Source organism: Microtus pennsylvanicus, chromosome 5, assembly GCF_037038515.1.
Source record: "Microtus pennsylvanicus isolate mMicPen1 chromosome 5, mMicPen1.hap1, whole genome shotgun sequence".
Taxonomy (NCBI): domain Eukaryota; kingdom Metazoa; phylum Chordata; class Mammalia; order Rodentia; family Cricetidae; genus Microtus; species Microtus pennsylvanicus.
The window spans coordinates 88,800,078-89,026,362 of NC_134583.1; the positions used below are offsets into that span (position 1 = coordinate 88,800,078).

The 226,285-nt window shown below is 52.0% G+C and overlaps 10 protein-coding genes and 1 long non-coding RNA gene across 41 annotated transcripts; 3 read left to right on the forward strand and 8 right to left on the reverse strand.

Annotated features, from left to right (window-relative positions):
- Positions 1-775: 775 nt before the first annotated feature.
- Positions 776-12,826, reverse strand: Sipa1 (signal-induced proliferation-associated 1). Of its 3 annotated transcripts, none has more exons than XM_075973160.1 (16): positions 12,732-12,826; positions 9,588-10,391; positions 8,925-9,052; positions 8,664-8,840; positions 6,204-6,378; positions 5,685-5,788; positions 5,281-5,438; positions 4,579-5,188; positions 3,981-4,255; positions 2,343-2,561; positions 2,129-2,240; positions 1,931-2,039; positions 1,749-1,850; positions 1,607-1,661; positions 1,261-1,339; positions 776-1,181 (listed from the first exon to the last, which is right to left on the reverse strand). In XM_075973160.1, exons 2-16 carry the CDS (start codon positions 10,264-10,266, stop codon positions 1,035-1,037), a joined length of 3,129 nt encoding a protein of 1,042 aa, XP_075829275.1. In that variant the 5' UTR covers positions 10,267-10,391; positions 12,732-12,826; the 3' UTR covers positions 776-1,034. The 3 variants fall into 3 exon arrangements, with proteins under 3 accessions (XP_075829275.1, XP_075829273.1, XP_075829274.1); XM_075973158.1 differs by having other exon boundaries at positions 9,588-10,361; positions 12,732-12,808; XM_075973159.1 differs by lacking the exon at positions 12,732-12,826 and adding an exon at positions 12,699-12,721.
- Positions 12,827-13,763: 937 nt separating this feature from the next.
- Positions 13,764-37,149, reverse strand: Pcnx3 (pecanex 3). 9 transcript variants are annotated; one of them, XM_075973162.1, is made up of 36 exons: positions 36,469-36,752; positions 35,933-36,120; positions 35,630-35,729; positions 35,470-35,509; positions 35,274-35,369; positions 33,946-35,073; positions 33,397-33,520; positions 33,138-33,313; positions 32,884-32,988; positions 32,619-32,709; positions 32,100-32,235; positions 30,314-30,474; positions 28,946-29,099; positions 28,658-28,690; positions 28,259-28,430; positions 28,048-28,158; positions 27,619-27,710; positions 27,351-27,460; positions 27,083-27,188; positions 26,902-26,994; positions 26,639-26,789; positions 24,612-24,756; positions 23,953-24,130; positions 22,701-22,809; positions 22,452-22,581; positions 21,989-22,047; positions 21,686-21,901; positions 20,787-21,040; positions 16,757-16,987; positions 16,493-16,596; positions 16,130-16,277; positions 15,815-16,045; positions 15,457-15,731; positions 14,844-14,977; positions 14,465-14,763; positions 13,764-14,388 (listed from the first exon to the last, which is right to left on the reverse strand). In XM_075973162.1, the coding sequence occupies exons 1-36, from the start codon at positions 36,619-36,621 to the stop codon at positions 14,194-14,196; spliced, it is 6,228 nt and encodes a 2,075-aa protein (XP_075829277.1). In that variant the 5' UTR covers positions 36,622-36,752; the 3' UTR covers positions 13,764-14,193. The 9 variants fall into 9 exon arrangements, with proteins under 9 accessions (XP_075829277.1, XP_075829279.1, XP_075829278.1 ...); XM_075973164.1 differs by having other exon boundaries at positions 30,314-30,435; positions 33,138-33,316; XM_075973163.1 differs by having other exon boundaries at positions 30,314-30,456; positions 33,138-33,316.
- Positions 37,150-38,626: 1,477 nt separating this feature from the next.
- Positions 38,627-52,252, forward strand: Map3k11 (mitogen-activated protein kinase kinase kinase 11). 2 transcript variants are annotated; one of them, XM_075973171.1, is made up of 10 exons: positions 38,627-39,520; positions 43,937-44,117; positions 44,289-44,437; positions 44,523-44,698; positions 44,798-45,041; positions 45,537-45,650; positions 46,291-46,426; positions 46,521-46,612; positions 50,382-50,762; positions 51,767-52,252. In XM_075973171.1, exons 1-10 carry the CDS (start codon positions 38,779-38,781, stop codon positions 52,102-52,104), a joined length of 2,553 nt encoding a protein of 850 aa, XP_075829286.1. In that variant the 5' UTR covers positions 38,627-38,778; the 3' UTR covers positions 52,105-52,252. The 2 variants fall into 2 exon arrangements, with proteins under 2 accessions (XP_075829286.1, XP_075829287.1); XM_075973172.1 differs by having other exon boundaries at positions 46,524-46,612.
- A 2,414-nt stretch (positions 52,253-54,666) lies between these two features.
- On the forward strand, positions 54,667-57,797 carry Kcnk7 (potassium two pore domain channel subfamily K member 7). The gene is made up of 3 exons (XM_075973188.1): positions 54,667-54,985; positions 56,542-56,940; positions 57,150-57,797. Exons 1-3 carry the CDS (start codon positions 54,667-54,669, stop codon positions 57,380-57,382), a joined length of 951 nt encoding a protein of 316 aa, XP_075829303.1. The 3' UTR covers positions 57,383-57,797.
- Positions 57,798-58,511: 714 nt separating this feature from the next.
- Positions 58,512-77,263, reverse strand: Ehbp1l1 (EH domain binding protein 1 like 1). 16 transcript variants are annotated; one of them, XM_075973181.1, is made up of 21 exons: positions 76,874-77,261; positions 73,732-73,789; positions 73,437-73,532; positions 72,523-72,576; positions 72,254-72,432; positions 72,033-72,175; positions 71,545-71,580; positions 71,383-71,448; positions 71,137-71,299; positions 70,597-70,987; positions 68,155-68,331; positions 67,532-67,689; positions 67,395-67,443; positions 65,920-66,612; positions 60,459-60,528; positions 60,305-60,360; positions 60,085-60,208; positions 59,841-59,940; positions 59,261-59,334; positions 59,065-59,179; positions 58,512-58,929 (listed from the first exon to the last, which is right to left on the reverse strand). In XM_075973181.1, exons 1-21 carry the CDS (start codon positions 76,975-76,977, stop codon positions 58,830-58,832), a joined length of 3,006 nt encoding a protein of 1,001 aa, XP_075829296.1. In that variant the 5' UTR covers positions 76,978-77,261; the 3' UTR covers positions 58,512-58,829. The 16 variants fall into 16 exon arrangements, 15 of the variants coding, with proteins under 15 accessions (XP_075829296.1, XP_075829295.1, XP_075829291.1 ...); XM_075973180.1 differs by having other exon boundaries at positions 68,155-68,337; XM_075973176.1 differs by having other exon boundaries at positions 70,012-70,987.
- A 1,738-nt stretch (positions 77,264-79,001) lies between these two features.
- Fam89b (family with sequence similarity 89 member B) lies at positions 79,002-80,592 on the reverse strand. The gene is made up of 2 exons (XM_075973190.1): positions 80,181-80,592; positions 79,002-79,788 (listed from the first exon to the last, which is right to left on the reverse strand). The coding sequence occupies exons 1-2, from the start codon at positions 80,469-80,471 to the stop codon at positions 79,510-79,512; spliced, it is 570 nt and encodes a 189-aa protein (XP_075829305.1). The 5' UTR covers positions 80,472-80,592; the 3' UTR covers positions 79,002-79,509.
- A 631-nt stretch (positions 80,593-81,223) lies between these two features.
- On the reverse strand, positions 81,224-82,568 carry Znrd2 (zinc ribbon domain containing 2). The gene is made up of 4 exons (XM_075973189.1): positions 82,521-82,568; positions 82,280-82,431; positions 82,077-82,161; positions 81,224-81,617 (listed from the first exon to the last, which is right to left on the reverse strand). Exons 1-4 carry the CDS (start codon positions 82,537-82,539, stop codon positions 81,274-81,276), a joined length of 600 nt encoding a protein of 199 aa, XP_075829304.1. The 5' UTR covers positions 82,540-82,568; the 3' UTR covers positions 81,224-81,273.
- Positions 82,569-97,612: 15,044 nt separating this feature from the next.
- Positions 97,613-113,436, forward strand: Ltbp3 (latent transforming growth factor beta binding protein 3). 2 transcript variants are annotated; one of them, XM_075973191.1, is made up of 28 exons: positions 97,613-98,541; positions 100,979-101,308; positions 101,458-101,657; positions 101,822-101,927; positions 102,116-102,208; positions 102,364-102,486; positions 102,854-103,012; positions 103,103-103,288; positions 104,015-104,031; positions 104,108-104,180; positions 104,330-104,428; positions 106,391-106,516; positions 106,629-106,760; positions 106,857-106,985; positions 107,209-107,331; positions 107,475-107,597; positions 108,499-108,624; positions 108,826-108,945; positions 110,358-110,486; positions 110,894-111,061; positions 111,173-111,256; positions 111,488-111,616; positions 111,704-111,841; positions 111,928-112,068; positions 112,217-112,378; positions 112,453-112,533; positions 112,616-112,747; positions 112,844-113,436. In XM_075973191.1, exons 1-28 carry the CDS (start codon positions 98,220-98,222, stop codon positions 112,993-112,995), a joined length of 3,903 nt encoding a protein of 1,300 aa, XP_075829306.1. In that variant the 5' UTR covers positions 97,613-98,219; the 3' UTR covers positions 112,996-113,436. The 2 variants fall into 2 exon arrangements, with proteins under 2 accessions (XP_075829306.1, XP_075829307.1); XM_075973192.1 differs by lacking the exon at positions 111,928-112,068 and having other exon boundaries at positions 97,617-98,541.
- Scyl1 (SCY1 like pseudokinase 1) lies at positions 113,319-125,268 on the reverse strand. 3 transcript variants are annotated; one of them, XM_075973194.1, is made up of 17 exons: positions 125,084-125,268; positions 124,595-124,735; positions 124,079-124,428; positions 123,593-123,683; positions 123,346-123,501; positions 119,874-120,032; positions 119,402-119,509; positions 118,797-118,910; positions 116,558-116,713; positions 115,443-115,631; positions 115,252-115,327; positions 114,848-115,012; positions 114,524-114,663; positions 114,122-114,190; positions 113,828-114,034; positions 113,683-113,743; positions 113,319-113,594 (listed from the first exon to the last, which is right to left on the reverse strand). In XM_075973194.1, exons 1-17 carry the CDS (start codon positions 125,192-125,194, stop codon positions 113,470-113,472), a joined length of 2,418 nt encoding a protein of 805 aa, XP_075829309.1. In that variant the 5' UTR covers positions 125,195-125,268; the 3' UTR covers positions 113,319-113,469. The 3 variants fall into 3 exon arrangements, with proteins under 3 accessions (XP_075829309.1, XP_075829310.1, XP_075829308.1); XM_075973195.1 differs by having other exon boundaries at positions 113,683-113,738; positions 114,122-114,193; XM_075973193.1 differs by having other exon boundaries at positions 114,122-114,193.
- A 63,054-nt stretch (positions 125,269-188,322) lies between these two features.
- Positions 188,323-191,488, reverse strand: LOC142850094 (uncharacterized). The gene is made up of 2 exons (XR_012910648.1): positions 190,787-191,488; positions 188,323-190,670 (listed from the first exon to the last, which is right to left on the reverse strand). It is a non-coding gene; the product is annotated as an uncharacterized LOC142850094 (long non-coding RNA).
- An 11,078-nt stretch (positions 191,489-202,566) lies between these two features.
- On the reverse strand, positions 202,567-222,726 carry Frmd8 (FERM domain containing 8). Of its 2 annotated transcripts, none has more exons than XM_075973198.1 (11): positions 222,587-222,726; positions 222,171-222,255; positions 220,181-220,348; positions 217,467-217,568; positions 216,948-217,006; positions 216,676-216,842; positions 211,766-211,990; positions 209,976-210,099; positions 209,079-209,222; positions 205,309-205,513; positions 202,567-204,068 (listed from the first exon to the last, which is right to left on the reverse strand). In XM_075973198.1, exons 2-11 carry the CDS (start codon positions 222,253-222,255, stop codon positions 203,947-203,949), a joined length of 1,401 nt encoding a protein of 466 aa, XP_075829313.1. In that variant the 5' UTR covers positions 222,587-222,726; the 3' UTR covers positions 202,567-203,946. The 2 variants fall into 2 exon arrangements, with proteins under 2 accessions (XP_075829313.1, XP_075829312.1); XM_075973197.1 differs by having other exon boundaries at positions 222,557-222,726.
- Positions 222,727-226,285: the final 3,559 nt, after the last annotated feature.

Sequence of the window (226,285 nt, forward strand, 5' to 3'; positions counted from 1 at the left end):
TCCTTCATATACCCTAATTCCAGTGGGCCCTGGACTGCTCCTACTGGAATACCTCTGACATCTGCAGGTGACCTCAATTTTCAAAAACACAATCCTCAAGTCATCTCCTCCAAGAGGCCTTCCTTATGCTCCTGTCCCCCACTTTGTTACTCATCCTAGCTTATCCTACCACAGTGTGAGTAGGCCAGCTCAGGGCCTGGGTTTCAGAGAACTTCCTGGGTAGGGGCTGATGAGTCATGTGCCTTGTCTGGCCCTCAGTAGAAGCAGGGTGTCAAGACCAAGTCCAAGTCTGGAAAGATGATGCTTCTAAGGAAAAGACCCAGCCTGGTGAGGAACAGTGGGTGTTATGGCCAACTGAGAGAGAAGGGGGTTGAGAGCCACTGTCCTTTGGGATACAGAGAGGAGCTACCACCTCTGGACCGCCTGCAAGAGGTGGTCAGGTGGCAGAATCAATGATGCTCTTTAGGCTCAATGACTGAAGCAGCAGGGCCTGTCTGGGAGATGGGATTCCATAGGCATAGCACCTGCCATCCCTTCCCTGCCTTGTCCTGTAGGCTTGCTCTGTTCCCCTTCCTGCTCTAGATAAGACAGGTGTGGGGTGTGGCCACCTGCTTCCCAAGAGAACCCAAGAAATGAAGAGGAGAAGGGGTGTCCTACCCTTGAAACCCCACCCTTTGTTGTTGCCAGGCAAGCTCTAAGTCAATATTCCTGGGACCTGTCTTTCTTACTGGCCTTAGAAGCTTGGTGTGGCCTTGGAGGCAACTCCCTACCCACGTTTCTTGAACATACAAACACAAATAGCTTTTATTTTGGTGTAAACTCGCTGATGTTCCTTTTTCTTTACAGAATATTTACAAACAGGGACAGGTAGGGGCAGCTTGGCTGCCAAATGGGCTGGGAAGTGGGGGCAGTGCTAAGAGGCGCCTCAGCGCAGGGAAGACGTCCTGAGGAAGGTCACTGGTCTGGCCCAGGTGCCCTGAAGGGCCAGGCAGTTCCAAGCAGGTCCAGAATCAGACTAGGACGTGAAGTGAGCTTCAGGCCAGGTCAGTAGTGGGCGAGCCCAGCTGCCTGGAGGCCAGGAGCAGGCGGGTGGCGGCATTCTCGGACTCTGCCAGCAGGCGCTGGTTGTTGTGCCTGAGGCTCCGCACCTCCTCCTCCAGGGCTGCCCTGTCTGCCTTCTCCTAGGGTGACAAACAGCAGTGAGAACCCCCTGCTGGGGCAGCCCTGTGTTTCAATGCCCAGCCCAGACCCTCTCCTCACCTTCTGTAGGTCCTCCTGGAGCTTCTTGAGCATGGACTCCAGGTGAGAGACCTTTTCAGACAGGCTCCCGGGTTCTGGCCTGAGGACATGGGGTCAGAGTTCAGCAGAAGCAGCTTGGAGCCAGAACCACAGGCTGCTTCCTAGACAACCCTGATGGACAACAAACCCAACTATGCCTTCCAAGACTTAGGTATATAACAATGGACTCCAGTGGACAGGCAGGGAAGGTGTGTGTGTGTGTGTCCGCCTCCACAGACACACACACACACACACACACACACACACACACACACACACACACACACACACACACACACGGGTGCCGACGTGAGGGTAGAAGCCTTACTCAGAGTCACACTTTGGAACTCCTTTGGGGTCTCCGTTCTCTGGGACGGGTTGTCCTATGGGAGAGAGAGACTGTCTGTGGGCAGGTCTGAAAGGGAGAAAGAGCCCCCCTTGGGACCTCTCCCTGTGTCCTAGCGGCTCACCCTCGCGGGACAGTGACTCCAGAATTGTGTTGCAAGTGGAAGCGATCTCCGAGATGGACTGCCACTCATCCTCCAGGGTCTCACTGCCAGCTTCCGACATAACTGCCAGTCAAAGGAGCAAGTTCAGAGGGAGGCCTAGAACTGGCACCTTCTCCTGTCCTGTTCCCTGGCTCCAGACTCACTTTTGCTGATGGAGTTCCGCAGAGACAAGGTTCTTGGCAGGATGGAGGCCCTCAGTTCCGGGGTTGAGTCACTGGGGTCCTCATGGCTACTGGGGCTGCCTGACTGATCCTGGGGTCAAAAGTGAATGGCAAGGCTCTAACACCCTACATCATCTCTACATCACTACAATTAATCTTCAGAGCCTCGTTTCTGCTTACCTGGGAGAGGGGTGTCTCTCTGCCAGTACCAGGTGCTGAAGGGTTGGCAGTGGTGACAAGGAGGAGGTCTGGGGTGGTGTTGGGCAGGACTGGAGCCTCATCTGACAGGGAGCTAAGGAGGGAAAGGGTGGCTCAGAACTGAGAACCGCTTTCCTAGAGCTGTGACTCCAGGTGCTAAAAGGCTGGCCAGAGAGGGGGAGCCCAGAGGGTGTACCTGCGGGGTGACAGGGAGTTGTGGCTGTGTAGGAACTCCGTTCTCTCTTCAGTCAGGTCCCCAGGCCCCGGAGGGCCACTGCTGTCTTGCAGGCAAAAATGCAGCAGCTGCTTTGTGGGGGGCAGCAGGACCACCTTCACGGTCTCATCCTGTACTGGCTCTGGGGCCCCACGGCGGCTGGGTTCCTTCAGGGACAGCGTGTACAGCTCCGAAAAGCTCCTGGAGGATGAATGGGAGCACCATGAGGGAGCAGCCCCACCCCAGCTACTGCCAGCGGCTTCCGAAAGGAAGAGAGCCCCACTGCATCCCTACCAGCGCTTGTCTGCAGTGGAGCACTGTCCAGACCTAGGTGAACATCACCGCTCTGCCCCATGTACCTGGGCAGGTCTCCCTACCAATTTACTGTCAAATGCACATAACAGTACTAATTTTATTGTAGGCTAAGAGTTTAGACAATGTAAGAGAAGCTGATTAGCATCCACAGTGCACTGTGGTGTTCCTCACATCCTCTTTGGGACATGAGCACACACACGCGCACACACACACACACACACACACACACACACACACACACACACACACAAAGCAGGTCTCCAACAGCACTGTCTGGAACCAAAACAAGTCCGTGTTTTTTTCTTCTCTCTCCTTTCTTTTATTAGCATGCACACCAGTTTTTGAAGCTCTTATCAGTTAAGAATAGTTTTTAGATGTCTTAATTTGCATTTGTGTGTATATATATATGGGGGCAGGCACATGCGGACAGAGATCGGAAAGGGTATGGGGCTCCTGAAGCTGGAGTTACAGGCTGTTGTGAACCACCATGCCACCAACTCGGGGCCCCTGCAAGAGCAGCCAGTGTCCTCATCAGCTGAGCCACCTCTCTAGACTTAGTGTTGCAGATGTTTAACTGAACAACATGACAATTTTGTGACCTGTAAAAATTACAGTCTGAAGCTGGGTGGGGGTTGGGGTGTAGTGCACACCTTTAACCCCAGCACCTGGAGACAGAGGCAGGTGGATCTCTGTGAGTTTGAGGCCAGCCTGGTCTACAGAGTGAGTTCAATGACAGCCAGGACACAGAGAAACTGTTTCAAAAAAGCCAAAACCAAACCAAATGAATGTAAACAAAAAATTAGTTTGGACTTAATGTATTTCCACTTGGAATTTTTTAACCTTATCTTGGGTTTACCAGCAGTAAACTTTTTACAAGAAAAAGAGCATCTATACAAAGTCCCGAAATTTCAGTTTCCATGGCTTCAGTGAAGCTCAGCCACACATTCATTTTGCACAAGAGTTAGTAACTGTGGCAGAGACCAGATAGCTCCAAAAGCCTAAAAATATTTATTATCTGGGGCTTTATGGGAAAAGTTTGCCTATACTGGGTTTAGAATAGTAAGGGACAAATTAGTGTGCACATGCGGCGGGGGAGCTAATGTCTTGAAATGACAGAAGAAGCTATTTGATTTGCAGAGCAGGGAAAGCATGGGCTTAATCTGTTGCAGTCTAGATGAGTAAAGTATGATTCAGAGAGACCAAGAGTCGTGGAATCTTGAGAGCATGACCGATGATGCTGACACCGGAGACAGAAGGGGTCAGCTGCCGAGTCCTCCCACCTCCCCACATCCCGGGTGCCCTGACCTTCGCGGCCGGCCGCTCTCGTCTGGGGGCAGGACGGTGACGCAGACCTTGGGCGCAGAGCGCAGCATCTGGGCAGCAGCTTCTGGACCCAGCTTGGGCAGCGTCTGGCCACACACTCGGAGCAGGCGTGCGCCAGGCCGAAGCCCCGTGGTCTCCGCGAACGTGAAGCGTTCCACGTGTGTGATAAAGCCCTCTGCATCCACTTCAAAGCCCAGGCGACCTTGGCCGTCTCTGGGCAGGGCCAGTTCTCTGGTCTCACAGCCGCGGCTCACCACCTGAGGGGAGGGGCTGGGTGAGAGCGACCCTTGGGGGCGTGGTTTCCCAGATCCTGTCCCCTTGGCCCCGCCCCTGGGTCATTTTACTTCTCACGGTGAGCCTGTGGCGCCTTAGCGACCCACGTGATAGCTGAGTTTCCCGGGCTCGGCGATTAGAAGACGCCTCTAGAATTCTCCCCTCCCCGCGCCCGTCTCAGACTGGGCGAACGCGGTTTTCAGTAAGCTACACCCCCGACGCGAATCCAGACCCCGGGGGGCTCGTGCCCTATTCCTGAAGTTTATGGACCCGGACCCAGCGGCCTCAGTTTCCCCCTAGAGCTCACCTGCAGACGTGCCACAACTTCGCCCACCGCTTGCCCCGGGGCCCCGTCGAGCCGCAGCGTGATCGCCTCCCCTCGCCCGTGGTACAGATCAAGTTGGTGCTCCGAGAAAGTCCAAGCCAACACGTCGCGACAGGCACAGTTGAAGACAACGCGGCCGTCGCGTGGTGTCACCAGCACCAGCGTCTCTGCTGAGATGCCCAACAAGCAAGGCACCTCGGCGCCTTCTGGGCTGCCCGTTTCAGCTCCCGCCGAGACCCGCGCCCCAGGAGCAGCTCGCACGCCCCACATTAGCGCGCCCGCCGCCTGCAGTTCAGCGCCCGGGCCCCGAGGGGTTGCCCGGCGCCTGACGCCCAGAGAGGGCAGGCCGAACCGCGAAGCCGAGTCCAGCGATGTAGTGGTCACTTCATTGGTGGCCAGGTCCTGCAGGTACTGTTGGCGTGTGCGTGTAGCCATGGCATGGAACTGGCGTGCATGGCCGGCCGCTTGCTCACCATTGAGTGCCTTGGCCAACAGAAAGGCTCGGAAATCGGCGTTGGCTGCGAAGGGGCCTCCCCCGCGTGGCAGTGCTGGCCCAAAAGCAGGAGTGTCCTGGGTACGGCTCACAGCCACCCTGTATGGAGGAAAGCTGTCGTGAGGAAACGAGAGGCAAGGACACACAAGAATTGGTGCCCATGGGAGACCTGAGACCACCCTGGCACCCACCTGTACGAAGTGTGCGGGGTGCAGGGTGCATGCGCACGCACCACTAAGAAGATGTGCTGGAAGTGCGAGCGAATAGTTGTGGGACAGAAGGGTTTGCTACCCGGCTCCTGGAACACGATGGTCACAATGTCATTGCCGATATGACGCTTCCTCAGGAGCTGGAGGTTAAAGATAGGGAATGTGAGATGGGCTTTGTGTCCCCCAAACCCCTCATTTAGGCACGACAAAGCCTGGGCACCAGTAGTTCCTCACCTGCCCTTGGTAAAGGCCTGAGAAAGGTATTTGGGAAGGTGGTACAGCCAGAGGGGAGGGTTGTTGGGGGTCAGCAGAGCTCATGCCAAGGTTCTGATATTGCACCCTCCATGGCTTCCAAAGGTTTGGGCCTGTCCCAACCCCTCTCACACCTGTTGCTGGTTATTAGGCGTGTAAGGCAGCATCGTGGACACATGGAACATGATCTCATGGTCTTGGTAGGTGGTGTAGAGCGAGTGTGTGCCCGTGGAATCCGCTGCAGCCGGACAATCGGGGACACAAAGAGAACACGGGGAGTGTGGGTGACTTCAACGGGTCAGGTCTTCCTTGCCTGAACTTATTTCTCTCTATGCGCCAGCAGCGTATGCCCAGGCAATGCGGTCCAAGGGCCTCATCCTTGGTGAATTCCCTCCCCTCTCCCATAGGCTACAGCTCCACACCAGGACACGAGGGGGGGGGGGGGGTCAGGCTAGGGATGCTGAGACAGAACGAACCCAGAAGTGAGAAGTGGTCTTAGAGGGAGGGAAACCAAGCTAGTGTCCTGGGATTAACTCAGACAGCGGGGTTCCCAGCCCAATTCCCACCCTCAGCCCCAGTCCCTGGCAACACAGACTGAAGGATGCGGATAAAGCTCCGCCCCAGAATCTGCAGTCCCCTCCCGGGGGCCTCACTTTTGGTATCCAGCTGGGCCCGGTAGCTCTCAAATCCTTTGAGGCGCACCACGTCCCCCAGCAGGGTGAGGAACTGCGTGAAGGCGGGTCCTGCCTCCTCGTTGTTGTACATCTCTTCCTCAGAGCCCTGGCCGGCCCGGCAGTACAAGATGCCCACCTTGCGCTGGAAGCTCAGCTGGGGGGGGGGGGGACATGGACAACAGAAGACAAAGGCTTCAATATTCTGCCAGCCCCGCCCCTGCTATGCTGGAGAGAACAGTTCACAGCTGGACTGGGGGCTGCGCTGCCTTGGTCGGAACGCTGAGCCATTTGTGTCTTTGCCTACCAAACCTGTGCCTCTTCTTATGCCCAGGAGGGCAGGGGAGGCCACAGTTAGGGGAGGGAAAGGAGGATTACTTTTCCAGTGATAAAAGAGATGGCTCCCAGAAAGGACACATTGTCCTCCTCAACTAAAGGCTAACTCCAACACAGCCTTACCTCAGCCCTTTGAGGTTTTGAGTCATTTCTGTCCCCTTCCTGTATCTACTTATTTTTTCTTATCTTTTTGATATAGTATTGTACATAGCCCAGGCTGTACTTGAACTCATGATATAGCTAAGGTTGGCCTTGAACTCCTGAAACTCCTATGTGCACCTCCTAAATTCTAGAATTATAGTCATGTGCCTGGGTTTTTTTGTTTGTTTGAAACAATCTTGCTATGTAGCCAGGCTGGCTTTGAAATCACTGCAATCCTCCTGCCTCAGCTGCCTAACACTGGGATTACAGGCACATACCACCACGACTGGTCTTTCTGCACCCTGTCTTCTCCCAGTGTCTTCCAGTTGTACACAGCTATGCCCTACCGACCCCACTGATGTAATCTCACCTCCCACTCCCTAGCTCTCGCCTCCCTCCTTCATAGCTACCCTCTCTGGTTGAGGGTTTCCCTAGCATGCCTGAGGTCAAGGCTTCTGTCCCCTAGCAGAGGTGGGGGAGCAAACAGTAAAAGCCACCACGCCCAAACTCCTCCTATAGGCCACAGACATGGCCTCATCCTGGCCCCCTCCTGGCACCGCTGGCCCTGGTGTTTTGAGGGGATGACAAGAACCTCACCTTGCTTGAAACTCTCCCCCTATGTTTCTCTTCATATTTTGTCCCTCCTCCCTGCTTCCAGCTCAGATCCTTGTCCCAAACCCCACACTGGCTCACTAGCTGCCAGGTGCCTTTCCAGTATCTTTTTCTTTTTGAGACAGAGTTTCTCTACACAGCCCTGAGTGTCCTGGAACTCATTATGGAGACCAGGCTGTCCTTGTGCCTCGGCTACCTGAGTGCTAGGACTAAGGGCATGCACCACTATGCCTTGCGCTTTCCAGCATCTTAACCCCTCAACTGTGGCTCCTCTGTCCTCTGCCCTTTCATACTCCTCCAGGGTCCCTGGGCCCACAAACACAACTCCCAGGGCCCAAGAAGCGGGGGCTCTCAACCTTCCCCACTCTAGACTGTCACCTCCTTATCACCTGTACCACCATGACTATGTCTAACCTGAACAACTGCAGCTTTGGGCCTGTTCGCTCTCCAACTAGATCCTATGTTGCAGCCAGAGAGCCACTGAGCCACTCAGATCAGTTCTGAATCCCTCCGTGGCTCCCAATATCTACACGACCCAAAAGGAAAATAAATAAATAAAGCCTCCCCCACGCTGGTTCCGCAAGCCCTCCACCCACACGCGATATCCTGTGACACGCATCAGCCCTCTAAGACATCACCCTTGGACCCCTCTGCTCAGAAAGCTTTGCCAATCCTGCCTGCCCAGCAAACACAGGCTCATGCTGGCCTGAGAGCTTGTTTTTACAGTGTGAAACTCTGGCTATTGTCAGCCCCATCTGTGTGTCCCTGCCCTCTTGCCCATACTCAGGAACAGCACCCCATCTGGCCCTGTGTCTGCATCCGGTCTAGAGCCTGACACTGTGAAGGTGTGAGATGCATTTGTTCAGCGACCACTGGAAGAAACAGCAGAGAAGAGTCAGGGCCCCGGGGCAGCTTTCAGCAGAGGGTAGAGGCTTTCCGAGCAGCCTCAGTGTCCTGAAGTGGAACAGGAAGTTCTGGGAAGGTGTGAGCCTCCCATATGGGGAGACCAAGCAGGGGCTGCAAACTGGCCAGGAATGATGGGGGAACTGCAGAATGGCGGGCTCAGTCCGCCGGGGGCCTTCTAGTACCTGAAAATCACCTTAGGTCTTAATGTAGAGGCTGAGTTAGGAGGCCAGGGTTGCAGCCCCAGGTTCTGCATTTCGAACAAGCTCTGGCTGCTTGACAAGCCCTTCTAGATCAAGTAAAGCTCAGAAGATCTCTGACCCTTCTCTCTGAAATGCCGGAGGTGGATCACCTCTCATGAGGTCAGTGCCCAGGTCAGGGTTAGGGAGCAGGGAGCTTGTCAGGCTCAGACCCTGGGAAGCTGAGCCCTTCTTCCTCCCCGGAACTCACCACTTGTTCATCTAGAGTAAGCAGCGTCCGGGGCACCTTGGGAGAAGCTGAGCTCAGTCGCAGGCAGGTAGGGCTCAGCCGGGGAGCCACATGTTCCAGAAGCTTCTTCGGGGATAGACCCCTCGGGGGACCGGGTGGCAGTGCGTCCTCTGAGATGGTGCCACGGAGGGTCCGGAGCTGAGGATGGGTTGCAGAGACATTCAGTTTCTGTGCAGGTTGTGGAGGAGGGACCCACCTCCTGAGCCTGTAACCCCAGCCCACCTGCGTGGTCCGCACGATGACCCGGTAGCTGTATAGGGTGCCCCCTCCGCTGCCCTCTTTCTCCTCCCGTCGCAGGCTCACTGCCACAGGACCCAGCGCCTCATCCAGCCCAAAGAAGTTCTGGTGTTCTAGGGTGGGGGTGATGGGTCAAATCCACAGCCCTCTCCCTTCTTGGCCACGCCCACCACAGAAGTACCACCCTGGGCGTCCTCTCACCAAGTGCAGAACCTGAGAGAACCCGCCCCCTTTTGCTGCGGCACCTTGTCCCAGGCCCTGGGAAGAAAGGCCTAAGTGCTCCCGGGTTTAAAGGCTGCACTAGCTCCACCATTGCTCAAATTCTTTCAGGACACTGACGCTTCTTTTCCCCATAATGGCGAGAACAAGGTTTCGTCAAATAGGTATGGGGTAGGAAATCGCTCGCTGGCCTGGAGGTTATGAAGATGAACTAGATGGAAGGGACACTACCTGACTTCAGGGGTGACACCAGAGCTCGGCCTTAGAGAGGTTGAGCCTTAAGAGCTCACTTCAGCGCCTGCTCCTTTGTACAGCCGGGGACTTTTCAGGGAAAGGACAGCCCGTGAGCCTCCTGCTGTATGCTCTGGAGACCACAGGGACCTCTGCCCCAGACCCTCTCCTGCTTCTCCCAGGCTCGCCTGCCCTTACCTTTGCCATAGAAGTACTTGCGGTAGTAGCCAGCACCCAGATCTGCATGCTCCAGGCTGTAAGCTGTGGTTCGGGTCTGTGGTTCCTCCAGGACCGACACAGCCGCATTAGGTAGAGCAGGGGGCACAGGTGGCGACACTGGTCCACCCAGTCCTAGCTCACCCTCACCGCCAAGCTCACTCACAAAGCCAGGTGCCTCAAGCAGTAGATCTGAGGTGGCAGTCTGGTCTTCAGCTGAGGCCAGGGTCCCAGACCGGGCCTCTGTATGGCTTCCTGTCCCCCGAGGTCGTGGCGCCCAGTCAAAGAGCAAGCTCTGCACATCGTAGTGAGCGAACCACCGGGGCTCCAGCACGGGTGGGAAGGTGGGCTCTGGCTCCTCAGCTGGCAACCCCAGAAGTGCTAACGGGTCAGTGAAGAGCCGAGTAGGGGTTGCAGCAGGGCGGCTGGCATCCTCGTGGCTGTGGGCACGGGCACGGGGGCTAGTTGGTGTAGACGGCCGGACGTTGCCGGCATCACTGCCGCTGCGCAGGAGTGGGCCCCTAGTCGGCCTTGGCTCAAAGGTGTGTGGCGTCAGTGGAGGCCGGGAGGGTTGGCGCAGCTTACGGGCAAAGAGGTCATCTGTAGGTGCAGGGGCCATGCCCCGCCGAGGACTCCCCACTCCGCCGGCCCACATGGGCATGCTCTGTGGGCCTGACTCTCTGAGGGCCGGGCCGCATTGGTGGGCACAGGTCCTAGGTGCCCAGCCAGAAGGCTGAGATTTCAGTGGTTCCTGCCCTGACGGAGGAGAGGGCTGCTCAGATGGGCCTGGGGAGAAAACAGGAACTCAGGCCCCCAGCCCAGTCGTCCACCACCCCAGTTGGCTTCCGGCCTCCTCCGGGACCATCAAAGCTGCTTCCGCTTTCCTGGCCACTTCCTTGTCTGCCTGAGGCAGAGGTTTCCAGCCCCCTCCCAGGCTTAGCAGTGGACAGGGTTTAGGACTGAGCTTTGCCGCTGTTGGTCTCAATGCCTGGGCAGCAGAGGGGGTGCCAGGGCCTCTCAGTTCCCACCTGTACACCTTAGGCCTAGGTCCACAGTCAAAGCCACCAAATTCTGGACAGTTTCCACAGGGACGGAAATCAGCACAGCCACTGGTGTCTGGGTCTTGCCCGCTTGACAAAGGGAGGACGTCCTGTCCCCAGAGACCTTCCTCCCTGGTGCCTCCCACTTCCTCCAGGGTCCCCAATGAGCGGAGCACCCAAAGGCTGGTCTCAATGCCCTGGTTCCCGTAGCCTCAATACCTCAAGGACATAGGGGCTCCTGGGGCAGCTGCATGTCAGAGGCAGTGGCAAGCTTCCTTCAACACAGGAAGTGGCCCCAACTCAGCCCAGCCCCCTGCTTGGCCCCTATATCCTGAGGAAGGTGCTATGGTCACAACAGTTCAGTCATGGGACCTAAGACACCCAGGTCTAAAGACAGGACTAGTACTAATCTCTTGCAGGTTCCTACGCCCATGCTGGGGCAAGAGAGGGACTAATGCCGGCAGAACCCCGTGGATGTCTGTCTACCTGGCCTCACAGGGACAGGGAGGTCTGAACCCAGTGGGGCAGAAGGTCAAAATGAGGCCTGGTTACGAAGAAGAGCTTGCCTGAATTAGTTCCTTGTTCAGAGTAGAATTTGAACCTGGTCTGCAAATCCCTAGCAGTGTTCTCAACCTTCCCAATGCTGGGGCCCTTTAATATAGTCCCTCATGTTGTGATGACCTCAACTATAAAATTTTCATTGCTACTTTGTAACTATAATTTTGCTACTGTTATGAATCATAAATATGATATGCAACCCCTGTGAAAGAATCATTTGACCCTTGAAGGGATCGTGACCCACAGGTTGAGAACTACTACTCTCCGGCAGACTGGCACCTGCCTAGTCTCCCTGTAGGCGTAGGCGGAAGGCAGGTTTGTGAGGGGTGTTGAGGTCTCAGGTTCAAGGTCTCACAGGATGTACGGCTGGTGGCTGAAACACACAAGGCCCCAGAGACCTGCTAAGTGCGGAAATGTGGTGGAGGCAGACTAGGCAGGTGCAAAAGGTGTGAGAACAGCGAGGTGCCCTCCGGGTGACTAGGGATGGAGTCGACAGCTAGGGCAGGGGCATGAGAACTCTCACTGCGGGTGCGGGCAGTGTTGGTGAGTTTTCATACGTCATCCAGTGACATCAAGTGGGGTGAGTCCCAAGGGGATGGGGAGCCCCTCTAGGGTGGACCAGTCAGCTGGGTCTCTAGACCTTCTCCTCCTCCTCAGGGGCTTCCTGACTTGGTTTCCCCTAGGACAAGCTCTGCTGCTGTTTTCTGTGAAGACTGCTGGGGCACTGAGGGGGTGAAGTCAGCCAGCTACGTCTGTGTGTCTATGCAGCCCCAGCTCCACTGGCCAAGCTGTGGGCACGTGCAGGCTTGGACTTGGGCTACAGCAGAGAGAGGGAACTCCAGAGAGGGTCTGTGAAGGCTCGTCTCCATAAGGGCTGAGCTCTGAGACTGTGCAGCCCAGCCCATGAGCAGCCTCTTGTTCTGGCCCTGCCTTAAGGGGTGTACTTGGGCTCTGCCCCCCATCCCACATCTTCACACAAGGTCCATTGAGGCCAGGACATTCCTTGCAGCCTGTGTCACTGAGGGGGGAAAGGGGGCGCCCCGCCCCCACAGATCCGGAAGGCCTGGCTGCCCCAGGAGGAGGCGCTGGATGTTTCCCAGCACATCTGGAGGTCATGACCCCCTTTCTGTTGCCAGGGAGCGTTACAGATGTTTCCTCCCAGGACAGACCCAGTATTGCAAGGCTGGGAAAGAGGTCACACTGGGAAAAGGGGAGCTCCAGAAGAGGGGGAGTCCCAGAATAGGGGGAACCCCAAACACACACAGCAGCAGGAGCAGTTGCCAGAGCTGTTGGGAGCCGTCCTGAGCCAATGAATCCACTCAGCAGCTCGGGAGTGGGAGCTGCCAGCAGGAGAGAACACAGACACTGAGCGTGCTGACTGGAGCAGGAGGTTGGGGGTGTCCGCAGTGAAAGCAGAAAGCAGTCCCGTCCCTCCCCACACTCCACACTCCACGGGTCCACGTCCAAGTCACTTTGTTGGGTATCCAGTTCTAACCTGGTGCCTCCCGTTCCCTGATCCCGCCAGTACCTCTTGGGCTCCCGCTGGCCGCTGCTGCCTTCCGCACCAGGGTCCCACCGCCTGCTCTCTCACCGCTCCCTGCCGGCCGCGCCGCCGCTCCGCCTGGGGGCGGGGCCTGAATGGGGCGGTGCGTGGCGGGGGTTGGGGAGGAGGGCGGGACTACCCGGGAGTTGTCCAAGGCGGGAAGCACAGCGGGTGGGGACCTCTGGCAGAGATCTAGGTGGCCCCGGAGGGTCTGCAGCCCAGAGCGCTGTTCCAGCCTCCCCAGATGCCCTTCTAACTCTCCAGTCTGAGCCCAGTCCGCATCCTCACCAAGAAACGAGAACAAATGTACCCTCTTTCCAGACCAAACAGAGAGCTAGAGGCCACCTAGTGTCCAGCTGTGGCCCAGCAGACAGCAGGTGTTCAGGCCCAGAAACTATTTCACTCTCTAAGGGCTGGGCCTAAGTAACTGTTCTACAAAGGCTGTTACTTGTTCTTAAAACTTCTCCTGGCCGGGCGGTGGTGGCGCACGCCTTTAATCCCAGCACTCGGGAGGCAGAGGCAGGCGGATCTCTGGGAGTTCGAGGCTAGCCTGGTCTACAAGAGCTAGTTCCGGGACAGGCACCAAAGCTACAGAGAAACCCTGTCTCAAAAAACCAAAAACAAAAAAACAAAAAAAACTTCTCCTGTACGCCAGGTGTAGTGGGGGGGGGGCGCCGTTAACCCCAGAGCCCTGGAGGCAGAGGCAGGCGGATCCACATAGGGAGTACACAGTGAGACCCCTCTCTCAACAAAAAGACTTTCTGTGTAAGTGTAACCCTCCTTAAGCTGGGAAGAGCTGGGGTTCAGAGTAAGGCTTTGGTCAAGATCAAGCTGATGAATATGTGGGACACTAGGCCTGGAGTCTGTCCACATACAGGAGTGTCTGAAAAGCAGACAGGCTGGTGAGGAGGGCAACCCTCGGTACTTGATCCCCACTTTAGGCTAACCCCATATCCTTCACCCTTCCTTAGTTACCTCTAGCAACCTCACCTAGTCCCACATAAAAGAACTGCCAACCAAAATCAAAAATAGTGTTATTAATTTGGTGTCTCTGAAGCACAGAGAAAAAGAAAAATGACAAAAAGAAGGAACGAAACCACCCTTGCCACACGTCAGGTCCCAAGTCCACCCTTGCCAAATGTCAGGTTCCAGGTCCGGGCTAAAGAGACCAGCCTTGGAGGCAGTGCAGGCCCAGGGGCAAAGTCAGTCCTGGCCATGGGCTCAAAGAGGGACCAGCCCATGGGTTTGGTTCTTAGGACCTGGCTAGGAGGCTCCTGCCTCACTTTGGGGCTTCCAGGCCATGGATCAGGAAGAGAGTCTGTTCAACTCAGTTTTGACTCCGCCTGAATTAGCCAGTATCTGGGTGCAGACGCCAGTCGGTCTATTTCTGTGGTCCAGCAGAGTCCGAGTGAGTCCTGGGATGATACCCAGTAGAGGTCAGGGCTGCTCAGTACTGATGCTCCAGCAAGGGCTGGGCAGCTGGGCTCTCTCGTTCCTCAACAGTGACAGGCCAGTCACCTGGGGCGCCAGTGGGTGTGACACTTTCAGGGGCACTGCTGTCCAAGCAAGGAATGTCCTGGGTTGTTCTGGCAGGTGAGGCTTCAGAGCTGACATCAGGGCTGAGGCTGAGGTCTAGGGGCGCCTGTGGAAAGGAGGGCAGATGAGCAGACAAGCAGACCTGAGCCTCCTGCGATCTCATCCTCCCACAGGTCCCTTACCTGAGATTTGGGGGTGCCTCCTTTGGGGCTCCCTGAGGCTGGCTCCCCATCAGATCCTCCCAGTCCCTTCCGACCCCCCAGACTCCACTTCCCACTGGGCCCCTCAGAACTGAGGAGACCAGGGCCAGGAGGTCTTGAGGGCCGGGGACCCTCAGTGGGAGCAGGTGAAGCAGGGGGTGGTCCAGAGAGCCGAGGGGGAGGCCACTGCAGCAGAGGAGGGGGCCGCCCATCACCAGAGCCACTGAGGGAAGGCCGAGGCCCCCAGCTAGGACCTGGTGGGAGGGGCTGCTCACTGCTGCCTGGAGGAGAGAGATAAGAGCCAAGACATCAGCTGGGCTACAGCCTCAAGTACAGGTCCAGCCCAGCTTTGCTTGCTTACCTGCTGTGTTTTCAGGTGTGGGGTGTGCCAAGGGGGGGTTATTGCTGAGGGAGGTCAGGCCGCCACCCCCAGCACAGTCCGAGTCATCCACATTCCCACCGCTATTGCAGCCAGCGCCACAGCCCTTATGCAGTCTGGGTGGAAAAGCGGGACAAGTGTGAAAGGGAGGCCAGGGCTGAGGAGAGTCTCCTGAGCCCTAGGGAGTCACCTCACATCTGAGCCTCAGGATTCTCAGGGTTTTTTGTTGTTGCTTTTTTAATTGAGCTCTACATTTTTCTCTGCTCCCCTCCTTCCCTCCCTCTCCCCTCCCTTTAGCCCTCTCCCAAGGTCCCCACACTCCCAATTTACTCAGGAGATCTTGTCTTTCTCTACTTCCCAAGGATCCTCATCTCTTAAGAGATTTTGCTATCTCATTTTTTAAAGTCTTTTGCTTAGGGGAAAGGGGACCTCTCTGGGTAAAAGGACATCTCTTAGGGTCTAAGTTCGTTGACTCCAGGACTTCCTTTCTGTGGCCTTGAAGGGCCACTCATCTCTCTGTGCCCCTGCTACCCTGGGATCTCAGAGCACCAGGCCCCCAATGAGCTTCAGAGCTGGGGTGGCAGCCAGGACTCACCTCTCCCAGCTGCGCAGGAGCCATCGGGCAATGGCACCCAGACTGACAGGGCCACCCCACAGCGCTCGCAGTTGGGGGTGGCTGCCGGCCAGAGATGTGGTAAGAGGTGATACGTAGATGGGGTAGCCCAGTGGCTGGTCACAGGAAGAGTTGATCATGTTGCGGAGTGCCTGCTTGGCATTCTGGATGCTGCCACGCTCAGGGTTGCGGTTGCGCAGGAACACCAGCTCCTGCTGCTGCCCAGCCCACAGCCCACGCACACACTCTCGGTTTACCTGCGGAGGACCACACCAAAGGTCAGGGCAGTGACACCAAGGAGGGCCTGAGCAGCAAGGAGGGTTAAGACCACCTGCCCCACCTTAATGACGCGGAAGCTGAGATGGCGCCGGTTGAGCATGATGATCTTGTACTCATCAGAAGCATCGTCCATGACATGGCGCAGTGCCAGCAGGGAGGGTGTGTTGCTGAGGATGGCACTGCGCCAGGCAGGGTCGCCCTCATGTGAGATGACCAGCCGTTCCTCATTGGCTGCAATGGCGTCATACAGGGCTGCTGGTTCCTCATACTCATCAGGAGATGTGAAGTGGTCCTGGTAGAGGAGAGGACAAGTAAGAGCTGCTGGCCTGGGAAATGGCTTCACCTGTCCACTCTGCTCAGGCACACTCCTCCCTACCTGGTGAAGCTTGAGGGCCATGCGAACCCCAGGTGCCACCACTCGGTGAAGCAGGTCCATATCAGCAAAGACCCACTCATCACGCGGGGAGGTGATGCGGAAGTCCCCCTTGAACAGGGCATGCAGACCATAGAGGAAGGGCTCCAGGCTGGATGGGGAGAAGACATTAGCAACAGGGAGAGAGCCAGAAGGGACTGTTCCCCATCTTGCCAAGGAAGTCAATCTCTCCCTCAGAGCAGTGAAGAGTGGGCAAGGCCAGGACTGGTAAGAGTCTTGTCCGTGTGAGACAAGAGTGCACCAAGAGGCACAGACGACAGGAATGTGGAGCTCTTCAGAGAAGGACAGAGGACTGTGGGCACTCACCTGGCAGACATGCTGTGTGAAGCTGTCCCCAGGGCCCGGCGACCCAGCACACACAGGCCAAAGCATAGTGTGACCAATGGTGAATTCCAATCCTGGTCCACGGGCTATGGCACAAAGACCCCAGTCTGAGCACAGTTCTGTGTGGGACTGAGAACTTGAGGTTGGGGCTTGAGTCTAGACTGTCACCAGGTGTGAAGGGAGTGACCAGGAAACCCAGGTCCTTAGTCTGGGGGAGGGGCAGATCTGAGCAAATGGTAGCCTGACCTGGCTGCGCCGAGAGGCACAGTACTGGATCCACTCAAGGTGAACAGCGCAGAAGGATGGCAGCGAGAGGCCAGACAGGCGAAGGTCATAGTCTTCATCAACACTCAGTGAGAAGGTAGGGTCTGAGTCAGCGTAGCCAAGGGCTCTCACAGGCCGTAGGGCAGCTGTGATGCCCTCATGGTTCAGCCAGGTCTCCAGCTTTGGAGAACGGCTCACATAGTAGATGATGCTCTGGGAGAGGGGGGACAGGTGTCAGGGGTGCAACTTTACCCCAAACCCCTGCAATGGTGAGAAAGCACTCCAGCCTGAGCTACAATGCTTCCTACGATGCGGTTTCCACAGCTCAGCCCAGCTCTCTGGAGCTAAGCAAGCAAGTGACTCCTCTCCTGGGCCAAAGTCAGAGCTAGCAGTGGGCACCACTTACAGAGGCTCCCACACTTGGTAGCAGATCTGCTTGCTGTCTTCTTCCTGCCATCCCTAGAAACCAGCCCATCTGGAAGAGGATGGAGGCTCACACAGGTGAGTCTCGCCCAATGCCACCTAAAAGGGCAAACAGAGCTGGGGTGTGAAGACACTGTGTAACATCTAAGTCTCAGGACCAGAAAGGTCAGAGGCTGAGACAGTGTGCTGCCTACAGCCCAGGGAACCTACATGACCTAGGTCACGGGTCCTTTTAGGCAAATTACTATGACATAAGACCTTCTCTGAAAAAGCCAGAGGCATGCACTTCGTATCAAAGTTCAGAGTATCTGGCTATTCTTAAGACACCTTGCTGGCTAGGCAAGCGGGGAGCAGTTCTGGGGAAGGAGGCACTGGTAAAGCTGGGACAGCTAGCAAACAGCAAGGTTATGGGACTCCATGTGCTGCCCTGAGCTGAAGCTGATGGAGCTGGCCATCTGCCTGGTGAGTGAGGCAGAACCTCTCCCAAGGTTCACTGAAGCCCAGGCTGAGGAGGGTGGTACAGCTGGCCATGGACAGGTATGCTCAGGAAGTAGGGAGCTCAGCAGGGTAACTGTGGTAGGACATTGGGAGGCTGTCTTGGGCAAAATGGCCAGAGTATATGCTAGGAAGAAGTACAGCTCAAGCAGCTCCCCAGGTAGAGCACACGGGGTGTGGGTATGTCCATTAGATCCCTACACAAATGTGGCCTTGGCACAAGTCGATGAGAAGAAAATCTGGTGCAGGCCCGCTGCTGACTTACACCTCACTAAAAGGAAGGAACAGGATTGAATGAATAAGCTTTGGTCTCCAGACTGACCTTCCTGCCTACAGAGCATTGCTAAAGTCTAAGTACCACCGTAGCCCCTGAGAGAACCCCAAAAGCATTGCTTCTGGGTCAGAGAGGAGCTGGTCTGGGCATGTGTTAATGCGGTTAATTTTTAACACTGTCATTGTGTTCTATGACATGCCTTCGGAGTGATTCTCAAGATGACACTAAAGTCCAAGACTTTTTAGTAAGAGCACCTCTGTAATTGGTTGTACCCAAAATGCTGCACAGACCATGCATGGGCCTCAGGACCATGGTGCCTTCCTGCACTTGGCTGACTGCCTATATGAGGTCTGAAAGCTGATTCACATCACACAGGTGCCACCCTCCCAAGGTCCACTAAAGAATGCAACACAGCATGCAAAAACTAAGACCTTGAGTATGAGGCTTGGCGACGGTGGCTGGAAGCAGTGGCTCTGTGCCCAGAGACTGTATTTTATTTGTTACCCACTATTAAGCAATGCCCACGGGAAGAGCAAAATGTGAGCAGAAGTACCTTAGCATGGCCAAAGCTGCACAGGAAGGGCAGGGTGTGGTCTGGCCCTTCTAGAAGGTCCAAACACTGCTATGGCCTGGGCCCCTAGCACAGCTGCCACCTGAGCCCTGCCTTGTCCTTACAAGCTTTACTCCTACGCCTTCATCATGTCTCCGAGCTGCTGCTACCCAGCTTCTCAGGTACCCAGGCTAAGGCAAACTGGCAACTTCAGGGGACAGTAAAGCTGACAAGGCCAAGCACACTTCAGAGGCCAGCCTATGCCTGACCAGGACCTGGTGCACAGCAGTCCAGGGTACATTAGGTCTGACGTGACTCATGGGAAGCAGTGGGTACCATGACTAAAGCACTCCTCTTCACAGGTGCCAGGAAGGTAGACAGGACCTTGACAACTGAGTGATCTGGACTATTTCTGGTTTGTTTCTTAGTACAAGTGGAGAGTGAGCATAACCTTACAAATTCTTCCCTAGGAGTGGTTGGGAGAACAAGAAGGAACAACAGGAAGTACAGTTTCTCGGTTTTTCCAACACATGACACTGGAAGATGCCCACAGGGAGGCCTGGGGCAAAGGGACAGTCTGCCTTAAAGGACACCTCAGTGAGGAAAGCTCACCTAACCCCAGCAGGTGAGCAGTTTCAGAGCAGGTCTTAAGAGCATGTAGGGTCTGGCCTGTGACCACCAAGCCATCACTTTCTGGTGGTCTGAACAAGAATGGCCTGAAGAGGCGCACAACTGTCTGGGAAAGATTAGAAGGTGTGACCTTACTGGAGATAGGTTACAGGGGGTAGACTTTGAGGTCTCTAAAGTCATGACCATGTGGCTAAGACATAAGCTCTCAGCTGCTGCCCACTCCCTTGTTCCTGCAATAATGACGCTTGCCCTCTGAAACTCTATGCTGGCCCTGATTAAAGCTTTCCTAAGCTGCCTTGGTCATGGTGTCTCTTCACAGCAACACAACAATGACAAAGATTTCCACAGTGCCCTCTTATGAGTGCCACAAAACCTTATTGTTCCTTTTGTCCTGCAAGCCTGCAAGTCCCTGCTTCTCAAGGGTTAAACTGAGCTAGGACAGAGGAGGCAATGTTCTAGGTTACTTGAAAATCCTCTAAGTCCCTGCCCAGAGCTCCTATACCTCACTGTCCCAGCACTCTCAACAGGTCTCAAGACCCTCTGGTCTGACTCAGAGCCTCCAGTCCAAGGAAAGCAAACCTAGCGACTGAGATGCCAGGTCTGAGCCTAGAACCTGGCTGTCACATTCTAATGCCAAAGCCCCAATCAAGCATTTCACCTCTGCAAACCAGAGATGCATCACGTGGAGAATCTGTGTCTATGTGTGCACGTGGAGATCAGAAACTGGCATCAATTGTCTTCCTCAATTGCTCCTACCTTATTTTTGAGTCAGGGTCTCTCACTGAACCTGAAGCTTACTAAACTAATTGGTCAGCAAGCCCCAGAGATCCTTCCATATCCACCTCCTTAGTGCTGGGATTACAGGTCATGTCATTACGTCCAGTTTTCACAGGATTTGAAATAAGGTCTTCATACTTGCATGGCAAACATCTAACTAGCTGTGTTTTTTCTTTGTTTGTTTTTGGAGAGCCTTTCATATAGTCCAGGCTGGCCTTGAATTCATAGTCTTCTAGCCGCCCTACCAAATGCTTGAATTACAGCAGAAGCCAATTTCTATGAAGGGATGCAGGAGGCTTCTCCAGGTTTGTGTAGAGTCTACGCAGCTCAGGTGGTGCCTAGCACAGAGCCCACCTTTAATACGCAGCACTGCTCAGCTCCTATGCGTACCCCATGGCCACTGTCAGCAAGCACCATCATTGTTAACCTGGGTAAGGATGCTGGTTTTATTTTATTTTGGTTTTGGTACTATGAGTTGAATCTAGGGTCTCAGGCATGCTAGGCATGTATTCTACCACACTCCTAGCCCTGAGCTGGTGATACTGAAGACATACCCTAGCCAACTGCTACAGCTAGATCCACCAGCCTGGGAGGGGATCCAGACTGTGCTGCCCTCCACACGCAGGGCCTAAAGCAAGCCTTCTGGAAGGCGCACTGGGGAGCTCTTGCTCTGGACACTTGTTCACAAGGCCTCTGTGACCTGCTGTCTGATGGCAGCAATGTGAAGAATCTTAATCTGAGTCCTCTGTTTCTCTTGACCAAAACAGGCTCCCACCACACCAGATGACAGACAGCACTCAGCACACTCACAGCAGGTGAACATTCACTGTGGTCACCACCCAGCCAGCACCCACCCACCATACCTTGACATAGTAGGTGATGAGGATCTTGCGGAGATCGAACACCTGCAGCATGGAGGCCGCGTTGTTGTCACTGATACTATAGCCTTCCAGCACGTACTTGCTGGCTGTCACCTCCCAGGCCAGCCAGCGCTGTCCAAAGGCAGCATTGAAGGACAGGACCCGGGGCAGGTGGCCAGGCTCACAGCAGCAGCAGCCCTCATCCTCCTCCACACCTTCGGTGATGGCCTCCACCTCGCGCTGCTGGCAGTACGTGCCTGCAGACAGGACCACCAAGTCAGAGCCACGAGGATAATCCCCACTTGCCCAACGTGGCACTGGACCCACTGCTGCAGTCCCTCAGCTTCTACCCTAAGACACTGAGTAAAGGTTACTAACTGAGCGGATTAACCGAGACCCTTTCTCCTCATAATTTCAACTGTCGAGAGAAATGAGTTCAGTTGCTCCATTTCACGAGGCAAAGAACAAAATTTGTAATGTGACTTTCTCAAGGTCATGGTGCTCACATGCTGTGCTTGGAGTCTCTCTCATTGCCCTGAAGGGACCTGTCTCAAGTTGGCACAAAACACGTATGAGCTCCTGAGAGCAAGGAACCAGCTACCCACAATGCTGGTATGGTGCTTGTCAGGGACTCAGTTAAGACCCAGAGCAGGCCTAAAGCCGGCGTAGGGCTCAGGACCTCAGCTTTCAGCAGTAATCCTTGGACTCCCTATGAGGTCAAAGGTGGTGTGTGCAGGTGGTGGGGTGTCACTGGAAAGCAAGTGGCCAGGCTAGAAAAGCCAGGCTTAGGAAGAAAGGGAACCTTGCCTGAGATCACCCAGCAGCCTGAGAGCTTGCAATGGGTCCCAGCCCAGTCCCTGCTTACTCTGCTCCTCACCCACCAGCTCAGCTGCACGGCTCACCCCTGAACTCAAGGCCACGCAGCTGGAAGGTGACGAGGCCATTTCCAACCTCGATAAGGTGCACCAGCGCGTTGAGGTAGTCGGAGGCCAGGACAAAGCAGTCACCAGGGCCATAGTTGCCCCAGCGGCCCAGCACCAGGTCCCCACATAGGGTGTGCTGCAGCGAGCGTGTCAAGTGCTCATAGAAGATGGAGTTGAGGTTGTTGTCATCAGCGCCTGGGACCCGAAACAAACATAAATGGGCAAAGGTATCAAGTTAAAGAGGGCACCCTCCAAGGGACACCCTGCCAGTAAGCTACTGACCTGGGTTCCGATCCAGCTGTGTCACTAGGCGGGTGTTTGAATGGTCCACACGTTTAGTGCTGTTCAGAGAGCAACAATGTATCAGGCAGGGCCAGGCAGCCCATCAGCGTGTCCTCTGCCCAGGGTCCCACCCTGGTCCTCTCTGAACCCAACACTGAGCTATGAGCAGATGCCACCTGTTACAGATCACTGCCATTGTCAGGTAAGGAGGTTAAGTCTCAAACAAATAAAGGGACTCACAAAGGACCTGGAGGGGAGTGGGTTCTAAGGCAGAGAGCCTCCACTGAGGCTTTGGCCTGGTATGTGTTTAGCCTTTACCAGACTCACCTCACGTGTCTCCACTGAGGCCCAGCACTCACACCCTTGCTGTGGGTTTCAGAGTCCCTTTCTGGGTGGTGTCTGGCCAGGACTCCAAGGCCTCACCTCCTTGTTAGCCACAAATCCTATCTCCCATGAGACTTACTTGTAGTCCCTCTCCCAGAACTTGAGGGGCCTCGCGTAGGACATGATGAAGACAGCACTGCCCAGCAGGGGGTTGAGTGGTGTAGAGAAGAGCCCTGAAAGCAGGGCCTGGAGGAACAGCATGGCCGAGTCTGGGCACAAGTCAAGGAGGTGACAGGCACCTTCTGCCTCCCTTTCCTCCCTCTGCAACCCAAGGCTGCTTCTCTCCACATACATCCCACCCACAAAGAAATAGCAAGAAGCTGGATACGTGGTACAGCGAACGGCTGGGCAAAGGCATGGAAGGCTGAGCCCCAGGTGATCTGCCAGGGTGCAATGTAGGTCAGCACAAAACGCAGCTTGTACAGCAGGTCCCACAGCTGTAGGTCATCAAGACAGAGGTGATAAAACACACAAAGTCACACAAAGTGGCAATATCTGCCAAGCCTCCAGACACCAGCCCAATGGGATGAACTTCAAGATAGTCCCAGCCCTTTCTTTCTGGACTTGGTTTGGAACACCTGAAGCCATGGGAACTTTTAACTGGTTCTAAAAAACATGCACTAGTTAATTCCCACAATGGCAGTGTGAGCGTCGTATTCCTTTCCCTGGTTCACAGATGGGGACGATCCAGTTCAGATAAAGGGAGAGAAGGTAAACGACTTTCTCAGGTCATGTCACTCAGTCACTAATGAGAATTTCAGGAGAAATTTCAAGAGAGCTGACCCTAGACCCTACCCTCAGAGGGGTCTGAGTCAAGCCTGGTGGTCCAGGTTTCTAATAATTCCACATATTTAAAAGGATCACAAGTTTGAAGGCAGCCTGGGCTATAGAGTGAGTTCAGGTAAGCCTATGTAACTCAGTAAGATTCTATCTCAAGAAGTCAGGAGGGCTGATGGAACAGCTCAGTAGTAGAACGCCAACCTAGCACAATCAAAGCTCTGAATTCAAATATAAGCAAATAAATAAAAGCAGGAGGAGACCTAGTACGGAAGCTTGCCAGCAAACAAAAATCAAATATGAGAAAACTATCAGGAGCCAATTGTGAGTCCCAGTACCATGGCAGATGGTTGGCACTCGGGATGATGTGCAGAGTGATCCTTTGATCAATGTGACCCCCAAGCCTGAGTAGGGAACCCACGGCCCAAGAGAATAGCTATACACCCAGTCCCTAGAATATATACTCTCAGCTCTGAACTGGGCTCTGGTGGGGGCTGGTAGAGGGCAGACCTCAGAGGCTTTACAACATCCTGGTGACAAGGTCAGGTCTTGACATTGCTGATCCTGAGGAAGCTTGCTGTAAACTCAACACTAGCCACCAATTCTCATGAGGGCCTGATGCAAGTTCCCCTCAAGCCTCAACCTGCTTTCTGTAGGGAGAGGTGGAGGAATCCCTTCCTCAGGACACTGCAAAGGCACACAACTGAACCAATGCATGACAGCAGACCAGGGCACACTCCCTCTCTCAACAGCTCTGCTCTGTATGTGTCAACCTGGAGTCCGAGTCAAAGCCATCAGCTTACCTTGCTGCAGAGCAGGGACATGAGAAAGTAGTCGAGCAGAAAGCCCTGCGAGAGCCGAGGGTAGTCAAAGTGGAAGAGCAGGACGGTGAAGGCCAAGGTCAGGTACTGCTGGGGTGGGCAACAGAAGGCTGAGCGGAGCAGCTTCAGCCCAGCCACAGTCATCAGCAATGCCCGGCAGCTGTGGGTGGGGCAGGCATTCAGACATGGCAGGGCCTTAGGGAGGAGCGGGCACAGACACATGTCTCTCACCAGTAGGTCTGAATACAACCCTAGGCACCTGCTGTTGACTAGAATAGCACCCCCCTTTCTGTGCCAATGATTCTTAGGTTCAGTATCTTGGAATGATACGATAGGAGACACATTTGCTCCAAATGATAGCTCATTATCACCTAGGATCCTGCCAGGCGGTGGTGGTACACACCTTTAATCCCAACACTCGGGAGGCAGAGGCAGGGGGATCTCTGTGAGTTCAAGGCTAGCCTGGTCTACAGAGCTAATTCCAGGACAAGTTCCAAAGCTACAGAGAAACCCTGTCTCGAAAAACAAAAAAACAAGAGAGCTAGGATCCTACTTTGCCTTGCTTAGTTGTTACCCATTCCTCAGTGGGAATCGATGAAGAAGGAGACAGAGAATGAGAGAGGGGAGTGAGTGGTCCTCACTAGAGGCAGAATTTGTCTGGATGGCTGACAACCGTGTGAGCATCCACTGTGAGCGCGTTGAGAACCACAGCAGGGTAGATGAGGTACTTCTCAACACACTGCAGGCCAGCATAGAGCTTCTCAAACCACATCACCTGGGCGGCACCTGCAACAGGAAGGCAGGGATGTCTGTTAGCACTTGGTCCTCCACATGGCCCATACTCTGGAGCCCAGAGGATGATCCACCACAGGGCCATAAGCACCCCGAAAGGTAGGCAGACCAGCTGTGCTGTCCTGGGCTCCTAGAGAGTCTGCCTAGTGGGGATTGGAATACTGTTGACAGCCCTGAATGAGGATGAAGAGCCCAGCAGGGCAGGGGCTCCACACGCCACTTAGCATGTCACAGGCTGGGGGCTGGGGGGATTTGCTCTGTTTTTGCAGTCTGTGAAAACAAACCAGACAAAAACAACAACAACAACTAACTAACAAACAAACAAATACCTCTTAGAGACCCACCAGAGATATGCAAAGGTTACATAGAATAGGCTGAGGGCTGAGGGGGTCATGATGACCCCAAGCTGCATGACCTTCTGAGGGGCAAGCTTTCTTGGTTTAAGCTAATGAGAGGAAGACACATGGGGATGTTGTCCCAGGAGCAAAATTTCCCATTGTTTGAGATAAAACGAGCGCTACATATAAATAACATTATATGAACTGAGCAGGCTGTATGTGTAACAATTAAAGAAAATAGACCATGAAGCCGGGCAGTGGTGGCGCATGCCTTTAATCCCAGCACTTGGGAGGCAGAAGCAGGTGGATCTCTGTGAGTTTGAGGCCAGCCTGCTCTACAAGAGCTAGTGCCAGGACAGTCTCCAAAGCTACAGAGAAACCCTGTCTTGAAAAACCAAAAAAAAAAAAAGACCATGAATTAGCAGGAGGAAGGGTACAAGGGAGGAAGTTGGAAAGAGGAGGGGTAACCTGATGAGTTCAAGTCCCAGGAGCACACAGTAAGAGGGAACCAACCCTGAAGACTGTTTGCTGACCGCCACATGTGCACAGTGTGTTCATACATACACAAAATCCTGTTCATAAAGCAAGAAGTAGTGTGACCTTTGTATAGCCAATCAAGAGTCTTTTTTAAAAATGTATATGTATGGATATTTTGCCTACATGAATGTCTGTGCACCATGTGTGTGCAGTGCCTTTGGAAGCCAGGAGGTCATCAGACCTCCTGGAAGTGGAGTAACAACAGATTGTGAGCCAACACCTGGGTGCTGGCAATTGAACCCAGGTCCTTGGAAAGAGCAGCTAGTGCTCTAACTGCTGAACCACCTCTCCAGCCCCACCAACCAAGATGTTTAAGTAGAGGCTAGAGGAGCTTTTTGTTCTGAGACGGGGACTTACTATGGACCCTAGCTGGCCTGGAGCTGTCTCTGTAGATCAGACTGGCCTCAAACTCACAGAGATCCACCTGCCTCTGCCTCCCGAGTGCTGGGATTGAAGTTGTGGGTCATATAAAACATTTTAAAATACAGCCTGGAAGACTTTTGAAAAAATAGTGCCAGCAACAAGTACTAGATGGCTCTGAGCCACAGGTGGCAAGTCAGGCTATGAAAACCCTTTTTAAAAGCTGGGATTCCTTTTCCATTAGAATGGAAGCAGAAAGGCAGGACAAAGGCAGTGTACAGGCTAAGAGTATAGAAGAGGCAGGCGGTGGTGGCGCACGCCTTTAATCCCAGCACTCGGGAGACAGAAGCAGGCAGATCTCTGTGAGTTCGAGGCCAGCCTGGTCTACAAGAGTGAGTTCCAGGACTGGCTCCATAGTTACAGAGAAACCCTGTCTAGAAAAACCAAAAAAAAAGTATAGAAGAAACTGTACCAGGACAGTGAAAGGCACAGATAGACACAGAGAGTCAGAAAGCAGTATGGGTACCAGGTGCCCTCTGCTGACACCCTCAGCCAAGAGGACCATACTTCTCATTAGGATGTCTCCAACCTGACTCTGCCCAGCCCAGGCAATGGGGATGAAGAGGGCAGGAGGCACTCACCTCGCACTTCGTACTGGCTGTATTCCAGTGGCTTCAGCACAGGCTGGGAGAGGCAGAACCAGGGCAGCTGTTTGCGGAGCTGTGGCAGCAGGTAGTGTGTGAAGAAGCCCACAGCTCCTGCCAGTGCATACAACACGAAGCCCAGCACTGACTGTAGGAGAGAGGCCAGAGGCTCAATTCAGTCTAAGGTGGGCTCCAGAGGGCCCTTAGGTTCAGCAGACTCTTATCAGAACCTAGAGGGGGATGACTTTTACCACACAAACCTTCAGGGCAATGAAGACGGTGCTGGCACTGATGGCAAAGGTGAGCACAGCGATCACCACACACATCACCAGGTCGGAGTGCAGGACCTCACGCTGCAGAGCCAGGAAAAACAGCTTGACTGCCTGCCCTATAGGCACGCCCTTCCCAGGGCCAGAGCAGCCAGAATCCCACATCCCTCACCACAGACTGGCGCATCTTCTCTGGCAGTGGGTCTGGGGGCTCCACCCGGGCTGTCTCAAGGCTCCGCTCCTCTAGCTCAGGGAAGAGCTTACTCCGGACTAGAGACCTGGAGGGAAGACGAGTCAGAGACCAAGGCAGGCGCAGTCCCTTCCTTACACAGATTCTGTCAGTCCCGGGCACATGCACTGACCGCCTAAGTTCCAGGCATGCACATACACACACTCAGAGGACACATGTATGCACATAAATAGGCACATGCAGCACCCACCAGAGCACAGTGGGGTCACTGCTCTGCCGGCTCAGATGGTAGGACAGTGCCACCAGGAGGCCACAGAAGACTGAAAAGAGGACAGGGACGTGCTGCTCCGGCCAAGGTGTCTAAAGGAGAGAACCCATGCTGGTCAGGGGTGGTGAAGGTAAGTGTGGGAGAGACAGTGGGTGTCCCACGTGAGAAGCCACTACTAAACCCAATTCACAGCCCTGTCCCAACAACCCCATAGGGCTCAGCAAGCCCAGATCCTATAGGCCACCACTACCTTAATGGCCCCGAGGCAGAAGCCATAAAGCAGGGCAGCAGCCAGCAGGCTTCGGGTGAGGCTGAAGACCGCAGTGAGCGGGCTGGTAGCAGCTGTGAGCAGGGAGAAGTAGGTAAAAACCCAGCTCTGCACTACGGGCATCTCCAACTCAACCATGTCCCACTGATCCTCAACTGCCACAAGAAGATCTCCCTCCCCAAAGCACCCCTCAGAGTTTCTAGTGTTCTGGGCTGAAACCACTTGCCCGGGGAAAGGAGAGAAAAGAGGAGAGGGGGAAAAAAGGAAGAGAGGAAGGGAGGACAGGGCCCTTGAAGACAGAATAGAGAAAGCAGGGGAGACTCTGTAAGAGCTAGAGCGGTAGGCCCAATCTGTGGACCCTCCTGGCCTCACACTGTCCCCTGCCACCTAAGCCACCCGTGAGCACAATACCTGTGCCTCCAAAGCCATGCATATCTATCTGCTCCAGGAGGTACATGAGGCAGGTGTTGACCTGGGGCAGGAGGCCCAGGAGGAAGACGAACGGGAAGCACAAGGTGAACACTGTTCAGAGGGTGAATGAAGTCCAGTCAGTCTGCCAGCCTCCCCGGGCCCACCCTCCAGACTCCTTCCCTTGGGCCAACCCCGCCCTGCCCCGCCTCACCAGTGGCCACATCTCGGGCACAGAAGAAGAAGGAGGCAGAGAAGAGCGTGAGGCCATAGAGGGAGACTGGTGGGAAGGGCTGAGCTGTGCCCAGGGCGTCCAACAGCCAGATGAGGAGACAGCAGATGCAGAAGTAGACAGGCCGGCTGTATGCAATCACCCAGTTGTGGCCCTAGGGAATGGGCCAGTGAGGAACTGGGCATCCCCGCTGACCACCCTTGCTGGTATGTGCACACAGTCAACACACCCCAGACTTGGCCACATCCAAGCTAGAAAACTGGGGAAGCTGGGAGCAAAGTGGTGATCAGGGAACTCTGCCCCTCTCCCGCCATGGCCTTGCATCTGGTCTCAGACCCTCCGAGGGCCTCCTGGCCAGAGCACTGCCCCACAGGTACTCACATGCATGGGAGATGCTGCGTCAGGCTGCACACTCTGGAAGAGACACGGTTATGTTGGCAACAAGAACTGGTGCCCACTGAAGAACGAAAGCACTAAGACTGACCAGCTCTACCACTGGGCAGTAGTAAGTGGCCAAGGCAAGACCCTGTACTGTGCTAAGTCTTAGTGTCTGTACTTGTCAGACAGGTAGCTAGCTACTGGGACCTTAACCAGATTATCTATACCTCCCCTCAGACCTGGAAAAGGGTTGGCCCAGGAAAGCTGCGGATTCAGGGAGACAGGCCTGACCTTGAGCAGGGAGTACTGACAGGAGGCGATGACCAGGCAGAACTGGAAGACCCAGATGTCAGTGAAGAAGCCCTTGAGCAGCAACAGGTATCCCAGGAAGGCCACCAGGCTGCTCAGTCCAACGCCAAAAATGTTCTCCATGATTCCCCTTGTCCTACAAAGACATGTGAGTCAGGGCACGGATTCCCACCCCAGTTTCTAAGAAGTAGGAGAGACAGGACTCTGTCCTAAAGATCCACCTCTGGGCATCTGAAAAGCCAAAACTTCTGACCTCACAGGGAAGAGATCAGGTTGCATTTGCTCTGAAAACCATCTTGCTGGGTCACTGGCTATGTCCACTTCCTGCTCATGCTGACATGAGCTACAGTGTGTGCACAGCACGATGCCATGATGTGGACATGGGCAGCACCCTACCTGTCCCCAATGACAGGAAGCCAGGCTGTGGGATCTAGGCCCAACTCCTTGATGGCAAACAAAAGTCATCTGACTTCTTTATCTGACTTTCTAGCCTTTGTTTCTCCTCTGAAAACAGGAAACTTTTTTTTAAAAAATAATTTTAAAAGTTTATTTATTTATACTATATATGAGCGTCCTGCAATATAAACCTACAGGCCAGAAGAGAGCATCAAATCCTATTACAGATGTTTATGAGCCACCAGGTGGTTGCTGGGAATTGAACTCAGGACCTCTGGAAGAACAGTCAGTACTCTAAACCACAAAGCCATCTCTCCAACCCCCAGGAAAGGTTTTGAGATAACCAAGTTTATGAACCTATTTAGGTTACAGCACTCAGGCAAACAGAACAGAAGGAGGGAAAAACTGATCCTGGAAAGCAAACTCAGTAAGGAACATTCGTGTTGAGAAAGGCTTGAAGAGAAGGATAACCCTGTATGGACCCAACCCCTTTGTACTCCAGAGGAGCCCAAAGAAAGCCATTGCAGCCAGGCCGTGATTCAGGGCTCTGGTTCTACAAGTTTCAAAGCTGAGGCAGAAGGATCACTGGAGGTCTAGACCAGCCTAGATTACAGAGAGAATTTTGGGCCAGTCTAGGTTACAAACAAGACCTTGTCTCAAAAACGAATCAAGCCAGGTACAGTACAGCACACCTGTAACCTCAGCACAGGAGAGGTGGAAACAAGATGACCATAAGTTCAAGGCTAGCCTCAGCTACATAGCAAATTTGAACTTAGCCTGGTTTATGAGACCCTTTCTCAAAAACCAAAAACAACAACAAAAATCCAATGCAGCCTCCAGCAACTGAGCCATTCAGGACCTCTGACAGCATGACCATCTCCATAGGTCAGAGTTTGGAAGACCAGAGTCCCAGAGCTTTCTGGGGAGTAGTAAATAATAATTGCAGGTACTCACCGGTCCAACAGAGCCAGCAGGGCCAGACGCTCATAGCGCACAGAGGTCCAACGGCCAGGAAGAAACCAGTACTTATAGCTGTGCTGGGCCCGGGGCGGCGCCTCCTCCATCAGTGTCTGCTCCTGGGATTCGTGCAGGGAGTCCTGGTCCAGCAGGTCAAACTGCAGTCCCCACAGCCGCGGCCATCAGCCCCGCCACCCCCATGATCTATCTCATCCCTCTCCCAACACACTGGTAAGATGACTGAGCATGTACTTCAACACACCAAGGTCACACTGTCTAGTGGCCCTGTGGCCTGCTCAGACTCAATCAGAAGGGCTTGCTCCTAGTTCTAGGTTCCTAGGACACAGCTGATGCTGCTATGGACTGCCAGGTGCCAGAGTCACCAAGTCTTATGTCCATGTTCCCCACTCAGGCAAAATCTCTACTTTGGCCCTCAGGACTTAGCATACGCGATATCTCCTTCAACATGGGGCCACCACTGTCACTGTGACAACCGCATTCAGGAGCATACAACACCTGGTTCTGAAGACAAGCTAGAGCTGAGTGTCCCAGAGAAAAGCACTTAGCTTCTTTAGGCTGGGTTCATTCAACAAGTGTTTATGGCTTGTTGAGATGGTTCAGAGGGTAGCTGCCACACAAGCCTGATGGCCTGGAGTTCAATCCCTGAACCCCATGTAGATAGAGAAAACTGACTCTCCCATACATACACTGTAATATACCTGTATGTGTGTACATGCACACAAACACACACACCCAGAGAGAGACAGAGAGACAGACAGAGAGAGAGGCGCATGCACATGCAACATCTGCAGGACACAACAGAGAGCCCAAAGCTGCACAGCTCTGTCCCATAAATGACAGCTACACAGACAGCAAGGATGATGCTGTAGACTCTACAGAAACGGTTACATAAAATAACTGAGTCAAGAAAAGGTAGCCTAGTCTGGCAGCAATGACCTATTATCCTAGGTACTTGGGAAGCTGTGGCAGGAAAATTCCAAATTCAAGGCCTACCTGTGCTACAAAGTGAGGTTAATAAAAAAATAAGAGGATGCTGGGAGAATAGCCTGGTGATAGATGTTTGCCCAGCATTCAATCCCCATTGTCTCACACATAAACACACACACAAACTAGCGCATGGTGGATTCTGGCAGTAGTCAAGGTCCATCTGTGATTTTATGTGTTAGATATTTTGAGTTAATCCTTTTAGGACTATTCACTGAACTCTGAGAACATATTTGGGTGATGTTGTGAGGATCACTATGTTGTCAGGGCTCATGTAGAAGCCGCAGCCTCTGGAGAAGCTGAGACAATAGGTGAGGTCATATTTTATGCATTCTTATTTCTGTTACTACTGGAATAATTGTGTAAGTGATAATCTATTAGAAGTAAAAAAAGGACACTATCAATAACCATGCCGTGATAAGGCACATTAACAGGTGACTTCAGGCAATCACACCTGTAAACTGCCAGGCACAGGACAAACTGAACTGCCATTTCTACAAGTATCTTTGTAAACATCCATTATCCTGCTAGCTGCTCCTGCTCCGGGACCAGAGAGGTACACACCAGACACATTCAGAGAGTAAACAGAGGACTTCAGGAGCCATTCAGCTCCAAGCCTGTGTAACCTCTGCCAGCCATTAAAGATGGGGACACAAGCTCTTCCTGAGGGTGATCTATCCCTCCTGGGGTGCCTAGGCAATCTACCCAGGCCACCCTTAGTCTTCTGCTTACATGCATCTTGTCCATTCCCTCCACACCTCTCAAAGCTGCTGCTCACCTCTGGGATCTCCAGGGGCACCCTGCGCACCTGCATACCCTGAAGAACCACTGGCCTGGGCTGCAGCAGGTTCAGGCCTCCTGTGGCTTCAGGCACATCAGCTGAGTGGAAGCTGGAGGAATGTGAGTGGCGGTCCCTGTGGGTACAGCAGCAATGAGGCTCAAGGCTATGGACAAACCCTGGGACCTGGTGAGATGAAAACCAAGTCCAGGCAGAGGGGCTGTTTGCCCCATGACTGGAATGTCCACAGGTCAAGAACACTGGGGTCACAAGGGAGAGAGCAGAAGCATCTCTTTTGCAGGCCCTGTCCTACATATGAAAGCTGTGATTCCTCTGCCCTCCTCCCCGGGAAGCCAGTTAGTATGCTTCCTAGACTTGGAAGCCTGGCATCATGCCCCAGAGTCCTTATCACCTTCCCCTCCTAGCCTGTGCTGTCCCATCACAGCAAGAACACCGGGTTCAGGTGCTCCCCAGAAATGCAGCCTACCAGGCCCACGGAAGCCCAGCCTGGACACTCACCAGGCTCCATTGGCTGCCTGATCCCCTGGCTGCCCCACAGGGTTCTCATAGCCACCTCCAGCTAGGCCAAAGGTATATGACCGCCGCACACCTGAGACAGAAGAACAACAGCACTGTCGAGGACTGATCTAACTGGGCATCAGGGACAACAAACAAGGAGGAGCCCTGTGATATGTCCCCTGCCATGACAGCCCAGCCCTGGGGACCAAGTGTTAGACAGGAAGGGGCCTAAAGATCAAAAGCCTGGGCCCTGTGGTCAGCCTGCCTTGGATACGGCTCTGTTCTACCACTAGCTCAGCCTGTAGCTTCAGGTGTGCCTTGGTTTCCTCATCAGCAGAGCAGGGATGATGACACCCACACCTCAGAGATGCTGCAAGGATGACATCAGGCAGCACAGGTAAAGCACTTGCCACAGAGCCAGGTGAGACATCATCGGCCAACAGTGCTGTTGGCGAGGGGCAGCCACAGACGCCGTGGGAGGCACAGAGGACGTACGAGGCTGTCTGGGGAAGGGCTCACCGCTCTCGTCGTAGAAGTAGTGCACAGCACCCTCAGAGGTGTCATCAAAATTGCTGGCTTCGTGGACGTTGGGGCCAGCTCGGGTGAGCAGCAGAGAAGAAGCGAAGTGCAGAGCAGAAGGCAGAGTCAGTGCCCGGGAGTGGGAAGCAGCCCGGCCCCGCTGAGCCTCCTGCAGGCTGCTGGACAGCAGAAGCCCTAAGTTAGCACCAGGAGGAGTCAGATGGCCCCTCTGCCCTGCAGCCAGGGGGCAGATGCTCACCTGGGTGGAGAGCCCATGACAGAGGCTGGAGGGGTAGGGTTACTGCCTGCATTGTGTCGTCTCCGGATAGCCTGAGCCCGCCTCACGTTGCTTGTGCATTCCCGCTGACCTGTGTCCTCAGGTGCTGCCCAGAAAGAAGCCCCAAACATTAAGTGACAGGTGCTCCAGCACTGAGCTAAAGGTTAGCCCTAGTACACTTGGTCTCAGGAACCCTGTCAGGGCATCTTAGTCAGCCACGCCTCAGTTTTCTCATCTGGAAATAAGGATGACAATGATCTTCCCTGTCCCACTGGTGGGCAGACGGATGAGTGTGGAAGATGATGTCCTTAGGAAACAGACGCTCAGATGCTCACCACTGGAGCCAGGCAATTGGGCTCTGCTGACCCAAGAGGTGTGGCCCACCATTCTTAACCACTAAATCCACATCCATCTGCCTCCCGACATGGAGGCTAAGCTGATACTGCGTAGGTCTGCTATAGCCTGCCCTGTACCCAAACTCAACCCTCCCAGGTTTCCTCCCTCACCCTCACCCCTGGGGCCATCACTCACCTCCCCCCACAGCACCTTCCTCCTGCAGCTCCCCCCGCCAGCCAGGCTGGTTGGCAGCAGGTCCCCTGCGGGCTTCAGCAGGCAGCACAGCAGGCTCACCAGCAGCCAGCTCCACTCCTGGCTGGGCCTCCAGCTCAGCCTTGGAGCCAGCCAGGGGAGCCCTTAAGACATCAGTCCCTGCCCCATCCATGCTTAGCACACGTGCGTGAGTTTTGGCACTGGCAGTACTGGGAGTCCGCTGGGTCCCATATGGTCTCTTAGGGGGCACAGCAGTTCCCTCTTCAGCCCCAGGAGGAGCCCGCCGCTTCCGAGGACCCCCTGCTGCACCCCGGGAGCTCTCAGGGGAGTAGCAAGAAGTAGATGATGAGCTGTCAGTACTGTAGCGGCGCTGAGACCGGAGACTGGATGCTGGACTCAGCTCACTACCTTCGCTGGTGTCTTCATCTTCAAAAAACCCTGAGCCCTCCAGCAATGGCCGTCTCGGGGCACGGCCAGGTGGGGAGTGTCCTCGCATGGGGGGGCGCCGTTTGTTAGGTCGAAGTAGGGCCAAGTCCTTAGGCCGCACAACCAGGAGCGGCTCAGCTTGGCCTGGTGGTGTCCCTGCTCCAATGACTGTGTCAAAGGAACGAAGCGTATCATCTGAGGGGACCCCAGCATCTGGGGAGGCAGGCAGCTCAGCCTCTGAGGGAGGGTCTGTGTCGCTGCCCTCAGGGGCATGCCCACCAGGGGGGCTGTCCAAGTGCGTAGAGTTGGTTTTCTCGCTCTTAAAGCTGCTCAGAGTCTCCCTGTCAGTGCCGCTGAAACAGGAATCTGAAGAGCCAGCTTTCTGGGGCGTGGGGTCACCTGAGCCCCTCCGGTCCAGGGGCTGGTAGCCTCCAGTTCCTCGACATTGTTCCCGTCGACTGCTGGTCCTCACTAGGGCCCGGTCAGGCCGCGTCAGGGTCAGGAAGCTCTTGCTTAGCTCCTGGCTGAGGCTCCCCTTCAGTAAGGGGCTCATGGGCGTGTCAGCCACACTGCTCCCACCCCAGGGAACACCATCTCCAGCCAGGGGAGAACGCTCAGAGGAGTCCGTACTGGGGAGAGAGGGGTCTGGGACAACCCCTGGGGGTGTCTGGGGAAGGTCTCCAACTGCCAGAAGAAAGGAAGATGGAATGAGAGAAGGGGGCGTGGCAAAGGCAACTAGAGGTTAAGGGAATCTCATGCCCTGTTTTTCTGAGGGGAAGACCAGGAGAGGGACACCAAGGGGATGCCATTCAGGAGTACAAAGCAGGTACAAGCACAAGCTATCTGGTACTCCTGCCAGACCCCTCCCTACCATGCCCACTCACTCAGTTTCTCCTGAGAGCTGAGCTTCAGCATCTCTCGATCGGCCGAGGTTACAATCACGTTGTTGCTGCCCTGCTCCCGGACCAGTTCCTTGATGTCTATAACCACAGCACCATAGATGTCACCAGGACCCTGGGGTCCTCTTAGGTCCTCCTGTCCCACGCCACCACGATCCAGCCCAGAACAATAGCCACCTACCTCTGAGGGGCCCAGAATCCTCCATCCGGGGCAGCAGTTCCTGATAAGAGAGAGGAGAGAGCACGGATGAAAAACAGAGTAAGCAGGCTTGGAACCGGACCACGACAGGGACTGGTTCCCCGGAGAGCAGGGACAGAAGCCCAAGGCTGGGCCTACGCACCGAAACCTGGTTGAAGCCAAACACAGAATGCTGGGAACTGCAGCGCACAGGGGGTGTGGAGCTCACTTTCCGGAACACTGTCATCTCCACACCAGGGTCCCTGCAACAGAGGGAAGAGTGGAGCCTAAGTTCTCAGCTAATCTCTCTCCACCCTTTCTCACCATCCTTAACGCTCCTTCCTCCTCAAGGCCCCCTTTGACAGCTCTAAGACTGACAGCAACAAGTGTTCGGAGCCAGTATTCCCTCTGCCCTCTCTAACTTCCAAAACACAGGCACAGAGAAACAGCCGATACCCTAACCCACCTGGGAAGACTGTTGTCCCCCTGGGCAGCCTCTTCTTCCTGCTCCCCCATGGTAGAATTGCGTTTCTCCACAATCTCGCCCTGGTCGAACATGGCGTGCAGGCGATAGTTCACAGTCTTGATGGTAGCAAAGATGACAGCTACCACCAGGCAGTATACTCCAGCCACCATCAAGCTGGGGGGCAGGACCTGGAGGTGACAGGTAAGTTCGGTCCCTTCTCACAGAAGCCCTGCTCCCTTGAGGGGGCACCTGCAACCACTGTCATGACTAAGATTCCTCGGATCACAAAACTTCTCACCCTTACACGCAACAGTACAAAGATCCCGTAAAGAAGCAGCTTTCTGATTAACCGGAGAAACAGATTAAATGAGGTGCTCAAGGTAACCCCACGCAGGAAAGACTTGATCTTCCCCCTACACACGCCCAAACTCTCCAGTGACAGTCTTACTCTAAGACCCCAGGGCTCGAGACGTCGTGCCCGCCCTGCCCAGCTGCCCTCCCTCCCCCAGTAGTTACAGGTGGTGGCCAGCTCTCACCATGTACAGCAGGAAGGGAAAGATGAGCAAGAAGATCCAGACATAGAGATGGAAGCAGTTGGAGAAGGTGCTCTGATGCGGATCGAAAAACCAACCGCCGGTGAGCGAGGCCCACACCCCCTGGCGCAGGATCTGCAACACCTGAGACCCCATGGCCCAGCCGCTGCTGCGCACGCCCTCCTCCCGGGACCCTCATGAGGGCGGCCCCCGGCCCATGCCCCGCCTGACGCCCGAGGGTCCCGGGGTATGACCGAGAGCTCACGCCATGGCCTCCCCCAGCGGGGGAGGGGACTGGTGGGGCGAGGGCACGGGCAGGGGGCGGGGCCGGCCCGGGCAGTCAGCCGGCTCAGGCCGGGATCCAGGGGTGGGGCTGCATCAGAGGCGGGGCCTGGGCCCCCTCCAGAGGCCCAGAACTGTGGTGAGGGGCCGAGCTGGAAGGCAGACGCAAGGCACGGGCTGGGCACCCGTCGGCGGCATCCAGAGGTGGGCGTGGAGTGGGTGCTCTCGGAGTGCTGGTGATAGCTCCCTTGGCTCCGAACCCGGGAATGCCTTGGGACCCTGAGGTCCACTTCCGGGGTCGCAGGTCACTCTCTTGGGGTTCTGCGTTCGCCCCGCTTCTACCGGTGCCGGCGCAAAGGGGAGGCCGGAAGAAGGAGCCGCGAGCTGCCAGCCTGCATTGGCGCATGCGCCCGTTAGAACCAGTCGGGACCCGGAAAAGGAAAAACCTGGCGGCAAAAGTGCGCAAGCGCAGAGAAGGAGTGCACTGAGTGGACGCAGAGGTGTTTCAGGCGTCGGCTCAGTCTGAATCCAGAGCCCAAAACTGGGAAGCGGCTCGGCGCATGCGCGCACCCGAGCGGCTCGTCATTGGGTAACGGCGGTATGATTGGCGCAAAGCTTTTCTAATGCGTGACAGGAGGCGGAGGAGAGCTGGAGCTGGGACTCCGCACGGCTACTTCCAGTTTACGTTACCGGGTCACGCCCCCAACCTGTGCCGCCCCACTTAGTGCTAGACCGTAAATCGTGGTCGTCGCTGGGCTTGCGCCCCTCTACTTCCGGGTCAGAGCTCAGAGGGAGCCGAGATGGAATCCTGAACAGGCCTGAGTAGTCGAACAGGATGGCATAGTTTTTCTTAAAGTGACAGATACAAGGCAAGTGAGTTGAACCAACGAAGAGGTTGTTGAAGGCTCTTCTACTCTGAATTCAATCCCGGGCAGAGTGCTGAACAACAGCTTCAGGTTTCTGCCTGTTTGGGGAAGAACACGAAAAAGCGAATTGTCTCTCGGGTGAAAGGAAGGGAATTTTAAATGGTTCCACGAGTTTGACGTGTAGCTAATTCTGAAGGTCCAATCCTCTATGTCTATCCTTTCTAGCGCTGCAAAGCAGGGTATCTTGTTATTTCATATATGAAAAGAACGAAGCTTAAAGAGCCCTGCAACTTCATAGCCAAGACCAGACTCAGATTTGGGGCAATCGCAAGCACGATTTTGCTAATGAGAACTCAGACCCAAGGACTGTTGTCTGACTTCGCAGAGATCCCCCTCGACCCTGAGCAGCGGAGCACCTAACCTAAGACTTTTCCTTAGAGTTGTGATGGTGTGTGGGTGTGGGAGGGGGGCGCTCGGGAATACCTTGCCCGCCTTCTACCTCTCTTGGCCAATCTCTCCGGGAACTCCCGGTCCCAGCCGCCGGGAGCCTCCGGGAGGGGAGCGGTGCAACCCGCCCGCGTCATCTGATGCTGTTTCCTGCAGGAGGGAGAAGAGCGGAAAAAAGTGAAACTCCACCCTCCACCTCTGCCTCCCGCCCCCGGGGCCAAAGTACAAAGGGAGGAGGAAGAAGGGAACGGGGTCCGAGCTGTTGGGGCCAAAGGCACTAGCCCGAGAAGAGGTAGCTTCAGCTCAATTGGGGGCTTTTCTCTTCACCTTTTGTGCCTGAAGACACAACCGGAGTCCAGGCGCTGACCCTGGCAGGCCCCACCTTACAGTAGGCGGGCGCTGGAGCCAGGTTCCCAGGACTACTTCGGGACTGAAGGACTCTTCTGCCGCTCCAATTCAGTCATGGTGAGGCGCCGGAGGCCAGGGGGCCCCACCCCTCCAGCCTGACCACACTGCCCTCGGTGCCCTCCTTCAGAAGCCCGAGATGCGGGGGGCCGGGAGGCGACACTCCTGGCTCCCCAGAGAGGCGTGGGTCTGGGGCTGAGGGCCAGGGCCCGTATGCCCAAGTTCCGGCACTAGGGCCTCTGAAGCCGGCGGGGGTGGAGACCACGGGCACCCGAAGAAAGTCCCCCATACATTCCAACGCTGGCTCCCAGCCATGGAGCCCTTGAAGAACCTCTTCCTCAAGAGCCCGCTGGGGTCATGGAATGGCAATGGCAGTGGGGGCGGCGGGGGTAGTGGTGGAGTCCGGCCGGAGGGGTCCCCGAAGGCAGCAGCAGCTTATGCCAACCCTGTTTGGACAGCCCTGTTCGACTATGAGCCCAATGGGCAGGACGAGCTGGCCCTGAGGAAGGGCGACCGTGTGGAGGTGCTGTCCCGGGATGCAGCCATCTCGGGAGATGAGGGCTGGTGGGCGGGCCAGGTGGGTGGCCAGGTGGGCATCTTTCCATCCAACTATGTGTCTCGGGGTGGAGGCCCACCCCCTTGTGAGGTGGCCAGCTTCCAGGAGCTGCGACTGGAAGAGGTGATCGGCATCGGTGGCTTTGGCAAGGTCTACCGTGGCAGCTGGCGAGGGGAGCTGGTGGCTGTGAAAGCTGCTCGCCAGGATCCCGATGAGGACATCAGTGTAACCGCTGAGAGTGTTCGACAGGAGGCCCGGCTCTTTGCCATGCTGGCACATCCCAACATCATTGCCCTGAAAGCTGTGTGCCTGGAGGAGCCCAACCTCTGCCTAGTGATGGAGTATGCAGCTGGTGGGCCTCTCAGCCGTGCCCTGGCTGGTCGGCGAGTTCCCCCCCACGTGCTGGTCAACTGGGCTGTTCAGATCGCCCGTGGGATGCACTACCTGCACTGTGAGGCTCTGGTGCCCGTGATCCACCGAGACCTGAAGTCCAACAACAGTGAGTTTCAAGGGGCATGAAATGGGAATGGGGAGGCCAGGGGCATTGCCCAGCCAAGGCCCAGGTGCACACACTTCCTCCTAACTCTTAGCTAAGCCTAGCTGGGGAGATGTGGGAGTCAAGAGCTCCTTCCGAAAAGGAGTATTAGATATAAAGGGATACCCAGAGCCTATCAGTGACCCCCAAACGGGAATCCCAGGCACCTGGCAGTTCTGCCTCTGTCCTAGAAGTCTGTGATCCCAGCCTGTAGCTGCAGTTTGGACAATCTAAAAACAAACAAACAAGCAAACAGCTCTCTCAGGTGGGCCATCAGCATCCTGCCTAACCGTGGTTGCCACCTCAGGGAAGTCCCCTGGAGGCTGCTACTCCCAGCCTTCCCCTTTCCTGAAATTCATAAACACGGTGTTACTGCTCTCCCCTCCCCTTGGGCAGCTCCTTCAGGCTAGAGATCTCAGAAGGGAAGACCCTCCTCCCTGCTTGGTGATCAAGGCTGGTCCATCCCACTCTTCCTGACTGCAGGGTCACAATCTGATGACTTTGAGCCTTGGTTTCAGCCTCCCTAACAAGTGTGATGAGGCCAGAGCAGCTCGATGGCCTTCGAAAGCCCTGACACAGGATGCCCAACAGGTCCTCAGTCAGTGATGGAGAGTAGATATTTCTGACAGGATGGCTGAGAGGGTATCAGGCAGTAGGCCTGGGAGTGCCTAGCAAAGGGAGACTCCATCTCTCGCCATCTGAAACTCCCATTCATAGGTAGGCCAAAGACAAGTTAGTGACAGGTTCAGACGGCTTCCTGAAGTGGGCAGGTTTCAAGCCAGTCCAAAACAGGCAGCATTTAGTGAGGTACTTGGTTGGGTATCTGGGCAGGGCCTGACCACAGTACAGGCTCAGAGGCCGAATCCAGCAACGTGGGAGCACCAGGACCTGGGTCTCCTGGAGCAGAGGGCACAAGTTGGGGAGCGGTGCTCAGTGGGGTGATGGAGAGGAAAAGCATGGAGATCTTAGAGGGGATCAGCACTGACATGCTGAGCCTCTTGGCCTTGGTGTACTGTAAAGCAGGGGCTGGAGGAAAACAGCAGCAGAACCAGTGATAGTCAAGTTCTTGCCAGAGTTGAGCGCCTCCCAGTCATCCCCAGAGCAGCACGGGTCCCAGCCACTACCTAGGGACCCCACTCCCTGCACTAGCCTGAGGGGGATTCCCCAAAGGCCCAGGGGGTGGGGGCTCCTGTCTTCTGTTTTTCCTCCGTTCTCTTTCCAGAAAAAAATGGAACAATAGTCCAGGCCCCTGCTCCCCGCCCTTCACACCGCTTCCTGTGTTTCCTGCTGCCCCTGGGCTGGCTTCCTGCCCCAGCTCCAGCCCCTGTTCCCTCCCTGGCCCAGCTGCCTGCAGGGGAGGAAAAGCTGGGGGTGGAGGGGTTTCAGGAGAGGAAGGAGCCAGGGATTGCCCCCCCCCAGCCCTGGCCCTAGTTCCCCTGCTTCCCTCCCAGAGTCTGGGTGGTGGTGAAGGGCAGGCAAGGTGCCCTCAGCCTCTGGCATCCAACTTCACAGACCCGGGCCTAGGCCCGAGTTGCTGTCTGTAGGATTGGGGTGGGGGGAGTCCCTGGGCTTGGGGGGGGCTCAGGCAATAAACAATGGCATGATTTTCCTGGACAATGGGGGCCTTGTGAGAAAGCCTGGCTGGGAGAGAAGGGGGAATTCTCTAAGCCCACGAGTCACAGGACTGACCAGCCAGCCCGGCCTGGACCTGACCTCCCCCAATTCGCCCCCAAAGAACACCCCCCCCCAAGTTAGTGCAAGCCTCCTAGAAAGGAGAAGTAGGGACCATGAGAGGGAAGAGGAAGAGGTGTGAGCTGGGCAGGCTACTCCCTAGCCTGACAGAGGCTAGGAGGGGGTGGGGGACAGTAAGGAGTGACTGTGAAGATTGCCCCAGCCTGGGCTCTCTAGCCCGCACTGGTTGGCCGCTGACCTCCCATGCCCAAGGTCTCATTCAGACATCAGAACAGTAACTTAGGTTGTGAGAAATTCAGGACCCAAGCAGGGTGCAAAACAACCTGGAGGGAAAACTGGGGATGCAGAGAGAGATGCTTGGCAAATACCAGAGTAGAGAGTTGGGAGGTCGCAGCGTGGCCACAGATCCTGAGACTGGGTGAGCTGCTGCCTCTTTCTGAAATTCAGATTCCCTAGCAAAAGGAGGGAGCTTGGTTCCCCTGCCTGAGAAGATAAATGGCACCCAAAGTGCTTTACCTGTCTGTGGGCCCCCACAGGTGGCCAGAGAGCAGGTTAAAGGCAGTGGGAGCGCCTCAGTGGAGGGCTGGGTCCTGGCTCCAGAGAGAACTGTGCTCTGCATCCTGCCCAGTCTGTTACAGTTCCTCCTGAGGGGAGGCCCAGCAACGGTCCCCACGGCTTCTGCAGCCTGGCCGGGGCTGGAGGCTGGAAGTTAGGATTAAGGGTGGAGAGGAGGGGGGGACTCTGACAGAAGTGAGCACTGAATTTCTAAGACAGATGACAGCGCAAGCAGCCTGCCTCTGTCCGTGTCCAGGTTAAAGAAGGCTTTTAAGTGTCTAAACTGGCCTAAGACTCCTTGACAACCTTGTGAGATAGGTTAGTGTCATTCTGTGCTTTATCTGTGCCAGACTCGATCTCAGAGCAGAAGAGGAGCAGGTGGATTTCAAGACTATCCTCTGAATTAGGAGATTTGAGAGAAAGTCTGTCGGGCGTGGGGGCCGAATAAACGCAGGACTAGGTAGAGCATGTCACTGCTGTCTCACCTAGCGTTCCAAGTTTAAAAGATGCCATCCAGGAGTGGGGCTGGCACCTGGAAGAGATGGAGGCAGCCCACGGGTGGTAAGGAGAGTCTGAGCTCTGAAGAGCACCAGCATCAAGCAGCTGAGAATGGGAGAGAGGCTGCAGGGAAACAGTCGAGCAGCAAAGGCCCTGGGAATGGAGGGTTTGTGAGGGGCTTAGCAGTACCAAATCACCCATGAAGCTGCAGGGCTTGGCCAGCAGTGGAAACAGGGGTTCTGGATTCAGGCTTTCAAAGAATACCTGGTCTGATACCTCCTCTGAGAAGCCCTCTCTGACTCACCTGGCCAATAGGTGCCCTTCCCCTCGCCCTCACACTCAGTACCTGTCATACCGCCATTGTAGCCCTGACATCTTGTGCCCGAGAGCTGGAAGCTGTGCCCAACACTTGTTTAAAGCAGATGACACTGCTCACTATGATGGGCCCTTCAGACCCTGGAGAGTGTGACTCTGTCCTGCTGCTCTGAAACCGCTCACTTGAGCTCGCTTTTTTCGTTGTTGTTGTGTGTGGGTTTTCTGGCTTGGTTTGGTTTGGTTTGGTTTGGTTTTTGAGACAGGGATTCTCTGGGTAGCTCTGGCTGTCCTGGAACCCACTTTGTAGACCAGGCTGGCCACGAACTCACAGAGACCCACCTACCTCTGCCTCCCTGAGTACTGGGATTAAAGGTGTGCGATGCCACTGCTGCTTGAGCTGTTTTTATCCTGGCAAAAGATTTCTAAGTTGCTGCCTTTCCTCCTCACTCTGAGAGTGGTGGCCACACTCAGATTAAAACCAAACAGCCCTGCTAAGTCTGACCAAGAGCCATCACTGTCCATCCGTCCCCGCCTTCCCTTCATACCCAGCTCCCTCTGTAGGTACCCTTTGTGGTCTTCTGCTGTGAGGGGCTGTGATTGTCACAGTGCTGTGGGCTCCAGGACCTGCAGGCCTTCGCTTACTGAGCGCTTCCCTCCTGTTCCCCAGACTAGCTTCCAGTTCACACTCCTGCTTTAGCAAAGTGGCAAGACACAGGTTTCTCTCTGTTTTTGTTTTTCTGACACAGGGTTTCTCTGTGTAACAGCCTTGGCTGGCTGTCCTGGAGTGCATATATCCGCCTGCCTCTGCTTCCTGAGTGCTGGGATTAAAGGCTTGTGCCACGTTGCCTGGCTCGATTTTTGTTGAAAGAAGAGCCACCAACACTGAGAACCGACCACATTAGTTTTTATTCCATTCGGTGCAGGAAAAAGCTAGAGCATTAGCTTTGGAGCCATTGGCTGAATGGAATCTCAATTTGCTATGACCTTGATCAAGACATTTCCCTACCTGTAAAATGGGAATAATTCCTACCTGATTGTTTAATTTGGTTTAGTTTGGCTTTTTTATTTTAGTTAGAACTAAGTATAAAAATTTGGCCTCTAGCATTCTGAGGAGAAGATGCAGCTTAGAAAGCCCTTGCCAGCAAATGTGTTGTTATGCTTCAGTCTCACCCAGCTGTGAGCTTCTCAAGGCAAGATCCTCATCAGCCCCCCTGTGCACTCTGTACCTAGCCAGCACGCCTCTCAGATGTGTGCCACGCTCTTCCCAGCCCCATCACCCCTCTCTCATATATCCACAACCCTGCTCTACTTCTTCCCCAGTTCTGCTGCTGCAGCCCATCGAGGGTGACGACATGGAGCAAAAGACCCTAAAGATCACTGACTTTGGCCTCGCCAGAGAGTGGCACAAAACCACACAAATGAGTGCCGCAGGGACCTATGCTTGGATGGCCCCCGAGGTTATCAAGGCCTCCACCTTCTCAAAGGGCAGCGATGTCTGGAGGTACAGCCGGAGGGTTGGGACTGGACGGTCTGGGGTCAGAGGGCAGAGGGTGAGAAGGGGTGCTTAAGACTAGGGGTGGCCAGACAAGCTGAAGTCGGAAGAACCCCAAACCATTTAATTACTCCCTGCTTTGGAGTGAAGAGAACACACAAATCCCTTGTCTCCCCACAGCTTTGGGGTGCTGCTATGGGAACTGCTGACTGGGGAAGTGCCCTACCGTGGTATAGACTGTCTCGCTGTAGCCTATGGTGTGGCTGTCAACAAGTTAACATTGCCCATCCCATCGACCTGCCCCGAGCCCTTCGCACAACTCATGGCCGGTAAGAGGACGGGCTGAGCAGGTGAGGGGAAACTCCCTAGCCCCAGACACATATACCCGCAGACTCTCTTATTCTGCCCCATTAGACTGCTGGGCACAGGACCCCCACCGCAGGCCGGACTTCGCCTCCATCCTGCAGCAGCTGGAGGCACTAGAGGCGCAGGTCCTACGGGAGATGCCACGGGACTCCTTCCATTCCATGCAGGAGGGCTGGAAACGCGAGATCCAAGGCCTCTTTGACGAACTGCGGGCCAAGGAAAAGGTGGGAAGACTCCGGGGACACAAGGTGGGGCAGAGGATGAGGTGGGAAGTCTGGGTCTATGATTGACTGACCCCGCCCCCTTCACTGTCCGGAGCACAGGAACTACTGAGCCGCGAGGAGGAGCTGACGCGCGCGGCGCGCGAGCAGCGGTCCCAGGCGGAGCAGCTGCGGCGGCGCGAGCACCTGCTGGCCCAGTGGGAGTTGGAGGTGTTTGAGCGCGAGCTGACGCTGCTGCTGCAGCAGGTGGACCGAGAGCGGCCGCACGTGCGCCGCCGCCGCGGCACCTTCAAGCGGAGCAAGCTGCGGGCGCGCGACGGCGGGGAGCGCATCAGCATGCCCCTGGGTAAGGGGCGGGGCTCCGGCACGCCTCGCTGCCATTGGCTGTGTGTGGCAGGGGGTGTGGTCAGGCTTGTCTGCTGGCCGCTTTGGGATTGGTTTGGGGTATTGCTGTCCTGACCAGCTGAAGGCTAGACTAGGGAGGGGTTTATTTTTGGGTTTGGTTGGTTTTTTTCTCCTGCGGGCGGGTCCTGACGTGAATATTTGCATGTCCAGCTGCTAGTGGCTGCCAGGGGTGCTCCGGAAAGTTGTAAGAGAGACTAGAGGGTGGGGCTGGCCTACCTGCCCCGGAAACTTTTACTTATCTACTACCTGTTAGTCCTGGTGATGGGGGTCAACCACTCAACTCTCTTTATTGAAGGCCTCGAGGCAGGAATGCAGTCAAGCACACAGCCACTGTTGCCACTGCCAGAGAGGCCCGGAGCTTCCCAAGGGCCCCTGAGATTTTTGAGTGCTTCCTCTTCACAAACCTGCACCTGCCCTCTCTTTTTCCAAATCCCAGATTTCAAACACCGCATCACTGTGCAGGCCTCTCCAGGCCTTGACCGGAGAAGAAATGTCTTCGAGGTTGGGGCTGGGGACTCGCCCACTTTCCCTCGGTTCCGAGCCATCCAGTGTAAGAAACTTGTTCTGCCCTGCCTTCCCTACACCCCATAAAACTCCCAGTCTGGAGGTGAATCTGCCTTTCCTCACCATACCCTGTTCCTCTGCTTCCAGGCTTCCCTCCTCTTGTCTAGACTTTTACTTAAGTTCTCAGCACACCCCTCCCCAATACTTCTCTTCCCCCGCCAAGTAATTATATAATATTATAATTTGGGGGTTTTGTTTTGTTTTGAGCCTTAACTTTGATTCACCCGAGTACCAAGAAAAGGGTTATGCTAACACACTCGATTCCTTTTTTTTTTTTTTTGAGACAGGGTTTCTTTGTGTAACTAACAGCCAGGCTGGCCTTGAACGCTTACTTAGAGATCTGCCTGCCTCTGCCTTCCACTGCTGCCCTGCGCTTCATACAGTCTTTATTTTCCTGAATGCTTTGCAAATATTAACTCAGTAATTGTAGTGTGATTGCTAAGTGTAAATGAGAAAATTGAAATAAGTAATTTGCCACATGGCCAATAAGTGGCAGAGCAAATATTCGAACTCGAGCCGTTGAAGGGGATTGGCTCACTGCTGACCCAGGGCCTAGTCCCACCTACCCCACCAAAGCCCAGAGGACGTGGATGGACTCAGACCCTATGGTGTTTGTTCCCTTACAGTGGAGCCTGCAGAGTCAGGCCAGACTTGGGGTCGCCAGTCCCCTAGACGTTTAGAAGATTCAAGCAATGGAGAGAGGCGTGCTTGCTGGGCCTGGGGTCCCAGTTCCCCCAAGCCTGGGGAGGCCCAGAATGGGAGGTGAGTGTCTGAGTGTCCCCCAGCCCTGCTGGCTGTTAGACTCTTCTTTAGTCCCGAGACTCACAAAGCATGCCTTCATTGCCTCTCCCTCCAGAAGAAGGTCCCGCATGGATGAAGCCACGTGGTACCCTGACTCCGAGGACTCATCCCCACTAGGATCTCCTTCTGCTCCCCCAACACTCAACGGTGAGCAACTTTGTCTCCCCTAGTGGATCTTCTGTTTTGTTTTGTTTTTCAAGACAGGGTTTCTCTGTGGCTTTGGAGCCTATACTGGAACTAGCTCTGTAGACCAGGCTGGCCTCGAACTCACAGAGATCCACCTGCCTCTGCCTCCTGAGTGCTAGGATTAAAGGCGTGTGCCACCACCACCCGGCTCCCCAACAGATCTTGCTTAATTCTTTCTGTGGGCCTTGGGTAGACTTTGAGAAGCCAGCAGGCAGAAATGGAATCCTGCCTTGAAAGCTCTCACTCAAGACTAGGAAGCTAGCCGGGCGATGGTGGCGCACGCCTTTAATCCCAGCACTTGGGAGGCAGAGGCAGGTGGATCTCTGTGAGTTCAAGACCAGTCTGGTCTACAGAGCTAGTTCCAGGACAGGCTCCAAAGCCACAGAGAAACCCTGTCTCGAAAAAAAAAAAAAAAAGACTAGGAAGCTAAAGCTGAAGCTGCACAGAGCCAGACCTAGAGCCCAGGTCACCTGTTCTGGTCTCCAGACCCACAAGAGTAGACTTAGCCGAGGCCTTGGGGCTTCTAGAGACTAGCCCTCCTGCTTAGGACTTTAGCAGCCCTGCACAGCACTGAAACCTCAACAGCTTCCAGGAAGGATAAGAAACAGGGAATGGTTTCTTCCATTTGGTACCCAGAAGAGGTAGAGCCACGCTAATGGCTTCCACAGTGCTTTTCAGAGTGGAGAGCCCATGGATGAAGAGGAGGATAGTAAGACAAGGCAAGGAGAGATCTGGGACCCCCATCTACATCTAGGGAAGTTCAGGACTTCTGTTGTCTGTGACGATGATGGCCTCACTGTGAGGGGAACGACATGTCTAACCCTGTGGGTGAGGAGAACATTATTCTCCCCATTTTAAATACAAGGAAGTTGAGGCTCCAAGAGGGACGTAAGCCACCTCAAATCCCCAGCTGAGGACGCTAACCGTGGGAAGCTGTGGCTTCCAAAGTCTCAGCTGGCTTCCTGGGACACTTTCCTTCTATACCTACCGCTTAGGAAGCTAACTGGGGCTTCAACACCAGAGGGAAGAGGGCTCAGCTCAACACTGCCCAGACTCCACAGAGCCAAGAAAGTTGTGGTTGTCTGTGGGACCCTATGCCAACCTAGGGACCATCACAGGGATCCCAGCCATACCTGCTGCATGCAGCAGAATGTAGACCTTAGACCTTATTTTAATGGCTCTGAGACTAGAGCCCTGTTCACCAAATTGTGCCCGTTAGCTGTGCCCTTCCCATTTAACACCCACACACATAGCCATCACCTCCTTCTACTGTGTCTGTAAAATAACAGCAAATATTCATCAGCTTTCTCCTGTCTGCTAAGTAGATGCTGGCTCCCTTTTACAGAGGAGAAAACTGAGGCACAGAAATTGGCAGAAGAGGGATTTGAACGCGGGTTGCTCAGGCTCTGGAGTCTGGCTTTTGGGCTCCCCTCTGCTAGTTTTTTGGGTTTTGTTGTTGTTGTTGTTGTTTGTTTTTTGTGATTTTCCGAGGTTTCTCTGTGTAGCCTTGGCTGTCTTGGAACTCTCTTTGTAGACCAGGCTGGCCTTGAACTCAGAGATCTGCCTTCCTCTGCTTCCTGAGTGCTGAGATTAAAGGTGTGTGCTACTTTGCCTGGTTGTATACTGTATGTATGCATTGCCTATGAACACCAGAAGAGGAAAAGGGGCATCGAATCCCCTGAAACTGAAGTTATAGATAGCTGTGAGCCCCATTTGGGTGCTAGGAACTGAACCCAGGTTCTCTGGAAGAGCAGCTGGTCGTCCTGAGCCCTGAACCATCTCTCCAGCCCCTCATTTCGCTCTAGCTGTGGCAGCCTACAATTAGCTGTTGTTTGAGGGTTGAACTGAAAACAGGAAAACTAGAGGGATTAAATTTGTTTATTCTAGAATGTACCAGGCCAGAGGACCAAAGGAGAATTCGAAGGCCTCTGAACCCAGGTGTAGGTCAGGTCAGTCCTTATCCATGCTGCCGGGCCCTTTGGCCATGACTTCCCTGAGTTCCCAGAGGAAAAGACACAAGACTTAGATCCCACACCTCTCCCGCTGGTTGCTCTTTGTGAGAGGACTCTACCACCCCAGCCTAATGGCTGACAGCCCAAGCCTGGACTCCTGCGTCCATCTGGGTGTATGAGAAAAGTATATGCTACAAGAGCTAGTTCCGGGACAGGCACCAAAGCTACAGAGAAACCCTGTCTCGAAAAACCAAAAAAGAAAAGTATATGACCTTGACCTTCCAAACACTCACATCGAGAAGCTCGCTGAGAATTAAGGAATGGGGTCTCATAGAGAGTCCACACTCAGGACATCTCATGCATAGACCACTAGCAGGGCTCCCTACATGGAGGTCCTGGCCCTTAGGAACCAGGTCACAATGATAGCTCTTTGATAGCCAGCAGGCAGCCTACAGTGACAGAAAACTGCCTAAAGGGTATTGCCAGGAGCCACTCACCAGCCCCAAATCCCTTGGAAGCAACTTTGCCGTCGTCTCCAGGTCAAGTGTATCATGCTGTCTTCTCCTAAATAGCAGAGTTACTAACTCTGACATTCAGGAGCTTAGAGGCAAATTTAAATCCTATGCAAGTTACTTTGGATGAGTTGCTTAACTCTGAGGACCTGTGTTTCTCAGAGCTGACGTCAGGAACTTCCACTCACCCTGCTGGGTCCCAGTCTCTACTCTCACTTCTCTTTTTTCATTTTTCTCTTGCTTATTTTAATACTTATAGATTCTTTTTTTTAAAATATTTATTTATTATGTATACAATATTCTGTCTGTGTGTATGCCTACAGGCCAGAAGAGGGCACCAGACCCCATTACAGATGGTTGTGAGCCACCATGTGGTTACTGGGAATTGAACTCAGGACCTTTGGAAGAGCAGGCAATGCTCTTAACCTCTGAGCCATCTCTCCAGCCCTTAGATTCTTTTTTACCTTTTTGTTTTGCTTTTTTGTTTTGATTTTCAAGACAGGGCTGAAAATCCTGTAGCTTTGGAGCCTGTCCTGGAACTAGCTCTTGTAGACCAGGCTGGCCTCAAACTCACAGAGATCCGCCTGCCTCTGCCTCGCAAATGCTAGGATTAAAGGCGTGCACCACCACTGCCGCTGCCACCACCCAACTCTTTTTTACATTTCTTTTACTGTTTTCTTCCCAGGGATCCATTGCCCTCTACTGGCCTCTGCAAGCACCAGGCACGTGCAATAGTGCACAGACGTACGTGCAGCCAAAATACTCATACAAATAAAGTATTTTTTAAAAAGAAGTTCCCTGGGCCAAGAGAACTCCAAGCTAAATCCTGTTCACAGCAGAAGTTCTCATTTCCTAGCCTATATTTCTTTCTCTAGCCAACCCAGATCTCTAGACTGTTCAGCTACTGGTCTGGCACAAAGAGGGAAGGACAAGGGATTAGAGCAGGGAGGGCTTTGATGATGTCTTTGAGGACAGCTGGCTAGGAGAGAGAGCACCTAAGATCAGGAGGGGTCCCTTGCAGGAAGTCACAGCTACTCTGAGGAATGGGCTGTTCTGCTTGGAAGACAGCTTCTACATCAGCTGCTTCCAGACTTTGCCCCCAGACCCTTTCCCTTTGGCAGAGTGTAATGTGTGTGATGGGGAGGTTCCAGGTTCTGCTCTACACACAAAACTTGGTTCTTGTTCCAAGGCCACTGAGGGATCCCCAGGATGCTCACCCAGCAGATGTACTCCCCTCGATCTGACCTGTGTCACTGCTGCCCACAGGTAACCCTCCACGGCCTAGCCCAGAGCCAGAGGAAGCGCGGCGGCCTGGACCCACAGAGCGGGGCAATAGCTCCGGGACTCCCAAGCTGATCCAACGCGCACTGCTGCGGGGCACTGCTCTGCTGGCCTCTCTGGGTCTCGGCCGCGACCTGCAGCCTCCAGGAGGCCTGAGCCGTGAACGTGGGGAGCCCCCACCAGCACCGCCCCCTGCACAGATACCCTCACCCTGCCCAGCCGAGCCGCCCTCCACCCCACTCATCCGTCTGTCACCCACAACACCTGATGCCCGTGGCCCACCCACCCCTGTACCCTTATTGCTGGACCTAGGTGTTCCCTCTGGCCAGCCATCAGCCAAGAGCCCTCGGCGGGAAGAGACACGTGGTGAGTGTCCCTAAGACTGAACCATCTGAGAAGCGGGGAGTGCCTAGGAACTCAGAGGATCTCAGACAGCTGCAGGGAACCCAAACCAGACCCTTAGGCCCTGGGCCTACTGACAGAGTTCCAGGTTTAGCTGTGAAGAAACGGGACCCTCCTAATGGTGACAGACTCCTGTTGATTAGTTGGGCCAAGTACTGTAACCATTCTGTAGAGAGGTTATTACATTAAATTAGAATCAAGCATTTTTTTCAATTAATTTATTTTTATTTTATGTGCATTGATTGGCTGGTGTCATGTCTGTGTGAGGGTTCTTGATCCCCTGGAACTGGAGTCAGCCAGTTGTCAGCTGCCATGTGGGTGCTGGGAATTGAACCTGAATGCTGGAAGAACAGCCAGTGCTCCTAACCTCTAAGCCATCTCTCCAGCCTCATATCAAACATTCTTACCCAGTTTTTAGATGAATTATTTTTGTTCGATTGTTTGAAGCAGGGTCTACCTATGTAGCCCAGGCTGGCCTCAACTCCCAGCCCTCCTGTCTCAGCATCCCAAGTTCTGCGGGGACACATGTACACCACATGCTAGGCTGGCTGAGGAAACCCATTGATTTTTACATTTATTCATTGTGGGATACACATGCCAAAGTGCAAATATGGATGGCAGCTTTCAGGAACCAGTTCTCCTTCCACAACCTGGGTTCCAGAGTTTGAACTCAGGTCGTTAGTCTTGGAGGCAGGCACCGTTAACCAAGCTGTCTGACCAGCTTAGATGAGGAAATGTTCGGGAATACAGAGATGTAGCTGTAAAAGCTCAGGGCTCCCACAGCTAGTAAGTCGCCAAGCCCAGAGGGGTCTAGGACAGCCTGGTTCTGAAACACTATGCTGAACAGACACATCATGGAACATGAAGAGCCTTATAGCTAGAAGCTCAGGCCAGAGCAGGGCAGTGCCTTCAGGGGACACCTAGGAATTAGTAGATGTCTAACCACGTACCCCTTCAAAACTCCACAGGAAGAACTGTCTCACCCCCACCAGGAATATCACGCTCGGCTCCTGGTACCCCTGGAACCCCTCGATCACCACCCTTGGGCCTCATCAGCCGACCTCGGCCCTCACCACTCCGTAGCCGTATTGACCCGTGGAGCTTTGTATCAGCTGGGCCACGGCCTTCACCCCTGCCCTCTCCACAGCCTGCGCCCCGACGGGCACCTTGGACCTTATTCCCAGACTCAGATCCCTTCTGGGACTCCCCACCTGCCAACCCCTTCCGGGGAGGCTCCCAGGACTGCAGGACGCAGACCAAAGACATAGGTGCTCAGGCCCCGTGGGCACCAGAAGCAGGACCTTGAGTGGGCCAGGCCACACCCCCATGCTCCAGCTGCCTTAAAGGAGGCATAGCATACACTGGAAGAGGAGCCAGGCAGGTCTCTGTGGCTGCCTTGGTTTCTCCCAGGGACCCTGACCCCTTGTGGGGGTCAGGAACACTACACTGCACAGAAAGCCTTCACACTGGATGGGGGGCTACACCCCACATGCCTACAACCTGACTTACCTGCCCCACTGGGGCCTGACACTGTACCTAACTGGTTGGGAGGACCAGAGCCTGTCTCAGGGAATTGCCCCCAGGAGTGGTGCAGGGAGAAGGGGGAGGTACAGGGGAGAGGGGCCGACCTCAGGTGTCACCAGCACTTTTGACCAAGTCCTGTTACTGTGGCCCCTGTCCCCAAGGCCTAGTTCCTGGACCCCCTACCCTGGAGGTTGTAAGAGCCGGGGCTCTCTGGGTGCCTCTCTGCTGCCCCAGCCAAGGTTGGGGCCTTGGTCTGGGGAGCCAATGAAGCCAAATAAACTCGTAAGCTGTATCCCCAAATGCAGTCTGTCACCCTTCTTGAAGGTAATCCAGTGTCCTTGCCTTCACGCCCCTAAAGCAATGGGCAGATAAACTGCCTGAGACCAATCTAGAATGCCTTGTACCGCACGCCTCTCCTAGGGCCAAGCCCACCATCCTGGTAACCAGTAAGGGTTCATCTCAGCTCCCTAACTTTACACATGCTGATCTCATCTCTTCTCCCACCATGGCCAGGCTTCATCCAGCCACAGTTCTACCTGAGCCATTTCTACCATTCAGGTGAGGGTTTGTCCTGCTCCCTGCTGCTGGCTGGTCCCTGCCTGTCTCCTGGGCCCAGCTACAATATCATCACCTCTAGGACAATGCCCAGGTCACACTTTCCCCAGCCCAGGTAGATTCATGCCCGTAGCCCTCTGGGAAACATTTTGATGGTATGTCCTGGGTTTGCCTCTAGTCCATGGCCTGGATGCAGACAGAATAAGTGTGCCCACGGAGTATCATGGTGACCCGCCTTGACATTTTTGACACTACTTTGAGGTTCTGTCTCACCCACTTTCACCAGGGTCCCTCTATGGTTTATGAATGAACTTCCCATTCCCTAGGCCAGGGCCCCTCTATGGTCTATGAATGAACCTCCCATTCCCTAGGCCAGGGCCCCTCTATGGTCTATGAATGAACCTCCCATTCCCTAGGCCAGGGCCCCTCTATGGTTTATGAGTGAACCTCCCATTCCTTAGGCCAGGGCCCCTCTATGGTCTATGAATGAACCTCCCATTCCCTAGGCCAGGGCCCCTCTATGGTTTATGAGTGAACCTCCCCATTACACATGGCAGCCATTCCTGGTCTGCAGTCTGGCCACGCAAGGAGATCCTCGCAAGAGCTGGGACAGGAAGTTTGGCAGCATCACCTGTCCAGAGGGCTCCTACCTCGTTTTCTCCCCAACTATTTCCATCTAAATCTCACAACTCTTTTCTGCCCTCCGCCTAGGCCACCTCTGTTCCACCCAGAATGCCATAGAATCGTCTTTCCCCGTCCACTGTCCTCAAAGACCTCTGTCCTCAGATCTTTCCTTGTGGTTAGTCTCTTGATTGCTATGACTGACTTTTTTGTTACTTTATTTTTTTATTTAATTTTATTAATTTTGAGACAAGCTTACGCTGTAGCCCTGTCTTGGAACTCACTATGTAGATCAGGTTGGCCTCAAACTCAAAGAGATCTGCCCTTCTGCCTCCCAAATGCAGGGTTTGAAGGTGTGTGCCACACTCGGCCCTGTATGCTTATATATATGGTTGTTTTGCCTGCATGTATGTCTTCACTACAAGTGTGCCTGGTACTGGAGGAGGCCAGAAGAAGGGTCAGATCCCCTGGAACTAGAGTTATAGGCAATTGGAAGCTGCCATGTAGGTGCCAGGAATCAAACCCAGGCGCTCTGGAAGAGCAGCAAGTGCTCCTTACAGCTGAACCATCTTCCCAGTGCCGGAGCTGGCTTTGCTTTGTTTTTCTATAAAGACAGGGGCTCTCTGTGTAGCTCTGGCTGCTCTGGAGCTCGCTCTGTAGACTACTCTGACCTCAAACTCAGGCCTGCCTCTGCCTCCTGAAGGCTGTGGTAAGGCATGCACCACCACGGCCCAGCTCATAACTGTCTTCTCTGGTTGAAATAGTACTTCCTTCAAAGAGTTTTGCTGAGAAGCTTGCCCTCCCTGGTGGTTTCTCAGCAGATTCTTGTGTGAGCAGCAGGAGGGGAGAAACCTGTGTCTGCCATCTTCCCTGGTGTCTGAGTGAGTGAAATGGAGCAAACACTGAGGAACTGTGACTTTGAGTCGCTGTGAGGCCCTCTCCAGGCTAAGATCGATCTTCTTACCACAGTGCCTTCCTCCACCCATCCCCAGTGCCAGTCTGCCATGTCTTGCGCCAGAAACTGGGAGTGCTCAGACTCACCTCCCTCCATTCACACCCTGCTCAGCCACCTACCCACGCAGCACCTCCTCCCAGCCACGCCCTTTGCAACCCCTCCCCGGTGGTGACTTAGGCAGCTCCCTTACAGCCCCAGACTCAGTGCCATGCTATGGGGAGACTGAAGCCCTGGGCCCGCTACCTGCTCCTGATTGTAGCCCACCTGCTGGCCATGGGCCTCGGGGCTGTGGTGCTTCAGGCCCTGGAGGGTCCTCCAGCACTGCAACTCCAAGCCCAGCTCCAAGCTGAGCTGTCTACCTTCCAGGCAGAGCACAGGGCCTGCTTGCCACCTGAGGCGCTGGAGGAGCTGCTAGGTGCGGTCCTGAGGGCACAGGCCCATGGAGTTTCCAGCCTGGGAAACAGCTCAGAGGAAAGCAACTGGGACCTGCCCTCAGCTCTGCTGTTCACCGCCAGCATCCTCACCACCACCGGTAGGCCACCACCACCGGGCAATCTAGAAGACCTGAGAGCCCTAGCGTGCAGCCCTTCCCCCATCCCAAAGCTCCAGACAAAGCCAAGGCTCTATCAGGCCTGACATCATAACTGGGGCTCCCCACACAACACACCCCAACTGGTGCCTCCACTTAAGCTGCCAGGAGGGGTGTGGCCTTCCTAGCCCCACCCCTATGCACTCTGAGTCCAGAAGAGAAGCCCAGATCACATAGGCCTGAAGCCAGGACAAGAACACGACAGGGTGGGAGAGGTTCTTGGATGGAGGGGTGCTGTGGGAAACACAGTCACCCTCTGAGGAGGCTGAGGAGAGGAAGTAGTGAGCTGCAGCAGTCACCAGGGTGCAGAAATAAGTAGGGTTGATGAGATTCCTGGCCAGGAGAACAGCATGTGCCTAGACACTGGGAAATAAAGTCCTACAGTTTTGCTTTGTTGTCCTGTAAATAGTCTAAATACTTTTTTTTTTTTTTTGGTTTTTCGAGACAGGGTTTCTCTGTAGCTTTGGAGCCTGTCCTGGAACTCCCTTTGTAGACCAGGCTGGCCTCAAACTCACAGAGATCCGCCTGCCTCTGCCTCCCGAGTGCTGGGATTAAAGGCGTGCGCCACCAACGCCCGGCTAGTCTAAATACTTTTTAAAGTGAAATATGTATTTCATTGGCCGCGCAGAATGGGGCCTGCCTCTGGCACACCCGGTCCTCACGACATCTGATTCCTATGGGCTTTGGAGTTTACAACCTGTGAACCCCATTGATCCTGTTCTCCCAGCATGCTCCACTCTCCCACCTTTTCCTATTCTGCCCCTGTTTCTCTGGCTCTAGATGCTGTCTCTCATGCATACCAAAAAGTTCATTTTCAGAACCTCTTGTTTCCATACTTGCTTTCCCCACCATAAATCAGGGCCTGGGCAGGTTTAGATCCAAAGTAGCACAAGATACGGCACATAGAAAGAAAGGATACATATATGGGGGTGAAAGCAGATGGCACCCCACTGGTTGAAGATACGGAAATACTGATTAAGGTAACTGATAGCCGGGTGGTGGTGGCGCACACCTTTAATCCCAGCACTCGGGAGGCAGAAGCAGGTGGATCTCTGTGAGTTCGAGGCCAGCCTGGTCTACAAAGCGAGTTCCAGGACAGCCAGGACTGTTACATAGAGAAACCCTAATAAACCTCAGGAAGCCGGTATCAGGCTGGGGTATATCAGCTGAGCACTTGCCTGGAATGCACGAGGCTCTCTAGGTCCCATCGGAAGGACAGGGAAAGGGAGAGAGGGAGGACCCGTCAAAGACAGAACATCAGTTCTGTTCCAGCACAAAAGGTCTCAATGAGTGTCTTCAGGGTTAATTTTCCAGAAGAGACAACAGTAATCCAGTGAGGGTAAGGGACCTGCCCACCATCCAGGCAAAGAGGACCCTAGCCTGGTGTTCATGTCATTTTGGGTACCAAAAGGCAGCTTTCTGTGGGAGGAGATGGAGAAAATGTGACTCCAATAGGCATCCACTCAAAAGCTCACAGCCCCTGCTCTCTCTTTTTCCAGGTTATGGCCATATGGCCCCACTGTCTGCGGGCGGAAAGGCCTTCTGTGTGGTCTATGCGGCCCTCGGGCTGCCAGCCTCCCTAGCTCTTGTGGCTGCCCTGCGCCACTGCCTATTGCCTGTGTTCAATTCTCCGGCTGCCTGGGTAGCTGTTCGGTGGCAGCTGGCAGCAGCCCAGGCTGCCCTGCTCCAAGCAGCAGGACTGGGGCTCCTGGTGGCCTGTGTCTTTGTACTGTTGCCAGCCCTGGTGCTGTGGGCTATGCAGGGTGACTGCAGCCTGCTGGAGGCCATCTACTTCTGCTTCGGCTCCCTCAGCACTATTGGCCTAGGGGACTTGCTGCCCGGCCGTGGGCGTGGCCTGCATCCAGCCATTTACCACCTCGGACAGTTCGCACTTCTTGGTGAGTCCAGGAAGGAGGAGGGTAGAGGAGCGTGGACTACAACTCCGAGAGGGACCCTATCCTAGAATACGAAATGAGTGTTGGGGTCCAAAGAGCACGGGGGCCATGTTGGGTGCTGCATGTAGAGCCGGGTCGGCCATCACACTGGGAATTGGGTGGGGGGCACAGGGAGCACCCTAAGAGCCACCCTAACTAGCTCTTCTCCCCAGGTTACTTGCTCCTGGGGCTCCTGGCCATGCTGTTAGCAGTAGAGACCTTCTCAGAGCTGCCACAGGTTCGTGCCATGGTAAAATTCTTTGGCCCCAGTGGCTCTAGAACAGATGAAGACCAAGATGGCATCCTAGGTCAAGATGAGCTGGCTCTGAGCACCATGCCTCCTGACCCCCCGGCACTGGAACAAACCATTCCAGCACCAACACCAGAACAGACCCCAGCCTGCTGATACAAATCAGGTGGCGGATCTTCAGCTCACATACCTCACGTACACTGGAGGCCTTTGAACAGGAGGCCCTGAGGAGAGCTTGGGGAGCAGAGCAGGAAGTGGTTGTGGGTACAGGATGTCAGGGGATAATGTTAATTTAAAACATTAAACGGGATGCTTAGTTAGCACGCACCAAGAGGCTCTGGGCTCAGTCTGTGTGGGAACACAGTTGAAAGTGTAAGTACATGTACATCAACCAAAAATAAAAAAAATCTAGTGTGGGTGTGTGCACTCACACGTGGAGGCACGGGGCATGTTTGGAGGTCAAAGGACCACTTTGTGGATTTTGTTCACGCCCATCCACCTTCAGGTGGTTCCAGGGATTGAACTCAGATCCTCAAGCTTGCCTAATAAACGCTTTTATCCACTGGGCTATCTGAATGACCCATTTCATTTTTTCCCCTTTAGAATGATGTAAACCAGGCTGGCCTTGAATCCACAGAGATCTGCCTCCCCGGTGCTGGGGTTAAAAATATGTGCCATGAGGGGCTGGAGAGATGGCTCAGTGGTTATGAGAACTGGCTGCTCTTCCAGAGGACCTGGGTTCAATTCCCAGCACCCTCATGGCAGCTCACACGGTAACTCCAAGATCTGACACTCTGACACCCTCACACAGACATACATGCAGGCAAAAACACCAATGAACATAAAAACAAACAAATCTTAAAAAGAAAGAAAAAAATATGAGCCGGGAGGTGGCGCACACCTTTAATCCCAGCAGTTGGGAGGCAGGGGCAGGCAGGTATCTGTGAGTTCGAGGCCAACCTGGTCTACAGAGCTAGTGTCAGGACAGGCTCCAAAGCTACACAGAGAAACTGGGGGGTGGAGAGGGGCAGGGAAGTGCCACCACCAACATAGTCAAGGCTGGCCTTGAATTCCTGCTCGTTCTACCTACACCATCACCCCAAATACTGGATTTATTATAGCTGTTTATCATCACCATGCCTGTGATTTCAGATTTTCTTTCTAAATGAGTTTTCCCTCTGGCCCTCATCATCTGTGAACCTCCAAGCTCGCTGGCCCGGGCTGGAATCACATTGACAGCATTATTAGCCTAAGCCCCACCCTCTTCCTTCTCTTGAAGTCCTCCTGAGAAAGGGCAGGCACTCCAACTTTATTGCTCCAGACACAAAGAGAAGGATGTAGGTGGCAGGCAGGCTCCGCTCTGTAGACGGGGGAAGAGTTCTGTGCAGCGCCCTGGAATCCTGGCCACCACCAAAACATTCACACACACTCGATAAATAAATACTGCCGGGCGGGCTCGACTGCTCCTGTCCGCGGGTCCAGTCCGCCCTGCTTCTGTCCGCTGAAGGAGTATGAGGGCTCTGTCCTCCGCTGTGCAGGCTTGGGGACTGGCGAGGAAGGGTCCATGACCAGAGAAAAGAAGAGCGAGAACCAGACAGGAGGTTCAGCTCAGCATGCAGCGTTCCCGCCTGCTCAGCTGCCGGCTCACCTTGCGACGTCGCTGCTCCAGGCCGCGTTCCAGGCGCTCATCTTCCTCTAGAGCACTGGGAACAGGGGGTTCAAGTCAGCCTCAAAGGTGGCCGTAATTGCAAGCCCCTCCCCAAGTCTCCAGACATGCCATTCCAAGAGGCGCCCTGAGGTCCTCCAATTCCCAGATCCATCCAGGTCCCACGGCTCACATTCGCTCCTTCTGGTCCAGGTCCCGGACCAGCTCATCCCTCTGATTGACCAGCGACACTAGCTCCTCCAACAGGAGCTGCTCTCGGTGCTGCTGCGCCACGGTTTTCTGCCACTCTAAGAGACCAGGAGCCTGAGTCAGGAGGGGTGCCCACCCTGGCCCTGTTCTATCTCCGGCCTCTGTGTTCCATTTCCTACCTTCAATGGCCAACATGGCCCGCAGCTCCCGGCTCAGCAGTTCAAACCTCCGCTCCAAGTCCTGTTCCTCGATGCTGATGGGGAAAGGTGCCAAGTCAGACAAAGTGGGATGGGAGAGTCAAAGGCTGTGACCACTTCATCTCTACCTATCAGTTTCCATGGAGGGCTGGGAGAACCCCAGTGCTGCTCCGGTGCCCATGCAGAGTTCTCAGCTGCCCTTCGGTCACTCTCTAGATATGCATGTTGCTCCTTTTCCACATCCCACTTTTATACAAAAAATAAAAAATACCCTAAAAGGATTATTTGATTGAAAAAGAAAGCTAACATTGTTCTGGGGAAACGATTCCAAATGCAAAAGGGAAGCAAAGCTGCCTCTGGCACGCAGGATGGTAAAGACAATGATGGGGAGAGCGGCTTGTCACCCCACTTAGCCTGCTCAAATTTCTCTGAGCCCGTTTTCCTTACTGTAAAGCTAGAATCAAATCAGGCCAGCAGAGGAGGAGGGCCTAAGGAGGAAGACTCAGCAGCGGGTGGGCGGGGCCAGCAGAGGAGGAGGGCCTAAGGAGGAAGACTCACTCACAGCAGCTGCAGCTGGTCCTGCCTCCGGATGAGTGCGTTCTTCTTGTTGACCAGGGTGAACCACTCCTCGATCAGCACCTCCTCCTGCAGCCTGTTGGCACCTGAATCAGGTCAGGACAGTCACCAGAGCTGCCTTCTATCGGGGCTCGGGGAAGGGGTTTCTCGTTCCCTAGTGGCATCTCAGAAACCTTCTTCCAGCCACCAAAGGGATTCGAGCTGTGCCGCCTCCCAAATGCCTGTCCCACCTGATTCCATAAGGCTCCTCAGCTGTTTCTCCACCTCAGCGGCCCGCCCATCTATCTGCCTCTGCTCCTGCTCCAGGGCCTGGAGCTCCGCACACACGTACTGACTTGTGTCCTGGAACCGTTGCTGGGAGAGGAGGGGGGAAGGCGGAGGACAGGTGAGCTCATCACAGGCCTTGCTCAGAAAATACCACGACAGTTCCACCCACCTGGTCCTCCTTACCAGGCCAGCCTCGTCCCCTGGACTAGGGGGTGACTCCTCTGAAGGAGGGCTCCCACCTGCAGAGAGACACCAGGCTGGGTTCTTCCAGCTAGCAGAAGCCCCCAGGAAGTCCCCCAGAAGGATCTGTGATCAGCTAAGCCGGCTCACCACTCACCAGAAGGTTGCTGCGGGGCTGCGGCTGTGCGTGGGCCTGAGTCAAGGCTGGAGTCAGGGCTTGGGCCTTCCTGTGGAAAGAGTCCGCTGAGGGCTGGGCTGAGTTTCCAACAGTCCCCCAGTCAGTGCAGATAACCACAGTCTCTCACACACAGGGAGGGAGAATCCTTCCTCTTAGACACAGCTACCCAGCTACTCCTCCAGTCTCACAAACACCTCCTTCAGGGTAAAGGCTTCCTCAAGGAAAAAGCATGCCTTCACCGCCATCTGTGGGCCTGGGCCCACCCACCTCTCTGCCTCCAAACGCTCCTTCAGGGGCACTGAGTTGATCATTCTTTTAAGGTCAGAGGCAAAGGTTTGGAAAGACATAGCCGGGGCCCTATCTTCTACCTCTTTCCCATCCCTTCAAAGAGCCCCTTAGGTCATCTGGCTCCTGTCGCTTAGCGCGGGCACTTCCATCACTGCTAGTGCCCCTGAGTGACAGAGAAGTCTCATCAGGAGCTAGGCTATCCCGAGTTGGCATCTAGCCTCTGGCCAGAAGAGGGCACCCTCCTACCTGACAGGATCCTAGACCTAGAGCCAGCAATGCTCTTCACAGAGCTTGAAGAATTTTATCCTGGAAGGGTCAAGTCTGGCTCCACCTTGCCCCATTCCATGTCTCTAGAGCCCGGTTATTTTTGCAAATATTTTAGATTTATCTTATGTTATTTGAGTGTTTTTCCTGCATGTCTGTATGAGCAGTGTGTGGGCGCTCAGTATTTGCAGAGGTCAGAAGAGGGTGTCGGTTGGCCTGAAGATCCCTTGGAACTGAAGTTATGAACTGTGATGGTGCTGGGAACCGAACCCAGGTCCTCTGCAAGACCCCTAAGCCTACCATCCAGCCCTCGGGGCCTAACTTTTAACTCATTTGACAATACTGCTAGCCCCTCTTCCGGGTCACCCCAGTGTGTACTCTCAGACCAGCCTCCCTGGCTCAGGGGCTAGCCTGTCTGGATTGGATTAGCTGTGGGGGCAGCACACCACACCCTGCCATTCACTTCTCCCTCAAGCTGAGAGGTCTTGACCTCAGAACATTCACTCCACACCCATCTCAGCCCCCAGTCTCATGCTCAGGACAGTCGGGAGCTTCAACCTCAATTCCCTTGCCATCCGAGCCCCACCAGGTCACCACCCTCTGGTCACAGCAATGGACTTTCAGTTCCCTAAAAAGCTTTCTTGGTCTGAAACCACCCTCCATCTTGAACTGCTCCAATCTAGCTAGACCTCCTGGCTCAGCTTGAACCCGTCCTGCAAGGGCCTCCTCAGACTTCCTTCAACACATTCTGCCTCCCTTCCTGGCCCTCAGTGTCTGGAAGTTTGTCCTGATCCCCCACTGAGGCAGAGAGCACCCCAAGGCTTACTCACGTTAGCATCAACCCCACACACCTCTTCATGCTGCTGGTTACTGCAGCCTCTCTAACTCCCGAGAGGCGGCCCATTTATTTATCTGAGACAGGAACTCACTATGTATCATCTCTGGCTGACCTGAAACTTGCTTTGTAGACCAAGCTGACCTCATACTCACAGAGATCCACCTGCCTCTGCCTCCTGAGTACTGCAATTAAAGGCCTGTACCACTACACCTGACTATTTTTAAAGATTTTTAAAATTTATCTTGATTTTGTGTGTGATTGTGTTGTGTGTGCATGAGTGCAGGTGCCTACATAGGCCAGAGGTATCAGATCCTCTAGGGCAGGAGCAGACGGCTGTGGGTCACCTGGTGTGGTGCTGGGACCTGAACTTGGGTCCTCTGGATTAGCACAGACGGCTGTGGGTCACCTGATGTGGGGCTGGGACCTGAACTTGGGTCCTCTGGATTAGCACAGACGGCTGTGGGTCACCTGATGTGGGGCTGGGACCTGAACTTGGGTCCTCTGGATTAGCACAGACGGCTGTGGGTCACCTGATGTGGGGCTGGGACCTGAACTTGGGTCCTCTGGATTAGCACAGACGGCTGTGGGTCACCTGATGTGGGGCTGGGACCTGAACTTGGGTCCTCTGGATTAGCACTATGTGTTCTCACCCATTAAGACCTTTATCCAGCCCTGTTAACAATTTTTTAAAGATTTAATTTTGATCGTGCGTATATGTGTGTGTTTGTGTCTGTGGGCGCTCTCAGAGACCAGAGGCATTGGATAACCTGGAGCTGGACTCACAGGCTGTTGTGAACTGCCTGTCTTGTGTGCTTGGCACTGAACTTGGGTCCTCTGGAAGACTAAGGCTCACTCCGAACCACTAAGCCATCTCTCCAGCCCTAGTTTGTTTTTAGAATCATGTGTGTGGAAATGTCCATACAAGAGCAGGTGCCCCTGGCAGCCAGAAGAGGGCATCAGATCCTCTGGAGCTGGAGTTATGGCAGCTGTGAGCTGCTGGATGTGGGTACAGGGACCAAACTCAGGTCCTTTGTAAGAACAATTTGTGCTCTTAACCCCTGAGCCATCTTTCCCAGAGACTGACCCTTTAGATAGACCCAGGGCCATCTCTCCCAGAGACTGACCCTTTAGATAGACCCAGGGCCATCTCTCCCAGAGACTGACCCTTTGGATAGACCCAGGGTCCAGCACACAAGGCCCACAACTAAAGGCAATACTGCTAAGCACAGATGTCACCTCAAGGACCTCGTGAGGCAGAGGCTAGTATCGCTCTGCAGACAAGGGAACAGGGGCCAGAGATGAAGTATGCCCCAGAACTTGATCTACAGCCCAGAGCTGTCTAACTCAAAACTTGTTCCCAAGCCTGGAGGCCCTGCCACACTGGGTTTGGCTGTATCTTTGCATGTAAAATGGCCGGACTCCAGCCCAGCATCTGGGGAAACTTTAGCTCCCAGTTTGACACCATGCAGGTGGCTTCATGTCACTCTGCAAAGGGATTTCACACTTTTGATCCTTATCCTCAGGGCAAAAGCCCAGAAGTGGCTTGACCAGGATGGAGCTGGGGGGGGGGGGGGGGGGGTCAACTGTGTGGAGCCCAGCAGAGGGCGCCAATGAGTACTGCAAGCTCAGAACCCTAGTTCACAGCTGCAGCTTCTTCATCTCCCTCAACTTCACTATTCCCACCCATAAAAGGCAGGAATCGTGGCTTCCTGGAAGGGGCACTGTGGGAAGCCAAGGAATCATGGGGATGGCCCACCTGGCAAAGCAGGCAGAATCGGGGGAGGGGGTGAAGAAAGCAAATGTCAGCGGCTTTTATGCTTACTCACACCAGCCCTGTGGGAATCCCAAAGCTTCTTCCTCATGTCTGACCCAAATTCCTCTTTCTGTGCTTTCTCTGATGGGCTGCCCTAGAAGCACCCATGTTTCTCATCAGGCTGCTTCTGGCCCACCTCAGCCTCAAGGTTCCTGACCTCAACCCACTCCAGGCCTTGGGGAGCTTCCAAGGGTGGAGCGAGGATGAACACCCTCCCAAAACAGTAGGGGCAAAGCCAGCCAATGAGAGGGCCTTCTCTCGTCTTATGGGTCAAATATCTCCTGTGGGACAAGGGCAGGAGGAGGGCCTGGTTTGGAAAGACCAGATGCTGGGACTCAGCCCCAGAAGGGTGACCGCTGAATCCTTCCCTTTGTGACTTAAAGAGCTACTGACCTACATTAGCCAACTGGGCTAGAAGTCCTCCAGCCACCTCCTCCTACAGGAAATGCCTCTCTAGTCTCATCCCCAGGCTCACATGTCTCTGGAACTTCCCTCAGGGCTCCTACTCTCAGACTGGCCTCACTGCCATCTGGGGACTTCATGGAGACGACTGTCAGTTCCCTAAATGTGGTCGGAATGTCCTTGATGCCACTGTCTTTGCTTGTGTGGGCCTCCTCATTTGAGAACCAGACCTTCCCATTTTCTTTTCTCCTCTGTCAATTCCTGTGATGTGTGTGTTGCATGCTTGTGTGCGCGCGCGTGTGAGGGTGTGTGCGCGCGCGTGTGTGTAGGTGTGATGTATGTGTGGCAGCCAGATAACTCCTGCTTGTGTGTGCGCGCGTGTGTGAGCGCGTGTGCGCGCGCGTGTGTGTAGGTGTGATGTATGTGTGGCAGCCAGATAACTCCTGCTTGTGTGTGCGCGCGCGTGTGTGTAGGTGTGATGTGTGGCAGGCAGCCAGATAACTCCTGCTTGTGTGTGCGTGCGCGTGTGAGGGTGTGTGCGCGCGCGTGTGCGTGTGTAGGTGTGTGCGCGCGCGTGTGTGTAGGTGTGATGTGTGGCAGGCAGCCAGATAACTCCTGCTTTCCTCTATTGCACACCACTGTGTTTTCTTCCTCTCTTCCTTTCTTTCTTATATTTGTGTACTGGGGGAGCACACGTGTGGAGGGTGGAGGACACGTGTGTGAACTGGTTCTCTCCTTCCGCCATATATGGACCCCCGGGATAGAGCTCAGGCCCTCATGCTCCGTGACTGGAACCTCTGCCTGATAAGCCATCACTCCCCCACCTTATTTTTGAGATAGCGTCTCTCACTGGAGCTAGGGCTCACGAATTAGCTACACTGGGTGGTCAGCAAGCCCTAGGGAACCTCCTGTCTCCACCTCCCAGGCACATGGCATCACACCCAGATTTCTACAGGCTTTTTACAGGTCCTCATGCGTGTGTGGTAAGCTCTTTACCTACTTAAGCCTCCACCCCCTAGCCCTGACATGTTCTGTTTTGAAAGGGCTTGAACTCTGTTTTTTCTGCTTCTACCTCCCAAGTGCTAGGATTACAGGCATCTGCCACCCTGCCTCGCACTTTGTGACACTAGGATTTGAACCCAGAATTTCTTAGGCAAATGCTCTACCACTGAGTTATTTCTTTGGTCCTCTATTTCCACCAGGGAAAACTGTCCATCGACCCATACAGGACCCTCTGGCCCCTTCTGCTGTCACCCTCAGACTGGCCAGAGAGAGAGAGAGTTGACCTGCGACCTATAGGGCGCGGTGTGGAGGCAAGAAGCCCCACCTACTAATTCCTATTAAGCCTCAGGGGTTAAAAATTCAAGTCAGATAATCTGGAGACTGGGAGGAGCTACAGGGGCCACCAGAGGACAGTATTCCTTCCTTTAGCTATTGGGCTAGGTGGTTGCTAGGTGACATCCAAGGCCACCCACGGAGAAAGAATAGGCCCTAAGAGCTGGTGCAGAACTTGGAGCCTTTTGGGAACTTCCTGCTACAGCCCCTGTTTCTACAAACTGGGCAGATGTTTCTAACAAATGTTCGGAACTCCTCACATGTACAAAACTGGAAGCCTAGGTGTTCTGTGGGCTTTGTCCCCGAACAGGAAGCCTAGTGCCATACCTGGGGACCCTTCCACATCACCAGGCTCCATCTGATTGAAGTCCATCCCAGCATCCAGCGAAGCCACTTCTCTGAAGCTGCCACCCCTGCACCAGCCCTGACATCGGAACCACTCAGGGCCCTCTCTGAAAATTCCCCACTATCCTAAGCTGCAGCGGGGTAGGGGTGCTCACCACAGCCCCAACTCCTGCAGGTCCCGCGCCGACTGCAGCTCCAGAGTCCGGGTCATCCACAGAGAAGGAGTTGCTATTCCGTAGCCTGGATCTCCTCTTCTTTAGCAAATCAGCGTCACGCACGTGGGAGAAAGAGCCATGTGCTCGGGGTGGGGGTACCGGCCCGGTCTCCCCATTGACCGAGGACCGTCTCAGTCTCACACCACTTGTAACGCCCAGCACCCCAACTCCGTTTACCAGCCCCTCTGTGGGGGCCACGGGGGATGTGGATGACCGGGCTCTGGGGCCATCGGAGGGTGCCTCTGGGGAGCTTGCTTCCTGGTCAGTCTCCCCATCCTTGGAGGTGCAGCCCAGGTCCGTGTCCCTAGAGGCCACCTTGGGTACCGCCCCAGTCCCGCGGTTCACAGCCTCCTTGGACTCTGTGGGCGCTTCAGCCCCATGCTCTCGGAGCCGCTGTGCCAGGTCGCCTGCGTCCAGGCCGTCGGGCAGGCTCGGCTGGGCGTTGCCCACACGGTAAGTGCCAGAGCCACCACCGCCCTCCAGTTGCACCAGCTGCAGCTCTTGCCCAGTACAGAAAGCTCGGATCTGGCACAGGTACGTCATGACGATGAGCTTGTCAGGTACGGACAGAAGCACCATGTCCGCTGGCTCCAGCAAGCGAGACACACCCAACGCAGCGAAGCCATCAAAAGCCTAGAAAGGGTGCACTCTGGTCAGAAGTAGCAGCGATCTAGCAACACTCCGGATCCAAGCCAGCCTAGGGGTCCCTGAGACTCTAGAGCCAGGATTTGCTTAGCAACGCCTTCACCCTCCTGCAGAGGGAAATCTAGCAACAAGGCCCGCCCTCACTGTTACCTAGCAACTGTACATCGCCCACCCAGTTATCAAAGGATGATTTTTGGCAAATAAATAAACAACTATCTAAGGAAATCTAGGGAAATATGCTTTTAAAATTAAAAACATCAAAACAAAATTAGGGCAAACAATTTAATAACCAAAAAGGTTTTAAGCCGGGCGATGGTGGTGCACGCCTTTAATCCCAGCACTCGGGAGGCAGAGGCAGGCGGATCTCTGTGAGTTCGAGACCAGCCTGGTCTACAGAGCTAGTTCCAGGACAGGCTCCAAAGCCACAGAGAAACCCTGTCTCGAAAAACCAAAAAAAAAAAAAAAGGATTTTAAAAAGTAGACCAGGTGCTCACCTTACGAGACCTGGATAGAGGTGGGCGGTCCTTGGGCTTCCCACAGGTCAGGGAACCCTGATTGCTCTACGAGCAGATGAGGGAGGGTGACTTGATCGGGGGAGGGGGAGGGAAATGGGAGGCAGTGGCGGGGAGGAGGCAGAAATCCTTAATAAATAAATAAATTTAAAAAAAAAGTAGACCAGGGTCCTGAGCCTCAGAGTCTCCAACTCTGGGGCCAGCAGCCTGACTCTCTGGCTAGACCCTTTCTTCAGCCATGGCCCCTCCTCATCTCACCTGTTTGTTGTTCTGTTTGATGTCGTGGGGGTCAAGAGAGAAATAGTCGCTGCAGAGAGAATGTGCTGGTCAGAAATGGTTGGCACTAATATCCCTGCAGGCTCCCTCCCAGCCACCCCCATGTCCCTGGCACTCACATCTTGTCTGGGTAGAATCGATGTAAAATAGCACAGAAGGCCAGGCCATTGCGCCAGGATGTGGTGAAATTGGTGATGCAGACACCACGGTAGCCATTGGTGACCTGTTGGCACCACTCCAGCAGGGACTGGCTGGAGCTGACCAGGGCAGGTGGTGCCTGGGGACACAAGGGTACAATCAGAGGATGTATTCTAATGACATGTCCTCCACCCTTTGAGGAAGTTCAGGCCTGGCATAAAACCACCCCAGTTCGGAGTTTACAAAGATCACCAGAAACACTGGCCAGAGCTTTGGGTTGCCAGCTTGGGGTAAGGAAGTTATCTGCCAAGGTCACCTAAAAGGTCAGTGGTGCCCAGGCAAGGTCAGAGGCCACCAGCAGCCACACTTCAAAGTCAGCCCAGAAAATCAGCTTAAGGGTATCCAGCTCCATGCAGCCTAGCAGGGTGAAAGAGCCAGGCATCCTGAGGGAGGAGGGAGGAGGAACCTTCTTTGAAGCTGAATCCCCTCCCCATCAAAACTGCATCTTTCTTGGTCCACCAGGTGGGTCCATGCAGAGTCACCGTTCACTCAGCCCCAGGTTAGTGGAAGAAGCAGACTGGCCATCAGTGGCCCCCATCCCTACCTGGCTGCCCGGCAGCCTCCTGTCCTCTTCAGGCTCCTCTGGGGAAGAGGCCCCCGAGGGCCTGGGTCCCCCAGCCCCTGCCCCACTGGCCACCCGTGCCTTAGTCAGGCTGGCCTCTTGAAGACTTTCACCAGCTTCTTTCCCCTTCACGGTTTCCAAGACCCCACATTCTGCTTCCTGGGCCTCAAAAATATCAGATTTATTCTCTGGAGACTCAAACCCCTCCCTCTCTGCTTCCTGGGGCCCCAAAGTCCAAGACTTGGCCTCTACTAGCCCCAAAAATTTGCTTTCTGTCTCCTGTACCCTGGAGGCTTCTGGTGCTATGTCTTCGGCCCCAGAAGCTCTTGGCCTACTCACTGCAATGCTTAAAGCCTCACACTTGAGGGCTCCCCAAGCTCCAGGCTCCTGGACCTCCAAAGTATCAGTCTTTGCTTCCTCAGATCCCCAAACTATAGTTTCTGCTCTCTGGGCCCTCAGTACCTCAGCCTCTGTTGTTCCAGCCTCTGGCCTGGAGATCCCAGAATCCCTTGCTTCTGTCTTCCCAGTTTCCAGCATCCCAGCTTTTGCTACCTCACTCTCTGTTCCCAGGAGCCCTGATTTCCTCACTTCTGTCTCTGGGGACTCCAGAATCTCAGATTTTACTGTCTCAGCTTCTAACTCTGGGGTCTCCAAACCTTCTATTTCTGCCTTCTGGGTCCCAAATAACTCAGTATCCACTGCTTCTGTCTCTACCTCTGGGATCTCCCAAATCTTTTCTGTCTCCTGGGCCACCAAGATCTCAGACTCGTCCATCTTAGCTTCTGTCCCTGGAACTCCTAAACCACTAGATTCTATTTTCTGGGTCCCCAGTATTTCAGCCTCTGCCCCTCCAACCTCTATCTGTGAAATGCCAGGGCCCCCCACTTCTGTCTTCTGGGCCTCTAACATCTTAGATTCTGTTGTCCCAGCCACTATTCTCAGTGCCACAGAACCCCCAGATAGCTCTTTGGCTTCTGTCTCTTGGACTTCTGAAAAGTCAGCCTCCATTTCTAAGACCCTGGCTCCCTCGATTCCTATTCCCAGAACCCCCAAAACCCCAGCTGCTATCTCTGGAGCCTCTAAGATCTTGGCTTCCGCTGGCCCAGTGTCTACCTCCAGAACCCCTGAGCCTTCCTCCTCTGCCTCCAGGGATCCTTCCATCTCAGTTTCTGGTTTCTCAGCTTCGACCCAAAGTACTTCATGATCTGTGGATATCTCCTGGGCCTCCAATATGCCATCTTCTGCTGCCCCTATCACTGAAACACCCAAACCTCCCACCTCTATCTCCTGGGTCTCTTTTCTTCTAGATATTATTTGTGGGGGCCCTGAATCCTCAAATGTTATCTTATGGGTCCCCAATATCTCAGTTACTGCTGTTTCAGTCTCTATCCTTGGAATACTCCAAGCCCCCACCTCTGTCTCCTGCATTCCCAATATCTCAGTTACTGCTGTTTCAGTCTCTATCCTTGGAATACTCCAAGCCCCCACCTCTGTCTCCTGCATTCCCAATATATCAGCCTTTGCCATCTCTGCTTCCACCTTTGGAACCTCTGAACCTCTGGCTGCTACCTTCTGAGTCTCCAATATTCTAGCTTCTGCCTCCCCAGCCTCTGTCTTTGGGGTTCCCAGTATCTCAGCCTCTATCTTCAACACACCAGCTCCCCCATCTGCTACCTCCTGGGCTTCCAATATCTTCGTTTCTGCTGTCACTGTCTTGATACCTGGAACTGTAGAACCCCCAACTGTTTTCTGGATCCCAAATTCCTTAGACTCCCTTTTCTCAGTCCCTGTCCTCAGCATCCCCAGAACCCCAATCTCTTTATCCTGGATCCTCAGTACCTCAGACTGTGCTGTTCGGGTAGCCTCTGGCTCCAGGACCTCTGATCTTGCTGCTTCTGACTCTTGGGCCTCCAGTGTTTCAGATTCTGCTGTACCAGTCTCTATTTCTGGGGACTCAGGTCTCCCAGCATCTGTAATTGGTGTCCCTATAACCTTCCAAGGCACCCCTTCAGCCTCTGTTTCCAGAACCCTTGGCTCCCCAGCTTCTGCCTCCTGGGCCCTCATAACTCCAGATCCTACCTTCTGGTCCACTGGCAGGACTTCCTGAGAGCTGCTGCCCTGGGGCCCAGCGCTTGCTGCTCCAGCAGAGGGACCCTGCTCCAGGCCTGTCCTCCCAATAACAGGGGCTCCACTCCTAACCTCTTGGCTTTCTCTCTCCTGGTCTGCAGGCCTGGCACCACTGAGGAGCCCTAGATGTCTTTCAGGCTCAGCTGGAGCTTGGTTCGGGTCACTGGAAGCCTCTTCCTGGGTCCTTACACCCATCCTCCTCTGAGCACTCCTAGGAGGAGCCTCAGGAATTTCCCTGAGTCTTGTCTTGGGCCCCAGTACTGCATCCTCTGGTCCCTCCATGGCTATATGCTGTACCTTTGCCGTCTGCTCAGCATCTACTTGATGGAGTTTTGAACTCTCTTCAGCCTCTCCAGCTGTGATGCATGGCTCCTTAGTGTTCTTCTCTGTGTTTCCTGCCCCACTAGCCTCTGCCCTGTCCCCAGTGTCCCCCTCTTCGACTTCAGATCTTTCTCCTCTTGAAGCATCTCTAAAATCTCTGCCCTCAATGTCTGGCTCTGGCTCGGTTCCATGGGCCTCTGTCCCTTCCTGAGAGCTTATCTTGGCCTGGGTCTCCCCAGAAGAACCCATTCCTGTTGGAGGACCCTCATCCCCCGTGTAGGGTACTGGGGACCGGGATACATCAGAGCCTTTCCGGAGCCGAGGGGCTGGGGTGGGGACCATGTCCTGGCCTGGCTGCCTGGTGGACCTGAGGAAAGAGCAGACAAGCGTTGTGGTCTCCCATAGAGCCCCACTCACACTTCTAGAACACCCTTGACAGTGTGGCAGCACTGGAGGGGAGGGCAGGGGCTGGGTGGGATGCATCTGTTTCTAACAGCAACAGAGGTGGCTCCTTACCTTGTTTCTGGTGGGGACTGTGGGGGCCTTGGGGTTTCAGGCCCCACCTGGCCCCCGGCTGTAGCAGCTGGTTCTGACCCCTGGCCCCGGGAGGCCCTGGCCGGGGGCGCAGGGGCACTCACAGGGGCAGGGTTGGTATCTTCAGCACTAGAGGATCTGGCAGCTAGGGGGAGAGGGAGAGGAATGCTGAGGACTGCATTGTGACAAAGGTCCAGTCCCCAGCTCTAGTCTCAGGCTCAGTCTCACCTGCCTGCTGGGGCCGCGTGTGACTTTCCTCGTCTTCACAGAGTGTCTTCAGCTCTCGCGAGAGATCTGAAGGGGGAATCCATTGGAAGGGTAGAGTCAGGCCGAGGCAGCGTTCTATAGTTTGAGCCCCACCCTGACCCCCGACTAGAGTTCAGGGCCTACCTGGGAGACGCCCCGGTCTCAGGGCACAGCCCCGGCCTTGGAGAAGAGGCAGGCCCCCAGATGCAGAAAGAGAAAGAGTGAGAAAGAACCGCAAATATGAAGGATGAAAGGCTTTAAGGAGGGATGGAGAGAAAGCAGAAGGGAGGAAGGCAGACTGGCTGAGGGTAGGAGACTGGACAGAGCCCACACTTCATGTGACCCAGATTCTCAGACTTCATAGGGACCAAATGGACATCCACTCCAGGTGAGAAGGCCGGGAACATGGGGAGATACTGGGGACCCATTCTAGAGAACTCTGCTCGAGACTGATATACCTCTAGGACCAGGACCAAGCTTGGCCAATCAGAGCTGCTGGCCAGGCTGGAGCTGCTGTAATAAGGACCTCTCTCTGGGTGTGCACAAGCCGACCCTGCCCCAGAACAACCAACACTTGTTGTGATCCATCTTAGGTCTTGGCAGTCTCAACCCACAGATGACTATGAGCCCACCTGACTGGGGGCCTCGTGCCCGGACCTCAGGAGCCCCAGGGCCATGGGCTTCATCCTCATCACTCTCAGCGAAGTCGTCCAAGTTGCCCACGTCACTAGGCTTCACGCTCATGAGACTGGCCAGGCTCTGCATGTCATCATCCCTGTGGGTTTGAAGTCAGGGGTGAGGGCGGGGCTCAGAGTTCACAGGCTAGGGCCTGGGAGGACAGGCGGAGACTTACGTGGCACGGCCCTCACGCAGCAGCACCCCAGAAAGGGTGAGGCTCAGCTCAGCGTGCACTACCTTCACAGATTTAGGCTTGAGACGCAGTCGAAGCGGAACCTGCGCAGGCACAGGCCCGGCATGGCGAGCCAGATCCACATCAACTGTGGCCAGCACCTTTCTCTGTCCCTTGGACTCCTGCAGGTGTGGGAAGTGGGGAAGCAGCAGAAGCATCAGTGCTGCCCTGAGGTCCCTGAGATTCCAGATCCGACCTACCCAGACACTCACGTTTTCAATAATAAATGTCCACTCTTTGGCTTCATACTGGTCCACGTGAGGTTCCTGGAGAGGGGAATACAGGTGAGCACAGGGTTTCAAGGAAGGCAATGCCAGGAGAGCACTCTGCACTGCCAGGGAGGGGGTATCACACCTGCTGGGCCCGCCTGGGATGCACTTTGGCTTCTCTGAGTGTGTATATGCGGTACTGGATTGCACCCCAAACCTCAGTGCTCTACAGCTGAGTTACACCTCCAGCCATCCCTGCACTCTGACTCCTTTTTTTTTTTTCTTTTTAAAATATTTATTTTGGTTTTATGTGTATGGAGTTTTGCCAGGATGTATGTCTGTGTACCATGTGTATGCAGTGCCCCTATCGGAGAGAAGAAGGTGTTGGATCCCCTGGAACTGGAGTTACAGATGGTTGTGAGATGCTGTGTGTGGGCTGGGAATGGAACCAGGTTCTTTGGAAGAACAGCCGTGGGGCTGGAGAGATGGCTCAGAGGTTAAGAGCATTGCCTGCTCTTCCAAAGGTCCTGAGTTCAATTCCCAGCGACCACATGGTGGCTCAACCATCTGTAATGAGGTCTGGTGCCCTTTTCTGGCCTGCAGGCATATACACAGACAGAATATTGTATACATAGTAAATAAATAAATATTAAAAAAAAAAAAAGAAGAAGAAGAACAGCCGTGCTCTTAACTGAGCCAGCTCTTTAGTCCTTCTGTCCTGGCTTCTGATCCCAGACTGGATACTACAGGTTAGGTAAATGCTACCCCCCCCCCCAAGATCTCTTCAGTCACTTGCAACAAACCCACGCAATTTTTGGTTCCAGCACTTGGTTCCTCCTGTGGGTGAGCATCCCATTAATAGAGCCACACACCCAGCGTTGCTATTCTCTGCCTATACCTGAGCTCCAGAGACTCACCCTGTACAAGGTCACAGAGATGTCCACGTTCTCTGGGACCATCCACACCACAGTGCCACGGTATGGGTTCTGGATGCCGGGCTGCCAGCTGTGGGCCTGTAAGAGGCAGCAGGGAGTCCTCCTGGGTCTTCATCCTTCCCCATCACCATCAGGCCCTATCCTCTTCCCCCATCCTCCTTTCTCCCGGTGGACACTGATATGACCTGCACCTGATTGCGCTTTCCCATCAGCTCTCATCTACCTCCCCCTTGGCCCTGCCTCCCAACCTGGACCCCCAGCTGCCAGTCTTTCTCACCTTGGAGCAGACGCGTCGGTTCCGCCGAGTCCATACCACTACCAGCTTGTCTGGCTGCCTGGAAGAAAGGGAAGAACTCTTAGCAGGCCCAATCTAGCTTCCCCGTCTTCTCTTCCTCCTTTTTCTAGCTCCCTGGGGGTCTCCTCTGGTCCCCTTCCCAAGGAGGAGGGCATGGGCAGCTTCTTATCTAGGGTCACCGGGTGTAGGGTGGGGCTGCTCAGGCAGGGTGGGGCTGACTGAAGGGCAAAGGCCTGGACAGTGAAGATTGAGACATTATGGCCCAGCAGGGCCTTTGAAAAAGAGTGACACGGGGGCTGAAGAGATGGCTCAGTGGCTAAGAGCACAGACTGTTTGTTCTACCAGAGGACCTGGGTTCAATTCCCAGCACCCACATGGAAGGTTTTTTTTTTTTTTTTGGTTTTTCGAGACAGGGTTTCTCTGTAGCTTTGGAGCCTGTCCTGGAACTCCCTTTGTAGACCAGGCTGGCCTCGAACTCACAGAGATCCTCCTGCCTCTGCCTCCCAAGTGCTGGGATTAAAGGTGTGCGCCACCACCGCCCGGCCCACATGGAAGTTTATAACTGTCTGTAACTCCAGTTCCAGGGGAACTGACACCTTGGCACCAATGCACATAAAATAAATTTAAAAATAAGAAGAAAAAAAGAAAAAGTGACAGACAGGAACAGCAGCAGGCACACATGTGTGCACACACAGAAACACGGGAAGACAAAGACTTGGTGGTGAAGAAGTCCATTTGTTCACAATATTTGTGGAGTTCCTCTGGAGCTCAGCTTGTTCTGAGGGCAGAGGAGAGGAGAAGAAAAGGGGCTGAGGCCAGACCCTTGAGGTCAAGGAAGGTGGAAGAAAAGTAAAGACAAGGAGGGAAAAGCCTGGCTTGGTGGTGCAGGTCTTCAGTGCCAGTGCCTGAGGCAGATGGAGGCAGGTCTGTGAGTTCAAGGGCAGCCTGGTCTATATAGCAAGTTTCAAGCCAACAAGGGCTACATGTAAGACCCTGTCTCAATAAAAATAATAAATAAATAAATGAATAAATAAATAGAAGACAGAAAGAGAAGAAAAAAGTGTGTGTGTGTGTGTGAAGAAAATAAACTAGTCACGACTTTGTGGGTGCCGTGAAGGAGCCTGCCTGATGTCCCTTTGGCTGGGTATCTGAGCAGAGGCAGGAGTGGAGGAAGCGCTTATGTGCTGATCTTCAGAGAAGGCTCCAGGGGAGGAACTCTTCAAATGCAAGGATCTGAGGCTCAGGGAGCGGTAGAGGCAGAGCAAGGGCAAATGGGAGGAGTGAGGCCAGAGAAGCACAGGGTTAGGGACACTAGACAACCCCCACGCACTGAGGGGGTCAGACAGGACTCCTACCTCCTTAAATCCAGACCCACTGATGCTGGCAATGGAGTCCCAGGGAAGCCTGAGGAGACTTCCAGGTTAGGACGGCTAAGATGGACAGCAAGCATGTGTTGCAGGAAAGGCAGACACATGCAAAGGTGGAGACAGCAGGGAGAGAGCTGCGCAGGCCTGGTCCTTGACAATGGACTAACACTTGGCTGGGCCCTGGGGACAGGGCCTTTTTGAGTTAGTCTCTAACCACTGCCCAGGAGGGTGGGGTCGGTCCAGGAGAGAATCAGGGGAAGGCAACGTGAGAGCCTTCCCCGCTTGTTTCCAGCCCCATGCCTGGATGCTAGGTCTGCCCAGCTCACTGCCTCCCTGGAGGCTGAGGCAGGACAAGCAGCTTGCTCTTAACCTTTGAGGCTTCCGAACACAGAGAAGTAGGCCAGATAATGTCACACAGCTGAGTCTGGAGTCCTCTGACCTAGAAGTAAGCAGCCATTCCCAGCCCCAAACCACAGGCAATGGCCCAGCAAGGCCTTCCCAGAAAAGGGAAACAGTAGGGGTGCCTAGAGAGGGTGTGGCCTGGTTGGTCAGCCTGACTCAGGACGGCAGGCACGCCTTCCTGGGAAGCTATGACCTAGGCAGGGGCAGCTTCCTGTCCTGGGCTCCTGGCTAAGAAGCCCAGCAGGCCTTACCCATTGCTGCTTGTGACTCAATCCACTGACACTGTCTGTACCTTCTGTCTACTCCCCAGAACCATGCCCGGCGTCCCTTTGGCCTCACCCAGAATGTTGGGGCAGGAACCAGAGGCCAGAGTTCAAGTGCCAGCTCTGCTGTGTTACCCCAACGAGCTCCCATTCTCCCTCTGCCTTTACTGCATAAAGGGCCTCCCAGTGGACCCAGCATGTTCAAGGCCAAAGATTAATGGTGGCTGACCTAAGGACCCCAGCCTCTGCTCGTTCCCCTCCCTTCAGACCCCATGGTTCCGGCCTACTCCTGCTCTTCCCCCTTGGGACTCTATATTTAGCCCCAACTGGGCTGCGGAGGCCCCCACAGCTGTGCCCTAATCCAGCCGAGGGAAGCTGACACCAGTGTGCACATATATTTAGGGTGTGACGCAGGGGCCTGGGCAGCTGCCCCGTGGGGGCATGTGAGCCAGACAGCCCTAGGGCCCTTTGACAGCCCAGGACAAGGCCTGCACCCTCTCATGTGTTGGCCCCTAACCTGCCTACTTTTCCCTCCACAGATCCGCCCCTCCCTACCACCTACCACCTACCACCCCTAGGACCTCAGGCCCCTTTAAGCCTCTCCCCGCCTCCCTCCTCATCCCTCCAAGCTCAGTTTCCCCTTTTAAGGACATTGTGGAGACATCCCCAGCCTCTGGGGCCCACTCTGGCTGAAGGGGGAGGGGCAGAAAAGAAGGCCACATCTTCACTCTGAACTGAACTAAGATCCATGAAGTCTGTCCCAGCCTTGGCCACCTGGAGATCTCAAAACTTGTTCCGTTTTCCACTGCCACCCAGTCCAGCTGCTCTTGGCTTGAGGAACGAAGCCTCCTCCCTCAGGTCGGAGCACAGCTGATTTAAATGTGAGCAACGATCCTCCTGCCTGTGAGCCTTGCCCCACACAAGGCTCTCCACACCTTTCAATTCCTGGAGTCCCCCGAGCTGCAAGACACACCTAGGATGGGAACCCCGTTAGTCGTTAGACTTGGGGCGAGTTTCTCAGACTCAAAAAGGTCAAGCTAAACCGAGTCCCACATCAGTCTGGGGGCTCCCTCAGGCCTCCCTTCTACTCACCATTTCTTGGTGCACTCCAACACCAGTTCATGGTAACAAGCCACAAACTGAAACTTGGCGGCCCGCTTGCCCACCCTCTGCAGGCGCTTCCACACCGAAGTCATGGCCCTAGGAGCTCTTGCCGCCCACTTCTCAGGCTCGGAGATCCCGCTTGCTCGCCACTGCTGGCCCTGCCAGGGTCCCCATGGTCTCTGGGGCCCCTTTCTGCTATGCCCGTCCTGTCCACCCCGTCCGTATAGAGGTGTCTGAGGTTCGGATCTAGGCCGCGCTTGTTGGGACGGCCGCTGGGGTCCTCCGGGTGGGCTGGTTGAGTCTGCGGGGCGGTCCCGGCGCGTCGAGCTGGTCGGAGCTCGGAGCTGCTAGAGCGCGGTTTCCTGGAGCCGCACCCCCGTCTGAAGGCGGGCGGGGCTGCAGCGCGGGGCGGGGCGACCCCGCTTCCGGGACGCGACCGGGCACCGGCACCCGGCTTGGGGGTGGAGGGAACGAGCCCCGACCACAAAGTCGACTTGGTGGGCGCCCGGGGGCCGGATGGGGTATAGGGTTGAACATGTGCGTTCCGCGCTCCAAGAGATGACAACCTCAACTTGGTGCTGTCCTCCCAAGAGCTGCCACAACCGCCTCCCTTCCTGCCTGCAACCTTTGTGGTCCTGTTCGGTACCCCACTTCTCAAGCTTGTAAAGCAGAGACCTAGGAAGAAGATGGGTCTTGCTCATAGTCCTCAGCGTCCACTGGGCCAGAGCCAGCGGTTCTTAGCTCTGGGGTGGGAGACCCTGGCTAACACCCACGTCTTAATCAGATAAGAAAAGTTCCGAGTAGGGAGCCAGCTTTGGCGGGATGCACCTAGTGTCACAAAACCGGACTTCTCAGCTGGCACGAGGAAAAACAGTCCTCACATCTCACAAGCAATGAAAGGTTCAAATATTGGTTTCTAATCAAGAGTGCCACCTTGGACAAAGCACTAACACTCTGTGCCTCGGTTTTGAAGTCTGTTAAATGGGGCCAATTATAGTTCTATCTTTAACGGTCATAGAAGGTTGAAACGTGGGAAAGCATGTAGCACAGGACCGGGCTGATTTTGCCAGGTCTTATTAAATGCAATCCGTTATCAGGGCTAGAGAAAATAGTCTGTGGGTGTTTTCTCTCCTCCCCTGGGAAGTCCCTGGGGCGTTAGCTGTGGTGTTAACGCCTAGATTAGACTCCTTATCACTCAGCCATCCAACTCAATGGTAATGAGCCTCTGCAAGGTGGCTCATACCCAGTTAGAGAAGTGCCCTAGAGCAACGCATCTCTGTGTTCTCTCCCTGCCCAGTGCCTGGTAAACCCTCACGGTGGAAAGGACTTCTTGTCTTCCAGGAGTGGCAGTTAGGTGGATCTCTAGCGAGTGACCGTGGTAGGGAGTGGGGAAGAGCTGCCCCGGTGTAATCTTGAGAGTGCGCAGGCGTCTCCTGAGGGCTGGACACCCGGGTTTGTCTCTCCACTCCATTGGTGTGACCCTCTGCTTCCTTGAGGAAGCCCTCTGTGTACTACCCTACAGGTACTTAGTGCCGAGGTCCGGGGGAGGCTGGGCAGTCTGAGGCTGCAACAGAGGTGCCGGAGGCCTCAATTTTTGCCGCCCCACTGCTGTCTCCCTTCCAGGACTTGTCTACAGACTGAAACCTCACTCCCTCCGGCCTCCACACCTCTCCCTCCTATCACGGCCCCCTCCAACCTATGGGGCACCAACTCTCTTGGAGCTTTCCCCCAATCACTCCGAAGGGCCCCCGGGTCAGTCAGCTCTGGCCCACCCATTTCCTGTGCTGCAGCAACTCCGCCCAGCACTGGAGGTGGAAAGTTTCTCTCCTCAAGATGGGCGGCTCCTTCCTTCCCGGAAGGCTCAAAGCAAGGGAAAAGGGGAAGCTGGGTTCCAAAGCCTAGAGCCCAGGGGACGAGACTCTGTCAAATGTTGCAGAGCCAGGCTTCAGTAGCCTGGAAAGCTTCCAACCTTGCCGGGAGAGGGATGTTTCATACCCTGCTCCCTCTAAGACTTTCACTAGGGGGTCTTGGGCGCCACCTGCCGGCAGAACTCTGACCACACTTGCTAGAAACCACTTAATTCCCAACCCAGTACCCATCAACCAGGCAATCAGAATACAATGTTGAAAGTATTTATTTATTTTTCCATTCACGTACTGGCTCCTAAACGTAAATATCCAGCATAGAGACCTTAGCCTTTCTGGCTAGTGGATGGCTGCGGGGATGGGTCCTGGAGCCCTTGTCCCAGGCAGTGAAACCCTAGGGCCACAGATAGGGATGCCCCTGAGCCAGCAGCTGCACGTGGCAGCAAAAGATGAAAGAGATGGAAGCCAGGCAATCTTCCCAGTCCTAGCGATGCCAACGCGAGTGCAAGACACTTTGGACCCCACGGTCAGACTAAGGGCTAGCCAAGCTAGGGGTGCACACACATGGGAGAAGTGGGGAGCCCAGTGCACTGGGCATTGGCTGCAATCTTGACCGCTTTGCCTGATGGGTATATGCCTTGCCCTCCTGAAGTGAAGTGAGGTGGTACCGGTAAAAGAGCAGGCACTGTTGACTAAGGACTTGCTGAAGGGCAAGTTCTGAGCCTTTTGTCTAGGTGCTTAGCTATCCACCTCAGCTTTTCAGAGGCTGATTTGGAAGGCATCCTGCAACCACTGGTCACGGGCATTGTGTGTTTGGGGCACAGTGAGGGGTGGAGGGTCTGGGGGCAGGCTCGCATCAGGAGGTTCATCATCATCGGACAGGCCGGCATCAGGTGGGTAGGAGCTGTCCGAGTGGAGGGAGGATGACAGGTCCTGGCACAAGCTCAGGTCTTGGCACAGATGCTTGTAGTCCTGGATCGACTCATACAGGCCCCACAGCTGGCACAGCAGCGACATATCCAGCTGCCGCAGCCCCACCTGCGGACAACTGACAGTGGGCTGGAGTTGGGGGTCCAGGCCTCCCCAAGCCCCCAAACCAAAGTCCCCACCATGAGCCACAACCCTGTCCAATCTTCCTGCACCTTCTTACGTGAAAGTTCTGGGGGCAACAGATGGCACTTGCCAACTGTGAAACCTTTAAGCCACTCACTGGCCCTCATTTATACAATGGGGTAACACTGTCCAGCAGGATGAAATCAGGCAAGTTTTAAAAACGCAACAATCGCTACACATTGTTACGATCATAGCTATCCTAAGCCACTGTGACCCGACGCATCCTGCTGGGCATGGGAGCCAGGACACCGGTCCCAGACTTATCTCCGCCCTCTCCAGAAAGCACGTTACCCCTGGCGGGGCGCCCACCTACTCACCATCTCCTTGCGCAGCGCGGCCAGTGCCGAGTCCAGGTTAACTGGGCGACGCGCGCCTGCTGCAGAACCCGAGTTGGCAGCGCCCGCAGCGTGACGGGGACCGTCCGGGGCGCGGGCGGCACGGCTCAGCTCATCGTGGATGCGGCTCCGCTGGCTATAGACACGTTCCAGCTCCCTCCACGAGCCCCCACTAGCGTTAAGGAGGCCGCTGAGGCCCCGTGGTAGCGGCGGGAGCCCAGCCAGAGTGCAACCTGCGCCGCCCGGCGCCTCGGCTGAGGTTAGACCGTTCATGGCCGGGCCGGCACGGACCGCGATGCCACTCGGAGCCCTCCAATGTTTTACGCGGGTTGCGGCTCACAGGACCTGCTCCCGGTGGCCCAGCCGCCGCCCGCAGGCCGCGCTTTGTTCCTTCCCAGACTCCTCGGACTCCGCCTATGCTCCACCCCTCTGCATGGGCGGGGCTTCTCTTAACAGGGAGATGGCTGTAGGGCCCAGCAATTCATCAGAGAACCGGGAGGGATGAGACCGAAAGGGTCAGGAAAGCCTTCCGCTGTTCTTTTTGCTGCCTCATTTCTACACAATTTCTTTCCCAAAGGAACGATTCTAAAAGTGTAGGGATGAAGGGGCCGGAGAATGGAGTAAGATTGTGCCTAGCTCTTAAAAGTGCTTCGCTGGCGACCCTCCTCCCCAACATTCCAGTGAGCATTAAGATGGACTCATAGAACCGAGATACCCAGGAGGCCAGGAAGCACCAAGGGGGCCGAAAAAGCACACGGCAGTCGGGTCCAGAAGGTGGAGGGAGGGGTATTGCATCAGGGACAGTACTAGTGGTCCAGCCTTTGTGGAGGCTGAGGTTACTTCCTTGGAAAAAGGGGTCACTTGTCCCTCTACCATTTACCCCTTGTCCTGAGTTCAAAAAACTCATTCATTCAGGTAGAAAAGGCCACGAAAAGGTGAGTTGCCAAAAGAAAAAGCGTGACTAGAGTTGGGGCTTGCGTGCACACTCAGAACCAAGAAAGGAACAAACCACACAGAGGAACGGCTGTTTTCTAGAGGGTTTTTCTCAGGGGCACAAGGGGTTGGAGGAGAGGTTTCAGTGCTGCAGCTGCTTCAGGCTGGCTAGGGCCTCCGCACAAGCCCGGATAAGCCCACACAGCTGGATGCTAGTCTCCAAGGACGCACTGGAGCCCAGCTCAGCCGAGGCCCAGGTTAGCTTCTGCAGGAGGGCTGTCTGTGTGGAGGCCACCACATCTGCATTTGGAGGTGCAGCAGAAAGGGGAGGCCCCTGGGCCGCCTTGAGCCCTGCGGCAGCTCCCTCGCAATGCTCTGGGCGGGGTACCGGGGGCAGGGGTGTGGGCCGAGAGCCCGTGGCAGGCTCTGTAGCAGAGGCGAGCTGGTGTTCCCGAACTTGAGAGAGGGCGGCCTGTGCGTTCAGAGCTAAAAGAAGGAAACAGGAGGACCAGTCAGGATGCCTGGCGCGCCTCTGCCCTAAGCCACTTGCTCTTTACTGCCCCTCCTGCGTTTCTAGTGTTTTCTGCATAAGACAATCTGGTCCCTACTCTTTCTCCTTACACGTGCCAGGGAAGCAATGCACCGCTGAATTCGAAACTTGGGTACCAGTTGCCTAACAGTTGCCCTGGCCTCCTTTATCCATCAAGTCTGTGTCTCAAGGCTGGGGTGTGTATTTCAGCGGGAAAGCGCTTGCTTGGCATGTGCAAAGCCCACAGCATCGGAAGCAAAGGGGTATTGTTTTCCTCCTCTCGAGGACTTAAATGAGAAGGCACCTTAATGGCACCGCACGAAGACACTTCCAGTGTCCCCTCCCAGGCCTCCTGTTCCTGAATAACTATCACATGATCCACATTCCTTCCCCAAAGTGCACACTCGGCCCCTCACCCGGATTATCTTTATCCACGTCTGAGTCGAGCTCCTGACAAGCCACGCAGTAGATTTTCCGCTGCTTATCTTGGAGGAGGATCGTCTGGGAACCAGAAAGCACACGGACACAGGTGAGCCTGAGCGACAGGGTCCACAGAAGAAAGAGCTGAGGAAAGGACGTGCGGCCTGGCCCGAGGCCTCGTCCTTGTCGTTCGCCTCACCCCGCAGTCCGCGCACGTGTCGCCCAGCATGCGGTAACCGCGGAGCAGGTAGTCGCCCATGAGACGAGAGATGCGATCCTGCCGCTCGCGTCGCGCCTGGAGCACCTTCGTCTCAGCTTCAGTAGGAGGCTCCCAGGCGAAATCGTCCACATCTGTGGGAAAGAGGAACAAGGAGGAGTCAGGGTGGAGAAAACTGCTTCCCGCACCCAACGGCCACAGTCGGAGCAAGCCGAGCCCTCACCAGTGCCGTTCAAGGCCATGTTGCTGTGGTCACTGGTCGGCTCACCGGAAGTGACACAAACAAAATGAGCCCCCTCTGTTGTCCCGCCTCTCACGTGTGGACCGGTGAGAGCGGAAGTGACGCACACGCGAGGCTCCCGGGCTTCGCTTTACTCCAAGGGGGCGTGCCCGCTGCAATTTGACCCTGACCGGGAGGCACAACTCTCAGCCGGAACTGCTGAGAAGTACCGCCAGCTCCCTGGTCTCACTTCAGTATCCGGACGTAGCTTTTCATAGTCTCCTTTAATACCTGGTGCGGATAGAGTGACCCTTTGGTCTGAGAAAAACCCAGTTCCCTCGGGGTTGTCCTTTTACACAGGTGGACCAGGAGGCAGGCAGGACAGTGGCGTCTACACAAGAATCGCCGCACTAAAAGGTCCTTTGCAAGTGCGCAGAACCTCTTTAGGACTCTTGGACCCTGGTTGGCTACGCGGAGGACTGCCTATTTCAACACCCCTAGCCGTAGGTCTGTCGGGATCCGCTTGTCTGCCCATCTTCTACCAACGTCTAGAACTGATATAAAGCCTGCTGTCTTAGGGTTACTATTGCTGGGAACACCGTGGCCAAACACAACGTGGGGAGGAAAGGATTTATTTCACTCAAATACTCAAATTCCGTTTAAGAGTTTATCATCAAAAGCAGTGAGGGTGCCAGGCGGTGGTGGTGCACGCCTTTAATCCCAGCACTCAGGAGCCAGAGGCAGGCATATCTCTGAGAGTTTGAGGCCAGCCTGTTCCACAGAGTGAGTTCCACAACAGCCAAGACTAAGACTACACAGAAAAACCCTGTCTCAACTCCCCAGCCCCCCCCCCCAAAAGGCAGTGAGAGCAAGAAGCTGGAGGCAGGAACTGAGGCCATGGAGGAGGGTTGCTTACTGGCTTGCTCAACCTGCTTTCTTATAAAACCCAGGACCACTAGTCCAGAGGTGGTACCGCCCACAATGGGCTGGGCCCTCCTCCATCAGTCATTATTTAAAAAAATGTTTATAGGCTGGCCCACAGATCTAACGGAAGCATTTTCTCAGTCGAGGCTCCCTCCTCTCAAATGACTGTAGTTTGTGTCAAGGTGACGCAAATCTAGCCAGCATCCCTGCAGGAGTATTTTGTCTCAGTGAAAAGCGCCTGTGCCTAGAGCTGGAGAGATGGCTCAGAGGTTAAAAGCACTGACTGCTCTTCCAGAGGACCCGGGTTCAATTATTTAATTCCAGTTCCAGGGCATCTGATTCCTGCATACAAACATACTTGCGGGCAAAACACCAATGTATATAAAATTTTTTAAAAAATCAGAAAAGTGTGGTGCCTGAGATATACGGTTCCGATTCCAGCCTCTGCTGTGGTTTGTGCTCGTTTCTGGCGAGCGGAGTTTGCAGATAAAGTGCCAGTACTTGTCACAATTCCAGCCTCTTTGCAAGAGCAACAGGTGGTTTCCAAGAAGAAGAAGAAAAGGGTTAGAGAAATGGCTCAGTGCTTAAGAGCACGAATTGCTCTTGCAGAGGACACAGTTTCTGTTCCCAGAACCCAAATGATGTCTCACAACCACCCGTAACTGCAGTTCCAAGGGATCACACGCCCTCTTTTCATCTCTGAGGGCATCAAACATACACATGGTGCATGTATTTGCATGCATAAAACATAAAATAAAGCTAGGCATGGAGGCGCACGTCTTTAATCCCATTACTTAGGAGGCAGAGGCAGATGGATTTCTGTGAGAAGCAAAGGTGGCAGGGATAGTAGCTGAGCTTCCCACATGTGAAATTCAGAATGTCAATAAAGAAAACCCTTCAGACAACTTATGGCTATGGGCAGCAATGTTTTAAGTCACCCAGGAACAGTATATCACTGAAGTCGATGCCCATTTTCTGAAGAGGCTGTCTTGAATCAGACTTCTGATCTCAATTCACTGCTGGTTGCTCTTCTGGGATTGTTTCCCTTTCTGCCTGATCTAGCACTGTAGCTAACAGGGCAACATATCTACTATCATAGTGTGGACAAAGTACACTAAGCTCATGGCTCACAGGCTACCACACCTCCAGACTTGTGGCATTTTCCAGAAGTTGACCTTGTGATGAGGGAGCCATAATATATGCTACGTTGCCTTTGCCCACTCCAAAGAGATTAAATGAATTGTTCCTTCAACTCATCGGGTTGACAATTTGCCATCTTGAGATGAATTTGTGTCATGGAGCATGCCATTTACAGCTAACAGTGCTGGGGTTTTTATCCCAGAAGCCTCTGGAACTATTCTTTTTCTATCCAGCCACCATCTCCCAAATAACAACATGGAGACTTCTTATTAATTGTGAAAGCTCGGCCTTAGCTTAGGCTTGTCCCACTAGCTCTTGTAACTTAAATTAACCTGCTTCTATTTATCTACATTTTACCTGTGACTTTTTACCTTTCTTTCATTTTGTATGACCGACTCCCTCCGTGTCTTGTTGGTGTCTCATTGGCATCTGGTGTCTAGATTCCTCCTCCTGTTCCTCTCTCTCCCTGGAAATCCCACGTATCCTCCCTGCCTAGCTATTGGCTGTTCAGTTTTTATTACACCAGTCACAGCGATACATCTTCACAGTGTACAGATATCCCACAACAAGTCAGTCAACAGTAGCTGATATCTGGGTGTTCAGCCTGTCCTTGTGCTATGATACTGTGTTGCTGAGTGCTGAAATGACTTCCTCAAATCAACTCAAAGCGATTTACGATTTTTCTCCCAGTCCATGTACCTAGGTGATGCAGCCTCATCACTGTGTTCAGTCATTCCAAGGAAGGGACAATCTCCTCACCCACATCCTTTGTAATGATTGTAAAAAGAGACCCATAGATTTAAATATATATATATTTAGCATGCGTGCCTGCACACACACCAGAAGAGGGCACCAGATCTCATTACAGATGGCTGTGAGCCACCATGTGAGTTCAGATGGCTGGGAACTGAACTCAGGACCTCTGGAAGAGCAGGCAGTGCTCTTAACCTCTGAGCCATCTCTCCAACCCGAGACCTGTAGATTTATCTGGAACAATTTAGGAAATTCCAGGCTTCACATTCACCATTATCTTGTATCCTGCTTCTTTTGCCTCACAGTAACCCCTGGCCAGTCAATTTGGCCCAATTTCAGATTCCAGTGGGATTCAAAGAGTGCCCAGGAGATTGGAGCTAAATGATCCAGGTCACCAGAACTCTCTTGTTGGACCAATATAGGATCTAGACCAGCGCCATAGCTGCTGTCCTGAGTTTTGTTCACTTCTCTTTGAGTCCCACATGCAGAGTGGGGCATCTAATCAAAATGCCCTTATTTCTCTCCCACCTGACTTTTCTGGTTGAAATGTTGGGGATGGGGGTGCTTAGGTCAAAGGTGAAGTTCTAAGACTAGGAATGCATGAGCCAGGGAAGTTGGATGGCTATGAGTTTGAAGCTAGTCTAATTCACAGTGAGTTCCAGGTTAGCCAGGGCAACGTAGTAAGACGCTGTTTCGAGAGGAAAAGAAAGGAATTTGAGCATTTTGTGAGAGAGCAGGGAAAGCAACCACCTTGTTCCCAAGAGAGGGACGCCTCAAGAGTGTACGGCAGGAGGGACATTAATGACCTTTGTCGCCATAACCTTTTTCCTTACCAAGGAAAGCACTTTATTCTACAGCTCCTAAAATTGTCAGAAATTCATTAGATGTAACCACTTTGTGGTCTGTTGTTCCTCGCTAGGTAGTTGATTGGCTGCCATTCTGAGCAGCCTCCCAGGGAGGTGGGAAACAGCAGGAGCTTTCCACAGAAGATGCATAACTGTCAGCTCAGTAACAGACCACGGCTGCGATGATCCACAGACTCTCTAGGCCCTCTCTGTGGATCAGGACAGTCTTGCAATTGTTTTTATTTGTTTACTTTCACTTTCTGTATATGTGTGTCATTTTATGTATATGTGTGTTTCTCATGTGTGTATGTCTGTGCCCTATGTGAGTGCTTGGTGCCCATGGAGGCTAGAAGACATCATCAGATTCTCTGGCACTGGAGTTACAGATCGTTGAGAGCCACCATATGGGTGCTGGGAAGAGAATGAAGGTCCTCCGGTGATGGGGGAGTGTCATATATCAATCTGTTGATTTCACTGGCTAAGAATAAAGAAACTGCTAGGCCCATTGGATAGGCCACCCTTAGGTGGGTGGAGTAAACAGAACAGAACGCTGGGAGGAAGAGGAAGTGAGGTCAGACTCTGCAGCTCTTCTCTCGGGAGCAGACACCTCAGAGAGACACGCCATGCTACCTGCTCCAGGGAAGACGCACACCATGCCCCAGCTCCGACCCAGGATGGACTTAGGCTAAAATCTTCCCGGTAAGCGCACCTAGGGGCGCTACATAGATTATTAGAAATGGGCCAGAGCAGTGTTTAAAAGAATACAGTGTCCGTGTAATTATTTCGGGCCATAAGCTAGCCGGAGCCGGGCGGTTGGGGTATTGGGGACGCAGCCCAGCCGCCGCTCCATATTACTACAAATGGCGCCCAACGTGGGGCTAACTAAACCCACTTAAAAAACCTGAGAAGGCTTAAAAATAAGGGAGAGAGAGTTTAACACAGATTTTTGCTGTTTGTTGGTGGCGTGCTGTAGAGAGATTTCCTGATTCAGCAACAGCAGCAGAAAAAACGCTGTGTCATTTCAAAGAGTGGCTTCCTGGGGCTGTGCCGCCAGTGCAAACTCTGGCTTTATGTTTGTGTTCCCGCTTGGGATGGAAGGAGAGTGCTCTGGGACCGTGCGATGACTCAGAGCTCCCCGCCTGCTCCTGGGCAGAAGGCAGAATCAGGCTTAGGCAGGCGGAAGAGCATGGCGGATTCCTGCCGCCATACAGGGACGTGTTTTCAGACTGCGCAGTGCTCTGCGTGTCAGATTTGGATGTAACTTGGATGAAAAGAATTTCTGTGCTGCGTGCTCAGTCTCAGAATTAAAGTGCTGAGTGCCGCTCTTACCTGGTGGCCCCAGAGCTAGCACAAAATGGTACGTCCTCCATTTTGAAATTTCCCTGACTCAGCAGCAGGAACAAACCTGTGTTGTTTTAAAAATGCCGGCTTTCTGGGCCATCCTGCCAGGGCAAACTCTGACTGTTTGAGGCAGGAGGGCCGGCTACCGAGAGAGGACTTGAGTGTTGTCTGTTGTAGCTCGCTGGCTGGCAGGGACCTTGAAATGCCAGTTGTGGCTATAAACATGGCTACGGCCAGTACTTCAGCCATGAGGCTGGGAAGCTAAGGATCCAGCCGTCAAAGCCACGGCTTTAGTCCTACTGATATTGCTTGGTAAAGTAAAGGCTCTTGTGGTCAAAAAAAGAGAGATATACAGTAAAGAGAGATTCAAAGACAAAAAATTTCTAAATGGTTTAAAGTGTGTTAAAAATATATGCAAGCTGAAAGTTGAAGTTCTTAAAGCAAAAAACAAAAAGAGGAAGAGAGTTGTTGTGTGTCGTAGTACACACCTTTAATCCCAACACTTGGGAGGCAGAGGGAGATAGACCTCTGTGAGTTCAAGGTGTGGTAGCACACGCCTTTAATCCCAGTGCCTAGAAGGCAGAGACGAACAGATCTCTGTGAGTTCAAGGTGTAGTAGTGTACGCCTTTAATCCCAATGCCTGGGAGGCAGAGACAGGCGGATCTCTGAGAATTCAAAGACAGCCTGGTCTACAGGGTTATTCCAGGTCAAAGATGTGTATGCTCAAAAAGCAAAAAGTTAATCTAGGAATGTCTCAGATTAGATTCTTAAGCGCCTAGTGATTTAAAGGCGCAAATCAAAAGTGCTCCTGGATAGTAAAAAATTGCAGATTCACAATAGGACAGATTCAGACCACTAAACGAGTCACACTGTTGGATGAATGTACGTAGGCTTGGGAGAGAGAAGAAAAAGAATATAGAGAATAAAGTTAATGGTTTAAAAAAAAAAAGGTAAAGTCTTTAAAGAGACAGAATAAAGTAAAGTGATAGAGTAAAAATAAGCCGCGTAAAGATGAAAAATTCACAGAGAGTCTGGATTCTTTGTATTATTGTGTTTTCTTTAAAATTTTTGACTGTGAAGGAGCTAAGTACAGAGAGATATTTCATTACATGGGCTGCCAAGCTAAACCAGAATGGATATAAGGGTATTACGATTTCAGAATTTGGGTCTAAGGATATGATGCTTTGGAGAGAGTCTTCTTTTGTTTTCACAGAGGATGAGACTCTATGGATTTCTTCTATTCCGATTTGGTATGATGGACCACGTCCTCCTGAAGGGTTGCTGTGAACATCTTCAGAAAATTGCTTTGCTCAACTGCCAACTGAGATGAAACTAGCACACAGGTTATACCAAGAAAGACCTAATTAACGACGCCCCCATTCAGCAGGAAGCAGTTTGGAGAGAAAAACTGCGCCCATGTTCCCAAATATGGTTTATAAATGTTCTTTTACATTTAAAGGGGGATATGATATAGACATGAATAATTTGCATTAGTATAGATTTTGCTTTATTGATAGAGATTTACGGTCAATTTTGTTATATGTATAAATGTTTCTGATGTAACTTTTACTTGATAACTGTTTTGTTATATGTAATTTTGCTATGTTAAAGTTAAAGCCTTCTTTTTTGTTTAAACAGAAAAAGGGGAAGTGATGGGGGAGTGTCATATATCAATCTGTTGATTTCACTGGCTAAGAATAAAGAAACTGCTAGGCCCATTGGATAGGCCACCCTTAGGTGGGTGGAGTAAACAGAACAGAACGCTGGGAGGAAGAGGAAGTGAGGTCAGACTCTGCAGCTCTTCTCTCGGGAGCAGACACCTCAGAGAGACACGCCATGCTACCTGCTCCAGGGAAGACGCACACCATGCCCCAGCTCCGACCCAGGATGGACTTAGGCTAAAATCTTCCCGGTAAGCGCACCTAGGGGCGCTACATAGATTATTAGAAATGGGCCAGAGCAGTGTTTAAAAGAATACAGTGTCCGTGTAATTATTTCGGGCCATAAGCTAGCCGGAGCCGGGCGGTTGGGGTATTGGGGACGCAGCCCAGCCGCCGCTCCATATTACTACACTCCGGCAAAGCAGCAAGTGCCTTTAACTGATGAGCCATCTCTTTGCTTTTTGTGACAGGTCTTATTACATACCCCTGACTGGTCTAGAACTTGCTATGTAGACCAGGTTGGCCTTAAACTCAGATATCTCCTGCCTCTACTCCTAAGTGCTAAAATTATAATCAACTTTTTTTTTCTCGAGACAGGGTTTTCCTGCAGCTTTGGAGCCTGTTCTGGAACTAGCTCTTATAGACCAGGCTGTCCTCAAACTCACAGAGATACGCCTGCCTCTGCCTCCTGATAGCTGGAATTAAAGGCCTGTGCCACCATCACCCGGCCTAAGTGCTGAAATTAAAGGTGTAGGTCACCACACCTGAACCCATTTTTCCTTGTTCCCTCCAACATGAATTCACCCGACATTTCTGCTAAACAGGACAGGACTGCATGGGCCTCAAATACAGAGCCATATTCAGGTTCTGGAGTGTGTGTGTTTGTTTGGCAGTACTTTGACTGAAACCATGTTGTTGATGTTTGTTTTTTCTCTTCGGCTCTTTTGCTGTTTACTCTTTGGTGGGGGGGGGGCACCACCCAGCTCCCAAATAAATCACAAGGAGTCTTTTTCCTTTTTATGAATGCCTGGCTTTAGCTTGGCTTGATTCTAGCCAGCTTTCCTAAACTTAAATTATCCCAACTACCTTTTGCCTCTGGACTGTTATCTTTCTCTATGCCTTGTTTCTTTCCTACTCATACCTGACTGGGTAGCTGGCCCCTAGCATCCTCCTCTCCTTGTTCTCTTGCTCCTTTTTTCTCCTTCTATTTATTCTCTCTGCCTGCCAGCCCCACCTATCCTTTCCCTGCCTCACTATTGGCTGTTGAGCCCAACCAGGTGTTTTAGACAGGCACAGTCACACAGCTTCAGAGTTAAACAAATGCAACATGAAGAAATGCATCACATCTTCGCGTCCTTAGACAAAAGTTCCAGAGCACAGACTATGTAACACATCTTCGCATCCTTAGACAAAAGTTCCAGAGCACAGACTATGTAACACATCTTTGCGTCATTAGACAAAAGTTCCAGAGCACAGACTATGTAACACATCTTCGCGTCCTTAGACAAAAGTTCCAGAGCACAGACTATGTAACACATCTTCGCATCCTTAGACAAAAGTTCCAGAGCACAGACTATGTAACACATCTTTGCGTCATTAGACAAAAGTTCCAGAGCACAGACTATGTAACACATCTTTGCGTCATTAGACAAAAGTTCCAGAGCACAGACTATGTAACACATCTTTGCGTCATTAGACAAAAGTTCCAGAGCACAGACTATGTAACACATCTTTGCGTCATTAGACAAAAGTTCCAGAGCACAGACTATGTAACACATCTTTGCGTCATTAGACAAAAGTTCCAGAGCACAGACTATGTAACACATCTTCGCGTCATTAGACAAAAGTTCCAGAACACAGACTATGTAACACATCTTCACGTCATTAGACAAAAGTTCCAGAGCACAGACTATGTAACACATCTTCGCGTCCTTAGACAAAAGTTCCAGAGCACAGACTATGTAACACATCTTCGCGTCCTTAGACAAAAGTTCCAGAGCACAGACTATGTAACACATCTTCGCGTCCTTAGACAAAAGTTCCAGAACACAGACTATGTAACACATCTTCGCGTCCTTAGACAAAAGTTCCAGAGCACAGACTATGTAACACATCTGTAACTAATATTCCACCAGAACCCAGAACCCTGGATGTGCTAGGAGAGGACCCGACCACTAAGCTACATCCCAACCACTTGGTGGTGTTTTCTCTAGAGCAGGAATTGAGCCAAGAGCTTCTCGGGAAAGCATCTCAGTTAATTTTCTGAGAGGGTCTAATATTTCCCAGGCTCAGCCGGAACTCATTATGGAATGGAGGGTGACTGAGCTCTGGGCCCTCCTGCCTCTACTTCTCAAGGTCTGGTGCGACAGGTGTGCTCACCACGCCTGGTTTACCCTGGTTAATTCTCTAGAGGTCGCTAAGGTCATATCAGTGTCACCAGTCCAACTTACAAATAAGGAAAGTGTGTCTTGGAGAAGATAAGAGGTTTCCATGGCCACCCAGCTAGGATGGCCCACCACTCCATCCTGATAATCCCAGCTCTTCTGGCTCTGAGTTCTCACCAGACCTTTCCTGCGTGTGAAGGGTGTGAGGAATGGCCAATACTCTTCAGCGCATCTGGTGTGATGAGCCTGGGGGTGTGGCTCGACTGTAGAGAACTTGCCACGGCGGGCTGGGGTTCTGTGCGCAGTCCACAGGAAGGGTGGGGAGTGTGAAGTTGAGTTCACTTCATTTCACCATCGAATCTTGGCAGGGCTCATTATCTTAGTAGCCACAGTAAGTGATGAATCTGAGCTAGCCACAGTAGCATGCATCTGTAATCCCAGCCCTCAGGAGGCTAAAGCAGGAGGACTGCTTTGAGTTCAAAGCCAGTAAGCTACATTATGAAACTCTAGCTCAGCATATAAACATAGGTTGGGAATGTGGCTCAATGGTAGCCTGTTTTTCTATTATGTTCAAAGTCTTAGACCCCTAGTACTACCAAAGCCTTCACCAACAGAGAGTGGCAGGCACATGTAGCGGGCATCTTTGCAGAGAGCTCCTCAGGACATGGCTGTCTCCCCGCAGGCTCCCGTAGTGCCAGCCTTTCTCTTTAGACTTGATGAGCAGCCAGATCTGGTGGCACACGCCTTTACTCCCAACACCCAGAAGTCAGAGGCAGGGGTATCTCTGTGAACACGAGGCCAGCCTGGTGAACACAGTGAATTCAGGATAGCCAGGGCTATGTAAAGAGACCCCGACTCAAGAAGAAGAAAATGACATCCACACATCCGAGGAGTAGTCCCCATCTCTGTCACCCCACACCATCCCCAGAACCATGTCTTTCCTCGGCATCTAGAAGCTTCCCAGAGACAGATGCAGGCATATGTCAATCCTATTGAATTGTCCAAGTACCACCCAGCTCACTGTAGCTCTTAGACCCAGAGAAAAAAGCAAAGACATAACACACCCAGCTCTAGCTAGCATGAATATTAACGGAGATTAACTGATTCCCATTAAAAACGGAGGAAAGTGGGTGGAACTCACAGGTTCAGCCCAGCACTCAGGTGGCAGAGGCAGGCAGATCTCTGAGTTTGAGGCCAGCCTGGTCTACAGAGCGAAATACCAGACAGTCAGAGCTGTACAGAGAAACCCTGTCTCAAAAAATTAAAAAATAAAACAAGACAAAACCGGGGCAGCAGAGGCACAGAGAACTGAAGAGCCCTCTCATTTACAGACCTGTCTCATGGTACAGCCAGGATGACCAAGGCTGTAACCTCAGTGTTTTGCTTTCTCCTTGACTTTCTTGGCCTCATCTCTCTCCAGTCAGTTCCTTACATGGAACCAGGAGCCTACACACCAAGGGCTCCAGCCATGTCTCCACCTCTGGTGGGCTGTGTAGCCTTAGTCAAGTCCGTGTCTTCTCTGAGACTCAGGAAGTTAAGAAATCCACACATCCTCTGAACCTGGGTCCTGCGCCTCTTTGTCTTGTTGACCCATGAATTCTACCCACCTATCTTCAGGATGTCTGTGGGCTTCCCACCTCATTCCTCATTCTAAAATCTTGGGTAACCTTAACATCAGGGAGGCTCTGTTCATTCCCTACAGCTGACTCACTGGGTAACCTGAGTCGAATTGTTTCACCTTTCAAAGGTTGGGTTTCCCCTGTACATTGTCAGGAGTGGATGAAACAACCTAACTGTGTATATTGTAAACAACAGATGTTCTTGTCACTCTTCATGTAGTCAGTCAACAAACCACAGCACCATGGGTGTCTCTCGTTGCTCTGGGATCTGGAGGCGAAACGGTGCCTTCTGTAGAGGGTGGGGAGATGGACAATACACAGTGAACAGTTGCTCCTTAAAGAAGAGTTCGGGGTTGGGGATGGAACTCATGATGTGCAGGATCCCAGCGCTACACAAGCTAAGCCTGGTGTGCTGTTACATGGGTTCAAGTCCAGCACTGAGGAGACAGAGACAGGATCAGGGTCATCCCCAGCTCCACCTGGAGTTTGAGGCCAGAGATTCTGTCTAAAACACAGGAGATAGCAGCCAGATGGTGGTGGCACACACCTTTAATCCCAGCACTCGGGAGGCAGAGACAGGTAGATCTCCATGAGTTCGAGGCCAGCCTGATCTACAAAGTGAGTTCCAGGACAGTCTCCAAAGCTAGAGAGACCCTGTTTCGAAAAAAAAAATATTATGTGTATTAGTGTTTTATTTGTAAGTATGTCTGTGTACCACACTCATGCAGTATACACAGAAGCCAGAAGAGGGCATCAGGTCCCCTGGGGCTGAGTTACAGACAGTTGTGAGCTGCTGTTTGGGTTGCTGGGAACTGGAAGAGCAGCCATTGAGCCATCTTAATCACTGAGCCATCTCTCCGGCCCCTTTAAAATTTTTTAAATATTTTTATGTGTATGAATGTTTCACCTGCACACATATTTGTGTGCCACATTCTTGCCTGGTACCTGAGACAGTCAAAAGAGAGCATCTGATTCTCTGGAACTGGAGTTACCGATAGTTGTGGCTGCCATGTAGGTGCTAAGGATCAAACCCAGTTCCTCAAAAGAGTAGCAAATGCTCTAAACTTCTGAGTCATGTCTCCAGCTCCTGAAAGATATTTGGTTGCTTTTGTTGTTGTGTTGCTTTGTTTTGTTTTGATTTTGGGTCTTTTTTTTTTTTTTGGTTGGGTTTTTTTTTTTCCTTCAAGACAGGGTTTCTCTGTTTATCCCTAGCTGTCCTGGAACTCATTCTGTAGACCAGGCTGGCCGATCCACCTGCCTCTGCCTCCCAAGTGCTGGGATTAAAGGTGTGCACCACCACTGCCTGGTGAAAGAAGAATTTCTTAAACAAAAAATGAAGTAAGATAGACAGGCATCCTGAGGAATGACACCTGAACTTGACCTCTGGTCTCCACTGGCAAGAGATAACACATACACCCACTCACCCCCACAAGTGCCCCTCCCATGTACAGAAGTACACAGATACATACACACAAAATAAATACAATAAAAGGTGGCTCTGATTCTAAGTAGAGGACAAACCAGGGGAGGGCCAATAGTTTTGGGAGGATCTCCTAGCAGCCGTAATAGTCTGGAATGACCTTGGGCAACTCTGACTTCTAGGAAGATGGGGGACCATGGATGGTGAGGGGGCTAGAAAAGGCAGGTGGAGTGAGATGCCACATTGAACCATCTCAGTTTACCCTGCAGATCTGCTTCATCCCCTACAGCATGCTGCACTGGTGGTCACACAGGGGTGTCGAACCCCAGGACCAGCTAGAATTGGACAGGAGGGGGCTGGAGACAGGGTTTATTTCTCAGACTCCTTTCTGCCTACAGGGACTCAGGGGCCTTGGGTGTCTGTTGATGACCCACTGTGTCTGAACGTTGCCCTCCACACCAGCTCCAGGGTTCTCTCCAGTTAGCCTGAGGATGTAGAGGCTCTCTTCTCATGGTCTCCTCAACGGCTGTCGCTGGTCTGCAGCGGAAAGGGCTCTTTCCTAGCTGGTTCCTCCACCCTGCTCCACTCACCCACTTGAAGGGTGCCCATCACTTCTTGCTGAGGCCCTGAGAGCCTAAAGAGTCTGGCAGTGGTCGTATGTGTAGACCATCACAGCTGCTGCTGTGCTCTGGCGGGGGCTCTCACTGCCCCTTCTCATCCCCGAGTCCCTGCAGCAGCCCAGGACAAGGGCTGTCTCTACTCGCAGCAACACTGTGCACAGCGGGTCACACACTGCTCCCAAAACATTCCTTTGGCTTTTCCACATCCAGCTCCTTTGGAGCCACTCTGCTGCCCATTCTGGGTCTTCTGGACGACTCTCTCCTCCCTGGAGCACAGGAATGGCGACTTACCTGGTTTCTCTGGGCCCCGAGAAAAGGGAGAACACAACACCCGAGTCTCCCTTTCCTACGGTGTGACCACCGTATGGGCTGACCACTCAGCCTCTGTCCCCAGCCTGCCTTGGGCTCTGGTGCCTCTGCTTCAAAGACTTCAAGTGGATCCTGCTTCTCTCTCCTCTCCTTTCTCCCACCCTGCCAGGGGATCAGGCCAACCCAGAGACCCATCCACACCACCTGCCCCTCCAGCACCTTCTACTTCACAAAGTCTTTGCATTCCACAGCCCGAATCCAGTCACATTCCTCCCAGGGGCGAAGTCAACAGCTCCCTGTCTTGTCCGGATTCAGTGCCCGCTGAGGAAAATTAAGCTCAAATTTCTCGCCGTGACCTACACCCCTGCTCCTGGACCCAGAGTGCAGTGCCGTCCCCTTCCCACACCGTTGCTCCTCTGGCCTTTCCTCAGGCTTGGAGGGTATAAAGAGAAGAGTTTCCTTCCCACTCTTCCTTCTGCATTGTCCTCCAGAGCCTCTTCTCCACCTTCCTCAGTTTCCCGGGATCCCCCCCCCAAGGTTTCTCTCAGAACCACCCTCAGGTGTCTAGTGGAAAAGCCTGTTTGAAAGAAGGCTTCCCAGCCGCCCCCCAGCCCCCCATTCCCCTCCTCCAATCCCCAGCCCTCCCCCACCCCATCCCCCCTCCAACCCCCCCACCCCATCCCCCCCTCCAACCCTACCCCCAGCCCCCCTAACCCTCCATCCCCTCCTCCACCCCCCCTCTGCCTGCCACTGCTTGTGCTCCGCTCCTCAGCTGGACAACTAGATCTCATTTTGTGGGCAAGAAACCCAAGGCTTGGAGAGACTGGACTGCTTGGCTGTGCTGTTCCAAGGTGAGCCACGGACTCCTCTAGGCAGGGGAGGGGCGGTTTATATGAGTGTGAAGGAAAACATGTACAACCTTCAGCTCCACTCCTGCCAAGGGGTTAGTATTCAGTGTCCCTGCCCACTGCAGTGTGACTAGAGCAGGAGGGACAGGGTCCCCCCTCACAAGTCCTCCTGGATTCCAGCAGCAAGGAATCCTCTGGGGACACAGAGGCCACCCCCTCCCAGCATTGCAGCAGTGGGCCCAAGCTACTGAGTGGGCCCAAGCAGGTCTCATCAAATGCCCCCCACCCCCATCCCCTCTGAATCTACCCAGATAAATTCAGCCTTAAAGTAAAAACCACTAGCTCTTTGGAGATGTGTGCCTAAAGCTAAGCCCAAACCCCTCTTCCCATCCCATCACTACCCCACGGTTCAAAGTTCCCCCAGGGAGAGGGTTTGGCATGAACCTGACTTGGCATAGTTCTGATCCTGGTCACCCCTTGCTCTGCTGAGTTCTTTTGAGTAAGACACTGGATCCTGAGGCCTCCTGGCATTCTCTCACCTATGGTCCAGCTCCAGGACACCACAGCCTTCCTTTCAAAGCAGTGAGTAAGCTAGCTCCTCTCCAGCCCCTGCCACCCCTGCCCCCAGGACCCTGCCGTGCTCTTCCCCAGCCCCCTGAGCGCTCAATCAGCACGCCCCTTCTCGACTGTTAGCCTGGGAAGGGGGCCAGGCCCTGAGCTCAGACCTTGGCGATTCCAGAGTGTCTGAGGCCCAGAGCCAGCGCCGCCAGCCAGGCCAGACGAGGGGAAAGGGGGGAGGTGGCAGGGTGGGCACCAGGAAGCCTTCCAAAAGGGGGGTTGGCAGGGAAGCTGGGTTTTAGCTTTGTTCCTTCTGCTCTTCTTCCGGACCCTACAGACTTCTTTCTTGGACCTAAGTGAACCCTGGGCAAATGCTCCTGCTTAAATCCTTTCCTTCGAGAGAAGATACAATCAGGATTCAGGAGCTATGACTTCGGGGCTTCGAGGACCCCTACATGTACAAAGACGGATGAGCAAAAGTTAACAGGCCTCTGGTCTTCCAAGCAAGGCCCATCTGCCTCGGTTTCCCCATTTTTGACCTGGTGGGAAAGGAGCTGAGCGGGGAGGTGTGCGCAGGCCTCCGCACCCCGCCCGGAGGAATCTGGCGGGACAAGCCGGGGAGTCCCAGGTGAGGACTCTGGAAAGGACCCAGCTCGATTCCCGCGCCGGGCGGGCACCTGGGGGACAACCCCCACTCCAGCCGGCGCCCTCCCAGCTGCACACCGTGCTTCTCCGGTCAGCAGTGACGACGCTTGAACTAAGGGGGAAAGAGAGAGAAAGGGAAAAAAAAAAACTGTCTCCTTGGCCCGGGGCCAGCGTCCCAGCCCCCCTCGCCGCCGGCGCGCTCCAGCCAGGGAAAACAACTGCTCACTTCTCCCTGCGTCCTCCCCGCGCGCTCCCAGCTTCCCGGCGGCCGCGGGAGAGGAGCCCGGCCAGGGGGAGGCGCGGAGCGGGCCGGCCGCCCGGCCTTCCTCTCCCCTCGCTCCTCCTCTCCGCCTCCACTTGCTCCGGCCTCCTCGCTCCTGCCTCAGTTCGGGGCCTGGTTGGGTTTTCTCCCGGCCAGGGAAGTTTCTTCGCTCTACCCGCAGTGCAGCTTCCGTCTCACTCCCTCGCAGCGGGAATCCCGGTCGCTCCTGCTGTCCCCCTCCCTGCCCTCGGCCTCGGCTCCCCCACCACCCCGCTTTGCCCTCTGCAGCTCTCTCCCCGGGCTCCTAGCTCCCGATCCTCGCCCGGGCTCGCCCCCCCCTGCCGTCACCTCCCCGGGGTCGTGCGGCCCCGGATGCCCGGGCCCCGAGGGGCTGCCCGCGGCCTGGCCCCTGCGATGCGCCCAGCCGGGGCATCGGGGCTGTTGGCGCTGCTGCTGCTGGCGCTGCTGGGCCCGGGCGGCGGGGCCGAGGGGGGGCCGGCCGGCGAGCGGGGCACGGGCGGGGGCGGGGCGCTGGCCCGCGAGCGCTTCAAGGTGGTCTTTGCTCCGGTGATCTGCAAGCGGACCTGTCTGAAGGGCCAGTGTCGGGACAGCTGTCAGCAGGGCTCCAATATGACGCTCATCGGAGAGAACGGCCACAGTACCGACACGCTCACCGGCTCTGGCTTCCGCGTGGGTGAGGGCCGGGGGGCTCTGGTTGGGGGCATAGGGAAGGGCAGGCCAGGCTACAGCACCAGGCAGGAAGCGGAGTGGAACATGGGCATAAGGGATGTAAGGGATGGGGAGCTGGAGTATAGCAATTGGAGATCTGGGAACCAGGGTGCTTGAGAGTCTGCAGTCCTTAGAAGCCAGAGTTGAGGGGATGCGTGGAAGCCTGAACTTTTAAGTATTGGGTTAGGGTTGAGACTTGAGCTGGGGCCCCGGAAGACACAGGCTTCTTAGGAGGTGCCCAGTTATAGGAGGGAGCAGACAGGGGCTTGGAGAGATGAGAACAGGGGTAGGAAGTCCAGAGAAGCAGATAAACATTTCCCTAAGAAACAGAAATCTTTTTAAACTGTCTAGTTTGGCATGGTGGAAGGAGACACCTGTGTTCTCTGACCCTAAGGGACTGGGGTGAGGGAGTTAGTTGTTGGCAAAATCTGAGGGGGAAAGGCTTTGAGGCCATTAGTGGGGTGCTAAGAAATGGTACGGGCCTGGAGGGGGGTCGTTTTGGGTCTTCAATCAGCTAGTCCATTTCCATATCACCCATAAACTCCAGACACCTCACAGGCCCCAGAGCTGCCTCCACCCCAAGGCGGAGGGACCTCCTGGTCAGCCTAGAGCCTACCCCTTCCTCAGCATCTCTAAAGAGAAGGCCTGGGGCTCCAGACTCCTCCCCTGGGGCCCTGTGGGCCAGGGAGGGGGGAGGGGGAGGTGTCCCAGCTGTAATTACCTCCTGGACAGGGTAATTAGGCCGTGCCCAGGATGGTACAGGAAAACAGCCCCTCTCACACATTCCTGTGCTCACTCAGCTCCAGAGCAAAGAAGTCCCAGTCGTGTGTCTGTGTGTGTATGTGTGTGTACAGGGCATGCACAAGCTTTGGCATGGCACACTCACATTGTCATGTTCTGTGAGTCTCGGGTGTGTTTCTACAGTCACTGTCTGGGAGTGTTTACACAGTGAGCCCGTATTTGTGTCAGTGAGTCTGTGTGTGACAGGCCCTTGCCTGGTCATCCTGTGCAGGCTGCTGTCTCTCCATGCTGCCCACATCCCCCAGGCTCGGTGCCCGGGCCACAGTGGGAGGGTGTCACAGAGAGGTCACTCTCACCATGCAGGGTGACTCACTGGAAGGCAGGAAGGAGAGGATCCTGCCTCCTCCGGCCCAGGACACACCTCTGTTGCCCTCGAGGCCTGGCCTCTGGAGACTGTGCAGGATGGGATGGGCTAGTCTAGGATGCTTCGTGTCCACCCAGAGGATCAGGAATGAGCACACCGCCACCTTCCCACCCCAGAGAACAGGCAAGAGAGGGCTGGAGATGGAACTCAGGGACACAAGACTAGAAGGACGTGTTCTTTCCTCGATCCCTGTACCTCCTCTGGGACACAGAGTTGAGGATCACAAGACCTTGTCCTCCAAAACACCTTCTGTAGTGGGAGAGGCAGGTATGAGGACAACCCAGCAAAGTGCCAGCCAGGCTGGGCAGGGGGTGGAGAATGAGGAAGCCTCCTTCCTGGGAGAGAAACGTCCAGAAGGGTTCCATGTGGCCGTGCAGCAATAGCGAAGGGCTCTGGACCGGAGGAAAGTAGAGAGAACACCCTGAGAATACTGGTGCACTAGTACGAGGTAGGTAGGGCCTGGGCCAGGGATGTTCAGGGAAGAACAGAGGGAGCTGGACTGAAAAAACGGTTCTGGAACGTGGCCTCAAATGTTCAGATGGGGAGTAGAACAAGATGAGTGAAGGGGTGGGGCTCTTTTTTGCTTGAATTTTGCCCGAGGCAGGTCTCTCCAGTCACACTGGCATTGTAGACGAGTGGGAGAGAGGCAGAAGCCCTGAGGGGGACCGAGTTCAGGGGACACTATGAAGGCTGTAAATGGGACGATCGGAGTCTGAGCTCCCAGCGGTAAGCCCGCTGGATAGAGGTCCTGAGTTCTGACAGCTTCAGGGGCCAGATCCTGGTGAGGTCAGAGATTGACAGCTGGGGTAGGGGAGTAGTATGGAGGGAGGGGGTGAGGATGAACTAGGGAGAGTTGAGACCTGAACCGAAGAGAGAGCTTTAGCTATCACTTCTACAGTCTGCACCACACTGGGCCAGCATCTGTATAGCCACTGCCTCCAAGGGAGCATCACTACCATGGATGAGGGCACAAGCGTGAGCAGGGGAAGCTGCTCAGAGACAGAGGACATATGACCAGGATTTAAGCCTGGAATTTAAGGTTCCAGAATCCATCTTGGATAGAAAGGTGTTGGAGACCTGCAGAAGGCCATTTCCACGTGTGTGACCTGTTAAAAAAAAGTCAGCTTCCCAACTGGGCAGAGCCAATACGTGGCAAGGAAGTTGAGCCAGGATGTGGGTGATGATGGCCTGGGAACTGAAGAGCCACCAGGCCCTCACCCCTGTCTCCTCCTCACAGTGGTGTGCCCTCTACCCTGCATGAACGGTGGCCAGTGCTCCTCCCGAAACCAGTGTCTGTGTCCCCCGGACTTCACGGGGCGCTTCTGCCAGGTGCCTGCTGCAGGAACTGGAGCGGGCACCGGCAGCTCAGGCCCCGGACTAGCCCGGACAGGGGCCATGTCCACAGGCCCGCTGCCGCCCCTTGCTCCAGAAGGCGAGTCTGTGGCTAGCAAACACGCCATCTACGCGGTGCAGGTGATCGCGGATCCTCCCGGGCCGGGGGAGGGACCCCCTGCCCAACATGCTGCTTTCCTGGTGCCTCTGGGGCCAGGACAAATCTCAGCAGAAGGTACTAGGAGACGGGCAACCAGGGGGTGCTGAGACGGGCGGGCAATAAGGGTGGCCGGATCTGGGCGCGGGTCGGGCCCTGGAGGAGCTCAGCAACGCGACCCTCCAGGCGCGGGACAGCCCTGAGGCCACCGCGCCCCGCCCCCCCAGTGCAGGCTCCGCCCCCCGTGGTGAACGTGCGTGTCCATCACCCTCCGGAAGCTTCCGTTCAGGTGCACCGCATAGAAGGAGCAAATGCAGAAGGCCCAGCCTCCCAGCACCTGCTGCCACATCCCAAGCCCCCGCACCCGAGGCCACCCACCCAAAAGCCACTGGGCCGCTGCTTCCAGGATACGCTGCCCAAGCAGCCCGTGAGTAAATCCACAATTCCCCATCTATCTTAGGGTCACCCTTGTTATCAGGACAGCATGCAATTGAGTGTCACAGGTTAGGGCTGGAAAAAGAAAAGAGGCTTCAGGGAAGGAGGCAAATGGGGGAGGGGAGCTCTAATTCCTCTCCACATCCCTCCCTCTAGTGTGGCAGCAACCCTTTGCCTGGTCTCACCAAGCAGGAAGATTGCTGTGGAAGCATCGGTACTGCCTGGGGACAAAGCAAGTGCCACAAGTGCCCACAGCTTCAGTGTGAGTGCCTGACTCAGTGCAGCATCTCCTATAGGGTGACCCAGCTCTCTTTCCCCGTCCCTGCCATAGGAGTCTCCAACCCTATGCCCACCAGATCCTCTCTCCCCTCCCCAGAGCCCTCTTTCCTCTCCTGCAGGCCCCCAGTATTTCCTCATCTTGAGGCTATTGTGTCTGTCCTTTCTCTGCAGATACAGGGGTGCAGAAGCCAGGACCTGTACGTGGGGAGGTGGGTGCTGACTGCCCCCAAGGCTACAAGAGGCTCAACAGCACCCATTGCCAGGGTATGGTCAGCTGGAGACTCTGGTGGGCAGGTGGTCATGGGGGGTATCCCAAGGTGAGCGAGAAAGGAGTCTAACTAAGGTAGAACCCTCAAGTGTATGGAGCAACTTGCTGCCACCTATGGCCCCAGCTACAATGATCAAACTGCTCATCACAGATATCAATGAATGCGCGATGCCCGGCATGTGTCGCCATGGAGACTGTCTCAACAACCCTGGCTCTTATCGCTGTGTCTGCCCACCCGGTCATAGCTTGGGCCCGTCACGGACACAGTGCATTGGTAAGACTTGGGGACTCTTGGTCCTGGGAATTCACAAGGCATAGATGGGAGGGAAACAGCTCCGAGCAGACAGAGGTCAGAGGTCAGAAGACGTCCACGTGGGTTAAGGGTTGAGAGCAGAAGCAACAAGACCCAGAGCACACAGAATCAGTGATGAGCTCACATGAGGTCAGATGAAATCAGGGACCTGTAAGTCACTGGTTTGATGAGAAGAACAAATGAAATTTAGAATTCAAATCAGGAGTCAGTAGTCACACAGGTGTCAGGAAATCGCACGAGGTCGTGGCCACATAGAGAAGCAGGGTCTAGAGCAACTGGGCTGAGAGGGGCAGTGTTCAGGTCCTGGCCTCCACCACCACCTCTGCAGCCGACAAACCAGAGGAGAAGAGCCTGTGTTTCCGCCTGGTGAGCACCGAACACCAGTGCCAGCATCCTCTGACTACACGCCTCACCCGCCAACTCTGCTGCTGCAGTGTGGGAAAAGCCTGGGGAGCACGGTGCCAGCGCTGTCCAGCAGATGGTACAGGTAAGTCAGGGGCATATAGGGATAGTGGGGATGGGGGGCAAGCTGTACCTGTCCAGGAATTCACTTGCTGTGTCTGCATCTTGACCACAGCAGCCTTCAAGGAGATCTGCCCGGCTGGGAAGGGGTACCATATCCTCACCTCCCACCAGACACTCACCATCCAGGGTGAAAGTGACTTTTCCCTTTTCCTGCACCCTGATGGACCACCCAAACCCCAGCAGCTGCCTGAGAGCTCCAGCAGAGCGCCACCACCTGAAGACACAGAGGAAGAGAGAGGTCTGACTTGATCCCGTGATTCCAGATCTACAGATAAGACTCACAGCCTGACCTCCTAAGGCAGTGTTTCTCAACCTGTGGCCTGTGACCCTTTGGGGGTTCGCATATCAGATATTTACATTATGACTCATAACAGTAGCAAAATTACAGTTATGAAGTAGCAACAAAATAATTTTATGGTTCAGGGTTACCACAACATGAGGAACTGTATTAAAGGGTCACAGCATTAGGGAGGTTTTAAACCACCGATGTCAGGTTTAACTCCCTAGCCTAAACCACCGACCCTAGGCCTTCCCCTCCAACCCTCAGCCTCAGTTTAACCGTAACTATCACCTCCTACTCCAGCACTGTACAAACCTAGCTCAGTACTTTAGGCGGTTAGCACACACCTTTAATCCAGCACTGGGAGGGAGAGGCAGGTGGATCTCTGTGAGTTTCAGGCCAGCCTGGTCTACAGAGTGAGTTCCAGGACAGCCAAGGCTACACTGAGAAACCATATCTTGAAAACAAACAAATAAAACAAAACAAACAAACCTAGCCCAACCAATGTTCTTTAGACCACAGCCACCAAGCAAACATACCCTAATCCCAGGATCTAAACTTTGACCCTTGACCTAAAAGCGTAAATTTTGAACTCTCAGAGACTTCCCCTAGCCATACAGCCCTAGCCGTTGATCCTTGATTCTTCGCCTCCCATCCTGACATTCAATATCTCATCTTTTTTAGGCGTGACCATGGACCCCGTGAGTATAGGAGCCCAAGTGGAGGGGGTAGGGAGACAAAGGAAGCAAGGAAGGCTTATATTACCATCAACCACAGCCAGTGAGCGAGGAGCGATCGGTGCAGCAGAGCCACCCCACTGCCACCACGTCACCTGCCCGGCCTTACCCAGGTGAGCCCGGCACTGCAAGTGGGGGCTTTTCTCGGGAGCTAAGTCACTGGGAGGCGTGGGCATGGCTACAGTGAGTACAGGGAGGGGAGCTTGGGTGTGGCCTGCAGGGGGTGGGTGGCTCTCTGAAAAGCCCCTCCTTCTGCCTGCAGAGCTGATCTCTCGCCCCTCCCCACCTACCTTTCACCGGTTCCTGCCAGAATTGCTCCCGTCCCGAAGTGCAGTGGAGATCGCCCCTACTCAGGTCACAGGTAAGGCCTGCCAGCAGGCCACATCCTAGGAAGCTGCACACCTGGTTTCCTCCTCCATCGCTTCTGTGGCTAACAGGTTAGCGCTTGCCTGAGCTGCGTGCTGGGAAGTTTGCCTTCCAGTGGGCCTGCTAGTATAACGGTCAGCTCAATCTGAGAGTATCCATACTTCAATTTATATTTATTGAACACCTACTTTGTGCCTCCCAAAATAAACCGCAAACAAAGCAAACAGATCAATCCAGATCTGGTGGCTCACACCCGTTAATCTCAATATTCACGAGGTGCAGGCAGGATTGGCTAGAGTTCAAGGTCAGCCTGGATTATCATGTGATACCTACAAAGCAGATCAATAATTAAAGTCTAGCGTGTCTCATAAATGCTACCTCATAAAGGTAAGAGAGAAGACAGGGAGACTAAAGGATGAGACATTAGCTAGCAATAAGAAACTGTGGGGTGTGTGAGTGAGTGTGTGTGTGTGTGTGTGTATGTGTGTGTGTGTGTGAGAGAGAGAGAGAGAGAGAAAGAGAGAGAGAGAGAGAGAGAGAGAGAGAGAGAGAGAGAATATGTAACATTTTAAAGAATTCTAGACATTCAAGAGAAGTGGAGAGGGGAGGGACATGGAGATTCAGAAAAAGAATATTCCAGCCAGATGGTGGTAGCACACACCTTTAATCCCAGCACTCAGGAGTCAGAGACAGGTGGATCTCTGTGAGTTTGGAACCAGCCTGGTCTACAGAGTGAGCTCCAAAACAGTCAGAGTGGTTACACTGAGAAACCTTGTCTCAAAAGGAAAATAAAAATAAAAAAATAAAAAAAGAACATTCCAGAGAAGTTAAGTCTGGGCAAAGGTGTAGAAAAGTATGAATCATTGGTGGAGGAGGAGAAACCACAGAGAACCAAGGGAAGGCCAGTCCGCTTGATGTCAGAGACTGTGAAAAGCTTCTGCAAGGATTTGAGCATTGTAATAATGGCAGTGCAGGCTGAGCAATCTCTGCCAGGCTCTATGTGAAGAGCTTCACAAACCAAACTTCTTTTAACTTTCTCACATCCTGAAGACAACAAAGGCTTGCCTCATTTCCAGATGAAAAGAAGCTGAGGCTCAGAGAGGTTAACAGTCTGTCCCTGGGTCACAGTGGAGCCTATCAAACCAATGACATAGGGACTCCAAAGCCACAGTCATTGAAGTTGACTGAGACCCTGGGTCTTGATGAGCGGAAATGAGGGCTCAGGTGGATGCTCCCTGGGGATTGTGGGAATGTGGAGGACAAGGTGTCGAGGCGGAGAGCCAGTTAGCAGGCAGACAGCAGCCTGCAGTGCCTGCTGGTCAGCTCTGTTTTGACAGGACAGCACTTAGCATCACCCTGGGCTTCATGGGAGGGAGGGGGTCAGAAGGGGAGAGGACTGGACTGGAGCTTAGCGAACAAGAGGGTGAGAGGAGCCCTCCACAGGCCATCTGGGAACAGTTCTGGCAACAAGCTGTTTCCAGAAAAATTGAAAATGGGGGACCCAGGTCCTAGGAACAAGGGGGGTTGAAGTCACTGACTAGAAGATATTAGTAAGCCTGAGATGACAGGGTTTAAACTATTGATGTGCATGGGGAGAAGATTGTCCCAGGGACCCTTGGAAAGGGGTCTTAAGAACATAAATAGAGCACTTAGGTGATGTGGTTTGATTCGAGGTGACACAGGACAAGCTTTTGGAATGCTAAGGACGGAAGTAACAAAGGTGGCAGGGAAGGCAAGGACACGGGGGTCCTATTTGGAGACTTTCTGGAACAAGGACATTAGGATTATTTGAGATGAAGTTTAGGAACTCCTAGGATTCAGATACCGCGTGCAGCCAGGGGTCACTCTGTGACCAAGCCTTCCTGAGCAGTAGGGTATAGTAGCTGCATAGCAGCAGCTGCCTCTAGGATGTGGCAGAATGCAGGTATCCCCCTGACCCGATCCACCCATGCCACAGAGACGGATGAGTGCCGATTGAACCAGAATATCTGTGGCCACGGACAGTGTGTGCCTGGCCCCTCGGATTACTCGTGCCACTGCAACCCAGGCTACCGGTCACATCCGCAGCACCGCTACTGCGTTGGTGAGCCAGGACTGTGGGCAAGGGAGTGTGTGTGTGTGTGGGGGGGTGGCCCAGGGGATGACCGGGACTCTCAACCTGCCCCTGATGTCTCCTGGTCTACCAATCCTTCCAGATGTGAATGAATGCGAGGCGGAGCCGTGTGGCCCCGGGAGAGGCATCTGTATGAACACTGGGGGCTCCTATAATTGTCACTGCAACCGAGGCTACCGCCTCCATGTGGGCGCAGGGGGACGATCGTGCGTAGGTAAGCGCAGACAGCCCCGGGCTACCCTGGGAATACATGGTGGGATCGGCACCTTCCACCCGCCCCATACCCATCGCACGCCCTGTCTTCGCTCAGATCTGAATGAGTGCGCCAAGCCTCACCTGTGCGGCGACGGCGGCTTTTGTATCAACTTCCCCGGTCACTATAAATGCAACTGCTACCCTGGCTACCGGCTCAAATCCTCCCGACCTCCCGTGTGTGAAGGTGGGGTACCCGTCCAAACGGAAGCGGGATCCATGGCTGTCCCTCCGTCTAGGATGGGGGCGGGAGGCCTGCACCCATCTATGGTCCTCTAAGGCGGGGGTCAGGAAATCCCAAGCCGGTCCATTCTGCCTCCATTTGTGACAGAGGGAGGCCCTGTCATGTTGAGCACCGGACCAGTCATGTTGTTCCCAGATCTGTCCTCTTCCTTTTCCCTTCCGTGCAGACATCGACGAGTGTCGCGACCCTAGCACCTGCCCCGATGGCAAATGTGAAAACAAACCTGGCAGCTTTAAGTGCATCGCGTGCCAGCCCGGCTATCGCAGCCAGGGGGGCGGGGCCTGTCGTGGTGAGGGCGGTTCAGGTTCCACGTGGGGGGCGGGCCTCCTGGGAGTAGAGCCCTTCCCCTAGCCCTGAGGAGGGGAGCCTCACCCCCAGCAGCTTGCAAATTGGTGTGGAGCCCAGTTGTGATGCTAGCGTTTCTCCCTGCAGATGTCAACGAGTGCTCCGAGGGCAGTCCCTGTTCTCCAGGATGGTGCGAGAACCTTCCCGGCTCCTTCCGATGCACTTGCGCCCAGGGATACGAGCCCGCACCGGACGGCCGCAGTTGCTTGGGTGAGCTCCAGCTTGCTTGGCAGACAATGGCTTATGTCGTCAGCGAAGCAGCTGGGCCTTGGAGGGTGGATTTTTTTTTTTAAATGTAGATGGGTGTTTTGCCCATGTGCATGGATGTGCACCATGTACAAACCTGGTGCCCTTGAAAGCCAAAAAAAGGAGACCAGACCTTCTGGAACTCAAAAGTTACTGGCCTCTGTGAGCTGCCAAGTGGGTGCTGGAAATCCAACCAACCCCAGTTCTGTGTAAGAGCAACAAATGCCCTTAACTACTGAGCCATCTCTTATCTCTTAAGAGATGAGGATTGAAACTTTTTCCTGCAAAACTTGTTAATTTAAAGGGGGAAAAAAGATGTCAGACTAGAGACTCGTTAGTCCTCTTCCCTGTAGTAATCTTTATTATGTACCAGAGAAGCGGGCTGGAGCCTAGAATTCCCATATGGAACTATCGGCTGTGGACTATGGGGCTCTGGAGGTTGAGGTGACTCTGCTGACCCAGAGAGAGAGGATTGGATAAGATATCATCTAGCAGGGCCGCATGGCTACCGAGTCTAGGGGAGACAGGGGCGGATGAAAGGGCTTCGGGAGATGAGAGCAAAGGAATTGTTGGGAGGGTGAAGGTGGCTTCAGAGCTGCGTCTGAGAAGCTGGGGCCTTAAGCCCCGTGAGAAGAGAGGACACCTCCCGTTTGGTGAGTGGGTGAAGACATGCACTCTTTAGCATCAGACATGACTGAGGAATCCTGGCAGCACTTGGCTTAGACACCATACATGGTTTTTATGCGGGTGCAGGGTGAAGCCCCCTAGGCCTCAGCTCTAGTGCTCCAGACAAATGGGCAGCCGTGGGGAACAATACCCGAAGCCCGAGACCACCTCCAGCCTGACGCTCCTCTGTGCCCTGCAGACGTGGATGAGTGTGAGGCTGGGAGGAGCATGTGCAGCAATGGTATCTGCACCAACACACCGGGCTCCTTCCAGTGCCAGTGCCTCTCTGGCTATCATCTGTCAAGGGACCGGAGCCACTGTGAGGGTGAGGGATCCTAGAGCCTGGCCGCTGGCCTGCCCTACCTACCCCAGGACTCTGCTGCCCAGGTCCAGCCCCCACCCAGATGCCAGTTGTGGTTTGGGGGTGTGGGAGTGATCCAGGGCTCTCGGAGTAGGGAACTCGGATGGCTCCAGCCTGTGTGTATGGGGTCAACCCCTGAGAGTCTCCAAACCCTGGTCTCTACAGACATTGATGAATGTGACTTCCCCGCGGCCTGCATTGGAGGTGACTGCATCAATACCAATGGCTCCTACAGATGTCTTTGTCCCCAGGGGCATCGGCTGGTGGGCGGCAGGAAATGTCAAGGTATGAGGAGTTGGCTGAGAGCAACTCAGGGCAGTGTAATCCTTCGACACCCTGTAGCCTGTCTGTGGTCTTTTCATCCATTCATCCGTCCATCCATCAATCCAGCTGGCTCCATTCACGCTTGCATTTGTTCTGAAACAAGGATCATGGTGCCGAGCTTACTACATTCAAGTTTCAGTCAGCTTTTTTTTTTTTGCTTTTTCGAGACAGTGTTTCTCTGTGGCTTTGGAGCCTGTCCTGGAACTAGCTCTGTAGACCAGGCTGGTCTCGAACTCACAGAGATCCACCTGCCTCTGCCTCCCGATTAAAGGCGTGCGCCACCACCGCCCGGCTCAGTCAGCTTTTTAACTTTTTGATATTTAATTTACTCTTATTTTATGTGTATGTGTTTGCCTGAATTGTCTGTGCAGCACATGCGTATGTGCCCACATAGGCCAAAAGAGGGCGCTGGAGCTACAGGTGGCTGTGAGTGGACTTGTGGGTGCTGAGTCATCTGGAAGAGCAACAGTGCTCTTAAGGGCTGAGCTATCTCTCCATCCCCTCTGCTCAGCTCTTCACAGATACAGTAGCCCAGCCCTTCAACTCGCCTGTATGTACATTCACTAAGTGATACCTGCATACCCCTGTTTGCCCAGGCTGTCCTAGATAGCTCAGCAGTAATCTGGAGATCCTAGATTGGAGGGGTCATGGAAATGACTCTCAGGGTCAGGGTGAAGATGCCTGGAAGTTACCTAAAGGGAGGTGCCTAGGGAACTGGGACTTGAAGCCTAAGGGATCCTTCAGCATGGGTCTGTGGGGAAGGGGGTCCTTCAGCAGGGGGCTGTGGGTGGGGAGGGGGTCCCTCAGCAGGGGGCTGTGGGTGGGGAGGGGTCCCTCAGCTGGGGTCTGTGGGTGGGCTCTACCCTAAGAAGAACAATTTCTAAGTTCTCATTGTGGGTTTTAGAGGAGAGGGAATGATTCTGTCTTGAGCAAAATTTGGGAGAAATGGAAAAGTGATGGGCCGAGTTGGATGGCTTTATCTGTCATCCCAGCTACATGGGAGGCTGCGGCAGGAAGATCTCAAGTTCAAGACTAGCTTAGGAAACAGACTTTGCTTCAAAGAATAGCAAATCTGCAATGGGACTGAAAGGGGAACAGAATGAAGGTTTCCAAATGCCAGCTGAGAGTCAGGAGTTCATCCCATGCCAGGAGGACCTAAGGGCTTACAAAGGCTGGCAGCAGTGAGCGTCATGACGTCATAAACCTACCCATACAGACAGACCCAAGGAGATGTCCCTTGTGTGCGCTTTGAAAACAAAGCAGAAATTCGGGTTCTAAGCCTGTGTAAGGCTTTTGGGCAACCCCATGGAAAGAGGGACTGGGTCTCCCCAAAGCTGAACCTGCTTGCTTCCTGCTCTCATTGCACCTCCTAGATATAGACGAGTGCAGCCAGGACCCAGGCCTGTGCCTGCCCCATGGGACCTGTGAGAACCTCCAGGGCTCCTACGTCTGTGTCTGTGATGAGGGCTTCACACTCACCCAGGACCAGCATGGCTGTGAGGGTGAGTGCCCTTCCCTTCTCTCAGACTGGATAATCCTTGGAGTGACAACCACCGGGCTCAGAGATGTGTTCTGGTTCCACCTTTCTGAATTCCCAGAACAGGAAATCCTCTTTGTCTGGGAAGAAGTGGCGTGGAGCTAGACCTCTCACTAGGTGACAAAGAGAACAGAGTGGGTGCAGTTTAGGGTACAGGAGACAGGTCAAAACTACTATCTTCATAAACTTTTTTTTTTCTAGACAGGGTTTCTCTGTGGTTTTGGAGCCTGTCCTGGAACTAGCTCTTGTAGACCAGGCTGGCCTCGAACTCACAGAGATCCGCCTGCCTCTGCCTCCCGAGTGCTGGGATTAAAGGCGTGCGCCACCACTGCCAGGCTTATCTCCATAACCTGAATTGTCACCCCTCCCCAGAGGTGGAGCAGCCCCACCACAAGAAGGAGTGCTACCTTAACTTTGATGACACCGTGTTCTGTGACAGCGTGTTGGCCACCAATGTCACCCAGCAGGAGTGCTGCTGCTCACTAGGAGCTGGCTGGGGAGACCACTGTGAAATCTACCCCTGTCCAGTCTACAGCTCAGGTCAGGAATGTCACCAGGAAGCAAAGGGCTTCCTTCTGGGTAGCTGGGAAAGGAGGCAGCAGGCGCATGCTCAGTCCCGTGTTCCCTCCCGCGGTTTCTCTCACCCTGCAGCTGAGTTTCACAGCCTCTGTCCTGACGGAAAGGGCTACACACAGGATAACAACATCGTCAACTATGGCATCCCAGCCCACCGTGGTAAGCGCTAGCCTAGTGCTTCCCTTCTCCTCCCCACTGTGGTTTGGGTTGGTTTACTGGTGCTGGTTGGGTCAACCACTTGCTGGGTAAACCCCACTCTTTATGCCAACGTGATCCCAATAATTCCAGCCAATAATCTAGGTTCAGCTCTCCCAATAAGCCCCGCCCAAGGGGCCTGAGCCCGCAGGTAAAGGAGAGCCCACTGGGCATTCGTGCTTCCCTTGCTCTCAGATATCGACGAGTGCGTGCTGTTCGGGGCAGAGATCTGCAAGGAAGGCAAGTGTGTAAACACACAGCCCGGCTACGAGTGCTACTGCAAGCAGGGCTTCTACTACGACGGCAACCTGCTGGAATGTGTAGGTGAGCGCAGGAGCCAGTGGTGACCCTGGGGAAGTGGCCACCCTGATCTAGGCCTGCTCCTGTCACCAGCATTCTCTCCCTCCGCAGACGTGGACGAGTGTTTGGACGAGTCCAACTGCAGGAACGGAGTGTGTGAGAACACACGCGGTGGCTACCGCTGCGCCTGCACGCCACCCGCAGAGTACAGCCCGGTGCAACGGCAGTGTCTAAGCCCAGAGGAGATGGGTGAGGCCCAGGGGATCAGCGTGGGGAGGAGGGGCTGGAGCCCAAACTGAACTGTGATTACCACCACCACTCCCCATGCCCCCTAGACGTGGATGAGTGCCAGGATCCGGCTGCTTGCCGCCCTGGCCGCTGCGTCAACCTCCCAGGCTCCTACCGCTGCGAATGTCACCCGCCCTGGGTGCCCGGGCCCTCCGGCCGCGACTGCCAGCTCCCTGAGAGCCAGGCGGGTGAGGGCGACATTCGTCCTGGGCAGATTTTGAGTCCCATCAGGGTGGAACCCCCCACCCCCACCCTGGGCCACAGTCGGCAGGTGGGATGGGACCGAGGTGGGCAGTCCCTACCTCCCTCCTTGTTAATGTGGGTCTTGATCCACAGAGCATGCTCCAGAGCGACGTGAAGTGTGCTGGGGCCAGCGAGGAGAGGATGGCATGTGTATGGGGCCCCTAGCCGGGCCCGCCCTTACTTTTGATGACTGCTGTTGCCGCCAGGGCCGGGGCTGGGGCACCCAGTGCAGACCATGCCCGCCACGTGGCACTGGTGAGCTACCCGAGGAACTAGATGTAGGGGCTTGAGTACATAAATCAGTGTTGCTGACGCTACCACACTTCTAGGGTCCCAGTGTCCGACTTCGCAGAGTGAGAGCAATTCTTTCTGGGACACGAGCCCCCTAGTTCTGGGGAAGTCTCCTCGAGGTGAGTGAGGCCAAGGGCTCAGAGGTGTGGACTCCATCGATGGGGGTCGGTGGTGATATGTATATTCCTCTGGCGCACACAGACGAGGACAGCTCCGAAGAAGATTCAGATGAGTGCCGCTGTGTGAGCGGTCGCTGTGTGCAGCGGCCAGGAGGGGCAGTGTGTGAGTGTCCTGGCGGCTTTCAGCTGGACGCCTCCCGCGCCCGTTGCGTGGGTGAGCAAGACACTGGGGACAGAAGAGCAGAGCAGGGGTCGGGAGACACCACACTGGGACTTAACCTAAGCCCGCATCTGTCTTCCCACCTTGCAGACATCGATGAGTGCCGAGAGCTGAATCAGCGTGGGCTGCTGTGCAAGAGCGAGCGGTGCGTGAACACGAGTGGTTCCTTCCGCTGTGTCTGCAAAGCTGGCTTCACACGTAGCCGCCCTCATGGGGCCTGCGTGCCTCAGCGGCGCCGCTGATGCCACCTTGGCCTGCACCTTGGTCATCAAGAGAGTTTCTACTGATGTGGAAACAAGTACATCCCTTACTCCTGTCCAAATCAGAGATGGACTCAGCGACCCTCAGGGCCCAGAGATCTCCTTCCTGCACCCCAACACCCAAGGGTGCTCCTGTCTGCAGAGTGCTGTCTGCTTTCCTCCCTGAGGAAGGTCCCTAGAAACTGCAAAGTCAGATCTGCCCCTTTAATTTACTCTTGGCTTTCAAAGCAAATTTATATTCACATCCTAAGTTGGGATGGCAGCACCAAGAGCCACAGCTTGGGAGGGGCTAGGCTGAGCTGGAAGCAGGATGTGAAATAGAATTTATTGTGGCTTTGATTATGTACACTAGATGTGCCTGGCCTGGTGACCCGGCTCACATGGTTTGTACAATAAATACATCCTCCAGGTCTGCTCCACTGATCAGAAGTGCCCGGGGGTTGGGGGATAGGGGTATCAGTCCAGTTTCCGGGCTCCCAGTTTCATGGGCCCCTTGGTGGCCTTTTTCTCTGCCCGCTTGGCTTCCATTTCCCTCCTCCGTTCCTCGCGCTTTTTCCGTGCCAGCTCTGCCTTCATCTGTCCTGGGATCAGGAAGAAAAAGGGTCTCAGCTCCCTGCTCCATACCTGCCCTGCCCGGGTCCCCGCCAGCCCTTCCTGGGAAATACTCACTGCTCTCAGCCTCCACGCCTTCCCAGCTGTCTTCACCCCAGGAGTCTGGGTCTGGCCTGCGCTGAAAGGAAAATGCAGGCTACAGTGGGGGCCAGCTCCCAGCAGCAGTCACCCCAAGTACCCCATGCTCTCAATGGGCCAGTACCTGGGCACTAGAACGAACAGACAGGGCAGCAAAGGGGTCACCCTTGTCACTGGGCTCTGCACCACCCCAGTTATACTCGCTGGCTGGCCGGGTGCCTTCTGGGGGTGGCTCTACAGAGCTGGGCTCCTGCCAGCCCTGGTCCCAGGAGCCCTCAGCTTCCCAGCTGTTCCAGTCTGACTCCAGAGGTCTGTGGTCTGAGTGGCTGACCTGGGAGTGGACAATGGAGAGAGGCAGGCTAGTAGAGTGAAGAGACTAACAGTGTTTCACAGATAGCCCCTGCCGGACCCAGCCTACTTGTCCAGCTCGGCTCCCTGGGCCCTTGACACTCCAGTCGTCCTGCTGTGCCAGCACAGATTCAGCTTCCTGCTGCAGAGTGAGAAGGAGGAAGGCATGACCAGCAATACTCTCAACCCTCAAGAGGACAAACACACTGAGCCCTCTTAGCCATGGCTCAGCTGCCCCTTGGTTTTTATTTTTGAGACCTACCCACCCTCTCCTTTCTCACCCAGCTCTTGGGGACCCTGGAGTTGAATAGGGACTCAGTGGCTGTGCTGGCCCCCATGACCAATCCGTGAAGCTCACCTACCAGGATGCCATGCGATGAGGGCGAGTCCAACTCTAATCTGTGGACTCCTAAAGGATGGCCTGTGGCCTTGCGCTGGGGTTCCCTGGGGAGACCTCCTCAGCTCCACTCACCTCTAAGCTGCCCCAGTCCTCATCGTCCCATCTGTCAGCAGTGGCGCTGTCTTCTGCTGTGTCCTTGTCTTCTTCCTGTGTCTCCCAGTGGCCTGAGGTCGTTGGGGTGTCAGGGGCAGGGGCTGGAGGAGCAGCATCTCCTGGGGAACAAAGAGTCTGAGCTCTCCGGGAGATCTTGGGACAGGACAGAAGTTGCTAAGAGGAAGAGTACCAGGGAGAGTAACTAGCCATCACCCATGCCTCATGTCCCCGCCGCCACATTAGGAAAGCCTACAAGAGTGGATCTCAGCCCTCAGACACTGATGCGGGAGCCTGGGTACTCACCCTCTGGTACTGGTCTCTGGGTCACAGTGGTCTCAGATGGCATAGGTGTGGGGTGTGCACGGATGAGCTTGGAGGTGAGTGAGGATACCCCGGTTACAGCCCAGCCTGCCCAGCTGGCTGCAGCTCCTCCTGCTCCCGGGCTGGATGCTGCATGGACATCTTTCTCTGGATAATGAGAGACAAGTAGATACAGGCTTCATGGAGAGATGATAGAAGAGCCAGCTCAGCAACAGCAATCCACAGCAAACCCTCCCTTCTCTAGGCCCAGTTCTCCAAGGTATGGAACAGGGAGCTGCTTGCTGACTTTTTGCTTTCCAGCTTTCAGAAGCACCCATGGGATGGGACATACCAGGGGACTATAAAGGACATGGCAAAGGGAGAGAACACGAGCGTAGGTCACTCACCTACTTCTGCCAGTTGAGTAGGATCTTCCGATACAGACTCCAATTTGGACAGGAAGCTTCGGATGGTCTTAAAGGCCTGTGGAGCAACAAGAGGCCAAGCTGGGTGCTCCAGCACTCCCAAGGATTGCCAGGCCTCTTGGAGACTGGTTATCCCTGAGCCCAACCCTGGGGTCTGCCTGGTTGGGCCTTACCTGGTCCCGCACAGATTTCTCAGGGTCCACAGTAAGGCCGCAGAGCACAGGCAGGATCTTGTGGGCACAGTCATCCATTGAGTAGAGATTGTGTGTGGCAGCAAAGCCCAGGACACCAGCAACCCGGGACGGTGCAAATGGGTCCTTAGTGGCCCGGCTGAAGGCGGAGGTGAGGACCCTGTGTCTAGTCTGAGAGCCCAGATTGACAAAGGAAAGGATGCTTCAATGTACAGAATCAATAAGGGGCCCCAACTACCAGACCTTCCTTCCTAGGACAGGGCCATCCACTGGAGCCAAGGTCTGGAAATGAGAACCTATCATTCACAATGTAAAAGAAGAGAACTATGGCAGGCAGTGTGGTGCTCATCTTTAGCCCCAGCACTTGGGAGGCAGAGGCAAGTGATCCTGTGAGTTCAAGGTCAGCATGGTCTAGACAGCAAGTTTCAGGACAGCCAGGGCTACAGAGAGAAACCCTGCCTCAAAAAAACAACCTAATAATAATAATAAAGGAAGAGAATCTATAAACAAATATGTACCTCGGCTTCTCTTGGATCATTGGGTTTCACGCTGCCTCAAGGTGTAGGGCCACAGCAGCAACCCTGAGGCTGGGCGTGAACCTCCTCTCCTCCCTACCTGCTGATCCTATTCATCCGTTCCTTTGATTTTTCCATTTGTTTGTTTTGTTTTTGAGACAGGGTTTATTTGTGTAGCTCTGACTGTCCAGGAACTCTGCTCTGTAGACCAGATTGGCCTCAAATTCACAGAGATCTGCCTGCCTCTGCCTCCCTAGTGCTAGGACTAAAGGTGTGTGCCACCACACCCAACTTTCATTCATTCTTGTTTAAGAGTCTAGGCCTAGCAGAAGCTCAAGTTTATAGACCGTGGCTAAGTGATGCGTGAAGACGTAAGAGTCAAGCAGACCTGAGTTCAGAACCCAGGTCTACCACCTTACTGGCTGTGTGTTCAGCAGCTGACTCCATTTCAAGAAGCCCAGGCAATAGGTCTCATGGAGCTCAGGGGCTGAGTCTCTAGAACAATGAGGCCCCACGGACACAGGGTTGCTTTGTAGCCCCGAAGGAGGCTGCTATCCTTCCACAGCTCTACAAGACACTCACAGTAGCACTGAGGTAGGAGCCGATTTTGCCCAAGCAGACCGTGGTGTTGCAGCGGATGGGACCCTGGTCATCCTTGGCTTGCAGTCTTGCAAAGTGCTTCATCAGCTCCACATTGAGGTTGGTCTCATTCAGCTTTGGGGCCAAGAGCAGCATGGACTGTAGAGTGGAGGGGTAGAGGGTCCAGTGAGCCAGGGCAAGAACAGACTCCTGGGGGAGTGCACAAGCCACCAGTGGGCCGTGGCTTCGAGCAGGGCTGTCAGACCTGCCCAGTCCAGTCCTGTCCCAACTAGTATATTGAGAGGGAGTCCCTTAGTTCTGTCTCCCTTCTACAGCAAGACCCCAGATGCTTGCCGACATTATGCTTCGTTTGGACTTACATATCAATATACTGAGAGCCATTCTACCACACTGGTTCATCCATGCTGAGGTCACTGATCACCTCCAATTTACTAATTTTCAATTTAACTTTTTTTTTTTTTGTAGCCCAGGGCTGTCCTTGAACTTGCAACCCTCCTGCTTCAACCTCCCCTGAGTGCTAGGATTAGAGGCATACACCACCATGCCTAGCCATTAAATGTATTTATTTATTTTTCTTTTCTTTTTATCTTTTTGTTTTTTTTAAGACAGGGTTTCTTCGTGGAGCCCTGGCTGTCCTAGAACTTATTCTGGTTGGCCTCAAACTCAGAGATCCACCTGCTTCAGCCTCCCAAGCGCTGGGATTAAAGGTGTGCACTACCACTGCCCAGCTATTTACTTATTTTTTCAAATTACTAAAGTAATGGCTCTTCTAGTTCCCTTTCTGTTGCTGTAACAAACGCTTTAACCAAAAGCACCAGGGAAGGAAAGGGTTTGTCTTGTCTTACAGCTCCCAGGTCATAATCCAGCATCAACCCAAGTCAGGACAGGGATACAATTCAGAGCATGAGGGCAGAAGGCAGGCATGGGAGTCACACCTTGAATCACACCACTCAGCGGGCAGGGGTCTATCTCTGAGTTCAAGCCCAGCCTGATCTACACAATGTTCCAGGACAGACAGTCACATAAGAAGATCCTATCTCAGAAAAAGCTAATAGGGGAAAAAAGAACAAAGGAGCATGGGGGCAGGAAGTAGGAGAAAGCGGCTCTTTCTTCCAGTTCATGGTTTCTTGTGGAACACGGGACCACCTACTTAGGGATGGCTGGGCTGTCTTACAGAAACCAGAAGTAAGCTAATGCCTCACAGACATGCCCACAAGGCAACCTGACCTAGGAAAGTCGTCGTTTTGAGTTTCCCTCTTCCTAGAAGACTCCAGGTTGTGACAATAAAAATGCACAGGACAAGGGCCAAGCTTCTCTTCCACTACCCCTGACCTACGGTGTTTCAACACCTTCACGTTCTTCCCTAGCTGACTGCTCTGTTCACTGAGACCTGGATGGTCGGAAACCTCAAAGTGCATTCTTTGGCTCCTTTTGTACCTGACACTCTTGCCCTTCTAAGTCTTCTCTCTGCATGGCTCACATGCACACGCATGCTGTTTGAACCTGCAATGCTCTCAGATGCAGTGGAGGCTGGTCCTGCTGCAGGGCAGCAATGCACAGGATGACGCTTCCTGGAATTGACCAATCCAGAGGGCTCTGACCTCACCAGTTCATAATTTGATGGGTTGTTGGGAGGTGATGAAGTAAACTTAGTTCAAGGCAGTGGATCCTTGAGGACAAACCCTTGGGAGCTATCACTTGCCCCAGCCCCTCCTCTTTCTGTCCATCTGTGATGTGGAGAGCTGTTCTACTTCACTTCCTGGTCCCCGCCAGAATGTCCCAGCACCTCACAGGCTCAGATGCAACAGAGACAAGTGGCCATGGACCAAAAGCCCCGAAACTGACCCCCAAACAGATCTTTCCTCTTCAGGTTACTTCGGGTATTCTGTCCCAGTGGCACTAAGCTGAGGACAGTCCCTTGGGGTGCACCCTAATGTAACTGTGTTCCCTGCCCCAATCGCAGCCCAGCTCTGCCCAGTCCCCACTCCTCAGTCTCTCAGTACACTTGGATGAGAAGCCTCCGAATCATCCGCAACTCTCAGAAAGCACTGTCAGCCCCAGCTTTGGAACGGCCCATTCTCTCCGCGTGCTGCCATCACCATCCCAGGCACTGCAACAACCACCACACGCACTGTCTCAAACCAAGGCCTGTGCTCCAGAGAGAACCACTTCCCTGTCCTGGGAGACAAGAAATGGCCACTCTAGGCCTGACTACACCCACCTTGACTGTCTGCTCCCGGATGGCAGGGTTGGTGTCCAGGAAGCCATGTACAACATGGGGGAAGATCTGGGTGTTGACTGTAGGCTCGTCGAGGTATTGGATGAACTGCTCCATCTGTGGCCCAGGGTGTGGCGTGAGAAGACGGCCGCACCCCACCAAAGTCACAGCCACTCTGGCTTTGGCTGTTCCAGTGCAGACACTGGCCACCAGGCAGCCTCCCGAGTCCAGCTCATGCACACGTCCTCAGGAGGGAAGGGCATTTGGCAGGGACTGGTCCCTGCTACCTGAGAGTCTTTCTGGCTCATGAGAACATTCTAACCTACAGGCTAACACTTTGTAGCTGTAGGGCTGACGGGAGAAACCGTGTCCTACTTTAGAGGACCTAAGTGACAGAGTCTGAAGAGCCCAAGGCTACAAGGAGCCCTGAGACCAGCTCCACCTCCCCAGAGTTTTCCTGGCCCTTCACCTGTGGAACACTCAATGGTAAGGGGTTCAGGGTACCTCTATAGCCAAAGCACAGGCTCCAGCCACCTGTCTAAGGTTGGGGGTGACTAGAACCAGGGTCTGGGAGGAAGACCTGGGCAGAAACTGGCTGAGGCCTCTACCTGCTGGAGGAGGCGGATGCGCATGGCACGGTCGGTGGATGAGAACATCTTCACCACCACGGGGATGATCTTCTGCTGGTACTCTTCAGCACTGAGGAATTTCCCCACCTGAGCAAGGAGGAGAAAGAGGGGTTTGGCCACATCCACGGGGCTAGGGCAACTTCACAGGGTTCCCTCAACTTGCTTGGGCTCACTGCAGACTTCCCAGGAGAGGAATGAGGTGATGATGGAGAAGGCTTGGAGAAATGGAGGGAAGGCACTGAAACAAGGATCTATAAGCAGAGGAATCTGGCAGCACAGAACTGTTCTTCCCAAGGGCTACAAGTCCGCCAGACTCCCTCCCACTGTCAGGTGGCCTTGCTTGCTAAGTCAAGAGGACACTGGGCTTGCGTCCACCCTGAGAATGCTTCTCACCCAGGGCTGTATCCATTCATATCTCTGTATCCCACAGCTCCTGCCTGGCCCCATTTACCTTGAAGAGGGGTGTGAGGACCACAGCCCCAGCATTGCCGAACTCAAAGGCGGTCAGTAGCTGGGGCAGCACCTTGTGCCGACAGAAATCTTCAGGAAATGAGTCTAGGCTCTTGCTCAGCTCTTGGAAGAACTTCTGCTTCTCAGCTGGCTCTTTGATCTGGGGGGCAAAGACAGGGTTCAAGGGGAAAACAGCCACACTACACACACTCCAGACTCAGACGAGAGTGAGGCCACCCCAGGCTGGGGGGACAGGAGCAATGCAAGGGAGCCCAGCTCTCCACTTAGCAGGTGATCATGGGCAGACTCTCCCCTGTAAAATAGTGTAACAACTCTACCACCACTCTGAGAATTCAACCAGAAAATGTTCATACGCGCTGCCAGCAAGCCAGGCTGGCCATGCACACTGTGATGCCAGCATTAAGGAGGCTAATGCAGGAGGATCTAGAGCTTGAGGCCAGCCTAGACCACACAGTGAGTTCAAAGCCAGTCAAGGCTATATATTTAGACCCAATGCCTGGCATGCAGCCAATGTTTTCTAGTGACTGTCCTTGCTACCCTGTCACTTACCCTGTAGGGTAGACAATGGCTAGAAAGATTAAACCCTTCATCAGCATGTCCTCTGCTGCTCACAACAACCCACATGAGGAAACTGAGGCTCAAAGCAGGAAGGATCTTACTTGGTCCTTGCCTTGGCCTGGCTGGGCACACTGGGTGGAGTTTCTGGAGAGCCATAGAAGAAGTCAGGGAACAGGCACAGTTTGCCACCAGACTGGGCCCAAACGCTCAATACTCCATAGTCCTCCTAATACCCCCACCAGAGGCAGTCAAACCCACAGCACAAATTTCCTAAGCACAGACTGAAAACGAAACCTTCCACACAGCATCTCAAATAACCCTCACACAACTTTATGAGGCAGAAAAACACGAGCACCTTACCAACAAGCAGCAGACAGAAGAGGGAGCTTGTTTAAAGACACACAGCTAAGAAGTGACCAACAAACCTCTGCAACCTTGCACAGTGCAAAAACATGTTGTCACCCACCCACTCACAAAGGAAGATGAGGGTGGAGGGGACCATGGCCAGAAGCTGGGCATGGCAGCACATGCCTTCCCAGCACTGAGGAGACCAAGGCAGGATTGAGGATTCAAGGCCAACCTGGGCTGCACAGTGAGGCCTTGTCTCAGGAAGAAAAAAGCCAAGCATATAGAAAGTCATGACCCCAAACCCCTTGCACCCTGTTTTACCACCATCCCACAGAGGTAGCTTGGCCCAGAACGAGCAACCACGGCTGAGGATGAGGAATGCCGAGGTGCCTGGGAGTTGCTTAGTCCAGCATGAGCGGCAAGCTCTGCCCCAGTACTGGAAATGAGAAAAGTTCAAAAAGACCAAATCACAGCCAAGGCCACCCTTCCACTGTGCTGGTTAGTTTTCTGTCATCTGGGAAGAGGGAACCTCACTTGAGAAAATACCTATTGAGTATTGCCTATTGGGGGCATTCTCATGATTAATGATTGATGTGGGAGGGCCCAGCCAAGTGTGGACAGTGACTCTTGGGCAGGTGGTCCTAGGTTGTAATACGGAGGCAGGAAGATCTCTGCGAGTTCAAGGCCTGTCTGGTCTACATAGTGAATTCTGGGATAACCAGGGCTACATAGTGATACCCTGCCTCAAAAAAGAAAAGGTATTGTCCTTCCTGCCCTACCCCAACTCTGAACTCTGCTCCTTCAAGGTCTGTAGCCTTCTGCTCAGCTCCTGATTCTGTGATCCCTGCCTCAGGCTGGGTCAGGGCAGAGCCTCAATCCTGTGTCACTATGATGCCCCTAAGAGCTGGTGGATGCTGTGACTCTCTGCCTTGCATAGATATGGGTGCTGAGATTCAGAAATGAAGCAGAGTGTGTCCCCTTCCCATGTGTTCTCGTGTTCTCTCTTCCGGGGCCATCTTCCCCAAGTCACCTTCCAGGTGGCTCCCACCTTTGAGTCTTTCAGGACCTAGCCCAACTCTCTTCTCCAAGGGGGTCCTCAGAATACCTGGTCATTTTCTTCCAGCGATTACTCAGGGAGCATAGGTTTTCTCATTAATGTTTCCTGTCTTTCTCCTGTAATGAGTGCTCCCAAAGGGGGGCCCTGCTCTGTTCCTTGCTGGGTCCTTGAGGACAGGTCTGACTCTCCTCGCTCCCTAGCACTGTGTGTGGCGCCATGAAGAAAGAGCAACAGCGCAGATAGGGAGCTGTGGAGCAGCCATTGGGTGTCTGTTGTGAGTTCAACTCTACGCAGCAGCCCTCTCTGTCTGCCTCCACCATGAGTGGATTCAAGAACCAGAGACCAAAGCATCAGGAAAGAAACAACTGTCTATACCACAAACATACAGCCTACTTTTTCTTGCCATGATTTGCCCAAATATCACAGTTTAGTAACTATTTACATAGCACATATATCACATAAGGGGATAATAAGTTAGCTACAGATAAATTTGAACAATACAGAAGGGCAGGGTGGGTTAATGGCTCAGTGGGTAAAAGTATTTGCTGTGCAAACATGAGGAACTGGGTTCAAATACCCAGCTCCACGTAAGAAGCTGGGCATAGCCCCACACACCTGTCACCAGTGCTATGGAGCTGGAGACAGGAGATCACTGGAAATTACTGGCTCCAGGCTGAGTGAGACCCGAGCAATGAGAATGAGGCATGGGGGATAGCGGAGGACACCTGATATCCTCCTCTGGCCTCTGCACACTAGCACACAGCTCCTCACACATATGTATTCAACACACACACACACAGAGGATTACGGAAGGATATAAGTTACATGCAAACACTATGACTTTTATCAGGGACTAGAGCATCTGTCAATTCTCAGGGGTCCTAGAGCCAATTCCCACTGTGCTGGTTAGTTTTCTGTCATCTGGGAAGAGGGAACCTCAGTTGAGAAAATACCTCCATCAGATTGCCTGTTGGGGGCATTCTCATGATTAATGATTGATATGGGAGGGCCCAGCCAAGTGTGGACAGTGACTCTTGGACAGGTGGTCCTAGGTTGTAATAAAAAAGCAAACTGATGCAAGCCACTAAAGTGCATTCTTCCACGGCCTCTGCTTGCGCTCCTGCCTTGACTTCCCTTCATTATGGACTGTGACTGTGTAAGCCAGAGAAGCACTCCCCTCAACACTCTGCTTTCGGTCATGGGATTTCATCACAACAGAAAGCAAACTAGGACTCCCACGGATACCAAGGGGGGCTGTGCTATGCGTTTTGAACTAGAAAACTCTGCCCCAGGCTCCTGGAAAGGAGGAATTATGTCCTTTGTTGAACTTCAGGCATGAAAGGTCACAAGATGAGAAGAGGTAAAGCCAGGGCTTGCACCCAAAGGTCTTAACTCCACTGCCCATGCTTGTTTCCACACAATCCAAACATGAGAGATGCCAAAGCATAGGTGAGGGCCATGGCAAAGACCAGGAAGACTGGGAGCTCACCTGAATCTCTTCTAGGAAGAGGTTGGTCTCTACAAATCGGTTGCTCATGAAGCCACCGGGTGCCCGGCAGTTCTGCAGGAAGCGAGCCGGGTTGGGACGTACTTTGGGGTTGGCTCCCACCAGCTCACAGTAATGGGTCACCAGTGATTTGGGGATCTGTAAGAGAATGCTCCATGTCAGGGAAAGGGTGGTGAATGGGTGGTAAGGAAGAAGGGACTGATGAGGTAGGCAGGAGCTAGACACTTACCTTTCCAGGATTTCGCAGGGCAGCTGCCCGAGGTAGGGATCCATTGAAAACTTCCCAGATGAGGCAGCCCAGGCGCCACATGTCTGCTGACCTGTGGCAGTAATCCAGAGCTGTTCAGGGATCCCCAGCATATACTAGTGCTGCCTCCAACCTGCTTTAGCTACCAGGCACCCACTGTATCACAGGCCGTGGCTGTCCCTGCACTGATCCCTTAGCCCCAAGTAGTTTGTTTCACTAGCCCCATTTAACAGAGAAACCAAAAGTCAGAGAAGCATGAACACCTGCTTCCAACAGAGCTTCCAAATTCAGAGGGACTAAACACCTAAGGTTATGTCCATCTTGACCAACCACCCTCCTCCTAAGATGCTGGTTCTCTTCCCAGACAGGCAGCAAGAGCCAGGGGCTTCCCAGCTAGTCTAGGGGTTCCAAGGCTGCAGGGGCCAGCAGTGCAGTACAGATCAAGGCACAATGACATCAGTCACCCACCACTTCTCTTTGACTGCTCTGCTACTGTGGTCCGCCAACTCCGGGGGATCGTACTGCTCAAGCTCAGGGATCCCCTTGCTGGGTGGTCCCCCGCCGTTGCCCTGGGCTGAGTACATGTAGTCCAGACCCCCAAGTTTCCACTCGCCAGCCCTGTCCACAAACACAGCGGCCATGCAGACATTATTGTGGATGAGGTTGCAGTCGTTGACCAGGAAGCTGAGGGCTTTTACGATCTGGTGCAGCCCCCACGATAGTTCCTGCTCCTTCAGGCCACCTGCCTCTGCTCGTGCCTTGAGGTATGTTCCCAGTGGGGTCACAGCCTCTGTCACGATGTGGAGGCACTTTTCTGTCTGGGTAAGGAAAATGGTATTAGGGTACGATTCCAGAGGAGGAAGGGAAGATGAGGGGCATGCCTGGGAGAGAGGTAGTGGACAAGGTACCAAATCTGAGGGCGTTGAAGCACTTGGGTACAAAGTGAGGGCAAACAGTGAGATGGGCAGATCGGGTGACAGGTACCTCCAACCCATCGATATAAGCCAGGATGTTGGGGTGCCGGAGAGTTTTGAGGCGTTTGAAGGCAGCTTTGGCCACCTGGGTCTGCTCTTCAGCTCCCGCTTTCACATCATACACGAAGATGGACACCGCGCTGCCTGTGGCCTGGTGGAGGACACGGCAACGTGAGAGGCACGGGCCAAGTGACCACTCCAACCTGCCTGGGCTTCACCAGCTCTGAGTGCGTCTCCAGAGCAGCAAGGAAGGGACGCCGGCGAGTCTCGCCCAGGACAGCCCTTAAGAAGCTGGCCAGGCCCACGTGACCCCCGTCCTGTCCGCTTGTCCGTCCCTCGATCCTTCCGCCCGCCACGTCGTCACTGCCCGCCCCGCTCCCAAGCCCGTTCCCGGGAGCCTCGGTCGCCACGTCAGGCCCGGCGCGACGCAGCGGGGCCGGCACACAGCATAGGAAACGCCGAGGTCGGCCGCGGCCTGCGGAGCAGCACCGTATCTCACCTTTTTGCGGCCGCGGTGCAGGGTCCAAGGCCCGGGCGGGCCACCTTCGGGGGGCTCCGGGCTCAGCTCGAATGGGAAGTCCCGGACCGGGTCCCGGGCGAAGAACCACATCGTCACCGCCGCCACGGGCTCGGGAGCCTCCACTCCGGGTCCTCCGGCCGCCCGAGCCGGGGCGGGGCGGGCCGAGGGCGGGACCACTTTGGCCTGTGGGCGTGGTCTTGTGGGGCGAGTCTTGGGCGGGGCCTCTTTGGGACAGAGGCGGGGCTAAAGGCAGGTCTGCAGGACCGAGCAGAGCGAGTCCAAGCCTGCAGGGCTTCAGAGCTGCAACCAGCCATCCGGCTTTGAGCCCTCCGTGGGCTCAAACCTGCACGCTCCAAACTTGTGGCCTCGTATAGATAGAAAAATGGAGTGTAATGGAGAGTAGTGGGTGCATCAGTTGAAGAGTGAAGAGGGGACGGGGTCACAAAGGGAGCGTGGCAATAGATCCCTTCTAACCAAGAGGGTATGAAGAGATAGTAAAGAAAAGCTACTCCCGACTGTCAGATGGGAAAGTCGGAGAGTGAGGAGAATGGCTATCCCTGAAATTGTGACATGAGCAATTACCAAAGGTACAAGGAGACTTGGGGGGGGGGGGTCGGTTGAGGCAGGCAAGGGACCCTGGAAAACTGCTGCTAGGAAAGTATCTCTAGAAGCGCCAAGATGGGGCTGGAGAGATGGCTCAGTGGTTAAGAGCATTGCCTGCTCTTCCAAAGGTCCTGAGTTAAATTCCCAGCACCACTGGTGGCTCACAACCATCTGTAATGAGATCTGGTGCCCTCTTCTGGCCTGCAGGCATATATGCAGACAGAATATTGTATACTTAATTAATAAATATTAAAAAAAAAAAGAAAGAAGAAGCGCCAAGGTGGGCATGGGTGCTGGTCCTGAAGGAGCTTGAAGCTGAAAATGATGCCCTGGTCACTGAACTGAGTTGGCAGGAAGAACATGACAAAGTCAGGGACTAAACATTTTCTTCCAGAAATGTCTCTCATCGCCCTCTGCTGCCTCCAGTAACACCCATTCTAGGGGATCCTACACGCCCTTCTGACTTCTGTGGGCACCTGCACACATGTCGCATCCATGCTTTCAGACATGCTAAACCTTAGTTCTTTCACACAGCCAAATATTTACAGTGCCCAATATTCTTCTGCAAAGTAAATAAAACTGAACATGGGGGTGGAGGATTGTTACCAAGCTGTTTGGTTGTTAGAACGCAAAGCCATAAGACTGGATTTGATTCCCAGGTTTGCTAAGTATGAACTGTATGGCCTTGAGTTAAGTTTATTCATTTATTTGCTTTTACGTTTATTTTCGGCTTTTCGAGACAGGATTTCTCTATGTAACAGTCTCGGCTGTCCTGGAACTCACAGAGATCCTCCTGCCTCTGCCTCCTGAGGGCTGGGATCAAAGATGTGCAGCACCACCTGGCTTAGGGAGCATTTTCAAAGGCTCCTGTCCTTGTTCTCGTGGTCCTAGGTTCTATAAGCAAACAGGCTCAGCAAGGCAGTAAGCAGCCCCCTCCATGGCCTTTGCGTCTGCTAAATTTTTATTAGATTCACTTATTACATGCATATTCTGTGCATGTGTGTTGGGGGGGGCACCTGTATCTCATGGCCTGTCTGTAGAGCTCAGAAGACAACTTGCAGGAGTGGGTTCTCTCCTTCCACATGTGGGTTCTGGAATCACATTACAGTGATCAGAGTTGGCAGCAAGTGCCTTTATTTGCTAAGCCATCCTACCTGCCCAATCTTCTAATCCTATTACCTGAGCAGTCAAGTGCTGGAATAAAGAAATCACCATGCCTGGTTCATTTGATGCTGGGGATTAAACCGAGGTCTTCCTGCAAGTTCTCTACTGTCTGAGCCACAGACCCACAGAGAGCTTTAAAATGAAAAAACAACTAACACAGGAAAATATCCTTTTCAAATGCATATAGAGCCATCCTGAGAATAGTCTGTAAACTAGACCACAGGAATAAGCCTGGGTAGTGGGAAAGATCAGGAATTCAAGGTGGCGTTCAGCCACATAGTGAGTTCAGGTGGGCTGAGCTATGTATGGGAGCCCTTGTCTCAGGACACCAAAAATTAGTAAATAGATAATTAAATAAAGCAATAATTATTGTAGAACTAATGCTAGGGAAGTACTCCAAATGCAATCGAGTTGACTTGGAAATTACTAATGGGGGCTAGGGACTTACATTAATCCCGAGTTTGGAGAGGCAGAGACGAGAGGACCCCTGGGGCTTACTGGTGAGCCAGTTCCAGCCAAATTGGAGCACTCCAGGTTTGATGAGAGATCTTCATCTCAAAAAAGTAAAGTAAAGTAAAGCCGGGTGGTGGTCCCAGCACTCGGGAGGCAGAGGCAGGCGGATCTCTGTGAGTTCGAGGCCAGCCTGGTCTACAGAGCTAGTTCCAGAACAGCTAGGACTGTTACACAAAGAAACCCTGTCTCAAAAAAGAAAGAAAGAAAGAAAGAAAGAAAGAAAGAAAGAAAGAAAGAAAGAAAGAAAGGAAGGAAGAGAAGAAAAGAAAATAGCCGATGCTGACCTCTGGCATCCACACGTATATGCACACATGCGCATGCCCCTGCCATGCCACAAACACACAAACCAACAATAGAAAGAAATTTGGAGGTTCTTCCTCTCTTACCAGTAGGGACAAACTTCTGGGACTCATGCTCTCTCCTGGATGGATCCAAAGCCAGATTCTCTGCTGGAGATACACTGATATCGGCTGAGAGACTCTGTACATTTGTTATACACAGCACCAATAGAGGGAGGCAGGTTAGCCAGTCTCTACAGGAAGTCTCATGGGGTCTCAGGGTGCAGCTGTCCAGGAGAAGAAAGCTATGGCGGACAACTTCTGCATACAGTGTCAACATCTGGATTGAGGAATTAGCCATTGATAACTTTCTTCATCCTCTGGTTTAGCCAAAGGTGAACAATTCACCAATATTCATACACAGCCAAGGAGAAGACCTTGCCATTCCTCCAAGTCTGACCCAGGGAAGGTCTTACAGTCCCCAGGGGTCTGAGGCATTGGAGAACTTGGCATGGCTGTGCTCATGTCAATGTCAATACCACATTCACACAAGACTTCATCCACTCCTGTCTTAGGGTTTATAAAGCTGTAAAGAGACACCATCACCATGGCAACTCATATAAAGAAAATATTTCATTGAGGTGGTGGCTTACAGTTCGGAGGTTCAGTCCCTTCTCATCGACTGGGGGGCATGATGGCTTACAGGCACCGCGCAGGCTATATCTTGATCAGAAGGCAACAGGAAGTAGACTCAGTGTCACGCTGAGGGAAGCTTGAGCAAAGGAGACCTCAAAACCTCCCCCCACAGTGACACACCTCCTCCAAGGCCACACCTTCCAACAGTGCCATTCCTTTTTGGGTGCCATTTTCCTTCAAGCCACCACAACTCCCCATGGCAGGGGATTGGACACCTCTGGCCTCTCTCTGTTGGCAGTCACACTCACAGGCACAAACCCCCACAAACCTCTGAGGGCCTGGTCTACACATCAAATCCTCAGCCAGTCAGGACTTCTGTGGAAAGTTTTCTCAGCACACTTTCTTGGCCCACCAGCCTGCAAATAACAACCCAGAGACTTGTTAATTATGAAAGCTTCGCATTAGCTTAGACGGCTTTTTAAAACTAGTTCTAATAACTTAATTAACCTTTTTCTATTAATCTTCATTCTATCACATGGCTTGGTTACCTTTCCTCTTAGTACAGGACAGCCAACTTGCCCTGAGTCTGCTGGTAAATGTGCCTAGATTCCTCCTCCCAGCTTCTCTCTCTCTCTCTCTGCCAGGAAGTCCCACCTATTCTCTCCTGCCTAGCCATTGGCCATTGAGCTTTTTAATATACCAATCACAGCAATGCACCTTCACACAGTACACATATATCCCACAATAGACTTCTCAAACTAAAACAAGATAGCATGCTGAGTAGTGGTGGTGGCTCACGCCTTTAATCCCAGCACTCGGGAGGCAGAGGTAGACAGATCTCTGTGAGTTTGAGGCCAGCCTGGTCTTCAGAGTGAGTTCCAGGACAGATACCCTGTCTTGAAAACTTAAAAAAAAGAAAAACTTTTTAAAAATTTAAATAAAAATAAAGAAAAGACAGCTAGTTACAAAGGGAATAACTATTTGAAGTGCTGACCCTGGTAATTACCGTAATTTGATCATTGCTAAACAACACACCCCCACCCCCATATCAACTACTGCACTGTACTACATAAATATATGCAATGACTATATGTCAATTAAACATGAAGTAAATAAAACCAAGCAAGCCATGGTGAGTCAGGTGTGGGTAAATACCCACAACCCAGCCAGACATGATGGTGGACTCCTTTGATCCAGCTCTCAGGAGGCAGAGCTAGACAGATAGGTATCTGTGAGTTCAAGGCCACCCTGGTCTATATAGCAAGTTCTGCCTATCTGAGACTACACAGTGAGACCTGTCTCAATAAATAAAGAAAGAAAGAAATAAAAGGGGGCAGGGGCTTGGGAAGTGAGGCCGGGTGGACACTGGTAACATGAAGTTGAGATGTGGCCCTAAGGCCAGGCAGCGCTCCTGTGCCTCTTGCCGTGATTTTGCCCCTGACCTCACATGTGTGAGTCTGTCTGAAGTGTCTCCTCCTCCAGGAAGCCTTACAAGCCCAGTTAGGACCCTGAGCTGACGTCAAGGCACCAACAGTCAGGAGCCATCACTATGCTCAGCTCCAGGCGGTTAGAGAAGTGTGGACAATGTGAGGGACAGTTGCTGGGACATCTGGGTTCCTATCTCAGCTCAGTGATACCTGGTGCTATCTGTCGTAGTGTTTGGGAGAGGAAGTGGGCAAGCCATGTGCATGACAGGACCCGACTTGGTGCTAAAGGCCACTGTCATCTTCATCTGGCTGGAGCCATATGCGCAGAAACAGGCCTAGCGCTGACTGTATGTCTACTTCTCATTTGCCCTGGCCCAGGGATATCTGGGACTCAGGTGACCTATCTAGCTTCAAGATGGGCTAGATTTGGAAACCTGATTACTCCCAAACTTCCCAACATCATTTCATAGAGAGATTACCCCAGCCAGGATGGGTGTGAGAGGTAACCTTGTCCCTTGCTGGGTCTCCACATCCTTTGAATTTGCTTACTTTTTATTTAATATATATTCAATATTTTTTTAATATTTATTTATTTAGTATGTATACAATATTCTGTCTGTGTGTATATCTGTAGGTCAGAAGAGGGCACCAGACCTCATTACAGATGGTAGTGAGCCACCATGTGGTTGCCGGGAATTGAACTCAAGACCTTTGGAAGAGCAGGCAATGCTCTTAACACTGAGCCATTTCTCCAGCCCTATATTCAATATTTTTATACACATTAAATATTTTTACATACATACATTAATTTGTGTGTCTATGTGTCTGCTTTTATGTGTGTAGACACATGTGCCACTGTGTGTGTAGGACAGACACAAACTTTCAGAAGCTGTTTGCTCCACTCACCAGGAGCCCAGAGACTAAACTCAGGTCATCAGGATCCACAGCAAAGACCTTCGATCCACTGAGCCATCTTGCTGGTCCTCCACACCTTTCTTCCCAGGTATCATGAAGTTCTTGTCCTCTGGGCACGACATGGCTGTTACCATCTTGAAATCAAAGAACTTTGACTAAGCCAGTGAGATGCTTCCGTAAAAGGCACCTGCCGTCAAGCCTGAACTTAAACCCCCAGACTCACTTAGCGGAAGGAGAAAACTAATTCCCTAAAGCTGTTTTCTGACCGCCACTGTTGCGCCATCACTGCATGTTCCCCTGCGCCCCCAAAAGATAAATAAATAATCCACGGTCATCTAAAAGCAACCTTCACAAGGCTGGGTCCACAGTCACCTGCAGAAGGGGTGAAGGGAGAGTGCTCACAAGCCTATAAGCACAAGACGCTGGCCCTCTCCAGGAATGGATGGTCAGTTACAATTCTCAGGGGGAGTGGTGGAGCTGCCCCTAAGATGCCTGCACTCCTATAGGAAACCCCAATTAAATTCCAACTCGGTAAATACTTAGGAATATATATGCATACATAAACATATGTGTGTAATATATATATATACATATATGTGTAATATATATATATACATATAGGCAACAATTGAAGAAATAGAGGTTATGTATTTCAAAGCAAGAAGGGGATGCTTCTTGAAGCGTTTGGAAGTGTTTGAGGGCGGAAAGGGAACAGGCAAATGATATAATGATATAAACCATGAATCTAACAGGTCTTAATAATAAAAACCTGGAGTCAGATATCAGGGTAAATGCTGAAAGATCAGAGAAACAAAGGAGCAAACCACAGCCACCTCTTACTCACCAACTTCTTCTCACCTGAAAAGGCCAGGCTCCTGTCTCTGCCCTGCCTTATCACCGTCTCTCTCCGCCCAGACACATCATTTGTTTCCTCCTTCTGGGTGCTGGGATTAAAGGTGTGAGCCACCACTGCCAGGCCCTGTGGTTAACTGGTGACTAGCTCTACCCTCTGATCTTCAGGAAAGCTCTATTTGTGTAGAGCACAAACCACACAAATATCACCATAAAATTTAAATTTGATATAATATATTTATTTGATATGATATTTTATTTATTTTTTTAAAATTTCTATGGTTTATTTAACTTTATTTTATGTGCATTGGTGTAAGGGTGTCAGATCGCTGGAACTGGATTTTCAGACAGTTATGAACTGCCATGTGGGTGCTGGGAATTGAACCCGGGTCCTCGGGAAGAACAGTCAAGTGTTCTTAACCGCTGAGCCATTTCTCCAGCCCGATATGATATTTTATAAATATGATTAAATTTGATATATGATATTTAAATTTGTTGAATATTTTTGTTTGTTTTGAGACAGGGTTTCTCTGTGTACCCCTGGCTGCCCTGGAACTCACTCTATAGACAGGTTGGCTTTGAACTCAGAGGTCTACTTGCCTCTGCCTCCTGAGTCCTGGGATTAAAGGCATAAACATCACTGTCTGACTTATTTTTCATACACTTTATTTTAATCATATTCCTTCTCCTGTGTCAAGTCCTCACAGATCCTCCCCAACTCCCTATCCATCTGATCTCTTGTTATTTCTCTTAGGAAAAAAAAGATCAAAATAAAGCTGGTGTGGCACAATGGTCTGTATTCTGTCAATTATATTTTAAATAAATGCTGATTGGCCAGTAGCCAGGCAGGAAGTATAGGCTGGACAACCAGACAGGAATTAGAGGTGGGTCAATGAGAATAGAATTCTGGGAAGAAGGAAGCCCATTCCTCTGCAGTCCTATCCCAGACACAGAAGAAGCAAGATGTGACTGACCCACCAAAAAAGGTACCAAGCCACATGCCTAACATAGACAAGAATAATGGGCTAATATAAGTTATAAGAGTTAATAAGAAGCCTGAGCTAATGGACCAATCAGTTTATAGCTAATATAGACCTTTGTGTGATTTTTTTTGGAGGGGGACTTAATGATTGCAGGAACCGGGCAGGACAGAAACCTCAGACAACAAAAAGCAAAATCCCAAAAGACAAAAGACACCAAACCATAACAGCCCCTCCCCCCAAAAAATTACACACGTCATAAAACTTGGCATCTCTTTTGTGTTGGGCAACTACTTCTGAATGAAAAGAGACATGTGCATTAAAAAAAATTGTTTGGCGGTGGTGCATGCCTTTAATCTCAGCACTCGGAAGGAAGAGGCAGTTGGATCTCCAAGTGTGAGGACAGCCTGGTCTACCAAGACAGCCAGGACTACACAGAGAAACCTGTCTCAAAGCACACACACACACTCACGGGGGGGGGGGGAGGGATCTTCACAGAGAAACCTGTCTCAAAGCACACACACACACTCACGGGGGGGGGGGATCTTCAACTCGGGTGGATCATTGTCCTGTCAGAGTGGATAGGCTCCCAGGAAAAGTCATGGGACACCAGGCTTTCCCATACCCACTCCCCTGAGGGTTGAGAGGGGACCGCAGAGGGGACCGCAGGTCCCTGCATGGTCCTAGTATGCCCACTCCTTTCCTCTCTGACCCATCTTCTGAGGGTATGTCTTTCCCTGTGACATACTGAAGGATCTGAGGAGCCAAAGGGGGGTGCAAAGACCGAAGGTAGAGTGACAGGGGCAGGGAATGCTCAGTGAACAGCAAAGGGCTGTCAGGTTGCTGTCCTGGCCACACTGTCCGCCTGGCACAGGTGATGCCTCAATGTCAGGCTCGTGAAGCGCTGTGGCACTGAAGGAAGCAAGCACTGACAGTAGGCTGTGGGAAAAGGAAGACTTTCAGGAGGGGGCTTTAGAGCTGGCATCAGGACAAGACATGACACCTCCAGGCCATCTCAGATTCTACACTCCCCTCCCCATTCAACCCCCAACCCAACTCTACCCACTGCCTATATCTAGAACCTTCCCAAACTGACCTAACTTTACCTATAAACAGCGACTCAATCTGTCTGGGCCAGATGCCTGACTCAACAACACTCTCTCCTGCACTCCAAACATCAACATGTGTTCTGGGGGGCCTGGTCACCAGATCCCTCACTTCGGCCCACCCTCCGAGCCTTAGATCTCTTTTGAGGGCTATTTGTATATTCTGATGATGTATTGCTGTGGCTGCTGTAATAAAAAGCTGAATGGCCAATAGCCAGACAGGAGAGATAGGCAGAACTTCTGAGAAGAGAGAGAACCTGGGAAGAAGGCAGAGCTGCCAGCCAGAGGTTGAGGGAGCAGGATGGGCAGAACAGAGTAAAGGTAGCTGAGTCACGGAAAAGAACATAGATTAGCCAGGCTAACGGTGGCGCACACCTTTAATCCCAGCCGAGGCAGGCAGTGAGTTCCAGTGAGTTCGAGGCCAGCCTGGTCTACAGAGTGAGTTCCAGGACTCCATAGCTACTGAGAAGCCCTGTCTCAAAAAATAAAATAAAATAATAATAACAACAACAATGATTAAAAGATATGGGTTTCGAAAAAACAAACAAAAGATATGGGTTAAGTTATAAGAACTAATTAGGATCAAGCCTCAGCTAAGGCTGAGCTTTTATAATCAATAGTAAGTCTCTGTGTTCTTTTTTTTGTGAGCAGCTGTTATGACCCAAAGAAAAATCTGTCTACAGATCTCAGCTACCTGGATGCCTGCAGTGAGAGCCACATCAGTCCGTCTTTCCTTCCAGGAGCCACCCTCAGCTTCAGAAACGGGCAGACACCGTTTTCTCTTCCACAGGGCCCCTCCAACAGTTTCATTCCCTGCACTGGCCAGCTCCTCCTTCGCCTGCCCCTCACCCCTCCACCCGCTTCTCTCCTGACAGGACTGCCCGGAGCTGAGCGTTGGGCTCAGCCCAGTAGGCCCCGCAATTCCATTCATTCCAGATTGTGTCGGGTTTGCTAAGCAGTGTGCGTTTGCTTGAAAACAATATCAAAACATTGTCTGTGGCAGCAAATTCATCCTGTGTGTTTCTTAGTTTTAAAAAGGCACATTCAAGTGCCAAACGATTTTTGCAACCTGTTTCCTAAATCCAAAACCATTCTGTTTGGTTGAAAGTGTCACCCCAGCCGATGCTGACATCCGTTTACCCAAAGAGTCTGGAATGTTTGGGTTAAAACTTCACCATTAGTCCCTGGCATCCATAGCTCCAAAAAGTCTGGAATGTTTGGGTGGGAAATTCGATTCCAAGCCCCCTCCCCTGGGAGTTGCCTCAGTCCAGACTCCACCTCCCAAATGATGACCCCTCCCCAGAGATGCTCAAGACCACGCCCACAGGCTATTTAAACTCCTCCCCCCTCCGACAAACACGTGGTTTTCTGGTCTTCAGTTCCCAGTTTCCTCTCTGAGGGCTGGAAGGTCACGGGGGGGGGGGGGGGGGGGCGGGGGGACTGGCTGGCATCCGTTAAGCCTGGGCTTTTTCTAATTCGGTTTGATTTCGTCTGATTTGGATTATTGCGTCAGCGGAGAGGGTTATGGAATGTAAAACTTTGCACATTCTTTTCTTTCTTTTTTAAAGATTTATTTTTGGCAATCTTGGTGGCACAGGCCTTTAATCCCAGAGCTCTGGAGGCAGAGACAGGTGGATCTTTATGAGTCTGAGGTCATCCTGAAGTTAGACTGGGCTACATAGTGGGACCCTGTCTAAAAAAAAAAAAAAAAGAAAGAAAGAAAAGAAGGAAAAGGAAAATTTATTTATTTATGCTTGGTTCCCCCCCACACACACACTCTCTTATCCCCACCCCACCCAACTCCTACCAGTAGTTAATAGCTTATTTGCCTGTGGCTGGTTCCTCTGCTTGTGGTGCAAGCAGTTTGGACATCATACGCCCTCTGGTGGACGTCAGTGACAATGACCCCCAACTGGCTACACAGGACTTCTGTCCTTTTCCTCCCAAAGCTGCAGGGCTCCTCTGGTCTGGACTACAGACTCAATTTCAGGAAATTAGGCTTGTTAGGAAAAGGCCCCAAACCCCTGACTCTCACACTGACCGGTGTCGGAGCCCGATTGTTCTGCTGAGCCTTCCTCTACTTCAAACCGTCCTTGGACTTCCTACTTGATAAGGACAAAGAAGGAGAAGCTCTGGCCCCAGGCTAGTCTCACGGCCTTCATGGGATTCTTGGACCTCTTTCTGGGATGTATTCCATCTCAGGGAGAGGGACTTAGGCTCCTACTTGCACTTGAGTGAGCTGTTGTGGCTCTTTTGTGCTCTGGTCCTGTTCTGGGAAGCCCTGAAAGGAGCCCCCGGAAGGGAGGACACCAGCACTTTCCCATCCTTGTTTCTTCAACGCCACACCAGCTACCACCACGCCATGTTTGATTTAGTCATTTTTATTTTACAAGTATGGATGTGTTGCTTGCGTGCATGTGTGTGGGTGGGTGTGTGTGTGTGACCATGTGCGTGCAGTGCCAGAGACGGCCAGGAGAGGGGGTCAGATCCCCAGTTATGGATTTTTGTGAGCTGATTTGTGAGTGCTAGGATCTGAACCTGACTCCTGGCCAAAAATAGCAAGTGCTGTTACCACCGAGCTATTTCTCCAGCCTCCCCCACTAAAAAAAAAAAGAAAAAAGAAAAAAAATCTAAGATCAGGCCGGGCCTGCTTGTAATCCCAGACCTCGAAGCAGCAGGACCCTGATTTCTAGCTTGCCTTGGTGTTCTGGTTTGCCTTCTACTGCTGCAATAACAAAACAGGATCACCAGCACTCGGGAGGCAGAGGCAGGTGGATCTCTGTGAGTTCAAGGCCAGCCTGGTCTACAGAGCTAGTTCCAGGACAGGCTCCAAAGCCACAGAGAAACCCTGTCTCGAAAAACCAAAAAAAAAAAAGAACAAAAAAAAAAAAAACAAAGAGCCAGTTCCAGGACAGGCTCCAAAGCTACAGAGAAATTCTGTCTCAAAAACAAACAAACAGGGCTGGAGAGATGGCTCAATGGTTAAGAGCATTGCCTGCTCTTCCAAAGGTCCTGAGTTCAATTCCCGGCAACCACATGGTGGCTGGTGACCATCTGGAATGAGGTCTGGTGCCCTCTTCTGGCCTGCAGACATACACACAGACAGAATATTGTATACATAATAAATAAATAAATAAATAAATATTTTTAAAAAAAACAAACAAACAAATAAAAAGTCCAGGACAAAAGTAAATTGGGGAAGGAAAGTCATTTCTACTTTCATGTCAGTCTATCATGGAGGAGTCTATCATGGAGGACTCTATCATGGAGGACTCTATCATGGAGGACTCTATCATGGAGGAGTCTATCATGGAGGACTCTATCATGGAGGACTCTATCATGGAGGAAGTCTATCATGGAGGACTCTATCATGGAGGAGTCTATCATGGAGGACTCTATCATGGAGGACTCTATCATGGAGGAGTCTATCATGGAGGACTCTATCATGGAGGACTCTATCATGGAGGAGTCTATCATGGAGGAAGTCTAGGCAGGAGCCTGGAGGCAGGAGCTGAAGCAGAGGAGATGGAGGCTGCTCACTGGCTTGCTCTCCATGGCTTGCTCACTTGGTTTTTATACAATGCAGACAACCTTCCACATCAAGCATTAATCTACAATATGCCCTTGCAGCGTTGCCTAGAAGCCAATCTGACAGAGACATCGTCTCAATTGAAGTTCACGCTTCACAGATGACACAGATGTGTCAAATTAACAAAAGGAAGCAAACAAAAATCTAACCAGCACAGTAGGAGTAGGCTATATAGTGAGTCCTACCAGCCTCACCCCCAAACCAAAGAAACAAGTCCATTTAACAGGGAGTAGGCACCTACTGCAATCCCAGCTGCTAGGGAAGCTGAGCTGAGGCCCAAGACTCCCTTAAATCCAGACCAGCCTAAGCAACGTAGCGATACAAAATATCAAAAAAATAAACAGGAAGGGGCTGGGCGGGGGGGCTCAGTTGATTAGGGCTTGCCTTTCAAGCTCAAAGACCTGGGTTACATACTTGGAGCCTGTACACGTGGAATCTCAATGCTGGGGAGGCAGAGACAGGCAGATCTTTGTGGCTCCCTGGCTAGCCAGCCAAGCAGACTTGGTGAACTCCAGACCAGCCTAGGCCTACCTCAGAAACTAAGGTAGCCCGTGTTTCTGAGAGAAAACAAAGTTGACCTCTGGTTTCACACATATATACATTCACACCTTCACAAACATACACACACGTGTACAAACGTGTGTACACACATGTCGTAGAATATTAACAAAGATGTGTTGCATTTGTTTCACCTTGCCTGCCTAGGTACCTGATTGGTCTAATAAAAAGTTGAACGGCCAATAGCTAGGCAGGATAGAAATAGGCGGGGCTGATGGACAGAGAGAATAAATAGGCGATAGAGAAGAAGGAGAGCAAAGTAGAAAGAGAAGGACACACCCAGGGCCAGAAACCAGGCAGCCACCGGTCAGAAACAGAAGCAGTGAAAGTAAGATATACAGAAAGAAAGGTTTAAAAAGAAAACCCGAGGGCTGGAGAGATGGCTCAGTGATTAAGAGCTGCTCTTCCAAAGGTCCTGAGTTCAATTCCCAGCAACCACATGGTGGCTCACAACCATCTGTAATGGGGTCTGGTGCCCTTTTCTGGCCATACACACAGACAGAATATTGTATACATAATAAATAAATAAATATTTTTAAAAAACAAGATAAAAGGTAGATGAAGAGAAACAGGTTAATTTAAGTGAAAAGACCTAGCCAGAGACGAGCCTAAGCCAGGCTGAGCATTCATAACTAATAAAAGTCTCCATGGCATGATTTGGGAGCTGGTTGGTGGCCCAAAAGAAAAAGCCTGGTACACACACTACACTCTAAGCCAGGGGTGTAGCTCAGTTGGGGGAGCCTTGACTCACATATGCAAAGTGATCCTCAAACACCACATAAAAAGAACAGTGGCACATGCCTGTGATCCCTTAGAAAGAGGAAGCAAGAAGATGGAGAATTTGGGACAAACTGGAACTATTTCAAAAGTTATAAAATAATGATAATAATGTACCCAGGAGGCAGAGGCAGGTGGATCTCTGTGAGTTCAAGGCCATCCTGGCCTACAGAGAGAGTTCCAGGACAGCCAGGGCTACACAAACTCCATCTCGAAAAAACAGTAATAATAAAATAATAAATAATAATAGTCATTCTAAAGCTGGATAGACGGTTCAGTGGACAAAGCATTTATCGTGCACGTGTGAGGACTGGAGTCTGGATTCCCGGATGGTGTGTTAGTATTTTCTAAAGGAAAAAGAACTGTAGGACAACGATGTGTACTAATGAGGGTTATGAGAGTGGCTTGCGAGCGCTGGTCCTAGTAGTCAACACTGGCTAATCCCAGGGGAGAAGCCGGCTTCCCATCGTTCAGTCCGTGAGACTGGTATCTCAGCAGCCCCAGTCTGCTGCTGGAGTTCTGGGAACTCCTAGGGCACCTGCCGATTTTCAGTCTGCACTCCACTCTAGAAGTAGATTCTAGCCGGCGGTGCTGGCACACGCCTTTAATCCCAGCACGAGGCAGGGGGATCTCGGTGAGTGTGAGACCAGCCTGGTCTACAGAGCAAGTTCCAGGACAGTCAGAACTTTACACAGAGAAACCCTGTCTCAAAAAACCAAAAGAAAAAAGAAAATCCCTCACAGGAGTGCCCAGCTGCTTGGGTTTTAGTTGATTCCAGATGCGGTGCAATCGACAGCCAAGATTAGTCATATCAGTCGTGTAGGCTTGGAGGCGTCTGGGAGGCAGAGACAGGTGCTCCCTAGGGCATGCGAGGCAGCTAGACTAGCCAACATCCTCACGCTCTGAGTTCAGGAAATAAAGTGGCTCATGATTAAGGAAGGAAGACACCCAGTGTCAGCTCCTCACGCGTGTGCAGACGTACCCCCCAGAAACACACGCCACCAGTCTAAGGGTCTGGAGAGTTCGCTCAATGGTTAAGTCTTAATGCTGGTCTCACAGAGGACCCAGATTCAATTCCTCGAACCCAGGTGTCTCCCACAGCCATCTGTAACTCCAGTTCCAGGGATCCACCCTCTTCTGGCCTCCACAGGCAACAGCCTCCCATGGGATCATAGACATACATGTAGGCAAAGCACTCAGAGGCATCAAAAATCAGTAATAAGCACTCTAAAAGGAAAACACGACAACTGAATGAGTAGCTTGGTGGTTGCACCTGTGCTTAGTTCACTGGAAAGGGCGGGGCTGGAGAGGTGGCTCAGAGGTTAAGAGCTCTGGCTGCAATTCCAGAGGTCCTGAGTTCAGTTCCCAGCAACCACATATAATAAGATGTGGTGCCTTCTTCAGGCATGTAGGCATACATACTAGCAGAACATTGTATGTATAATAAATAAATCTTTTTTTTAAAAAAGGGAGGGAAGACAATAGGGGGATCATAGCGAAAAGAGTCACATTCAAATGATGACGTAAGACATGGGGCATGGTGGGGCACGCTTTTAGTCTCAGCACTTGGGAGGTAGAGGCAGGTGGATCTCTAAGTTAGAGGCCAGCCTGGTCTACAGAGAAAGTCCTAGGACAGAGAAACCTTGTCTATAAAAAAGAAGAAGAAGAAGAAGAAGAAGAAGAAGAAGAAGAAGAAGAAGAAGAAGAAGAGGAAGAGGAAGAGGAAGAGGAAGAGGAAGAGGAAGAGGAAGAGGAAGAAGAAGAAAAGAAAAAGAAAAAGAAAAAACAAAAGGCGGGCTGGGCAAGCCATGGGAGCAAGGCAGAAAGCAGCACCCCCTCCACACCCTCCATATCCTCTGCATCAGCTCCTGTCTCCAGGATCCTGCCATTTGAGTTCCTATCCTGACTTCTTTTCAGTGAGAAACAGTGATATAGAGTGTAAGTTAAAAACAACCCCTTGCCGGGTGATGGTGGTGCACGCCTTTAATCCCAGCACTCGGGAGGCAGAGGCAGGCGGATCTCTGTGAGTTCGAGGCCAGCCTGGTCTACAAAGGGAGTTCCAGGACAGGCTCCAAAGCTACAGAAAAACCCTGTCTCAAAAAACAAAAACTAAAAAACAAAAAACATAAACAACCCCTTTTCTCTCCAACTTGCAGAGCCTGTCCTAGACTGGGCTGGCCTCGAATCACAGAGAGCCACATGCCTCTGCCTCCCAGGTGCTAGGATTAGACTGTATGCCATCACATCTGGCCCCTGATTTATTCTTATGTTTATGAATGTTTTGTATATCTGTACACCACACATACAGTACCCACATCGGCCAGAAGAGGATGTCAGACACCCTGAGACTGAGGTAGAGCCATCTCTCCAGCCCCTACTAAAGATATTCTAATACAGCTTTCCGCATGAGTTAAAGCAAGAAAGTAAGGCACACTGGGGAGCATGGGAGTGAGCTTCTCAGAGCGCCACTGCTCAATTCTACAGTACTCTTATAGGAGTTTGTTGTTGTTTGGTTTTTGATGACAGGGTAGCCCTGGCTGTCCTGGAAGTCACTCTGTAGACCAGGCTGGCCTCGAACTCAGAGATTCACCTGATAAGTGAAATCCGCCTCCTGAGTGCTGGGATTAAAGAGCTGTGTCTCCACCGCCCAGCAAGATTCTTTTTTAATATTTACTTTTACATGCATTGATATTTTGCTTGCATGTATGTCTGTGTGAGGGTGTCAGATCTTGGAGTTACAGACAGTTGTTAGCTGCCATGTGGGTGCTGGGAAGTGAACCTGGATTCTTTGGAAAAACAGTCAGTGCTCTTAACTGCTAAGAGTCATTTCGAGACTTTTCTTAAGCAGCCCTGGCTCACGGGAAACTAACTATGTAGAGCAAATTGATCTCAAAGTCATAGAGATCTGCGTGCTTCTGCTCCTACGTGCTGAACACCATCATTCATGGGCCACATACAGGATCTTGGTGGAGTTCAAAGTTACTCTATCACTGAATGAGTCCTGAGGGACAGTGGCAGTACTCCAACCCAAAATGTGAGGGCTGGAAAGATGGCTCAGTGGCTAAGTGCTCGCTCGTAGAGCAGGCTGGCCTCAAACCCACAGAGATCCTCCTGTGCCCACCTCCCGAGTGCTGGCATGAAAGCTGTGCACCACCACCGCCCAGCGATTTATCGGTATTTGAACTAAAAGTGGTTTTTTGTTTGTTTGGGTTTGGTTTTGGTTTTTTTTTGAGACAGGGTTTCTTTGTGTATCCTTGGCTGTCCTGAAATTCACTATGTAGTACAGACTGGTTCTGAATTCAGAGATTCGCCTACCTCCGCCTCCAGAATGCTGAAACTAAAGGCACCCAACCCCATAAAGTATCTTTTTTTTTTTTTTCGAGACAGGGTTTCTCTGTGGCTTTGGAGCCTGTCCTGGAACTAGCTCTGTAGACCAGGCTGGTTTCGAACTCACAGAGATCCGCCTGCCTCTGCCTCCCGAGTGCTGGGATTAAAGGCGTGCACCACCACCACCCGGCCCCACAAAGTATCTTATATGAAAGGAATACTAACTCTGCCAGCAGCCTTATAGCAAATGAAATGTTTTTGTTGAGACAGGGTCTCACTATGTAGCTCAGTCAGGTTGGCCTTGAGCTCCTTGAAGCCTGCCTTGCCTTCCAGTGCTGGGGTTAAAGGCATGTGTCACCACACCCAGCTAAAAATAAATTAATTTTTTTTTTTATCTGACCAGGCAGTGGTAGCAGGCAGTAGTGGGGAGGCAGAGGCAGGTGAATCTCTGTGAGTTTGAGGTCAGCCTGGTCTACAGAATGAGTTCCAGGACAACCAGGACTGTTACACAGAGAAACTCTGTCTTGATTAAAACAAACAAAAATTTTGAAAACTGGTCATGGATGGGGCTGGCGAGATGGCTCAGTGGTTAAGAGAACTGACTGCTCCTCCAGAGGACCCAGGTTCAATTCCCAGCACCCACATGGCAGCTCGCAGCTGTCTGTGACTCCAGTTCTAGGTGATCTGACATCATTATACCAATGTGCATGAAGTAAAGCTAAAGGGTTTTTTGTTTTGTTTTGTTTTTTTAAAAAAAAAACTGGCCATGGAGATACGAGCTGGCAGGATTTGCTAAAGAGGAAAATGCAAGGATCTCTGAGTTCAAGATTAGCCTAATTACATCCAGAATTTCAGAGAAACCCTACAAAAAAAAATAGCTAGACGATTGTGGCACACACCTTAAATCCCAGAACTTGGGAGGCAGAAGGATCTCGGTGAGTTCGAGGTCAGCCTGGTCCAGGACAGCCAGGACTACACAAAGAAACCATTTCAGAAAACCAAAATAAAAAGAAATTACACCTAGTTAAAGGACATTGCATGCAATCCCGTGTTTGTACAGTAGGTGGCAGCAAAACACAGTCACTTAATTGCCTAGCTTCCCTTGCTTTGACCCATAAAGCACTCTGGCCGTTTAAAAACCCACGTACCCAGGCATACTAGTGCACACCTGTAACCCCACTAAGGATACTGAGGCATGACTTCAAATGGGGGTACTCCTCTGGTGATGCTATTACCCTACCTTCAAAATAAGAATCCCAAGCCGGGCGATGGTGGCGCATGCCTTTAATCCCAGCACTCGGGAGGCAAAGGCCGGCGGATCTCTGTGAGTTCGAGACCACCCTGGTCTACAGAGCGAGTTCCAGGACAGGCTCCAAAGCCACAGAGAAACCCTGTCTGGGGGGGGGCACAAGAATCCCAGCACATCTTCCCAGATCCCTCCCCTAAACCCTTTCTCTCCCAACTTCATGCCTTAGCAGAGGGATGCTGTGTTCCTGGGCCTAAGCCAAGCAGCTTTTGGGCAGGTGGCTGGGGAAATGCTTCAGGATGATGAAACCTGAGTACCCATAGTACAATTAGAGCATGTAGACAGCACACTGGGCATAGAACAGAGCTACGTCCCTGGAACCTGAGCACCCAGGTTCAGAGTGACTGTAGCAAGCCACACAGTGAAACCTTAGATGAAGCATCTAGACCTAAACTTGACCTTTTGGGAAACTTCCAAGCCTGCTTTCTGTTCTTTGGCTCCCAATCCTGCCCTGAAATCAGATGAGCTCCATGTCTAGCCCCCATCCCTGTTCATATCACTTGCTCTCCAATGTAATCTGTGTCCCACCTCAGTAAAGCCTTTGTTCAGGGCTGGAAACAATGTCTCCATGAGACAGAATTCAGAATAGATCCTTGTAGAGATCTATTCTGAATGGCAGGGTCTAGTCCAGCCTTTGCTCTGACAGAGAAAGCTAGTACCTGAGTCTGGCAGCCCTCACTACTTCTCCAGCTGGGAAGCTGTCCTGCACTCAACACCAAGGTGGAGTACCAGGAGACCAACTGGATTGCCTTGGCAGAGAGAGACCCAGTTAGTTTTGCTGAAGGAGGACTTGAGTTTAGAGATAAATCAGCTAAGGCCCTTCCAACTGGACTAGGTACTGTTGTCAGAGGTTCCCAGGCCTGCATGCAAAGCCTCCATCAGCCCAGGGTATTTTTGCCCAGGTAATAAGGTCTGAGAAAGAGGAATAGAAACTTTGGGATGGAGATCCTGGACCCAGGCTCATCCTTAGAGCAGCCAGATACTAGAAATCTGGAACATGCAGTCCTCCCAGCTTGAGAAGCCAGAACTGTTGCTTCCTAGAGCAAGTCTCCTACAGCCTTGAAAGGAAAAGGGCTCGTATTCCCACTATTGGCCATAGCCTGAGGACTGTGATCTCTGGCACCTCCAAGGACATACATGTGCACATCCCCACCATGGTGTCTCATGCACCTAAATTCCCATTCTTCCTGGGAATGCTACTTAAGACCATTTACACCGGGCAGGCAGTGGTGTGCACCAAGAAGCCAGGTCTGTTTTTATAGCAGCCAGATAACAGCAATCTACATGAAAGAACCATGCAGCCATCATTGGGCCGTGACTTTTAATGCCAGACTCAGGAGGCAGAGGTAGGCATGAGTTTGAGGATAGCCCAGAGATACGAAACAAAAACCATGAAGCCCAAGGAAGTAGAAGCAAGCCTGTAATTTAGCATATCCTGGAAAACCCATTGAGGAAGATCAGAAATTGGGAACCCAGCATGCTTAGAATGTCTATCTCTCATACCATACACAATCACCAAAGAACCACACCAAGACATTTTCAGCTTTTATTTCATAAAATTGTAAGTATTCAATAATGCAGTTGTCAACACTAGACAATCTGGATGTGACCTGAAAAAGACAAAGCAGTTAGTTACCAGTTACTGAGTTCAACAGAGACTGGGCAGAGATCATAGTGCTGTCTGCTCTCCTGAATCTTGCACCCCACCCCCAAGGAAATGCCAAGGCCTTATGATAAGAGTCAAGCAAAGACACCGCAGGGATTTGAACCCCGTCCTGGAAACCAGGAGTGCCAACCACCGGCATCTTTTGCTTTTTTTTTTTAAGCTAGGGAAAGGCCAAAAAGCAAAACCTGAGATAACAAAAGTTTGTTTTCTCAGGAAAAGAAAAACCTTTTATAACCCTACTGAAGAATCTGCTTCCGCTAAGATGCTAGCTTGGCCAAGTCTGTAATGTCCACCTGAAAAAGTCTTAGCAGAGAATTTTTGCAATCCCACCCAGCAACTCCCTAAGAAAGGCTTCTGCATTCCCACCCAGCATTCAACTATCAAATGTTACTATTCCCCTGACTGGCTTAAGTTTGTTTAGTCACTGAATAGGTGCTACTACACATGTAAGAACATCTTTGCTACTTAGCAGTTATTACAAGCAAGAAAACAATGGCCTTCTCTAGTGCAACCCACCGGACCTTGGCACCGTGGTTACCTTGAAACCGATTATGCATCATACCCTCAAGGATCCAGTTACTGACTGCATCAAGGTGAGGGGTGAAGGGTCTGTGATTAAGCCAAAGGCACAGGGTGGCGATGTGGCAGAGATGTCACTTGTGGGGAGACCTTGTAACAGGCTTCTGGAAAAGCTAGGGAAAAATGGTTGCCCACTTTCCCCCTTTCCCTCCCCTTCAAGCACAACTTGAGGTTTGGGCTGGTAACAGCTGCTATAAAAACAGCTTTTTTGAATATTAAACAGCCCAGGGACACTCCAGTGTTCTCTTTGCTTCACTCCAAGCAAGGTGTTGAGGTAGTCCTCACTGCTAACCAAAACCAGACCAGGACAGCACCTTGACCTTGGTATAATAGTGCTTGGTTGTCTCTGCCACAGGAAGGCTCGCTCCGCTGTCCTACATTAAGCCTTTGGTGCGTTTTAGTGAGGGGTACCTGAAAAATCTTAAGAAAAGGCTTAGCGCCCACCTCACCCCTCCACCCCAAGGCCACACACACCTTCTCAGGACATGCTAGCTGCTCCAGCATGAAGCTGAAGAGGATGCAACACTATCCACCGATAACTAATCTGAAACAAGAAAAGGCTGGTTCACCTGTTGTCCTCATTTTGTCCACTGGTGTCACCTGGAAGCTCCTTCTACAGTCTGAAGAGCACATCTGAAAGAACTAGTGCTTCCCAATCCCCACATGGAAAAGCAGTGTTTGGTTCACTTATTGATTTAAAAAAGTAAATGGGCTATTTTTCCTTACTGGGTCTGGCTTCTCTGGCCCCTCGTATAGGTATCTGCTGTTCAATGTTCCTGCATGTAAGAATTAAGACCAAGGGAGGGGAGAGAGACACCCAAAGACAATGCACTAAAAGACCACTGAACTGTTAAAACATTTCCACTTGCCAGTTAAAATTTCTTCAAGAATGTTGCTTGTCTGAATTTATTTCTTGTCAGATTTTAGGTTGAATCTGGAAAAGACTAAAGGTTTCAGTGCCCCCACCCCCGTCACCAAAAATGAACGAAAACATTTACCTAAAGCAGCACGCAAAAGGAACTTGGCTTCAATCACAAACATGTGTTACTTAAGGCTGCAGAGCTATTTCCTCAACACTCAGCATGTATTACTCATGGGTTTTCCTCCAACAATCACTACTCCAAACATTTGGGAAAACACAACTTTGAATCATACTCCAGTCGCGTCACAATGCATTCTAATAGCAGCAGATTGGAACAGTACTGCATATTACTTGCCAAAGAACAGACAAGACCTGAAGTCAAGACACCTGCATTCTCTGTGTAGTCTGTAAAAAAAAAAGCTAAACAAGTAAGCCCCACCCCTCCTCCCTTCCCTCCGAAGGCCAAGAAAAACAAACTCACTGCAAGGTCTCACACTCACTAGCAGAACAGCAGACAGAGCCAAGCACCATATGCAAGTGAGAATCCTGAGCAGCTTCATGGAGGATGAAATGAAGCCTCTGAAGAGGAAATTCCTTAAAAACCCACATGCCCTCCCAACTCCTGGCTCAAGTGAGGTGAGAAAAGGCTAACAGTGGATGAGATGGTCATAAGCATTTAACCTTAACATGCAAACTTGGAAATGTGGAAAGTTATCTTACCCTAGATGTTTAGCCACTGTCAAATTAGACCCCTGACTTTCTGGAAACAAAATATGTAGTTACCTTTTACTCTGACCATTACCTCCCACCTGTCTAAGGTACTTAGTCCTTATTTAGAGGCCTCAATGTCACGCCTGGAATTATTAAATGCTCATTCATCATTGTATGGAGAATAAAATTTGTCTTTCCTGCCTTAAAGTTAAATTCGGTCTTCTGCAAGTTCTGATCTTGTCCGTTTAAGTGTTCGAAGACAAAGTTTCTGAAAGATTAGAGAAGAACATCCCCCCAAGATTGCCCAACACTAACTACAGACAAACAATACTTTATTTAAATAAGGAGACAGCTTTCTAAATGCATACATTCTCTAGTGAAATATTTTATTTTTTATGATTTAATGTTTTAAGCACAAGTACATTTAGCACATTCAAATTTTAGCAAGATGAACATATCTAACTTTTAGCACATAATGCTACATCCCTTTCAGTCTTCAGAGACTCAAAAGATTCCTTATTTTTATGAGTAATGTGATTAAAGTAGGCACTAATTGTATACAAGGCTTTTGTGATCAAATTACTTAGTATGCAAAAGCCTGTAACCTACTATCCCATCATGAAAGCCCAGTGGCACAAGGCCTAGAATTTCTAAAAGTCTGGATGGGAAAACTGCTCACTATCCTGAAATCCCCTAAGGAAGGGGTCAGGCAAGTGACTTATTCAATATATACCTCCACAACTCTTAAAAAATAAGTACTTATCCCTAACATGCAATACTGTGGATTCAAGTTAAACTTATCTGTTAACAGCAGCCTGCTGTTTCCTGCTCCCAGATGAAATGAAGCAACTCTTCTGCTTATGAAGAGAAACCTGTCTGAGGCAAACGAAAGATTGGCACACTGCACAGCCTCCTTTCAATCCACTTGATCCCACTCATATCAACAATTCAGCTTCTTTTTACTCCAGGATTAATGTAGCATTTTCATTTCATTTTCTATTCTGCTTTTGTAAAAGCAGGTTTGAGATGGACATCTGATCTTCATTGCTTTTCATCAATTCTTTTACTTTTGCCGATAAGCCATTAACTTTTAAACATAGTAGATTCCATAACTTTATATACTGGTTGCTTTCATTTGATCAATTTTTTGCATATGGAGACATTGTTTTCATCATCAGTAAGAATCTCAGGCTCATGCTCATTCCCCAATGGATAGGACATTATCTTTTCTGCCTTTACTTATCATTCACCAAGGAGCTGTTCCCTCTGCATCTAGGCCATCATACTGCCAGGCTGGTTATGATTCTGATGGTGTTATCTGAAAAAAGGCTACAGAAAAAAAAGGTTTCCCCTCCCTCACCAACAGAAGCCCACCCTCTAAGACATTTAGGTTGAACTATCACAATTTTTAAATTTTAAATTACAAATGAATACAAGCATACAATGCAGACAAAAAGCATACCTTCATATCTTGTCAAAGGAAAAGTATTTCTCCTACACTAGGAAAAAAACTTGCTTATACACACTGAGATGAAATCTCTTACTTGATAATATAAAAGCTATCAGCAGGAGAAATCCCTTCAGGGTCATTAAGCCACTTCCTTTGCTCTGAAGTTCCTATAGTAGTTATTAAGATACATTAAGTCACCTGAAAAAAAATTTCAAGAGAACCACACACTACAATCTATATCCAGTAACTTAAAAAAAACACGAAACACTAGCTTACATCATTCCAGACCAGCCCCCAAGCCCTACACACTTTTCAGACAATTGATTTGGTTAACTCTCCTTGCCCAAATTAATGTACTGGTGGGTATACCCAAGGACAGTCTTCCTCAGCTGCCCAACTCAAATAAATAAATGAATGAATAAACTGAAGATTGGGAGTTACTTGCCACTTTGAAAGCTGAGACTTCCTCAGTTTTACCATTCTCTGGTATGATTATCTGAAATCATAAACTAAACAATTACCTAATCCCCCCCACCACCACCCAAACACAACAGGCCACAGCCAACTAAGTTTTGCCCCTCCCCTTTAATTGATATATTTAAGTCATGGTGCTTGGAAACTTAACTTCAACATCTGGCCTAGTCAAGCTCCTGAGGTTCTCCTGAGAGGTGACTGAACCAAAGCTGCACTGTGCTGTACTTCAGCGGCAACTGGGAAAACTCTTCCAAGGATAAAAGGCAGCTCCAGTCCCTGAAGGTGTCGTGCCAACAGCATAGCAGTAACGCCTTCTCTAACCCAGTGTGCCAATAGAACTATAGCATCTGTGGAGAAGCTTAGAAAAAAACATTTCCCCCGCCCAATCCCTGTTAAGAACATTCTCAAGTACTTCAAGTAAAAATGCGTTTAAGTTAAAATGCGTTTAAGATGAGGAATTTTACAAGTCTCATTAAGGGAGGGGATAAAAAGAATAAACTACCAGCCATTTCTTCAATGGACAGCTCCTCCAGACTCAGTGAAAGCTATTTTTCATCCTCTAAGTCCTAGAAACTGTAAACCTGTTTGTTGAGCTCTGATTATCCTGATACTGGATTTCTCTTGTGGTTCCCTCGAGTCATCTGCCTTTAGGAGTCTAGACAAACCTAAGGGGAGAAGAACTCAAAACACATGTTGCCCCCATCCCCACACTTTGCCCAGTTACCTCCCAAACTACACAGCAGAGACGACTTGCATTAGACTGCAGTAGGTCATCTGTTCAACACTAAAACTTCTTACAAAACTGGTGCAAGTGTGTCGGGTCTACCGTTCATGTCCCTCAAATCGGTTAAGACAACTTGCCATCTACCATTCTTCTGGGCCTTGGCAGTCTGCCCTCAAAAGCTTCAGACAAGATGCAAGAGGACATAAGCCTGCAAAAGAAAAACCTACGACACCCGGAACCGGCCTACAGCCCCACAAGAGACCCTTTACACACACACTCACAACTCCCCGTTACTATTAAGGCAAAGTAAACAAGTTACCATCCTCAAGTTACAGAAAATACCGCGTTGCCGACCTCACGGAGTTTCACCACACATGTGCTCTCCCTGCAGCCTTTCTTGCACACTGGCTTGCTGGTCTAGGAGCCGCTATCTATCCTCTCCACAATGCCTGCTCGCCTCCTCTGCGCAGTGGACAAGCCAAGCCGCCAGCTAGCTTCATCACCAACTCGCACTGGCTCCACTTCCTGGAATCCTTCCTAGCTTCACCACCACAGCGGAACGGCTCCTTCTTGCTAGCTTCCTCCACAGAACCGCACTGTTGCCTGGACTCCTATCTTCACCAAACTGGCTTCGGGACTCCTGTCTGCCGCTCCTGTCTTCCTAGGTTCACTGAATCCACTTCTGCGTAGACCTGGGTCAGCTGCCAATGCTAGTCCTTAGGATTTTTTAAAGCACCTCAAACTCAAAAGTCCAACGCAAAATGCTCATAATCTTGAAATGTTATCAAAGTCCTTTGTTTTCCAAATAAAATTAAGCTACAAGTTAAGGCTTTTAAAATTCTTCTAACTCTTCAAATACATTGTGCCTTCACTTTTAATTACTTCAGTCCTAGTAGCTTAGATTTCTAGTTTTCACTCTTGTAAAGTGGCTTTCTACGTCAATTAAACTGCTCCATCAGAAATTTGAATTTATGGATTTAAAAATAATTTCCTTATTTTACTCTTGAGAATTTATCTTATCCAGCTTTTTTGTCTCAATCTTATCTTCTTTGCCTATCTTGAATGCTTGAATCCAAAGTTGTCTTAATTTGCTTTTTTTCTATCTTGCTTCTATCTTCTAATTTTCTTCTAAATTTGCCATTTTCCTATCTTTCTTCTTCTGCTTCCTACTGTGTACGGTTAAATACCTTTCTGTCTTCTAAAGATGCTTCGTCTTCTATTTTCCTATCTTCTCTACTGCTCTTCTTCACTTTCCTGTACTTCTGTCTTCCAGTTTCACATCCAATTTCTAATCTTCTTTCTCCAACACTAAGCTACCAATCTCAATTAATCTTCCGTTTTCACCTCAAACATACTTCCAATGACGCAATCTTTCCTGCACCATCTTTCGAAGGTCTTTTAGAATGGCTTTCATCTATTTTTCCAATTTTTTTAAGCTATACCTCATCGTATTATCTACGATTTTCCTGTTTTTAAATGGCATTTAGATTCTGCTTAAGTAACCTTTAAGGTTAGTATACAAGGCTGACCTTCAAACTAAACGCCTTTAAAGACTCTGTAAGCCCTTTTTACAATCTTTTAAATCACTCCATAAAAGCTTCATCTCAGCCTCCATCATATCGTACAAACATTTTTCTTCTATCCTGTTTTAAATTCCTTAAATAAGCTTTCATATTTTCTTAAAAATCTTTTTACGTTAAATTATTTAAGAATTTAACACTAAGCGTTAGTTATATCTCGACAAGCTACTCTATTTAGCAATTTAAGTTTAGAGTTCTAATTTTTATCTCTTAATCTTTTTAAGTAGAAACTTATCTGCGTCTGCCAAGTCCTGAAGCTGCGTCTCTCCTCCCTCACAGTCGCCTGCGCTCTCGCTGCCTGAATGCCTGCCGCAGAGCCGGGAGGACCCGTATTTATTGGGCAAGGACAACTCACGCCACCGGAATCTCGTAACCTTCCACCACCTTGGCGAAGGAAGAAAAGTAGTTCCTCTGGAAAATTAAAAATAGGGCCTGACTTCCTAGTTTCTAGATTTTTCTTTGCAGCACATTGACCTTGAGACCTTCCTCATACAAGGAAATATTTAAGCCATACCTGCAAGTACAAATAGGTTTGAAATTTTAGGTTACAAGATAAAAAACATTTTGACCATGAAATAATAACTCGTGAAAAATAGGAACCCTTAGGCTTTTTCAAACAGATATTAGAAGGCCTTTTGTGTTTTTCTGGGAGTTTTCCTGTACTTACTACTATTTTTCGGTGTTAAATTGGTTTGCCGACAGCTTTCATTTCCGTATTTTAACCAGGGCGTCAGCTTGTAAATAGGCAGCGGCCATTTCAGACACAGCAAGATGCAGGTCTCTCCCCACCGGCCCTGCGGCGGGCTCTGAGGCCGCCATGTACTAGTTTCCCTGGATCCGGGGGACGTGCGCCTTGAGGGACGGTCGCGGTCCCGGCCGCCGCCCACGCTTTCCCCAGCCTGACTAACGAGCGCTTTGGTGCGGGCACCCGTCCGCCATTTTAGGCTTCAGGTCCTCCTTCAGCATTAGCCAAGCAGACGGCGCCGACAGGCCAGGGCCGGGCACCCCCCGCTGGGAGCCATCAGTGCCCCGGGCACACAGTGACTGTTTTGGGTTTCGCTCCGAGCGCAAGGCCTTTTAGCTTTATCCTGTCTTTTGAGACAGGGTTTCTCGTGGGTTTTTTGGTTTTGCTTTAACTGGGTTTTGTAACAGATGTCGCCACAACTCGCGTTTCTTCCTCCAGCGGGGACGGAGGGCGGGGGAGGGGAAGGGACGCGGCACCACCACAGGGAAAAAGGCCGGGGGGAGGGGCGCGAAGGAAGCACCGCGCCGCGGAGGGATACGCAGGACGTGAGCCGCCGCCTCCCTTTGTGAGGCGCAGAGTCGCGGGCGGGCCAGGCCGGTTCTAACCGGTTCCAGCCGGTTCAGCCAGAGCCTTTTTTTTTTCTTCTCTGACGCAGAGTCTCTCTGCGCAGGCGCGGCGTTCTCCGCCCGCAGCGCGGGGGCCTCGGAATGACTGGTGTGGGGGCAGGGCGGCCGCGCGGAGCTGCAGTTTCCTGCTCGCCCTAGCAGGCTGCAGTGCTGCCCTGGCTTTTGTTGGTCACTTTGTCACCCATTAATTAAAAGTTGTGTTTCACAGGGTCCCCTGCATGTTTATAGGAACATACCTTGGATGCTTGAACGTTTACTTTATACTCTAGAATTTTCGAAGGGAAGCGAGTCTCAGGCTGACCCAGTAAGCTGTAGGCTGCCTCTGTCTTTAGAAAAGAAATGGAGTCCTGCGCTCCAGGGCACAAAGAAGCCCAGAGCTTGGAACCACGGACAGGCCGGTGGCACCATCGCTCTCCCCAGATCTGTATTGTAGGTTTGGACAGTAGCATTAGGCGTGGTTGCAGCTAAATGACAGTCGGGGCTGAGGTGGTCACCGACGACAGAAAACATCGGGATAGGGGTGGAGTTCTAGCGAAGCTGGGCTCTGGTCGGCCTTAACTCCAGGCTCATTACCCCCCATCCCAAAGCCATGGGCAGTCTGCTCTTTGTGTGTTGTGTTGTTTTGTTGAGGCCAGGGTTCTCTGCGTAGCCCTGGCTGTCCTGGAACTCACTCTGTTAGACCACGCTGTCCTGGAACCGCCTGCCTCTGCCTCCTGAGTGCAGGGATTAAAGACGTGGCCACCACGCCTGGCTTGTTCAAGCAGCTTTCGCCTGACCTTCTGAAAACTGCGCTGGTTTTCTCTTTCTCTGTCTCAAAAAAAAAAAAAAAAAAAACCTAAAGAATGGAATGTTACCGAGACGCACACTTGATGAACACTCTGGGGCTGGAAATTTTTTAGAAGCAATTTAGTTCTGAAAGGATGAACACTTGAGTCACCTAAATCTCCAGGCGGTCATTTGCCAGTCTAGGGAATTTGTGATTCGTCTAAAATTAGGCAAAGTTAACGAGCAGAAGATGTTCTTCCTCCCTCCTCTTCAACCCACCCGCTTCATCCCCCAACCTTCTGTTTCTGGTTTCTTGGGCTGCAGGGACCTACAATGTGCTCTGGAGCCCAGGAAAACACGGCTGTTTAAAACCCTAGTGTGGTACCTCTGCTGGTTCGAGGTCAGCTTGGTCTTGACAGAGAGTCCCAGATGAGCCAGGACAACATTTAAAAAACAAACTATCGCATGGTGTGTTTTGTTTTGAGACTGCCAAACTGGCCTGAAATTCCTTCTGTAGCTCTGGCTGGTCCCAGAGCTCAGAGCTCTGTCAGCGTCTGCTTCCTGAGTGCTGGGATTAAGGCATGGGCTCCTCTGTAGCAAAGACTAGAGTTTTGTTTTTGTGGGGTTTTTTGTTTTTTGATTTTCGAGACAGGGTTTCTCTGTAGCTTTTGGTTCCTGTCCTGGAACTAGCTCTTGTAGACCAGGCTGGCCTCGAACTCACAGGGATCTGCCTGCCTCAGCCTCCCGAGTGCTGGGATTAAAGGCGTGTGCCACCACCGCTGTTTTTGTGGTTTTTACAAAACACTGCAGGTAGGACCCTGGGCCTCAAGTAAACTAGGCAAGCCCTTCACAGAACACACACACACACACACACACACATACCCGCCAGCTCTTAAAGTGCTTGTCCATGGTTTCCATTCCTTCACAGATCGGAGCCTTTCCCCTTGCTCGTGGAAAGACGGTGTAGCATTGGGTTAACTCCCGGATCTGGAGAGTGCGATTAAGGCAGCACAAAAACTAACACACTCAGGAAACTGGGCTGAAAGACATGGACTGGCAAAGGCAAAGAAAAAGTTTAATATTTCTAGAGAACATTCTGAACTTCTTACCGCTAGGGCCCAGCTGTCTGCTGTCTTCCCCCATCGTAGTTTTCGCTTTGCGAACAGGTTCTGGTAGTGTTTAACAGCTCTGATTCTTGCCTTTTTAAGAGGATTGTTTCTGGAATTTTCTTTTTTCAATACTGAGGATTGGACCCAGGACCTCAAGCTTGCTAGCTAGGCTAGGTCTTTTACTTTCTGGTTTTTTATATAGGGTCTCACTGTGTAGTCCTGGTTGGTCTGAGGGACAGCACCATTACAGGAGAAACCAGTTCATTTTAGCCTCTCATCTGCTGCTCCCCACAAAGGAGTCCAGGCCAAAAATAGAAACACTGAGTTCTTGTTTCTGGCAAATGTAGCACAGACAAGCAGGCCTGTGACCTTGGGTAGCAACTTCTGAGTGGTAAATTCCTAACGTGTAAAAAGAGAACCACGGCTGAGTAAACAAAGGGGTGGGCTGGGAAGATGGGAGCTTTTAGGTCTTCTGGCTATGGCTTGAAGAAGCCGTGACCCTGAACATCATTGAAGCAGCAAACATTCAGAATTAGGACCAGACCTGCTGCGAGGACTCCAACAGAAGGCCGGAATCCCCCCGAGAGCACTGGGGCCCACCTGCCCCTTCCAGGTGACAAAGTCCATCAGCCCTGGTCAAGAGAGTTTAGCCCCAGAAGGCCAGACCAGACTGGGCAGGTCCCCCTGCGTTCCTCCTAGGCCTGTGGAACTATATCCAGTCCTGTGATTCTTATCTATAAGGTTGCCCAAGAAAACAACTTTCTTGTTCTCTAAAGATGAGTTCCCTGCTGCCACCTGCCCAGAACCGACTTTTGGAAAGGACTTTGGAACAATGGAAGCCTCTAAATCTGCTGTACAGACTCGGGCTCCTCCCACTGCAGGAAAAAGCCTGCGGAGATGACTAAGCAGAGCTCTCTGGTGCGGGAGAGCATTGTTTCCCAGGGAGCTTTGCACAACTCACAGAGGCCCCAGCCATACCCACCTCCCAGAGAAGCCAGGTCCAACAGAACAAGTGACAGGAACTGAAAGAGGCTGTGCCACTGCAGTTCCCCAGCTGAGGGGGGAAGCAGCCGCCTGGGTCTCTCTCATAGGCCCTGAACTCACCAGGGCGAGGAAGAGGGCTGTGGACCCTCTTCTTGTTTCTTGTGGAAAAGAGCTGTCTTCTGCGTTACCTCCTTCAGCGTTTTAGGAAGGGGCTGCCAGGGATGGGGCTGTGCAGCAGGTTGATGGTCCTTGTTGCCTAGCCTGAGCCTGACTTTGATCCTTAGACCACCACATGGAGAGAGAAGACCACAGACTCTAGACCTCTGGCCTCCCATCACACACAAAAGATTATCTCTAGGCCCTGAAGTCTGTGTAGATCTTTCTAGAAGGCCTGGCTATAGAGCCAGTGGTAGCACCAAGGGATCAGGGAAAATGACTGACCACAAAAACAAGATCGAATTCTCCAGAGGTATGGATCTGGCCCCCCCAGCTTAAAAACCCTGCAAGGCCCCTACTGACTCCATGCCAACATTTCTAGTTCCTAGGTGTCTCCCTCCAGGCTCCCCTCTTTTGGGCCAGTTGGTCTTGGATGGAGAAGTAACTAGCCCTCTTTCCCACTGCTGAAAGCTGCCTAACTCCCCTTGCTCCCTCTGACATCCCTGGAACATGACATTTACCCAATGTGTTCTATTTCCCTAAGACATGGGAACCCAATGCTGAGTGCTCCCAGCCCTCACAGCAGCCCTATGGGGGAGAGGGTGCTGGGCCCCTTAGACCAAAACATTGAGGCCCAGAGTTCTCTGTCTTTGTGTCAGTAAGGCTAACACACCACATGTCCTGAGGAATGGCTCCATGAATAAGCTGTGTGTGTGATGTAGGGGAGTGGGTTAGGTGATATATACAGCTTGGTAGAACACTCGCCTAGCGTGTGGAAAACCCCAGCACCACAGAAGTGGGCATGGTGATCCAGGCCTAGAATCCCAGCCCTTGGAAGGTGAAAAGGAGAGGATCAGGAGTTCAGTGTCTCATCCTCCCCAACTTAGGAGGTGCAAGGTCAGCCTGAGCTGTAGGGCCTGCCTCAAAACAAAATAAACTGGAATGGTCCCTTGAGATTTACAACACATGACCAGAACTTTTTGTACACACCTTTCGTTCCTAGCCATTCCAGAAGCTGAGGCAAGAGGGGCACCTGAGCCCAAGAATTTGAGGCCAGCCTGGACAACAGTGAGCTCCTGTCTCAGCAGTAAGGACAACATATAAATAAATACAATACAGATAATAGAGATAGACCCGGAGCAGCCGAGAGAGCACAAGTTCCGAAAGTGTGCTGTGCTTGCAATCCCGTGCTGGTCTCTGATGGGACCCATAATAGTGGAAATTAAGCTCAGTCATAGTGTGTGTGCCCATGGAGGGTCTTCACAGTCATCGTATTGCTGAGTTTGGGGGTGGATGGCTTAAGGAGAGCAACCCACTCCACAGGAAGCAGCAGGGTGGAGAATGGATACCCAGCAGGACCGGCTGAAATGGGGCCGAGCTGCTCCTCCCTCATCTCAGGATTTCTGGGTGTTCTGAGAGCCCCAGAGACTGGGAGCTGGCGTGGGTGAAGCTCCGGGTCAGCCTTCACTCCCCAGAATGGGCTCAGCCTTGTCTCTCCACTGGATGTGAGTCACTATGGGAGGCATGTGACCAGCCTTCACCTGTGCTGGGGCCTGCTCAGGGAACCTTCTGGAATGGCCTCTGAAGTGGGTAACTCCCACATTCTCATGTCCCTGACGGGTTCAGTCACCTGCCTGAGGTCCCTGGTGGATATTTATGTTGTCACAGACAAGCCGGTGTGACGTTCACTAAACACCACACTCCTGCGTGCTCGTGCGAGCACACACCGCTCTTCCTCTTTCACATAATCGCATCCGACGCCACGGAAACAAGTCTGTGGAGCGAAGTTCTGGGATCTTTGCCAGGGAAGTGTTTCATAACACTGCCAGGTGGAACACCAGAGTGTCACATGATGGAGTACGTCCTGGATTCACGTAGAACCCATCTGTTCCGGGCTTGGTGTGGAATGGGTCTGAGCATCTTCCTACTCCTGGCAGGGCAGCCAGTGGAGCCAAGTGACCACTGCTCCGTCCAAGTCCGAAGATTTTCCTGCATAGCAGCAGAATTCCATTTTAAAAAAAAGTTTGACATTTTCCTCCCTGTCTGGAAATTCTTTAATTCTAACCCCTACCCTTCATTTACAGTGGATATATCTGCCACACAAGGTCACATTTTTAAGGCCAGCAAAATGGCTCAGCAGGTCAGGGCCCAGATTGCTGAGCCCAGTGTCCCTATTTCTGTGCCTCACATCCACAAGCACAGGAAAGAGCTGATGCCTACAAGCTGTCATGTGACCTCCAGGTGGGAAGCAGGACTCACCAGGGACCAGTGGGGGCTCTGTACTCTCCCAAGACTGGTTTGGTGAGGGGCGGGGGGGGGGGCACAAGGGAAGTGGGCCTGGGGCCTGGAGTGACAGCTTGAGGCACCTGCACAGAGTGTGGACACTGTCACCTACACAGAAGGGTGACTTTTTAGCTGGGGAGGCTCTGGCTTTTAGACGGGCACTGGAGTCCAAGGCCAGAAAAACATGGACAGAGAGAAAATAGGGAACGGAAGCTGCTTTCCTCATGCTGGCTCCACCCAGACTCAACAAGACACATCTGCTTGGAATGTCTCTCCAGCCATTCTTGTCACATGCCCAGCATCTCAGAGATGACCCTTGACCAGCACCTCTAGGCATTCCTCAGCACTACTCACATGCACATGACTTGGTCTGTACAGTATGTATTTCCTGGGATGATCATGTGTTTGTTAACATGGCTTCCCTGTGCCCCTAAGGGTCAAAGGTGACTTCCTGGTTTGCTTTCTTACTGTGGAGAGGAAGTTGAGCTAGGAAAGCCTCTGGCTCCTGTACAGACACAAAGGAAAGGGGGTTCAGTGCCAATGGAGACCCTAGCTCTCACCATGGAAAAAGGGTAGCCACCTATCGCATGCACGCACGCATGCACACACGCACGCACACACCTCGTTGACGCGGCTTGGAGACTCAGCTACACGGCCCTGGGGCCAGAGCTTATTCCAGCCTAGCCTTCTGGCTACAGTGGTCACTCAGACAGCCCCAAGGCCAGAGCAGCTGTGTCTTCCTGTTACATCCAAATCCGCGAAGTCCCCCAAAAGCCAACAAGGAGACTGAGTCCTGTATGTAAAAGCAAAGAGCCTTTATTTTATGCAAGTTTGCAAACTCTGTCTCTCCGCGTGTCCAACGTATTGGAATAAACAGAGAGCCCCAAGCTCAGTTAGAGCTGGGTTTTTACAGTAGTAAAGGTGGGGGTGGGGGGTTTCTGAGGTTCAGGACCCCTGATTGACTGACATTTGTTTGTCTGGGGGGACTGTCTAGGGGTGTTCCGGTGAGTGTGTGCTGGCAGGTGATCCTATCTACAGTGGTTGGAACACTAGGCATTTCCTTTGGATAGTCTATTCTTGGGTGGTGCTTGGGTAATCTGTTTATGATCCTTCCTGCAACCAGGTACTGCTCCAGGGTAAACTGCTGAGACTCAGGCCTCCAGTAAACTTATCCATGGCTGAGTCCTACACTGGCAGGTGACAATGGTTGGAAGTAAAGAACTTCCTTTGGATGGTCTGTTCATATTTAGCTTATCATGGCTGGCTCCTACATTCCTACAGAAGTTACTCTTCCACAGGAAATGAGCACCTACAGGATTTCTGGGGCTGGCTCATTCCAGCCCCGTACCTTGTGCCTGAGGAAAGTCATCCAGGAGCAGCTGCTAGGGGGAGGGAGGGGAGAGAGGCAGCTATCATTCCCCCAACTCCCTAGGCCCTTTCCGCCCACACTAAAGAACTCCAGAGCCAGCAGGGCTGAGAAAAAGGTGGGGCTGAGAACTGCATACTGAGGAAGGGAAAATGGTGGAAATTTCCATGACTGTTGAGACTATGCCCAGCTTTCACCTGAGGACTAGGTCAGCAGAGGCGCAGACTAGACAAGCCAGGTCTCAAAGACAGTCTTTCCTCAGTTTGCAGCATCTTCCTTACCTCCTGCCCCACCCTGCAGCCCCTCCCTCAGCTCTGCCTACTTAGGACTCCTCCCAGCTCCGCTCTGTCACGTGGTAGTGACAGTGATGACTTGTCTGTTCTGCTCTTCCCAACCGCTGGAGACCCCTGGCTGTGCAGCCATCCCAACCAAGGGGTCATCATGACCTGTATTTTGTGTTCTATCGCTGCTTGTTACCTAACAGATACAAATACTCCCTGGTTCCCTGGAGTCTGGTCTCAGCTTGATGTGGTAGTTCTGCAGGAGACTCCTGTGCCATCCACACAGCCTCTCCTAGTATGGCCTTGACTTGGCTGGGGACTTTCAAAGGCTCCTGTAGGTCCCAGCCATCTCCCACAGAACTCCCCAGTGGAGGCCAGCACTGTGGCCTGCGGATGTGAGACAGCAATGTTTATAGACAGCATTCTTCCCTATGGCCAGTTCTGCAGGCTGAATGGTGGGTACTGAGCCCTATAGAGGCCTGGGGACTTGGGTGTCTTGGAGCCAGGAGGAAGATCAGCTCTTTTTTCTACTCAACCAGAATGTCACTATCTTCCACACTTACACAGTGACATTTGTCCATCCTGTCCTGGATGTCCCAGGGGGTGCCATGCAGAGTTCCCCAAGAGTCCCACACACAATGCCAGACTGAAATGGGATAAAGCTGTGAGCTGCTTGGTGCAGAATTTGGCTCAAGGGATGTGCCCCTGTAATGGTAGCTGTCACTACTGTCCCCTGCCTCCTGCCCACCCACTTCCAGCACTAAGCAGCGTGGGACACACTGCTGATTGCAGCAAAGGCTACTGAGTTGGCTGCAACCACGGATCTCTCCTAGGTCCCAGAGCTGACTGGAACCAGGCACACCTCAAGAAAGGGTTAAGCATTTCAAGTTACTTTATCTGTCTTGAAGCAGGGGGCGGCTGAGAGAGGGGATGAAAATTCAGGCTAGATTCTGGGTGGAATTTTCCTGAGTTCATAAACAGGACCAGTTAGGGTTGCTAAGGGAGAGCACCATGGAAACAGCCCCTTGTGTCTGACGTCTGCTTCATCCAGCCTGGTTCGGGAACCATTACATAGGCTGCTGACTCTTTCATTGGCTGTCCCTGCTCTCGCCACCGAGAGCTGACAGAAGATTGGTCCAGGCTGGGATGCACTGGAAGCTGCTGTTCTGAGCTAAGGAAGATTTAGTTCTGCTGCCAAAGACATTGCAGTAGGGAACTGTTCTCCTCTCTGACCCCCTGGGGGCCCTCTTTGTAGCTGAAGTACTTTTCCCAGCCTGAAGATGCTGGCTGGTTCCCACTAACTTCTTCATTTCCACAGTGGACAAGGAAATCCCTAGCTTTGGTTACCTACACACACCTTGAGAGCTTTGCTAGCCTTCTGCCAAAAGAGATAGTCATTCCAAGACTCACATCCTTTCACAACTGGTGGTCTGCCAGGACCAAGCTTCCAAACCCGGGTTTTCTGGTTTGTAAACTATAAGGCTTGTTCTTCAGCGAACAGCTTTGGTGTCAGGTTAAGGCAGTGTGGGCCTGTGAGGTGGGGGATGGGAGGGGTTGACATTTTCAACAAAGTGCAGAGTCCCACACTCTGGGGACTCCTTACAAGTCTCCTGCCTGCTCTGCCACCAATGCTCATGGGCCAATCAACAGCTTCCACTGCCGACAGGTACTCTTTTTTTTTTTGTCCTTGGGCTAAGTGACTCCTCTTTAGATCATTTTGGAAATCCATTCCAGCTCTGACATTCCATAATCCTAACCAAGGGTGGGTGTGGTGGTGGTGGATGTCTGGGGAGAGCTGGCAGGAAGGTCAACGAGAGTTAGAAGGCAGCCTCTGTCTTACAAAACAGGCCAGGCATGGGAGAGGGACACACAATTTTAATCCCAGCCCTCAGGAGGCAGAGGCAGGCAGGTCTCTGAGTTTAAGACCTGCCTGGTCTACGTAGCAAGTTTCAGGACAGCCAGAGTTACACAGAGAAACCCTGTCTCAAAAAACAAATCACATTCAGATCTTCAGCTAGTAGGTTGATTGACTGAACAACTGATTGTTGGTTTTTTTTTTTTTCAGGGGGATTTCGAGACAGGGTTTCTCTGTAGCTTTAGAGCCTGTCCTGGAACTAGCTCTTGTAGACCAGGCTGGCCTTGAACTCACAGAGATCCACCTGCCTCTGTCTCCCGAGTGCTGGGATTAAAGGTGTGTGCCACTACCCACCCGGCACAGTGCATGTTTTTAAAGACTTCTTTGTATTATATTTAGTAGTGTGGCGGTGATGGTGGTGTATGTGTGTAGGTAAATAAGTGCACACGGATGCCTGTGCCGTAGCTCTGAAGCCGGCGTTACTGCTCTCTGTGAATTGCCTGGTGTAGGTACTGGGAACTGAACTTGAGCCCCCTGCAAGAACAGCAAACAGGACTTGCTCTTAAACACTGAGCCATCTCACCATTTCCCAACAATATTTTTAACATGAATCTTCAAATACATTATTTATCAAAAACGCTGATAAACGATGCTGTTTCATCAGAGTGTGAACAGCTCCCCTCAGCTCTCTGACTGATGGATGCCTCTGTCCAGGATCTTGTTGAAGAACTGGGTTATTGGGTCCTGGAATTTTCCACGTGTAAAGTATCTGTGCCTTTTATAAACAAGCAATTGTAGCAGGAACTTGGATCTAATTCAAGTTCCCTCCTTTGAAAAATTGCAAATATTTTATGAAGCCAGGCATGGCAGCTCATGCCTGCAATCCCACCACTCAGGAAACTGAGGCAGGAAGATCAGGAGTTCAAGATCATCCTCAGCTACCTAACCAGTTCTGGGTCAGCCTGGGCTATAGAAGACCCTTTCTCAAAAGCGAACAAACAAACAAAAAATTCTTAAAATACGAATGATAGACCCAGGCTGGGCATGGGTGTGATCCTTTAATCCCAGCACTTGGGAAGCAGATGCAAGCGAGTTCTAGGCCAGCCTGGTCTACAGAGCGAGCTGCAGGACAGTGAGGGCCACCATAGTGAGAACTTCTCTCAGAAACAAATAAATAAAATTGATGGTCTAGGGTATAACTCAGGGATACCGCTTACTTAGGTGTGTTCGTTCCTGCCCTGTCATTGCAAAAACAACAAAGCAGTCACCAGTCCTGTAAACCAAAAGCCAGGGGCACACCCTCCTGACGCCCCCACCCCCACGCCCCCTTCCTCTAGTTCCAGCTTCGTCATGGGGCATAGCCAGCCCTGAGCAGGAGCATCAGACAGCGGAACTGCAGCCCTGAGTCACCCCTGCACTGAGTCATCCCTTGGTTTCTGCTCAGTGCTGATCTGCTGATGTCAGGGCTACTTTAGGAAAGCTGTCAGTGATTGGCAGCCATGGCGCCCCGTGTGAAAACATGCTCCAGAGTTTCTAACTCAAGCCTGCCAGAGCAAAGCTGCCTCCTGTGGTGCTGGGAAGAGCCATGTCTCTAGGCCTGTTCTCTACCTGTGTGTGCAGTGGCTGGGCTTTCTCTACCGTGTGTGGTTATGTTATGTTATGCAATGGCTGGGAAAGCCAGAGCAGGTGTCGTATCCTTCGGGACCGGAGTTATAGATGTTTGTGAGCCACCTCACATACGGTGCTGGGAACAGAGCCCAGATCCTCTGCGAAAGCAGCAACTGCTTTTAACCACTGAGCATCTCTCCAGTCCTTGACTTGGTTCTTTGTGTGCACACTGCTACACTAAGGCAGGAGAGAGCTAAGACTGCTGCTTCCCTGGAGCATAGGTCATCACAGAGGAGCCAGAAAGCAGTCCCGGTTAGAGACCCGCACTGGAAGTTTTTGAAAACTGGGGAGGCTAAAAGTGTTTCACCACCAGGTCTAAGTGACTGATTCAATTCCCACCCACATGGGAGAAAGAGAAAATGGATTCTTCCAAGTTGTCCTAGGACTGACTTCCTCCACACATGCACCATGGGGTGTGTGTGTATACACACATACACACACACACACACACAATAATGAAATAATGGTGGTGGGGGCTGGAGAGATGGCTCAGCGGTTATTCCCAGCAATCAAATGGTGGCTCACAACCATCTGTAATGAGATCTGGCGCCCTCTGGCCTGCAGGCATACATGGAGGCAGAATGTTGTATACATAATAAATAAAAATTAAAAAAAAAAAAAAAGAAAGAAAGAATGGTGGTGGCGCACGCCTTTAATCCCAGCATTCGGGAAGCAGAGACAGGCAGATCTTTGTGAGTTTGAGGCCAGCCTGGTCTACAAGAGCTAGTTCCAGGATAGGCTCCGTAGCTACAGAGAAACCCTGTCTCAAAAACAAACAAACAAACAAACAATTGAATGATAGAATAAAGGAAGGCAAAGGGGAACTGGACTTTTTGTTTGTTTGTTGTTTTTCTAGACGTGGTTTCTCTGTGTAGCCCTTGCTGTCCTGGAACTCACTCTGTAGACCAGAATGGCCTCGAATTCACAGAGATCCACCTGCTTCTGCCTCCCTAGTGCTGGGATTAAAGGTGTGCACCACCACCGCCTGACCAGAGGAACTGATTTCGTGTGCCAGTCGGGAGAGACTAAGGACTAGAAGGAAACAACACTGAGAAGGCGGTTAAACCCTGATAGGAGAACTATGGTGGACAGTCAGGGTCCGGAAGCTGGGTCACTCCAGGTCGGGGCCCAGAGAGGTCTCTGTGCTGGGTGGGCACCCCTCAGGAAGACAAAGGTATTTTTAGTCTACCCACATCTATGTCTCCCAGCAACCAGCCATTTGTGCTGATGAGTTTGAAATCCCCCTTATCCCTCTATGAGTTGAAGCCAGCAGCACCTGCACTGAAAACAGTGCCCATGTCTTCCCCATGAGCACCCCACCCTCCACCCTCCCATCTGAGCCACAGAAACCCAGTGAGGACCCTAGAGACTGAGGAAGCCCAGCTCCCTGCAGCAGGTGTTTCCTGGCCCATCCCTGCTCCTCAGGGATGGCTGTAGAGCTTAGACCAGCCCAGGCTTTAAGGAGACTCTGCCTCTGCTGGGTGGTGGTGACACACACCTTTAATCCCAGCATTCAGAAGGCAGAGGCAGGCGAATTTCTGTGAGTTCAAGGCCAGCCTGGTCTACAAGAGCTAGATCCAGGACAGGCTCCAAAGCTACAGAGAAACCCTGTCTTGAAAAACTGAAGAAAAAAAATGGAGACTCTGCCTCCATTTGCCTCTAGACAGCAGTCTAGAGACTGAGGGTCTCAGTGCTCAGAACTCCAGGCCAGAGGAGACACCATCTTCTGCTTTGCTGTTATGAGGTGTTGTGACAGATTACAACCCCCCAGAGAGACCACCAGAGAGACCCAGACTGTAATAAGCAAGGTTTATTTAGCGTAATACAAACTGGTTTGGAATTCATCTCCAACCCCCACTTCAGTGAGGCAGAGAGGAGTTGAGCTCCTCTGTGGGCTAGGCTTTTAAAGGTGGAAGTACAAAGAGGCCTTTTGAAATTGCTTTGGCACGGGTACAAGATTTTTTGCTCTCTCCCACCCTGCTAAGTCAGCTAGTGTTGGACCCTAGAGTCCAATCACTGAGGAGGAGTCGCCCCAAGAGACAATCTCTCACACCACAGCTGATGTAAAAGCATGAGGATTTTATTAATTCTGTCATGACAGGGTCTTTCAGCATTTGAAAAAGGCAGAAAGACCCCGAATGTCAGGCTATTTTTAAAGGAAAAAGCCACAGGAGGAAGGGTGTCTGGGGGTTGTTCTTTAACTATTATGATTGGCTTATTCAAAAGGGCTATTACCAATAATTGGTTGGAGAGCGACTGCCAGATCAGATGAGGTAAGAGGGAAACATCTGAGGGTCGCTTTGCTCCTTTCCCAGGGACTGAGTCAAAACACCAGGAACTGAGTCAACACCTAAGGGTTATCTTGCCCCTATTCAATAACTGAGTTCTATTTGGAGAACATTCACAAGGACTCAGGGATATGACAGAAAGTTCCCAACATTTCAGTATGTATGTGGGCAATTGTTAAGTCCTTGGTTCCCAGGGGAGGGGGAGAGCATTACTGCCGAGAGGCCTCAGAGTTGTCAGAAATGGCTTCAGAGTTCTACACTAGTTTTTTTGTTCTTAGAGAAAGGCTATCCTGTTTCTGAGTCTGGCTATCTTTATCAGCCTGTACAGGTGATATTTTTTATTTTTTTATTTTTTTTTTAAATATTTATTTATTTATTATGTATACAATATTCTGTCTGTGTGTATGTCTGCAGGCCAGAAGAGGGCACCAGACCTCATTACAGATGGTTGTGAGCCACCATGTGGTTGCCGGGAATTGAACTCAGAACCTTTGGAAGAGCAGGCAATGCTCTTAACCACTGAGCCATCTCTCCAGCCCCTATTTTTTATTTTTTTATTTTAAAACATTTTTCTAGGAAATTCCTTCTTGTCCCTTTGAGAATAAGGGGTGAGGGTCCCACAGGAGAAGTCCACAGCCCCAGAGACATGGAGAAAGGCTTACATAGCAGAGCTAGGGGTTTATTCAGGTCCCAGTCACAGCACACACTTGTAATCCCAGTCCTCTAGTTGCTGAAGCGAGTGGATTTCAAGGAAGGCCAGCCAGGCCTACATAGCAAGCTTGAGATCAAACAAGGGGGCTTGGGACTTGCTTTTTTTAAAATTCATTTATTTATTATGTATACAGTGTTTTGCCTGGGTGTATGCTTGTACACAGATGAGGGCACCAGATCTCAATGCAGTTGGTTGTGAGCCACCATGTGATTGCTGGAAATTGAACTCAGGACCTCTGGAAGAGTAATCAGTGCTCTTAACCTCTGAGCCATCTCTCCCGCCCTGGGACTTGGTTTTGCCAAGGACAAGTTACTGTGTAACCAGCACCCAAGGCTCTTGGACAAACAGTAGGCACTCAGTAGACATTTGCTGAATGAATGAGCCAGGAAGAGGGTATTAAACTCTTTCTTAGAAGCGATAGGTAATGAGTTCCCCATTGGTTGCAGGAATCATGGATATGCTGGGTCTGAATCCTCATGCCAGGGAGCAGGGGTGAGCACCTGGAAAGGCCTAACTCTTTCTATCACAGGGCGATGGCCCAAAGCAACCAAGTTCACTAATGGCTTGCTTTTGCTGAACCCCAGACTCCTGTGCCCCAGGATTTTGTGCACCAGGTTTCACCCAGCTCAGGCCAGCGCCGACTTTCTGGGAGCATCACCTAAGCCACTCAGGCAAGGGTGGAGTAGGGGAAGAAAAGGGGCCTGGCTTTTCGACAACCGGCAACCCATAGTCCAGAAAGCCAGAAGGAGCAAAGCCTTAAGCCTTTCCCAAGGCACCAAGCGCTTTAGAAAGGAAAGACGAAAAGGGCTTGCACTTCCACCTCTAGGAACTGTACTGACAAGGAGCGGAGGGGCATTGAGCGCCTGATTTCGGGCAGCCTGGGAAAGGTTCGCAAATGATCCAGGAGGAGCAAGAGCCATTGGCAGCAAACCGAGCTGCATCCCAAGGAGAGCCACATGCTCTGGACAAGAAATAGTGAGGGATGGGGTTGGAGAGAGGGCTCAACGGTTGAGAACACTGACTGCTCTTCCAGAGGACCCGGGTTCAATTCCCAGCACCCAGCATGCTAGCTCACAGCTGTCTGTAACTCCACAGGGAATCCAACACCCCACACAGAGGCATATGGGCAAAACACCAGTGCTCCTAAATATAAATAAGTACTTAAAAAAAAAAGAAGAAGAAAGAAATATCGAGAGAGAACTGGACGTGCAGGGAGAGCTGGGAGCTGGCTAGAGACTCCACAAGGGTACAGGGCTGGCGCTGCCTGGGAGGCAGCGCAGAGGCTCAGCAGACATAGCTAACCTGTTCAAAAGTTTGGGCAGGAGGAAGGAGGGGCTGAGAGAGGCTGAAGAGCAGAAGAGAGGAACAGGCTGGGACACAAGGGACCGTCTTGAAGAAAGATCTGAGCTGCAAGCGCGTGCGTCTTGGATATGGACTATAAACACTGGTTACAATTTGTGGCCCGCTCTTTTCAATTAACATCACGGGCATTTCCACGGACTAGAGAGATGGCTCCATGGTTGAAGTTGCACACTGCTCTTGCAGAGGATCCAAGTTGAGTTCCCAGCAGCCATGTCTGGCAGGTCACATATATTTGTAACTTCTGGGGATCCAACACTTCCAGAATCTATGGACATCTACGTTCACATGTACGGTGCTCCCCTCAGGTCTGTACATATAAACACGACTTTTCACAAGTTAAAAAAAAAAAAAAGTTTGGGCACCACCACCTGAGTCTCGATCTCAAGATGAGCCTTGCATCTCATTCCCGAATCGGGAAACCCTTCTCCCTTCAGTCTCTCCTGGCCACTCTGGGTTTGGAGCCTTCTCTGGGCCTCGGTTTTGTCATGTGCATGGTGAAGCCTGGTCTGGGGACCCCAAGGTCACTCCTTCTAGAGCCCCTTTCTGCGCCGGGGTCTCTATGTGCAGCAAGGGCAGAAGCCTGCCTGCTGCTGGTGGCAGACTAGGGAGCTGAGACCTGGAAGACAGGCCCTGTCATCTGCTAGATCTCAACAGATGACAGCCAGGCTGCCTATCCCCCACTCCTAGGGACTCCCATAGACACCCCTACGTTCACTTGCACAAAGCCAGACACCTCCCTACTTGCTCAGGTCTAGGAAGAGTCTGCAGCCATGCTGAGATCTCACAGACTTGAGAGTTGGAACAGGATCCGGGCTGGCAGTCAGGGAAAGCAGTGGTCTGAAGAAGCCAGTGAAGACGGTGCACGTGGAGGCACATGCCTTTAATGCCAGCACTTGGAGGTAGAGGCAGGTGGATGTCTGTGAGTTCCAGGTCTGCCAGAGCTACACAGTGAGATAGGACTGTCTCAAAAAACAAAACAAATAAACAAACCGTCCTGTGAAAGAGACAACCCTGGGGACTGGGGTGGAGTGGGGGACAGGATCCCCTTCCCATCCTCATCTTTTGAGTCCTCCATAGCTCAGCTCCTGCTGATTCTGCTGTTATTCCTCTGCTTCTTCCCTGGGCGAGCCTTCCTCCCCAGCCTTGGGCCTCCTCATTCTGTCTCCACTGTATGCATTACTTTCTTCCTTGAGCCCACACCGTGTGCCTCCATAAGCCAGCTTAGGTCCTGCTCTTACCAGAGCCTTCTGAATAAACTGAGGATTCCCTTGGGCTCCTCAGGCCTCTAAGGGTTTAGCTGCTCTCTCTGTTCCCTTCTGCTACTAGTGGTCCCTCTTCATCTCCAGGCAGGAAAAGCTGGCTAGAGAACACAACTCAGTGGCAGAGTACTTGCCATGTGTACAAGGCTGAATTCCCAGGACAGCAAAAAATAAATTTCAAAGATGAGAAAAATAGGCTTGTATTTAAAACATTGTAAAGACTTGATACATTTTAAAAAACAATGAAAATGGGGAGGGGGCCATCAAAGTACGAACATGCCTTGCCCAAGCAGTGTGTTTCTCCAGGATTTCACCTTTACCAGCGGAGTTCCGGAGTGCGCTTTTGTGAGGCAGGAAAAGTTGCTTCTTTTTCTGGAGTTAAGCACAGCTATAAATACCTGTGACGCAGCTTGGCATGACTATGGCCGAGTCTCCCACACCTGCGTCAGGGACTGTCACCAGCTGAGGGCGGCTTCCGAGAGCCATAAAGTGTGTGGGACTCTAAGTCCGGAAGGATGAGTTGTTGGATAAGCCGGACAGGACATTCCTGGCAGGGTAGTCTGCCTGGAGGTAGGACGGCCACTCCTTTCTCATTTATTTATTGTATTTCATGCACATGAGAATTTTGCTTGTAAGTATGTATGTACACCACGTGTGGGCGGCCTGTGGAGGTCAGAAGAAGGCATCAAGCCCCCTGGAACTAGAGTTATAGATGGTTGCGAGCCACCCTGCAGGTGCTGGGAATCAAACCTGGGTCCTCTGGAAGGGCAGTCAGTGCTCTTAAGGGCTGAGCGATTTCTCCAGCCCCTAGGACAGTTAGTTCTAATTGGCAGGATCTGGACCAGGCCTGGACTGGGGGCTCACACAGTGAGAGGCGCCAAAAGCTAGAAGCCAGCGTCGAGCTAACCCCATCGCTGGAGTTCTGGCAGCAGAAAGAGCTGTGGACCTTGCTCTTCCTCCAGATTGGTACCAGGAAACTGGTCCTTGTTGCTTGGAGAGGTGTACAGCATCCTGACTAGGTCTTTCTGGAAGGCTGGGGCTGGCATCACAAGTGCCAAGGCTGGCACTGTGCCTGTTCTGCCCCGGGGACTCCCACCACTGCTCAGAGTGATGTCACCCAAGAGCCTCTCCCATCTCATTAACTGGCAACTGGATGTCCACAGCCAGGGTATCCTGCGTACTGCGGTCCAAGCCCTGCTCCTACGAGAGTCAGAGGGGAGGCACACTGCCCCCTAAAGAGTCAGTGGGAAGCTGCAGTGGGGTCACGTGTCCTCCAGCGCCCTCTGCAGAGCCAAGCTGGCAGCGCTGCTTGCCTAGAGGGAAGGGGGCCAGGGAAGCTCCCTCAAAGGAGGGAAGAGCAGGGTTCTCATTTCTGCCTCTTGCTTGAGCCAGGTCTTTAGCTTCTGTTTTTCATTTCCTCTCAAAAGGCAGTTTGGGGAAAGACTCTGCCTGAGACTTGGCCAGCATGGAGAAGCCCTGGCTTCACCGCAGCGCTCCTGAGGGTGGGAACAGTGGCTTCAGCCTGAAGACCTTTATTTATTATTCTGCCACACATATCCCGGGTCACAGCCCATCTGGGGAAGCCAAGGCAGGAACTCAAACTGGGTGGGAACCTGGGGCAGGAGCTGCTGCAGAGCCATGGAAGGGTGCTGGTTACTGGTTTGCTCATCATGGCTTGCTCAGCCTGCTTTCTTATAGAAGCCAGGACCACCAGCCCAGGTGTGGCACCCACAATGAGCTGGGCCTACCTCACTAATCACTATAATTAAGAAAATGCCCTTCAGGCCTGCCTATAGTCAGCTCCTGTGGAGGCGTTTTCTCAATTGAAGGTTCCCTCCTCTCCAATGACTCTACCTATGTCCACTAGCCAGGACACCTGCCTTCTGTTGTCTAGGTTGAGCAAGGATGTTTAGTCCTCTTGCCTCAGCCTGTGGGTGCTGAGATCACAGATATTTATTTCCTTGACTCAGCTGGGAAGGGACAAGGGAACAGAAAGTTCTGCTTCTACCCCCATGCCCAGCTGAGCCCAGGTGTTCTCTGGTACTTTCTGACCATGTTTCAAACATAGTAAACAGGAATATTTGCTAAGAAGCTTCCTGAAGGGTGATGGGGAGGGGCCAGCGGTACTAACATGGAGTCCTGAATTGGGAATCATTGGTTGGGTTCTAAGTAGTTGGTCCTGATCCTATCAGTAACCTCAGTGCTGGGAAGCTGGGGGTGGGGAGCGCTGAAGCAGGTGAATCTCCGGAGCCTGGACGACTGGCGAGCTCTGGGTTCGTGGCAGAGCCTGTCTCTAGAGTGCCGTGCAGCACAGCAGTGGAAGAGAGACTTAGCCTCCGGCCTCCTGCATACCCAGTCCTTGAAGGCATCTCAAAGATTCCAAATGCTGTATCCATCAACCCCTGATCAGCCTGGGGGGAAGGCCAGAGTCAAAGACCCAGTGGAACAGTCAGGCCAGGAGACATATAGAGAGAGATGTGACAGCCAAGGAATCAAAGGGCTAGAGAGAAACCAGGGCTAGGACAGATACCCCGGGAGCTGAAGTCACTGCGAGCTCAGGAAATTGGTGACCTGCTGGGTCTTAGGAGGGAGAGATGGACAGAGTAGATTTCAGCCTAGTTCAGTTCCAATGCCCGGTGAGAAAAGCTGTGACCCTGGTTTGTTATTACACTCTGAACAGGAAGGCCGGAAGTGCAAGCTATCACATGGCTCACAACGGCCTCCTGCTTTTCTGAGGTCCCTTTGTCTCTTGTGTTTGCCTGGCGCCAATGTCTAGCCTTTCTCATTCTTCAGCTAAGCATCGTAGACCTTGTCTGTACTCTGACCTGATGTTTATTTACTGATTTCTTGAGGCAGGGTCTCACTGTGTAGGTCTGGCTCTCTTGGAGCCCGCTCTGTAGACCAGGCTGCTCTCTAACTCACAGGGATCCACCTGCTTGTGCTTTGCCCACTGAGTTTGTGAGACAGAGCTGCCCAATGGCAGGAGTGACTGTGGCTCTCTTCTAATTCTGCCTGGCACCAGCTAAGTCAGTCATCTGCCACCAAGCCACACTGCCGGTGCAAATAGTGACTGGAACTCTGTCACAAAAATAAATGAACTGGGGTCACCAGAGGCTGGGGGTTCCAGGAAGTGGGACCTGCAGCAGTTAAGAGCCCAGGCCAGGCTCCAGGAGGGAAGGAACAGAGAGGGGAGCAGGAGACCCTGGCAGAGCCCTGGGCATCTGCCAACACCTTGCTCCTAGGAATTGCTGAGTCCTTTGGGGGACATGGAAGAGAGGCCTGGAGCCAGAGCAGAAAGGAAGCAGGGTACTGCGGGGACTCGAACCCCGGCCCAGAAGCATGGGCGTGCCACCACCAGTGCCTTTTGCTTTTTCTGCTCACGTTCTCACAGACAAAGGTGAAAAGCAAAACCTGAGCGCGGCCATGAGCCGCGGTCAGGAAAAGAAACACCTGCGGCGGTTCCAGGCCCTCCTAGGATCACTCCTGCCTGCCCTGACACCCGCTAAAGGCTCCAGGGGACTCCAGTCCCCCTGCCTCCCCGTACATGTTTCTCACCTACATGAGAAGAGCATGAAATCAGACCCGGAAGGTGAGCCTGTTTGCCCTGAGACAGCAGGAGCTGTGTTTTGCAGTAGTAGACATTTTCAGAAAGATTCTATGCCACCTGAGGGCTGCCTCGGCATGGTGGGGCTGGGTAAGAGAGGGAAGAGGAATCTTACCTTCGTTTTATACTTTCCACGCTTCCTACTTTATGCCAACAACTCACAATTAAACAGATCTAAGAACTAAGGTGGCTTCAACACTTGGTTAGCTGAGTGCAGCAGGCCCTCCAGGTTTGCTGGGTCCTGGCCACCTAAGCCATACAGACAGGCCCATCTGCCCCCATTCTCTGAGACTGTGATCGCCAGCGGGAGTCCTTCCAGGACACTGTCGTGGTTCGGAAATGAAGTCAAGTTGGAAGCAGTGTCCCCACCAGCTTTCCTGTGATCTCTAGCACACTGTCCAGGTTCGTGAGGGAGGGAGTTACTAAGGTTCCAGAGCAACAAGGTGAACAGAGCACCTTTGTAAATCCTGTAGTCCTCTTCATGTCATGGGGGAGCCCGGATCCCCTTCTGTAAATGTGGAGATGCTCAGGAATCCATGTCCTCAGCATGGTTCAGGTAAGACCCGAGGGTCCGAGGACTGTAACCTGCCCAGAGCACCTGGGTCAGGCCATGCTGAGAACAGGATCCTCTCAGCTCACGTCCACTTCATACCCGCTCCCACACCACAGGTTCACATGCACACACATGCAAACACACGGTAGGCACACATGCACACACAAGCATAAACCACAGGTTCACATGCACACACATGCAAACACACGGTAGGCACACATGCACACACAAGCATAAACCACAGGTTCACAAGCACACACATGCAAACTCACAGGTTCACATGCACACACACAGTAGGCTCATATGCACACACAAATATACAGCACAGGTTCACATGTATACATATGCAAACACACAGCAGATCCACACATACAGACACACTGAGGTTTGTGGAGTCCCACATAGGCCGGCCCTTGCAGACCCCACCATCTCCATCCCCTTCTCTATCTCCTTGTGGCCCAGCCCTCTGGCTGGTACCCCCTTTCTCTCCCAGCCTCCCTTCAGCTCCCCACCAGGCAAAGAACAGACTTACTCATTGCAGCAGCAGAGGAAATAGGCAAGGTCATCTAAGTCCCAACCTGACTCAAAGTCTGGGCCTTACAAGCCCACGGAAATAGGAGCATCAGAGAACACCCTGTAAGATGAGCAAAGCATTAATTCAACATGGTGGTGATAAGACCCTCAGGTGTGGCTGCAGGAACCCCGAAAACTGAGCCACAGAGGGAACAAGACCTCTGGTTAAAAGGTGCAGGTTGAAATGACTTCTAGGAGCTCCTGCTCAGTCGGCCAAGGAGCAGAGGGGAAAGGGTGTTGGAAAAGGTGGACAGAGCCAGGCGGTGGTGGCGCACACCTTCAATCCCAGCACTCAGGAGGCAGAGACAGGCGGATCTCTGGGAGTTCAAGGCCAGCCTGGTCTACAAGAGCTAGTTCCAGGACGGGCACCAAAGCTACAGAGAAACCCTGTCTCAAAAAAAAAAAAAAGGTGGACAGAAAACAGCCTGCACAATGGCCCTAGAACCATCCAGAAAGCAGAGAGCAGGAAGGTCCGAGGAACTGCTGTTCCCTTTAGCCAGGGCATAATGGGGTCACTACACCATTAGGAAAGATAAATGCTGGCACCTGCTCATGGGACTCGGGAGGCAGGGACAGAGTCGCTCTCCCTGGAACATACTCAGCCCAAAGGGCACACCATCTCAGTAGGAGTAACTAGGCCCCAAATAACCACCAACCACAGCAGGGTAAGAGACTTCAGTTCAGTGCAGTCAAGACTGTGCACATGGCCGGGGGTGGGTATGGGGGCAGGAGGTAGGAGGACTCCAGCTGATGGGAAGGCACCTCAGCAGCTGCTGCAGCACTTACAGAACACAGCTCAGACCTTTCACTGCACAAGGATACAACCATGGATTTGTCCCCAGAACACAGAGAGGGGTTTGCCCAATGTGATGAGAAATTCTTCTCATCAGCCATGAATACATAACCTTTAGTGGCTGGGTAGATGGCACACGCCTGAGCTGCAAGCCCAGCACTTGAGGGGTCAGGGTCGAAGCTGGCCTGGACTACAGACAAACAAGGATAGGGAGCTTGGTGCAGTGGTGCACACACCTCTGATCCCAGTGCTTGGGAGGCAGAGGCAGGCAGACTCTTGAGTTTGAGGCCAGTTTTGAGAACCTGTCTCAAAAACACAAAAACAAAATCAAAACAAAGGGGTGGAAAGATGCCTCGAAGGTTAATAGCACTGTCTGCTATTCCAGAGGTTCGGAGTGGTGGCTCACAACCATCTATCCATCTATAACGAGATCTGGTGCCTTCTTCTGGCCTACAGACAAACATGCAGACAGAACACTGTATATATAATAAATAAATATATCCAAAAACAACAAACAAAAAGCAAAACAAAACCAGGCGGTGGTGGCACACACCATTCCAGCACTCAGGAGTGCAGAGGCAGGAGGATCTCTGTGAGTTCAAGGCCATCCTGGTCTACAAGAGCTAGTTCTACAGAGCTAGTCCCAGGACAGTTAAGGCTCTTATATAGAGAAACCCTGTCTTAAAAAACAAACAAAAATCAAAACAAAACCAAGTAATACTAAAATAAAATGGAAAGAGAGCCATATGTTCTACAGTGTAGATACAGTTGTGTCCCTACTTCCCCAGGCCACTACACATCACAACAAATAAAATGGCCGTGGACATCAGGAGCCGAGAAATAAACTGCCAGCACTTGGAAGCTGCATGGCTAATTTTAAATCACACAACAGAATTAAAACCACAAACAGCAGACATAACAAATCTGCTATTTCTTAATATACAGAAACCATTGGGTGTATAGGGACCACAGCCAGCCCTGTCACCCTCATGGCTGAGGCTGTGGCAGGCACTCAGCTGAGGACTCCTAGGCCTTCTAGGCCTGAGGAGGCTTCTGTTCTCACCCCTGGCTGCTCTGCGTTCCTTTGTAGTGAGAGGACAACTGTCACCTTTACTCCTGGCTTGTGCCATCTCCGTCTGAGGCCTGTTCCTGTGACAGTTAGGGCAGGGCCGGTCACCTTGTGTGTTCACAGGTCTGCTCAGTGTCTAGGCAGAGGGATGCCGATAAAGGGACCGACGAAATCTGAAGCCAAGGCCAACAGCTCACTATTTTCCTTTGCTGGAAACCCCAAGCACTTGCTCCCTGGTGGTTTCGGGAGGCCTCCTCAGAGATGCTCCACCGTCAGCAACTGAGGGCCTTGCCTGGAGCTAAAGGCAGAATCAGAGCAAGAGCCCACAACCATCACCTCCCTTTCTGTTGACAGAAGTGTGTGACCTGGATGGGCATAAATAGGTTGAGCATAAGAATATAAAATCCAGGGAGACCAGGAGAGAAGAATTAACGAAACCCAGTGGAACTAACTCTGCACATCAGGAGTCTGGGGTCTGTGCTGAGCAGCCCTGCACACACAAGGTTTCATCCCCAGCACCAAAACAAAACAAAAACCAGAGCTGTTTGCTTCCTCTAAAGCTTCTCGGGAAAGGCCAAACTGGATGTCTTCAAAGTCTATTCAAGAGAAAGAAAAATCAGGAATTAAACCAGGAAAAAGGTCGTTCTTAAGGAGGATGCCAATCATATATTTATGTATACACACACACACACATATATGCACTACATACATGAAATGGCAATTGTATTGAAAAAGAAACTTTATGAGATGACTTACAATGAGATAGAAATATTGAGTAGTCCAGTAACCCTAGAACAGTGACTTCCAGAGAGCCTGAGTCTGCAGAGAGGAGCACCAGGCACCCTGGTGTCACGTGAAACCATATGCTGTGCTTATGTGGATGAAGACAAGACTGAGAGTCACAGATGCACTACTGTCACCCCTGCCCTGCCCCAGCACTGGGCTCTGCAACTCCACACTGTATTTATCCCTACTTCCTTGTTGAGAAGATGCCTTCGAGAACTTAAAAAAATGTAGACTGGGGATGGCAATGGTGGAGAAGTAGCTTAGCTGTTAAGAACCCTAACCACTCACCCAGAGGACCCAGGTTCAAATCCTAGCACCGAATGGCAGTTCACAACCATCTGTAACTCCAGGCTCAGGGGATCTGATGCCCTCTTCTGGCCTCCAGGGCCATTGCATGCATGTGGTGCATAGACATACATACAAACACCTATATACATACATATACACATACCAAAAAAGTAAATAAAAAGAAATGTAGATGGGCCAGTGGCACCCTGTAGACCCAGCTACCTGGAGACTAAAGTAAGATCACTTGAGACCAGCTAGGTAACACAGTGAGATTTTGTGCCTTAAAACAACAACAACAACAAAAAAAAAACTGGCCGGGCAGTGGTGGCCCACTTCCTTCAATTCCAGCACTGGGGAGGCAGAGACAGGTGGATCTCTGTGAGTTCGAGGCCAGCCTGATCTAGAGAGTGAGTTCCAGGACAGCTAAGGCTACAGAGAAACTTTGTCTCGAAAAACTAAAAACAAAAATAAAACTAGACCACCGACAACCTGAGAAAGACCTACAGAAGACAAAGCATTTGATGCACTGGACACAAGCTTGGAGTCTTGTCTACAGGGTCAATGCATGCTTGAAAATGGAAGGAAAGTTGATCTTTAGGGAACACTGGCTAAGCTCAGGAATTTGCCATTTGCAGAAAGACAGATTCACCCACAGCTGCAGCTACAGTCCTCCAGCATCTCATAGGCACTCACTACCTCCCAGAGTGAGCACGGTGCCCTGGTGATGGATGGTACAGCTCAGTAGTAAAGGCTCCAGCATCTCATAGCCACTCACCTACCTCCCAGAGTGAGCACGGTGCCCTGGTGACGGATCGTACAGCTCAGTGGTAAGAGCCCTGCAGGCTACAGAAGTCCTTCAGTGTGCAGAGGGTTATCACTAACACACTTGATTGATTCAGGGATCCAGGGTCTCACCTGCAGCCCAGGTGATTAGAGGGAAATTAAGCATCTTTGCTCAACTCTAGAAGTGAAGTCTGAAGAAAGAGTGAGGGGCACACAAATGGAGTCCAAGTCTTTCAGCACATCAAGGGCTTGATCCTTCTACAGCCCAGAAGCTCATCATGATAGCATGCAATTATCTCATTTTCCTCAATAAAGCTGTTCTTAACTTTCAAAAAAAAAGTACAATAAAGGCTGAATAAATAAATTCAAAATTATTTTTAAAAATTAAGATTTTTCTATCAATTAAGTAAGTAAACAAGTGGATGTCTTCCCAGGACCACTGTCATCACAGGGCAGTGTCAGCTCACCTTGCCGGGACCAGTCACACGGGGGCTGCCTTCCCTCTGCTAGGACCTGTGGTTTCTGGGACACAGAAGCAGGAAATCTGAGCAAGCCAGCAGTCTGCTTCCTCTACAGTCAGGTCACTTTTAAATTCCTGCAGGACTGGAGAGAAAGTCTCAGGCAAGCTCTCTACTACGTGAGCTACTGTCCTCTCCTCCAAAGGACTTGTAGGGTGTGGATTTGGGCTAGTAACAGCTCAGTAGGTGCTTGCCATCGACGCTTGACTGCTTGAATTTGGCCCCTGGGCCCATGTGGTGGAGGACGAAAGCTGGCCCCCACAAGCTGTCCTCTGCCTACATATATCTAAACACACAATATAAATTATGTTAAGTCACCATCTGGGGATGTGGCTCATCAGCAGAATGACTGCCTGGCACAAGAGACCCTGGGTTCAGCCAGGTGGTGGCAGCAGCTGTAGTGGCCCACACTTTTAAAACAAAACACAAGAGGTCCTGCGTTTAATACTCAGTAAAACACATATGCACACACACACACACACACACACACACACACACACACTCACACACACCCTCACAAACCTACTTGAGAAACAAAGAACCAGCAGGGGCAGGGCCTCAAGGCAGACACGACCCTGCTGACAGTGCACCAAAGGGTGCTTGCCTTCACCTCTGCTGCCTCTTTATCTCCAGCAGGATGGCCAGAGAGTCAGCCAATAACAGGGCTGCGGAGGGCGCAAGAGCAGGGACCTTAGACATTAGTAATGACATGGGAACTGGAACAGCACTGGACACAGTTGCAGCTCCTCAGAACAATTAAGTACCAAGCTACTGCATCATCTGGAAGTATCTCCTCCTACGTAGACATACAACGGAATCATGTTCACATAAAGACTTGAACACAAAAATGTTCATAGCAGCATTGTTTACATCAGGCAATAAGCAGAAACACTCCAAACCTCCAAAGGAACTTGGATAAACAAAATGTGGTAAATCAATGCCGTGGAATACTATTCCTCCACAATGAGGAATAAACCTTTATCATATACACTGTCATCATCTGCAGTCCAGATGGATCCTGAAGATCCATGTCCTGAGAGGTGAGAGGCATGAGGAGACAAAGGCTGCGTCACACTTACATGAGGTGCCCAGAACAGGCAGATTCACATGGCGGGCAGCATAAAGGCTGTGGGACTAGAGGGAGGATAGGTAGGAGGCTGTGAGGATAAAGCCTCCACCCACTCAAATTACTGGTCAGCAGCTGTGCAAAATCGAATATGTAACCACAGAACTACTACCTCACAGTCATGGACTTATGAGTTATAACTCAAATTTTCCCAAAAACATATTTTAAAGGAAAGTTTCATAATTTCACCAAAAATAAAAACAGTACATTGAAATACACAATATTAAAACTGTAAAATACTATAAGTAAATCAAGCCACTAATCCTGTGCACCAAACAGAACAAGGGCACCATGAGGTGGGGGCTGGTATGTAGCTCCCAGGGCCAATGTGAATCCCACTAGTGGGACCTGACTGTGATGCTCACGACTCCTTAGTTATAATAAATGCGAACAGAACAGGACGAGATGCATGGAAGATGGACGAGTAAGATGGGTGGCGTAACCAAAGACTGGAAACCCACGAGGACAGGCTTATCCCGGGTCAAGAGCACCAAGCAGAGTGCGTTACTGCACCAGCCCTAACCCACAGCTGAGGTAGATGATGACAACGTTCTCACAGCTGGAGAAGCTGTGGCAGAAGGAAGATCATGAAATAGCAAGAGACAGGCCCAGGGTGAGAGCTGGTGTCCTGACTCAAACTAAAGTGTTTTTAGCCGCTATATTTTTTGCCTTCCTGATGGCCCTACTGGTGAGTCCACACTTCCTGACGAGTATGTGTGTCTTTCCATGTGTCACCCTCACCAGTCACTAACAGACCAAAGAAACTCATTATGTAGTTAATAATTCACGGCACTGAGGAAATCAGCCATCTTGAAACAACCAAAGTAGATCCTTACCTGATGCCGAATACCAAAGCAACTTCTGGAAGCCTAAGGGTTGAATGTCAAAAACGGATCCAGAAGCAAGTGTGGTGTACATGACATGCTAACAGTAAACACAGGCCTGTTTAAAAATTTAAAACTATTGCATGAGGTCTTAAAAGACAAAGTGCAAACCTGAAAAGCATTCCGTAGAAGAGACGGGCAGGAGCGGCCACAGAGCACCAGTTAGCGGAACTCACACTAGGACGGAAGCTACAGCTGGAACCTGAGTCCTGGCTCCATCCACAGCACAAACCAAACACAGAGACTTTGTTCATTCTTAGAGCCAGGGAAAAGCAAGATCAAAGATGGAGCTGCCAGGCCGACGGGAGCTATTTACCTGTCGTTTGCTGGAAGTGGCTAGACCCCATTTGTAGGTCTAAGGTTTTCCAATGGTCCCTAAACTCTGGGCCAGTATTTTCACTCCTGAGCAAGAACTGCCTGCCTTTTCCCAAATCAGAAAACATTCCAAGTGGAAACAGAGCCATTAAGAAGCCCCCACATCTCTCTGAGGCAGACATACTCACTCTGGCCTGCTAAGGGAACTTGTGCTTGGCCCAGCCCTCTTGCTTGGGCACACAATGAGGCTCAGGGAAGAAAGGTGAGTTACCCTAGGGAACTGACAGGAGACCCCTACCAGGAGGGCAGTTAGGGAGGTGACCAACAGTCCCCTCCTCAACCCTAAAAGCACAGGAACGCAGCTCCATGTGCCCCACTGGACAAGGTGTTCATAGTGGCAGGCGGCGCAAGACACCAAAGAGCTGGCACTCTAGGGCCTCAGAAGCCTGGCAAGCACAGGCATTTCATCCATGTTGCTCAGTAAATGTACAGCCACAACAGGCTTACTGTCCCCACTCAGCACACCAACTTAAGTCCAGAGAGAGCCAAAGTAATGGGACAAAGCATGGGGTTAACCAAAAAATAGTCTTGAATGAGACCAAGCTTTCTGAGTTCTAAAATGCAGAAAACAAAAAAATTCTAATAAATACATATTTTTTAATATATTTAAAACACCAAACAGCAAAATACCATAAAATGTAAAATCCAGAGAGGTACAGAAGTATTTGCAACACAAATGTTTAGTTTTCTTCGTGTATAAAGAGCACCTATAAATTGCTAAATATACCAGTCAAAACTACAATTTAATACCATTTTGTTCAAAGTTCAAGCAAGCTGGAAGCAGGAAAAGGCAGGTCAGAGTGGAACACAGTAGCCATGTCCTGGAGATAAAGACTCCATTTAGACATACCGTGTGCATACACCTTCCCAGGAGGGGACCACTCATGATGCAGGCTAGCATTGATGATGGCCTAGCTGTTTGTTTTTTGAGACAGGGTTTCTCTGTGTAGCTCTAGCTGTCCTGAAACTTATTCTACAGACTGGGCTGGCCTCAAACACAGAAATCCACCTTCCTCTGCCTCCCAATTGCTGGGATTAAAGGCATGAGCCACCAAATCTGGCCCAATCACACATACAAAGTCAGAGCCACTAAGATGGCTCAGGAGGAAGGGTGCTTGTTGTCAAGCCTGCCAACCTAAATTCAGTGCCAGAGCTGAGTAGATAGGAGAGCCAATCTGATAGCATTGCCCTCTGATCTCTACACTGTACGCACATAAACAAGTGTAAAAATACTGAAGTCAGATTAGGTTAAGTAACTGGTAGGAAGTGAAAAGACACACCTTATTCTTGTATAGGAAGAAATCAAGACACCATAAGGAAAGTGAAATAATCACACATGAACGACCAGGAAAACTCTAGAAAGGCTCAGTTACAAGGTAGGACTGCCCTCACCATATATCAAAGCAGACTGTAACATTTAGACTTGAAACTGACACAGGAACATGCCAGCCAATGCTCAACGGCTGTGTTATTCAGTTATGTGTAGCAACAAAAGGCTTCCTGTTCACACACTCATTACAACAAAATTAAGTCCAGACAGAAACAAGAGAAATAAAATCTTAAAAGGCATGGGACAAAGCACGGGGGTTTACCAAAGAATAGTCTTGAATTAGAACAAATTTTCTGAGCTCATCATAAAAAGCAGAAAGCAAGAAAAACTACCAATAAGTAAGTACATGTGTATATTTTAAATGCTGAGCAGCAAAATGTAACATTAAAGAGTCAGAGAGTAGCAGAAGGATTTGCAACATTGATAATTTCCTAAATGGCTAAAGAGCACTTGTAAGCCAGTAAAAGTAAACATACTAATCAAAAGTACAATCAAAAAGGGTCCTTTGCTTCTCACATTGACAACCAAGTTTAGGGACAAGCACTGGCAAAGGCGTGGGTGGGGAAAAGCCAACTAGAACAATCTTCCAGAAGGCTGACAGCATCTTTGTACGCCCCAGACCCCCCAGGACATACTTGCTTACACACATGAAGACACATGTAAATAGGTATTTAGTGCTTAGTAATGTGAACTCAATGTCCATTGAAACAGCCCAGTGGTTCCCCAGAGTGGGAGTGGGCAGTTCAAATGTGACCACAGCTGTTAGCCCAACAGCCGGGGATGCAGGACAAGCTGTGGGGAGCCTGCACCCCTCCCTGCCGCACTATGCACCCACAGAGATCTCTGTGTCACCTATGCATTTGGAATTGACAGGAAAAAAATTACCTTAGCAAAACTGCAGGAAACCTGCTGAGCGGTCAACAGCAGGGGTAAGGCAAGGCCTTGCTCTGGGCTCACACACACGAGTGAGCAGCGGAGGGGACAGTGGGCTGCTCACCAGAGTGAAGGAGCCCAGCATGGCCCCACTGTCTAGTGCCCAATGCTCTAGGACTCTGAGAGGCAAGGAAGAGCCAGAGGGAGCTCACACCAGCTCTCCTGGCACCTGGTGGTCTTAGAGGACAGAGGACCCTTAATCTAGAAAGTGGCATGGATGTGTTGGAGGCCACGGCAGCTCAGAAACAAGCGGGACGGAGGGGAGCTTTTCCCGAGTGTCACAGCCACCTTCCAAGAACAGTTTGTTTTTTCCCCGTTAGGTTTTCTATAGCCCAGGCTAGAGGCTAGCCTTAGACTCCTGGTTCTCCTGCCTCCGCTGTCCCAGCGCTGGGATGGCAGGTGTACATTATCATACCTTGGTTTGACTTTTGTTTTCAACCAGCTTGAGGTGAGAACCCGGAAGCTGCCTAAGACTTGAAATCCATTATCACTCTGCCACAACCTGATGCTGAATTCTGGCAGGGACATCCAGTGTGAGGCACTCAGCAGCCCTAACAGAACTCCATGGCTGGTGGGAGACCAGAAGGAGTTGGCTTTGGCTGTAGAAACACTATCCACTGAACAAAACCAAGCTCCAGACTCCAGAGTGAAGGAGCCAAAGCATCCTGGAGCTGCCAGCCGGGAGCCCTCAGCCTCCTTCGTGCCTGATACCCAAACCAGTGTCCCAAGGAATAAAAACTCACTGACCAGAACAGCCTGGAAATAGCCTGAAGGCATCAGTAGGAAAATCAAAATTACTGTGTCTACATGACAAGATTAAATATTATGGAGCTATAAGTATGCTGCATGTTGCATGATTTCATTTAAAAGCAGTAATATTAGATGCATTCATGAAGGGGAAGTGTCTTAGGGATATAAGTCCTGGCAACTGTCATGGGAGAGGAACATCAAGATGACATGTTGGGTTTTTTTTTCTAAGTATTTTACTTCTAAGTTCATGACTAGTAATTTATAAAGTTACAATTGTACTTCACAGCCCATCCCATGCCCTACAATAGTGCCTACAGAAACGTCGGTCCAGCATTACCGAAATCTGCACAATTTTGGTCTCTGATGCAAGAGAGCAGAGTGAGCCACGGTGTGATGGGGACACCAAGCTCTAGGCTGGATGTGCTCAGCTGTTTCAGGACAGAGTAACTTGAACAATTGTACCTTGGCAAAATTATATTGTGTGTGTGTGTCTTGGGCCATGAGGTCCCTATGATAACTAAGTCACAGTTCTTAGGTTTACACATAGATGACAATATCTCACATACCAGGTAGTCATGAGGGTCACTATGCATGAGACAGAGCCAAGAAAACTGGGAGAAATGTGAAGCTCCATGTGTGAAGGCCTAGTAAGACGTGAAAACACAACTCTCACACTCGGGTACACAGACCTGCCCATCACTGGAGGACAACAGAACAGAGCATTTGTCTACCCACTCGACACTGACGCACAGGGGTTGCCTGTGGAGATCTCACAGTACAACTGTCAGGTCCGTAACACAGAGAGGACCCTTCCATCACTAGCAGGACACCAGAGTTTACCTTGTGGGGCAGCCAGGGTAAGAACGGGGCAGCTGTATGCTCACAGGACTCTACTCCTAAGCAAAATCGTGTCATGAGACGAGACAGTGGGCAGTACCATCTTAATGATACACACAAAAAAACGATGCAGCCCGACTCCCATAAAGACACAGAACAGACCAGCAGGACACAGCATACGGTAATAACGGCTACCTCTGCGCTGTGGGGTGCTCAACCTGGGTTCTGTTGAAGTTACTTCTCTGATGAAACTGTAGGAGAACCCACCCAGTCACCATCATGGGGACCCCACAAATTCTGTAAACAGCAAGAAAAGAGATTAATTCTATCCAATTAAGAAAGTTCCAGAAGATTACAGGCAACTTAATTCTTCTAAAGTTACAAATAACAAAATATATGCTTTGAAAAATTAGTTTGGATAAGGTTTTTTTAGTATGACATTGGCCTGCGAGACCCTCAGGGTGTGGTGTGACAGGCACAGAGGGAGAAAATGACTTTTTCCACTGCCCTGCTTTTCATATTGATACAAGAGTCAGACACGTTGACAAGTTATTAAAAATGAGGAAGCAAATGAAAGAGCCACACTGTGAGCCAAAGATTAGGATTAGCCCAGGCTGTGCACCAAGTTTCAACAGGGAGCAGCGGGCACTTATGGAGTGTCACAGCACCTTCCTGCCAACTTTTAAACCGTCAGCTTCATTCTGTTTCTACAGTAGAGCCTGAGCTTCCCAGGGTTTGACACACGACTACGAAAGCCTGGCACTGGGGAAACGGGAGCAACTGCCCGCCATGACTCCTAGCACGAGAAGGCCATCTGTGTCAACAGATCGAGCCCAGGCATGAGCAGCTGAAGAAAACTGAGAAGCCACTGACTCCAGGCAACTTACAGTTATAGTCAGACTTACACAGTTTAAGTCCTTGTACATCACATACATCTTGGTTTTAACACAAGAGGAAAATAAGGCAGTAGACACAACAGGACTGGCAGCCGACCCTCCCAGCTCCACACACTGCAGGGTCCTCTCACCAGAGTCCGTGGGGAAATGCGGGCAGTGGGTCAAGTGATAAACTCTCCGACCACTGACGATAATTACAGAAATGCAGATTAAGACAGGCACTTTTAGGGTCTGAGAATGAGGCTCAGTGGTAGAGTACTTGCCTAGTGTTTGTTTTGTTTAAAAATTAACAACCAGCAGCAGCAAACACCTTTAATCCCAGCACTTGGGAGGCAGAGACAGACGGATCTCTGTGAGTTCAAGGCCAGCCTGGTCAACAGAGTGAGTTCCAGGACAGGCTCCATAGCTACTGAGAAACCCTGTCTCCAACAAACACCAACAAAGGAATACAGACTTTTCCATGTTGAACTTAGCAATGATTTCTTAAATATGACACCATAGACGCAGGCAACAAAACCTAACACACATTAAAAATTTCAAAACTTAAAACTTTGGCTGAGAAGATGGTTCAGTAGGAAGGGCTGCCAAGCTGCCAAGCCTGAAGGACAATTGAGTTCAAGCCTCAGATCCACAGGGTGGAAGGACAGAATCTACTCCACGTTGTCCTCTGACCTTCAGGAATGCTGGCACAGGCACACCTATGAGCAAATTCACACACATACAATACATGAAACTACGAAAAAAAAAAACCTCAACAGAACAGAACGAAAGGCAACTTTATGGAATGGGGAAAATTATCAGCCAAATCATATAAGAGTTAAAATTCAGAATACAGACAATCCTGCAGGTCAACAATGGTAATAACCCACAGCCTTTTAAACACGACAAGGCCCTGAATGGCATTTTCCCAAGAAGTCTACATGATCAATAAGTACATGGAATGGAAGACAACAACGAGATGTCACCTGACATCCACCAGGATGGTTGTGCTGTATCCTAAAGAGGAAATGGTCTTAGAAAGATGTATCTGTGCACCATCCCCAGCGCAGTGAAGTCCTAACGGCAACAGGCCCAGGGTAGGAGCAAGGCCAAGTATGGAAGCAAAGAAAATCACACACCAAGATGAACTGCACAGATACTGTGTGATCAAAACAACCAGTCAAGATGCATACTGGGAGGCAGAAACAACCAGGAGGGAACCGGCTCCTGCTGACTGTCCTCTGACCTCCACACATGTGCCTACACACTGAAGATAAATGTAATAAAATTTAAACACTGGGTGGTTCCACATACATGTGGGACCCAGAACTGTCATTCAAAGAAACAAAGTGGAAGGAAAGGGACTGGAAAGAGAGCCCACCTGGCGGGTAGTCTCAGGTTTTGCAAGGTCTGGAGGTCAGTTGATCAATTTAATCTGTGTAACACACTAAACTGTACACTTACACCGTTTGTATCACACCACAAAAATGTTAGAAAGTAACAAGCAATGGATCAATCCACTGAAATAACCTCCTGATGAGAGCTGTGAGAGCAAGTGATGCACACAGAGGAAGCTGGGTTCATAAGGCACCCATGCACACTAGCCAGTCACGCCACTCGGCGCACACACACACACACACACACCAACTTCACAGAAAGTAACTCAAAAAATCCCTCTGGACAGTAACGGAGCAATACGAACTGAAGTTAGGACTGACAGTCATTTCCTTCTAGAAACTGACCTGGGTATCTCAGATTGGATAAAGCTTGGGCTCCAACGCCAACCATTTCCTAAAGGAAAATACCTGAAGGCAGAGGGGTGAGCCTGCCCAGGGAAAGCGACTGCTGTGCTAGTGGCAACCAACTCCTGAAATTCATCCTCTGACCTCCCCTCATTCACCAACGTTTAGATGAGGTCGCTTACGTCCAGTCAGGCAATGGAGCATTCGGTGCTTTGGTCATCAAGACAAGGCTTTCACTATGCATCACAGAAGACACGCTGCAGGACAGGGTTTAAGTACAATCCAACTTTTTGTGTAAAGTGCACATATAGCTGACGCCCAGGAAAAGAAAAATCCGAAACAAATGCCAGTAACGCTTGTTAATGGAACATAAATGAGCTTTTCCCCATATGCGAGATTTACAGTAAATCCTCTTCATCCTCGAGCAGTATGCGAAGAGAGATGTGAGGGCATTCTGTCCAAGGGAGGGCCCATGAACCCATGGGAATATCTTTCTTGTTTTGGTTGTTAGTTTTCTTTTCCTTGACAATCCCAGTTTGCAACCATATTGAGATGAATATACAAATATTAGATATTTGGAAGAACCCACATTCCTTCCTTCAGTAACAGCAGCTAAGACATGGACACCACCAGGGACTAATGCTTCTGCAGCCCATGGCAATGACCACAGGTCTCTTACAATCATAAGACAAACTGAACGGCAGGTGTCAGGTCTTTCTATAACAGGCCACATCTTAAGTCACTGTGTAGAAAACAAACCCAACACAACCTTTGCTTTTCATTCATACAGGATCAGCCTCAGAACTACTGAACTCCAGGTCAACTGCTTCCTCTGGGAGTTCAAAAAACAAGCCTATACCCAGACTTATCTGGGCAACCAATAACCCAGGACCCCAGGGCAAAGACCAGTCTTGTAGGATAGTGTGGCTCATGTCTGCATCTCCAACATTTGGAAGGCTGAGGAAGATTGCAGAGTTTCATACCAACCTGGGCTCTCAGATAACAAAATTCAAACCAACAGCCCTCCAAGTCTGCACACTGGATAGCTCAGCCTGAGGTTATCCTTTCTCTGTACCTCTTCTGATTAGCTGGGGATGAAAGCCTTACCCGCCCACTGCCACAAAACACATAGAACCATTTAACGGTCTAAAAACCAGAGTTCTGGAAAGGGGATGGAGGTGTAGAAACCAGGTAAGAAGCCAGAAGAGGCTAGGACAGACCAGCCTAGAAAGGGTGGAGAGACCAGGAGAAGGAGTTATCCTGTGTTTGGTCCTCACCCCACTCCAGTTCAAGACTCATCCTTACATAGACAACAGTTCACTGTAGCCACCAGGTTCCAGTCCTACATGGTAATGTCCTAAGCTCAAAATCTGCCTGAGCCATTTTCCAGTTGTAGTGAGACTCCATAGGCCTATTCATGTATACAGGCTGGCTCCTATTTTCAATGTTTACAGGCAAGACACACTCCCTGGATTCCAAGGGCTTCTGCCCACACCCTTCCCACGGTGACTTTAGTCACGTACCTGAAGATAAATGAAGTCCAATTCCCCAGGCAGATGGGACTTATAAATTGCCCAAATCAAGCCCACACCAGCTTCCAAGAGTGAAGATGTGAAATACCTTTTAAAATACAACCTGGAAATGCTCTGGATCATGTTCAGAACACTCCCTTACCAGTGCCCAACAGTGAGCAGCCCTTCCCTCCCAGCTGGCAGGCTGCTAAGACCAGTTCTCCCAGGGGGAAGGTGACCTGTTCTCACTGGCTCCCTCACAGAGCTCTAAGTCTAGGCCTGGAACTCTGTGCAGACAGAAACTTCGTTATGCAAAGCAACAGAGGTCGAGAATGTAACAGTGACACAAGGATTCTAAGGTGTTTCAATCTCAAACCTTTATTTTGCTGTAAAGGAGAAAGATGATTAGAACAAAGAGGTGCTGTGATCGCCGCTACAGCTCCCCCATTTCCCATTCCAAGGTGACCAACACTCTGCTGTCCCAGTGTCATTCCCTGGTCACACCATGACTTTAAAACACAAATAAAACACAGCACACAAATAACCAACCCGAAGACAAAGTCCCGAGGTAACAGGATTGGGAAAAGACAACACAAAAAGCCAGACTGCCACTGTACACCCAGGTTTTCAACGTTTACAGACCATTATCCAAGTAAGACGTCCCTTGCAACCCCCAGTTTGACCTTTATTTCCCCAAACTCATTTGACAGTTTCCCCTCTGCTCAGGATGGCTGGGAGCACCATTCAAGCTAAACACACCATGTTTTCATAGCAGCCTTGGCAAAGATACGCAGATCAAATTTCCTACTAAACGTCACAGTAATTTCACAGCACGTGCAAGCCCATGTTCCCTGTCACAATGACTGATTTGTTAGTCAAGTAAGCAACACCTGTTGTCTCCTGGCCACTCCCAGAAATTCAGTATGTTTCATAAGGCATGGATTGCACATTAAATTCCTGTAGTGTTGTATAAGGCATGACTTGCAAATTAAATTCCTTTAGTGTTGTATAAGGCATGACTTGCAAATTAAATCCTTTAGATATAATAGCATTAGAATTTAACCACACAGTATGAAAGGATTTGAATCATAAACCCAGCAGAATCTGTCAACCTCCGGCACAAAGGCCAATGCCTTTAAGAGCCCACAATGTAGTAATTCACAAACCCTCTCCACAGGCTGGCATGTGCTTGGGCATTCTTGAGTTTGATACCATCTTCCATTCAACAGCAGAGCAAATCAATTTTGCTTTTCCTCCTGATTCTGATATTTTCCAAGCAACCGTTACTGCCCCTCAATTCACCCACAGTAAGGATTTACCAGCGACTTTCAGTGTGAGCTATGGTTCCCCAGTTGTCACTCCCATCAAGCCACATCCCTTGCCAGCACCCCAATCCCTCACCAAGCTTCTGGCCAAGACACCAATGCCAAGCTGAGTCCTGCTCCCTCCAGCAATCCCACCTCTGAAGCCTGCCTGATCCAGTAAAGCTTTAAAAAGTTTAGGCTGGAAGTTTTAGATGACACCCCTAATCCCAGCGGTGTTGAGAGCCAAGGCCAGCCTGGTATAGGCTGCCAGGCCCCAAGTCAGAAATGAAAAGGAGCAATAACAGTGGTCACTCAGTAGGTAGCACCTGCTTATCACCCAGTACCAAAACCAAACCCACAGAATATATTCCCAGATGCCATCTCAATGTCCAAAGTAGACATGCCATATACATATCCCAACAGAACTTGCAGCCAACTTGTACCCTCCCATACTCTTTAAACACGACACCCCCATCCGTTTTAATAATCAGCTAATACTCTTCCATTCGAAATTGAACAGCTTTCCCCAATACCCAAAGTTTATCACACTTAAGAAGGCCTCTGACCAATGCAGAGGTGCGCAGGCTGCAGAAGCAGGGAAGGTGGGCGGGGTCACAGGGCTCCTCCTGCAAACACCATCTACAAGGAACCGGGCCGCGTTGAGGGCGTCAAAGTTAAAAGTGTTCTACACCTTAAGCAATCTTCTCGAAGCCAAGTTCGTAGCACAGAACTAAAGACTGGAGCCTTGATTTAGAAGATGCAGCAGCTGAATGCCTCTACCCCCAGGAAGGAGGGTGCTGGCTGGCATTCATGCATCCGGAGAATGACGCTCCCAGAACAAGACATTCATCCGGAACATTCATAGGCGACAGCCCCTCCAGCTGGAAGGGTCTGCCTGTCCCCACCCCCAAAGGCCGAACCACTTAAGACGAAGGCCTTCCAAACACAGGACTTCCTGAGTAAGGCCTGGACACATGGCAGTGCAGGACTCCTAAGCTCTGGAATTCACTGTGGGCATCAGCTTAGGTCGCTGTCTCCTCCAGGGTCTGCCCTCCTGCACTGCAGGGGTTCCATTTCTCCTGGTGCCATCTGCTTGCCATGATGAACACTACAGTAATAAACCACGTCCATGAGGCATTCATTCGGGTGACCAAAACCATGGCTGTGATCCCATCCTCCCCTCCCAAGTCAGGGTGTCCTCCACTTTCCCCAGTAGTACCAAAATACCGAGTCCAAGTCGCCAACACCGACTCTCTACCTTCCCCAGGCTTACCAGATGACCGAGAGACAAGGTTAAGGGAACCTGTAACCTCAGAGTTAGAGGGAGAAGGGGAGGAGGGAGTTCACAGAAGAGAGAGCCAGGGAACCTAGGGAAAGTCCAGAGGGAAACTGCCACCTGAAAGATAAAGCTGTGGTCAACGTGGCCCCACCTAGCAGATCTTAAAAACAACTCCTCAGGCCACCCCTCGCACCCAGAACTAGGTGCTGTGAGGCCAAGCCCAAATTACATACCACCCGGAGCCAGAGCTCTCAGCCCCGTGAAGCTGAGTCCACGGTCCAGAGGACGGGCCTCATCCCCAGGCGGGTTCACAACCCCTATCTGGAAAAAAAGGGTCTGCTGGCATTGTCAAGTTCAAAGCTGACCCCCACGCCTATCTTCAGGAGATCCAGGGCCTCAAGGGCCCGAGTCCACCCGTCTACATCTCCTGCTCTGCCACTAGAGCTGGAACACTGGGTCCATGTAGGCCCCTGTGAGAGTTGTGACCTCCTGGAGATCAGGTTCCCCCACTGCTACAGACCGCAGGGCCAGTCTGGTCTTGCAGGATGCTGCCCCTGTGTGGATTGTTGAAGGCGCTTTGGAAGCTGCCGTCCACACGACCACTGTCCCCAAATCTAGTCTCTTTAATGGCAAATTTTCCTTCTCCCACCCCCATGCTAGTGTCTGCCTCTAGCTCTGCCATCTCTCTCATCTGAGCCCTGAACTAGCCACTTCCTCCCCGCTGCTAAGCCCAGATGGCAGCCCTCCTTGTCACTAACTCCTGCTGACAAGGGCCACAACTTTTGCTTTTATAGCCTTGGGTCGCGTCACCCGGTCATTGCTCAACGGAACGATTCCTCCACGGACACTTAAAAAAAAGTTCCCCCCTCCACCTAGTCAGAGGAGCCCACGAGGGGCGGGTCATGGCCTCCATCGACGGCCACTCCCTCTGATTGTTCCATGATCCTTTCCTGAGCAGTGCGTCACGGGATGGAGGACGTGTGTGAAGATATTCGGGAGGGGACTGCATCAGGGACAAGTCTCCTTTGCTGCCCACCCCAAGGCAGGCCTGACTGCTGCCAGAGGGTCGCATCGGCGGGGGCCAAACTGGCTGGCAGGGCAGAAGGAAAAATACAGGTCACCTCAGGTCACCACGCCCCGCAGAGGCCCGAAAGAAGATCCGGCAGAGCGCCTGGAAAATTCCACTGGGTGGCGGAGGGATCTCTGCGGTGGCGAGGGGGTGGGGCGGGGCCGGGGCGCGTGACTCCTCGGGCGTTGTCACCTCCTGCTCGGCCGGTGACGGTGACGTCAGCGCAGGCGCCAGCAAGGCGGGGGTGGGGGGTGGGAGGAGGAACTAGCCCAGCAGCTAGGTTGGGTGCTTAATTTGCTTCTGAGGTAGTTATTGTATGGGGGGGGGGGAGAAAGGAGGTTGCGAGCTGCTGTAAAAGCAGGGGTTTTGTTCGGAACACACACAGAATGAGCGTGTGTTTATAATGTGTATGATTGCAGGACATTCCGCAAATCATCTTCCTTTGGGTGTGGGATGGTGAGAAAAATTATTTTTTAAGCTGTATTCTGCGACAGTTTATGACCTGTAGTGGAGTCCAGGCAGTGGGGTTGAAGACCACAGTGGGTGCAGGCTGGTTGTCCACTTGGGGTGGGGACCAGCCCAGGTTCAAAAGCAGACCTTGCCCGCAAACCTTAGCGCCTTTCCCAAAGCTGAGCAGGGAGAGATGGGGGTTTAGTGAGGCTTTTGAAAAAGGGAATTGTCACCTCCCGTGCCAGTGAGGGGCACCAGACACAGCCTGAGCTATCTCCTCGGCTCTGGTGTCCCCTACCCCCCACTCTCCCAACCCCCCCCCCAAAAAAACTGGAAGGACAATTCAAGTAAACCGAAAAAAAAAGGCAGTTGGCAGAATAACTGCCCGGAAGTCTCCTCCCAGGCTCACCACCCACGCTACAAACAAAACCACCCTGTGACAACAGGCTCCCTTGACAACCGGGAGGGGAAAACCAGGGCGGAGAATGTTCTGCCTCCGGCAGATGGAATCCGCCGGCGTGGCTGGGCCTAGACTGCACTCCCTGTTCCCGGAAAACCGGTGACCCTCACATGACCAGCAGCACAGAGGGAGATTATGTGGCAAGTGCTGGCTTGTAACGTCTCCTGTGCCTGCTGAGCCTGCTCCGGGCCACCAGAGCCCTTCCCCAAGGACTTTCCTATCAGTCTTTTATTGATTTATTTCCCCCCCCCCCTTTTTTTCTTAATTTCAGACATTGTTGCCTATACTAGCCTGGAAATCACGACAATCCTCCTGCCTCAACCTTTCTAGTGCTGCAACTTTCCCACCATGTCTGCCTTTGTCTCCTCTGCTTCATCCTGGCAGCATTTCCAAGCGTGGGTGATGGGGGGTGGCGACTGCCTTAAAGATCAGGGAGTTGCTTGACAAAGTGTTCTAGAAAGCTGGGAGGCGGTTGGAAACCAGTGGGAGAGGCTTCCCCGCGGCTTTGCAGGCCCAGGCTGTGGGACAGCTCTGTCTCTGAGGTGATTTGTTCAGCCATTTCCAGAGCCCACGATGTCTTCTTTACCTCTGGTCTCTAAATGTCCCTCACACACTCCGTCCCAGGAACAATCTTTAAGACTTATTTTTGAATGTGTAGTCTAGGACTAATTGGTGTCACAAACCAGGGTTATAAACGCCAGGTTGCTTGGCCACAAATAAACAGGAGAGGTCCAGCGACTATCCCCAGTCTCCAAGGGCAGTGGCAGGTTCAGGGGCTCCTGGTTTACAAGGACAGTTTTTCTTGGGACGAGAATGTATTTGAGGGGAGAGGTGAGGGGGCCTTGGGGGCCAGGGCTGTGACCATCCTTTCTTAGTGGGACAGCTAGGGTTCTGCGAGCTTCCTCTGTGGAGATGACCTCCACCATGCTGAAGGACAAGGGCGGGGCAGCCACAGCCACAGCCGCAGCCAGCCAATTTCCCCAGTTGAAAACAGGCTGTTCTGGAGACTGTGGTAAACAAGCCTGTGGGTGGGGTTGAGTGGTGCCCTCCTGCTGAGTCCGCCCTATTTCTGCGGGTGGCTTTACCGAGGGCCTTCCCAGCCAGCTACGGGAATTCTGGGTTAGAGGGGAAGGAGCAAAAAGGGGTTCTTTTCGTGACACCCAAGCCTTTCTCAAGGCTATGGCAGTTCCCATTGGCCTCTTTCTTCTTCGGGAGTCAGCTTAGCCCTTTTGATTGCAAACACAGGCACAACTCAGGGAAGGGACGCGGGATTTTCTACAAAAAGTTTTGGACTAGTGGGAAAGAACCAAGCAGTTCCAGGTGTGCCCCAAAGGCCAGGGCAGCACCGCTGTCCCCACAGGGGTATTCCGGAACTCCAGCCGCCCCCCGCCCCGCCCCGCCCCGCCATCCTCCTGGGATCCAGTTCCTGGGCTGTAGGCTCGGGTTCCCTTGGACTTTTCCTGGTGCCAGAGACCTCCTCAGCCTGGGCTTTTTCACACGGAGCCCTGAACCGTGCCTGCGGATCAGGAAACTGCACGGTCACCGTGTGCTGGCAGGAAGCCTGCCTCAACCGATCTCCTGGCCTTGCAGCTGCCTGAGCAAAGGACCTAGGCTCTGTCTCCTGTATGACTGGGCGGTGGTGTGGGGCTCGGCTCCCCCCATATTCCACAAACCCGGAAGCATATTGTTTTTATGGAAACAGGTCTCACCCAGTGTCACCCTGTCCACCTTTATCCTCCACTCGCGCAGGCCAGGGCCACAAAGTCACCTCTCAGGGAGCATCTTGGCCCTAGCTCTAAATCCGTCCCCCATGAACTTGACCTGTGGGGGAGGGGTTTCTGCCCTGTGTACTCTAGATCGCTGAGCCCACAGGAGCTCTGGCAGGAGGTAGTTCCCAAGTGAGTGACTTCACAGTTTGTTCTCTAAAGGTCACTCTGGGGCCTGTAAATATTTGTTGACTGACTCAAACAAGGACCTCAGGTCAGCTGAGCCCCATGATGTGGCAGGCCCTGCTGGTCCGGAGCTCAAAGACTGGGGTGGCTCGGGTGACTTTGGGAGAGGGGCGCTTTGAGGATCAAATGTAAGCAGAAGGGATTTGAGGGAGTGGTCACTGGAGGTCGAGGGGTTGGGTTTTTGGTTCTGTTGTTCAGGTTTGCAAGGCAAGGGAGACCCTCCTGCTTGGTTCCTGTTTTCTTGGTCCCCTCAGATCTAAAGGCAGGAAGGAGGGAAGGGGTCCTCAGACAGCAGGAGGCTGCTCAGGTGTGGGACCCTGCCTTTCCTGGGCATGTGGGGCTCTGTGGACTCCTCATCACAGAAGCCCTTGCCAGCCTCGGGGGTTGGCACCGCTTTCAGCTAGGCTTCCTGCCATGCCTTGCAGAAAGTAACTTAGATGATGTCAGCCCCAGACACTCAGAGCTCTTTGGACTGTGTTCCTGGCCCGTCCCACATACATTCCTACAATCCCGAGCACTTAAACCTGGCTTCCTGCTAGGTTCTTGGGCTCCAGGCCTCTTGGTACTCCCTTCCTGAGCCTTTTCCCGCTACCTTTCTGTCACTGGGTCCTCCTTTCTCAGCCCCTCCAGATGGAATCGGGGGACCCAGTCCATAGGCTTTGTACCCTGGGCCTCCAGTAACTTCCCCCACCCTCCATGGCCCTCCAGTGTTTACCTCCTGGCTTTCTTAGGTTTCTCAATTTGCCTTGTGTACCCTCTCCCAGCCTCCTCCCCAAGTCCACACCCCATAAACCCTGGCAGCAAGTTCCTCTGGGGCCATCTGCTGTCTTGCCCTTCCTTCCTCCTTCTCCTGGACCAGCTGCGTGCCGCAGGTCACTCTAAGATGGGAATGGTCTCAGCCCAGGATGTGCTTGCCACCATAGGGACCACAGGCACGGACACAGGTACGCTAGACTGTCCGTGAGCCTTCTGCAACCCTGCTTTGGTCTGAGTGTCACCCGTGAACAGTCTCAGAGCCAGGGCTTCCACCAGCTGCACAGCAGGCAGAGAAAATCCTTCTGCTCATCTTGAGATGTATAGGAGGCCTGTAGTCACTGGCTGAGGCTGTCAGTTGTCCTCACTGACACCACCTCCCAAATGGCAGGTGAGGAGACAGAGAAGTCCTAGCGTTGGGACTTTAGTCTATTGTAAATCATATTTATGTAAAATAATTTAAATTTGGGATCAAGGGAATTTCTCAGTAGTAGAATGCCTACCAGGATTCACAAGGCCCTCCATTTGACCCCTGGCCTTAGTAAGAAGTGAAACAGCTGGAGGGCTCAGTGAGCGGGGCTGAGTGAGCAGGGCTGGGGCGGGAAGAGGCCTCCTGACTTACAGGGCTGAGGCCGGGAAACTGGAAGGTGAGGAGTGGGTGGGTGGGCAGTGACCTGAGCCAGCAGCTCCGGTGGGAACGGGGTGGAGCACAGGGGAGGTGATTATACCCGGGGTCTGCTCACCTCTGGATTTCCCCAAACAGTCCTATTGGCTTTACATATTTGACTGAGTTCTCATTGTACAGAAAAGCAAGCAGGTTCCAGAGCAGAATCTGGGTTCTAGAGAGGGCCAGGCAAAAATCATGGCAGGCCCCTAATAACTCAGTTAAGAACTAGGCCTCGGTTCTTAAATTTACTAGGCCTGGGCGAAGCTCCATCACACACACACACACACACACACACACACACACACACACACACACACACACACACACAATAACAAGTAAGGACTTGTCCAGATTTGCCCAAGAATGGAAAAGCCATAGCCTTGGCCCACCCCTGCTAGCCCTGTCCAATTAGAAATGTGCTAATATGATTGCCACTCGTGTAAGCCAATCCTAAGTATAACGGTCACACTGCTTTTAAAATTCCTGTAGCTGTGCTTAAAAGGGGCTTACACATTCCTTTCTAGGTTGTCACCATTTTATAGAGATGTGTGCCACCCCACACGCATGTGATATGATAAAAATGCTCTTGCTGATTGCACAGTGGCTGACAGTCTTTGGGGGACCTCTCGCAGACCCCAACACTAGAGTCAGAGTGTGTACTCGAGTAAGGGTTCTGTACCAGGAGGCACAGTGCTGTTGCAGGCCACTTGGACTGGCCTAAGCCAGAAATGCTGGCTCATGATGCCTGAGGCCCAGCAGAGAGAAAGGGAGAGCTCAGCCGCCCTCTGCTGGTCACAGCTGAGCCTGCTGTTCCTCTGAGGGCAGAAAAAAAGGGTTCATCCATCCGTTGGCACTGAGCGGAACCTGTGAGACCCAGGCTCAGCCCTGTATCTCAATTCTGGATGTATCTGGGTTACCCACCTGTGTCCTCTGAAACGTGGATGGGTTTGCACAGGGTGGAAGTGCCAAGGACTTCTGAAGGGCTTCCCAGCCAGAAACAAGGATAGGCAGTGGGAATCTGTCCTGAAATCTCTTCCCCTGGGTCCAGGCTTGTGCCTTGTTCCAGGTCAAAGCCAGGCTTTCCTTGTCATCTCTCTGTTCCACTTACCTTGGAGCTGAGCTTGGGGAGGGACAGATGTCCTTGGAAGCCTGTGTTGGCCACAAGTCTTTTTCTGGTGTCCTGTGTTGGTCACTGGTCTGTTCTGGTGTCGCTACCTATGTGTCCTGTGTTGGTCACTGGTCTGTTCTGGTGTCTCTATGTGCCCTGTGTTGGCCAGTGGTCTGTTCTGGTTTCTCTATGTGTTCTGTGTTGGTCACTGGTCTGTTCTGGTGTCTCTACCTATGTGTCCTGTGTTGGCCACTGGTCTGTTCTGGTGTCTCTACCTATGTGTCCTGTATTGGTCACTGGTCTGTTCTGGTGTCTCTATGTGTCCTGTGTTGGTCACTGGTCTGTTCTGGTGTCTCTACCTATGTGTCCTGTGTTGGCCACTGGTCTGTTCTGGTGTCTCTACCTATGTGTCCTGTATTGGTCACTGGTCTGTTCTGGTGTCTCTATGTGTCCTGTGTTGGTCACTGGTCTGTTCTGGTGTCTCTACCTATGTGTCCTGTGTTGGTCACTGGTCTGTTCTGGTGTCTCTACCTATGTGTCCTGTGTTGGATGCGGCTACCTCATTTGTCAGTGGTGCCCTGTGTTTTCCTGGTGATCTGTATCCCACCTCCACCCACTTCCTCTAAAAAGTTAACTGATAGACCTTAATCCCAGCATTTGGGAGGCAGAGGCAGGCAGATCTCTGTGAGTTCGAGGCCAGCCTAATCTACAAGAGCTAGTTCCAGGACAGGCTCCAAAGCTACAGAGAAACAAAACAAACAAGCAAAAAACAAAACAACAAAAAGTTAACTGATACCCCCTTGGACAACTTGGTTGTAGGCTTTCTTCAAGGCACTGGGGGGAGGGGGGAATCACCTCTGCCCTCCTCTTCCCAACTTTTCTTTTCTTTCTTTTTTTATTTTTTGTTTTTTCAAGATAGGGTTTCTCTGTAGCTTTGGAGCCTGTCTTGGAACTAGCTCTTGTAGACCAGGCTGGCCTTGAACTCACAGAGATCCATCTGTCTCTGCCTCCCGAGTGCTGGGATTTAATGCATGTACCATCACAGCCTGGCTGCGCTCTCCTTCTGCTGGACAACACCTGATAAGCAACAGTATGTGAAGCAGTGGCCTGGTCTGAACACTCGTGAGGGAACTGGCCACCACTGGAATCATTTCCCATGTAGGGGCCTCCCCAAGTCCTCTTTGGCTACCTCGAGGGTGCCTGGAATGGCTCTGGTTTCCACACCCTCAGGGTGAGCCACCTCTAGCTTCCAGCCTCTCATCGGGTGTCCTTCTACCTCCACTGCCGTCAGCTGAGCTGGTGTAGGACAAGGTGGGGCATAAAGCTGTCTGCCCTGCTGTCAAGTAGGCGGGCAGGTGAGCTGTGGGCGGAGAGAGCTTCAAGGTCTTGTGTGCTGCCAGTGCTTATGGGAGACAATTTTGCACTCATACCATGGAACAATCAGAGACCTAAATTAGATCCTTGGGCAGACATTGAATTGAACTGGGCTGGAGCCAAACTCTACCAAGGTTCTGTGAAGGGTCTGAGGCAACCATGGGCCAGACACTCCACATGGCCAGATTCTCCTCACCTGGTTACTAGCACCCGTGTAAGGCAGGCAGTCCAGCCAGCCCGGCATAGGGAGCGGGACAGGTGTGACAGCCTGGTCATGGACAGCAGAGTGCACTGTTGCTGGGTGTGGTGGCACACACCTCTAATCCCAGCACGGGGAGGTAGGTACTGGCTGCTCTGAGTTTGGGGGTAGTCTGATCTGCATGATTCCGGGCCATCCAGGACCACATAGTAAGATCCTGTGTTATGAAAGAATCTTTTTGTACACTGTGAAGATCTGTCACTCTGGTTGGCTTAATAAAGATCTGAATGGCCAATGATTTCCAGAGGATGCTGGAAAGAAGGTCAGAGTCACAAGGAGAGACGAAGAAAGCATGACATATAGATGAGGTAGCAAGCCTCGAGCCAGCACATAAATGAATAGAACTTAAGTTATAAGAGCTAGTCAGAAATAAGCCTAAGATGTCGGCTGAGCTTTCATAATTAAACTTCTATCTGCAAAGAATTGCCGGGAAAATGTTAAAAAGATCTCTGTCATTACATCTGATGGTGGTGCCAGATAAAGTTCAAATGGTGCCCTCTCTACCTCTTTAGGCTTTTCCATCGCCAAGCGGTCCGCCCTATGTCTTTACACTGGAAATGAAGGAATTATACTCATCCTCAGAATTACAACAGTTATGTGGCACAGTTAATTTGCTTAAAGCCTTTCTGCCCATCACCAATTGAGAAGAGACACCTCCTTTCACTGTTGGAGGCCCGCCTGCCCATCCACCAAGGTTAGGCTCACTCACGAGGCTAGAGATCTACTACACAAGGTTGTGGCCCTTCTAGCTACCCCCAGCCTGCAACACCATGACCCTTATTGGCAATGTTCCTCTGGACACCCAGGGACATTTGGAGAGCATTATCGCAATTTAGGCTCCTGCTATGGATACATTGAGCACATTCTGATCTGTGCAAAGTCACCTCTAAGTTTGATCAATTCTTCCAACTTGGCCTTAAGGCATGAATGCTGGCACGGAGAACATACGGGTGAGAGTCAGACAAACTTGTCTTCACTTTTTCTTTAAAGAATACCCACTGGGCAGTGGTGGTGCACACCTTTAATCCCAGTAGTCGGGAGGCAGAGGCAGGCAGATTTTTGAGGCCAATCTGGTCTACAGAGTGAGTTCCAGGATAGACTCTAAAGTTACATACACAGAGAAACCCTGTCTTGAAAAACCAAACCAAACCAAACAAAAACAAAATAAACAAAACCAAAAATAAACAAAGAAAAAACCACCCAGTCCCTTTGGTGCAGACTCTATCTCCAGGAAATTTACAGAATTCACAGGAACTATTGACAATCACTTGCCCAAAACCAAGATCTTAGCAGGACTCCCTGCACTTTCAATAAAGAGAGAGCCCCATGCAGCCCCTCCTCCACACTCATCCCTCACGCACCTGGCCTTTTTACATTCCAACAAAAACAGATTCAGTGTTCTTATCCAGTATCCTGGCTCCAAAGATGTTACCTATGTTATCCCTAACCCTGGTTCCATTCAACTGGGTGAGCTATGGGCCTTTCTCAGGTTTCTAGTTGAGTGCCAGACTGAGCTGTTGGCATCATTGCTGGTAGCCAGTTTGTGTGCTGGCTTTTTCTCAGGTCAAAGACTCACAGACCCCCATTACCAGCACTATGTTGCTCATACAGGATGTCTTAAATCAGAGGACTGAGCCCTGGTACCTGTCACATATTAGATCTAATTCCAAATTACCCGGATTATCGACTCAGATACCATCGTATGAGCAGCCAGTATGGATCTCCTAGAGCAAGCCAGGCTCAGCAGCAGCAGCTCCATCTGTCTCCATGGAATCTGCAGACTTCTTCCAAAGTCTCTCAATGTAAACATTTGTCCAGGCGTGTGCCATCCGAGCCCCTCTTGCCCCCTTAGGACCGCTTCAATGCGCAGGGGTTGATCCCTGGGGTTTGTTACTTAACGCCATCTGGCAGATGGATGTTACCCACTATGCCTCCTTTGGCAATCTTAAATATGTTCATGTAATGATGGATACCCGCTCCTCCTTTATTTATGCCCTCACCCTTTCTGGGGAGAAAGTTGCTCATGCTATCAAGGCCCATACGTTGGCCATGGTAGTTATGGGGGTGCCTGTGACTCTCAACAATTCAATAACTTTCTGGGGATCTGGCAGATTTCCCATACCACTGGCATCCCCTGCAATCTGCAGGGACAAGCATCGTGGAGAGACCAACAGAGCTCTTAAGAAGCTGTGGGCCAGAACTATCTTGCTAGAGGGTAGATAGGAGAGATTCTCAACATGTCCTTTCCACATGAACTTTCTCAGTTTTTTGGGTTTTTTTTGTTTTTTGTTTTTTTGTTTTTTGTTTTTTCGAGACAGGGTTTCTCTGTGGCTTTGGAGCCTGTTCTGGAACTAGCTCTTGTAGACCAGGCTGGTCTCGAACTCACAGAGATCCGCCTGCCTCTGCCTCCCGAGTGCTGGGATTAAAGGCGTGCGCCACCATCGCCCGGCCTTTCTCAGTTTTGATGACAAGAGGCTCAACATGGCCTACAAGAACTGGGTGTCTCTGCCAACCCTCGCTAACCCATGGGTGAGGCTATACTTGTGTTTCCTCAGACTGCCACGATGCCAGTATGGGTCCTGCTTCCACCTAGGAGGGAAAAACCCAGGATGGGTAATGTATATACTCCCCTTTCTTGCTTTCATTGTCCCCTCCACAAACAAACTCATTTATTAAGGGTAGAAGTTATGGCCTTTGACTCATTTTTTTTTTTAGAAAAAGTTTGGCATAATATATATAAAAAGGCTCTTTGTGGAGATCCAAAAATGTAAGCCTATTCCACTTTGTCTGAAGGTCAGAGAGTTTGAGCTTATTTTTGATCTTTCAAAGTTGTTGACAACTGGTGTTCTCGGATTAAATTTGGACATTAAGATGGCCCATGGAGGTAAATCTGTTCCACCCTTACCAAAGGTCAGAGACTTCAAGCATACTTCTGCTCCTTCTTTTCAAATAGGAGGCTTGATTAGGGAGTAGCTGCCTGCAGGATACTTTGTCTAGGGTGGGTTCACTGCCCCAAACACCAGATAGTTTACTTAGGAATTAATGGCTTGGGCTGGAGAGATGGCTCAGTGGTTAAGAGCATTGCCTGCTCTTCCAAAGGTCCTGAGTTCAATTCCCAGCAACCACATGGTGGCTCACAACCATCTGTAATGGGGTCTGGTGCCCTCTTCTGGCCTTCAGGCATACACACAGAATATTGTATACATAATAAATAAATAAATAAATAAATATTTAAAAAAAAGGAATTAATGGCTTTATGTTGCAAGTACTGGAGCAAGTAAGTAACTGTTCTGGTTGTCCTTTGTGTCATGTTAAAGCAGTCTTTTACTTTCTCCCCCCTTTTGTATTGGGGTATAAAAGCGTATGAAAATAAACACGGGTGAGGACTGAGTTGCCCTCCCGGCACTATGCTGTGTCTCTGTGTTTCCTACCTAATGTTTCTAATCCTCATGCCCCTACCCTGGAACATATGAAGCCACCATGACTAGGACTATGGCAGGAGTCACCCCAAAAAGGTGCCTACTGAGTGCCCATGTAATAAATAAAAAAAGGTGGATATGTAGGAAGTTAAGGCCTACCAGGCCGAGAGGTGAGTCCACCAGGTGCTGTCAGAGGTCCTGATTGTGCCTAGCCAATGAGCGAGCACATGAAGTCAATGGATTAGAATGCCTGGGTGCTGAGGGTATAAGGCTTTCCCCATTGCTAAATAAACGAGTCTACTGTTTGTCGTTTACCCAACTCACAATGTCTATGTCGTTGACCTCATGCCTTCTCACCGCCTCTCCCTAGGGGGCTGTGGGGACCCAGCAATACCCAGGAGATACCAGATGAGACTTTACTGGGGTGAAGTCCTGAGACTATAGTCTAGGCACATCAGCTAGGACACTCTGGCTATTCCATACAACAAACCATTCCAAAGTGTGGTAGGCACTGATTTTAATTATAAGTCAAGTGAAAGGAAAGTCTGAGGGCACTCGGGACATTTAGTCACACTGTCCCAGAAGATTAAGGCACAAGTGATGCTTAAGGAAATGCATAGTTTGTGTGTGCACACACACACACGTCCTGGCCCCTCACGCAGCACACCTGGAGCCATCCACAGCAGTCGAGATGACCAAGACTGTTGTCGTGTGTGGCTGGTAGCTCTGGGAAGGCACATGACTCCAAGAGGATCGACTACAGTGGAGGTGACACGACCCTACAGACAGACATTCCAAAAGCCAAGGCAGCCGTTCCCTTCTCTGCTGCAGAGACCACTGGAGCTCACTGGGCAGGTGACCGCTGGAGCTCACTGGGCAGGTGACCGCTGGAGCTCACTGGGCAGGTGACCGCTGGAGCTCACTGGGCAGGTGAGCTCCTCCGCTTAGAAAAGTATGAAGGGCTGCATTTCTGTGGCTTTCCACCGAGAAGACAAAGTTCTGTCTCTGAAACCCTGTGGGAACTCCCAGGAAGTACTAAGAGCCGCATACCATGGAGGGGCCTAAGGGTCTGGAAAGCACCCCTCCCTGGACCAGCTCCTCTCTAGAACAGAAAGGGAGCAGAGCTGGGCCCCTTTACAGCATCCATAGGAGAAAAGGCTTGCGCTAGTGTGCAGGCCTCAGGGAGCCCAAAGCGCAGTGCTGACACTAGCAAGGGAACTGCTGGAATTGCAGGTCCCAGGCTTTAACCACTCAAAGCAGACAAGACAAGACAAAGTCTAACACCCTGAGACCCAGATCGCAGGAAAACAGGGTTGGCAGGTGTGGGACAGAGCCATTCAAGTCCAGGGAGGTGAAAGGGCTTTTCCCGTGCGGAGCCAGTCCCGAGGACAGCCACAATCCAGCCCAGAGGCAGGCAATACAGGCCACAGGAAGGCAGCCTGTCTGCTCAGCCTCCACCTGCAGAGCCTTCCTCCAGTCCCACTCACCCTCGAGAGGCTGTGTGGATGGAATGTCAACAGAAGGAAAACAAGATAAGGCCACCAGGGTCCCGGAGACCAAGGCAAACACTGAACTGGCAGGTCCTGAGCTCCAACTTCAGTCCCCTGCCACCGGAACTGCCAGCAGTCCCTTCAGGAAAAGCAGGAGGGGCAGCTGGGGTCTCAGGCAGCTGCTGGGCCTGGAGTTCAGGAGGAGGAAGCTGTAGAAAGTGCTGCAGGCCAGCTCTTCACGTCAGGCTCAGGGAAGGCTTCTTCATCACTTTTCCAGCAGGCCGTGTACAGCACAGCCCCGGGCCCACAGCCTCTGGACTAGTGTGGCTTGGTCCTGCCTGGGGCAGTGCCTGTTCAGGTCTGGGGCGCCCAGACGTCAGGCATGGCTTCCCTCAGCTCTGCTCCAGGCTGTTGTCAGTGGGCTGTACCACAGTGTAGCTGCCCTGGCTGGTGGAGAGCTGTCGGCTGAAGAAGGATGTGGTGCGCTTTGGTTTTACCCGCTTGATCCCCTTGCCTGTGAGGGTGAGAGAGACAGGCTGAGAGGAGGGGCTGGGTGCGGAGTCTGGGCTCCGCTTCCACCAGGCCAGCTCCTTCTGGACACTGAACCACTTCCCCTGAAGCTGTCGTCACTCAGAGCCCATCTCCATCCCAGACTCCATCAGCAGTGGCAGGATAGGGAACCATGGCCACTCTCGCCAATCCCAGACAGAGGGAGGACTCCAGACCGGCTCTGCCGAGTGACTTTCGGAAGCCAACAGATGACAATGACACCTTGGTGTGCCTGTTCACATCCTAACCCCATCAACTCGTGAGGAAAACATGCAGTTCCGACAACAGGCCTTCCCAACATGCTCAGCTAGCACCTTTCACGCACCCAGGCCACACGAAAGCGACAATTACATAGGGCCAGGGTGTCCGCGGACAATTTCAAGTTCTGGGTCAGCACGAGCTACAGTGAAGCTAGTACGTGATATACTAAAATTAAAAGAAATAGGGGCTGGAGAGATGGCTCAGTGGTTAAGAGCACTGGCTGCTCTTCCAGAGGTGCTGAGTTCAATTCCCACAACCACATGGTGGCCCACAACCATCTGTAGCGTGATAATGGTGCCCTCTTTTGGTGTACAGGCATACGTGGAGGCTGAATGTTGTATACATAACAAATAAATCTCTAAATAAATAAATGCTGGGGGCAGAAAGATGGCTCAAATATTAAGAGCTCTGGCTGCTCTTCCAGAGAATCTGAGTTCAATTCCCAGCACTGCCATGGCAGCTCACAACCATCTGTAACTCCAGTTCCAAGGGATATGATTCCCCCTTCCGGCCTCTTCGGCACCAGACAACCAACCAAGTTGTACACAGACACACATGCAGACAAACACTTATAAAATAATTAAAAAATGAAACTAAAGCTGCACGCCTTTAATCCCAGCACACGGGAGGCAGAGGCAGGTAGATCTCTGTGAGTTCGAGGCCAGCCAGGTACACAGAGCAAGTTCCAGGACAGGCTCCAAAGCTACAGAAAAAACTTGTTTCAAAAAACTAAAACAAAGAAAAATGACCCAAAAATGAAACAAAAGGCATGAAGAGTTTCCTTCCTGTTTTCCATGTCCCAGAAGATGCTATAACGGACATGTTTGTCAGTGAAGCAATAAGATGGGTCAGAGAGGAAACGTCCCTGAGGGCCGAGGCCCCGAGGCATGTGTGCATGTGCGTGCTGTGTACACACCGTGTGTGCTATCACACACACCACTTACCGTCTTCCACATAGTCGATGGTGGAGAGATGCTGAAGCCGGCTACACACCACGCTTCCCTGCCTCCGTAGCTTGGGGCGCTGAGTGGGAGGTGGAGAGGGGCTGGGAGCTTCCTGAGGACCAGATGTGCTCTCCTGGGGCAGAGTGGACTCAGCAGCCTGGCTCAGCTCAATGCAATACTCAATGAGACCACTCATCAGCTCAGCCTGGGAAGGGAGAAGGGCTGGTGTGAGGCCAAGAGCAGCAACTGTTGAGGGACACAGTACAGACACACAGCCATAAACACACACACCACTGCTTCCTGGTGGGGGGGGCAGAGGAAGGGAGGAGAGAAAAGGCAGGGTATCTATATCTAAGGAGCAGAGGGCAGGGAAGATGTCTCTGATGTGACTTCAGAGGTAAGGTCTAGAAAGGAGGTGCTAGTCAGAATGCACGGCTCAGGAGGCTGTGAGAAGACTGGGCTTCTAGAAATCTGCCACAGATGGGGGTGGAGCTGTCTGAGTGAACAAAGCTGAAGACACTTTTGGCCTAAGGACGAGAGTGAGGTCACTGGCTGGGGTGGCTCCTGAGCAGTTTTAATGTGACACCTCAGGTGTCTGGAAATCTGGAAACAAACGCCTCTTTACACAACAGCTACAGTGGGGGAACAGCAAGCTAGGCGCCATGACAGCTGGCCTAGGGCTCTGCTCGTCACAGAGGTAGCATCTTTATTGGGCAACATGCTCGCTTAGCACCTATTGTGTGCCTGGCCCTGCACAGGGGGTGGAAATGGGGTCTCTGAGCACCTACTGTGTACCTGGCCCTGCACAGGGGGTGGAAATGGGGTCTCTGAGCACCTACTGTGTGCCTGGCCCTGCACAGGGGGTGGAAATGGGGTCTCTGAGCACCTACTGTGTGCCTGGCCCTGCGCAGGGGGTGGACAGCTTGTTGCTTACTGGTGCATCTGAGAAGCAGAGACCTGAACTGAATCAGAAGCCTGCAAGTTGACACCATTGACACTGGTCTAGCCCCTGCCACCTGTCCAGTGTTGCCTGAGGCCTGCACAGCAGCCTAGCCTGGCCTGGGGAGCAAGAGGAGAGTAGACAAGCTCCTAGACCTTAGGCCTCAGTCTCTGCATGTCCTGTCCTAACGTGCCTAAGGAAAAGCTCAGCCATTACAACACATCCTCTTATGAGTCACACCAACAGTCACGGCATAGAACTTGGCCAGTGGGAGTAGAAGGGAATTTCCCTAACCGTCGAAGGCATCTAGGAAGCTCTGAGCTAAACCCACATTGCTGAGGGGGACTATGTTTTCCCTTGGGTCAGGGGAAGGCCAGAGACACCTATCTACCACTGTCCTGACTGTCACTGAACTCTTGTCAAGGACAAAGACTGAAGTGTGACAAGCACGCAGATCGGGAGGTGAGACCAGGCTGTCCCCGTTCAGACAACATAACTAGCCACACAGAAAACCCTCAAGAGCTGTCACGAAGCTGCCAGAAGTGCAGGCTGTGGGATTTTTGAGTAACAAATCCATAGCACTTCTTCCCTTCCTTCCTTCTGAGGTAGGACTCGCTAGAGACCCCATACCGGCCTTGACCTCATTATCTTCGCACCTCGGCTGCCGGCTGGATTGGATTACAGGTGTGTGCCACCTGGCTTCAAATAGCTTGCTAAGCATTTCAGAACTCCAAATAAGGAATGCCCAACTGATAAAAGCATGTGTAAACACGGCAAAGAGAAGAAACTCTGAAATCGGGCACTCTCTTCTCTTTCTAAAAAGGTTTATTATTACTTTATGAGTGTTCTGTCTACATGTATACATGTACCATGTGTGTGCCTGGTAAGCAAGGCGGTCAGGAGTGTGTTGGGTCCCCTGGAACTGGAGCTAAAGGCAACTATGAGGGGCCATGTGGGGGAGTGCAAACTGACCCCAGTCCCAAGCCTTAACCCTGAGCCGTTTCTCCGGCCACTGTTTCATTCTTTCCTTCTTTCATTAAAAAAAAACAAAAAACAAAAACTTATTTGTGTTCATGTGTGCAATGTTTGGGAGTTAATCCTTCTTTTCCACCTTGCTTGAGGAAGAATCTCTTGTTTCTTTAGCTTTGCCAAGTACCCCATCTAGCTGGCCCATGAGTTTCTAGGAGATTCTCCTGTCTCCCTCCCATCTCACCACAGGACTGAGGGGTTTACAAGTGCAGATGACATTTGCCTTTTCATGTGGGAGCCTGGGATCTAGATGCGGGTTAATACTGTGCCACTAGCACTCACTCCCCGAGCCTCCTGCCCGGGTCTGCAGGGTGAACCACCGTGCCTGGTACCAAGCATTTCAGCTAAGGGATGGCCAGCTTCTACGGAGCTTGGCTCCCGACCTACTGTGGTTACTAGTGAATGATACATACAAACCAATGGCTTAGACCAGGGAATCCGGAAAACAACAACACAAACCACACCCAGGGCTGCAGAGAGGGCTCAGAGGTTAAGAGCCTTTGCTGCTCTCCAGAGGATCCAAGCTCAGTTACCAGTGCTTAGGTCAGGCAAGCCACAACTTCCTGTAACTCTAGCTGGCCTCCAAGGGCCCTGCATACATACGACATCACATAAATGACTTAGCAAGAAGAATCCCACAGAAACGGAACAACTGGCTATCCATAAGCACAACACAATCTTGACCTGTATATCAAAAACTCTTTATAGCCAACAAATGACTTTGGGTGTGGTACCACACACCAGTAATCCTAGCATTTGGGAGCCCAACTCTGAGGCCAAGATGGCCTATATACTAGGCTCTAGGGCCACACAGTGAGAACTTGTCTTAAAAAACAACTAGGGGGCCGGAGAGATGGCTCAGCGGTTAAGAGCATTGCCTGTTCTTTCAAAGGTCCTGAGTTCAATTCCCAGCAACCACATGGTGGCTCACAACCATCTGTAATGAGGTCTGGTGCCCTCTTCTGGCCTGCAGGCATACACTCAGATAGAACATTGTATACATACTAAATAAATAAATATTTTAAAAAAAAACAAAAACAACTAGGGCTGGAGATGTGGCTCAACTCAGAGAAAGCTTTCCTAACATGCATGAAGCCCTGGCCTCATTCCTCAGCACCACATAAACAGGGCATGGTGGTTCACACTGCAATTGCAGTTCCAGCACTCAGGAGGCAGAGGCCAGAGGATCAGAAGTTCAAGGTCATCCTCACAATATGGGCGAATCCAAAAGCATGATGTTTAGTGAAAAGCCCCCACTCTCGATGGTTGCCACATTACACAGTGAAGGGCCCAATACAACTTGTGTTCCTATTTGCTGCTCAGTAGCTATCTGGGCATTCAACTGTTCGGAAGATCAAAGGAGAGGACATGTGTTTTTCGTGCTAAAAGAAGAAAGCGGGGCCACGAACAGTCCCCAGAGAGGCTCACAGCACGGACAGCTCTGACATGGCCGGGGGAGGGGGAGAAGCATGGGCGGCGGATGGAAAGACTAGCTCCATCTCCTCAGGGCCTTGTCCTTCTGCACCTGCTCCTCAGCTGTCCTCTCAGGGGCTTCTGTGACAGGGAAGGCATGGCTGTGCAGACAGCATGAGCTGGCCCTCGAGGGACAGCCTGCAGCTGTCACCCCCCTGGTGTGTGATCCCAGAGCAGGTGTAGGGCTCACCAGAGCTGCTCAGGCCAACTGAAGCCAGACACCCTCTTCCCAGGCCCTGGGCAGCACTCCATGCTCCTTCCCGGACACCTGAGAGCTCCCGTGGTTTGGGGTGCGCTGGGGACCCGGACCCAGCCTCTGTCTAAGTACCTGCTTGGAGTAGATCCTCAGGAGCTTGTTGACAGGTGTGCCGTCATTGTCACCATCGAACTCTAGCCACAGCACAGGCTCCTCCTCCTCGGGGGAAGTGTGGTCCCATGACAGCTCCTGGAAGCGCAGCCCCAGCAGCACATGCTGGGGAACAAGGACACGGCTTATTAAATTCCACTTCCTGCTGGATCCCCATCAGGCTCTGCCTGAAGGAGACACAGCCTGGGCGCTTGCCTCTCCATACTGATTTATTTTCCTTTCTGAGAGGGTCTCACTATGAAGTCCCGGCTAGCCTCAGGCTCACAGGATCGCCTGCCCCTTCCTCCCTCTGTTGGGCTGAAGGGTATTTATCCTTGTTTGTTGTGGCGCTGAGGACTGAACTCAGAGCCTTAGGTATATACAAGGCCAGACTGCTACCACCGACTGGAGTCCCAGACCCTCACGCTAATTCTGCATCTCTATCTGGACAAAGCCAGGAATCCGTACTCTTCAGTGCTTCCCCCCAGCAGTCAGGCCCCTGACAGTTAGGGAATCAGCCAGGCCAAGGGTTTTGCCCTGAGGACAGCTGGGACTGGCATGCCAGGGACAGGTACTGGCAACCGCTGCATAGGGAGGGCTGTGCACAATCCTGTTTACAGGGTGAGCCCGAGGTAAGGCAGACACCAAACCAGGGAGCTCCTAGACACTACCCACTCGGTCCCAGTCCCAGCTGCCACCCCTCGGCATGGCTCAGAACAGACTCAATGCATGAGCACGACTCCAGGGATATCCGCGGAAGGCAGAGTCACCCACACTGTCTACTCAGTACTGTTCCTCAGACGCCTGTGACCTAGGTGAGCTCCTTTCTCCCCACTAAGGACAGTTCAGTCCCACCCTAAGGGCTGATTGGGGTGGTACCTTCTCCTTGCTGTCGATGACATGCACACCCTCCAGACTGATGGCCACGGTAACTGGTTTGCGCCCACCACGATGCAAGAAGCCTTGGGCCGGCTTGTCGACCTCACCATGGAAGAAGGCACACCTGAAAGGCACTCGTGTCACACACAGGAGACTACTCTGGGCACTCGGAAGCTTGAGTTGTTTGGGTGACTGAGGGGTAAACAAAAGCCTGCCCCGGGGGGATGGAGGGTAGAAACTCCGGGATGGTAACACTTGATTGAACAGGGGAAGGAGGACCTGGGGGCTATAACACAGGGTGGGCCCTGCGGGCAGAAGGAAAGGACAAACCCAGGAAAGATAGAGCCAGGTGCCTCAGGGACCCCAAGGAGCCTTGGTGCCTCAGGTGAGGCGTAAGGTTAAGCCTGCTGCTCTGTCCATGGCAAAGTCCTTTAGCAGGAGGGACCTGCTGGTGCATTCAGGAAGTCTGGGCTGCCTAGGATGGTGGCATCTGGGCTTAGGACTAAAGGGCAAAGTGAGGTAGTTTCAGGGTGGTAAGATGCCTTGCTGCTGTCTCCTCTATGATAGGCCAGGATTTCACCATTTTAAGGCTCACCCTTGCCTCTTGCACTTGCCTAAGACAAAGCCCAAGGCAAAGTCAGCTCTCTCCATGCAGGAGGGGACTAAAGGTAAGTGCACCCCCTCTTCCAGCTTCCATTAACTTCACACACTACTGGACTGTCCATTAGTGAGCATATGCACAGGGACACACACACACACAAAATGTCACCTCATCCATTATAAAAACCACATTGTTTGTCCCTGCTAGGGCTACATCTCCTACTCCATTGTCCAGTAAAACTCCATAAAAGCTAGGCACACTCGCTGCTTCTTTTTTGAGACAGAGTTTCTCTGTGTAGCCTGGGCTATCCTGGAACTTGCTCTGTAGATTAGGCTGGCCTCGAACTCACAGATCAGCCTGCCTCTGCCTCCCGAGTGCTAGGATTAAAGGTGTGCGTCTCCACCTGGCGCATACTCGCTGTTCCTAACCCTCTTCTCATCCTGCCCGACTCTCCCACTTCCAGCAGGCAGAGGCCAGTTCACAGCAGATGCGCTCGACAGGGCACAAGAACGAAACCCTGAATGCTGCAGCACATGGCTCCTGGCATGGAGAGACACTCCTGCCTGGATACCCCCCCCCCCGCACCATTCCCTCTGGCCATTTCTGAGGGCTCCAGATTTGAAACAGTCCAGCCAGGAACCCAAATGCCCATGTGTAATCATCTGTCAGGCATCCGGCAGGCATCTTCTCTACTGGCAGCTTCCAGCTGGCACATCCCAAACCAGTTTCCCACCTAAGGAGCCTGCTCCACTGAAGCCTGGGTCCCAGCACATGACAACTGGCCAACACAACAGGCTCCTTTGGAAAACCATCTGCGTCTAGACTACTGTTCCCACCTCCTCTGCTCTTCTGGACGCTACAGCAAGTGGTTCCCTACCCCTGGTTTCCCACTCAAAGGGCAGCGTGTTCACTGTGTGGGGCGTGGCCAGCAAGAGAGATTATTTGTTACACTGTGGGAGCGAGAGCACTAGCTGAAAGGGCAACCAGCGAGGCCAAAGAGGGCTGTGGCGGGGAGGACAGAGGAAGGAATGCCGGCTAGAGATGGGAGGAAGTGCGGCAAGCCAGCTCTTCAAAAGAAGGACGGTGCCACTGGAGCACAGTGGGCTCTCCTGCTGCCACCCTGTCAAGCCTGGGGGCGGTCTGGAGGACACTGAAGAGGGGACAGGAGCTCCCGAGATGCACCACTTACCCGTAGAAGGGCAGCTCATGGCACTTGAGGAGGTAGGCGCGATAGTGGGAGCCCAGGGCGGCCTCATGCTCACTCTCACTCCCTGTTGCTTCTTTTACCTGGCGGTAGGCATTCAGCAGGCCTTGCTCACCTGGCCCAGTCTTGGCCCCGCGGCCCCGAAAGGCAGCAAAGAGGCCATGGCCTCGCTTGCAGAGGTGGGCAGGGAGGAAGGAGTCCAACTTCTCCCTGCAGGGGAAGGAAAATGGGGTAAGAATGGCCCTTCCTGGGTGGCTGAGGTCTTCAGGGTGTGAGTACCTCGCTCACAGGGTGGGCAAGGCTTGGCAGGTGGCAGGGCTGAGGAACCTTCAAGGCATGACCGCATCAAGGTCCTCTGCTGTGTAGCAGCATGGCCAAGTCTTTCTTTGTACACCAGCTCCCAGATAACCACACGAGACTTCTTATTAATTGTGAAAGCTCGGCCTTAGCTTAGGCTTGTCCCACTAGCTCTTGTAACTTAACCTGCTTCTATTAATCTGTTTTACCACGTGGCTTTTTACCTTTTTTTTTTTTAACCTTTCTTTCATTCTGTATGTCCGACTCCCTCCATATCTCCTTGGCGTCTGACTCAAGCCTAGGTCATGTGCAATCATCAGTCAGGCATCCAACAGGCATCTTCTCTAACTGGCATCCTACTTCATCCCCCCCACCCCCGCTGCTCAGAAGCCCCGCCTAATAACTTCTGCCTAGCTACTAGCCATTCTGATCTTTATTTAACCAATCACAGTGATGTATCTTCACACAGTGTACAAACACCCCACAACACAGCAGGGTGACAGAGGTCCTGAACTAGAGATTCCCCACTGTCCCCACCCAGCAGTGGCCTGCTCAGCCTGGCTCAGGGCCAACCCCACCTGATATGCAAGGCCTACTATTGAGCTGGGGGTGGGATGCTCTTCCTAAGAGAAAAATGGGGTTCCAGAAGAAGGGAACTCATAACAACTTCTAAGCCATGGAGGGACATGCTCTAAGCAGGAGGGAGCCCAGAGCAGCAGGCACGGTGTGGTCTGACTGGGGCCCCCACAGGACACTGAGACCAGCAAGGGCACCTGCCTATCAAAGGAGGAGGGACAGAGGTGCCACCCTTTTCCTAGTAACAGGTCCCTTACACTAAAATACAAAGGCTCTGCAAGCCTGGGCCCAGGACTTGGGAGGAAGTCCCATAGGAACAGGTGAGGGTTACCATCTAAGGCCACACTCAGCTCCTGCTCTCTCCTTCCCTGTCAGCACCATCTGTTCACCCAGGAAACTGAAGAGAACACTCTAAGCTGGCAGAGACACAGACAGGGCGTCACCAGGACCAATCTTCACTCAAGAGGGAAGGAGACAAACATTTTAACACCCACTGCACGCTGGGCACTACGGAGAACCCCTTTCCCACCAAATGAGGTCTGATGACTCTCAGGGCCGGGGTGGGGGGGAGAACAGAAGGCTTAGGAGGTGCTCAGGTAGGGATGGGAAACCAGAGAGGGCAGGGGAAGAGAAGAGTTTGGCTGGAGCAGGTGGCGGAGCGACGCCGTGTTCTGAAGCTGGACAATAGTTTCCCGAGCGAATGGGACTTTTTCTACCCAAAAGATAGGAACATGGGACACTCTGAGCTGCTAGCTTTGTGTCAATGTGACCCAGCTAGAATCACCTGAGAAGAGGGAACCCGATTGAGGAAATGCCTCCATAAGATCCAGCTGTGGCCAGTCTAGGACATTTTCTTAGTGACTGATTGGGGAGACCCAAGCCCACTGTGAGTGGGGCCACCCTTGGGCTGGTGCTCCTGGGTTTCATAAGAAAGCAGACTGAAGGGGCTGGAGAGATGGCTCAGAGGTTAAGAGCACTGACTGCTCTTCCGGAGGTCCTGAGTTCAATTCCCAGCAACCACATGGTGGCTCACAACCATCTGTAATGAGGTCTGATGCCCTCTTCTGACCTGCAGGCATACATGGAGGCTGAACACTGTGTACATAATAAATAAATAAATCTTTAAAAAAAAAAAAGAAAGGAAAGAAAGCAGACTGAAGCTAGGTGTAGTGCACACCTTTAATCCCAGCACTCAGGAGGCAGAGGCAGATGGACCTCTGTGAGTTTGAGGCCAGCCTGGTCTACAGAATGAGTTCGAGGACAGTCAGGGCTACACAGAGAAACCCTGTCTAGAAAAAAACAAAGAAAGCAGACTGAGCAAGCCATGAAAGGAAACCAGCAGGCAGCACCCTCCATGGCCTCGGCATCAGCCATACCCACCTGGTTTGAGTTCCTGCCTTGGTTTTCTCAGTGGACGGTGATTCGGGTTAATATAAGCCAAGCAAATGCTTTCCTCCCCAAGCTGCTTTTGGCCATGGTGTTTCCTCACAGCGGCTGGAACCCTAACTACTGACAGCCTCTCAGTGTCCTGTTCAGCAAAGAATGACTAAACACCAACCGTATCATCACAGACTCACGGAAAACAGGGCATCTTCCTCACACAGCTACAGCTTCCAGGCTCACTCTGGGGGCAGGGGAGGGTCATAGCTTGGTCCCAGGTCCACACTATCAGCTTGCCTATAGTCCAGCCTTCTGGAAGCATTTTCTCTATTGAGGTTCCTTCCTCTCAGATGTCAGCTTGGGTCAAGTTGACATAAAACTAGCCAGCACCACGTACCAGACTATCCACGTCATTTTTTGGTGGAAAAAGTCCCACCCACTCGGAAAACAGGAACATGAGGCAGGAAGGCTCTTGGTGTAAGTATGGCCATTTTACGCCTCACGTCACCTCGGCTCCTGCTGGCAGAGAACTGGCTACATCCAGAGTTGTGGGTCCAGGCCCTGCTACAACAGAACCATTGACCCCACGGGCACAGAGTGCCCAACATAGTCCTCATAACTTTGTAAACCTCCCCAGTGTCACCCTCTCCAGAGAGGAGACCTGGGCATTTGGAATCTAAATGCCCAGGCCATGGGGAGGGGCGCTGCTCCAAAGGAAGAGAAGGCAAGGCCAGGAAGGAACCTGTTAGCCGAGTCCCAGGTGCAGAGGGGACTCCAGCTGTGCCCATTTCACCATCTGTGTCCCAGTCACCCCAAGTCCTTTTTTATTTTTTGAACAACAGCTCCATGTGTCATAGAAAATGCCTATTCTCAGCTCTCAGGTGTGTGCAGGCTCACAGTGGGATTCACGGGCGACACAGCTGCAGCCCAGCAGTGGCCTAGCCCCTGTACTTCCTTCCTCCGGGTGGGCCTGGCATAAGCTATGTGTCATGAGAGCCAGGCTGGGGGCTCCAGCTGGGTAAGGAGAGTGGCACCTCTCCTCTGCAACACAGCTGCCACAGCCACCTGGCCACAAGGAAATAACACGCTGAGCCAAGAAGACAAGAGCTCACTGACAATGAGGAGCACAGGGTTCTGGACACAGCTGAGCTCAGCCCAGGACACCCTGGCCATCTGGACTTGCATGTCACATGAGTGAGCAAAGGAACTTCCTGTGCAAATGAGCGGAGCTGGGCTTCTTTGTGTGTATGTGTGTGTGTGTGTGTGCGTGTGTGTGGTGTTTTTCAGGTATGAGTGCTCTGTCTGCATGTGTACCTGCACGCCAGAAGAGGGCATCAGATCTCATTATAGATTATAAATGAGATCTGGTTTGAGCCACCATATAGTTGCTAGGAATTGAACTCAGGACCTCTGGAAGAGCAGTCAGTGCTCTTAACCACTGAGCCATCTCTCCAGCCCTGGAGCTGGGCTTCTTCTCGGGCACAAGAAAAACAGACTTGCCCATCTTGAGGTCCAGGATGCCATGCATGGCCACCAGCCTTAGACAGCTCAGCTGTAGGCCTTCACGGGGCTTTGAACCCAGGATAGTCCTGCCAGGCTCCAAACAGTATCAGCACAAGGTCTCGCTTTGCTGACTTACCCATTGCAGGATTGGGGGAACAAGGAACCCTGATTAGAAATTGGTCAGAATGGAAGTTTACTAGTCACCAGACTTTGTCATGGTTGTTGTTTGTCTTAACAGGGTTTCATGTAGCCCAGGCTGGCCTTGAACGCCTGATCATGCTGCTTCCACTTCCCGAGTGTCTATGGTAATTATGAGAATAAGGCACTATGCCTGACTCACAACTCTTATCCCAGGCCATCCTGTCTCAGCCTCCCAAGTGATCACAGGTCTGAAGCTAGCCCTTGCTGGCCTGGAACTCAGGCCATCCTGTCTCAGCCTCCCAAGTGATCACAGGTCTGAAGCTAGCCCTTGCTGGCCTGGAACTCAGGCCATCCTGTCTCAGCCTCCCAAATGATCACAGGTCTGAAGCTAGCCCTTGCTGGCCCGGAACTCAGGCCATCCTGTCTCAGCCTCCCAAGTGATCACAGGTCTGAAGTAGACCTTGTCCCTGGAATTATTTCAAATTCTGTGGAGGCAGAGAACGACCTGGTCTGCTATCATGGCAGACTCAACTCTTGTCTTTCTAGAGACAACCAGAAGTAGGAAGCGGCTTGGTGAGTGTCTGGAAAACAGGATTCTATTCTTGCTGTTTGGAGTTTAGCTGAACTGTTACCGGTTACTGTGCAGGTGTGTGTGTGTGTTTGTGTGTGTCACAGGTTACTTCCTGACTGTGACATCAATGAACAAAGGCACCACTCCCTCCAGACTTCGCTAGAGACAGGCTCCATCTGCACGTGCACATCCCTTGCCTGAGGATGCCTTAGACACTCACTTCGTGTGTGTATCCACTGCCCACAGACCGAGGAAAAGGGAGCTCAGAGAAGTGGAGACCTCTCACCAAGGCCACCCAGTGAGCATGCGTGCACCAGATGCCTGGCTTCAGGACTGCTGCACCTTGCGGGACCTAGAACTACTTGCAGGTAGAATCCTGCAGAGCGTATTTCCCACCGGTGCCCATCTCAGGTCTCACTGTCCTTACCTCAGAGTGCAGGCAGCAGGCTGGCCAGGCTGATAGGGCCCAAGCTGCACACGGCACACGAGGGCACCCAGCACCTCACAGTCCTCCAGGTCACAAGGGTACCGAGCAGTCAGCACGTTGCCCTTGGCTTCCTCATAGAAGAGCCGCAAGACCTCCTCATCATGGATCTGCAGGCCGGTGTGGCATGAAGACGATGGCTCAGAGGAACTGGGCAAGGCACGACTGTCTACGTATCTAGGGGTTGGGGGCACTGGGCTCTGGGCACACCTTACCTGGAGCTCTCGGCGCTTTGGGAAAAATACATTCCTTCGAAACTGAAGGGAAGGCTCATCTGGGGAGAGAAGCTCGAGTCAGTGCCTGGTCCCCTTGCATTATGAAGCCCACCTTGCCCTGCCCTAAATGGCCCCACCCCAGCTCCCAACCTTGTTTTTATCCCTGGAGAGAGCCCTCCTGAATGGGGGGGTGCTGACCAGAGAGTAAACACACAGTGCAACTCTATTCACAACGCCCCCCCCTCAGATGCCCCTTAAGTTCTCTGTCAGGTGTGGCTGGCAGACTGCTGGGAAGATGGAGCCCTGCCCCAGCGACACTGACCCATAGGGAAGATGGAGCCCCTGCCCCAGCAACACTGACCCATAGGGAAGATGGAGCCCCTGCCCCAGCAACACTGACCCACAGGGAAGATGGAGCCCCTGCCCCAGCAACACTGACCCATAGGGAAAGATGGAGCCCCTGCCCCAGCAACACTGACCCATAGGGAAAGATGGAGCCCCTGCCCCAGCAATACTGACCCATGGCCACATCGTCATCTGTGGCATCCGTGAAACGCAGCAGCAGCTCCGGCCACTGGCGGCCCAGCTTGTAGGGCTGGTGCTTGGGTTTCAGCTGCACTTCTGCAAGGCAAGAAAGGAGACAGCCATGAAGCTGCGGACCAGGCCAGTGGGTCCTATCCACCCATCATGCTGTCCACCAACAATGAGGACAGACACATCCAACAATCACTGAGCAGGCCCAAAGTCACGTCAAATGATTTAAATGTATTCGCCCTGGGGCAACCCAGATCTCCATTCTACTCGGAGAGAACCAGGCTGGGTTAGCCACCTGTCTCAAACCAGAGCAGATGAGATTCAACTTGTACACTGGGGCCCTGGGAACTCGGTGCTGGGGTCCTGAGATGTTAACTGAGAGGTGAGGTAGTGCTGGGCTCACTCAGGGGTGTGCGAAGATGTCTGGTGAGGATGCCACCACATGCTTGCCAGACACGGACGCTCTCCCTCTGGCTGTCTCTTTCCCCACTGACGGCTGAGCACTCTGTCCTGCCACCCAGCCAGATGCTAAAGCTTCTTTGACCACTTGGACCTTCCTTCTGAGCCATGATCTTGACCAAGTAGCAGCCCCAGCTTCCAAGCGGCCTTCTTGCTTTGAGCCTTCCCCATCCAAACTCTGCATCTAGCTCCAAACCCTTCATGTCCTATTTCTGACTCAGCTTTCCCAGAGAGGGTCCACAGCCTTCATCTCCTCCACCTCCCCATTCTCCCACTGTCCACAAGATGGGGCTATGGGGCAACAAGATCACTCATTTCACCTGCAACCCACAAGGGATGGCAATTGCCCAGGGCCACACACCATCCGCAGCGACATGGGACAGACTTAGTTCCCCAAACCTCCCTTCAGTGTACAGCTGACTCAAGGGTAAGGGTGTCCTCTCAGTCCTCCAATGCAGAACCCCCTGGGTCTGAGTCCCTGTCCGTCCCAGCACTGAGAAAATCCAGAGTGGGACAGTAGACCTGGGGACCGGGCTGTGTTCCTCCCGACTTCCCTCCCATGTCCCAGAGATCCCGCCATCAGAACAGGGCTATCTCAACACCACAGTCTGACTTCTGAAGTGGACTGTCTTTCCTCGCAGACATCATCCTGGCGCCAGTTCCATGTAGACATGGGGAGAAGGCCAAACACAGCAAAATGAGGAGCCTGACGGCCTCTGCCTCACAGGCACTCATAGCTGGGGAGGCAGGTCACTGCTCTGCTCTGAAGTAGCCTTTTGGCCGCCCACCCCAGCCTGGGAAGAACGGAGGTGGTAAGTGTGCAGCCGCAGGCACTCTCCTGGACAGTGGCGCCACACAGGCCTGCATTCAGCTCTAGTCACTGGTGGGCGGGGTGTGAGGGAGGGAGCAGGATGAACAAAATAAGAGTTGGAGCTGGCTGCTCTCGCGGCAGAATAGGGCCGCCCACTAGGACCTGCTATCCCCAGCTTTCCACACAGCCAAGGGGCCCACAGGCCTAACCAGCAGCTCAGAGGGCAAAGGAGGGGCTGGGACAGCAGGAAGAGGGTGGGTGTGAGCCTGGGAAGACAACTGCAGGAAGCTGGTGGGCAGGGAGGAGCAAGGATGGGGGATGGAGCTCCTCCCACAGGATAGAGGCAGAAACCCTAGGGACTCCAGGAGAGGAAGGTACCAATTCTGATCCCTGGGGCCCCGACCTAGGCTGTCCCATTCAAATTCTTGAGACCAAGTGCCCCCTTCCTCCACAACAAGGGAAAAGCCACTCTTTTTTGTTTTTGTCAACACTGGGGACTGAACCAAGGGCCTTGCACACGCTAGGCAAGTATCTACTACTAAAGGGAACTTTTTAAAAACATACTTTGGTATATGCTCAACTTAAAAAATTGTTATTATCATTATCATTAATTATTATTGTGTGCACATGTGTGGCCACGAATGTGGAAGTCAGAGAACGACCTGCAGGGACTTGTTCTCTCCTTCCATGACACAGGTTCCAAGGGTCATACTAGGGTACCAGGCTTAGCGGCAGTGCTGTTACCCACTGCGCCATCTTGCCAGCCCTCGATGGAAAATTTAAGCTCAGAAAACATGCCTCATGCCAGCACTGATCTACTTCCCAAAATGATGACAATGACCTTCCTTGAGTCCCTTTCCTTCCACGTCAACAGGCTCAGGGACCACAATGAGGGACTTATTCATCTGCCTGAGCGTCTATAAAATCCTGTCTCCATTCCCATCCCACTTTGGGCCCCAGCCTACAAGGGCAGAAAATGTGGTCATGGAGCCATAAGCCAGGTAGGGCAGGGCCTCTTGCAGAAGGCCATGTTCCTCTTCTTTCGCAGCCCCACACCTAAGCAAAGGTGTCCCTGTCCAGGACTACTTCCTGAGCCACGTCCACACTCTTCCCTACTGCCAGCGGTACAGAGGTTTGGCACTGTTGTCTGCCTCGGACCTGACACCCACCAGCCTAGTGCTTCAGATCTGAGGACCTCACACTGCAGCGCAGACCTGAGCCACGGGGAAACACTGAACTCACACTTCCAGGGTGTGGCTCAGAGTGCAGGCTCTATAAGCAGGGGCTCCATCAGCGCTGCATCAGCACAAGAGAAAAGGCAGCGACAAAGGATCCAGAAACCCCTCTGGGCTCTGGGACACACCAGGTCCCATCTTTCCCTGACAGGTTCTGATAGCTAAGCCCTCTGTCTGCCCCAGTTCCCACTTACCCAGAAGAGGGGAAACGAGCCAGAGCGCAAAGGCCTCCAGGGCCACATCTGGAAGCTGCAGGACTTCATGGACTGCGCGGTGCAGCTCATGGGCACTGACGGAGGACAGGTTCTCCACGGCCAGGGGCACTACTGTGTCATCAGCCAGGTACACCAGCACATCAGCCGCTGGAACGGGAGTCAGACAGGGTCAGTTGAGGCCCACCCCCAGGCCAGTAAGGCGTTCTCCACCACCATCTCTCTGCCCCTCACCATGACCCAGGCTACGCTGACTTATCCCCTCAAGATCCCTTGAACCGCCGGGCGGTGGTGGCGCACGCCTTTAATCCCAGCACTCGGGAGGCAGAGGCAGGCGGATCTCTGTGAGTTCGAGACCAGCCTGGTCTACAGAGCTAGTTCCAGGACAGGCTCCAAAGCTGCAGAGAAACCCTGTCTCGAAAAACCAACCCCCCCCAAAAAAAAAGATCCCTGACACTCATGGCCAGGTATAGGGGCATGAACCTGTAGTCCCAGGACTCAGGAGGCTACAGCTGGGGGGGGGTTCAAGTTTTAGGATAGCCTGGACTACATAGCGAGACCCAGTATTCTACAAATAAATAAATAAACCAGGCAGTAGTAGCACACACTTTTAATCCCAGAGGCAGAGGTAGGCGGATCTTTGAGTTTAAGGCCAGCCTGTTCTACAAAGCGAATTCCAGGGCAGCCAGAACTGTTACACAGAGAGACCCTGTCTTGAAAAACCAAATAAATAAATAAATAAAAGTGCTGCCTTTAAGGGCTTTTTGAGACCTCAAATTACCCAGAACTGTGGCCCAGGTACCAGCCCCACCTCACCCCCTAAGGCTTGCCATGAAAACCACCTCCCTTCCTCGGCAGCATCAAATACTGCTGTATTGTCAATGTTTCTCAGGTGGGGAAGGAGGATGGGGTAGTTCATTCTGAGGTCACATTTCCCTATCAGGCTGGGAGCAAAGCCAACTAGTGACCTTCTGACTCTGTCTGGGTCTAAGAGGGCAATGACAATTTCCAAGGCCACCCCAGGTTACAGCAGGGGCCAGGTCTCAGCTTCGTTGGGACTCTTCAAAACTCTAAGGATCAATACTGTGGCTTTTGCAGATAGCTTTAAGTACAGTAGGAAAAAACAAACAACTCAAATAGCCAAGTGTTCCCTCAGAACAAACTGGATTCCCATCTGGAGCCTAGAGCCAGTGGAAGACGCTTGCCAGGGTGGCCAGGTTCAAATCCCTATTCCCGAACCACAGGCCCAGTAAAGGAACACTGAGCTCGGGTGCTCAGATTCTCAGCTTGTAATCCTTGCCTGCTCTCTGCTTATTGGCTGACTACGGTGGGGCTCCCTGTCAGTTGTAAATCTGTAAAAACAGTTAACACCCCTTCCTCAAAGGGCCGCCAACCAACCCGATGAAGACTGTGACCGTGCTTAGGATGGCACATAGCTAACACGGCCCAGACACTCTTTACATTCTATGTCTTCTGCTCCAACAGCTACTTTGAGAGATCAAACAAGTCTCCTCCAGGAGACTGCGGTCAGATCCATTTTATAGGCAGGAAAACGGGGCCCTGAAGGCTCAAGTTCATGATCCTTTTGGCCTGCTCCAGGAGTCTGGGACCTAACAAGCTCTCTGGGGCCAAACTGCCTTCCAATAAAAGAGGAAGCAAATCCTCGCTTTCAAAAGACTGCTTGTGAGAACGAAATGGAACAAAGAGTGTGGTGTCAATTTCCACTTGTCTTCATTTGAACACAGGCCTTTATACAGATGGAAGAAGACTCAACAAGAGGATGGCTTGGTCACTAAGCTGGTGACAGAGCCCAGCTAGGTCCTTTGACTTCTGTGAATTTGCCACACCTTAACACATCGTATTTTCTACTGACTATAACATTAACTTGCTGAAAACGAAGACAAACGGGAGCCACGTCCCCAGAGCTAGGACCAAAAAGTACAGAAGATATGAAAAAAGGGTAGAGACCTACCTCGGGTTCCCACAGAGGAAACGCTGCTTCGGTGGGATCGCTCCGCTGGGCCCAGCTGCCCCGTGCTACCTTCTGCCCCATCCATCTGTAATAGGAACGACAGAGAGCATTTAACGGGGATCCTGGGCAGTTGGTCTCAAGCTTTCATCCAAGAAGCAAAGGGGTCCCGAGCTCGGTCTACAAGTCTCAATCTAGGTACAGTGATCAATTGTATCGGCTGAAAGTGGGGAGTGACCCTCGGCCGAGTGCAGGTCGGGGTGGTGCTGGGTCAGGTCGGTGACCGTCAGGTGCAGGGGTCGGAGGTCGCTTGCAAGGGATGTCCAGGCAAGTCAAGGCGCGCCCCCGTCCAGGGCGGGGACCCGGGCAGGGAGTGACCGCGCTCTCACTTCGCAGAGTCGCAGAGCTCGCTTCCTCACCCCAGAACGCCACCCGATTCAGGCCTCCAGTGGCCCCACCACCACGCCCGCCGGTGGGGGTCCCAGGCTCCCGCTGAGGGTCGGTACGCAGGCTTTGAGCCGCGGAAGCTACCGTGGGAGGAAGTTCGGGCCGAGGCCTCGCCTCTCCGACCATGGGAACCAATAGGAGCCCGAAGCCTCGGCGCACGCGCGCTCACTCGCTCCGACCGTCGGCCTCTCCCACCCGCCAGCCCCAGCCCGGTGTGTTGGGCACATCTGAAAGCACTTGGCACGACCCCGAACTAGTTATGGCCGTTGTTTTGTTTCCGTTTTTTTTCCTAAGATTTCTAATTTTTCAAAGATTTATTTAATATGTATACAACGTTCTGTCTGCATGTATGTATGCCTGCATTCCAGATATCATTACAAATGAATGTGGTTGCTGAGAATTGAACTCAGGACCTCTGGAAAAGCAACTAGTGTTCTTAACCTCTAAGCCATCTCTCCAGCCCCATTGGTCCTTGTTGTGTCCCGCACAGCCAGCTACTTTAATGACCCGTGCTGCCCCATTCACAAGACCCTTGATATGTGATAGGATGAAAACCAAGGATGAGGAAGCAAACTGTGCTGCTACCTCTCCCTGTGACTTGACCAGGCCCTGTTATGAAATGGAGATGCTTCCTTGGGACCACCGCTGAGTTGGGCAGTAGGTGGTGTCCTCCCGGGTCTGTCCTGAAGCACCTTTTCAACCCCTAAGGACCACTGACTCTTGGCCTTGGGCAGGAGCCCTCAGGGCTCTCCAGATCTGTTTTTCACCTGTAGTGTGAGAAGGTTGGACTGAACGACTCTCGACAATCCCTTTCACCCTCAAATTATGTATGTGCGTTTAAAATATGGGACTTGCTGTGCTTCGAGGGTACGGTCACATAAGTCTGGCTGTCTTAGACCCATAACCTCCAAGAGCTAGAGGCATGGTGGTCCCGAAGAGATAAACGCAAAGTCACCTAGCCCCCAAGTCTGACAAACCAGCGTGTGTGTGTGTGTGTGTGTGTGTGTGTGTGTGTGTGTGTGTGTGCGCGCAAGTGTGTGTGCGCGCGTGCCTGTCTGTGGACTGGAATGTATGGAGAAAAACAAGTCCATGGGCCCTACTCGAGTCACAGGAACCAGAGATTGTTCTGGAGGCAACAGTGGCGTGAGGATCAGGACCAGGACTTGAGTTCTCGTTGTCACCTGGTTTCCTTGCTGAGAAGCAGGGTGAGCTCCTGGCTGGTCTCCAGTGTTGTTTTTGTTTTACTGAGCTTTTCATTTAGGGCCAAACTTGATGGCACATAAGCTTTTAATCCCAGCAGAGGGAGACAGAGGCAGACAGATGTCTGATTTCCAGTTAAGAGCTATACAGAGAAAAACCAAAAACCGGCCAAACAAAGCTAAAGTAGGCAGGCTAACCATGGTGACAAAGGCCTGTATTCCTAACACTTGGGTGGTGGAGGCAGGAGGATCAGCAGGAGTTCAAGGCCATACTTGGCCACATAGCTAGCCCAAAGTCTGCCTGGGCCATATGAGACTGCCCCCCCAAAAAAATCCACAAAATAACAGCAATAAATATTACAGAAGGCCACAATACTGCTCCAGGAGACACAAATCACTGTAGGCAGAGAGGGGAAGGTCTTTAGTCTCTGCTTACCTACCGTATGTGGGACGTGGGCCAACCCCTTTCCTGTGTATCTCATGAATATGCCTTATGGGTTCTGTGACTGGAACCAAGAGGATTAGTAGCTACCATTTATGTGCTGGGTACTTTAAAATAAACTTTGTGTGTGTGTGCGCGCGCCCACGCATGTATGCGTCTCTGCATGTGTGCGTGTATGTGTTTATGTGAGTTAAACCCAGGGCCTCCTGCCTGTGAAGCAAGCACTCTAATCCTGAGCTACACGTGAGAGAAAATGTGGAACATTTTGTCTTTCTCCCCTGCTCCGTTACTGCCTCTTGCTCTCACACTTTCTGGACTTCTTCCCCCATCGTCTCCTGTCCTGTGTGGATGGGCACGTGTGCATGTGTGTTATGTGTACACACATTTATTCTAGATTCTGGAGCTGGGGAGACAGCTTCCTGAGTGCTGATTGCACTCCCGACAACCCGAGCTGAGGTGATGTCAGGCATCTGTATCAACACCCTTCTATGGCCAGATGCCAGGTGGAGGGAAGAGACTCACCTGAAAGCTGGCGGACCATGCTGCAGCAGCAGAAACAAGAGAGACCTGCTTAACGGAGCGGAAGGTGCGAACCTACTCCCGAAAGCTGTCCTTTGACCTCCATATGGGCGCTGTGGTACAAGTGTGCACGCTCTTGCTCTTTGTCTCAGAAACACAGAGTTAATTCGGTTTTTGTTTTAATGGGCCTCGAGGGATGACTCTGGTTAACAGCACTGGCTGTTCTTGAAGAAGATCCGGATTCTGTTTCAAGCCCACACGTGGGAGCTCACAGCCCCCTGTCACTGCATCTCTAACAGAAGACTTGACCTCTTCTGACCTCTGAGGGCTCATGCACACAGGTGGGACATGTGTGTACTCAGGCACACAAACATGCACACATAAAAGCAAACAAATGAGCCGGGCAGTGGTGGAGCATGCCTTTAATCCCGGCACTCGGGAGGCAGAGGCAGGCGGATCTCTGTGAGTTCGAGGCCAGCCTGGTCTACAAGAGCTAGTTCCAGAACAGACTCCAAAGCTACAGAGAAACCCTGTCTCAAAAAAAAAAAAAAAACCAAGAAAACAAAAAAACCAGATAAATAAATAAATGGATGAATGAATACTGAGGCTGGAGAAATGGTACAAGCAAAAGCATTTACCGCTTTTTTTTCTTCTGTGTGGTTGTGGCTGTCTTGGAACTCTCTTTGAACACCAGGCTGGCCTAGAACTCAGCATTTACTGCTCTTGCAGAGGTCCTGGGTCTCAGCACCCACATGTTAGACCATAACCAACCTTAATACCAGCTCCAGGGAATCTTATGTCTTCTTGTAATCTCCACAGGTACTAGGCAAGTATGTGGCACAAACACATACATGTAGGGAAAACACTCATACACATCAGATAAATCTTAAACATTGTAAGGTTTGTTTTGTTTTTTGAAACAGGGTTTCTCTGTGTTGCCCTGGCTGTCCTGAAACTCACTCTGTAAACCAGGCTGGCCTTGAACTCACAGAGATCTGCCTGCCTCTGCCTCCCAGAGCTGGGATTAAAGGCGTACACCACCACTGCCCAGTCTAGTTATTTTTAATTAAATTAATTAATTAATTTATTTATTTTGGTTTTTCTTTTTTTTTCTTTTTTTTCCTTTTTTTTTTTTTTTTGGTTTTTTCGAGACAGGGTTTCTCTGTGGCTTTGGAGCCTGTCCTGGAACTAGCTCTTGTAGCCCAGGCTGGCCTCGAACTCACAGAGATCCGCCGGCCTCTGCCTCCCGAGTGCTGGGATTAAAGGCGTGCACTAGCACTGCCTGGCCTATTTTTAATTTTAGATTCTGCACATGAAGGAAAACGTAACAATGGTCTCTCTGCGGTCGGCTTGTTTTGTTTCTCATGACGATCGATCTCTAGTTCTTGCAAATGATGTCATCTTATTGTTCTTTACGCCTTAACTCCATTGCGTACAGCATCACACTGTTTCTGCCCACTCTTCCGCCGACGGCCTTGCACTTTTCCTTCTTCTGGCCACCGTTCCTCCAT

Bases quoted from the DNA above. Each gene is read 5' to 3' on its own strand.
- Pcnx3 (XM_075973161.1), bottom strand. From the start codon at position 36,621: ATGGGGTCTCAGGTGTTGCAGATCCTGCGCCAGGGGGTGTGGGCCTCG. The intron at 26,790-26,901 runs GTTTGTGTGGTA...TCTCTCCTACAG, and splicing joins CCGTCTTCATTGCCCTGAAG to TCAGTGCTGGGCTTCGTGTT. The intron at 15,732-15,814 runs GTGGGGCAGGTG...GGTCCTCCGCAG, and splicing joins TCAGCTTCCGCGTCATTAAG to GTAAACCGAGAGTGTGTGCG.
- Sipa1 (XM_075973160.1), bottom strand. From the start codon at position 10,266: ATGCCCATGTGGGCCGGCGGAGTGGGGAGTCCTCGGCGGGGCATGGCC. The intron at 8,841-8,924 runs GTGGGCTGGGGT...ACCCATCCTCAG, and splicing joins TCATCGTGCGGACCACGCAG to CTCCGGACCCTCCGTGGCAC. The intron at 1,662-1,748 runs GTGAGCCGCTAG...TCTCTCCCATAG, and splicing joins GGAGTCACTGTCCCGCGAGG to GACAACCCGTCCCAGAGAAC.
- Scyl1 (XM_075973193.1), bottom strand. From the start codon at position 125,194: ATGTGGTTCTTCGCCCGGGACCCGGTCCGGGACTTCCCATTCGAGCTG. The intron at 115,013-115,251 runs GTGAGTGACCTA...CTCATTATCCAG, and splicing joins TACTCAACTGGCAGAAGTAG to AGAAAGATGTCCATGCAGCA. The intron at 113,595-113,682 runs GTGAGTATTTCC...TCCTGATCCCAG, and splicing joins AGGCGTGGAGGCTGAGAGCA to GACAGATGAAGGCAGAGCTG.
- Ehbp1l1 (XM_075973173.1), bottom strand. From the start codon at position 76,977: ATGACTTCGGTGTGGAAGCGCCTGCAGAGGGTGGGCAAGCGGGCCGCC. The intron at 71,449-71,544 runs GTAGGCCCTGAA...TTCCCCCTTCAG, and splicing joins GAGACCGGGGCGTCTCCCAG to ATCTCTCGCGAGAGCTGAAG. The intron at 60,209-60,304 runs GTAAGGAGGACC...CTCCTCTCCCAG, and splicing joins CAGGGGACGAGGCTGGCCTG to CAACGGTTCCAGGACACAAG.
- Frmd8 (XM_075973198.1), bottom strand. From the start codon at position 222,255: ATGGATGGGGCAGAAGGTAGCACGGGGCAGCTGGGCCCAGCGGAGCGA. The intron at 217,569-220,180 runs GTAAGTGGGAAC...CTTGCCTTGCAG, and splicing joins GCTCGTTTCCCCTCTTCTGG to AAGTGCAGCTGAAACCCAAG. The intron at 204,069-205,308 runs GTAAGTGGTGTG...TCACCCTCACAG, and splicing joins CATCGACTATGTGGAAGACG to GCAAGGGGATCAAGCGGGTA.
- Ltbp3 (XM_075973191.1), top strand. From the start codon at position 98,220: ATGCCCGGGCCCCGAGGGGCTGCCCGCGGCCTGGCCCCTGCGATGCGC. The intron at 102,209-102,363 runs GTATGGTCAGCT...TGCTCATCACAG, and splicing joins CAACAGCACCCATTGCCAGG to ATATCAATGAATGCGCGATG. The intron at 108,946-110,357 runs GTATGAGGAGTT...TGCACCTCCTAG, and splicing joins GGGCGGCAGGAAATGTCAAG to ATATAGACGAGTGCAGCCAG.
- Fam89b (XM_075973190.1), bottom strand. From the start codon at position 80,471: ATGAACGGTCTAACCTCAGCCGAGGCGCCGGGCGGCGCAGGTTGCACT. The intron at 79,789-80,180 runs GTGAGTAGGTGG...AGTTGTCCGCAG, and splicing joins CCGCGCTGCGCAAGGAGATG to GTGGGGCTGCGGCAGCTGGA.
- Znrd2 (XM_075973189.1), bottom strand. The intron at 82,162-82,279 runs GTGAGGCGAACG...TCTGGTTCCCAG, and splicing joins ACACGTGCGCGGACTGCGGG to ACGATCCTCCTCCAAGATAA. The intron at 81,618-82,076 runs GTGAGGGGCCGA...TCCTTCTTTTAG, and splicing joins CGTGGATAAAGATAATCCGG to CTCTGAACGCACAGGCCGCC.
- Map3k11 (XM_075973171.1), top strand. From the start codon at position 38,779: ATGGAGCCCTTGAAGAACCTCTTCCTCAAGAGCCCGCTGGGGTCATGG. The intron at 44,118-44,288 runs GTACAGCCGGAG...GTCTCCCCACAG, and splicing joins AAGGGCAGCGATGTCTGGAG to CTTTGGGGTGCTGCTATGGG. The intron at 50,763-51,766 runs GTGAGTGTCCCT...AAAACTCCACAG, and splicing joins TCGGCGGGAAGAGACACGTG to GAAGAACTGTCTCACCCCCA.
- Kcnk7 (XM_075973188.1), top strand. From the start codon at position 54,667: ATGGGGAGACTGAAGCCCTGGGCCCGCTACCTGCTCCTGATTGTAGCC. The intron at 54,986-56,541 runs GTAGGCCACCAC...CTCTTTTTCCAG, and splicing joins CAGCATCCTCACCACCACCG to GTTATGGCCATATGGCCCCA. The intron at 56,941-57,149 runs GTGAGTCCAGGA...TCTTCTCCCCAG, and splicing joins CGGACAGTTCGCACTTCTTG to GTTACTTGCTCCTGGGGCTC.